This window comes from Schistocerca serialis, chromosome 9 (genome assembly GCF_023864345.2).
Source record: "Schistocerca serialis cubense isolate TAMUIC-IGC-003099 chromosome 9, iqSchSeri2.2, whole genome shotgun sequence".
In the NCBI taxonomy this organism is placed as follows: domain Eukaryota; kingdom Metazoa; phylum Arthropoda; class Insecta; order Orthoptera; family Acrididae; genus Schistocerca; species Schistocerca serialis.
In genome coordinates, this window is record NC_064646.1 from 142,572,193 (window position 1) to 142,860,550 (window position 288,358).

At 43.9% G+C, this 288,358-nt stretch overlaps 1 protein-coding gene and 1 non-coding gene across 2 annotated transcripts; both read left to right on the plus strand.

Moving 5' to 3' along the window:
- The first annotated feature begins 79,162 nt into the window (after positions 1-79,162).
- LOC126419426 (protein lethal(3)malignant blood neoplasm 1) lies at positions 79,163-227,037 on the plus strand. The gene is made up of 6 exons (XM_050086614.1): positions 79,163-79,244; positions 186,594-186,765; positions 190,247-190,378; positions 201,461-201,694; positions 205,649-206,498; positions 223,273-227,037. Exons 1-6 carry the CDS (start codon positions 79,230-79,232, stop codon positions 223,511-223,513), a joined length of 1,644 nt encoding a protein of 547 aa, XP_049942571.1. The 5' UTR covers positions 79,163-79,229; the 3' UTR covers positions 223,514-227,037.
- Positions 129,477-129,551, plus strand: Trnat-ugu (transfer RNA threonine (anticodon UGU)). Its single transcript has one exon. It is a non-coding gene; the product is annotated as a tRNA-Thr (tRNA).
- Positions 227,038-288,358: the final 61,321 nt, after the last annotated feature.

Genomic DNA, 288,358 nt, shown 5'->3' on the forward strand with positions numbered 1-288,358 from the left:
ATGAATGTAGGCCTAAAGTTGACTTGTCACTTGCGCACCTTCTTCCTTTGCTTGTCAATACGGTGTGTCCCAGAATGTCGCGACAAATTCGAAGGATTGTAGAGTGTGTCTTGAGGAACAAACTGACGATAGGAATCCGTGTCCGGGAATGTCACACGACGGGGCTAAAGAGCGTCGCAGTTACATGGCCGGCGCATTCTGCCAGGCCACCCGTTCAGCAGCAAACTTGATTTAGTACGCTGCTAGAATGTAGGTGGAATGTCTCGCAATTTCGTTTGTTATTCAGTGATTGCGATTGGTTGCCACGATCGTGCAAGCTGGCAGCTGCTAAGACAGGCCTTGTTTCCTAGGAATGCGATACTCTGTTGCCTGGATGCCCTTGTAACACTTTCGGACGAAGGTCTCCATTTGCAGTTTATTTTTCTCCTATACATCGAAAATCGTTGGAGATTTTAGAGAGTTCCAGGTGAAATATAAACTGCAGATTGAAACCAGTGTCCAAAATCGTAATCTACCATGTCAACAGAGCATCACATTTGTAGGAGACAAGACCATTTTACGCAGCAGCTAGCTCCATCTTCTCTACTGGCAATCGTGCCAATCAGTCGCGATCCCTGAATAACAAACGTCATTGCGAGACGTTCCGACAACAGTCCCGCAGTGCACGAAGTCACGTTTGCTGCCGAAGGGATGGCCTAGAGGCAGGCGCCGGTTGCTTTAACTTAGACCCTCTCTAGCGCCGTTGGATGACGTTTCGGACACTGATTCCCATCCTCGATTTGCTCCCAAAGACACCCTCTACAACGCCTCGAAGTTTGTCATAATCTTTCTGTGTCACCCTGCATATTCATATGCGTTTGCACTTTATACAGATTGCACCCAGGTGTGTTTAGCATAAATGGTTTCTGTAAGGGCGGAATCAGGTATATTATAGCTAAATTAATGTTTATTAGTGTTATTATTTATCACACTGTTAGTAGCAACAAGCTTATGAACTAAGATTGTAAATTTTTTTAAGCTTGCACACCTGATACACGCAATGTATTTCTTACATTTCTGTATCTAGGTATTTCATGACCAAGACAAGGGTCCAGCATCAGAACTGAAGTATGTAATGAATACTGCTCTTACATTAAACGTATCTCTTGCTGCGTTTTCTTTTTGCAAATTCAGATTTTGTGCTGTGTCACACCTGCTCCTGAAATCTTCTTAAAAATAACCCTTCTTTTTCTTCAAATTCATACAGTAAGAAAGTGGCTAAACTGATTTAGACCAGTGTGCTGAATTACAAACCCCTGAATGCACAAACCGTAAACTTTAATATTTGGGACATAATACCGAGAGTGTTTTCTGATTTCCTTCTGGGACAGTGAAATGAGAGTTAAGGTGACGCTTCCAGGCCTCGAAACTATCCACTAGATAAAGTCTCATCATGTATGTTTGAAGAGGAAATGCCTCTTCGACTACAGTAACATTTGAAATTAAAGTATCTGTGGTTGATATGGTAGACTTTGCTAGAACATTTTTTAACTCTAATACATTCCTCCACCACCATTTTTACGATATTCCTTGACATCAGTAACAATAAAAGCGATCTCGGTACTGTCACAGTAGTGTGTGAATCGACCTCAGCTGTGGGTGGCTATACTACTCGCTCAGTTAACGTGCATGCACATATGACACTTCAATCGAGTATGTTCTCTCAGCTCCAAAACGCTTCATTAAATTGGTATTATTTATAAAACAGATTGCGGCGGCGCGGTTCTTTCTGTCCCTTTACGACGAACCTGCACCTACCTGTGAACATTGTCTCAGCACATCATCAGTAGGAAAGCCGAGTGAAACCTACTGTACTTCGGTGTGAACCAGCCTCCAATATAAGTCACTAATCTAAGTTTCGGGAGAAAGTTTTCACACAAATGAAAGGTTGGAAATTTTGTCCTCAATTAATATATTCTGAAACTTAGGTGAAAAAGTATCACTGCCAAGCCCATGCTAGCCTTAACACAGTCACTCACAATCCCTTTCACTCACGTTAGTAAGTTTATGGTGTTACATTTCCCGAAAACGTAATAGCTACAAAAATACTGATTGTTTTTAATTGAGAATGCTCGCCAAATATTAAGTCTGTCGGTACCTAATGCAGTCACAGTTTTTAGCCACCGACCTGATCAATACGCCACGCGGAATATATGTCTTTTCTCGTCACAAAATTCACTTAAAAATTCCGAAATTTCTACACGCCCATCGGAATAATTATACCGTCACTTTACCACACTTTTGATGTATGAAACAATGCTAGATCCGGCAATTTATCGTGTTTCCATCGGAACTACTCCTACACACGTCCGAACTGTTTCATGGCTAGGCTCCCACTCTTCTCTAGAATACTCTGTCTTCTCTTCCAGCAGAGAAAGGCGCGCGAAGAATACTGCTTTACCATTGGTCAGTTTACTCAACAGCCAATAGCAAAACAACATTCTCCCGCGTCAGTCCGCGCTTTTCATTCATAACCAATCGCAAAATAGTAAACCTAACGACTGCGCTTTTTACCGACGTAATTATCTAATACGCTGAAGTTTTGCTTATGCATAAAGTTATTTACTATTGTTATTTATACCTGAATTAACTTTCCCTTTACCATAAACTTGCTTTAAAAATCTATTCTACATAAATCCCCTTTGTCCATATACATACTTCTTCGAAATGTTACCACACTAAATCCTACTACATAACTCGTTAAACAATTATCTTTACATTAAACTTAAACCACACTCACGCATCATTCGTACTGCTAAAACACATTTATAACATTTTACATACACAAAAAGACATAATAACACTTTATGAAAATACTACAACAGTTAATGAAAAACATTCTATTACTTTAGTGCACTGTAGTGGGCACAATCTAAACTAAAATAACAGTCCCCCTATCCAATATTGTCCACTATCGGCTGATATATAAACTACTTGCGCGTCCAGTCCGCCTCCAAGGCAGGATCGTTTTACGTCGCTACGCCTCAAGATTCCAAATACTCAGCTATTGGAAATGAACCATGTAATGTTGTCTTGTATACATAAAAATTTTTAAATATGGAATTTACATAAGCACAAGATTTTCGTTGTTTTCTACTTGTAAAACGCTGAGGGCCGAAACTGCAACAGTGAATTTGAAAAACAGCTTTCACGTGTAATGTTTATATTGTTATAAAAAAATAAAAAAATTAGTGACCTTTTTTTACACCTTTTTTGCTTAATAACCCTGTTTTAAGAAACAAAAAATCCTCTCTACATAGATGGGCCTTATGTAACATCGGGCTGCATTTGCGTTCTGTTTAGAACATAACATTCGTTGTGAATGTGGAAACTAAATGCTACTATTCATTCAGTCCAAACATCCACGTTATCAGAAAACTGTTATACTTTATTGTACGTAACCATTGGTTACTATTAATTTTGAGTACAACTGTCAGATATTGGTTCCATGATCCGTGATCAAAGTTGGTGATTTTTGTGTGATCTTACGATATTTTTGTTTTCCTTACTTCAGTGATATCTGTCGTTTCCACTTACGTGCCGGAAATTGTGTTTATATGTGTTGTTCGCATTTTATACTGGAGCCTATGCAAGTGATGTATCCTACTAGCATGTGTTGGACAGACGTATGGCAACACAATAAGAAATAACAAATAACATTAATTAGGACTATGCTACAAATGTCAGTTAACTTTGGTACTGTTCGAAGCGTGACACTTGTTGTCCTAAACACAATACAATAAATTCCAAACTATTTTTCTGTGTCTTGGCAGTTTATGATATATAATTGATAGTAATGTTGCAGACACTCTCGATAATCCAGTTACTTCATAACTAGCGACTGCTGGGTCGAAAAGTTTTCGAGCACTGTACTGAGGTGCCTGAACTAAGCTAACTGCTGGTACAGAACTGTCTGAGCATCTACAGCTGCCTGTTGGCAGAAGGATTTCTGTGTCCGCCTCTACAGGGCAGAAGTGATGAAGCCTGTTGCTGACATCGTGGCGGCTCTCCACACATACTTCTACGCACTGGAGAAAGTGATGCAGTAGCAGGAAGAGGTCCGTGTTCATGAGTCCTGTCTGGAGGCTACTGTACAGAGCTAAGACACACCAAGTGTTTGAGCCTGTGTGATGGCGACCTCTTGCAGTATTTTTTGTGTACCTCTTACTTGGTGCACAACAGCATTAACCTATACTTTAAGTATATGAAAGACGTATTTGGGTAAATGAGCTTCACCACTGTGTGCTGGGGGCAAGAAGCTGCGGGTATTTTAAGGTCGCACCTTATACCATATGTTAACTATCATAGAGTTTCTTAAAGAATGTTTTAACTATTTATTGTGATATCTTGATCTTAGGATAGCCTATGATGATACTTGGTACCAAAACTGGTGTTCATTAGGCAAAATCACACCGCGACTATAGAGCTAAGCAAATAATTTTTTCTCGAGTAGTATCTGAATTTAATGAGTAATCTGGTTCATAAAATAGTTGGATTCTGTCTGAGGGAACAGAATTCTGCCGACCTGTTGCCTTTCATGGACGGATATTTTAGCTGCTGTCGCCATCTCTATTCCCCTGAATGTGGTTCCGACTTCCTTTATAGATCAATGGGTCTAACCAATTGCTTAGTATACATTACAAACAATACTACTGCACTCATCCACCTCGATCTACAGCTGATCTCGGATTCTCCTGCAGTACCACACCTCTTGTGTGCAAATAATTCAAAACCGAATAAAATAAATTCACTAATAGTATCGAAACTATAAGACCATCAACAGAGGCAGAAAAATCAAGGATACTTTATCAGCCTTTTTGATGGCGAATAGCAAACGACAAGCTTAGCGTTAAACACTCTGACTGATAAAACCGTCGTAATATAAGTGATATATGTGCCGCAGTATGCGCTGGCAGAACATCGTTCTTTAGACGTAGGATACATCACTTGCATAGGTTCAGAAAATGCGAACAACACATATAAACACAATTTTCCGCACTTAAGTGGAGACGACAGATATCACTAAAGTAAGGGAAACAAATATATCGTAAGATCACATAAAAATCACCAACTTTGATCACGGATCATGGAACCAATATCTGATAGTTGCACTGAAAATGAATAGAAACCAATTGGAAATATATTGCCTTATCGTCTCATATCAACGCACCATTTACTTGGATTGTCAGAGTGGTGTGCACATCTGTATCCTTTTACTAGTTTCAGCGAAAGTACAGAGTGCTGATCCTTTTCAACAAATCTGACACTCGTCATCAGACGCAACAGGTGATAGGTCAATCTACTTATTAATTTGATTTCCAAACCACTTCTTTGATGATTTTTTATGAATGACTATCGTTTCTGTAACGACATTGCAGAAGGAGCTCGGTTTTGAACGAATGTGAGAAGTAGTGATCACGTTACTGAAATAATTATCGCACTGCCCTTTAAAGAACTAGGAAAGTCCCAAAAATTCCAAATGAGGATCCATAAGCAGAAGCTGTAATTCCACTTCAACCAAGTTTGTTAGACAAAGCACCAAGGTTCTCCATAATGTATTACTAATAAACCTGCCATAAAAGGATACAGGATAGTCAAGGTGAATGGTTGTTCAAGATTTAAAAACAAACAAAACGTGTTAAAACAAAACAAATGACTGTAGAAGCGATCCACAAAACTACCGTCCGATATCTGTGTCATCTATTTGTTACAGAATCTTAGAATGTATTTGGAGGTTAAGTGTGATGAAGTTTCTCGCATACAATGATCTCCATTGTAACTGAGAGGGCAAGTCACTCACTGTGTTTTTTTCATATTCAAGGCTATTCTTTAATGTCGTTATTACACTCCACATATAATTTTCTCTGAGACAATATGAAGATATCTACATGAGCAGGCAGTGATAGGAGAATGAACATTGTTAATGCATGTGGGATCTTTATGGTAGCTCTCCAAAGAATAGCATTTTTTGGAGTTGAGAACAAGCAGGTGGTTTGGTTATATAAAAGTAAATACTATGGAGCTTGGATGCCACGTGAAGCTACTAGGGAGAGGAAGATCTCGAAACATTTACTCGGGAATAATGCAGGTCCCAAGAATTTCTTGCACCAGGGTGCAGACAATGCTTTCGGCCGAAGAGGGGAAAAACAGCCCACCTGGATCTGTTAGGCATTTATGGGCACGGCATGGACAGGTGTATAGTAGAGAAAGTATGTCGCCCCACCGAGGTATTTTGACAGTCTCATAAATGTCCATTGTGTGTAGAGTTGGTGCCCATAATAATCCACAAGTTTATATTTTCGCCTTCAACCGGACGCTTTAGGAAGAGCGATCATGTGGTGCCGTTACTCTGTCTGCCGAGTTTTTGGAAAGAATTTTGTGATGGAACACGACATTTATGATGACTCCGAAATGGTCTATGTTAGGATACAAAATCCCTTCTCTTAGTTTACCTGAGGTCCCTGGTTAGACACGTTGTAAAGTTCGGCCTGACAAGATAATGATCTCGATAATAAATGTGTTGTTCACATTAGGCCTAAACGAAAACTCTCAAAACACACTGCCTAAAGTGGCTGTGGGAAACACAATTTAGGAGCGTAACGTCCTTTCCTCCCTGCACGCCAACCGTTGTGGCCGAGGGGTTCTAGGCGCTACAGTCTGGAACCGCTTGATCGCTACGGTCGCAGGTTTCACTCGTGCCTCGGGCATGGATGTGTGTGATATCCTTAGGTTAGTTAGGTTTAAGTAGTTCTAAGTTCTAGGGCACTGATGACCTCAGATGTTAAGTCCCATTGTGCTCAGAGCCATTTGAAGCATTTGAACCTCCCTGCAAGGAAATTAACGAATCAGAGGGTGGCTACTTTTCCGGCAGGGAAAAGAATTTTATTATCTTTGGATAGGATTAGTCCTGTGGTTGGACAGACAATTTAGAGGAGAGATGCGGCGCTCGTGGAGTCTTGTCATTGACACAAAACCCGTGTGTGGGTGGTTGCTTTGGTATACTTTTTGAGTTTACCGGTTTTTGATGGAAAGTTGACAAGGGGGAAAAGATCTTCTGATTTAGACTCCGCTCTGAAGAGGAAATTCTGGTCTTACTTGTCACGAGTGGGTTGCACTTGGGACACTCGTTCTGAGCTTCAATTCACGTTGGCACTGGTCTTGACTGAGGAGCCTGTGGTGAAATCTTCGGTGTACTGATAGGTTGGACGTCAATCATCTTCGACAACTTGCTGTGCCTAGGATAGTCTTAACCGTACCAAGTCTGCCGCCTTGACGTTTGATCTCCTTGTGCTCATTGCCATAGAAAAAAATGTTCAAATGTGTGTGAAATCTTATGGAACTGCTAAGCTCATCAGTCCGTAAGCTTACACACTACTTTACCTAAATTATCCTAAGGACAAACACACACACCCATCCTCGAGGGACGACGCGAACCTCCGCCGGGACCAGCCGCACAGCCCATCAATGCAGCGCCCATAGACCGCTCGGCTAATCCCGCGCGGCATTGCCATAGAAATGAGTCAAATTGGTTCATGGTATGACCGGCGAACGAGAGTGTCACACGCTGGAATCTAACGGGAGTGTCACAAGCAGGAATCTGCTGAGATTTCAGGGCTCCATTAGAGAGTTATAGCCATCCATCCGGCAAGTCGCCTCCCCACGAATTTGTATATTTCGTTCTCGCGATATCGAATTACGGGCGCCTCACATTACTACTATGTCGACGCTTGCGCCACGACCGTCACCTGAGGTAGAGCTACGCATCGAGTAAGGGATGTAGTATCGCTGCTAAAGCTTGTTAGGGCGAACAGAATCACAGTCTTGCCACTTGTTCTCAGTTGCACCAACGTAGTGTAACTTCTGTGTAGAATAGATACATCAAAACCTATTCAATGTTAGATCGTTAGATAATTTCAGACTGCATTATCCATGTTTTGAGCCAGAGTAAGTAGACTACATAGACAAACCTTAATCTTTACCAACCAAAGGTTACCCAGTGGAGTGCTAATTATTGGTTGCTTCTATTTGTGTTGGCAACAGGTCATGAGTTATTTGTCATCTCGCTTAACTTGTGTAAGTAGGCTATTTAGGTTTTATGTTGGTAACACTACACAACGCTCTGTATGAAAATCACTGACTGTACTCTGTGTAGTCTGTGGCTGGTTGGACTCATTGTTGGAATATTCGCTTGCGTAGTGTGGGGCAGTTGGATGTGAACAGCGCGTAGCGCTGTGCAGTTGGAAGTGAGCCGCCAGCAGTGGTGGATGTGGAGAGAGAGAGATGCCAGAGTTTTGAGCCGACGATCTGGACGTGTGTCTGTCCACAAAATTTTATATATATATATATATATATATATATATATATATATATATATATATATATATGTGTGTGTGTGTGTGTGTGTGTGTGTGTGTCTGTGTGGTCATATACAGGGTGTCCCAGCTATCTTGTCCACCCAAAATATCTCTGGAACAATAACAGCTATTGGAAAACGTCTTTCACCGGTATCAATGTAGGGCTGGGGCCCATGAATGTACATATTTGGAAACATTCTAAAACGAAAGCATATGTCTTTTTTAACACAAAATTATGTTTTTTTAAATGGACCTCCTATATTTTTTCTTCAGCAATCCATAGCATGACAAAGCACATACACAATGGCGTTGATTGCATCGCAATATTCCCATTACATCCCGATATATTAAGACGCGAAGTTGACGCTTGGAACACCCGACATGCGCTGCTAGCGCACGTCCTGAGGCTCAGGCGTGAACCCCATGCTGCCCGTAATCGCGATGTGATTGACATGGGTAATCACACTTCCATACTTATCAAGTGGTCCGAAACGAATACTACGGTCTGCTGCCATCCTGCATTAACGTCGTACATTCCAGCAGGTATTTATCTCATAGGCTAGGGGTGATGCGGTTCTGTAACATATCTGTGTACCGCAACGTTAGTCACAAAGTTAACTTCGCTTATCATTAATCCGCTACTAAAAAGGTAATGCCGTTCAACGTTAAAACTTTACTTTACTGTAGATCTAGCGCAAGTGACAGTTAATCATTCACTCGTAATAGTAAAGTTCATGTTGATGGTTTTAGTGAAACGAGAAAGTGGACTAAAAGTTTTACCGTTGTTTAGGTAAAAATGTTTTGATTTGGGAAGTTCAGGTAGGACATAGAAGATGAATGTAAACATGTTTAACCAATCAGTTTTATTAACACATAATTATCAATGTTAAGTTTATCTAATGCGTTAAATGACAAATTGTTGCAAACATCACTGGGTAAAATGGCCCTTTGTAGAAACTTCCACTGTGATACCAGCACTACATACCAAATATAGCGTTCACATCTCATGCTCAAAGTGATGCCCATTGGCTTGCATACAAAGGGTCACTCTGCCGATGAAGGATGCCCTACTCCGTGCTACTGTTTCCTCTTTGATGGCTGTGCAAGCATCAATAATGCGTTGCTTCATGTCCACTGGTGTTGTTGGTTCATGTCGGTAAACAGCATTCTTCACTGCTCGCCAAAGAAAATAATCCAGCTGTGTAAGGTCCGGAGATCGGGCAGGCCACCTAACTGGGCCACCTCGTCCAATCCACCTACCAGGGAACTTACGGTAAAGAAGTCGTCGTGCTCGTAAGGCGTTATGAGCAGGGCATCCGTCATACTGATACCACATGACCATTCTCCGGTTCAGAGGTACGGCGTCCAAGAGAACAGGAAGATTGTGTCGTATAAATCTGGAGTATTGTCTGCCATTTTGGATGCCATTTATAAAAAAAGGTGCGATAATGGTATCTCCAATAATCCCACACCAAACATTAACTTTCCACGGACGTTGATGCTCTACCTGACGGAGCCATTTTGGATTGTCTGCGGACCAATAATGCATATTCCTCATATTGACAATTCCTTTGTTGGAGAATGATGCCTCATCGGTAAAGAGAACATCTGCAAAAAAATTTGGATTAGTCAGAAGTTTTTTCTGAGCCCACTGACAAAATGTTAGCCTATTGCGGAAGTCATTTCCATGAAGATCCTGGTGTAAATGAACATGGTAAGGATGAAATTTATGACGTTTAAGAATACGCTGTGCACATGATTTCGACACACCAACTTCACGTTCAATTTGACGTGTGCTGATTTGAGGATTCACAGCTATGGTAGCGAGCACAGCAACTTCAGCACGTTCATCTGTGCGTGTTCTAGGACGATGTCGAGGTCTTGGATTTAAGCTTCCCGTTTCACGTAGACGAGATGTGAGACGACGAAACATCCGGCGCGAAGGCGATGGTTTGTCAGGGAATCGTCTTCTGTACAGCCGTTCTGCCTGAACAGCATTTCGTCCACCTACAACAGGGTACAGTACAGGTATGTAGAGTACGGTAGAAAACAGACATATTAACTTAATAATCATAATGTTCGCTAACGTTTATTCACAATGTGTACTACCTCCGTGCCGTCACTGTATTACTCTGATGCACGACTACACTGGCAAGCGGTGTACTGCACGCCAAAGCAACAACAAATGGGATGCTCGGAGGGTGGTGGAGTACAGGAGTTTGCATGGGTCGCAAATCATAAACAAGGCGAAGTGGTAACTGTGGCAGTAGTGGGAACTACGTTGGACACTTGACTAGGTAGAGCCAGGCCCTGCGCGACAGGCACAATGTGTCATATAACGCATTAGATAAACCTTATTTTGGGTGTGCAGGATAAATAAGACAACCTGACGGGTGTACACCGATCGGTACTGGTTCTTATTGTGTACGTAGATACGTGAAACGTGCAAGAGGGAAACCAGTGTGTGCTTATGAGAGTTGATGGCAGCAGACCGTATTATTCGTTTCGGACCTCTTGATAAGTATGGAAGTGTGATTACGCATGTCAATCACATCGCGATTACGGGCAGCATGGGGTTCACGCCTGAGCTTCAGGACGTGCGCTAGCAGCGCATATCGGGTGTTTCAAGCGTCAACTTCGCTTCTCAATATCTCGGGATGTAATGGGAATATTGCGATGCAATTAACGCCATTGTGTATGTGCTTTGTCACGATATGGATTGCTGAACAAAAGATATAGAAAGTCCATTTAAAAAAAAAACATAAGTTTGCGTTAAAAAACACATATGCTTTCGTTTTAGAATGTTTCCAAATATGTACATTCATGGGCCCCAGCCCTACATTGATACCGGTGAACGCTGTTACGGTAAATACATTGTTTGTTCTCTATCAAAATCTTTCATTTGCTAACTATGTCTACCAGTAGTTAGTGGCTTCAGTAGTTAGAATCTTTTATTTAGCTGGCAGTATTGGCGCTCGCTGTATTGCAGTAGTTCAAGTAAAGAATATTTTTGTGTGGGGTAAGTGATTCATGAAAGGTATAGGTTATTGTCATTCAGGGCCATTCTTTTGTAGGGATTATTGAAAGTCAGATGGCGTTGTGCTAAAAATATTGTGTGCCAGTTTAGTGATGATCAGAATAAGTGAAGAGAGAACTGTCTGAGTACGTTTAGTTTTACTCAGCTGTCTTTGTATCAAATAACGTAGAAGTTTACCAGCCACTAATTCATAATTTTTCTAAGGGGACTTTTCACTTGTGTTGTTTGTCCTATTTTATTATTAATAAACACTTGCCATTTTTATAAAAGATTGAATTGAACCAGTGTTGCTGTGTTAATCACCCATCACTGTTTGAGTACAGAGCCACCATTTTATAAGTTTCTCTCACTATTCAAATTTTATTTAAGATTCTGATAAAGGTGATAACCTCTTATAATATAGGTTAGCAACAGCAACCACTGTCAGAGGGTACATTTAATTCAGCAGACGCGTGGCCAAGTAGACAAGTGGAAGGCTTACAAGTTAAAACGATTGCTGTCAGGGTCTAAACTTATAATCCCCTGTAGTCAACTAAAACCGCAAGAGCATGGTAGTCTTGCACAATCAACATGAATTCCGAAAGCATCAGTCAGGCGAAGCAAAACTCGCACTTTTCTTGCATGGTATTCTGAAAGCCATCGATAAAGGCAGAAAGATAGGTGAGGAATACATTGACTTTCGAAAATAAATTGTTTTAGTATCGCACGAATGCTTACTAACAACAGTACTTTCATGTGAGGTATCAGACTAAATTTGTGACTGGACTGAGGATTTATTAGTAAGGAAGACGCAGCAGATCATCTCGGATACGGAGTCATCGACAAATGTAGAAATAACTCCAAGCGTGCCTGATGGAAGTATTTTTTGACCCTAACGTCAGACGTTTCGTAGGTAATGTAGTTTTCATAATGAAACAGAATCTCAGAAACCTGCAGAAACATTCAGTCACATTCTGATAAGATTACAGATTGGTGGAAACATTGGTAACTTGTTTTAAATGTTAAAAAATGTAAAACTGTGCAGTTCACAAAACGTAGAAACGTTGTATCCTACACCTACAATATCAACCAGTCACAACTGGAATCGATTCTCTTATCAATACGTTTGTGCAACTTCTTTTCTTCTCGTGTGTCTTCCTACTGGTTTAACGCAGCCACGAATTCCTCTACTGTTCCAGCTTTTTCATCTCAGACCAGCCCTCAATTACTTGTTGGTTGTATTCCAATCTCTGTCTCCCTCTACAGTTTTTACCCTCTACAGCTTCCTCTACTACCATAAAAGTTGTTCTCTGATGTCTTTACAGATATTCTATCATCCTGTCCTTTCGTCTTGTCAGAGTTTACCGTATATTCCTACCCTCGCCGATTATACGGAGAATCTACTCATTCCTTCCAGAATGAGATTTTCACTCTGCAGCGGAGTGTGCGCTGATATGAAACTTCCTGGCAGATTAAAACTGTGTGCCCGACCGAGACTCGAACTCGGGACCTTTGCCTTTCGCGGGCAAGCGCTCTACCATCTGAGCTACCGAAGCACGACTCGCGCCCGGTACTCACAGCTCTACTTCTGCCAGGCAAAGGTCCCGAGTTCGAGTCTCGGTCGGGCACACAGTTTTAATCTGCCAGGAAGTTTCATACTCATTCCTTACTTTATGAGTCCACTTAATTTTCAACATCTTTCTTTTGCGCCACAAGTCAAACGTTTCGATTCCATTTTGATCCAGTTTCCCCACAGAGCATGATTCACGACCGTACGATGCTGAGTTACCAACGTATATTCTCAGATGTTTCTTCCTCAAATTAAGGCTAATATTTGATACCGACAGCCTCACTTGGCCATCAATGCTCCCTTATCTTGTGCTGATCTGTTTTCTATGTCCTCCCTGCTTCGTTCGTCATGACGTAATTTGCTTCCAAGGTAGACGAATTCCTTAACTTCGTCCACTTTGCGATCACCAGCTTTGGTGTTATGTTTCTCGCTATTCTTATTTCCGCTACTTCTCATGCCTTACGTCTTTCTTCCGTTTACTCTCAATCCATATCTCGTACTCATTAGACTGTTCATTCCATTCAGCTAATCCGCAATTCTTCTTCACCTCCACTAAGGAATGCAGTGTCATCAGCGAACTTATCATTGATATTCTTTCACCTTGAATTTCAGTCTCACTCGTTAATCTTACTTTCGTCATTCCTTCTTCCATGTAGCGCTATAGATTCAACAGTCAGGGCGAAAGATTACATCCATGTCTTACACCATTTTTAGTTTGAGCACTTCGTTCTTGGCCTTGCACTCTTATTATTCTCTCTTGGTTGTTGCACATATTGTCTACTGCCCGTCTTATTGCTATTTTTCTAAGAGTTTCGAACATCTTGCACCGTTTCACATTATCGATCGGCAAATCGTGTGAATGTGTCTTGATTAGAATGCACCTCGGTTAATTGCCATGATAATGGGAAAATGTAATGAGTCTACAAAGCTGATAGCTTACAGAACGTTCATGTGGTCCATCCAAGAGTGTAGCCGGTGGTAGACAGAAAACATCTTCCGAAATTGTACTAAATGCTTTCTCTGGGAATTACTTTGAACAATTAGTTCATGAGCCCACACGATTTGTAAATGGTTGCTATAACACACCTGACCTCTTAGCCGCAGCAAATAATCCTGATCAAATAGAGAGTCATGACGGATACAGTGATTAGTGAAACAAGGTAATTGTAGCGAGGCTCAAAACCATGTCAACTAAAACCACTAAAAATAAATGCAAAATATATCTGTTTAAAACAGCAGATAAAAATTCGCTTGATTCCTCAAATCACTTAAGAAAGGCAAGTCTTCCAGTCCAAATGGTATACCAATCAGGTTCCTTTCAGAGTATGCAGACACAATGGCGCCTTTCTTAGCAATCATGTACAACCGCTCACTTGACGAAACGTCTGTTCCTAAAGGCTGGAGAGTAGCACAGGTCACACCAATGTTCAAGAAAGGAAATGGAAGTAACCCATTGAATTACACACCCATATCACTGACCTCAATTTGCAATAGGGTTTTGGAGCATATACTGTACTCGAACATTATGAATCATCTTGAAGAAAATGACTTATTGATACATAACCAACACGTATTCAGAAAATATCGTTCTACTTTATTCCCACGAAGTAATGACTGCTGTCGACAAGGGATCTCAGATATTTCCATATTCCTAGATTTCCAGGAGGCTTTTCATACCGTTCGTCACAAGCGACTATTAATCAAATTGCGTGCATATGAAGTATCGTCTCAGTTGTGTGACTGGATTCGTGATTTCCTCTCAGAGAGGTCACAGTTCGTAGTGATATACGGTAAATAATGGAGTAGAACAGAAGTGATATCTGGCGTTCCGCTAGATAGCGTCATAGGATCTTCCCTGTTCCTGATTTACGTAAATGACATAGGTGAAAATCTGAGCAGCCCCCTTAGATTGTTTGCAGATGACGTTGTAATTTACCGGTCTAGTAAAATCATCAGACGATCAATTCCAATTACAAAATGATCTAGAGAGAATTTCTGTATGGTGCGAAAAGTGGCAATTTGCACTAAACAAAGAAGAGTGCGAGCTCATCGACATGGGTACTAAAAGAAATCCGATAAATTTTGGGCATACGATAAATCGCACAAATCTAAGGGCTGTCAATTCGACTAAATACCTAGGAATTACAATTACGAGCAACTTAAACTACAAATACCACATAGATAATATTGTGGGGAAGGCGAAACAAAGACTGCACTTCGTTGGTAGAACACTTAGAAGATGCGATAAACCCACTAAAGAGACAGCCTACATTACACTTGTCCACCCTCTGCTGGAATATTGCTGCCGGTCTGGGGTCCTTACCAGGTAGGATTGACGGAGGATATCGAAAAAGTGCAAAGAAGGGCAGCTCGTTTCGTGTTATCACGCAGTAGGGGTTAGATTGTTACTGATTTGATACGCGAGTTGGGGTCGCAGTCACTGAAACAAAGGCGGTTTTCTTTGCGGCGAGATCTATTTACTAAATTTCAGTGACCAACTTTCTCTTCCGAATGCGAAAATATTTTGTTGACACTCACTTACGTAGGGAGAAATGATCATCATAATAAAATAAGAGAAATAAGAGCTCGAACGGAAAGATTTAGATGTTCCTTTTTCCCATGCGCCATTCGAGAGTGGAATGGTAGAGAAGTAGTATGAAAATGGTTCGATGAACCCTCTGCCAGGCACTTACGTGTGAATTGCAGAGTAACCATGTAGATGTAGATATAGATGTAGATAATTTAAGTGTGTGTTGTCCATACCAGATGGAGCTAACAAGTGGTGCTGACGAAGTACAAGGAAGGACAGTTCGAATCGTCATAGGTTTTATGTGTTATATGAATGCTTGGTGTCTGTTCTTTCAGATATATAATGGAAATACCTAGCTGGTCAATGGACCCACCTTCTTCAGTGTGGATGCATAAATACGTCCAACCTCCTGTGGGAACCCCAGAGTAGCGAACGGGAGTAAAATGGACAGAGACTGTGGATGGCTGGCGAGCGCTTGGATCGGCCTTGAGGCGTCCCGAGGTAGTCCGCACACTTGCGATGCCGCTGTGTGCATATTGGTTAACGCACCTGCCTAGTATGCAATAGATCTCGGCTCCGAATCCCGGTGCTGTACAGATTTTCGCTTGTCGCCACCGATACCGCGTAGCGTCCCGCTTCAGCTGACAGAAGTGATCCCCCTTAATTTACATACAATCGTCATAGATCTGTCTGGTGTTCTTGGGAGCTGATGAGGTACAGAAGAAGACTGAATTAGCAGACGCTTGAATACTCACGTCATCTACCGTGGAAAAGGTTACTTAAGGAGATGAATCTAGGAATATAGAACACCCCGTCACATAAGACGTAGGGACCGCCAAGCAAGATTAGATTAATTACAACTCGTACAGAGGCTTTTAAGCAACCTTTCTTCCTGCGCTCCACGCGTGAGTGGAAGTGGAACTATGCGAAGTACTCACAGCCATGCATTTCATAACGGATTATATCAGCACACAAGTAAGTGTACAGTTAGACGTAATATTTCTTTATTGTGAAACAGTTTTGTGATTTATTAGGCCATCATTAGGAAAGTTCATTACAATATGATACAATTTTTAAAGAAATGAACCTCTGAAATTTACTACAGTTAGTATCGAACAACAACTAACTGTTTTCCCATCGTTTGCCGGTGGATACTGAGTATTTTTTTACAAGTAGCATTGAAAGCTGGTGGAGGGAACGGCGCTACGCTTTCTTCCAGTATGCTAAGTACAGAGACTGGGGCTCTAACCAATGCCAAATGCGAAGTCACGAAACTGAAAACATATTCGGAACTCTCTAGACCAATGCTGATGGCGGTGATGCTGCGTGGCCAGTACATTATTTCTAAGACACATTTTCAGGTTTTGCAAAAACTTTACGACCAAAATTATATGGATGGTAGAGAGTCGTTAACTGAGCACACTGGTATAAGAAACTAAATTTGTGACATATATATTTAGATTTTTCATTGAAACGAGTCACAAACACCTTCGCCGGGCGCGGCGGCCGAGCGGTTCCAGGCGCTTCAGTCCGGAACCGCGCGACTGCTACGGTCACAGGTTCGAATCCTGCCTCGGGTGTGGATATGCGTGATGTCCTTAGGTTAGTTAGGTTTATAGGGGACTGATGACCTTAGATGTTAAGTCCCATATTGCTCAGAGCCATTGGAACCATTTTTGAACAAACACCTTATAACAACAACTTAATTTCATAGCAAAAAAATTGTTCAAATGGCTCTGAGCACTATGGGACTCAGCATCTTAGGTCGTAAGTCCCCTAGAACTTAGAACTACTTAAACCTAACTAACCTAAGGACCTAAGGACATCACACACACCCATGCCCGAGGCAGGATTCGAACCTGCGACCGTAGCAGCCTCGCGGTTCCGGACTGCAGCGCCAGAACCGCACGGCCACCGCGGCCGGCCAATTTCATAGCAACTGCTGTAACCGAGATTCGCCAGTTTCAATGCAAGCGTTACAACGACAGTAGAAATTACACTTGCAGAACGGGACTCTGGATTCAGAATCATTTGGTGCCTTTGCTTGCTCATGTCTTCAGCTAAATTTTGAACCTTACCCCTTCTTTGCACACAAAGTTTAAGCAAAAAAAAAAAAAAAAAATGGCCTTCTTGAAAGGGTTCCACACATAAGAGATCACCTATTTTCATTAAAACAGCTAAATATTTGTACGAGAGCAAGTGAACTGTAAATACTAAAAGTGTAATTAAAAATAGACATTTCGCTGCCCTTCTGTAAGGTGGCAGTACTGTTATCAGTGATGTAAGGAATGCAAGGCGGCAGCATACTACAGACAAGTGAAAAGCGGTTACAATAGCTGCTCAAAATGGTTGCGCTGCTTGGGACATGCACCGAGGCAGAACAACGCTCTGTCTTATGTTTTCTGAGCAGTGAAGGTACAAAACCCTTTGAAATCCATCGACTAATAAAGGTCTAGTTTGGTATAGCATGTCTATTCGTTCAGAAAGTGCGTGAATGGAGTAGAAAATTCGGAAATCGCGTGACCTCTGTGACAGATGCTCAGCGCTCGGGTCACGCACCCCACATTGTGACGCAGCCCACGTTGTGACGCAGCATTGTGCTACAGCAGTTCAAGCCATTTTGACGTAAACTCGCTGTCTGACGCTAGATGAAATAGCCGCAAATCTGAACATTAGTCAAGGCTCAACATGTTACATTACTCATGAGGTGCTTAAGTTTCGCAAAGTGTCTACAAGACATTTTAGAACTGAAGCAGCGGCACGTTGATGACCGAAGAATTTATTCAGCCCTTTGAAGCAGAAGGTGAAGGTTTCTTCGCGAGAACAGCTACAGCAAACGACACCAGGGCACAGTACCACCAAATCAAAATAAAGCGAGCAATCAAGTAATGGTGCACTTCCTCATCACCAAAACCCAGTAAGTCCCGGACACAGCCAATTGTAATACCTCGCTCAAAAATACTTCCTCACATCTTGTCACATACTTTGTATAAATTCAGTTAACTGACTTTCTGGATTGATCTATGATCTGCGTAAAGCAGGTAAATGATTGTTATATCTTAACCTCATTATTTCCAAAAGAATCTCTGATTATTTTAATACAGTGAAAGACTTCTCTTGATTGATCAGTGATACTAGTTTTCGTTTCTCTTTTCATTTTAGTTTTTCCTAATTTTTCCTATTTTTTTTCCAGAGGCACCTTACTTTCAGAGCTACTGCCCATGTCGTAGGAGTCTAGTTACACCCCAATCAGTGCTGAATAGTTTTCATATTTGTGCCGCTGTTATTTTCTGCAGACCCTGTTTAAAGTGACTCGACTGTCAACAATGCAGGGGTCTCTGCAACGGCCTCCACCGTTGCTTAGCAACAGTTCGAGACGAGACAACCGACGAGCAACATGAATGTATCCGTCCCCAGTCAGCAGTAATTAAGAAAACCGTAAAATGCAATAAGAGCACGGAGCAAGGACAATAGTTAGAAGGTAAGTCATGAATCAACATCTGCATCAAAACTACAGTCATCAAATCGATTGCACTATTCTGCAGACGCATAACATAAATTCTCACAAGTATCTACGAGTACGTTTAATGAGTATAGAGATCTTTTGACATTGCAGTTATTATCATAGAAACTTGAGTTTTCTAACAAGTCATCCAAACTGTTTATCAGGCGTTAGCTGGGGCATTTTATGTTAGAGAAACATAAATTTAAATACTTTGTAATTACAGGAAAGCCGGAGTACTATGGTGAGTACATAATTACCCTTGAAAATTTTCTCAATTTCTGGATTCCACTTCCTTTTGTCCTGTTCCATCATCGGGAAAATACATGATGGCTTTGCATATAATTTTACAATTCGGTTTGTAATGTAATTTAACTCTGCAATCCTCCACGTCCATTGCCGCTCATCCTGCGTGATTTGCTGGTTCTCTTTGTATCCCGGTCTTAGGAGCACTTAATTTACGGCCTTTAATTTTTTAGAACAACCCATTTGAAAGTAAGTACCCTTATGTTTATGTTACGGAATATCTTATTTTTCCTTTCAAGTCAAGTAAGTTATATCTTGAAGTCCTCAATTCTGTCATCGTCTTAGCCACAATGTAATAATTGACTGGTGTACGAAGCCTAATGCAGATTCACCTTTGATGTGAGTGAATGAGATAAATGATTCACATATCACATATTCTCATATATCATCTTTCCTTTTTATTATTTCTTGTTTTCCCGTATCTGTCTTTCAGGCACCTTTGTCTCGAATTCATGGTTACTGCGTTACAGAAATTTCCGACTCAAAGTAGCAGCTCCCTGTGCACGTTAAATGATATGAGAGGTCTGGGAAACCTCTTCGGCAAGTACTGACCGTTGGCGCTTCGAAGGAAGGGAAAGAGGAAACGCTACGCGTCCGATGGAGGCCGAGTCATGTACTGGCATTCATCTGGGGAACGAAGGGCAATCAACTTGATTGTAGTCACGCAGACCCACATTTGGTGTGGTGAGATCGCTTAAATGCAACTTAGCCTGCATCATAGCGGCATTCAACGTCTACTTTTCATATTTTGTATTTAGGAATGTCTTCTGCTATGATACCTTCCTTTTAATTATCTTTTAACACTAAATGACAGTGCAAATTCTAAACGAGGGAAACAATCTTTTCAGTATTTCAGCTCTTGATTAATGCTACGCATTGTAAATTCCCGCCTAATTATACACTCCTGGAAATTGAAATAAGAACACCGTGAATTCATTGTCCCAGGAAGGGGAAACTTTATTGACACATTACTGGGGTCAGATACATCACATGATCACACTGACAGAACCACAGACAAATAGACACAGGCAACAGAGCATGCACAATGTCGGCACTAGTACAGTGTATATCCACCTTTCGCAGCAATGCAGGCTGCTATTCTCCCATGGAGACGATCGTAGAGATGCTGGATGTAGTCCTGTGGAACGGCTTGCCATGCCATTTCCACCTGGCGCCTCAGTTGGACCAGCGTTCGTGCTGGACGTGCAGACCGCGTGAGACGACGCTTCATCCAGTCCCAAACATGCTCAATGGGGGACAGATCCGGAGATCTTGCGGGCCAGGGTAGTTGACTTACACCTTCTAGAGCACGTTGGGTGGCACGGGATACATGCGGACGTGCATTGTCCTGTTGGAACAGCAAGTTCCCTTGCCGGTCTAGGAATGGTAGAACGATGGGTTCGATGACGGTTTGGATGTACCGTGCACTATTCAGTGTCCCCTCGACGATCACCAGTGGTGTATGGCCAGTGTAGGAGATCGCTCCCCACACCATGATGCCGGGTGTTGGCCCTGTGTGCCTCGGTCGTATGCAGTCCTGATTGTGGCGCTCACCTGCACGGCGCCAAACACGCATACGACCATCATTGGCACCAAGGCAGAAGCGACTCTCATCGCTGAAGACGACACGTCTCCATTCGTCCCTCCATTCACGCCTGTCGCGACACCACTGGAGGCGGGCTCCACGATGTTGGGGCGTGAGCGGAAGACGGCCTAACGGTGTGCGGGACCGTAGCCCAGCTTCATGGAGACGGTTGCGAATGGTCCTCGCCGATACCCCAGGAGCAACAGTGTCCCTAATTTGCTGGGAAGTGGCGGTGCGGTCCCCTACGGCACTGCGTAGGATCCTACGGTCTTGGCGTGCATCCGTGCGTCGCTGCGGTCCGGTCCCAGGTCCACGGGCACGTGCACCTTCCGCCGACGACTGGCGACAACATCGATGTACTGTGGAGACCTCACGCCCCACGTGTTGAGCAATTCGGCGGTACGTCCACCCGGCCTCCCGCATGCCCACTATACGCCCTCGCTCAAAGTCCGTCAACTGCACATACGGTTCACGTCCACGCTGTCGCGGCATGCTACCAGTGTTAAAGACTGCGATGGAGCTCCGTATGCCACGGCAAACTGGCTGACACTGACGGCGGCGGTGCACAAATGCTGCGCAGCTAGCGCCATTCGACGGCCAACACCTCGGTTCCTGGTGTGTCCGCTGTGCCGTGCGTGTGATCATTGCTTGTACAGCCCTCTCGCAGTGTCTGGAGCAAGTATGGTGGGTCTGACACACCGGTGTCAATGTGTTCTTTTTTCCATTTCCAGGAGTGTACACTGAAGAGCCAAGGAAACTGCTACACCTGCCTTGTATCGTGTAGGGCGCAGACGAGCACGCAGAAGTGCCGCAACACGACGTGGCATGAACTCGACTAATGTCTGAAGTAGTGCTGGAGGGAACTGACACCATGATTCCTACAGAGCTGTCCACAAATTCGTAAGAGTACGAAGAGGTGGAGATCTCTTCTGAACAGCACGTTACAAGGCATCCCAAGTATGCTCAATAATGTTCTTATCCGGCGAGTTTCGTGGCCAGCAGAAGAGATCAAATTCAGAAGACTGTTCCTGGAGCCACTCTGTAGCAATTCTGGACGTGTGTGGTGTCGCATTGTCCTGTTGGAATTTCCCAAATCCGTCGGAATGCTCAATGAACATGAGAGGATCCAGGTGGTCAGACGTGATGCTTACGTACGTGTCACCTGTCAGAGTCGTATTCAGACGTATCAGGGATCCCATAACACTCCAACTGCACACGTCCCACACCATTACAGAGCCTCTACAAGCTTGAACAGTCTCGTTCTGATATGCAGGATGCATGGGTTCTTGAGGTTGTGTCCATACCCGTACACGTCAATCCGCTCGATACAACTTGAAACGAGACTCATCCGGCCAGGAAACGTGTTTCCAGTCACCAACAGACCAGTGTCGGTGTTGAGTGGACCTTCGACTCCGAAAGCCCATTTCGCTAATATTTCGGTGAACGGTTCGCACTCTGACACTTGTTTATGGCCGAGCACTGAAATCTGCGGCAATATGCGGAAAGGTTGCGCTTCTGTCACGCTGAACGATTCTCCTCAGTCGTTGTTGGTCCCGTTCTTACAGAATCTTTTTCCGATGTCGGAGATTTGATGTTTCACCGGATTCCTACTGTTCACGGTGCACTCGTGAAATGGTCGTACGGGAAAATTCCCACTTGATCACTGTCTCGGAGACCCTGTGTCCCATCGCTCGTGCGCCGACTGTAACAGCACGTTCGAACTCTCTTAAATTTTGATAACCAGCCATTGCAGCAGCAGTAACCGATCTAACACTTCGCCTGACACTTGTAGTCTTATATAGGTGTTGCCGAACTTAGTGCCGTGTTCTGCCTGTTAACGTATCTCTGTATTTCAATAGGCATGTCCATACAAGTTTCTTTGGCACTTCTGTGTATATTATTTAATGCCATCTAAGGTTGCGCCACATGTTTAACATTTTACTTCTCATAGAGTTGCTTTGCATGGGCTTATATGGTCTTTGTCTCGAATCCGTGCGTTCTGCATTTCGCACTTTTCACTTGTCACCTGACGATTGCATAAGAAGCCAAAAGCCTATTCGTGACCACATAAATAATATTTTTCGAATCACTGGGAAGTGTTTCTTATTTAATATTAATAACAACTGATTTTGTGAAATCACTTTATCTAAAAGCTTTGGCTGGCCCATTGAATGTATTGGTACTACATAAAATCCGTCGGTTCGACTACACCAGTTCTCCTTGACAACCCCGTTAATCATCAACCAGAAATGTTATCTTTTTTTTTCAGTACTTTCAATGGATGTAGGTCTCGTGTATTCATTTACACTACTGGGCATTAAAATTGCTACACCAAGAGGAAATGCAGATGATAAACGGGTATTCAGTGGACAAATATATTATACTAGAACCGACATGTGATTACATTTTCACGCAATTTGGGTGCATAGATCCTGAGAAATCAGTACCCACAACAGACACCTCTGGCCGTAATAACGGCCTTGATACGCCTGGGCATTGAGTCAAACAGAGCTTGGATGGCGTGTACAGCTACAGCTGCCCATGCAGCTTGATGACGATAGCACAGTTCATCAAGAGTAGTGACTGGCGTATTGTTACGAGCCAGTTGCTCGGCTACCATTCACCAGACGTTTTCAATTGGTGACACATCTGGAGAATGTGCTGGCCAGGGTAGCAGTCGAACGTTTTCTGTATCCAGAAAGGCCCGTACAGGACCTGCAACATGGGGTCGTGCATTATCCTGCTGAAATGTAGGGGTTCGCAGGGATCGAATGAAGGGTAGAGCCACGGGTCGTAACACATCTGAAATGTAACGTCCACTGTTCAAAGTGCCGTCAATGTGAACAAGAGTTGACCGAGACGTGTAAACAACTGCACCCCATTCCATCACACCGGGTGATACGCCAGTATGGCGATGACGAATACACGCTTCCAATGAGCGTTCACCGCGATGTCGCCAAACACGGATGCTACCATCATGATTCTGTAAACAGAATCTGGATTCATCGGAAAAAATGACCTTTTGCCTGCCATTCGTGCACCCAGGCTCGTCTTTGAGTACACCGCCGCAGGCGCTTCTGTCTGTGATACAGCGTCAAGGGTAACCACAGCCATGGTCTCTGAGCTGATAGTCCACGCTACTGCAAACGTCGTCGAACTGTTCGTGCAGATGGTTGTTGTCTTGCAAACGTCCCCATCTGCTGACTCAGCGATCGAGACGTGACAGCACGATCCGTTACAGCCATGCGGATAAGATGCCTGTCATCTCGACTGCTAGTGATACGAGGCCGTTGGGATCCAGCATGGCGTCGCGATTCCATAGTCTGCTAACAGTGATTGGATCTCGACCAACGCGAGCAGCAATGTGGCGATAGGATAAGTATCAATCGCGATAGGCTACAATCTGACCTTTATCAAAGTCGGAAACGTGATGGTACGCATTTCTCCTCCTTACACGAGGCATCACAACAACGTTTTGCCAGGTAACGGCGGTCAACTGCTGTTTGTGTATGAGAAATCGGTAGGAAACTTTCCCCATGTCAGCACGTTGTAGGTGTCGCCACCGGCGCCAACCTTGTGTGAATTCTCTGAAAAGAAGATCATTTGCGTATCACAGCAACTTCTTCCTGACGGTTAAATTTCGCGTCTGTAGTACGTCTTCTTCGTGGTGTAGCAATTTTAATGGCCAGTAGTGTAATTAACTAAGGGTGAAATTGCTTTCACTTCGAGACACTGCGGTCTGTGTTACTGAAAGAGGAAGTGACATGTTCATTGCACGTCCCAGTACAAACACGGACGCCACTCATTACGTTTGATTTCAGCTGGTGGTCGTCGGTAGGAGCTTTGCAGTTACAATCATTCCAGATGAGTCGAGTAACGCAACAATGTAAATCAGGGAGAGACGGTGTTTGAGTAGCCACATTTTTTCCGTACCGGTGATACACTACGTTCATGGCAATGTGCATTAACTTTTGTGGGATGCAGTAACTTGTTCATGAACGTTTGCAGACGCGTTATTTAATTTTTGCAGTGGTAAATATTGCCGTGTGTTCTTCTTTATTGTTTTCTTTTCGTGTTGGTCATACAGCAGTAACACTGACTTCTTTTTGGCTTAACAGTTTTACATGTGTGGTCCTCGTTTTTCAATTGACTTGCGAGAAAGTATACCTAATTACCTGAATGAGATTTTCTCTCTGCGGTGTGTGCGCTGATTTGAATCTTCCTGGCATATTAAAACTGTGAGCCGGACCGAGACTTGAACTCGGGACCTTTGCCTTTCGCGGGCAAGTTCTCTACCATCTGAGCTACCCAAGTACGACTCACGCTCCCTTCCACAGCTTCACTTCTGCCTGTACCTCGTCTCCTACCTTCCAAACTTACCAGAAGCTCTCCTGCGAACATCGTATTAGTCGATTTATAATATTCTGCTGCATAGCATTCATGTTGATAAAAGTGTAACTTCAAATTCATTCATTTCACATGTGGCCTAAATAATGATTACAGAAACAAACAAAAAAACAAAGAGAACTTCCAATCTCTTCGCCTATTTAGTGTAGACCACACCTCAAAATTTGTGTTTCTGGGCCTCATAGTCGCCCAGTGGCAGGGTCACTGATCTAGGAAGAAAGATCCTCAATTGCTTGCAACAACTAACATCTAATACAAGTTGTTCAGACCAAGGTCTATTTTTCCCCAGAATTGTTGAACAGTGTGAGAACACATATCTCCAATCGTTGAACTCTTTCCCATCAGACACCTTTTTTGTAAGCTCACAATATTAAACATTAGTCATTCTCTTAAAAGAGCAGCCTGGTCGCTTTAGAGCCCTGTAGATGACGCAAAACAGATACGAGGTAGTTCTGTTGTTGTGGGTTAAGTCACAGCGTAAATCGTAATAATATTTTATTAATGATCGGTTTCGACTTCATGTAGAAGTCATCTTCAATGAACGAGCACAACCTGGCTGCTACTGGCCGCTTGTCGAATGCTCACTCGTCAACACGATCGTGTTGACGAGTGAGCATTCGACGAGCAACCAGTAGCAGCCAGGTTGTGCTCGTTCACTAAAGATTACTTCTACATGAAGTCGAAACCGATCATTAATAACACATTATTGTGATATAGACTGTTGTTTTAATCCAGTTGTAACACCAGATCGCTTTTACTTCTCTAGATCATGTTTCGATATTTTGAATAGTATCTTCCAACGCTGAAGTAAATCATGGCAGTGAAGTGTATGTTTGCCAGTTGTTTGAGTGGTCGGTGTGGAAACTTGACAGAATGGCAGAAAGGTGCTATCATGTTTGGACATCCCCGACGATCACTTACTGTAGTATTACTTTTTAATTAGTAGTATTTATTTTGCTTCTAAAATTATTTCCGACATTTACGGAGTCAGACATTCCATATTACATCCTGTCTTACAGTTTCATCTGTGTGTACTTGTCGATGTATCTGCTGACGTACAATTTGTGTTTAATTTCGTTAGTCATTTTTTGTCTAATTATTTTGTCTAGCGTCCGCTGGTTTTTTTCTGTTCTGTTCCCGCTCTGATTAGGTACGGACGCATTGTCATGACTCTCTGTATGAATCTATGTTAAAATGTACCTAATCGCTTATAATATAGTCAAAGCTAACTTTACTATGATTTTTATTTCTAAATTTTAACCCTCCATGACACTATATTATTAATATTTTATGATTAATGTTTTTCAGACGATCACGGCTGGAAAAGAGGCGCCGAGGACTCATTGTAAGTCGACGTATATGGCCGAATACTTCTCGTTTGGACAAGAAGAGAATAGAAGCTTTCGAAATGTGGTGCTACAGAAGAATGCTGAAGATTAGATGGGTAGATCACCTAACTAATGAGGAGGTACTGAATAGAATTGGGGAGAAGAGGGGACCGGTTGGTAGGACATGTTCTGAGGCATCAAGGGATCACAAATTTAGCATTGGAGGAGAGCGTGGAGGGTAAAAATCGTAGAGGGAGACCAAGAGATGAATACACTAAGCAGATTCAGAAGGATGTAGGTTGCAGTAAGTACTGGGAGATGAAGAAGCTTGCACAGGATAGAGTAGCACGGAGAGCTGCATCAAACCAGTCTCAGGACTGAAGACCACAACAACAACAACTTCTCGTGTTCAGTCACTAATTTCAAACCACGTATATCGCTCCACGTCCCTGAGATCGGTGCGCCGATCATTTCATTTGCATCTTGCCGCAGTTTTCACGCTAGTGACGCAAGGAACGAATCGGCCCGCCGTCCACTAACGGTGACATCGTTGTGCGACCTACACCAGTCTGACACAGGCCCCCCTTCGTTCAAATTATTGATGGTGGTCCACGTTTTATTTTTTAATTTATACCAGCCGCTTCACACCGAACTCGGCACGGAGCGTTTCAGTTTCATTGCGCTGCACCGTCCGTATTGCGGGGCGACAATACGCGCGCGACCGCCATCTAATGGCACTTTCCTCCTCGTTTATTAATTTGGAATCCTAATTTACGTTTTTGATTCCCTTTAAGGCTAGGAAACGTGACAATACTGAAAGAAGTTGCCCGATTTGTTGATGTATTACCGCTGACTGTACAACGTGTCTACAGGGAATGGTGTACCGCACGCTGGCTGTAACGCGGCGTAAGAGCAGTGGTGGTGGAAACATCCAGGTCGATAGAGGCCGCAGACGAGTGTGACGCCTTGTCAATAAGCAGTGTCAAATTCGGTAATGGGTTTTCATTTTCAGCAAACGCTCGTCCGCGTCAACCAGTTTCCAAGCGAACGTTGCGAAGGTACCTGTATGAAATAGGTATTGGGAGCTGGGTAACTCTTGAAAGAGCGGTACATAGAGCTGCATGTATTCAGCTCGCAAAACGAAACAGACAGGGCAGTAACTTACTGGAGGTGTGTAGGTGTCATCCGACGAGTCGCGAATCCACCACTTTTAACATGAAGCAAGGAGTGTATTGAACCGACGGCACAATAAGGCGTTTATCCCGCAACGTGTGGAAATTATAGTCCAAGCTATAAGGTGGTTCTGCCATTTTTACGCTGGTTTTATTAGCGCGACTTTGGCTCTTTCCAGATATCGTGAACATGAACAAGGAAGTTTATTTCACCATTCTCTTCATGATAAGTGTGCTGTGGACGCCTCCGTCTTCCAAGACCACACCAACCGTTTCCTAAGAGACGGACGCATGCTCTCCTGGATTGGCGAACCTAAAGCACCCTCTCGACTGGTCCGCTAAATATCTGAAACAGTTTGCAAGAGCACATGAAACATAACAATCAATACGCGTTCAGTCTGGTAGCTGGTAATGTAATTGTCAGCGAGTGTCTTCAGCTGGACACGGCTTACCTGAAACAACTTGTGGACTCCCTTCCCCACAAAACTGAGACAGTTGTTATTTCTAGAGGCCGTGCCACACAGTATTAGCGTTATGTCTCCTGCAAGTGAATAATTTTTTATTGTGTAATCTTTGACTAGACTGAAGAACACATGTAACGTTGTAGGTGTTCATATTCAAGTGTTTCGACTTCATTTCTTTGACGTTCACGTAGTATCTGTACCTTTGACAATCAAAACTTGTCACTTATTAAGTGTGGAGGTATCACCAAGTGTACATTACTGTACCTGTGCCACTGTACAACACTTTTATATGGACTACATTCAGATCGACTGTCACGACAGTTATGTATATTCTACGTCTGGATGAGTCTTATTGGACGAAAATGTACTTTTTATCCGTTGATGTACCCTCTGTAGGTACTGTGGCGTGACAGGTATTGCGTGCTATACTACTTCGGCAAGACTACAACAAAACCAGTCACTTATTATTAATGTATCATGAGATTTTATTTAATCACTGCTTTTCCCGGCTAATTTTCGTTATTTTGTCCAAGAAATCTCCATCTTGGAACGTGTAGCAATTTTGTCTGTCAAACAGTGTTAATAGCGCTACGTTCATTCACAAAAGTAATCGCATACAACCAGCAAACATGCTAAATGTATGATAAATAATCTCAACTATACAAGAGTAACGACTGTTAGTAATTTTCAGTGCTGTTGCATAATAGTCTCATTACTAGTTTCAGGGGACTGATGACCATAGATGTTAAGTCCCATAGTGCTCAGAGCCAGCCAGCCTAGTTTCAGATCGTCTATCGAATCAAACGCTACCGTTATTCGAGGTGGGAACACGTCTCTTTAAGCAAAACGAACAGTTTTGTCACACAACACCACACGCACACAACACTAATATATTTTTCCTGTCAAAATATTTCATAAAAGTCGTTACGAAAAATAAGACTTCGTACATCAGCATATAATAATTTATATCACGTAAGATGTTGTTTGCATTCTTAGAAGTTCATTATATTTAAAGATTATTCAGAGTCTAACTGGAATTTATTACCTCTGAGTGGGTTTTGGGCCACCAATACACAATTATTATCGCAATAATGACCAACAACATTTATGTCTGTTCAAAAATTCGATTTAAAACTGCCGCTGCAATATTTCACTAAGATGGCGACAAACATAAGACAATCACTGACCGATTCTCCTTCAGACACTGTTTTACTACTAACAAACAATATATATTAAATCTTTTTGTACCTTCACTATATGCATTAACATTTGAAAATATTTCTCAATTTTAATTGCTTATTATTGAGCATTGATTAACAAACCGCGCTGTAGATCAATAGCGCTAATGGCTGCGCTCCTTTGTAGCTGATCAGAAAAAATTAACATTTATATAGGACGAGAATCATAATGAAATAAAACTCCAAATAAAAAAGATTCATTTCATGACACAGAAACTCTATTTTTCAAATATTAATTAACAACATAATACAGTTTTTACAGACTTCTGTGTTACGAGACATCAATCACGTCCGATCAGTAAAACAGTTCGCACAAGACGGAGAATTATTCTAGAAGAATAATAGATAACAAAAGATTGAGATTTTCATTATCTTTTTCCTTGGGTATTGTCTGAGATACACTTTCTTACAGAATGTTAAATATTGTCATTCACAATAATCGTTTATTATTTCATTATTGATGAAGTCCTTTTCATTAATATCACGAGAATGTTCATTCGCACTCCACACACAACGCTGTCGCGAATAGGATTCTGAATAAAATATGGTTTTAAAATGAAGTTTTTCATTTCCCCAGTTTTCTATGATGCTCGTGTATTTGTATCCATGTATCAGCATCCCATACCTAACACGTTTCACAACGCCGAGCATAAAAACGGGATATTCCTTTGCTCATATCTCGGTTTCCATTGGGGATAAAAAGGTAGGATCAATTGTTTTGGATAGTCCTTGGGCTAGGGACCTTTTATATAACCAACAGTAGGATCGTCTTCGCGTCAGCTTAGGCAAAAGGAGCAAATCGGTTGGTTATTTTTACATATGATGTAATTTACGTTGGACCTGATGAGACTTATGGAGGAACCATTAGTTCTCGGGTAGCTCCTCGGAAAAACCCCTGTAAAGAAATTTACTATACTTTTGCCGTCACCAGCGAATCAAAACCCAGCCGATGATTCCAATGTGGCCATGCACATCAAATGGCTATTACTTTTACGAAATGTTCCTAAGATCCCAATCTCGAACAACGTTGGAAATTTTCTTGAAATCCTTATCCCTTTCTTAGATACAGAGGTTCAAAGTTACCCTACTCGTACACATACGCAAGGAAAAATTAAATAAAATGATTGCTGACGGTTATACTTGCGATAAACTCATGGTTTGATTAAACATACGTGTGAATGAACGAATGAATCAATGATGCATTTGCGTAAATTCATAGGCGGCTTCTCAAGAAACTCCAAAAAGCGTTCTTCGCTTTTATTTTTTATTTTATTTTATTTTTTTTTATTTTTTTTTTTTTTTGCCTTCAGCATCCCAGACACCAAGAAAGCTATGCACAGTAAAAGGCTGTAACTTTTACGATACATTACTAAGGTTTCAGTCTAGAACAATCCTCAAAATTTTCTAGATATCTTCATCCGTTTCAGAGATACGGAGGTTCAAATTTATCCTACATGTGCACGTAAAATACGCAACTAAACTGCTGCGTAGGACGAGAAAACGTTGTTTATAAAGTAACGTAGCACAGAGAAAAACGATTTAAAGAGTCTCTGTTATCATCAGAAAGGTTCTGCAACCTCCACTATATAGTACTGAAGCACTTGTAAACCTTTCGCGCAGGTAAAATTCTATCTCAGGTGTGAAATTAGTTTTGCGTGATTTCATTTTCACATACCTAAGCTATCAAAATTTTACCGACCTATCAGGTTCCATATGGGTGACATGCCCTGCTGTGACAGGGAAAAGGAGGGGACCAGCAGAAAAATGCTTCTGTCAGAGCACAAAAAGGGGAATATGTGCACCTTCGTTAAAAGACACTGACTGAGATGTGGGCTACCAGCTGCCTCATTCCACCTTCCTCAGCACCTTCAAAAATTTCCACAAAAATATTAGCAAGCGAATATAGAGAGGAGGAGATATTCATTGCGGGAAAGAGACAGAGAAGTAATATGTTGTGACTTGGCAAGACAGCCAAGCCACTAGGAGGTACCCGAAAGGCACCCGTTTAAGCTCACGCAGGCTGGCGTGAGGTCTGGAACAGTTAAAGGAGTTGAGTCTCGCAAATAAAGTACGTAGCTTTTGGAATACTTAACTTTAATCCATAATTGGTGAACATCGGTCTGACGGTACATGCATCACAAGATAAATAGCAAATGATAATGGCGCCTTGCTAGGTCGTAGCAAATGACGTAGCTAATGGCTATGCTAACTATCGTCTCTGCAAATGAGAGCGTAATTTGTCAGTGAACCATCGCTAGCAAAGTCGGCTGTACAACTGGGGCGAGTGCTAGGAAGTCTCTCTAGACCTGCCGTGTGGCGGCGCTCGGTCTGCAATCACTGACAGTGGCGACACGCGGGTCCGACGTATACTAACGGACCGCGGCCGATTTAAAGGCTACCACCTAGCAAGTGTGGTGTCTGGCGGTGACACCACATAATAAATACTGGAAGATTGTAGACAGTGATTCTAGTCCAGGAAGAGCGAAGAGGACAATGGCGGTGTGAGAGAAAGAGAGGGACACAGTGGCAGTGGAACACATCTGACAGTGAGAGAAGTGTTGCAGAAGAGTGAAGAGAAGAGTGCACGCCAAGGTGGTTGGGGGAGGGAAGGTGTTAGGAGGGGGGCAGGAACTAAGAGAAAGTTAAAGTGGATGATAGCCAATGAGAATGAGAGATAGAGTCTGCGACAACGACAACGAGGAAGTGATATATGGTGAAAGTGAGAAGAGATAGCAGCAGTGGGGGCGAATGGATGAGGTAGTAGCAGTAACAGAGAACAAGAGGGAGACAGTGACAGGGAGAGGAAACAGTAGTAGCAGGACAAAACAGAGGCGACGGTCTGAGACAGAAGACAGTGACAGAGAGACGCAAAGAGATAATGATGATGAGTTGTGCTGAATGAGTGAGTGACAAAGGGAAATTTGCATTGGATGGGTATGAGAGGCATATAGGGATAGACTAGTGGTTGTCAGCGAGGTACAGGTAAGGCAGCTTGGGGGAGAGTGAGAGGTGAGCTGCATGTTAAAGAAAGTGCGAATATATTCCCATGCCAAATATTTTTGCGAACATTTTTAAAGGTGCTGAGAAAAACAGAATGAGGCAGCTGGTATCCCACTTTTAAGTCCGAGTCTTTATAAAGAGAAGAATATTAACCGTTTTGGTGCTCCCATAGGAGCATTTTTCTGCTGGTATTCTATGTTCATCTTTTTTGACCCTACAGTTGGCTCCTGTGAAGAAGGTCGTAATAACTGAAACCTGTAGAGAATAAACATACAGCTGCACAGCTGACGGCATTAACACGTTTTTTTTAGAATAAACTTTTATCTAACGTGCTTATTTTCTGCATACCTGTTGCCCACTGGCTTGTATCTGATGTAATCAATTATTGCTTGAAATGCGGTGTGCCAATGAGCTAAGATTCAGATCGAGGCATCCTGGCGTACGGCACAATAGAAACACTTTTAATCCTCCATTCTGTGTGAAATTTGAAAACAAGATTATAGTAATTCCTGGATACGTTTCGCGCTGACAGTCTGCAGCACTGGTAGAACTTTGAAAAATCGGGTTATCTTCGATTATAAGGAAAATAAGTGGGCGATGTTCTAATTCCCATCCACCTATCAGGATTTTGGTTTGCCTTTGTAAAAGGATGCTGACGAATTCCTTGCTCATCCTTGTCCAGTCCGAACTTGTACGCCGTCTCTAATGACCTCGTCGCCGACAGGGCTTAAAGCATTCTGTCTTCGTCTTGTAAATTAAAAAAAGATCACCATTTCTTTTGTAGGTGTACAGTCACACTTCACTCACCGTCTAGTTCAACAACACTTTCTAATTTCTTGCGTTTTATCACTATCTTGTATTGGCGTTTTGCTTGTACTTTTCAAAATATTGGTAAAAAATGTTTCCACGATCAAGTTTTCCATCAGGATTGTCTAATGACCCCAAAATTAGTTTGTGAGGTATTTTAGGACCTGAAGAATTTATTGGGCGTGTATTTTAGCCGCCAAGAATGACAAATTGTGTTGCCTCCAGAAGAACGTGTGGTAAACGCGAAGGCGATATTTTTGGAGTATTTTGCGCTTATCCTGCTTGAAGCTTACACAAAGAACTTCTCACAAATTATTGTTAGGTCTCTACAGTTAATTAAAAGCTGCTAAGCATTGTAGAGTTTTGCTTATGTACGAGTAAATAAGGATGACATTAATCACACAGTGATTCTAAAATTATTGAATTTCTATACTCGTATCTACATAATTAAAAAGAAATTCATAAAAACTGTGATTCAGATCGCTAAATATTCAGAACACCTATAGCAACACAGTGTAGGCGACTTGATAGTGACTCATTTTTATGGCGTATCTCTATGCTACGCGCTCTATCACAGATTTATGTCACTTCACCATCGCAAGGATTTTGCGTGAAAGAAATGGCACCGTCACTTGCATCATAGAAAATAATGAACGTTTTAGTGACAAGACAAAAGAGAATCTTCAAATCATTTAGTGACAGTAATTTCAAAGTTGAAAATAAGTACCTCCGTGGCTTCGTCATTGAGAAACGAAAAATAACAGCATGCATAAGTTGTCGCAGATAATTAAACGAAGGCCTGTGACAGGAGTTTCTCCATAGTTCATCTCTCGGTAATTGTCTGCAGGTCAGGAACGACGCGTAGCTCTTGCCAAGAGGTGTCTTGCCAATTCACGTTGTCATCTCCAGCAAGTGTCCTAGAATGAGGAATCATTCAATAATTATCAATAACAACACACCGTCGCTCTACACAAAAACTCAGCTCATCCAAGAGCATGATACGTCTAACACGTCACATTCATTTCGATGAATACTAACGGCGAACCATCTCCATTGTGCCCAGGGCGGTAATTGACTCTAGGACCCATTGACGAACATGAAACTGATTTTAGTGTACATTACCAGAGATTTGGCTTATCGTTCTTCATTTGGATATCCTTCCTGTTGCAACACTTTAACAAATTCTAATGAGATACATTTCTTGATTATTTCCTCGCGTACTAAAAATGTATCTTTTCGTTATTGGTGCCGACCGCAGTGGCCGAGCGGTTCTAGGCTCTTCAGCCTGAAACTGCGCGACCGTTACGGTCGTAGGTTCGAATCCTGCCTCGGGCATGGATGTGTGTGATATCCTTAGGTTAGTTAGGTTTAAGTAGTTGTAATTTCTAGGGAACTGATGACCTCAGATGTTTTGTCCCATAGTGCTTGGAGCCATTTGAACCATTTGAGCCTTATTGGTGCCGTCTTCACAAAGAAAACATAGGAATTATCAAGACTGGCAATATTATACTGGCTTAAATAAAACTTCTATCGCCATCGATGAAGACAAAATCATGTCGTGAACGGGTCGGACGGTAAAAACCATAGATACCATTTTTCTCGATGAAATGTGCCTATCAAAATAACGGAAACTACAGAGTCGAAGAAAATTACTTCGGCGTTGTCTCATGTTCATCCCGTGGTATAGCCGTGATACACCCAGAAAGTTCTTACACGACTTGCGATTTTTTTCTGGAGGAACTTGTACCAGATATCATCCAGTATAGAGCTTTGTTAAGTTAAAGACAGTGGGAGAGTCGAGGAATGAAATGAGTAACAATGTCAAAATGGTCCTTTGCTCTTGACGAAGATTATGTAGGCTATCGTCAACAGCTGACTTTTTAATCTAATAAGACGCGACAAGCAGCTCGAGAAAATTTTACGCATGGATATCGTCGAGAGATAAGCACATCAGACAGAGAAAAACTGTCATTCCCCAGGAGATATCACCGCTGCAGTCTTAATAGTGGCGTAAATTCTGTGAGGAAAAGAGTCAAAGAGTTTCTTCAGGAATGTAATGTGCAGCCGAATCCACTGTCGCTCAATGACGATTACATACTGCCGTACTTCCAAATTGTGGGTATGTTGATTTGTACGTTTCAAAACTCTTGCAAATAGTTCCAGACATTTTCTTTCTGTTTAACTAAATCTCCGTCCGGGCAGGCCACGGACGGTCTAATGTTAGCGACCGACCACCGTGTCAGCCTCAGCCGACAGACGTCACTGCATGAGGATACGGAGGAGAATGTGCTCAGCACACCGCTCTCCCCGCCGTTGTCAGTTTTCGTGAGCGGAGCCGCTACTTTTCGATCAGACAACTCCTACGGACGGAAAATGCCCCTGGTTAAAACCGACGCCGGTATCTTAGTTCTGAATAACCAGTATTATAAGGTTTTTTTTGGTCTCGGTATAACACTTCTTTTCATTTTTTACTTATAACCGATTTAAAAACCGAATTATCAACCAGCAATATCGGCAGTGTCAAAATTTTTCGTTTTTAAATAACCCTTTTATGTTGTTTTGTTGTTGTGGTCTTCAGTCCTGAGACTGGTTTGATGCAGCTTGTGATCCCTTGACGCCTCATAATATGTGCTACCAATCGATCCCTTCTTCTAGTCAAGTTGTGCTACAAACTCCTCTTATCCCCAATTCTATTCAATACCACCTCATTAGTTATGTGATCTACCCATCTAATCTTCAGCATTCTTCTATTCTCTTCTTGCCCAAACTATTTATCGTCCATGGTTCCCTTCCATACATGGCTACACTCCATGCAAATACTTTCAGAAACGACTTCCTGACACTTAAATCTATACTCGATGTTAACAAATTTCTCTTCTTCAGAAACGCTTTCCTTGCTATTGCCAGTCTACATTTTATATCCTCTCTATTTCGACCATCATCAGTTATTTTGCTCCCCAAATAGAAAAACTCCTTTACTACTTTAAGTGTCTCATTTCCTAATCCAATTCCCTCAGCATCACCCAACTTAATTCGACTACATACCATTATCCTCGTTTTGCTTTTGTTGATGTTCATCTTATATCCTCCTTTCAAGACACTGTCCATTTCGTTCAACTGCACTTCCAAGTCCTTTGCTGTCTCTGACAGAATTACAATGTCATCGGCGAACCTCAAAGTTCTTATTTCTTCTCCATAGATTTTAATACCTCTTCCGAATTTTTCTTTTGTTTCCTTTACTGCTTGCTCAATATACAGATTGAATAACATCGGGGAGAGGCCACAACCCTGTCTCGCTCCCTTCCCAATCACTGCTTCCCTTTCTTGCCCCTCGGCTCTTATAACTGCCCTTTTATAAGAGAGAAAAAATTTTATTCATAAAATTTGCTTTGGTTTGAAATACAGCGTTATTATAGAAAATGGGAGAAGGGTGAGTTAATAACAATGCCGACAGAAACGAGCAACAGACGTGTGGCCTAATAATTAGTACAGAATTGCTGAACCAGTAACGTCCCTATTGCCGTGTGTCGTGGCATAATGTGCCCATGTACGGGCATTGTGCAAAACTTGCACGCATGGTCTGTACGGTAGTTTCCAGCTGTAGCCGCCAGTTTTCTGTCGTATTCCAGAATGAAACCAATCCTGGCCTGGAAATATTTTTACGAAGTGAGGTAGCAATGAAGTACAATGCTTCATTTGCTTTAAAACATTAAGGAGTTGTCTGGTATTTCTATTAAATAATAAGAGAGGAAGGAAATTATGCTAAGAGTAATTAATTAGAAACTTAACAACAGTTCATTCATAGTATGCAACAAAAATAGAAAGTAGTTGATCTGCTGCCTTTATCTGCCTGTAGTCCTTGGAGACGTACAAATTAACACGAAAAATAGAGTTCTTCAAACTCAGTTTTCACCCTTTAACATTGACTATTCGTAATATCCAAACAGTGGTATGACCTCAAATTACAACATGATTTCCGAACAGAGTTTCAAAAAATTTGAGTCAATAGGAGAACACTCGTGAGTTTTTGTAGCATTCTACCGCTTACTAGTTTTAGAGAAGAGTAGCGAACTCTGGTCGTACTAAGTTTCCTTTTATTTCCCTGTTTAATTTAATATTTTGATTCTAGGTATCTCGAAACTCCGTTAGTCAAAATTTAGCAATCTTTGTTCGGTTTCTACGTATGTTACGGGAAATAATAGGAATAAAAACCGAAAGTCGGCTACTTCAGAAACCGGTTATTTCGAGCGGTATTAACATTCGGGTTAAAGTGACGTGGGAAAAAAGACCGTACAACCAAAAATCGGTTGTTTCAGTAATAACCACCATCCCCACTCACCCCACTTGACAGCAGCTCTCGGCGGTCCCAGACGGTGACCCATCCAAGTGTTCGCCAAGCCCGACAGTGCCTTAACTTTGGTGATCCGACAGGAGTCGGTGTTATCACAGTGCCAAGGCCAGGTGGGTGATTTAGCGGGCACGCCAAGGTGCGATGGGATTCCTAATTGTCTGTTAAACCAGACCCTGTGAACACTGTTGTTGCCGTCTTGGAAGACAGGAGAGTTCACAGCACACACGTGATCAAGGTGTAAACGGAGGGTAGCAGCTGATCGCGGAGAATGTTCACGGTAACCTGAACGAGTATGTCCAAGTCATGGTATGGAGAACAGCTCCAAAACACCAGAGAACTACCTCAGTCCTGAACTGCAGCCTCCACAGAATGCAGCTAGAACGCCTCACAGCGCCGTCCGTTCCCTCGACGCCCCGCATAATTAATGATGCTGATGATGAGGAGGTCCCATACTTCGAGGAGCGTAGGGAACGATGCGGGAGACCCGCACCGCCTACTAGGCAAGGTCCTAGCGGAGGTGATGTGCCATTGCCTTCCTCCGACCGCAATGGGGATGATGATGATGAAGAGGACACAAGAATACCCAGTTATCTCGAGGCAGGAAAAATGCCTTTCCCTGCCCGGAATCGAACCCGGGACCACATGCTCGGGAAGCGAGAACGCTACCGCAAGACCACGAACTCCAGACTTCGTATAATTAAAAACGAGGTGAAATCGCGACTCTTCGGATGACACTATACCTCTCGAGTTCTCTTGTGTCCAGCGCCCGCATTGCTTGGGATTTTGTGGGGTACCCGACTCCAAATGTGCACTGCGTTATACGATCGTAAACGCCTGGTACCAGTTCTACTGTGGCTATTATTTTTCAAGGTCACGAAATGGAAACCACAGTGAAAATCAAAAATATTTTATCTGCAGCATTTAGCTACGCCTTCCAGCTACTTCTGTACATAGTCGTCGCTCCGAGATAGACATTTGTCGTAGCGTGGTGCCAACTTTTCAACACCTTCGTGGTAGAAGTCATCTGTCTGATCTTTCAGCTAATTCTGCTGCTTGTTGTTTGCGCCAAAATTCTATCCTCCTAGACAGCGGTACATGTAAGCAAATAAATCGAAAATCAGAGGGAGCCGATTCCGGACTGTGTGGTGGGTGATCAAACACTTTCCATCGAAAACACGGCTGCAGCGTCTTTGTTGCAGCTGCAATTTGCGGTCGAGCATTTCTGTGAAGCAGGACAATGCCTAATGACAACGTTCCTCTTCGCTTGTTCTGAATTGCCATTCGTACACGATTCCCTCGAATCACTGAACAAGATCATGACCGTCTACATCATGAACTGTGTACGTCCTGCTTCAAAGTTCCTGCACCATTGCCGCACTTTGCTGGCACGCACGGACAGTTACTTTAGGGAGGGGAGGGGGGCAGGATACACGAATTCCAGAGGAACACATCAGCAGAAAGACATGGGGATATCGAATGTCACCACGCACTTCAGACTTGGTAGGAGAGTCTGTTCTTCTAAGCATCTCTACGTGCTCACGGTGTGCAGAGAACTGAAAAGTGAGAGATGACGTCATCGACAGGAGGCATATTAGCAACACTGCTGCGCAAAACTTCATCGGATTGTCACAACAATGTGACCATCCCCATCCCCATCCAAGATGTACAGTGCCCCAGAGCAATCAGCGTACTATTTTAACTGGGTGACTAATATTTTTCGCCTTGACAGACAGAATGAACACATCTGAAGGCCAAGTTGTCTACTATCACACTTATTAATTTTACGGCCTATGTTCCCCTCGGATGACTGGTGTAACACAAGACTGATTTGATGGACAAGGATTCCGAAACCGGTCATCAATAAATAAATGTTCTTCCAGTGCAGCTTAAGACGGTCTTCATAACTTTTACTGTAACTTACTCCAACCCCAGCCTACTGGAGATACAGGACCCCGCGAGCCCTCAGAAATGCCGCAACACGACGTGGCACGGATTTGAATAACGTCGGAAGTAGTGCTGGAGGGAACTGACTGCATAAATCCTACATGGCTATCCATAAATCCGTAAGAGTACGAGGGGGTGGAGATATCTTCTGAACAATACGTTCCAAGGCATCCCAGATATGCTCACTAATGTTCAGGTCTGGGAAGCTTCGTGCTGGCGGAAGAGTGTTCCTGGAGCCACTCTATAGCAATTCTGGACATGAGGGGAGTCGGATTGTCCTGCTGGAACTGCTCAAGTCCGTCGTAATGCACAATGGACATGAATGGATGCAGTTGACCAGATAGAATGCTTACGTACGTGTCAGCCGTCTGAGTCGTATCTAGACGTATTAGGGGTCCCACATCACTCCAACTGCACACGCCCCACACCGTTACACAGCCTCCACAAGCTTGAAGAGTCCCCTGCTGACATGCTGGATCCATGGATTCATGAGGTTGTCTCAATACCTGTACACGTCAATCCGCTCGAAACAATTTCTAACGAGACTCGTCCGGTCAGGCAACATGTTTCCAGTCATCAACAGTCCAGTGTCGGTGTTGAAGCTCCCAGCCGAGGCGTGAAGCTTTGTGTTGTGTAGTCATCAAAGGTAGACGAGTGGGCCTTCGGCTCCGAAAGCCCATATCGATGATGTTTCGTTGGACGGTTCGCACGCTGATGACCCAGCTTTGAAATCTGCAGCAATTTCCGAAAGGGTTGCGCTTCTGTCAGGTAGAACGATTCTCTTCAGTCGTTGTTGGTCCCGTTCTTGCAATGTCTTTTTCCAGCCGCAGCGATGTGGGAGATTTGATGTTTTACCGGATTCCCGATATTCACGGTGTACTCGTGAAATGATCTTACGGGAATATCTCCTCTTCATTGCTACCTATGTGATGCTGTGTCCCATTGCTAGTGCACCGGCTATAACACCACGTTCAAACTCACTCAGATCTTGACAACGTGACATCGTAGCAGCAGTAATCACCCGATAGGCACTTGTCTTATACAGGCGTTGCCGACTGCAGCGTCGTATTCTGCATGTTTACATATCTGTGTATTTGAATAAGCATGCCTGTACCAGCTTCTGTGGCGCTTCACTGTCTTTTGTCCAGTGACCTTACTTTTTATTTTCGTGTTCCCTTCCTTCCTGTTCGCGATAGCTGTCGTTCATGACCTGGTCCCCACAATGCTTGAAATTGGGTCACGATTTATTATTTATTACGAGATTCCTTAAAAACACTTTTTGTGAGCTTTGCAAGTACACTACTGTCCATTAAAATTGCTTCACCAAGAAGAAATGCAGATGATAAACGGGTATTCAGTGGACAAATATATTATACTAGAACTGACATGTGATTACATTTCCACGCTATTTGGGTGCATAGATCCTGAGAAATCAGTACCCAGAACAACCACCTCTGGCCGTTCAAAATACACTTCTGGAAATTGAAATAAGAACACCGTGAATTCATTGTCCCAGGAAGGGGAAACTTTATTGACACATTCCTGGGGTCAGATACATCACATGATCACACTGACAGAACCACAGGCACATAGACACAGGCAACAGAGCAAGCACAATGTCGGCACTAGTACAGTGTATATCCACCTTTCGCAGCAATGCAGGCTGTTATTCTGCCATGGAGACGATCGTAGAGATGCTGGATGTAGTCCTGTGGAACGGCTTGCCATGCCATTTCCACCTGGCGCCTCAGTTGGACCAGCGTTCGTGCGGGTCGTGCAGACCGCGTGAGACGACGCTTCATCCAGTCCCAAACATGCTCAATGGGGGACAGATCCGGAGATCTTGCTGGCCAGGGTAGTTGACTTACACCTTCTAGAGCACGTTGGGTGGCACGGGATACATGCGGACGTGCATTGTCCTGTTGGAACAGCAAGTTCCCTTGCCGGTCTAGGAATGGTAGAACGACGGGTTCGATGACGGTTTGGATGTACCGTGCACTATTCAGTGTCCCCTCGACGATCACCAGTGGTGTACAGCCAGTGTAGGAGATCGCTCCCCACACCATGATGCCGGGTGTTGGCCCTGTGTGCCTCGGTCGTATGCAGTCCTGATTGTGGCGCTCACCTGCACGGCGCCAAACACGCATACGACCATCATTGGCACCAAGGCAGAAGCGACTCTCATCGCTGAAGACGACACGTCTCCATTCGTCCCTCCATTCACGCCTGTCGCGACACTACTGGAGGCGGGCTGCACGATGTTGGGGCGTGAGCGGAAGACGGCCTAACGGTGTGCGGGACCGTAGCCCAGCTTCATGGAGACGGTTGCGAATGGTCCTCGCCGATACCCCAGGAGCAACAGTGTCCCTAATTTGCTGGGAAGTGGCGGTGCGGTCCCCTACGGCACTGCGTAGGACCCTACGGTCTTGGCGTGCATCCGTGCATCACTACGGTCCGGTCCCAGGTCGACGGGCACGTGCACTTTCCGCTGACCACTGGCGACAACATCGATGTACTGTGGAGACCTCACGCCCCACGTGTTGAGCAATTCGGTGGTACGTCCACCCGGCCTCCCGCATGCCCACTATACGCCCTCGCTCAAAGTCCGTCAACTGCACATACGGTTCACGTCCACGCTGTCGCGGCATGCTACCAGTGTTAAAGACTGCGATGGAGCTCCGTATGCCACGGCAAACTGACTGACACTGACGGCGGCGGTGCACAAATGCTGCGCAGCTAGCGCCATTCGACGGCCAACACCGCGGTTCCTGGTGTGTCCGCTGTGCCGTGCGTGTGATCATTGCTTGTACAGCCCTCTCGCAGTGTCCGGAGCAAGTATGATGGGTCTGACACACCGGTGTCAATGTGTTCCTTTTTCCATTTCCAGGAGTGTAGTTCAAATGGCTCTGAGCACCATAGGACTTAAATGCTGTGGTCATCAATCCCCTTGAACTTAGAAATACTTAAACCTAACTAACCTAAGGACATCACACACATCCATGCCCGAGGCAGGATTCGAACCTGCGACCGTAGCGGTCGCGCGGTTCCAGACTGTCCTCTGGCCGTAATAACGGCCTTGATACGTCTGGGAATTGAGTCAAACAGAGCTTGGATGATGTGTAGAGCTACAGCTGCCCATGCAGCTTGATGACGATAGCACAGTTCATCAAGAGTAGTGACTGGCGTATTGTTACGAGCCAGTTACTCGGCCACCATTGACCAGACGTTTTCCAATGGTGAGAGATCCAGAGAATGTGCTGGCCAGGGCAGCAGTCGAAAACATTTTCTGTATACAGATAGGCACGTACAAGACCTGCAACATGCATTCGTGCATTATCCTGCTGAAATGTAGGGTTTCGGAGGGATCGAATAAAGGTTAGAGCCACGGGTCGTAACACATCTGGAATGTAACGTCCACTGTTCAAAGTGCCGTCAAGGCGAACAAGAGGTCACCGAGACGTCTAGCCAATAGGACCCCATACCATCACGCCGGGTGATACGCCAGTATGGCGATGACGAATACACGCTTCCAATGTGCGTTCACCGCGATGTCGCGAAACACGGATGCGGCCATCATGATAATGTAAACAGAACCTGGATTCATCCGAAAAAATGACGTTTCGCCATTCGTACACCCAGGTTCGTAGTTGAATACACCACCGAAGGTGCTGCTGTCTGTGATACAGCGTCAAGGGTAACCGCAGCCATGGTCTCCGAGCTGATAGTCAATGCTGCTGCAAACGTCGTCGAACTGTTCGTGCAAATGGTTGTTGCCTTGCAAACGTCCCCATCTGTTGACTCAGGGGTCGACACGTGGCTGCACGATCCGTTACAGCCGTACGGATAAGATACCTATCATCTCGACTGCTAATGATACGAGGTCGTTGGGATCCAGCACGGCGTTCCGTATTACCCTCCTGCACCCACCGATTCCGTACTCTGCTAACAGTCATTGCATCTCGACCAACGCGAGCAGCAATGTCGCGATACGATAAACCGCAATCGCGATAGGCTACAATCCGACCTTTATCAAGGTCGGAAACGTAATGGTAGGCATTTCTCCTCCTTACACGAGGCATCACAACAACGTATCGCCAGGCAATGCCGGACAACTGCTGTTTGTGTATGAGAAATCGGTTGGAAACTTTCCTCATGTCAGCACGTTGTAGGTGTCGCCACCGGCACCAATCTTGTGTGAATGCTCTGAAAAGCTAATCATTTGCGTATCACAGCATCTTCTTCCTGTCGGTTAAATTTCGCGTCTGTAGTACGTCATCTTCGTGGTGTCGCAATTTTAATGGCCAGTAGTGTATATTGTTGCAAATATGCGATCAAAGCGATACACGTGAGAACGCTGAAGCGTGCAGTACACAGAAGTCGCGTGCTGCGACTCGCCCGCCGACCGTGACCGTTACGTAACGCAGGCAGGCAGGCAGGCAGGCGTAGAAAGCACGGAGCGGAGGCGGCCCGCCGCAGAGATAGCAGCGTCCCGGCGCGTCGCCACCTTTCACTTCTGAAGGACGGGCGCACGATGCCGCTCCTCGGGGCGAAATGAATGGCTTATGTTTATTATATTTCGCAAGCGCAAATTAGGGACTCCGCGCAAGGACGCAACCCCGAGATTCGGCTGCTTCCGCACCTGCCAAGTAGCGTTCGTGACAACACTGACGTGGCTTATATGAAACCGCACCTCGTACTAAGGGCTAAGAAATTGAGACTTGTCATTGGATGTCGGGAGGGAACCACAACGAAACCAACACCTTTTTACGCTGTCTGCCGTTACGATCTGTCTATCATCAGGACAATATTCCAAACATAACTTTTCCGACCTGTAATATCTCGAGCTCAGGGGGAGCATTAATCATAAATTCAAAAATCACAACAGATGGTAGAAATCGTGCCTTCAGCACTGTCATCAAAACTAAGGGTACTTTTGTTACTAAAATAAGCGTTGCATGACTGAACAAATATTACACTACTGGCCATTAAAATTGCTACACCACGAAGATGACGTGCTAAAGACGCGAAATTTTACCAACAGGAAGAAGATGCTGTGATATGCAAACGATTAGCTTTTCAGAGCATTCACACAAGGTTGGCGCCGGTGGCGACACCTACAACGTGCTGACATGAGGAAAGTTTCCAACCGATTTCTCATACACAAACAGTAGTTGACATGCTTTGCCTGGTGAAACGTTGTTGTGATGCCTCGTGTAAGGAGGAGAAATGCGTACCATCACGTTTCCGACTTTGATAAAGGTCGGATTGTAGCCTATCGCGATTGCGGTTTATCGTATCGTGACGCTGCTGCTCGCGTTGGTCGAGATCCAATCACTGTTAGCAGAATATGGAATCGGTGGGTTCAGGATGGTAATACGGAACGCCATGCTGGATCCCAACGGCCTCGTATCACTAGCAGTCGAGATGACAGGCATCTTATTTACATGGCTGTAACGGATCGTGCAGCCACGTGTCGACCCCTGAGTCAACAGATGGGGACGTTTGCAAGACGACCACCATCTGCACGAACAGTTCGACGACGTTTGCAGCAGCATTGACTATCAGCTCGGAGACCGTGGCTGCGGTTACCATCGACGCTGTATCACAGACAGGAGCGCCTTTGGTGGTGTATTCAACGACTAACCTGGGTGCACGAATGGCGAAACGTCATTTTTTCGGATGAATCCAGGTTCTGTTTACAGCATCATGATGGTTTCGTCCGTGTTTGGCGACATCGGGGTGAACGCACATTGGAAGCGTGTATTCGTTATCGACATACTGGCGTATCACCCGGCGTGATGGTATGGGATGCCATTGGTTACATAACTCGGTCACCTCTTGTTCGCATTGACGGCACTTTGAACAGTGGACGTTACATTTCAGATGTGTTACGACCCGTGGCTCTACCCTCCATTCGATCCCTGCGAAACCCTACATTTCAGCAGTATAATACACGACCGCATTGTGCAGGTCCTGTACGGGCCTTTCTGGACATAGAATATGTTCGACTGCTGCCATGGCCAGCCCATTATCCAGATTTCTCACCAACTGAAAACGTCTGGTCAATGGTGGCCCAGCAACTGGTTTGTCACAATACGCCAGTCACTACTCTCGATGAACTGTGGTATCGTGCTGAAACTGCATGGGCAGCTGTACCTGTACATGCCAACCAAGCTCTGTTTGACTCAATGCCCAGACGTATCCAGGCCGTTACTACGGCCAGAGGCGGGTGTTCTGGGTATTGATTTCTCAGGACCTATGCACCCAAATTGCGTGAAAATGTAATCACATGTCAGTTGTAATATAATATATTTGTCCAATGAATACCCATTTATCATCTGCATTTCTTTTTGGTGTAGCAATTTTAATGGCCAGTATTGTAAATGTAAAGCTGTTTCGTTTTTGTGTTCATAAAACTCGTGAAAAGCGACGTTTTTTAATATTACGATCGTGTAGAACGATGCACCACGTACTAGTTACGTAGAATAGTCGCAAACTGATCTTCGTACAGGTATCGACAGAAAAATGTAAACTTTGGCGGGCGATTGGCGAATGTATGACGTTGCAGCGCAATTTCACCGCGCAGCTGGTAAGGTTATTAAACAGGGGACATGTAGTTGCCAGGACATAAAATATTTGCGAATTTCATTCCCTCTACTCCTTTGGACAGTAACTATGCCTCGCAGAGATGCACGTGAACAATATACGCAGATGTCAGCATTTGAGAGACCGTGTAATTGGGGTCAAAGACTCCGGATGGAGCAATCGACGAACCACTCTACATATGAATAGGAGCGATGCTACTGTTCGCCGATAAGGGAGGAATGGGTGAATCAAGGCCGATCACAGCAGCGAGACGGGAGTGGTTGACCTGGAGAGGTTACTGAACGTGAGGACCGAGCAATTGTCAAAGAGGCACTCAGATGGCCGGATTCATCATTATGATCGATCCGACGTGCAGCTGGTGCTTCAGTGAACGGAAGGACCATTAATGGGCGGCTCACAGTATGATCGTTGAGCTCAAGGAGTCCAATGTGCCCACTACCATTGACCTCTACACACGAACAAGCCCTTTTGCAATGGTGTCGGGCACATTCGGCCTCGAATCTTATTACTGGAGTAGAATTGTCTTCACTGATGAGCCCCGCTCCGAACTGAGCCCCAATGCCCAGCGACGGCGTGTCTGGAGACGCCCGGACAGTGGTGGAATACCACCAACCTGATTGTCCCTCGGCATGCGTCCCGACAATCGGGAGTGCTGGCCTGGAGTGCCATTTCGTTTCATTGTATGACCAGTTCGGTTTTTATCCTCGGTACCCTTGCAGCACAACGGTACGTCGACGTATTCTACGCCCCGTTTTGTTGACCATGGTTCAAATGGCTCTGAGCACTATGGGACTTTACTCCTGAGGTCATCAGTCCCCTAGAACTTAGAACTACTTAAACCTAACTAACCTAAGGACATCACACACATCCATGCCCGAGGCAGGATTCTAACCTGCGACAGTAGCGGTCGCGCGGTTCCAGACTGTAGCGCCCAGAACCGCTCGGCCACTTCGGCCGGCTGTTGACCATGGCAAGCCATCCTGTGCTTATATTTCAGCAAGATAATGTCCGCCGGGATACGGCGAGATTTCTGCTGCTTGTCTTCAATCACTACCTTGGCCATCAAGGACATCGGATCTCTCCCCAGTTCAGAACGGTTGGAGCAGTACGGGCAGGGCCCCCCAACTAGCTCAGGATGTTTCCGAAGAAACCAGCCAACTGGACAGAATTTGGCACGATATATCTCAGGAAGGGATCCAACAACTCAACCAATCAACGCCAACCCCAGTAACTGTTGACACGAGGGCCAGAGGTGCAAAAATGAGTTATTTAACTTATTCAATTTGTGAAGCTGTTTCTCTTAGATAAATCATCAAAATTTTTATTTAATTGTAATCATTTGTTTGACTGTAGGTATACATGACATCTACCGATTTCCCTCCCATTCGGATAATTCGTTTGTGGTGCGTCTTTTTTTATTTTTGTATTATAGTTTGTTCAGTCTTATACGAGGGTTGGAACTGTAATAGTTGCAACTACTTATTTACAGCTCGTAGAAAATAGATATGTGTTTCAAAGTTTTACTGACCTTCAAAGTAGTCACCAGCATTGTGTATGACCCTCGTTGCCAGCGATGTGGAAGTCGTAGGATACTCTTAGAATTGCCAGTCGTGTTGATAATTCGAGCGGCGTGGTCTATTGCCTGAAGAATTTGTAGCAGTTCTGAGCGAATGCTGTGAAGTTTTTCCTTCAGTTTAGAAATCGAGTTGAACTTGCAAGGGTTTAAGTAAGGGGAGTGCAGTAGATGGTATATCACTTATCAGCCCCAGCAGTCAGACAAATCAGTAACAGCTTGGACTGTACGTGCTTGAGCACAGCCCTGCAAAATGATGGTCAGGTACTGCAGAAAGTGTCATCAGTTCTGTCTCAATGCTGTTCATTTTTGGAACACAACATACTGGCGCGTTAGATCGTCAAAATCCCGTTATGGTTAGAGGGACCTCCCCATGGTCCAAACGTTCTCAATTGAGGAAAGATACGGTGACCCTGCTGGTGAATGTAGGGTTTGACAAGCAAGAAGACAAGCATTAGAAACTCTCACCGTGTGCGGGCAGACACTATCTTGCTGAAGTGAAATGTAAGCCCAGTAATGGTTTCGATGAAGGGACGCATTACGGGGAGTAGAATATCGTCGACCTACAGCTGCGCTGTAAGGCTGCCGCAGATTGCAACCAAAGGGCTCCTCCTAGGAAATTAAATGTTATCTGAGATCATCACGCCCGGTTGTCGGACCGTATGGCAGATGACAGTTAGGTTGCTATCCTGACTGTCTTCGCTGATCACCTGGGCTCGCTTCTAAGAGGGACTCATCACAGACAATTCTACTCCAGTCAATGAGATTCTATGCCGAAGACGCGTTTCAAGACGTCCCGGACAGCGGTGGGATACCAGTCTGACGCCTGACACGCGGCCCGACAACCAAGAGTGATGGTCTGGTGTGACATTCCTTTTCATAGCAGGACCCTTTAGTTGTTATCTGCGGCACCATTACAGCAAAGCGGTAAGTCAACGAACTTCCTACGCCCCGTTTTATGCCCCTTCATGGCGAGTCGTCCTGAGTCTGCACTTCAGCAAGATAATGCCCGCCGGCAGATGGCGAGAGTTTCTATTGCTTCTCTTCCTCCTTGCCAAATCCCGCCTTAATCAGCAAGGTCGCTGGATCTCTCCCCCCCCCCCCCCCAAATTGAGAACGTTTAGAGCGTTATAGGCAGGATCCTCCAGCCATCTCAGAATTTTGACGATCAGACGCGCCAATTGGACAGAATTTGCCACAATAACCCTCAGGACGATATCCAAAAATTCCATCAAACAATATCAAGCCATATAACTGCTTACGTAAGTACCATATACAGACCAACACGTTATTGACTTGCTGAATTTGTGAAGCCTAAATAAATCATCCATTTGTTTCTGTAATTGTAATCATTTGTTTGTATGTACATGTACATCACTTCTACTGATTTCCGTCCAAGTTGGATAATTTCTTCGTTGTGCGATTTTTTTTTTCTTTTTTGGCTTGGAGTGTACACCGATGATTCGAAAAATTATGACCACCTGTCTAATAGCGAGTTGTTCCACTCTTCAAACACCGTACAACAGAGATTCTGCTTGGTGTGGATTTTACAAGTCCTTGATAGGATCGCAGAGGTATACGACACCAGATGTCCAGGTAAAGGTCAAGCAATTCCCTCTTATTACGGGGCGGTGGTCTACGGACACGCAGCTGGCACCTGATACGTGTTCCAATACGTACAGATCAGGCACAATTGCTGCCCAAGACATCAGTGTCAGTTCACCATAATGCACGTCAAATCATTGCAGCCCGAGCCTGACCTTGAAACACGGACAATTATCCCGCTATCGTCGTAAGTGGAGTCTTCAGTCATGAAGCGATGCAGGTGGTCCGCAACAAGGTTCTCGTTGTTGACTGCTGTCATGACGCCTTCGATTACTACCATAGATCCCATGGAAACCCAACTCAGTGTGGCCAGTAGCACGTTTCGTGCAGTCATCCAGTGTAACGACCCAACCATCGATCCAGTGTAACAAAAGATGCGATTCACTCGACAGGAGACACGTTTCTATTGATTCACAGTGAAATCTCCCTGACGCTGCGCTCACACAGCAATCACCACTGAAGATGTCGTTGGGGCGACACAACGAACACGCAGGGGTCGTGTGATGTGGAGCTCCTTGTTCGACATTAGCTTTTGAACGGTGTGCTCCGAAACACTTGTGCCTGCACCTACATTGAATTCTGTCATCAGGTCTGCCACAGATCGGTGCCCATCCTAGATTACACAGTGGGAGATCCTCTAATCCCTACGTTTTGTGGTGAGACGTCTTCGTCCAATACCATACGGCCTACTCGTTATTTCACTGTCTTTAAACCACTTTCCATAGGCATTGCTCACAATAGTACGCCAACAGGCGACCAGCTTCACCGTTTCAGAGGTTCCCGTTTCCAGCCGCAGTGTCACAACAATGTGCCTTTGTCAAAACCGCTTATATCAGTGGATTTCCGCATTTGCGTCCGTATCTTTGCTTTAATGGCTGCCCATTCATCTCTTTTCCGCTTATATCCTTCCCTTACTGAGTCACGTAGCCGCACTACCACCAGGAGGCATCAGGTCATAATGTTTTGGCTCATCAGTGTATGTGTAAAATACAAGGGCGCTTCAAATTCAGTCGCCTTAGTAGCAAGTGCCGACTAACAAGTATAAGGTAACTAGGCCCTTTAAACAACTTTAGCCATAGGCGTCATATGAATATATGCAAATGGTGTTCTACACTATTGGCCATTAAAATAGCTACACCAAGAAGAAATACAGATGATAAACGGGTATTAATTGGATAAATATATTATACTAGAACTGGCATGTGATTACATTTTCACGCAATTTGGGTGCATAGATCCTGAGAAATCCGTACCCGGAACAACCACCTCTGGTCTAATAACGGCCTTGATACGCCTGGGCATTGAGTCAAACAGAGCTCGGATGGCGTGTACGGGTACAGCTGCACATGTAGCGTCAACACGATACCACAGTTCATCAAGAGTAGTGACTGGCGTATTGTAACGAGCCAGTTGTGCGGCCACCATTGACCAGACGTTTTCAACTGGTGAGAAATCTGGAGAATGTGCTGGCCAGGGCAGCAGTTGAACATATTCTGAGAAAGGCCCGTACAGGACCTGCAACATCCAGTCGCACGTTATCCTGCTGAAATGTAGGGTTTCGCAGGGATCGAATGAAGGGTAGAGCCACGGGTCGTAACATATCTGAAATGTAACGTCCACTGTTCAAAGTGTCGTCAATGCGAACAAGGGGTGACCAGGACGTGTAACCAATGGCACCCCATACCATCACGCCGGGTGATACGCCAGTATGTCGATAACGAATACACGCTTCCAATGTGCGTTCACCCCGATGTCGCCAAACACGGACGCGACCATCATGATGCTGTAAACAGAACCTGGATTCATCCGAAAAAATGACGTTTCGCCATTCGTGCACCCAGGCTCGTAGTTGAATACACCACCAAAGGCGCTCCTGTCTGTGATACAGCGTCAAGGGTAACCGCAGCCATGGTCTCCGAGCTGATAGTCAATGCTGCTGCAAACGTGTCGAACTGTTCGTGCAAATGGTTTTTGCCTTGCAAACGTCCCCATCTGTTGACTCAGGGGTCGACACGTGGCTGCACGATCCGTTACAGCCATGCGGATAAGATGCCTGTCATTTCGACTGCTAGTGATACGAGGCCGTTTGGATGCAGCAGGGCGTTCCGTATAACGCTCCTGAACCCACTGATTCCATATTCTGCTAACAGTCATTGGATCTCGACCAACGCGAGTAGCAATGTCTAGATAAAATAAACCGCAATCGCGATAGGGCTACAATCCGACCTTTATCAAAGTCGGAAACGTAATGGTACGCATTTCTCCTCCTTACACGAGGCGTCACAACAACGTTTCACCAGCCAACGCCGGTCAACTGCTGTTTGTGTATGAGAAATCGGTTGGAAGCTTTTCTCATGTCAGCACGTTGTACGTGTCGCCACCGGCGCGAACCTTGTGTGAATGCTTTGAAAAGCTAATCATTTGCATATCACTTTATCTTCTTCCTGTCGGTAAAATTTCGCGTCTGTAGCACATCATCTTCGTGGTGTCGCAATTTTAATGGCCAGTAGTGTATTACAATAACAATATTTAGTCGGCTTCATTAATCGAATATTACTAATAACTGAGGGCCCTGAAGCGCCTCCTCCACTAACTACCACCCAGTAAAATTTAAAAACCAGGAGAAGTGATAAACTCTGCCAGCTTACAGTTTGCGTATCTCACATCAGCAAGGAGACAGGTAAATAACACGGCTTGGAAACCAACCGGCAAAACAGCACAAATACGTAGGACTATCCTTTGACTTGGTGGGCTCCGTGGACAACACTAAAACATACTAAAATACCATCAGGTCCTTATGGAAGCAAATCCCTCTAAGAATTCAATTAAAGCCGCTCACATGTCATGTTAGGAACAATAGTAGATCATACATATAAATATTACAACTTCGTCGAGGTAAAAGGGCTCTAGTCGTAACTGAGAGGCTACCTTTCTCTCTCATTACCAAGAAGTGAAAAGACCAGGAGAAGGTCGTCATAAAGCATGGACTAAGAAAATAATGATCTTCATTCCTTTCAAGTTGGGCCTAAACAGCAAGATGAAAGACCGAAGAATTAAAACCTTACTTGTAAGCACCACTAGGAGGCATCGAGCCTCGCGATGGGCAGTAGTCACAATGTTTTGGCTCATCAGTGCATGTGTAAAATACCTTCCGTCTAGCATACAACAAACAGAATTAGTTCTTTTTGCGGCTGATACTAGCATTATAATCCACCCAAGTATACATATAGCAACAGAATAAATTGCAAAAAATTTTCTTAAAAGTATCATTGGTTCTCAATTTTAAAAAGATACAACATATTCAGTTCTGTACATCTAGAGGTAATAAATGAATGACAGGTTAACACACGGTGAGCAGAAACAGAATATGGTGAAAACGTCAAAGCTTCGGATATCCATATTGATGAGGATTTAAACTGGGAAAAGTACATTTTGGAACTTCCAAAACAACTTAGTCAGTCATTTTTCCAATCAGAATCATTGAAAATCTTATGGAGAGACAAATCAGCAAGCTGACATATTTTGCATATTTTTATTCAGTAATCTCATATGGAATGATGTTCTGGGGTAACTCACGTTTAAGAAAGGAGTTGTTCGTTGCTCAAAAATGTGCTGTCAGAGTAATATTGGTGCTCACCCACGATCATCTTGTAAACATGTATTTAAGGAATTAGGCATTCTGATTACTGCTTCGCAGTATATACACTCCTGGAAATGGAAAAAAGAACACCCACCATACTTGCTCCGGACACTGCGAGAGGGCTGTACAAGCAATGATCACACGCACGGCACAGCGGACACACCAGGAACCGCGGTGTTGGCCGTCGAATGGCGCTAGCTGCGCAGCATTTGTGCACCGCCGCCGTCAGTGTCAGCCAGTTTGCCGTGGCATACGGAGCTCCATCGCAGTCTTTAACACTGGCAGAATGCCGCGATAGCGTGGACGTGAACCGTATGTGCAGTTGACGGACTTTTGAGCGAGGGCGTATAACGGGTATGCGGGAGGCCGGGTGGACGTACCGCCGAATTGCTCAACACGTGGGGCGTGAGGTCTCCACAGTACATCGATGTTGTCGCCAGTGGTCGGCGGAAGGTGCACGTGCCCGTCGACCTGGGACCGGACCGCAGCGACGCACGGATGCACGCCAAGACTGTAGGATCCTACGCAGTGTCGTAGGGGACCGCACCGCCACTTCCCAGCAAATTAGGGACACTGTTGCTCCTGGGGTATCGGCGAGGACCATTCGCAACCGTCTCCATGAAGCTGGGCTACGGTCCCGCACACCGTTAGGCCGTCTTCCGCTCACGCCCCAACATCGTGCAGCCCGCCTCCAGTGGTGTCGCGACAGGCGAGAATGGAGGGACGAATGGAGACGTGTCGTCTTCAGCGATGAGAGTCGCTTCTGCCTTGGTGCCAATGATGGTCGTATGCGTGTTTGGCGCCGTGCAGGTGAGCGCCACAATCAGGACTGCATACGACCGAGGCACACAGGGCCAACACCCGGCATCATGGTGTGGGGAGCGATCTCCTACACTGGCCGTACACCACTGGTGATCGTCGAGGGGACACTGAATAGTGCACAGTACATCCAAACCGTCATCGAACCCATCGTTCTACCATTCCTAGACCGGCAAGGGAACTTGCTGTTCCAACAGGACAATGCACGTCCGCATGTATCCCGTGCCACCCAACGTGCTCTAGAAGGTGTAAGTCAACTACCCTGGCCAGCAAGATCTCCGGATCTGTCCCCCATTGAGCATGTTTGGGACTGGATGAAGCGTCGTCTCACGCGGTCTGCACGTCCAGCACGAACGCTGGTCCAACTGAGGCGCCAGGTGGAAATGGCATGGCAAGCCGTTCCACAGGACTACATCCAGCATCTCTACGATCGTCTCCATGGGAGAATAGCAGCCTGCATTGCTGCGAAAGGTGGATATACACTGTACTAGTGCCGACATTGTGCATGCTCTGTTGCCTGTGTCTATGTGCCTGTGGTTCTGTCAGTGTGATCATGTGATGTATCTGACCCCAGGAATGTGTCAATAAAGTTTCCCCTTCCTGGGACAATGAATTCACGGTGTTCTTATTTCAATTTCCAGGAGTGTATATTCCCTCGTGAAGTTTGTTGTAAATAATCCATTGCAGGTCAAAAGGCACAATAACGCTCATCAATAAAATACCAGAAGAAAAAAATGAAGTTGATTACTCCGCATTCAGGCTGCAATTTAGTACAAAAAGGGATACACAATGCTGGCACCGAAATTTTTGATCATTTGCCCAATGAGGTAAAATGTCTGACAGGCAACAAAGTTAAATTTGAAAACAAACTGAAAAAGTTTCTCCTTGACCACTCCCTCTGCTCCGTAGAAGAATTTCTAAATTTATAATTTTGTAACGTGTAAAAGATGATGTATAGGAATTATTAAGTTACAGCAGCACTGAAGAAGAATCAGCATGCAGCCGTATTTATACATTAATGTGTAACGTGACGTGAATATAATTTGACAAATGATCCACGGAACGGGGACCTACCTCACTTTGTAGGGTCAGTATTTGCTTTACTTTCAAAATGACACAGCCTAATGCCCAAAAGGATTTTATTCAAATTGTCAGTGGCTATTGAATGCTTCGCACTTACCTCGGTATTCATTTTTGTTTCAAATAACCTGTAATAGAGCTTTTGTACAGGAACATGTCTACTACGGCCATTTTGTGCATCAATTGCCTTACCTGTTTCTGTACATATAACTGTGATTTAGCATCGGTCTGAAAGACGCTTCTGCCAACAGTTACCATCCGACCTTTTAACCGCCTCAGCTTCTAGATCTACTACAGCTGATAACTGGATTTAAACATGTTTGTAGACGGGCAAGGTTACTCTCTAGAGAAATGATGAGAAACTGCAGCGCCATTAAGAGTTCCCTTAGAAGGCCAAGTGGAATTATTGCGACTTGCAATGATATTACGTTAACTGAGGTGCCGTAAATTTCTGAACTTAGTACAGTTTTCATATGGGGACCTACGATAGTGGGATGACTTAACTGCAAAGAACGGGATGGGAAAACATACTAACCTAAATGACTGTAAAGGATTCTCGTATTTCGTATGCGAAAACATCTGTTGACTTTTTGACTAGCGTGGGAGTCGCTAATACAGATTTCTACCAAACCTACAAAAACAGCAAGGAACATCAGGATTCGACTTGGAAGTAAAATCTAGAATGGGTAATGAGATCTGTAGTGCAATTGTGCCTCTACCTCAGTCAACTTAAAGAAACACGAAAGAAAATTATCAGGCTTATATTAAATTCCAATAAATAAATGAGTATAGGCAATACTTCCTTCATGCAAAAGTAAAACAGCGGGTGAAATCTATGCATGCGTCAGTTTTGTGATTAACGAAACCAGAACTACATATGTCATATTCGTAGTTCGACATTCATCTTCAGCTACTACTTTCGGCGAATACACGATATCATCGGTTTTTTTAAATGTGTACATGAAATACGAGGTACGACAATGAAGTGATGTGAAAAATATGTTGCTTACCGTTTAGTCAGGTTTAGTGTTGTTTCCTTCAAAGTAGTTCCCTTCTGATTTCACACACTTTTTCCAGCGCCTCTGTCGTTCATGGTAACATTTCTGGAACACATCTTCTGTAATATCCTCCAAGACCCTCGTCACAGCTTTTTGGACATCTTGTGTTGTTTGGAAATGGTGTCCTCTGACCGCCGAGTTGTCTCTTGGAAATAGAAAAAAGTCACACGAAGCGACATCTGGCGAATAAGGTGGCTGTGGTAGTACTGATATTTGTTTTGAGGTTAAAATTTGCTGTACTGACAGAGCAGTATGGGATGGCGCATTATCGTGATGCAGAAACCAATGATCAGCAATGTTGGCACGGACACGAAGAACGCTTTCTAAAATGTCGTTGTAGTAAAATTGGCTAACTGTTTGTCCAGGAGGCAACCACTCTTTATGAGTAATTCCCCTGGAATGAAAGAAGCATACAAGCATGCATTTTACTTTTGACTTTGACATGCGAGCATTTTTTGGTCTGGGTGATCCCTTTGAGCACCATTGTGAACTTTGTCATTTACTCTGGATCGTACAGAGAAACCAACTTTCATCACCAGAGATAACACGGCCAACGATTCTGGATTGATTTCCGTTTGCTCTAACAGATCGGCTTCCACATTTTTCCGTGTTTCTCACTGTTGTGGTGCGAGATTTTTGGGGACCATTTTGGCACAAATCTTTCTCATACCAAGATCTTCAGTTATTATTAGACGAACCGTTCCTCAATTGATACTCAGTTCTTCTGCAGTCATTTTCACGGATAATCTTCGATCAGATCGTGCGAGTTCACGCACCCTGGCCAAGTTGACATCTGTCCGTGAGGTTAATGGTCATCCACAGCAGACTTCATCTTCAACATTCGTTCTGCCTTCACTAAACATTTTATGCCAACGAAAAACGTGAGCTCTTGGCATAACCTACTCTCCAAAAGCCGTCTGAAGCTTACCGTAAGTTGTCGCGTTTTCACCCAGTTTAATGCAGCAAGAAATGGCATACCATTGCGCAGTATTATGCAGTTCCATTTCCGTGACGAGAGACACAAACACGTGTCAACTTATTACAGTACAACTCATGACTGAGCAGTTGCATCGATGTGCCGCTTGGACTAGAAGCAGCTTATAGACCAAGGTCAAAGATATTGCGACTATGCAAGCCTCCAGTGTTGCCACATCTTGCAAAGAAAATCAGTCTCATTACTTTATTGTCGCACTTCGTATACAGTATCCAGTCACATTAGAGTGACCACCTGTGAAAAGCCTGAATGATCACCATTTGCGGCGCGAGAAGTACAGGAAGAGTGAGGTTCTGGAAGGTACCGCCAGGGACGTGGAGCCGTACCGACTCCAGAGCCGCGGCCAGCTGCGCTAAGATCCTCAGTTGAAGATCCATAGCGGGAACAGCCCGATCGGGATGATCCCACAGATTACCGATTGGGATTAAATTCGGCGAGATTGGTTCCCAGGGAAGTACTGCAAACTTATCCTGGTGCTCTTAGAACCACGCACATACACTGCGGCCTGTTTGACACGTCGAATTGTCATCCTAGTAGGCACCATCGTAGGTTTGGACATGGTCCCCAAGAACAGATGCATACTTGTGTTGATCCATTATGCCTTCCGGAATGAGAACTTCACTGGAGGAATGCCCTCTGGTCTGAAACCTTCCGACAGTTGTTGCAGGATGTTTGCTTTCAGACGTTTCACGCGGTACACGTCAACGGCCACCTCTGCGATGGTGCATAAAACGTGATTCATCTGAAAAGGCCACCTGCCGCCACACAGTGGACGTCCAGTTGCGATTGACAACAGTAAGCTACTCATTGAGACTCAGTTCGAGAGTACCTCATCACTGTAGACAATTCTCCAGTCAATTCTCCAGGCGGAAGACGTGTCTGGAGGCGTCTGGGACAGTGGTGAAACACCAGTCTGACTCTCACCCGTCATACAGCCCGAAAACCAGGACTGACGGTCGTGGATGCCATTTAATTTCGTAGCAGGACTTCTTTGGTTGTTATCTGCGGCATCTTTACGTCAGAACGGTACGTCGACGATATTCTACGCCCCATTTTGTTGCCCCAGCCATCCTGTCCTTATATTTCCGCTAGATAACGTCCGCTCGTCCGCTCTCGGTGAGACTTTCTATTGCTTGTTTTCTGCTTGCGAAACCCTACCTGGTCGCCGTATCTTTGCCCAACTGAGAACGGCTGGAGCATTATTGGCAGAGCCCTCCAACCAGCTCACCATTTTGAAGATCTAACGCACCAGTTTGGCAGAATTTGGCACGATATCTCGTTAATCCATCCCGAGAATCGAGAAAGCCGCGCGTTATTAGCCGAGCGGTGTAGGGCGTTGCAGTCGTGGACAGTGCGGCTGGTCCCGGCGGAGGTTCGAGGCCTCCCTCGGGCATGGGTGTGTGTGTATGTTTGTCCTTAGGGTAATTTAGGTTAAGTAGTGTGTAAGCTTAGGGCCTGATGACCTTAGCAGTTAACTCCCGTAAGATTACACACACATTTGAACATTTTTGAATCGAGAATCTTGACGATATTTACCTCATATCGATATCGATACCGGCAAGATATCGGCCCTCGGAATTGCAAGACTTTCGAGAGTGTTTTTATTTTAATTTTTAGGTTTAATTTATTGTGATTTTTCATTTTCGCTATTGTATTTTTTCATTTATTGCTATTATTTTCGATTATTATTCCCTTTTAGGAGAACGTGTGAACTCGAGTCAATCACAGTTTCACTTACTTTCCTTCTTTTCTTTTCTTCCCGAGACCTCAACAGTAGTTCACTGTGCTTTTTCCTGCTTCCGTTTGTCGCTTTTCTTCTCTTCTTTCTAGGCTGGGCGTAGTTCAAGTTTTTTATTTTTGATTTTACTTCTGAACTGTCATCTGACCTCAGTTTCTCCTTCTTAAATTTTCAACTGTCGCGGATCTCCTTGTCCTTCTTTTATCCAATTAGTCCTTACTTTGCTTGCATTAACGATGTTAAAAATGTTCTTAGTGAATCTGTTTTCATGCATTCTACGAGTACATAGGAGTGCATAGAACTGTAGGAGTCTTTTTCCTAATTTTATCTATGATGTTGTCTGTGTATTCATAGTGTTCCGTTGGAGGTAGATCGCCTGACCGAAGTTCCGTCTCGGAGTACAGCCTCACAGATTTTTCAAAGAATTTTTCGTTCTTGTTTCTTATTTCATGAATTTCTGTCCTGCCTCTAATACCTGTGATTTCTGCTGCTTAAAAGGTTTCTGGTAGAACAACCGTGTTATAGTGCCGTGGAAATGGAAATGAGCGTTTGGCGTCATTGGCCGGGAGGCCCCTCGCGGGGCAGGTCCGGCCGCCATATCGCAGGTCTTATTACATTCGGCGCCACATTGGGCGACCTGCACGCCGGATGGGGATGAAATGATGATGAACACAACACAACACCCAGTCCCTGAGCGGAGAAAATCTCCGACCCAGCCGGGAATCGAACCCGGGCCCAGAGGACGGCAATCCGTCACGCTGACCACTCAGCTACTGGGGCGGACTATAGTGCCGTAGTTTTGCATTACGAGATATTGCCGTTTCTATAGTGACACAATATCATTTTGTATGCCCATTTCAGTTTGAATATTCTTTCTGTGTTGGAGATTGTGTTCAGTTCTGTGGGTTGAATGGCTTCTCCTAAATACTTGAAGTGAGTAACGTGTCAGATTTTCCCATACTGTGTTTCCAGTGGAAGTTTTCAGTGTATTTGGTGTCCATATGCTGAGTTTTCTCGTAGGAAATATGGAGTCCGGTTTTACAGGAGATTTCATATAGCTTACCTAGGTTCAGATTGGCTTATTCTTTGTTGCTTGTTAATATAGCCAGGTCATCAGCAAAGGCCAGGAATTTCACAGCGACTGTTTTTCCTTCCTATTTTCCAATTTCGATACTTTTGACATGCTTTTCTCATTTTAGGGTTATGTTCTTCAGTACAATGTTGAACAACTGCGGCTATAAGTCATCTCCTTGAGGGACTCCTTCGTGAATTTCGAAAAGGCTTGAGATTACTCCCATGAATTTCACTTTTGAAGTGCTTTCTGATGAAGTTTCCTGGAATATGGTTCTTATTTTTCTATAGACGCCTAATTCTTTTAAGCTATGAAACAGCGTTTGTCTGTCAACAGAGTAGTAACCGTTTTTGAAATCCACAAATGGACTGCAATGTTCCGGCACCGTCTGACGCGTTGTAAGTTTCTGATGTTCAAGATGTGTTTCATACTGGATCTCCCTTTCCTGACTCCCGCCTGATTCTCACCAGTCTGTGTGTCCTTTTCCGACTCACGTCGCTTCAGCAAAGCTTTAAAGAGGCTTTTATAAGTTGAAGATGCGAGATTCCTCTGTAATTGTTCGAATCTGTTTTTTCTTCTTTCTTGTAGAACAGGTGTATCAAGGCGCTCTTCCAGTATTTGGGGATTTTCTGTTCTTCAGATTTCTGATATTATTCTATGAAATTTTTTTTTTTGTCTTTGGAGTCCAATTTTCATAATTCTGCAGTAATTCCATCTTCGCCAGGTACTCTACTGTCTAGTTTTTCTGATTATTTTCACTATTTTTTCATGTTCAGGTGGAAGTGAATCAGGGTATGATGCTGGTATTACAAACCGCAGTTGTTCAGATGCCACATATTTCTTCATTTATTTTACACTGAAGAGGCTAAACATTACTACCAGTACCCACTACGAGATTACATGCCGCTTGGTAACACCGCAAGCGCGTGACGCAGTAAGGAGAGTAAACAGGGTGTAAGCATGATTCTCCATTCGTCTCTGCTTTGCTTGTACAGGGTGTAAGTTTTAAGTTGACAAACCAGAATAACTCGAAAAATAAGCTTCACACGAAAAATGTGTGGAATCCAAAGTTCATTATTTTCGAGGTGGACATCTGCTGGTGCTAAAATTAGCCCACCATCCCAGCCCCCTGGGGGTGGGACGGGTGGCAACTTTAAGATTTCAAATGGGAACTCCCATTTTTACTGCGGAATCAGATTATACATAAAAAAGTACATACATTTTGTCTTAAACATTTGCTTTGTTTCTTGGTAGTTGGCACTGTAATTTAATAAAATCCATGTTCTCATTTTTGCATGAAGAATGGTTACGGATAAATAGTAAATACTTATTTAAATCGTAAATTTTGATTCGCTAAAACTAAAAGTCTCCCTCTCCCCCGTAGCGTGGGGTTTGAGGGAGAGGAATTAGAGATTTACAAATGTTGACCCAAATATTAATTTTTTCCGCAGATTCGGATAAGTTTTGTTTGTTTCGTGGTCAACATTTGTAAAACTCTAATTCCTCTCTCTCAAACCCCACCGTATGGGGAGAGCGGGAGAGTTTTAGTTTTATCGAATCAAAATTTACGAATTAAATAAGTATTTTTTATTTGTCCGTAACCATTTTCCACGCAAAAATGAGAACTTTGATTTTCTTGAATTACAGCGCCAACTACCAAGAATCAAAACAAATGTTTAAGACAAAATGTACGTAGGTTTTTATGCAGAATCTGATTCTGCAGTAAAAAATGGGAGTTCCCATTTGAAATTTTAAAGTTGCCTCCCGTCCCACCTCCAAGGGCTGGGGTGGTGGGCTAATTTTAGCACCAGCAGATGTCCCCCTCGAAAATAATCATCTTTGTATTCTACACATTTTTTCGTGTGAAGCTTATTTTTCGAGTTATTCTGGTTTGTCAACTTAAAACTTACACCCTGTACAAGCGAAGCAGAGACGAATGGAGAATCATGCTGTCGGCGATATGAAAAGCAAATAGGCAAATCTAGTGACATAAGCGACTTTAACAGAGAGCAGATTGTTATAGCTCTGCTCTGGAAACTATAATCTCGGGAAGCGCGATGCTGCTCGACTGTTCGCTTGCTGGTACCGTGAAACGTCTATGGAAAGTGGTTGAAGGTCGGTGAAACTACGATAAGGTGACGAGGTGTTGGACGACCACGTCTCACTAGAGGAGGTGGTCGTCAGAGGCCTGTGTGATCTGAAAAGCGAGATGGGCGGCAGTCTGTTGCGGATCTGGCGAAAGTGTACAATTCTGGTGCAGACACATTTGTTTCTGAACACATTGTTCAGCGCACACTGTTTAAAGTGGGGCTTCGACCCTTACGCGTTCCCATGTTGACCCAAAGGCACAGGCAGTTACGACTGTAGTGAGCACGGGATCATCAAGATTTGGCCGTGGATCAATGGAAACGTGTCGTCCGGTCAAATTAATCACGCCTCCTGTTACACCAGGTCGACGGACGTGTCCAGTTATTCAGTCACCCAGACGAACAGCTGTTCGAAACGTGCACTTCGCCACCGACGCAGGCCATTCGGGACAGTATTGTGCTATTGAGGACATTCACTTGGTCTTCCGCGGGTCTCACGGCAGTAATCTACGGCACCACAACAGCTGTGGAGCACATGAACATTACAGCGGGCCAGCGGTATCCCTCCTCGCCTGAAGTCTTCAAAAATGGTTCAAATGGCTCTGAGCACTATGGGACTTAACTTCTGAGGTCATCAGTCCCCTAGAACTTAGAACTACTTAAACCTAACTAACCTAAGGACATCACACACATCCACGCCCGAGGCAGGAATCGAACCTGCGACCGTAGCGGTCGCGCGCTTCCAGACTGTAGCGCCTAGAAACGCTCGGTCACTCCGGCCGGCCCTGAAGCCTTCCCCAACGTCGATGGCACCTTCAAACATGATAACAGATAATATCACAAGATCAGGATCATGTCAAAGTGGTTTGAGGAATATTTTGGTGAACTCAGGTTGTTTCTTTGCCACCAATTCGCCAAATCTGAAGCTATATGGTAGGCTATCGGCTGCCAGCTTCGCGCCTACAAACTGTAACCTTCCCGTATAATATACAGGATGGCGCACGAAATGTCTTACCATTTTGTTTTTGAATATAAACTTTATTGTCAATACAATCTGAAAGAAATATATACTGCAATGAAGAGCCGCCCATGGAGATTTATTCTAACTCAGCACATGCTCAATATGTCCACCATTTCGTTTCCTAACTTCCTTCAAACGAACACCGAAGTTAGTGATTACCCTACGGCACATGTCTTCCGTAACTTCAATGCAAGTTTGAAGAATAAGTCTTCTGAGCTCCATTAAATTCCACAGCTTCTTGCTACTGCCTTGCCCTTCAACGTGCAGTGGTTCATGGAAGATGGAGCAAGGCCACATACGAGGTGCATTCAAGTTCTAAGCCCTCCGATTTTTTTTCTCCATACTGGAAAGAGATAGAAACATGCGCACTGTTTTAAAATGAGGCCGCGTTCATTGTCAATACGTCCCAGAGATGGCAGCACCGTACGGCAGATGGAATTTTACCGCCAGCGGCGAGAATGAGAACTGTTTTAAATACTTAAAATGGCGACGGTTTCCTTACTTGAACAGCGTGCAATCCTTCGTTTTCTGAATTTGCGTGGTGTGAAACCAATTGAAATTCATCGACAGTTGGAGACATGTGGTGATGGAGTTATGGATGTGTTGAAAGTGCGTTCGTGGGTGCGACAGTTTAATGAAGGCAGAACATCGTGTGCCAACAAACCGAAACAACCTCGGGCTCGCACAAGCCGGTCTGACGACATGATCGAGAAAGTGGAGAGAATTGTTTTGGGGGATCGCCGAATGACTGTTGAACAGATCGCCTCCAGAGTTGGCATTTCTGTGGGTTCTGTGCACACAATCCTGCATGACGACCTGAAAATGCGAAAAGTGTCATCCAGGTGGGTGCCACGAATGCTGACGGACGACCACATGGCTGCCCATGTGGCATGTTGCCAAGCAATGTTGATGCGCAATGACAGCATGAATGGGACTTTCTTTTCGTCGGTTGTGACAATGGATGAGACGTGGATGTCATTTTTCAATCCAGAAACAAAGCGCCAGTCAACTCAATGGAAGCACACAGATTCACCGCCACCAAAAAAATTTCGGGTAACCGCCAGTGCTGAAAAAATGATGGTGTCCATGTTCTGGTACAGCGAGGGCGTAATCCTTACCCATTGCGTTCCAAAGGGCACTACGGTAACAGTTGCATCCTACGAAAATGTTTTGAAGAACAAATTCCTTCCTGCACTGCAACAAAAACGTCCGGGAAGGGCTGCGCGTGTGCTGTTTCACCAAGACAACGCACCCGCACATCGAGCTAACGTTACGCAACAGTTTCTTCGTGATAACAACTTTGAAGTGATTCCTCATGCTCCCTACTCACCTGACCTGGTTCCTAGAGATTTTTGGCTTTTTCCAACAATGAAAGACACTCTCCGTGGCCACACATTCACCAGCCGTGCTGCTATTGCCTCAGCGATTTTCCAGTGGTCAAAACAGACTCCTAAAGAAGCCTTCGCCGCTGCCATGGAATCATGGCGTCAGCGTTGTGAAAAATGTGAACGTCTGCAGGGCGATTACGTCGAGAAGTAACGCCAGTATCATCGATTTCAGGTGAGTAGTTAACTAGAAAAAAAATTGGAGGCCTTAGAACTTGAATGCACCTCGTACTGCAAACACTGTGTTGGAGTTTTTACACGAGCATTTCGACATGCGGATCATTTCAGTCAGGTATCGAGGTCGCTTCAATGACGGACAAAATTGGCCCCCGAATAATCCAGACCTCAATCCATGTGACTTTTTTCTTTGGAATTACCTAAAGGAAAAGATTTTCCTGAAAGGTCCACGTGATTTAATGGAGCTCAGAAGACTTATTCTTCAAGCTTGCAGTGAAATTACGGAAGACATGTGCCGTATAGCAAACACTAACTTCAGTGTTCGTTTGAAGGAAGTTAAGAAACGAAATGGTGGACATATTGAGCATGTGCTGAGTTAGAACAAATCTCCATGGACGGCTCTTCATTGTAATATATGTTCCTTTCAGATTGTATTGACAATAAAGTTTATATTGAAAAACAAAATGGTAACGCTATCTATGTATCTGCTCGTAAATGGCACAGCTTAGTGCAATGCTGGCCGACCTACTAATAATGGATAACATTTGTCTGAGATCTGAATTACTCGAAAAACTGGCGTTACTTAGTGACACTGCTGCACAGCTGGTCGTCTGATTACTAAACAGCACATCACTATGATCTGACAAAAATTCTGGAATATTTTAATTTAGGTAAATGGCTGGATCGGGACCGGCCATGTCTTAAGGGAAAATTATATTTGTATAGTTTACTGGTAAAAACAATTATGTTCTGAAAATTTTTTACGTTAATGATGAAGATCTACAATCCATGACACGGGAAAATTGAATATATTACAAGCCTGGGTCAACTGGTGCTGACGAATCACAAAACAAAAGATTGAAACAAATTCATATTAACATCTCAGACAAGTGATTTAACTACGCGCAAGCCAATAAAAATAATAAACTATACCTTACAATAGATGGTTGACTTAATCACACTGTTGATTTTTCGTTATATTAACAATTATTCATTTGTTCATCATCATCTCATTCCATGGTATCATTTAGCTCTGCGGCTGATGACAGTTGTTATTCAGTTCCATATAATAAAATTTTACAAATTGTCCTGCACTGTGCTTTTAACAACTACTAACTATAAACTGCTCTGTACCAGCGACAGACAACAACTACCCTGGAGCAGCGAGCGACTGCAACTGCGGCAGAGACTCCTCTGACCTGCCACTCTATTGCAGGTCTCATTTGACAGGGGCAAAGATATTTTATGTCTCAGGCAGCGCCTGTGAATTGTCGTTCTAGCAAGTGAGCAATACATAGAGATTGCATTTGCTCCGGCAGGGTGGTGAACCCCTTACAAAACCTATCCGTAATGTGCTGGCACTACGTGACCTGCGCGTACGCATCTGGTAGCACCTGTCTTAAGTAATCTACCAAGGACTTGTCGAATCCAAGTCACGTACAGTCATTGCTGTATTGCTTTCCTAAGGTGGACCATCACGCTATTAAGCAGGTGGTTATAAAGTTTTAGCTCATTAGCGTATATTAACGTGCTATGCTAATTGGCGACTTTAGATGCGTCGACTTCGTTTGTTATCGTGCCGTTTGCGATTACTGGTACGATTTGACGACAATCTACAGAGAAGCCGGCCATAGGGCTATTGCCGTTACTCAAATGTCGAACTGCTCTGTGGAATTCTTCAACGTACATTTTATGGAGTGTCAGAACAATATGGAAAGGGACGGACAATTTCAAGCATTTCATGTAGTGGTCGAAAGTGTCTGCTGTGTTACATCAGAACCAACATTTATTAGTTAAAATTTAATGTTACAGTTTACAAAGCAGTTTTTATCGGAAGCAGTCGTTACGAGCAGATCGGGTAATTCCAGCCAATCTCGGATTCATTGAAACAACAGCGTGTTCAATACAGCCATACCATAATAAGGCTGAAAGAAGTGAGCCAAGATTCGGCGATATTTATTTCGTCCACCCAGATCGTATTTATATGCCACCTGAAGTGTTTATTCCAACAAATTTATTCGACACCTCAAAACAAACACCTCCAAACCCTTTAAAAACTAATCTGTAGTAATGTTGTTATGATGTATATTATTTGTACTTTGCGATAATGCCTTCTCTTCTGCTATACGAACCTTGCACCCAGCAGTTTCCAGACGGCATATTTGTTCACAAATATGACAGTATACATGTGATGTGTTATGACAACGAAAGGAACCTTTTGATCACTGGAGGTACTCTATTTTACTTATTTTATGTTTACCGTTAGATATAAGTTTAATTTTTTGTCAGAAGAAACCCAAAACCCTGTTCTGAAATAATGTCTTGTTTCTCCATTAGAGAGTGCCACAAGTTCCTCCAAAAAATCGTAACACAATACTAACTAATGTAAATCCACCTGATGATGGAGGTTTAAACCTAACCTAAAATGTTCGCATTTAAAGCTAGATCAAGAGAGCTTAACGGAGATTTTAAGCCCTTTTGCCCTCTGTTAAGGGAAATGTTTTACCAGTACGTTACATGTAAAATGAGGAATTAGTTCCTCATTTTGGAAGAGGGTGTTATCAAATAAGTCATTACTTAAGACAGCTCTTCGGGTCATCATTGGCAGTTTATGTATCAGTGTATAGAGAATATGGAATGATTCAGGAATAAGCAAAGATAAATAGTTCCATGTGCCATCACCAGCTAACCTGCGTTTTTTTGAGGTGCTACACATTAATAATTACATCTGAAATGCAAATTTAGGCGACAGAATCACAGCGAAAACATACATTTATCAACCAAAAACTGTAACATTGGTTTCTAAGAGAAACACCCGAGATTTGTTTTCCGATTTCCGTAATGGCGCCATTGTGGCTGATAGTACCATACCACACGTGTACAATTCTTACAGGTGTACTGCTGTGTGCACAAAAAATTTAAAAAAGTATTTGCGTAAGTATCAGCAGTATAAGGGACCTTACACCAGCAGAATATGAACAAATTGACGCACGGAGATGTCCATCCAGATATCATGACTTAGATATTACACAGTTTCCGGCAACTCATATGAGGCTCATTCTGGTACGGTTACGTAACCAAGGCAACAGCTGACTCTATTCTCTCAAGTTTGTGAAATGTAAGACTGTCATCCGTCTCTAATTATCTCAACGTCGACGGGGCATTAAATTGTGACTTTCTTTCACTAGGCGTGAACTGCAGAGATTACAGGGTCCTGATAGTATGTAATTGGTTGTTGCTACAACTTTAGTGTAGGATTTAGAGGGATTAATAATAATTTCTGTTTTCAAAATGGAGTTTCATGCGTACAGAAAATAAGGAATTAGTGAAATGAGAATGTCACGCAGGCTCAGAAATTCCCGTTACTTCCAAAATAGCAGTTTTAGACGGACAGTGAATAAAGAAAGAAAGAAACTGCTGCTAGCCCGCCGTGGAGTTTGCATTTCCTATTAGTGATGAACACTAAAGACAACAGTCCCTTCGCTCCCGGGCGGCCTGTGACGAATGCCTTGGACCACCACACCGCACGCTTCTCATAACACGTACGCATTACGTCAGCAGCAGAGGCGACCTTTCAGTGGCACTCCTGAGGCTAATTTTTGACAAATAAGATCATCAAGGAAGGGCAAACTTGATTATCACCTCTCGTATGAGTGGGTGTGTTAGCAGTTGATTTACCGAGGTTGTGCATCTGTATTCGCTTCTGATGTCATTCTGCAGCCAGGACACTCTTCCACCTTTTAAGTTTGAGAAAAAAGTGGAAGTCAAAGGTATTCGTGATATCTAAGCTGGACAAAACCTGGTTTCAGCAACGATGGAGAATTGTAATTTACTCATTAACGTTTTTCCCACGTTCCTACGTCCTTCTGCGAGTGAATATTCGTTATTTTGATCAGGGTCTCACAACTCTGGAAGTAAACCTAATCGAGTGAATATTCGTTGTTCTGATTAGGGTGTGACAGTTCTGAAAGTAAACCTCATCGGCTAAATTACAATGACCGTGAGGTCGCGAACCTTATAGAGGCAACAGGAAGATTAGGGTTTAACGTCCAAGTCACATCATGGTCATTCGAGACGAAGAACAAGGTCGGATTGTCTCGGGGGTGGGGAGTGTGATTGGCTTTGCCTTTCAAAGGAACCATCCTGTCATTTGCCTGGAGCGATTTAGGGGAATCACGGAAAACCTATATGAGAGAGGCCGACACAGATTTGAACCGTTGTCCTCCCGAATGCGAGTTCATTGAGCTAACCACTACGTCAACTCGCCCGGTATATGACAACGAAGCGGGGAAACGCAACACAAGAAAAATGTACATGTACAGTGCAGTACAGTTAGCCCCACTGCATAATCAATTTAAAAAAAGCGCCTGTGCTTGTGATTATTTTGTTTATTAATTTAACCTGATCATCTCTTACATCGGATCAGGTTTTCACACATACAGTATCTTCTTTACATCATATTTTCCTAAAAATAACAAATTTATTATGATAAATAGTATTAAAGTGATTTGAGTGTTTCCAGTGGTAGTGTGAGTAAATAATATTGATCATGAACTAATAAAGTTAAAGCTGTCAGTATTTGTACTATGGCACTGAAGAGCCAAGGAAGCTGGTACACCTGCCTTCAAAAGAAACGCAGTCCTACAACATTAATTTTGAAGTATGTCTGCGATATAACATCAAATATTGTGCTTGAAAATGGTACAAATGGCGGAATGGCAATAGTGAAATACAAAGAGTAACAGGATTTGAATAATGAAAAACTGCGCCAGTTACTCAGTTTCTCATTCTTAGCACGGCAAATTTCGAGAATTTATTCTTATCTCCAAGTGCATTTCTTTAAGTGAATATTTTTGGTGATGTTTGCATCTTTGATCTTCTGCTTCTCTTGCATTGCAGATGTCTTTTTGAGATTATAAGGTATTGTGCTTTTTCCGTTACAAAGAATGTCACACGACGTAAGTCATCACTTTCACTGATTGTTTTAATAATCAAAGCACGCTAAAAAACGTATTGCGACACGAGGCTGTATGTGTGTCCTGAGAGGTACAGTACATTTGTAACGTCTCAACAAAGGTGCATGGGTTGCACCAAGAGTGTTTTCGAACTGGGAGGTTTTAGACGTACCGTTAGCCGTTTTATTCACGCAATGTTAATACAGTTACTGCCCCCCCCCCTCTCCCCCTGTTCATGCGCCACAGTAGGCAGTAAGTTGCGAAACAGGAGGGATGGAAAAGCATAAACACCCTTTGCTGCTTTGGTTCGAATCGCGTTCAGATTTCGTCGAATGATTTTGAACGTTCCCTAGTGGTTCCACCCAATGTACCGTAGCAAAAACTGCTGTCGCACTACACTTCAAAAAGATCAGGTCACGTTCAGTGTGGCTAGAGTCCCATGATGATGTCCTCAGAGTAGGGTTGAAACGCCCAGGAAGTGCCAGCAGTGTCTAACGAGGTCAGAAACGTCGTCCTGGTGGTCATCACACTGTGAACTGTCGTGTTCGACCGCGAAACGTGTTGGAATCAGCGCCCCAAGGGGAGGGGTGGTTTCACTGACACCATTCATGTCATACCGTGAGGTCTCTTCATGGCGATTCTGAGCGGCGATGTTTTCCTCGGCCACACACAACAAAACCACGTGATTTTCAAGGTGAGTGTCATAGTTCTGACATCCCATCACAGAGCCGTCAAAAGATGGGGTGAAATGCGGGTGAGTATGAAGACCTCCCCATCGTGTGGCGAGTCCGTGGTGGCTTTGGACAGAACTGCGATACAATTTCATGCCAATGTGACATTATGAACCAACCTTACAGAGCTGTGGCTTTTTTTTTCGGATGTGTCAACACTTTGCAGTTTGAAACGTCACCGAGCCCGAGTGTGACGTCACAGGGCGCCACGCTTTTGCACCATTACAGAGACAGATTATAGGCACCTATGATGCAAATTTAAAATCCACGCGTTGGAACAGGAGGTAATTATGGGGTTTCGCAAAAGTGATCCTTTAATTTTGTTGTGCGCTGCAGATACCATGCCACCCACATACAGAATGAGTAGGAACAGTCTGAAAAATTTGTAAGGGTGTTGCAGGGTAGAAGTAATTGTTAAGAAAAAAATTCGATACGCTATGCCGTTGCCAATTTTATAGTCATAGAAGTTAACTAACCAGGCCTTTGCGTGCACAAATTCAGGCGGACCGCCAGATACAGTTGGTATCAGTTGTTATAGCGTGCATGGTAGGGCACGAGACCCCTCAGCCTTTAGTGGTTTTAGGAAAGCAAACACGTTTGGCGACACCATCTCTGGCGGACCACTTGAAATTGTGCTCATCTCTGGCGGACTACTTGAAATTGTGCTCATCTCTGGCGGACCACTTGAAATTGTGCTCACTGTGGCCTGACTGGCTAACATCAATGCTAATTAACTTGGAAACGGCACAACGTATGGAATTTCTTTCTTAACACTTACTTCTCAGCACAAACTAACCTGCAACAACCTTACAAGCTTTTAGGCTGTTTTTGCCATCCTCCAGACACATTAACAAGAGGGGGGATCATCTAACTATAAAAGAAACAAGTGGTCACTGTAAGAATACGTCGTGTTATCGTAAGCATTAACATATGAGTTACCTATTGATATAGCTGAATTAAAGTTTTGTAACCGGACAAGGGATTGCAATTGTAACATGTAACTTTGGCATAGTTAGGAGATACGGACACTGTCTGTAAGAGCGGTTGGTGAATTGCAGAAAGACCACAGAAAAATGGGCACGAACACCAGAAAACTCACCAGAATGCATAATGAGAGAACCTAGGTGGCTGCATAACATTAAAATTACACAACTGGCTCCTGAACGTAGTAAATTAACTTCGCGTCCCTATGGCGTCGGTGTTAGCAATACTGCCCATCTCACCAAACATGGGTACCGTGAATGCAGCGGCTGGAGTCCAGCCTGCCCTCTGTATTCAGTACTTGAGTGGAGACATCCTTCTACAAGACACCAAGGCTTGTCTCACCAGCACCCTGGCAGCAAGTCTTTCCTCCTTCATCTCCTAGCAGCAAGTGCTTACGCAACGATCTCCTAGCTGCGAGCGTTCTCTATCTTAACACTCTGAGATTTGGCTGTTTCTGTCAGAGCAGGAATCTCGCCGGCCAACAGAAACAGACATGGCGAGTTCCATCCAGTAACATTTTAGTAGTAAAGCAGAACAACCTCCGATTGTTGCAGACTTCGCTATTAGTAACCAATAGTGTTGTGGCATAGTGAAGAAGACAAGAGACCTCCATGATACTTTTCTGAAGCTGGCAAACAAGAGAGCTCCCTCGTACACACGCTTGAAAAAGCGCGCAGTCTGTGGAAAATAATGCTATGCACCAATAGCAATGTTTCTTTTACAAATTTAAACAAAACTTTATTCGGAAGCGCGGCCGCTGAGCGCTGAGGCAAACTGCGGTTCTCACGCTGGCCTCTGGAAGGAAGCTACATATGCATAGAGTTTTATCTTCCTACACGGTTTTTGGAATAGTGCTGATTTTTCGGGAGAAGACTGATCCGTTCATCAACTGGAGCGCGGTCGTGGGAGAAGTGAGTGCCGTGTTGTTTACCTGGTTTGAAACTCAGCTTTGGACTGTGAACAATTTTATGGTCCAGCCTGTTACTTTTAAGAAAACTCATATTTTGTCAGTCAGCTCGTAGGCTTTCAGTTCTGCGGTCCCTCGCCATGAAAGGATGGCAATAAACAACACAATCATTGGTGGTAGTGGATATAGTCTGTAATTACAAAGCAGTATAAGAGAATGACTACATTGACCAACGGTACGAGCAAATAACATTATGAAACATGTTGCATGACAGTTTAAGACAAAAGCTGTCACATAACACTCACCTAGACAATATATTAGCAAACTGCTACTCTGTTGCTGCGGTTCGCACCTGAAGCGAACTGTTCTATACTCTGCACACTAATCAATGTGTTTTTGTCTTCAAGAAAAAGTTGAAGCACTTCCTTTAGTTAACTTCATATTTTTTTCCAGAAAATTAACACTTTTCGCTAGTTTTATCTCTATCACACACTGAATAAAATACTTAGATCTCTTCCCAGTTATAGTTCCTTCGGTTTTCAGTTCCCATTCACGTCTCATTCTGTGCATTTCTTAACATAACATGTGTTTCTATCTGTCTCTGCCCCTGGCACACTTTGTCTCGCGTATACTGCTGCCAGTATCTGTGTCTAAATCCACTTGATTCTATCGTGCCATTGTGGTTCTACTTATCATGAACTAATACAAACTCTACTTTTTTGTGCTGTAGCTGCCACTGTTTTCCTCTGCTTATATTGCAGTTATTTCTACGTATTGTACCCCATATGAAATGTGAATCTTTTTCATAGCATCTTTGACGCTGTGTGAATGTAAAGTAATATATACAGATTGCATTATTAGGTGTCTAGCAGGACCTGATGGCCCTAATCTTGATGGGATAAATAAACAGATCATAATTGAAGAACAACACTTAAGAACTGATAACCTTGGTTGTGTCTAGGAAGCGAATGAAAGAGACGCCAGTAACTGGAAAACTTTGGTAACATCAATAGAACTGAACAAGGAGCTACTTTCGATTATGTGGGACATTTATCGTCCACTGTAACGCAGTTGGCTTGTCAATCAAATATCCTTCGAGCCAATAACATACTTCCGAAGACAGTCTGTGTGGTCGTATTTTGGTTAGTAATTTATGATGCGGTGTGGTGTTGACGGTTTATAGAAGCCTAGGAACATAGAACCTACTTGTTTAACTGCATGTGTTGTTTGCAAGATGAGTAAAAGAAGCGGTGTTACACGTTAGTTTGTTTCTCCGAACACGTGAATAACGTTTGAGAGACGGGTGTTATAATTTCTGAGCTTATAATAGTGTATAGGAGCACGCAACATAAATTAAATGTTGTCTGTGTGTCCAAGGGGAATCGTACACAACACCTACAAAGTAAGTAAAAAATTAACTTTCTGTTACATCCAGTGTGATTCTTATCAGTATGGCGCTATGCATTAAATAGTTGTACTATTTATAGTCACTGTATTTTCTGAATCGCCCTTTGAAAAACAATAATTGTAGTAGGTATGACATCTTCAGCTGTATTTATAGGTTTTATTTCAGTTTCAGTCGATTTCCGTGTTACATTAACCGTCTTCAAGCGTCTCTGTAATATTAGGTGATCATGTGGGTACCGTGTAAAGATCAGCATACACCTCAGAGGGGGTACGAAACAACCGATGTCTACTATGCTGAACTTTCATTCCTACTTACGGTGAAAGCGGCGGCAGCACATCAACCAAACCATATAATACATGGTATCATAGAGGGGTCAGAGAATAATGTAATGGCCCCTCGAAATCGATTGCAAACAAAATAACAACTTTGAAATTCCGGCAGAATCAGAGATAAATTACAGGAATCCAAAGGTTAGATACATCTTGTACAGAAACCAGACTACAGTTATAAGAATCGAAGATCATCAAAGAGAAATATTAGCTGAGAAGGAAATGAGACAGTGTTGTCTCCTATAACTAATGTCATTCAGTGTGTGCATTGAAGACGCAGTACAGGAAACCAACGAAAAATTTGAAAAATGCGTCAAAGTCCAGGGAGTAGAAATAAAAGCTTCGACGTTAAACGATGACCATGTAAGTCTGTCAGGGACGGCAAAAGACTTGCAAGGGACTTTGAAAGGAATGAAAAATGTAGTGAAAAGAGGTTATAAGATTAATATCAACAAAAGTAAAACAAGGGTGATGGTATGTAAAAAGAGGAATATGGAATAGAAAGTTAGGTAAGGGAGAGTCTTTTCTGAAGGTATTTGTGTGGAGTGTAGCCTTGTATGGAGGTGAAACGTCTACGATAACCAGTTCAGTCAATAGGTGAACAGAAGCTTCTGAAATGTAGTCCTGTACATGATGTTTCCGTAAGAGCGTGCTAAATGTAACAGGCCGTAGACAATGCTCCGCTGAACGACTTGAGGTAGGGAACCTGCGGTTGGACAAGCCAGCTTAAGGAGATATGGAAGTAAACTTCAATAGCACTTTGTCTAGCATACCGTTTCCCAGTTTATTTACAGCTAACATGCGTACAAGTTTAAACGAACTGTACTATTTATTTAATGTAAATTCCGTATTTCCTGCAAGGAAACAAGAAGTACCAACCTGATTACTGGGTAGTCATGCTGCAGATTTTGTTTACTTGGGAGTCGTGCAAATAATTCTGTGTGTGTGAAATCTTATGGGACTTAACTGCTAAGGTCATCAGTCCCTAAGCTTACACACTACTTAACCTAAATTATCCTAAGGACAAACACACACACACATGCCCGGGGGAGGACTCGAGCCTCCGCCGGGACCAGCCGCACAGTCCATGACTGCAGCGCCTTAGACCGCAAATAATTCTGCCTGAGTTGATGCAGGATGGCCCTTGGCTGTTCATGAGAGGATGTGGTTGCAGCTTGGCACTGCACAGCCTCACTTCAGTGTGGATGTCCACAATCATCTCAATGTTGAATTTGCTGGTCGCTGGATTGGAAAGGGACGCCCTATTCCATAGCCTGAACCCCTTGATTATTTTCTATGGGGATATCTAAAGTCACTTGTGTATGAGACCTCAGTGGGTACGGAGATGGAATTAGTTGCCACAACTATAGCTGCCGGTGATGTGACTCGAAACACACCAGGGATATTTGCCAGGGTGCGTCAGAACCGTGTTCGCCGATGTCATGCTTGTATTGGGGTTGATGGCCGTCAGTTTCAGCACATTTTGTAATATACAGTACAAAAGGTACTTTGATTGTGTCAATGATGGTACTTGCAGTTAACTGTAACTAATATAAATAAAAAAGTACACAGGAATTTGATTTCATTCCTAATGTGATTTTATTCCTATTGTCTCCTTAAGCTGGCTTCCCCGGTCCCAGGTTCCGTTCCTGAAATCGTTAAGTGGAGCATGCTCGATGTCTTGTTAAATTTTTGCATGCTCTTACTGGAAAACCCTGTGTAAGAACGCAGTAGATTAGATGCGTAGTTCGCGTCACTAATGAGCAGATACTGAATCGAACTAGTAGGAAAAGAAATTTATGGCTCAACGTGAGCACGTGTAGGGATCGGTTAACGGGACTCATTCTGATACATAAAGGAACTGTTAGTTTTTAAGGGAAGGGAAGCGTGAGTCGATAAAACATGTAGAGGGAGACCAAGGGATGAACACAGTAAGGAAGTTGCAGATTGCAGTAGTTATTTGGAGATGAGGAAGCTTGCACAGGATAGACTAGTGTGGAGAGCTTTATCAAACCAGTCTTCGGACTGGACTCTGCTGCAGGGTGGGTGAGAAGTGCCCATACCCGTGTAACCCATGTTTAGTACCAAGTATTGTTATGCAACTTGATAAATGTTCAAATGTGTGTGAAATCTTATGGGACTTAACTGCTAAGGTCGTCAGTCCCTAAGCTTACACTCTACTTAACCTAAATTATCCCAAGGACAAACACACACACCGATGCCCGAGGGAGGACTCGAACCTCCGCCGGGACCAGCCGCACAGTCCATGACTGCAGCGCCTAAGACCGCTCGGCTAATCCCGCGCGGCTGCAAGTTGGTACCTATGTTCCTTCTTATCAGTTGTTGGAATATATGTTTACATACTGTTGCAGTCGCGGTCAGTTTGTAGCTGTGGCTGATGTGAGCTGTCATAGTTACACTACTGAGCAGAGCTTAGTGATGATGTCTGGTTTGTAGGCCGCTCAACTGCTCGGTCATCAGCGCCCGTACAAAGTCCCAATTTTTACGCAGTCCAATTTTTCACGCAGTCCAATCGAATCACTGTCACGAATGATGATAAAGATGATGAAATGATGAGGACAACACAAACATCCAGTCCTCAGGGAGAGAAAATCCCCAACCCGGCCGGGAATCGAACCTGAAATCCTGTGATCCAAAGGCAGTAACCGTATGCATGTTGTGAGGTCCTTTCCTCAAGCTGAGGTATTAACCATGTAAAATATGTAAATAAATTGCAGCACTCACAGTCCCTTCAACCACGAGCTGCGGATGAGAAGCACTTAGTGACAAGTGTGTGGGTGCACGAACGACAACACACAAGGCAGACGATGAGACTGATTATGAATAGTATTTTAGAAAAGATTTAATAAGGCTCCACTGCGCAAGGCAACACATCAGGATTGAGAAAGACTTGCTTTTGTTTTTGTCAGTTTTAAAGACAGGCCGCGGCGTGGAAGGAAGAAGACACGGGAAGAATCCTGTGCCGGAGTCTTTGCTTCGACTGAACAACCTCCTATTAAGTCTAAACGTAAACGTGCCTTTGAAGTCTGTATACCGTGGGCAACAGTGCGATATCGCACGAAAAAAAGACCTTATGGTCAGACATTTTCAACCTACGTTCATAGAAGAGTTATCCGATAGAGATGAGAATGAGAGTGTTTTAGCATGCCGTGGTTCGTTAACTGAGTTTCCAAATGCAGTGAACAGTGCCAGAGTTATGTTTTCAGATAAATGTGTCATTTATCGCATCTCACGAGTTAGAAATATTGTCGTTTGAGCCAGAGAGAATCCTAATTACACAGATGAAGGGACTGTGAGTGGTGCAAGTTATTTACATATTTTACAAATATGGTTAATACCTCAGCTTGAGGAAAGAACCTCACAACATACAGATGGTTGCAGCATGATGGAGCGAATGGTTCAAATCGCTCTGAGCACTATGGGACTTAACATCTGAGGTCATCAGTCACCTAGAACTTAGAACTACTTAAACCTAACTAACCCAAGGACATCACACACATCCAAGCCGAAGGCAAGATTCTAACCTGCGACCGTAGAGGTCGCGGGGTTCTAGATTGAAGCGCCCAGAACCGCTCGGCCACACTGGCCGGCCATGATGGAGCGCCTCCACGCTACGCTCTTGCAGTGAGCGAGATAGTAAGTGAACACTTTCCAGGACGGTGGATAGGTCGTGGTTTAACAGCAACACCAGCTCCCTTGAAATAACGATCGAGAATTCCTAACCTCATCACACCTGAAAACTTGTTATGAAGAGTCATTAACACGCACATACCTGCACGTCGTTGTGCTACAAACTAAGAACTGTGCAATGCTATGAGGACGCATTTCGCAGTATAACACCGGGCATGCTCAAATATATGTCATCGGGGACATGGAGGAGTATGGAAATTTGTTTACAGCATGATGGGAAACATGCCGATATATTGGACACCTAATAAATAAGTAAATACTTGTTCTAAAATCAAATCAATTAGAAGTCGATACATCTACATCTACATTTATACTGGGCAAGCCACCGAACGGCGTGTGGCGGAGGGCACTTTACGTGCCACTGTCATTACCTCCCATTCCTGTTCCAGTCGCTTATGGTTCGCGGGAAGAATGACTGCCGGAAAGCCTCCGTGCGCGCTCGAATCTCTCTAATTTTACATTCGTGATCTTCTCGGGGGGTATAAGTAGGGGGAAGCAATATATTCGATACCTCATCCAGAAACGCACTCTCTCGGAACCTGGACAGCAAGCTACACCGCGATGCAGAGTCTGCCACTTGAGTTTGCTAAACATCTCCGTAACGCTATCACGCTTACCAAATAACCCTGTGACGAAACGCGCCGCTCTTCTTTGGATCTTCTCTATCTTCTCCGTCAACCCGACCTGGTACGGAACCCACACTGATGAGCAATACTCAAGTATAGGTCGAACGAGTGTTTTGTAAGCCACCTCCTTTGTTGATAGACTACATTTTCTAAGGACTCTCCCAATGAATCTCAACCTGGTACCCGCCTTACCGACAATTAATTTTATATGATCATTCCACTTCAAATCGTTCCGCACGCATACTCCCAGATATTTTACAGAAGTAACTGCTACCAGTGTTTGTTCCGCTGTCATATAATCATAGAATAAAGGATCCTTCTTTCTATATATTCGCAATACATTACATTTGTCTATGTTAAGGGTCAGTTGCCACTCCCTGCACCAAGTGACTATCCGCTGCAGATCTTCCTGTATTTCGCAGCAGTTTTCTAATGCTGCAACTTCTCTGTATACTACAGCATCATCCGCGAAACGCCGCATGGAACTTCCGACGCTATCTACTAGGTCATTTATAATTATATTGTGAAAGCCATGGTCCCATAGCACTCCCCTGTGACACGCCAGAGGTTACTTTAACGTCTGTAGACGTTAGGGGGCATGAGGACTTCTCCTACCCTTTACAGCAGCAACATCAACAAATACAGATGATGATGTCACTCCTACCACATAAACAGTCATATGTATCTGGCTGCCGGACGTGCAGTGTCCACTGAGGCGCGGTATTCTAGACGCTGCCGCAGAACAGAGAAGCACTCGCACCGTAATCTACGAGTACGCATCTTCCATTGTTTCCTGACTGGACGGTCACGGTGCCAAGGCAGAGAAAGGTCACTGCGTGAGGAAGGGGGAAGCTTGCGCCGTAGAAGGAGGAGCATCTCCGGAGCGTCCCGACGCCGGGCTACTTCGGAGGCGGCGGCCGCGTCTGTGGTGAGTGGCGTGGGGGTGGGGGGCGTTTAAAGGCGGCAAGAGGCGGCCTGCCCCCGCAGTGGCGGGTCTCCGGTGTCTGTCACAGCGCAGCGCACCGCGCTACGTCACGTCGCCTCACCACTCGCGGACCGTTTCTCCCGTCCGCCGACAGCCCGTAGCCACTGCGCGCGGGGACTCCAGCAATGGCTCTCACGCAGGTATGGCTGCTTTCACAGCCGCTCCTATGCAGTTCCGCCATGCAGTGATCTGCCAAACGACACACAGACTCCCTGACTCATCCTTGCCGACCTGCAAAGATTTTTCTTTCGCGGTGCTAACCGTAGAACATTTATAACTCTCGGAGGTAGGGCTGCAGCACTGTCAGACAGTTCGCAAACGACGCTGCAGGCTACCAGTATGCACATGTACACGGTTATTATTCAATTCACACTTACGTGTTTGAACGACGGTTCCACTCTCGAATAGCCCGTAGGAAAAGTGAACACCTAAATCTTTCCATACGAAATATGCTTTCTCTTATTTGATCACAATACTCATTTCCCCCACTTAGGTGGCAATTTACAAAATATTTTCGCACTCGCAGGAGAAAGTTTGTGATTGAAATTTCGTGTAAGTACCTCAACTTAACGAAGAACACCCCTGTTTTAATGACTGCCACCACAGTTTCCTCAGCGTATCCATGACACTTTCGCGAGAAGACGTAATGCGTTGTCCTTTGAAGTTTTTCTAATTTCGCCGTCAATCGTATGAGGCAAGGATCCCACACCTCACAGTAATGCTCCACAAATGGACAAATTAGCGTACCGTAGGAAGTCTCCTTAGTAGATTTCTTTCATCTTCTACGTTCTGTCAATAAAACGCACTCGTTGTTTGCCTTCCGAACAACATTTCTTTTCATCTGCAAACAACATTTTCTATTGCACATCTGCAAACAAACCCTAAATCGGTTATATAGACTATGAACAGTAGATGACCTCTAACGTTTGCTTCTGGAACTCCAGGTGTTACTTCGGCATCAGTATACGGGTTTCGGTCAATTACTGCGAACTATGACTTTCCTGACAGGAAATCGTGACTCCTGTCGCAGACCAAAGACGATATCTCCTAGCCAAGTAAAGTCATTGGACAATTGTAACTAACTGTTGGTAATGTGGCCGTTTTTCAGTTTCGGCCGTTACGGACCATCGTCAAACACTTTCAGCTTAGTTACGGCGTCATACACAGTCTTTGCTACCGCAAATAGCTGCCGCAACATTATAACAGTATTTTAATGCTGGAGCAGCTATACAAGTCGAGGAAGTGCGTGTAACGCTGCAAGGATAATACTGTCAGTTAGGAGCGATCAGTTTCGAACCGACAAGTTCAACCTAAGAGGGCTGTTCACGTTTGAAATTACATAGAATTAGTTATGAACGCTGAGTTTAGGTTTGACGAAAGTTCTGTATGATGATGTTGCCTCACAACAAGGAGTTCTGTACTGTAATAGGGCCTAACTATGAATGAAAATATCAGTGCCATGTGAACTTCGTAAACAGTATTATTGACAGTGACTGGTTGCCGTTTTTATCTTACGGTAAAAATTGACTTGTATTTTGATGTATTCACTGTCTCACCACGTAAATTTTTGGCAAAACAGGATTATGCTTCAAATGGCTCTGAGCACTATGGGACTTAACTGCTATGGTCATCAGTCCCCTAGAACTTAGAACTACTTAAACCTAACTAACATAAGGACATCACACTCGTCCATGCCCGAGGCAGGATTCGAAACTGCGACCGTAGCGGTCGCGCGGTTCCAGACTGTAGCGCCTAGAAGCGCTCGGCCACTCCGGCCGACAACAGGATTATGCTGAAAACATTTAAAGATGACTCACAATAGTAGTAATCGGCAACTGCCTACATCAAATCACAACTGCAGCTGCAGTAAACGATCAGTTATAAGTTTCCAGCAGGTTCCGAATATATATGCAGACATTATGTCTGTCCTTAAAACGTAGAAAGACCTGGCCAAAATTTCTGCTTGGTGTAACGAATGACACGTTTCTTTAAATGTGAATATGTAGTACATAATGCCAGACCAAAGGGAAAGAACCTGATAGTATCCATTTAAAAGATTAGTGTTGAGCACCTGGGTTACATTACGACGTTTAAGTATTGACGGATGACCCTAAGTAACGAGGCCAAGAGTGAAAGTACGTAGTCTCTGTAGTACATTTGTTCGAAGGTTCAATGAAGGTACAATGCAACAATATCAGAAATGGCATACAAAAAGCTAATGCAACCAGTTGTTGATCATTGTTCCAGAATTTGAGGTGAAAACCAATTCAAATATTCCAGAATGAGATTTTCACTCTGCACCGCAGTGTGCGCTGATAATCCGCCAGGAAGTTTCAATTCAAATATGGTTTAGACAACATATCTTTATTGTGTGAAAATTGGCAATCGTCTCTAAACATTAAAATTGTTAAGTCATACACACGAGTGCTAAAATGAATCCGTTAATTTCGGTTACGTGACAAATCACATTCATCTAAAGGCTGTCAATCCAGCGAGTAATAAGGAACTATCAAAAAGTGTCCACTCGAGGACGTTGTTGCAGTTATGTACAACGTAGAGCGACTCCGATGCTGGTAAACAAGCACCTACATTTAGCCAAGAGATTAGTGTTGAATTCGTATCTTTCCGACGTACTTGCGGTAAATGCGGAAACGTGAATAGTGGAGACGTTATTATCAGATGTGTGCTGTTATTCTTTTCTTGGCTGCCGACGGAGAAACACCGAAAGACATCCATCAGAGATAGAAGAATGTGTATGGGCCAGCATGTATACGAAAACCACCGTTATTGAATGGCGCGCGACAAGGAACGCACTGCTTCATGATAACACACGTCGCCACATCTCAAATGTCGTAGCACAGAAGTTATGCGAAGGGTGCACAGTTACGAACAATTTATACTGGAACGATCGTATGGAAAATTTTGCCGGAAAGTCGGACCAAAGACTGAGTTTTAATGGCAGGTCTTCTAAACAGACTGCCTACACTAATCTTGTCCGTCCTCTTCTGGAGTACTGACGTTCGGTATGGGATCCTTACCAGATACGATTGATGCAGGATATCGAAAAAGTTGAAAGAAGGGCAGCTCGTTTTGTATTATCGTGAAATAGGAGATATAATACCACAGGTATAACACGCGAGTTTGGCTGGAAATCATTTAAAGAAAGGTGTTTTTCGTTGCGGCAAGATCTTCTTACGAAATTTCAATCACCAACGTCCTCCTTCGTATGCGAAAATATTTTGCTGAGTCAACCTAAACAGGGAGAAATAATCATCGTAATATAATAAGAAACCAGAGCACACACAGGAAGATTTAAGTGTTCGTTTCCCCAACCCCTTTTCGGGAGTATAATGGCACAGAAATGGTCCGAAGATAGTTCGAGAAACCCTCTGCCAGGCAGTCTTACGTGAACTGTAGAGTATTCTTGTAGATGTGGAGGTAGATGTGTGAAGTGGAATATCAGCTGATGTCGATCGAAATCAGAGACGTGCCACTAGGATCGCAACAGATCAGTATAATTCCATAAATCAGGGCAAAACTATTGTCCGGGAACTGTATTTGTTCATGAGATCAGGGCCGCGCAGGTTTAGCCGAGCGGTCTAGGGCGCTGCAGCCATGGACTGTGCGGCTGGTCCCGACAGAGGTCCCGACAGAGGTCCCGACAAAGTAAGAGCCTACGGAATATCAGATCAGCTGTGTGGCTGGATTGAAGAGTCTTTAGCAAACAGAACACAGCCTGTTGTTCTCAATGGATAGACGTCTACAGACGTTAAAGTAACCTCTGGCGTGCCACAGGGGAGTGTTATGGGACCATTGCTTTTCACAATATATATAAATGACCTAGTAGATAGTGTCGGAAGTTCCATGCGGCTTTTCGCAGATGATGCTAAAGTATGATCAGTAGCGGATAGGCATTTGGTGCAGGGAGTGGCAACTGACCCTTAACATAGACAAACGTAATGTATTGAGAATACATAGAAAGAATGATCCTTTATTGTATGATTATATGATAGCGGAACAAACACTGGTAGCAGTTACTTCTGTAAAATATCTGGGAATATGCGTACGGAACGATTTGAAGTGGAATGATCATATAAAATTACTTGTTGGTAAGGCGGGTGCCAGGTTGAGATTCATTGGGAGAGTCTTTAGAAAATATAGTCTATCAACAAAGGAGGTGGCTTACAAAACACTCGTTCGGCCTATACTTGAGTATTGCTCATCACTGTGGGATCCGTACCAGGTCGGGTTGGCAGAGGAGATAGAGAAGATCCAAAGAAGAGCGGCGCGTTTCGTCACAGGGTTATTTGGTAAGCGTGATAGCGTTACGCAGATATTTAGCAAACTCAAGTGGCAGACTCTGCAAGAGAGGTGCTCTGCATCGCGGTGTAGCTTCCTGTCCACGTTTCGAGAGGGTGCGTTTCTGGATGAGGTATCGAATATACCTACTTATACCACCCGAGGAGATCACGAATGTAAAATTAGAGAGATTCGAGCGCGCACGGAGGCTTTCCGACAGTCGTTCTTCCCGGGAACCACACGCGACTGGAACAGGAAAGGGAGGTAATGACAGTGGCACGTAAAGTACCCTCCGCCACACACCGTTGGGTGGCTTGCGGAGCATAAATGAAGATGTAGATGTAGATGAACGATCGTATGGAAAATTTTGCGGGAAATTCGGACCAAAGACTGCGTTTTAATGGCAGGTCTTCTAAACAGACTATTGACGTTCGGTATGGGATCCTTACCAGATAGGATTGACGCAGGACATCGAAAGAGTTGAAAGAAGGGCAGCTCGATTTGTGTTATCACGAAATAAGAGAGATAATGCTCCAGGTATAACACGCGAGTTGGGGTGGAAATCATTTAAACAAAGGTGTTTTTCGTTGCGGCAAGATCTTTTTAAAAAAATTTCAGTTTCTAACGTCCTCCTCCGAATGCAAAAGTATTTTGTTGAGTTCACCAAAACAGGGAGAAATAATCACCGTGATAAAATAAGAAACCAGAGCACACACAGGAAGATTTAAGTGTTCGTCTTTCCAAACCGCCTTCCGGGAGGAGAACTGCACAGAAATAGTCAGAAGACAGTTCGATGAACCCTCTACCAGGCTAGTTATACGTGAACTGTAGAGTATTCGTGTAGATGTGGAGGTAGATGTGTGAAGTGGAATATCAGTTGATGTCGATCGAAATCAGAGACGTGCCACTAGGATCGCAACAGATCAGTATAATTCCATAAAACAGGGCAAAAGTGTTGTCTGGGGAACTTAAACAGGGATCTTTCGATAAAACCTCCGTAGTTTTCGCAAAACTCTGTTGCGTAAATACAGAGAAGCTATATGCATTCAAGAAGAACGTGCAACCATTCTGACGTGACGATCGCATATCTTGTGTAGGAATCTCGAGGATAAGATGAGAGAAAATAAGACGCTTACAGAGGCATGTCACTCAATTTGCTCTCACTCAATGCGCGACTGGAATAGGACAAAATATCGGTAATCTACACTCCTGGAAATTGAAATAAGAACACCGTGAATTCATTGTCCCAGGAAGGGGAAACTTTATTGACACATTCCTGGGGTCAGATACATCACATGATCACACTGACAGAACCACAGGCACATAGACACAGGCAACAGAGCATGCACAATGTCCGGTCTAGTACAGTGTATATCCACCTTTCGCAGCAATGCAGGCTGCTATTCTCCCATGGAGGCGATCGTAGAGATGCTGGATGTAGTCCTGTGGAACGGCTTGCCATGCCATTTCCACCTGGCGCCTCAGTTGGACCAGCGTTCGTGCTGGACGTGCAGACCGCGTGAGACGACGCTTCATCCAGTCCCAAACATGCTCAATGGGGGACAGATCCGGAGATCTTGCTGGCCAGGGTAGTTGACTTACACCTTCTAGAGCACGTTGGGTGGCACGGGATACATGCGGACGTGCATTGTCCTGTTGGAACAGCAAGTTCCCTTGCCGGTCTAGGAATGGTAGAACGATGGGTTCGATGACGGTTTGGATGTACCGTGCACTATTCAGTGTCCCCTCGACGATCACCAGTGGTGTACGGCCACACCATGATGCCGGGTGTTGGCCCTGTGTGCCTCGGTCGTATGCAGTCCTGATTGTGGCGCTCACCTGCACGGCGCCAAACACGCATACGACCATCATTGGCACCAAGGCAGAAGCGACTCTCATCGCTGAAGACGACACGTCTCCATTCGTCCCTCCATTCTCGCCTGTCGCGACACCACTGGAGGCGGGCTGCACGATGTTGGGGCGTGAGCGGAAGACGGCCTAACGGTGTGCGGGACCACAGCCCAGCTTCATGGAGACGGTTGCGAATGGTCCTCGCCGATACCCCAGGAGCAACAGTGTCCCTAATTTGCTGGGAAGTGGCGGTGCGGTCCCCTACGGCACTGCGTAGGATCCTACGGTCTTGGCGTGCATCCGTGCGTCGCTGCGGTCCGGTCCCAGGTCGACGGGCACGTGCACCTTACGCCAACCACTGGCGATAACATCGATGTACTGTGGAGACCTCACGCCCCACGTGTTGAGCAATTCGGCGGTACGTCCACCCGGCCTCCCGCATGCCCACTATACGCCCTCACTCAAAATCCGTCAACTGCACATACGGTTCACGTCCACGCTGTCGCGGCATGATACCAGTGTTAAAGACTGCGATGGAGCTCCGTATGCCACGGCAAACTGGCTGACTGACGGCGGCGGTGCACAAATGCTGCGCAGCTAGCGCCATTCGACGGCCAACACCGCGGTTCCTGGTGTATCCGCTGTGCCGTGCGTGTGATCATTGCTTGTACAGCCCTCTCGCAGTGCCCGGAGCAAGTATGGTGGGTCTGACACACCGGTGTCAATGTGTTCTGTTTTCCATTTCCAGGAGCGTATTAACAGAACGCAGCCTCCGCCACACGTTGTGTAGGGGCCAGCGGAGTAAATATGTTGAAGAAGATTGGAAACTGGGTCATGACTAAAGAACGGCGACGAGTAAAAGAAATTAAAACGCGGGAGTCGTTTACGGAAACCAGCTATTAAAGTCATTTCCTTATATCTTATACGGCTGAGGTTCAACAAGTAACGCCGCATGTTTTTTTTATCTCTGGCAAATACGGCTGAACAACGCTGATTTTGTTGTGGGACATCGTGGAATATTACCGCTTCAGCCCCTACAGTTTCATGAAGTTCCGATAGGTGGCGGCGCTGTACGTAACCTTCAAAATGGCGTCTATAACGGATGTGCGTTCCATGCAAGTTGCTGAAACTGAATTTCCTTGGCGGAAAACCAGAGCATCGCAGATATTCGTAAGGATCTGCAGAATGTCTTCGACGACCTGGAAGTGAACAAAAGCATGGTGAGTCGTTGGGGGAGGCGCCTTTCATCGTCGTAACAAGGTAGCGCAAACCTTTCCATTCTCCCACGTGCTGGCTTTCCGCACACGGCTGTGACTTCTACAATGTTGGAACGTGCGGACACTCTCATTCGAGGTGATCGACGAATCACAGTCAAACATCTCGCTGCTCAACTGGACGTCTCCGATGGTAGCGCTATCAAACTCATCCACCAGCTAGGGTATTCAAAGCAGTTTGCCTGTTTGGTTCCTCGCCGCCTATTAGAAAACCATAAAGAACAACGAAGCACCATCTATGCAGGATGTCTTGTGCATTATGAGACTGATAGTCATAATTTTTGGCGAACATCGTCTTAGGTGATGAAACATCTGTTCAACACTTCGAACTGAAAAGAAAAAATGGGTATCCCTGGAATGGCACCACACCACCTCTCGTCCGAAAAAAAGTTTAAATCCGCACACCCAGCCGGTAAGTTCATGGCGATGGTCTTCTGGGACACTGAAGTGGTTACTCTGTTTGATGTCCTCCCTCATGGTGCAACGATTATCTTTGAAGTGTATTGTGCTACCCTCAGTAAATTGGAGAAACGACTTCAGCGTATGTGGCTCAATCTGATGTTAGGCACCAGTGGGAAAGTACTCTCCGTGATAAGTGGATATCATACGTTTTGTGTGTGCTTCATGTCTGGGAATATTTAGCACACTATTTAATAGATTACCCATGTAATGATAGTCCGCAGGTCGTGATCTCACGGTAGCGTTCTCGCTTCCCGGGTTCGATTTCCGACGGGGTCAGGGATTTTCACCTGTCTCGAGAAGACTGGGTGTTGTGGTATCGTTTTCATCATCATCACCATTACGGTCGGAGGAAGACAATGGCAAACCACCTGCACTAGGACCTTGCCTAGTACAGCGGTGCGGGTCTCCCGCATCGTCCCCTACGCTCTGTTACGGAGCATGGTACTTCATCATCATCATGTAATGATAACCTGTAACAGAAAATTGCTATGGCTATTTCATCGAATAGAAGTGTTAGAATGGAACAAATTGTTTGACATTTGTTTGTATCCTGGAAGCGATTGAACTTTGCATATCACTTCTCTTTACCAGTACTATCAACCAAACACCCTGTAAAGGGTACAAATTTGCACGAGGAAGTGACAATCACCCTGTGTGACTTACGAACTGGCTGAATGATTGAAGATGGTGGATTTAAATCACCTTCCTGTGATCCATCGCCGTGGCCGAGAGGTTCTAGGCGCTTCAGTCCGGAACCGGGCGGCTGCTACGGTCGCAGGATCGAATCCTGCCTCGGGCATGGATGTGTGCGATACCTTAGGTTAGTTATGTTTAAGTAGTTGTAAGTCTGGGAGACTGATGACCACAGATGTTAAGTCCCATAGTGCTCAGAGCCATTTGAACCATTTTTTGTGATCCAAATTTAAGTTGTTATACGCGTCTTATCCTCTGTTAAAACAGCTGTTTTTTTGCAGGAAATGGAAGTAGTATCTGAAGTACTCCCTGCCACACGCCGCAAGAGAATTTTCAGACTAGGGTACAGATATAGATGTAGAGAGAAAAATATGGTATTTAATCTCCGGTTAATAATTAAAAACATATTCTGCGCGGCAAAACTACATAACCATGCAGCCTTTTGCTATGCTTTCAATGAACACCTGTAAATCTTAGCGTGGCTGGTTAGCCAAGGTTGTTCATAGGAAAAGATTAGGTGTGCATCTGGAAAGGACCATGCTTGTTACTAATGTGTTATGATTATAAAATTAACAATTTTTCTGTACTTTGTATGTGTTTGTGGTACACATTCTTTGTCTCTGGCTGATGTATCTGTTTGTTACGCACTGATATGACAAGCAGAGGCAAGAATCATTCTGAAACACTTTTTTTATAGTACTGGATAAAAGAGAAACTAATCCACGAATTATTTGTGAGTTTGTAGGGAAACCCAGACGATTTATGTCGGTATCGAGTGGGATCTGTGGTGTTCCTGACGTTTCTTCGGCGGATTCTCTCACATGGAAAAATCTAATTCCATGCTTATCCAGTGTAGAAGACTGTTTGACGTTTTGTCGCAATATGGAGTACTACTGGACTAGGAAAGGAGGGACTGCATAGACTGTGATGGTGTGCGAAGTGTGTAAAACATCGTAAGAGGAGTTTCGATGCTGAAATAACGTTACAATTTTATTGCAGACAGTGCGGAAAACGAACGAGTATGAGGAAGAATACATGGTTCGGCTCTTCCAAACTATCCACCCAGACCAGCGTAATTCTTCTATCTTGCTGCATTCGAGACTACACCTTGCAAGCAACAGCATCGAAAACTGACTTATCTGCTAATACCGTGTGCGACTATTTCAGATTTTGCAGAGAAGTGTGTTATGTAATAGCGACGAACGACAGTGTACTGATTGGTACACCGAGTAAAGTTGTTGAAGTGGACGAATCTCACATAGCAAGAAGGGAGAACCAGAGGGGACGACCTTCAAAGAGTGAAATCGATCATATTTGGGAATTCGGTGGAACAGAACGAGAGTCCCGGAAGTGTTTCATTGTCAGAGTATTGTCCAGAGACAAGGTCATTTTAGTGCGTCTGAAAAAAGCACTTCATACTGCCTGGTAGTAAAGACATCACAGACGGATTTCAGTCCGACAAGACACTCAGAGCAGAAGGATTCAACCACTATTACAAGTATTTTTGTAACGCTCTTCTTTTGTCGTCGCTGTAGTGAACACCGTAAACATACTCATAACGCCCGCCATCAGAGTCGCATGATCAATTTAGGATCGCACGTTAGATATGTATCGTTTGGACCCCATGACTTCGATAGGCAATCATTCTTGGAAATTACCACATTATTCATCTACTTGCAACACTCTTTCGTTACCGAGCGAGCTGACGCAGTGGTTAGCACACTGGACTCGCATTTGGGAGGACGACGGTTCAAACCCGCGTCCGGCCATCCTGAATTAGATTTTCATTGATTTCTCTAAATAGCTTCTGGAAAATGCCGGGATGGTTCCTTCGAAAGTGCACGGTCGATTCCCTTCCCCATCCTTGCATAACCCGATGGGACCGATGACCTCGTTGTTTCGCCCACTGCCCCAAATCAACCAACCAACTCTTCCGTTGTCAAAATGTGTGATGTATATGGGATCTGGAATGAGGATCCAGTTTATTTTTTGTCCTCTCCTTTCGGAAATGTTTTTTGAGCTCTGTCGAAATGTTGGGTATACTTATGAATCTCTCATAAGCTTACAAAAGGTGTTATCAAAATATTATCTTCAAGCTTGAAGTCTTTCTGACAATTTTATTGCCTTATGCATACCTTATTCATCCCTAGAAGATCATTTTATGTATAAATTGTCTTGGCTTAGTTCTTCTAGCATCAATGCTGATCTCCATCAGATTCCAGTAGAAGGGATGAGAGACCGACTAATGTGACTATCGAGTCGCTGCGTGTTGGCGCTGGCAGCGGTGTGGCGGTGAAAGTGTGAAAACGGTTGCCGAATCAACAGGCGCTAATTAGAAAAGGCACCTCGCACGTGCTTTCGAATGGACGCTTTTAAAACGACGGCCAGTGTAAACAAACTGACCGTTTCTCCGCTCTGATCTTCACCTGACTCAACCGAAATTACGACAGAGGAGACACTAGTAGGACATATTTAGCTATAACCAGCGCTTTTCAAACATTAAATGTGTAAATGAACGTCGAATTAAAGCCCGCTCTCAACGCAGTTTTTTGCTTTCACAATAAAATCAATGACAGTTTTTCCTCAAACATTCGTTTTCGCACGCTACCGATCGATACAGAGAAAGGAAACGCTAAAGAAAAATTCACCAAAACGGAGTAGTAAGAACAATTATTGTTGTGATATTGACGACAGCTATGGGAAGGTTTTCCGCATCTTGACAATGGAAGTCACGATCTAGAAATCAGTGAGGCACATGGTAGCGGGAAATAGTACCACATGTGACACTGACATATACACAAGCATCCGTGAAGTTCCACTGCTGCCAAAATGAACTATTAGTCTTTGTTTAAGATCAGTGAATCCTCCGCGCCCAGTTCTTCAAGGAATCGAGCTCCCACGTATATAACGCCTTCAAATATCAAGTTACTTTACAAATGACTTAATGTGTTACATGTTTTACGTAAAACATGTAAGTGAGGTACGTTAAGGAAAAGGTTTGGAATAAACTTTATGACCTCGCTGTCTGGTCTCCTCCCCCAAGCAACCCAACCAACCCAATAAACTTTAAAGTTTGTTGGTCGTCGCTAATCGCTGTCATTATCAAACACTGGATGGGTACATTCTGGGTAATTTTGGCACCATTTTAAGCAAAAATTTTCATTGCATGTGCATTTCTACGACCTTGTATCTCCTGAATTACGTGGCATACAATGACACAATTTTGCAGATGCATCCAGTGCATACCGTCAGCAAAATGTGTCGCGAATACAGATAGTAGTATATCAGTAATAAACTGAAACATTATGCCTGATGAAATTCTACTACTTGAATGGCGAAAATATAGCAGAGCGATAAACCTTTTCCCGTTCATTATTTTGTGGCGGGTGTCAACGAGAAAAAGTTTCATAAAAGTTTGAACGTCCGTGTTAATTTGTCAATTCCATGTCTCAATCTTTTACATTTCTTTATCCTGCTGTACTCAGCCGTTTTCGTCGGATGGAAACGTTGGAAAAGCAAAGTGACAATCCGGAGAAAAATATTACCATTAGGAAAGCCACGCATTTCAAAGCTGTTATACGTAATTGCAGTGTCTCAATCCGTCCTCGCAGGTAAACGGCTGGTTCCAGACGAGACATACTTCAACTCTGGCAACGTGTTCCATCGGTGCGTTCTCCACTTACAAGGGATGCGTGGAATAATTACACGCTGTATTTTCAATCATCACGTTGGGATTAGCTGCGACCTTTCACGCATCTGGCACGCCGTCAAGAAGTGCGCTCGGCAAAAACGTTCTTGCACTGCAGTCACGTCCGTTGTCCTGGCAGGAGATCTCGGTACATCTGCAATCGAAAGCTGCCCGTCTCCGGTTCACTCTTCGCGACCTTCCAAGAACGGCGACTGCAACACCTGCGATACGTCAACGACGTCCTGTAGCAGTAGAAGAAAGGCTGCTTTCAGCACATGGTGGTTAAATATGCGCTTCTCAGGAAGTGTGATTTACTCGCGATTTAGTTTGTTCTATTTATGACTGCAGGATCGAGACTCAGTAATCGCTTGTGCGAAATCTAAAATGCCTGTGCGCCTGATCACACATTTGATTCTCAGCATCGTGAGCCGTTAGTGTGTGAGTTTGTGGAACGTACTGAAGTTCTGAGGAATGCTCCCTTTTAATTGCTTACTGAAGTCAGTTGACATATACCAGCACCGTACTGATCTCCGAAATCGTGTTAAAACTTAGTAATTTAGGGGGGAGTAGGCACTAAATATACACTACTGGCCATTAATATTGCTACACGAAGAAGAAATGTAGATGATAAATGAGTATTAATTGGACAAATATATTATACTAGAACTGACATGTGATTACATTTTCATGCAATTTGGGTGCACAGATCCTGAGAAATCAGTACCCAGAACAACCACCTCTGGCCGTAATAACGGCCTTGATACGCCTGGACATTGAGTCAAACAGAGCTTGGATGGCGTGTACAGGTATAGTTGCCCATGCAGCTTCAACACGATACCACAGTTCATCAATAATAGTGACTGGCGTATTGTGACGAACCAGTTGCACAGCCACCATTGACCAGACTTTTCAATTGGTGAGAGATCTTGAGAATGTGCTGCCCAGGGCAGCAGTCGAACATTTTCTATATCCAGAAAGGCCCGTACAGGACCTGCAACATGCGGTCATGCATTATCCTGCTGAAATGTAGGGCACTTTGAACAGTGGACGTTACATTTCTGATGTGTTACGACTTGTGACTCTACCCTTTATTCGATCCCTGCGGAACCCTACATTTCAGCAGGATAGTGCCCGATCGCATGTTGCAGGTCCAGTACGGGCCTTTCTGGATACAGAAAATGTTCGACTGCTGCGCTGGCCAGCACATTCTCCAGACCTCTCACCAACTGAAAACGTCTGGTGGCCGAGCAACAGGCTCGTCACAATACGCCAGTCACTATTATTGATGAACTGTGGTATCGTGTTGAAGCTGCATCGTCAGCTGTACCTGTACACGCCATCCAAGCTCTGTTTGACTCAATGCCCAGGCGTATCAAGGCCGTTATTACGTCCAGAGGTGGTTGTTCTGTGTACTGATTTCTCAGTATCTATGCACTCAAATTGCGTGAAAATGTAATCACATGTCAGTTCTAGTATAATATATTTGTCCAATGAATACCCGTTTATCATCTGCATTTCTTCTTGGTGTAGCCATTTTAATGGCCAGTAGTGTATTAAGGCACAAGCACAGGCGTACAGTCATTTTACCCTCGTTCAATCGAAAATGATATAGGTAGAAAAATCAATAACATTGGTGTGAACTACTCTACACCACACACCGTACAGTGACTTACGGAGGCTATATACACTGAAGCACCAAAGAAACTGGTATATGCATGCGTATTCAAATACAGGGATATGTAAACAGGCAGAAGACGGCGGTGCCATAGGCAACGCCTATGTAAGACAACAAGTGTCTGGCGCAGTTCTAAGATCGGTTACTGCTGCTATAACAGCACGTTGTCAAGATTCAAGTGAATTTTGATGTGGTGTTGTACGCGGTGCATGAGCAGTGGGATACAGCATCTCTGAGGTGGCGATGAAGTGGAGAATTTTCCCGAACAACCATTTTATGAATGTACCGTGAATGTCACGAATCCCGTAATACTCCTTACCAATAACGGGACCAATGATGACTGAAGAGAATCGTTCAATGTAAAGGAAGTGCAACCCTTCCGCAAATTGCTGCAGATTTCAATGGTGGGCCATCAACAAGAGCTAGCGAACCATTCAACGAAACATCGATACGGGCTTTCGGAACCGAAGAACCACTCGTGTACCCTTGATGGCAGCACGACACAATGCTTTACGACACGCCTGGCCCCTTCAACTCCGACACTGGAGTATTGATGGCTGGAAACATGTCGCCTAGCCGGACGAGTCTCGTTTCAAATTGCATCGAGCGGATGGATGTGTACGACTATGGAAACAACTTCATGAATCCATGGACCCTGAATGTTAGCAGGGGAATTTTCAAGCTGGTGGAGACTCTGACAGGTGACAGGTACGTAAGCATCCTGTCTGACCCCCAGTATCAATTTATATCCATTGCGCATTCCGCTGGACTTGGGCAATTCCAGAAGGAAAATGTGACACCCCACACGTCCAGAATTGCTACAGAGTCGCTCCAGGAGTACTCTTCTGAGTTTAAACACTTCCGCTGGCCACCAAACTCCCCAGACATGAACATTATTGAGCATATCTGAGATGCTTTGCAGCGTGCTGTTCAGAAGAGATCTCCATCCGCTCGTACTCTCACAGATTTGTGGACAGCCCTGCAGGATTCATGGTGTCAGTTCCCTCCGGCACTACTTGTGACATTAGTCCATTCCACGTTGTGTTGCGGCACTTCTGCACTCTCGCGGGTGCCCTACAGGATATTAGGCAGGTGTACCAGTTTCTTTGGCTCTTCAGTGTATATAGACGTACAGTGACACCTAGCTACAACATGGGATTGAGGTGAGTACCTGTATAGAAGGATACCTATGTGTGGAGTGTCGAGTCAGCCGGTTCCTGGGCCCACGGAGACGGCAGGACAGTGAAAGGAAGGTCTCAGGAGAAACCGATCAGCGACTGCTATCGACCCACGGGGTCAGCCCGGTCAGCCTGCCGTAATTGCGGCCCGCGTCGCAGATGTAATCTCCAGCTACCTGTGACTGCCAGAGCCGCCTCCCGCCGTACACTTTACTGCGGGCTGTTGAAATATGTTACTCCCTCGCGTCATGAACAGGAAGTGGCGTAATGAATGGACCAAACGATTTCCACCTCAATTACGGCGTTACAGTAGATGTCCTTCTGACCAGCCATGCTGGAGTAAAGTCATTACACTAAGCACAGCGCCTGGGTACTTTTACAAAACATCTGATCATAGCAGCGTCCTTGACACCTCCTACTACGATTTACGTTCCTTATCATGTACTTGTATCATCTTTTACTCAAATGACATACTGCAACTGTCACAACCCACCTCCTATCTCCGGTTCCTTCGGTGCTAAACTTGTAAAATACTACCAACGTACGTGACTTTTTTTGCGTTGGGTCCTTGAGGTGGAGCCTTCAGAGCGATCATCCGAGACTTATCTGGTAAGGAGGCTTTCTATTGCAGTTTATTTGTTGAAATGTTCTTGGGTCGACGAAGAACGTTATCTGGCGTCTGCACTTCATTTACACAATTTAATTACCCCGCTGTTGGATGCGATAACGTTACTTCGGCGAATAGGGATCTAGCTACTATACTACTTCGTCCATAATAAGTGAACGTTTCGGATGCGCGACACTCTGTAGCTTCAAAATACTTGATAAACAACTATTTTAAATCCCTTAAGCAATGTACAAATTAGTTGTTATTCGACAGCTGTTCAGGACGAACCCACTGTCAGGAACCTTACACTTGTGCTAGTTATGTCAGAGTCCTGAAGAAGCGGAACCATCCAGCTGTTTTATTCCATGACATACCGCCATTTAGCTACGTTTGTTCTGACGGACAGCGAAATTCGGATTCAAAGTACCGAATTTCGTAGATCTAATTTTTAGTCATATTTTCAGCTGAAAATGCGGCTTTTTTGGCGCGATACCGGCAGTGATCTAAAAATCAAAGATAATTAATTGAAACCCTCAGCTGCCGACAGATGTTGATATACCTCGATGGGGACAGCTGAAAATGTGTGCCACTACCGGGACTCGAAACCGGGATATCCTGCTTACATGGCAGACGCTCTATCCATCTGAGCCACCGAGGACACAGATGAATAGCGCGACTGCAGGGACTTGTCTCTTGCACGCTTCCCGTGAGACCCACATTCGCAAATATCCACAATCTACATACGTAATGTGCCTAATAGATGTTTGCCCATCCACTCATTACTCGCGCACACTAAGGTGACTATTCCCGTAAGTGTTTGGGAAACCTGCGCGCAGTCGCGCTATTCATCTGTGTCCTCAGTGGCTCAGATGGATAGAGCCTCTGCCATGTAAGCAGGATATCCAGGGTTCGAGTTCCGGTCGGGGCACACATTTTCAGCTGTCCCCATCGAGGTATATCAACAACACCTGTCAGCAGCTGAGGGTTTCAATTGATTATCATTTATTCTAGAGAAGCTGCACGGTCATCAATGGTACCTGTTCTTTCGAGAACAGTTGCTATCTTCATATATATAAAAATAAAAGGACTACGTTTATTAATACCCAAGATGACTGCTCATAGCTGTGGTGGTCCTACCTACAAGGTTATCTATCCTCGCAGTAAGCTTGACAGAATTCAAGACGTGAGACAGAATCGACGGTGTTCACAGGGGACCAACAATACTGTGCTGGTAATCAAACTCACGTTTACTGCTGAAGGGGCAGCCTAGAAGCAGGCGTTGGTCACTGTAACTTTGACACTCTGTAGCGTGGTTGAATGACGTGTCTTGATAAGGGCTCCAGTTCTCAGTTTGTTCCCTAAGCTCTTGAAGTTTGCTGATATCATTTTGTTACGCCCTGTGTATATCTCGGAGATTAATAGCGCGAGTAGCTTGAGTCCACTGTCCTTTACTATTATGGTTGTTATTATCACTATACTAACCGCAGCAGATCACATTACTTCATCATTTTAAACAAAAAATCTCTCAGGAGATCTGCCACCATACTTGAAACTGTAGCATAATACACTTGTCATGGTCACAAAATAGTTTCTTTTTATTTATTATCTCATGACTTGTTTCCGGGGAACCCAATCATCAGATCTATTAAAAAATAACAAAAGAGTTTGGACACTTATGGTGTTACTGAATGTAGTAGAAACGGACAAGATACATTTCATTGATTTTAACAGATCTGATAACGGGATTCTCCTGAAATGCGTCATGAGGTAATAAGTATAAAAATTATTCGATGTCTAGGACACGTTCATTATCATTGAAAGCACATTACTTTTCAATATACTCAAAACACATGTTGCTGTTATGGTTTATGGTTCTCCTAATATAACACGAATCATAATTTGTAGTCTGTATATTGTTGTTCAGTATCTTCACTTACACTGTTACTTACTTACATATTACAGTACCAATGTTTGGTGCAGTCCTTGTCAACTGATAGGAAACTCTCGAATGTTGTGTTGTAACTCTGTTGGTATGGGCACTAAGACACCGAAAGATCTCGTCAATAAATCTACTTTCTTCGCGCAAGACGCTGAATATTTCACGATTTGGACAGACATGGGACATTAAAAAATAATTTAAAACCGAAACAAATAGCCAGAGCAGTATCGAATAGCAACTTCCCTCTCTCCAACATATCAGTAATGCGTGTGTAGAACATTGGCAACAATAAATCATCGTCGACGTTAAAATCTGGTCAGGGCTGTCTGCATCTATATTCTGCAAGAAACAGTGAAGAGTAAACCATTATACCACATATTACTGTATCTTTCACGGGATAGCTTGCGTCTGTCTTCAAGGGTCTGGCAGTTCATGCTTTTCAGCATCTCTGTCAGGTAACAAACTTGTGATCATTCATTCTGTCCTTTTTGTAATCGTTCTTATTGGTCATATATAGTATGGATCCCATACACATTAGAAATGTTCTAAAACACGTCGCGCGAATGCTTTGCAAGCCGTCTTCTTTGTAGATCGAATGCGTTTTCCTAGCTTCATGCCATTGAATCTAAATCTGCCATCTGCTTTACCTACGACTGAGCCAATGCGAAAATTCCATTTCATATCCATACAGACTGTTACATACAGGTATCTGTTTGATCTGAGGAGGAGCTGTAGTGATGGTATGCTTTTAGCAATGCTTATCCCGAGAGCGGTTAATATATGGCTTAAGGGGGGTAGGACGTCAAATTAATTTCCTCTGTCGATACTTTTACAAATAAATTAATGAAACTATGTCCCTGTGATCAGGAAGAATTCAGGATTCACACTCAGAGCAGTGGAAGTTCAAAAACACAACAAAATAAATTTTTTTATACGTGGAATTTCATAATTTTTTTCACTTACTATTGGCTGCATATGTTGCTATAGGCACACTTGTCTTCATAAGTACGAGAGATTGTTCTATGAATTTTGCACAGCTTACAAACCACACTTACAGGTGTATGAAACTCTAGAATTTTATTTAATATATGAAAGAATGAATGAGCTGTTACATTTTAAACATCATGTTTAGAAAAAAACTCAAATTTTATAGATAATTATCCCAGTTTTTACCACAGTTTTTAATATATTTGGAAAATTCTAGAGTTTTGCATTAAGGAGTTTGTGTTTAATAAGCATGCCAAATTTGAAAGTAATAGGATATTTATTTTGGATGTTACATGTACCTAAGTACAGATATTTGTGTTCTGTGGAAAATGGGTTTTAAAGTTTCTGCTTCTATTTGGCAATCTTTTAGAACTGTCCAGCACCATAACTAGGTTCTTTTTCATTTCTAAGTCAGTTTTCTTTCTTTTCACATTCCTATGATGCACTCTTCTTGATTTTATCTCCTCCAAAAATGATTTATCTGCTTTCACTATACACTCTCTGTCGATCGCATACAAAGCTTTGATGCAGTTCACTCCGGGCTAAATTCTCATTTTCTCTAAAACATATACCTGTTTTGTACACCATCATTAAAATATGAGACTGCACCATAAACACTAACAGGAGGTGCATTTCTTCCCACAAAAATGGTTTTTGGCGATCTTTACCATACACATTGATTAATACTTTCATTTGGGTTTTGGGTACCAACATGAAGACATTTCTGAATATAAAACATAAACATTTGAATTCTACAGAGCGAAATATAATTACATATGACAGAATAATGCTGTGCAGAGGTGTGTGGCACTGCATCTTGGTACACTTAAGACCAAATAACGTGCTTTATAGTTTCTCGAATATATGTGGTTTATACATCTAACTATTCAGGAAGATGTGAGCTACAAAATAGCCATATTTTCGAAAAATCGATTTTTTTTTTAATTTTTGAAGTCCTGTCCCCCCTTAAGGCATTCACATCACACGAATATACAGGCGGCTCCAGACACCCCCATGTTCACTGCTTCCCGTATTTGAGCAGTTTTGTCTGTCCTCTTCAGATGCTCCTGTGATCCATGAAAATGAAGGCAGTTCGACTACATCACGGAAAATTCGAATATGCCCTTCCACTTTTTCGACAAATGTCATGCCCAGTCACCAAAGCTGCTACGAAGATTCGCAGCAGTGTTTGGGCACTTCTCATCACAGATGGCCAGGCAATGACTCCATGTCCATCGTAATCATCACGACCCTCTATCTTTGGCGCACCATGGCGAGATGTGCACATTCGCCGTAAAAGAAGATTCCCATACGCGGTTGTCAAACTGAATCCGGTTTCATTTGAGAACATTACCCTGGCCTGAATTATTGCTACAGTGGTGCAGTGGGTGAACCAAAACTTCCGGGTGTCCATTTTACTCTGAACAGCTGTAGTAGAAGGACCGTCCGGGAAGGGTCTGGAGTAATTTTAGAGGAACCGGCGGTCCTCTACATTTATGATATACGTAATATGAACTGATCACCACCATGCAGCCAAGGAGCCCCGCTGTGAACATGTGACACAATGTACCTTCTTTCGTCAGCTGTGAGATGATACACATCGTACTGACAATGGAATGCTCTTGTGGTCTTCCTTCAACAGTGTTATTCATTGCAGCCATCAGTTTCATGCTACAACTGATTTCATCCTCTTACAATGGTCTTCAGGTGTCTGGTTTTCCCACCTACCTGCACCAGATATTATCTTACGAGTTAGCGGTGATTACACTGGCGTGTGCACTGCTGAGGTAGACCGCTTGTCAGCTTCTTCTGCCAATAGCTTCATGCAACGACGTTACTGCGACGCAGAGTCACTTGTGGAAGTCTTGTTGTTATCCAGTAATTATCAAGTAGTGTACGAGGACACCAGTAATAAAATACACTCTAAGACAAACGAAAAGTCGGCAGCTCGTGGTCGTGCGGTAGCGTTCTCGCTTTCCGCGCCCGGGTTCCCGGGTTCGATTCCCGGCGGGGTCAGGGATTTTCTCTGCCTCGTGATGATTGGGTGTTGTGTGATGTCCTTAGGTTGGTTAGGTTTAAGTAGTTCTAAGTTCTAGGGGACTGATGACCATGGATGCTAAGTCCCATAGTGCTCAGAGTCATTTGAACCATTTTTGAACAAAAGAAAAAGACGCGCCACGAAGAAATTAGTCGATAGGGACGGAAATCGAGAGATGTGATGTACACGTACGGACAAAAAATGATTACAATTTCAGCCAAAATAGCTGATTTATTCAAAGGAAAGAGCTTCACAAATTGAGCAAGACAGTAACGTATCGGTTCACCTTGTAATGGTTCTTTATTTACGTGACCATTACGGCACTCCAACACCAGTTCTCGATACCAGTAATATCGTACTACTTTTCTGCGAAGTAACAGACATATTTTTGTGACAATATTCACATTTGGTTTTATTAATGTGTAGGTACTCCGATGTATCGATATATTACAGTGATATGGTACTTGTGTGTATTCATTTCTAGGACTGTAATAATCTTTGACTTACTTGTAACCGTTTTGGCGCGAATTGGCACAGAGCAGTCTTTGTTTCACTTTGCAGAAGTTAAGTTGTTATTTCGCTTTGTAAAAGAACAGTCAAGTCTTGTGTTTGGTTAAAGTGGAAATTAAATATATGAAGATTGATAAAAAACTGTTTTCTTGATGATGTGACAATTCAGAAGAAGTATATCTGAATTTTCAAGATGTTTAATAAAAATGTGGATCTTGAACACCAAGTCAAAAATTATTTCTACCATACCATTGTTCTGATCTGGGACTGTTTGATCATTAAGAATTTCCTGAAAAACGCATTTATTAGGTCTTCAAATATTGCTAAAATACAGATGTGGACCTTCTAGCAATCAAAGTGGAATCACACTAGAATCAACAAGATGAGCCGTAACAACTTCGACGAAATCTACGTGGGTACCCACTCAAGATAAGTGCCAAAATTAATGACCTTTTTACAGTGACTTCATTATTTCCATTCCTACGATACCATCCATAGTCAATAACTTTGTTGTTTCCCGATAAAGCGAACGTATGCTGCGTGTGCAACATTATTAATCTGATTTCTAACCTACTTTGTAAGTGGTGGTATTGTTAGAACCTCTAGTCTTTATGCAAGCCGCTATTCGGCTTGACATTCATTGATAGATTCGTTGGACGTCCTCATGGGGAATATCGTGCCAAAATCTGTTCAATTTCCGCTTTAGACCGTCAAAACCTCAAGATGGTTGGAGAACCCTGGCCATAATGGTCGAAATCTTCTCAGTTGAGGAGAGATCTGGCGACCTTGCTGGCAAGAGTAAGGTTCGGCAAGCACGAAGAGAAGTATTAGAAACTGTCACCGTGTCCAGGATGAAATTATTTTGTTTAAATGTAAATCCAGGATAGCTTCATCCCATGTAGGCTTTCACGGCCGGCGTTTTCATCAGTAAACACTTCCGGGCTAAGTTGCCGTGGTCGATCTGTAAAACTTCTTCTCCCTGACGTTTCGTTCTCAACTACGGAGAACATCTTCCGAGGTGAGTCGACGACTGGCTGCTAGGAGCTGGGGCCGCCGCTTATATGGAGATCGTAGAGGGCGCCACCGCACGTCACGAGGCGTCGATGTGTAGCTATCTCTGGCTATCGTCTGTTCTCTCGATTGCAGGCAATCGATTGTCACGTGATTGATGCAACGTCGACCGCCATATCTTGTCCAATTTTAATCCTTCTTCTTTACGTTTAAAATTGTATTGATGTTTGTGGATTTCAATTGCCTCTCTATACATACGTGTATAATAATGCGGCGTCCTCGCTAGCACGCTTGTCTCACCAAATTTTATTTCGTGATCTCCATCCTTAAAAACATGTTCCGCTACTGCCGATTTGTCGATATGTCCCAAGCGACAGTTTCTTTTGTGCTCCGTCAACCGTGTATTGATGCTTCTTTTTGTACTTCCTATGTAAACCCTGTCACAACTACACGGAATTTTATATACCCCTGGGGTGGCTAGGGGGTGACGAGCATCTTTTGTTGATCTTAGGCATTCACTAATTTTCTTGGTAGGTCTGAAAATAGTCTCCACCTGAAACTTGGCTAGAACTTTCCCAATGCGATCCATGATGTTATGGATGAACAGAAGAAATACTTTTCCAGCTGATGGTTGTTGCTGTCTCCTAATTTTAGGCATTTTTCTACTTGGGTGAAGTGCTCGGTTAATCTCGTTTTTCGTATAACCATTTTTCGCAAAAGCCATTCGTAAATGATTTAGTTCTTCTTGTAAGTAGCCTGGTTCACAAATATTATTGGCCCTATCCACTAGTGTTTTTATGACCCCCCTCTTTTGCCTAGGGTGGTGGTTTGAGTTCTTATGGACGTAGCGATCAGGATAGCTTGTCATGAAGGACAACAACAAAACGTAGCGTAGGATATCGTCGTTGTACCTTTGTGCTGTAAGGTTGCCGCGGATGACAACCAAAGGCATCCTGCTATGAAAAGAAATGGTACCCCTTACGGTCACTCTGGTTTTCGGGATGCATGGCAGACAACAAATTGGTATCCCACCACTTTTCAGGGCGTCGCGAGACACGTCTTCGCTGATCGTCGGGACTCAAGTTCGAAGAGGGACTCTCACTGAAGACAGGTCTACTTCAGTCAATTAGATTGCTGGACGAAACGTGTCTATTGACGCCTCAGACAGCAATGAGATACCATCCTGAATGTTGCCTTCTATACGGCCTGACAACCTGGAGTGATGGTCTGATGTGCCATTTCTTTTCATAGCACGAGCCCTTTGGTTGTCACCCATGCACCCTTACAGCACAGCGGTACGTCGACGATATTCAATGCCCCGTATTGTTGCTCTTCGTGGTAAGCCAGCGTTGATTTACATTTCAGCAAAATAATTCCCGCTCACACACGCGAAAGTACTGCTTGTCTCCGCGCTTGCCAAACCCTACCTTGGGCAGCAAGATCACTTGATCCCTCCCCAACCGAGAACGTCGACTCTTATGGGTGTAACCCTCCAACCATCTCGGGATTTTGACGATCTATTGCACTAGTTGGACAGAATTGGGCATGATATCCCTCAGGAGAACATCCAACAACTATGTCAGTCGATGCCACGCCGAATAACTACCTGCATAAGGGCCAGATATAAACAAAAACTTGACTTTCTCGTTTTGTTGAGATATTTCTCTTGAATAAATCATCCATCGTTTCTCAGAATTGAAATCATTTGTTTGCCTGTGCATGTACATCACATTCACTGGTTTCCATCCCATTCACATAATTCATTCCTGGTGTGCCGATCTTTTTTGTCTTAGAGTGTATTTTGCACTGTTAACACTCGCCATTGTTAACCAACATCCACTGATGAACTGAAACATTATCCCAAACAGCGTGTCGGTTCACCTTTAGAACGTGATGGGGCAATGATTGTGTATGGCATGTTACATTGCCGGACGTATGTGGCACCAGATTTCTAAGCACAGATCACTCAATTTACGTAAATTACGCGCAAATGGTTTACGGGTGCGGAGTTGGCGCCCTATAGCGTCCAAGACTTGTTCCATCGGGTGAGAGCAGGCGAATCTGGTGCCCAAGACATCAATGTGAGTTCACTATCAAGCTCCTCAAACCTCTGTAGCGCGATTCTGGCTTTGTGACAAGCACAGTTCTTCTGGTGGAAGGTGCCATCGCCGTCGGGGACACTTTAAAGCATTAAGGGATCCAGATGATCCGCAATATGTGCATGTAGTATGGTGAGTCTGTTATTTAATGGGCCGGCCGGAGTGGCCGAGCGGTTCTAGGCGCTTCAGTCTGGAACCACGCGACCGCTACGGTCGCAGGTTCGAATCCTGCCTTGGGCATGGATGTGTGTGATGTCCTTAGGTTAGTTAGGTTTAAGTAGTTCTAAGTTCTAGGGGACTGATAACCTCCGATGTTGAGTCCCATGGTGCTCAGAGCCATTTGAACCATTTGAACAATCATCCAGTTCAATTATTCTTTTCTCTAATTTTTTCCACATATAATATGTGTTTTGCAAGGAGACGTTACAACTTTCCTTAACCCGGCAGGTGCCCACAAAACCTCCAGGGGCACAAAGTCTCCCATTAGGTAATGGTCAAAATGTTTTGGTTCCTTAGCATATTACTCGTTTTTAATGTTCCTGCTCTCTCTTACTTTACATTCATACTGCCACGTAACTGAGTGGGACGCCTGCTGCTTCACTCGGTGCGTGAGACGGCTCCACAGCCGGCGGCAGACGTTTGAATGCCGCCAACCGTGAGTTAAGTGCGCCCCGCGCTCTTAACGGCGGCATCATAGCAGCAGAGTTGCGCAACAGCGGAGAGAATCTTCTCCCCTTTGTAGCGGGAAAGCGCGGCCTCTGGTGGCGCGTACTCGCGGTCGCGTAACGTAGTGTGAGCCAGCCACTGACTAGTCCCTACGACAGGTTCTCACAAACCCGAGTGACCCGCCGCTCCGAGCCTGAACTCTGTACTTAGCGTTCGCTTCGCTTCCCTGCATACACCACGCAGGTGTTCACTAGAATCTCGGCATGTTACTGTATCTAACACGGCTGAAATTTACAGGTGGTGGACAAAAATACGGAAACACCAGAAACACAACACATTATCATGCCTAAAACGGTAGAGGAAACTCCGTGGAACTCGAAACAGCTTCCAGTCGTCTCGGCTCTGAGCACTATGGGACTTAACTTCTGTGGTCAGCAGTCCCCTAGAACTTAGAACTACTTAAACCTAACTAACCTAAGGACATCACACACATCCATGCCCGAGGCAGGATTCGAACCTGCGACCGTAGCAGTCGCGCGGTTTCGGACTGAGCGCCTTAACCGCGAGACCATCGCGGCCGGCAGTCGTCTCGGAGTAAATTAATACAGATCTGTATGCTTTCCAGTGGAATCTTATACTACTATTCCTGGAAAATGGTGGCAAGTTCAGGTAACAGAAATGGTAGAGCACTTGCCCGCGAAAGGCGAAGGTCCCGAGTTCGAGTCTCGGTCCGGTACACAGTTTTAATCTGCCAGGAAGTTTCATATCAGCGCACACTCCGCGGCAGAGTGAAAATCTCAATCTGGAAACATCCCCCAAGCTGTGGCTAAGCCATGTCTTCGCAATATCCTTTCTTCCAGGAGTGCTACTTCTGCAAGTTTCGCAGAAGAGCACTTGTGAAGTTTCGAAGGTAGGAGACGAGGTACTGGCAGAACTGAATCTGTGAGAACGGGTCGTAAGTCGTGTTTAGGTAGCTCAGGTGGTAGAGTACTTGCTCACGAAAGGCAAAGGTCCCGAGTTCGAGTCTCGGTCTGGCACACAGTTTTAATCTGTCAGGGAGTTTCAAGTTCAGGTAACGATTATAGAAGTGGATAGTGATTATGCATCCTTCTCTCCCCAAGTAGACCATAAATGCTCAGTACTGTTGAGATTTGGTGGCTATACTGGTCAGGGCAGATACGAAAATTCATCCTCGTGCTCACGAAACCGGTCCTGGACGCTGCGAGCTATGTGAACAGCGGCGGAACACAGCATCCTCATTTGGGAACAAGCATTGTACTGTGCGAAGGACCTTATCAGCCAAAATAGTAACCCCATCCTTGGCAGTAATGCGGCCTTGCAGAGTATCCACGGTGCCCATGGAATTCCATGGTGTGAATAACCGGAACATCACCGAAACCCCACCATATTTCAAACTCTGGATGTAAATTCCGCCAGAAGTTGGATTTTTTATTTTTTATTTATTCTTTTTTTTCGGAGAGCTTCCGCGGGAGCGACATTCAGCTCTGCAGTGACTTTTGCAGCTGTCGTCCTCTCATTTTATTACAAAATCCTCTCTAATGACTGTCACGATCACTCAACACGAAATATCGTCCGCTTTAGCGAATGACTTTAGCGGATGACGTTTATCCACTTTCCCTGTATGTGGAAAAATTGGAAATTCGTGGTAAGCTCCTATGGAACCAAACTGCTGAGGTCATCGGTCCCTAGGCTTACACACTACTCTTGCGTACGAGCCCGTGGTGGATCAACGCGTTATTGACTTGCTCTATTTGTGAAGTTTTTTCTCATAAATCATCCGATTTTTCTGAAATTGTAGTCGTTTGTTTGTACATGTACATCACATCCCCCGATTTCCGTCCCATTAATGTAATTCCTTGGCGGTGCGTATTTTTTTTTCTTAGAGTGTATATAGGGTGAGTCGCTTAAGACATAACACTCCTTTTATTTCGCGAATGGCTTAAGAGATCGAAATAGGTGTTACGGCAAATGGTAGAGCACAAAGGGACAGGTAATTTTTTTCTTTTCTGAAAAAAAAAAATTCTGTCGTTTTTCACTGCCATTTGGGCTTTGTAGCCATTCTCAAGTGCATTTTAACACTAAATAATGTCTTACGTGTCAGTGACATCTCATGTCGAAATACATCTTTCTGGTCTTATTACGAAAATACGTTGCTGCGGTAGTGGATTCTAGAGTCCGGTATGACCAGTGTGTGTGTGTGTGTGTGTGTGTGTGTGTGTGTGTGTGTGTGTGTGGTCTTATGGGCCAATTGTCGTATTAAGGGACACAAGTACATATCCAAGACACAAAATATGGCTGACATTGGGCAATGCGAGAAACCATTAAGATACAGTGTGGCGTATTTAGCAGCTAATATATTCCTGTCACCTGCATTCATTACTGATGGCGGAAATTTCTTTGAAAAAATTTTATATGACTGTGGTCTGCCACGAAGGAAACGTCGTAAATTTTCTGTTTCTTGCATCATGTGAAACGGAGAAAGCATGTTTTTTAATAGCAGGATGCACCTTTTATAACGGAATTCGAAAGCTGTTCAAAAGATAAGTACGATTATGCAGGGTGTTTGAAAGCCGTTCTACCAAATATCTGGGAGTGGTGAATAACCTCATTGGGAAGAACGTTTGTTAGAGAAAAATGGTTGCCGACATTCCCTGGCGTTGCTATACTTCCTTTCGTGTTGATTATGCGCCTGAGATGCGGCAGGGCATAGGCACTCGACTTGTGTGTATGGCTTGTGTGTTATCTACAATTCAGTCATATGCTCCGTATGAAATGGGGAAGGTTCAAATGGCTCTGAGCACTATGGGACTTAACATCTGAGGTTATCAGTACCCTAGAACTTAGAACTACTTAAACCTAACTAACCTAAGGACATCACACACATCCATGCACGAGGCAGGATTCGAACCTGGGACCGTAGCAGTCGCGCGGTTCCGGACTGAAGCACCTAGAACCGCTCGGCCACAGCGGCCGGCAATGGAGAAGGCCCAGGAAAATTAAATTTCCTGATTCTGTTCTGAAGTACCTACATGTCTGCCAGCCGGTGTGGCCGATCGGTTCTAGGCACTTCAGTCTGGAACCGCGCGACCGCTGCGGTCGCAGGTTCGAATCCTGCCTCGGCATGGATGTGTGTGATGTCCTTAGGTTAGTTAGGTTGAAGTAGTTCTAAGTTCTAGGCTCTGATGACCTCAGATGTCAAGTCCCATAGTGCTCAGAGCCAGCCACCTACATGTTTCCGTTTAGCCACTGATTCATAAGGTTTTCTTCTTGAAAATAATTCTCTCAAATGAACTGGGGTAGGTAGTTCGCAGCGACCCGGATAGATCAGTGAAATCTTCTCGTCTCAGGGCCGGTGAACACCAAATGACGCCTAGTGACCTGGAAGCGCCAGCGGATATTTTATATCTACCAAAAGTTATTCCCCTCGACGTCTGACACAAAGATCTTGAAACATCCTCTATACCACTGGTTATCGTTGGTGCTGACATTTTTCGCAAACATGTCGGAGCACTGTGCTAGAGCTGAAAGACAAGACGGCTGAAACAGGTTATTGCCATGCAAATCCGTCAAGTGCTGATCTCGTGACAGGCCCCGCCGTTATATGCGGCAAGAACTTAAGCCAACCCTAGTAAAATGAAACGTGCTTCCTCAGCACTCTGCTTTAAACGACACACACTACTGGCCATTAAAACTGCTACACCAAGAAGAAATGCAGATGATGAACAGGTATTCATTGGACAAATATATTATACTAGAACTGACATGTGATTATATTTTCACGCAATTTGGGTGCATAGATCCTCAGGAATCAGTACCCAGAACAACCACCTCTGGCCGTAATAACAGCCTTGACACGCCTGGACATTGAGTCAAACAGAGCTTGGATGGCGTGTACAGGTATAGCTGCCCATGCAGCTTCAACACGATACCACAGTTCATCAAGAGTAGTGACTGGCGTATTGTGACGAGCCAGTTGCTCGGCCACCATTGACCAGACGTTTTCAGTTGGTGAGAGATCTGGAGAATGTGCTGGCCAGCGCAGCAGTCGAACATTTTCTGTATCCAGAAAGGCCCGTACAGGACCTGCAACATGCGGTCGTGCATTATCCTGCTGAAATGGAGGATTCCGCAGGGATCGAATGAAGGGTAGAGCCACGATTCGTAACACATCTGAAATGTATCGTCCATTGTTCAAAGTGCCGTCAATGCGAACAAGAGGTGACCGAGACGTGTAACCAATGGCAGCCCATACCATCACGCCGGGTGATACGCCAGTATGGCGATGACGAATACACACTTCCGATATGCGTTCACCGCGATGTCTCCAAACACGGATGCGACCATCATGAAGCTTTAAACATAACTTGGATTCATTCGAAAAAATGACTTTTTGCCATTCGTGCCCCCAGGTTCGTCGTTGAGTACCATCGCAGGCGCTCCTGTCTGTCATGCAGCATCAAGGGTAACCGCAGCCATAGTCTCCGAGCTGATAGTGCATGCTGCTGCAAACGTCGTCGAACTGTTCGTGCAGATGGCTGTTGTCTTGCATACGTCCCCATGTGTTGACTCAGGGATCGAGACGTGCCTGCACGATCCGTTACAGCCATGTGGATAAGATGCTTGTCATCTCGACTGCTAGTGATACGAGGCCGTTGGGATCCAGCACGGCGTTCCGCATTACCCTCCTGAACCCACCGATTCAATATTCTGCTAACAGTCATTGGATCTCGACCAACGCGAGCAGTTATGTCGCGATACGATAAACCGCAATCGCGATAAGCTACAATCCGACATTTATGAAAGTCGGAAACGTGATGGTACGCCGGTCAACTGCTGTTTGTGTATGAGAAATCGGTTGGAAACTTTCCTCGTGGCAGCACGTTGTAGGTGTCGCCACCGGCGCCAACCTTGTGTGAATGCTTTGAAAAAGTAATCATTTGCATATCAGAGCATCTTCTTCCTGTCGCTTAAATTTCGCGTCTGTAGCATGTCATCTTCGTGGTGTAGCAATTTTAATGGCCAATAGTGTAGATACAGTGCCAGTTATAACTGTTCAAATGGGGCTAAATGCTAACTAACTTATAGGAAAAATGAAGGAGCATACGAAAACTACACGATCCAGTGAAATTAATGTGAACACCGCCTATGTTAGACGTCAGCATGATATAACCACTCTCATACTGGAGGTTGCAGCACTAGCAGTAGAGGGTATATGAAACAGTGCAGTCGTTATCTCCACGCGGAAACGGACCAATATGTCTCATATCCAAAAGGGGACAATCATTTGCTTTTAGGCCAAGGGTGGAAGCATTTCCGAAACAGTTCAGTCTGTAAATTGCTCGCATGCCACCGCGGTTAATGTATATCGCTCATGGCAAAATGGCGCTATATAAAACTGGCGCCGAGACAACTGTGGTGCACAACATGAGACCCAGAAAATATCAGATACAGGCTCCCAGGTAGATGCTATTTTCCTTGACTTCCGGAAAGCGTTCCGCACTGTCGCCTGATAAAGTAAGAGCCTACGGAATATCAGATCATCTGTGTGGCTGGATTGAAGAGTTTTTAGCAAACAGAACACAGCATGTTGTTCTCAATGGAGATACGTCTACAGGCGTTAAAGTAACCTCCGGCGTGCCACAGGGGGAGTGTTATTGGACCATTGCTTTTCACAATATATATAAATGACCTAGTAGATATTGTCGGAAGTTCCATGCGGCTTTTCGCGGATGATGCTGTAGCATACAGAGAAGTTGCAGCATTAGAAAATTGTAGCGAAATGCAGGAAGATCTGCAGCGGATAGGCACTTGGTGCAGGGAGTGGCAACTGACCCTTAACATAGACAAATGTAATGTATTGCGAATACATAGAAAGAAGGATCCTTTATTGTATGATTATGTGATAGCAGAAAAAACACTGGTAGCAGTTACTTCTGTAAAATATCTGGGAGTATGCGTGCGGAACGATTTGAAGTGGAATGATCATATGAAATTAATTGTTGGTAAGGCGGGTGCCAGGTTGACATTCAGTGGGAGAGTCTTTAGAAAATGTAGTCCGTCAACAAAGGAGGTGGCTTACAAAACACTCGTTCGACCTATACTTGAGTATTGCTCATCACTGTGGGATCAGTACCAGGTCGGGTTGACAGAGGAGATAGAGAAGATCCAAAGAAGAGCGCTGCATTTCGTCACGGGGTTATTTGGTAACCGTGATAGCATTACGGAGATGTTTAGTAAACTCAAGTGGCAGACACTGCAAGAGAGGCGCTCTGCATTGCGGTGTAGCTTGCTGTGCGTTTCTGGATGAGGTAACGAATATATTCGAGCGCGCACGGAGGCTTTCCGGCAGTCGTTCTTCCCGCGAACCACACGCGACTGGAACAGGAAAGAGAGGTAATGACAGTGGCACGTAAAGTGTCCTCCGCCCCACACCGTTGGGTGGCTTGCGGAGTATAAATGTAGATGTAGATGTAGAACAAGCTATAGATGACAGAGGTGAACAACGGCTGCAGAGATGTATACTGGCGAATACACGTGAAACTGTTGAGCAACTGATCGCCCAGATGAAGCAAGGGACTATCAACAGTGTCTCCTCAACGACCGCTCAGCGAATGTCGCTGCTTGTGGGCCTCCACAGCAGGCACCTGGTTCATACGCCCCCACTGACTGCTGTCATTTGCGATGAAGGCTGCGGTTTGCACGCCAGTACCGTAACTGGTCGTCTACTGACAAGGGGAGGCCACGACGTTTGGAACGCGGATTTACTGCAAACTTCGTACAATCGTAGTACTCCATGAGGACAACAAAATGTGTCAGCCGTAGCGCGTACTTCTCAAGCGTTATTGAGAAAATCGCAAGATAATTTCGGTCGTCGAATACACATCTGTGCGTGGCCATTTTAACCATTAAGCGGAGGCATTGAAGCGGTGCCGGCACGGTAGCTCAACACGGGATCGAGTCCCGGTCGGGGCACACATTTTCATCTGTCCCCGTTGAAGCATGTCAACGCCTGTAAGTAGCTAAGGGCGTTCATTTCATCATAGGGTTCGCACCCGTGGTCTTAGGGTAACGTCTTTGATTCATAATCAAAACTCCTTCGGTCCCAGGTGTGAATCCCACCACTGGTTAAATTTGCCGGCACGGTAGCTCAGCGTGTTCGGTCAGAGGGCCGATTGTCCTCTGTAATAAAAAAATCTGAGTAAAGGAATCAACGAACAACTTGAACGGACGCCATGTGACGTTCGCACAGACCAAACGCAACGGACTATACTGAACAAAATGGAAAAAAAATAATAAGAGTTTTCGGTCAGAGGGTTATCTGCCCTCTGTAATAAAAAAAAACTGAGTTAATCGATCGACAACGAACTTAAACGGATGTCTCACGACGTCCGCCCCGAGCAGATGCAACGGACAAAAGCGAACAAAATGATATTTTTTAAAAATAAAAAGCGTGTTCGGTCAGGGCGTTAGTTACCCTTTATAATAAAAGAACTAAGCGAACGTATCATCCAACAAACTGAATGGGTGTAATCGGACGTCCGCCCTGAAGAAATTCAACGAACAATATAGAACAAAATGTTTTTTTTTTTTTTTTTAAATGTGTTAAGCGTTCAAGAAGCTGGATCGCTGGATCGAGTTCCGTTCATCAGTTTTTATTTTTATTTTCAACACAGTCATTTTCTTTATTATTTATATTACAATTGATACAATGGGGAAAATACGTGTAATCGGATGAAATTTTATTAAAGTTACAATGTTATTTGGCAGTCTACTAATTTTTATTATCACAAATAATGTAATAATCATAACTATCGACTAGTAAACGACCAAATGCATAAAGTCATACTGAAAATGTATGCTTGTCCGTGATTTGAGAAATCCCTTATACCTGGAAAGAGCCCGTAACGACTTGTTACCTCCAAGTTTTGACCGGCACAGACGGCTTTCAGAAGATGTGCAATTAATCGTCGCTTTCGACATTACGAGTACAAGTTGCAGAATGGTATTTTTCGTAAAAACATAAAGTTAAACGGCACCGCATACGCAAGGTCTTTTGACGTTTTCTGTGGAAAAACAAACCTTGTTAAAATTTTCAAAAACCTCTCTTTCAGACGATAGTTTGGAAGCAAACCATGCATAACGCAGTATTTCCTCACAAATCGGTGCTGATAATTGGTTATGCAGTGTCGAGTGTATTTTAGTAGGGTCTTCCGAGAAGCAATTTCTCGTTCGCTTTCGATTAAATATGAACAGTTTTGAAAACACGGACAAGCATGCATTTTCAGTATCACTTTATGGGTATTTTCCCATTATATCAGTTGTAAAATAAATAGTACGGAAAATGACTGTGTTGAAAATAAAAAAAAATGACGAACGGAACTCGATCTAGCGATCCAGCGGCTTGAACGCCAACGCCTTTTTTTTTTTTTTTTTAATTGTCTATATTGTTCACTGAATTTGTTCAGAGTGGAGTCCGATGACACCCGTTCAGTTTGTTCGTTCATCTGTTCGCTCAGTTTTTTTATTGTAAAGGGAAGCTAACGCTCTGACCGAACACGCTGAGCTACCGTGCCGTCACCACTCGGCTGCAGCCGCTTCATGGGTAAAATGGTCACGCACAGATATATATTCGACGACCGAAATTATCTTGCGATTTTCTCAGCAACGCTTGAGAAGTACGCGCTACTGCTTACACATTTTGTTGTCCTCGTGGAGTACTACCAGTGTACGAAGTTTACAGTAAATTCGCGTTCCAAACGTCGTGGCCTCTTCTTGTGAGTGTCGAGAGGTGGCGTTTCCAAGTGGATCACGTTTTTCTTCTGCATCGGACAGATGACTATTGGCCTGTACGGCGTGAAACGTCTGAAAGCAATTACCTTGCAACCAGGAGGGAGCGCTATTGTATGGGAATATTTTCGTGGCATTCCGTAGGTGATCTTGTAATTCTTAGAAGGCACAATACCTCAAGATCTATCCTTGGGGACCATCTCTACACCTGCATACAGTTTGCCTTTCCTTGACACAATTGTAACTGTCAGCAGAAGAATTCAACATGGACTGGCTGGCTCTGAGCACTATGGGACTTAACATCGATGGTCATTAGTCCCCTAGAACTGAGAACTACTTAAACCTAACTAACCTAAGGACAGCACACAACACCCAGCCATCACGAGGCAGAGAAAATCCCTGACCCCGCCGGGAATCGAACCCGGGAACCCGGGCGTGGGAAGCGAGAACGCTACCGCACGACCACGAGATGCGGGCAACATGGACTAAACAGCCCGCTGGGTACGTGTATGATTCGAAGAACACCAAAATGAGCTTACCGTACTCGTCGGAATAGAACCCAATCGAGAATCTGTGGGATCACTTTGAGCAGGCTGTCTGCGCCACGAAGGGACTGATGACCTCAGATGTTAAGTCATATAGTGCTCAGAGCCACTCTTCGCCACGAATCGTCAACGGAGAAACCTAGGGCAGCTGGCCGCGGCTCTGGAGTCGTCATGGCTCCACATCCCTCCAGTACCTTCCAGAACCCCACAGACACTACCCTTGCACGTCTCGCAGCGGCCAGAGCTGCAAAATCCAGTTATTTAAGCTATTGGCGGATGGTCACATTAACATGCACAGTGTACTTCGTATGTTTGTACCCGCTCATGTTTAGGTGAGCATCTTTTGTGGAATCAGGTAAACGAATGAAAGGCTTGACACAACGCTGGAGCTTGGCATGAGGGCCCGACTCACCAGGATTTAGAGCGCAACAATCGGTTTCGACCGCGTTACCTTTCTATTTTAGGACTTTTCTTGGATGTGTTTGCAAAGGGCTTCATGTCAACACTAACAAGCGATGCCACTGTATTTTTGTTTCTGAGAGCTTTCAAAATGGTTCAAATGGCTCTGAGCACTATGGGACTTAACTTCTGAGGTCATCAGTGCCCTAGAACTTAGAACTACTTAAACCTAGCTAACCTAAGGACATCACACACATCCATGCCCGAGGCAGGATTCGAACCTGCGACCGTAGCGGTCGCGCGGTTGCAGACTGTAGCGCAAAGAACCGCTCAGCCACTCCGGCCGCCTCTGAGAGTTTTCCAATGCGGTTAAAAAACATATCCATCCTTTTGAAAAATCTACGTATGCTCTAGTAATTTGCTTGATACAAGACTTAAAAGGATCAGACACGCAAAAAATTAAGTGTCCCCCTGTGTACCACTGTTTTCTGAAAATCTCGTTTCGATATTTTTAGCCTTTCTCGAATTAAAACGAGCGTTATGTCTTACGCGATTCACCCGTTGTGATCATAAGTTACAATAAAATACTGCGTAAGCAGCCTGCCGTTGTGGCCGAGCGGTTCCAGGCGCTTCAGTCCGGAACCACGCTGCTGCTACGGTCGCAGGTTCGAATCCTGCCTCGGGCATAGATGTGTGTGCTGTCCTTAGGTTAGTTAGGTTTAAGTAGTTCTAAGTCTAGGGGACCGATCACCTCAGATGTTAAGTCCCATAGTGCTCACAGCCATTTAAACCATTTGAACTGCGTAAACAACATCGGACGCTAGGGACGCCAGCTGCAAACCCGGATTATACGAGACACAGGCCACTCTGCTTTGCGTGATGTATGTCTGTTACACACATGTCACAGGGAACAGTAATTTGCATGGGCGTCCACGATTCAAGTTCACACGTGTATATTTACCTAACCTATACAGAAACACCTTTTACTTCGTGATTGTCTGAAGATGTTGAAACGAGGATTACTGTGTATGATGGTATGCACGTAAGTCTGTTGTATGGTTAAAACCATAAATCCTTAATTAATCAAGTTTTTAAGGCAAATAGGCTTCTTCTGTGGAGCGGCTTCCTAAACTTCTTGGAAATACGAGTGGCCGGCCGGTGTGGCCGAGCGGTTCTAGGCGCTTCAGTCTGCAACCGCGCGACCGGTACAGTCCTGCCTCGGTCATGGGTGTGTGTGATGCCCTTAGGTTAGTTAGGTTTAAGTAGTTCTAAGTTCTATGGGACTGGTGACCTCAGATATTAAGTCCCATAGTGCTCAGAGCCCTCTGAACCTAATGCTATTGCCTCTGTCCGTAACTTAGTGGTCAGCGTACCTGGTTGCTATTCGGAGGAGCCGGACTCGATTCCCAGTACTGCTACGGAATTTTCCTTGTTGAGGGGACTGGAACGGGCTACACTCAGCTTCCTGATGTCAACTGAGAACCTGCTTGACTGAGATAACGCCTGGGAAAACGGAGTGCTGACCACGCGTCGCTCCAGATCGCATCAAAATGGCGCCAGTGGTCGAGGATGATACGGTGGGCGTCCGCCCCTTGTAGCTGACTGGTCAGCGCGGCAGAATGTCATACCTAACGGCCCGGGTACCATTCCCGGCTGGGTCGGAGCATTTCTCCGCTCAGGTACTGGGTGTTTTGCTGTCGTTATCATCATCTTTTCATCCCCATTGACACGCAGATCGCCGAAGTGGCATCAACTTGAAAGACTTGTACCAGGCGAACGGTCTACCCGACGGGAGGCCCTAGCCACACGGCGTTTCCAATTCCATACGGTGGGCGGTCGGTCCCATTGGCCGGTCTGGACTAGGACGTGGAATTATGCTTTGCTTTGCCTAACGCTATTAAAACGTTGGCGAATTACTTGTATGGGTCGCTTACAGAGGGTTCCGTACCAACTTAATTATGTGTATATATATGGTTCATTCATCTTGGGATTCAAGGCTCCCAACGGTTTTTGCCTGTTATCGATATCGATAATGGCAAGACAATGGCCTCGGGAACACAAAGAACGTATCAGAATCTCATAGCAGTTCCTCAGACTAGCTCGGTCACACAAAAAGAAGCGAACAGGGGACCTATGTTTATTTATGTTGAGAGAGAAGATTTAATTTAACATTTTTATGTACTTACTAAAACATGACTGCAACATACATTTTACGTTTGCATGCAGTAATGTTCGTCTATTTTGCTTTTGACTCATAATTAGTGCAGTATATATTCAAACTGCAAAATGAAGTTTTTTGTGTGATACAATTAAAAATGAATAAGTTTAAGATTTTTTCCTTCACTTGTTCTGTGAGACCTTGCTTCTCGCCGAATTTCATGATCCTACGTCAACGGTTATTACCCTATATGTTTTGACTGGTGAGTTGGGGAGTTTCAAAATATGTGATATAAATGGCTGAATCTTATCATCGTACAGACTTAGAAGCTTAAATGTTTTACGTCGCTAAGGAACCATAAACTTAAGTACGGGCCGTGCGGGGCAGCCGTGCAATCTAGGGCGCCTTGTTCGTGCGGCTCCCCCCGTCGGTGGTTCGAGTCCTCCCTCGTGTATATATGTGTGTATTGTTCTTAGCTTTAGTTAGTTTAAGTTAGAATGGTTCGAATGGCTCTGAGCACTATGGCACTTAACTTCTAAGGTCATCGGTCCCCTAGGACTTAGAACTACTTAAATCTAACTAACCTAAGGACATGACACACATCCATGCCCGAGGCAGGATTCGAACCTGCGACCGTAGCGGTCGCGCGGTTCCAGACAGTAGCGCCTAGAACCGCTCGGCCACTCCGGCCGGCTTGAGTTAGAATAAGTATTGTGTAAGCCTAGGGACTGATGACCTTAGCAGTTTAGTCCCATAGGAATTCACCACAAATTTCCAAAACTTAAGTATGTGTCATATGTTTGAACTTGATACGTCTACCCGTTCCTAAGGAAATCGGTTCTTAACAGCCAGACGGACAGACAGATAGACGGTTAAAAAAAGTGGCCAAAAAAGTTTTTGTTAATGTTATAAGTTAGAAATCAACCATTTCCGGATTTTTCCTTTCACTTGTACTGTAAAACCTTGTTTTCTACCAAATGTCGTGATTCTACGTCAGCGGGATCCACACTATAGATTTTGAGGAGTGAGTTATCAAGTATCGAAATACCTGTGATAAACAGCCGTATCTTTTGACTGAACTGACTTAGAAACATAACATTTTTACACCGACAAGGAACCATAGACCTTAATACAGGGTGTTACAAAAAGGTACGGCCAAACTTTCAGGAAACATTCCTCACATACAAATAAAGAAAAGATGTTATGTGGACATGTGTCCGGAAACGCTTAATTTCCATGTTAGAGCTCATTTTAGTTTCGTCAGTATGTACTGTACTTCCTCGATTCACCGCCATGATTTCATACGGGATAATCTACCTGTGCTGCTAGAACATGTGCCTTTACAGGTACGACACAACATGTGGTTCATGCACGATGGAGCTCCTGCACATTTCAGTCGAAGTGTTCGTACGCTTCTCAACAACAGATTCGGTGACCGATGGATTGGTAGAGGCGGACCAATTCCATGGCCTCCACGCTCTCCTGACCTCAACCCTCTTGACTTTCATTTATGGGGGCATTTGAAAGCTCTTGTCTACGCAATCCCGGTACCAAATGTAGGGACTCTTCGTGCTCGTGTTGTGGACGGCTGTGATACAATACGCCATTCTCCAGGGCTGCATCAGCGCATCAGGGATTCCATGCAACGGAGGGTGGATGCATGTATCCTCGCTAACGGAGGACATTTTGAACATTTCCTGTAACAAAGTGTTTGAAGTCACGCTGCTACGATCTGTTGCTGTGTGTTTCCATTACATGATTAATGTGATTTGAAGAGAAGTAACAAAATGAGCTCTAACATGGAAAGTAAGCGTTTCAAATGGTTCAAATGGCTCTGAGCACTATGGGACTCAACTGCTGGGGTCATTAGTCCCCTAGAACTTAGAACTAGTTAAACCTAACTAACCTAAGGACATCACAAACATCCATGCCCGAGGCAGGATTCGAACCTGCGACCGTAGCGGTGACGCGGTTCCAGACTGAAGCGCCTAGAGCCGCACGGACACACCGGCCGGCGGACATGAAACGGAAGCAGTCGTTGGGAAAGGAGTGAGACAGGGTTGTAGTCTCTCCCCGATGCTATTAAATCTGTGTATTGAGCAAGCAGTAAAGGAAACAAAGGAAAAGTTCGGAGTAGGTATTAAAATCCATGGAGAAGTAATAAAAACTTTGAGGTTCGCCGACGACATTGTAATTCTGTCAGAGACAGCAAAGGACTTGGAAGAGCAGTTGAACTGAATGGACAGTGTCTTGAAAGGAGGGTATAAGATGCACATCAACAAAAGCAAAACGAGGATGATGGGATGTAGTCGAATTAAGTCGGGTGATGCTGAGGGAATTAGATTAGGAAATGAGACACTTAAAGTAGTAAAGGAGTTTTGCTATTTGTGGAGCAAAACAACTGATGACTGTGGAAGTAGAGAGGTTATAAAATGTAGACTGGCAATGGCAAGCAAAGCGTTTCTGAAGAAGAGAAATTTGTTAACATCGAGTATTGATTTAAGTGTCAGGAAGTCATTTCTGAAAGTATTTGTATGGAGTGTAGCCATGTATGGAAGTGAAACGTGAACGATAAATAGTTTAGACAAGAAGAGAATAGAAGCTATCGAAATGTGATGCTACGGAAGAATGCTGAAGGTTAGATGGCTAGATCACATAATTAATGAGGAGGTATTGAATAGAATTGGGGAGAAGAGAAGTTTGTGGCACAACTTGACTAGAAGAAGGGATAGGTTGGTGGGACATGTTCTGAGGCATCAAGGGATCACCAGTTTAGTACTGGAGGTCAGCGTGGAGGGTAAAAATCGTAGAGGGAGACTAAGAGATGAATACATTCAGCAGATTCAGAAGGATGTAGGCTGCAGTAGGTACTGGGAGATGAAGAAGCTTGCACAGGATAGAATAGCATGGAGAGCTGCATCAAACCAGTCTCAGGACTGAAGACCACAACAACAACAACAAGTTGTGTGTAAGCTTAGGGACTGATGACCTTAGCAGTTAAGTCCCATAAGATTTCACACACATTTGAACATCAGAATCCTAAAAGTACACCGCACATTGAAGGAAATGTACTTGCTTCATAACTCCGTTGTTAAAAGAGTTGTATTAGCCGTTTAACTAAATTACGTGTGCACTATCATCCGCTGAAAACCTCGTCTCGACAGCTTCACTTATTGCAGAAATGAAATGGGTGTTACGTCTTAAGCTGCTCATTCAGCGTGAAAACATCATAAGCTAATGGCTGAAAGTGCCCAGCCAACAAAAAACGCACATGATGACGCTGGCTGTCGAGAAGATTACACGAAAAAGTATGCGAAGGAACGCGAGAAGAGGTGTGCGCCACGTGCGGTAAGCCACCGAGGAAGCAGGACTCGTTAGCAGCTGTAGTGCGCGACAATTACTCTCGCGGTATTACAGTGCGGCGGTGATGCGCAGCGACGCTTCCTGCTGCCCGCAGCACCGCCGTAATTGCAGAGGCGAGACCACGAAAGCAGATGCTAATCGCGTCAGCCTTCGTCCCGCCAGGCGCAAGACAAATGAAGCGCCACGGGTACTACCGCTAACGGGGCTAGGTGCCACTGCTCGAGACGGTACACATCGCTGGAGGCAAACAGTGAAAGGTGCGGGCCGGAATTACTCCCCAGCTGGCGAACGAACAGCGGCCTTAGCACAAACAAACCTTACCTTGTCTTACTACACCCAGGTAAACAACAGGCTTTGTTTTCAACACGCTTTTACGACACAGTATGTGATCACTGTACTGTTGTATTTCCACCTGCTTACTGTCCAGTGTGTATAGGGTGGGTTCCGCGGACTGTGCCAGCCGAAGTGAGCGAGCGGTTCTAGGCGCTTCAGTCTGCAACCGCGTGACCGCTACGGTCGTAGGTTCGAATCCTGCCTCGGGCATCGATGTGTGTGATGTCCTTAGGTTAGTTAGGTTTAAGAAGTTCTAAGTTCTAGGGAACTGATGACCTCAGATGTTAAGTCCCATAGCGCTCAGAGCCATTTGAACCATTTTGAACCGCGAACTATTGGCATCCCGCCCCATTTTCCTAATCCATTCGCGACAGAGATACGCAGGAAAAAAGGCTATCGATAACTGTTCGAACAAGCCTCATTTATCCTGTTTCTTTTTCCAGCGGATTTGCTGCAGTTCGCCACAACTTCCTTTTGGGAGCCGTTCTACTCGTCACAAAGAAGCAGTTTTTATTTGTTGGATATACTCTAATCTCTATCTTCTGCTAAAGCTTTAATCTTCTACAGTTTCCTCTAGTATCATGGAAGCTATGTCCGCCCCGTTAGCTGAATGCTTGCCGGTACGATAGCTCAGCGTGTTCGGTCAGAGTGCTGCTAGCCCTCTGTAATAAAAAAAAAACTGAGTAGAGGAACCAACGATCAACTTGAACAGATGTCTCATGACGTCCACCCAGACCAAACGCAACGAACAATACCGATAAAAAAAAGGTCAGCGTGATAGAATGTCAATCCTAAGGGCCCGGGTTCGATTCCCGGCTTGGTCGGAGATTTTCTCTGCTCAGGGACTGGGTGTGGTGTTGTCCTAATCATTATCATTTCATCACCATCGACGCGCCAAGTCGCCGAAGTGGCGTCCAATCGAAAGACTTGCACCCGGCGAACGGTCTACCCGACGGGTGGTCCTAGTCACACGACTTTTACATTTTTATGGTAGCTATTCCCTGATGACTCAATGGCTTAACGCATGTTTTATCATCCTGTCCCTCCTCTTAGACAGTTTATACCATATAAATCTTTCCTCACCGATTCTGCAGCTAACCTATTTCTTTATTTTGAATCTACATGATTTTCAGCTTCCTTCCATAATACCATGCCAAAGACTATTCGAGTTTTCTTTCTTTTACGTTTTCCCCCCAGTCCATAACTCGGTCCATACAAAATGTACCACACACGTACATTCTCAGAAATGCCTTCCTCTAATTAAGGCTAATATTTAACAATAATAGACTTCTTTTTTTAGAGGAATACCTCTTTTCATGTATTAGTCTGCTCCTTATATCGTCTGTCAGGCGCTACTTTTCTTTCACAGTAGCAGAATTATTTCAATTCGTCTACTTCGTGGCCCATAATTTTTATGTTTAGTTTATCTCAAGTTTATTTGTGTTTATCGTCATTGCTTCATGTTTCTTCTGTTTACTCTCAATGCATAGTACGTGTGCTCATTAGGGTGTTCATTCTATTTAACAGGTTCTGAAACTTCTTCACTTTCACTAACATCAATCTAATTATTGACATCCGTTTACCTTAAATTGTTATCCTAGTCTTCAACCTTCATTTAGTTCTGTCTTTTCTTCTTCTTCGATACACTGATTCAACATTAGGGTAGAAGAATTGCATTCCTGTCCCACACCACTGTTAAACCGAACATTTCTAACATGTTATTTCATTATTATTATTCCCTCTGACGAAAAAAAACCGCAACACCAAAAATAATTTATTATTATTATCGTGTGCATCAATTACAGTATTACACATTTAGCAAAACAAAGAAATATATATAAAAATGAACATATGAAATGATATACAGTACAGAAGTTTTAAAACGGCTCAGACTACACTCGGATGTAGATGGACTCTATCCAGCTGAGTGCCTCGAGGGATTCTTGATGGAGCTTCTCAGTGCCACCAGGGAAGCGTCTGATTGGACATTCATTCACAATGTGGCTCATTGTTTGGGTGTCACCACAGTCACACACACTGTCACTTGAAAAGCCCCACTTGTGCATGTTGTATTTGCACCTACCCTCTTCAGTCCGATATCTGTTTAACTGCACCCACACCTCCCTTGGTTGGTGGAAGCCTGGAACTGGAACTGTTGGATTGTCTACCAGTTCTTGGTTTCGAGTTGTTGTAGCTTGCCACTCACGTTTCCACTCTGCGTCCTTATCGAATCCTGTGGATAGCATTTGGACTCCCATTTCATATGCTGGTGTTCTAGATTTGAGGCGTTTTCTGGGCAGTGATAGCAAATCGTTATGAAGAGGGATCGAGTTCTTTTCAGAAACTTGCTGACAGAGGTTGTAAAAAGCAGCCTTTCGACGGAGGTCTGGTGGGCAGATGTTTGAAAGCACTGGTAGCCAGCAAGTAGATGTAGATCGGACTGTACCACTAATTACTCTCATAACTGAGTTCAGTTGGACGTCTACTTTCACTACGTGAGCGCTTCGGAGCCAAACTGGTGCACAGCATTCTGCTGCAGAGTATACCAGTGCAAGGGATGCTCCTCGAAGGAGTTAATGTGGTTGCTCCCCATGTACTGCCTGCCAGCTTTCTCACAAGGTTCACTCGTGTTTGTATCTTCTTGGCCAAGTTGGAAAGGTGTTTTTTGTATGTTAAAGTTCTGTCCAAAGTGACTCCCAGGTATTTTGGGCTTTCGTTGTATCTGACTGTGCCAAGAGGGCCGAACTGTGGACTGATTTTTGCTGATGAATGGCGATTAGAGAGGTGGAAGAGTAATAAAATTTCAGGAATACATTTGTCTAGGTAACATATTTAAGTGGTGCAAGATCATAGATTAATGTAAGCTCGAGAAAAGCTGCTGAAAATGTTAAATGCTGCTGCACTAATAACGAGTGTAACAGCCGGAATGTTGAATGCAAGCATGAAACGTACGTACATTGTGTTGTACAGGTGCCGGATATCAGATTGTGGTATGGAATTCCGTGCCTGTTGCACTTGGTCAGTCAAGACAGGGACGGCTAATTCTGGTTGTGGATGACGTTGGAGCTGTCTTCCGATGATCTCCCATTCTGTAGAGCATCCTGGGTTGCTGTTTGAGATTGAAATCACAGTGTCGAATCACCAGACTGACAGCCAAATTTGTAGTCGGGCTGCGTGGTAGGACCACGAGGATGCTCTTACTGTCATATGAAATCGCACACCAGACCATAACTTCAGGTGTACGTCCATTCTGTCTATCACACAGACGGATTGGTTGCAGGCCTTCAACTGGCCTCTTTCTAACAAACATACGGCCATCACTGGCACTGAGACAGAAACAGCTTTCGTCACAAAACACAACAAACCTCGACCCTTCTCTCCAATGACCTCTCGTTTGAAACCACTGAAGTCGCAAATGGCAGCGCTTTGGACCAGTGGAATGCAGGCTACAGGGCGTATAGCTCCGAGCTGCTCATATTGCCGCTGCAGATGCAGTACGATGAACCAGAGCCATACGCCGAACACGATTGTCTTCCCTCTCGGTAGGGCCACGTGGCCGGCCAGAGATCGGTCTTCTTGCGACCGTACTTTCTCGTGGTCACTGCTACCGCTACTCATGTACAGCGGTTACGTTCCTGCCAAGTCTTTTTGCAGTACCGCAGAAACGACGTCCAGTTTCTCGTAGCCCTAATCACGATCTCGTTTGAAATCAGTATTTTGCAGTAATGAGTTATGTAGCATAATTCTGTGGCAACAGAATACCTTCTCAATCTTTTGTATATAAAACCGTTATACGTAAAAACAGGAACATGGTTTTTTGGTTCTCCTGAGGAATGTGAGATTTGGCGCCTAGAACATTTTCCTGTTCCCGCCTTTATATATTTCTTAAGAACCCTCCTGTAGCAGATTGTCAGTTCTTGGTCGTGGGACGTCCCATCGCAGATGGTGAAGGACTTCCTTTCCAGGGCTCCATTGTCTGTACATTACACTTCAAGGAGCTTTGAAAATATGAGGAAAAACTCCGTTGTCCGTAGCGACGCACATAGAGATTAGAATCGTACGAGGCCTGTTTTTTTAAGTAAGTACCGTTTTGAAATTTTAAAAAAAGACGTGCTAAGATATCTCAATAATTTTATTTTTACATGAAAGCCCGTACCTTCATATACTTTTCTACATAATTTCCGTCAACATTGAGGCATTTGTCATAACATTGCACCAGTTTTTGAATACCCTCCTCATAGAAGTCTGCCGCCTGACTTGTTAACCACTGCATCACCACTGTTTTGACTTCCTCATCGTCTTGAAGACGCTGACCGCCCAGTTGTTTCTTCAAGTGCAGAAACAGATGGTAGTCACTGGACGCAAGATCGGGTCTGCACGGAGGATGCTCTGGAGTTTCCCGTCGAAAAGATGTGATGAGATCTTTTGTCTGATTAGCCACATGTAGACGGGCATTGTCTTGCAGCAAAACTGTGCCCTTGCTTAACTTCCATGGACTGTTGCTTTGATTCTGGTGCGACGTAGGTCACCCATGTTTCATCGCCCGTAACAATTTGGCTTAAGAAATCATCACCGTCGTTGTGGTACCGCTCAAGGAATGTCAATGCAATGTCTAAACGTTTGGTTTTGTGCACATCCGTCAACATTTTCGGTACCCAATGTGCGCACAATTTTCGGTAATTCAAGTGCTCGGTCACAATGCCATACAAAACACTACGAGAAACATGAGGAAAGTCATCCCGCAAGGAGGACATCGTAAAGCGTCTGTTTTCTCTCACCTTATTGTCCACTTCCTGCACCAAACTTTCATTAACGACCGAAGGACGCCCACTCCGTTGTTCATCATGCACATTTGCGAGGCCATCTTTAAATGCTCTCATCCACTTTCTTACCATTCCATCACTCATAATGTTTTCTCCGTAAACTGCACAGATCTCATGATGAATATCGATCGCTTTTAGGCCTTTAGCACTAAGAAATCTTATAATAGCCCGTACTTCACAGTCGGCGGGACTCACGATTATCGGAGGCATCTTAAACGCTCAGTACACAACGTAAACAAGAAAGAATCAGACTGTAATGGCGTCAGTGCGTAGATAAAGGTACAGGTTTTTACGTAAAAATAAAATTATTGAGGTATCCTAGCACGTCTTTATTTAATCTGAAAACGATACTTACTTAAAAAACACGCCTCGTACTTTGAATAGCTGATCCAAAGCGTGCGTTGCGTGTAGGTTTGTATATACGGGAAATGACATCTGCTGGTAAGACGTGCACACTGTTCGAACTTTTTGCAACTTACGTTCAAGACTTTTTCTCTGTAAGGCACATACCTCTTTTCCCTGGCCTCCCCATTCTCCTCACATGTCACTCATGGAACATGTATGAGATTTCGTCGGTCCGCGCTCGTTCGGGACACAAGTACAGCGGCCAACACACATGAATTTTGGATTAGTACAGAAGCTATCTGGAAAGTCATTCTTCGGGAGACGCATTCAAAGTACGTCTCTTTCGACACAAAGACGTCTAGAGGCTGCTATTGCAGCACCTGAAGTTTTTCGGAGCGAGGTGGCTCCAGAAGGACCACGGCTGAAACACCCATCCGTCCATTCTGGCATTTACCATCATTGGATGTCTACAATAAATTGAAACATGAGCCCGCATAAATTAAGCGATGTTACAGATCTAACTGATGGATCTCCTCGATTACAGCGATGAACTATACTGACTACAGGCCATTCCAGGAGATGAGTACCTGGCTTCACTTGCGCTAATAGTGCTATGCCCCACGTGTTAGTAAATAAGTATAAACGTTAATGCAACGTACTTGGTTTATCAGTAAACACAGCTCACATAAATCACAATTCACAATATCCACAATAACACACTTCGGCCATGTTGTTTCACTGTTGCCAATCTAATATTGGCAGATAGTCACATAAAATACTCGATTTTAGGTCACACGACCTATCCTAATGACATCTGATCTTGAGCTGCCGTTCGCCTCTCAAAAACGTATTTACAGACCTGCCTCTCTACATCTGTTTTGCGGACATGTGGTCACATAAACCAAGTAAAAATATGTTTTCCTGGTGATAAGCACCGTCTCAATTTATAATACTTTTGACTCAAAAGAGACTATTACTTATTAAATCAGTCATAATGAAAACAAATGTGGCAGTAACAATATTCGTCATATGTTCCTTCGATGACTCGTCCTGCCATATTAGCAACATAAAATGTAATTCTTGCGAAATTTAAAACGATTGTAAAATGTGTTAAGTGTCTAAACGTAATGCTTTGTTGTGCTGATTCCAAAACAGTTCTTAAGTTTTACATACCAACCATATTTCCGAAATTACGAATAATTTAAGATTTTCTTAATGTTATTTCATCTGATGTGTTTGCATCCAAGTGTAGGTGTAAGACATCATCTTTTTCAGTATAACGAAAAACCAGTCAAAGGTTGCAAGATTTTACTTTTTATTCGATCGATGACTAGTTTAGGGCCGAGACCCATTCTCAAATAATCGTAACATAGACGAAAAAGGTATTTCCGAAGATGTCAAAAATGTGCATTAAACATTTATAGTGCATTGTTAATGTTCGTTGGATACTTTTGACATCTTTGGAAATGCCATTTTCGATTGTGTTGTGATGATTTGAAAATGCGTCTAATCCCTAAACTAGTCATCGAATGAACAAAAGTAAAAATTTGCAAGTTTCGGCTGGTTTTTCCTTATACACGTTAACAGAAGTTGCTGACCCAATCTACTCGTTGAAAGTTAGTATCATCTTTTTCCTCTAACATTAGCCGAATTACTTATATATTTGAAAAAGTTATTTAAATCGATTTTGATATTTCATAGTAGATTCCTTTGTTTATAAGTGGTACAGTTTTGTAATTAACCTAAAGAGTACGCCACCATGAAACGTATTTTCTTCTCATCATCTGTAGTTGTTATGGATACTCACTTTGTGGTAGAAAAATATGGGGTAATGGATTTATCTGGTTTCAACACTCGATATAAGGATTTCTAAAAGCGATCTAAAAATTAAATTTCTGAAAGCTTGTTTGGTATCAGCAAACAGTCAGCAACGTTCTGTAGATGTTAGAAACACGTCTTGTGTGTAACAAAAATAGCATTTACGTAATATCAAGTGGAGGTTAGGATCAAAGAGTCCGTTGCAAGGTGTTGCAAGGTGGCTTTGCATCAATAATCGGTACTCGATTACTGAAATTACATCTCACTACCCAGAGCTGGTTTTCCGTGATTTAACTGAATCACTTAAGGGGAACCTCCTCCACCCAACAATTTAACTTTACTTATACTTTGCCGGTTTCTAGGGAATTTAAGGTAATATCTATCACGTAAAGGTGTACTAATATTCAAGTTTTGAAGTCCCAAATTTCACTGGTTTTCGAGTTTTGAATTTTTAGTATGATTGTAGTGATACTTTTGAAAACGAACTTTTGGTACTCACACTTCAGTTTTCACATTTCAGGGACCGTTCACAAAATCCTGTTCAACAGTCGCACACGTCCATTTTATAAGAAATGTTATTAATTTTCAAAATCTATTTCTCTTTAATTGGTAGTACGTAAGTATGACAATAAAATAGACAAACTACATTTACGAAAATATTAATGCATATATGTATATAAATAACTCATGATTACTTTCTGCAGAAATTTCATTGGGACTGGTTAATATTTACAATAAAAAGTTGACATTGAAGTTAAAAAACAAACTTATGAAAAAATGATCTCAAAATTTTATTTAAAATAGATCGCTGGTACAAGGCAAAACTATTAAAATGTGACACTACCATACACTTTCACTTCCTGCTCCCGTAAGTCTTCTTTTATTGTAATTTCATTACCAGGGCAGCCTTTCCCTTGAATGTTTACTTCTCAAGGGAGCATCTTGAAGACTGCTTGATCCGTTATTGATCTCTTGATAAGTAGCTCTTCTTCTGAGTGGGTGATAAAGAAGTGCTGGAACACCTGATTTCTTCAAAACATCTTATATTGAATTAACAAACAGCTTCTACTAGATCTAAATTTTGTTTTTCTTTTTATTCCCTTTTTCTTTGGGCACTTGGACGAAATGAAATCGTGCAAACTTTCATTTGCATATTTTGTCTTGCCATTAATGCATCCTGCCAATAGCACATCAGAGGCAACTTTCTGATAAATAGGTACTATCTTGACCAGTTTGGTGGCTGTCAGTGCGTCACGGCCTCTCACACAGTCAATGTTTCAAATAATTCAAAGACATACTTGTAATTCGAATACAGCCAAATAGTTTTGGTGTCTGAGAGTAAGCACTCCAAAAATGTGGAGCAGCCATTAAAAGTTTTTACTTCCCCAATATTACCCTGTGCTCTGCCTAATGGCATTGTCGTCGACGAACGTAGGAACCTAATACTCCTTCTTCCACCGAATAATTTTTGAGTTTCGGCAATTTTTTATACCACCGTGGAAGTAATGCTTCCTTTGTAAGGATTTCGATTCTGGCGCCTGGAATAACTTTGATCTTTTTCCGACGGTTACATATAGCTGCGCTAAATCATGATTGTCCAGTAATGGAAAATAGATTGCCATTGATGTCACTCTATATGATGAACTATCAAGGTAGTTAATAAAACTGTATGTCATTCACAGAAGCCCTTTGCGATTGTTAAATGCAACCTAAAAGTTGACAAAATGATGGCAAGTAAACTGTCGGAAATGGAATGAGTTGCACGATTAAGTCTGACAGTTATCAAACTTTATGGACATATTCCACTTATAACGGGAATTAAAGTATTAAACTAACATTTGATTCGAGATAGTTGTCCAACATCAAGGTCAGTATGACGTGAGACCCTCATAGACACGAATGGCGTGGAAGCAGTCTTCCATTGTCAACTTGAGTAATATCTCCCCATAGACGAAACACATAGTCTAGCAGTTAATGAAGATCTCTGGCTGTAGCCTGGGATGAATGTACGTCTTCTCACCTCATCCCAAAATACTATCTATTTTTGTTGTTGTCTTCAAACCCCAGGCTCGTTTAGTGCAGCTCTCCACACTAGTTTATTTGTGCAAACCTATTCATTTCTGCGTATCTCCCGTAACTTACCTCCATTTAAAATTGCTTACTGTTTTCAAGCCTTGATATCCTTCCAAAATTGTGAGCGTCTGCCATGTAAGCAGGACATCCCGGGTTCGAGTCCCAGTCGGGGCACACATTTTCAACATGTCCCCAATGATGTATCAACGCCTCTTTGCAGCTAGGTTGTGGATTCAATTATCATTTCATTCTAGAGAAGCTGCACGGTCGTCAGTGGTATCTGTTCTTTCAGGAACAAATACTACCTTCATATATAGTTAAAAATACGGCTACCCGGTCATTGACCTTATTGTGCGAACGCACACGCTACACCCCAACTCGTACGGGACTTGGTAGATTAATCTGCCTGCCGGCCGCGGTGGCCGAGCGGTTCTAGGCGCTTCAGTCCGGAACCGCGCGACTGCTACTGTCGCAGGTTCGAATCCTGCCTAGGGCATGGCTCTGTGTGATGTCCTTAGGTTAGTTAGGTTTAAGTGGTTCTAAGTTCTAGGGGACTGATGACCACAGATGTTAAGTCCTGTAGTGCTCAGAGACATTAATCTGCCACGAGAGTGTGATGGGCAAACATCTTATACGCGCACTACGAATGTAGTGGTGCGGACATGTTGGGAATGTGGGTCTCACGGGGAGAGTGCAAGGGATAAGTCCCTGCAGGCGCACTATCGTCTGGGCTCTCGGTGGCTCAGATGGATAGAGCGACTGCCATGTAAGCAGGAGATCCCGGGTTCGAGTCCCGGTTGGGGCACACATTTTCAACATGTCCCCAATGATGTATATCAACGCCTCTTTCCAGCTAGGGTCTCAATTCAATTATCATTTCAAACAAATTGTCATATTCAATATCTCCATATACTATGATACCCGGAACTGGAGAGATATAAATCTCAAGCTCCGCTGCTCCCTATGACCTTTCACCAGTTCGTCTACGGACACGTTACCGTCCATCTGAGCACTACGTAAGAGTAGCGAGAGTCATCGTCGAACACGAGAGAATGCTATTCAATGTCTCACTCGACTCTGGCTCTACAATCCTGCAAGTCTGTGCTGTCTGTGGTACGGTGTCAGCGGTAAATGACGTATGACAACTCGAGATCTCAGCCCAGCTCCCAGTCATCAGTTCCTGGCTGTTCTTGGTGACACTCTTCCCGCAACCTCTGCCTAAATTTCAGCCGTCGCCATCTGACTATTCGTCAGAGCCAGTTGAACAACCCTGTGATCTTCTCGTGGTGAACTCCTTCTGGACGGACTCGTGCCTGATCTGCCTGCCACACGGTTGTCCTGAGTCCGCCTTGCATCCTTCGTTTTTCAGCCAAATATATATGCGATCTGTCTGTGTGATACATCCAACGATTCGATTTTTCCCACAATTAGCTGCACCTGCATATCTTCTGGACATAATTTGCTGCGGCCTGCACTTGAAACGTTCCAGTAACAGTAGACACCCAGTAGAAACCATGTACTCACACCACTCCTAGTCTGGAGGAATGGCTGTTTTTTGTACTGTAAAGAGAAGTAACCTCGCGTAAGGATAAAATTTTCCATCCCGTCAGTATATATTGTGATAGCCTACGTACAGTGGGCAGTAACATGCGGAATCCATATTTTTGGAGTCCTGAGGAAAGACATTCGTGGTCGTCGACTTGCTTTGGACGAAATGGTACTCGCTTGGGTTTAACCATTGTTCCGTAGGCAACCATAAAATTTTTCCATGAAGGAATTGATCGTCTTTCCTCACAGTCGAATAAAAGTATTAACTTATATGGATATAGTGTATGACCTACAGTCGTCTAGAACGAAATTGGAATTATATATTAACACCTTCACCTCCTGACGAGCGTTGATATATATCAACATGGACAGGTGAAAATGTGTGTCCCGACCGGGACTCGAACCCGGGATCTCGCTTACATGGCACGCTGTATCCATTAGAGCCACCGAGGGCACAGAGGACAGAGAGACTGCAGGGACTATCTCGCGCACGCTTCCTGTTAGATCCACATTCTCACCATATATGTCCACACACTACATTCGTAGTGTCCCTACCCAACGTACTCATTACTCGTGGAAGACATTCTTACCAAGTCCCGTAAGGGTTCGGGTAATATGTGTGCATCTGCACAGAAGAGGAACGTCATGGCCGGTCATCAATGGTGTCTGTTTTTTCAGACATGTCTGAAAGAACAGACGTCATATCCGTTTAAGTATATAGTTCTGGCAATACCGGCTATGTATGACCTTCCTCTTCTGTGCGGATGCACGCATATCACCTGAACTCTTACGGGACTTGGTAAGAATGCCTTCCACGAGTAATGAGTACGTTGGGTAGGGACACTACGAATGTAGTGTGTGGACATATATGGTGAGAGTGTGGGTCTCGCGGGAGGCGTGCGTGAGATAGTCCCTGCACTCGCACTAGGTGGCTCAGATGGTTAGAGCGTCTGCCATGTAAGCACGAGATCCTCGGTTCGAGTCCCGGGCGGGGCAAAAATTATCACCTGTCCCCGTTGACACATGTCAACGCCCATCAGCAGCTGAAAGGATTAGTATATAATTCTAAAATGTATTAACAGTCGTGATACGCTGTAAAGATTGATAAGTTGCTTTAAATGTTCATAAACGAAAAAACCGCATTTTCCTTTGATTACAATATCAGTGAATCACAGTTGGAATCGAGCAACTCATACAAATACCTAGGTGTAAAACTTCATAGAAATATGAAGCGGAATGATAACATCGATTCAGCTGTGGCTGAAGCAGGTGGTGGACTTCTGTTTATTGAGACAATGGGAAAATAGAATCAGTCTATAAAGGAGATTGCTTACAAATTACTGTTGTGAACCATCCCAGAATACTGCTCGAGTGTCTGGGACCCGTACCAAGTAGGTCTAACGGAGAATATTGAATATACACAGAGAAGGGCAACACGAATGGTCACAAGTTTGTCTGACCCGTGAGAGAGCGTCACAGAGATGATGGAGAAACTGAACGGGCAGACTTTTGAAGATTGACTTAAGTTATTCCGAGAAAGCTTATTTAGAAAGTTTCAAGAACCGGCTTTAAACGATGATTTCTGGAAGATATTAGAACCCTGTACGAACCGTTCACATACTGATAACAAGAACTGACTGCACGACACAAAGCGTTACTCCTCGCCTGGGCGCATCAACACCGACATTGAATGTTGATGACAGGACAGGAAACATGTTGCCCGGTCGGACGAGTCTCGTTTTAAATTGTATCCATTGGATGGACTTTTACGGGTATGAAGCCATTCTCGTGAATCCATCGACCCTGCATGTGAGCAGGAGACTGTTCAAGCTCGTGGAAGCTCTGTAATGGTGTAGGGCGTGTACAGATGGGACCCCTGATACGTCTAGATGCGACTCCGACAGGTGACACGTACGTAAGCATCCTGTCTGATAACCTGCATCCATTCATGTCCATTGTGCATTTCGACGGACATAGGCAATTCCAGTAGGACAATGCGACGCCTCAAACGTCCAAAATTGCTACAGAATGGCTCCAGGAACGTTGAGTTTAAACTCTTCTGCTGGCCACCGAACTCCGCAGATATGAGCATTATTGAGCGTATTTGGGATGCCTTGCAAAGTGTTGTGCTTCACCCCCTCGTGGACAGTCCTGGAGGATTCATGGTGTCAGTTGCCTCCAGCACTACCTCAAGCATCAGTCGAGTCCAGGCCACGTCGTATTGCGGCAGTTCTGAGTGCTGCCTGGGGTCCTACACGATACTGTACGAGTTTCTATGGCTCTTCAGTGTATGATATCTACAGGGTTCAAATGGTTCAAATGGCTCTGAGCACTATGGGACTCAACTGCTGTGGTCATAAGTCCCCTAGAACTTAGAACTACTTAAATCTAACTAACCTAAGGACAGCACATAACACCCAGCCATCACGAGGCAGAGAAAATCCCTGACCCCGCCGGGAATCGAACCCGGGAACCCGGGCGTGGGAAGCGAGAACGCTACCGCACGACCACGAGATGCGGGCTATCTACAGGGAATTAGATGTCAATGGCTGGGAATACTGAAGTTCATGAGCGGTACTGTAGCTGAGTCGACTCGTGAAAGACCAGGACTAGGACTGTTGAGAGCTTGCAGTAGACTATTACGAAGCTGCTGATGGGATGAGCATGTGGGCATCCTCCGAGGGCGGCAGTCCGTTGCGCCACTCTCCAGGGAAGGCGGGTCGCGCCGGGGTCACGGTTGTCGGCCGAGTACTCGAGGACAGAGAGCCGAGAGCGGTGTCCCTGCAAGCATCTCTTCTGCAGCCGCAGTAGGGCGCACAAACACACAGCTCCGCGGCACCGACTCGCTGCGGCCGTTTGTATTTCTCTCTCACTGGGAATGGTAGACCCACTGAAGCGAGCAGCTTTACCCTTACCATCAGTTTTTTGAAATTATCCGTGATAATTACCTCTTACACTTCAATTGTCGCAGCGTCATATTATTTACTCTGATATAAACTACTGGCCAATAAAATCGCTACACCAAGAAGAAATACAGATGATAAACGGGTACTCATTGGACAAATATATTATTCTAAAACAGACATGTGATTACATTTTCACCCAATTTGAGTGCATAGATCCTGAGAAATCAGTACCCAGAACAACCACCTTTGGCCGTAGTAACGGTCTTGATACGCCTGGGCATTGAATCAAACAGAGCTTGGATGGCGTGTACAGGTACAGCTGCCCATGTAGCTTCAACACGATACCACAGTTCATCAAAAGTAGTGACTGGTGTATTGTGACGAGCCAGTTGCTCAGCCACCATTGACCAGACGTTTTCAATTGGTGAGAGATCTGGAAAATGTGCTGGCCAGGGCAACAGTCGAACATTTTCTGTATACAGAAAGGCCCGTAAAGGACCTGCAACATGCGGTCGTGCATTATCCTGCTGAAACGTAGGGTTTCGCACGGATCGAATGAAGGGTAGAACTACGGGTCGTAACACATCTGAAATGTAACGTCCACTGTTCAAAGTGTCGTCAATGTGAATAAGAGGTGACAGAGACGTGCAACCAATGGCACCCCATACCATCACGCCGGGTGATACGCCAGTATGGCGATGACGAATACACACTTCCAATGTGCGTTCACCGCGATGTCGCCAAACACGGATGCGACCATCCTGATGCTTCTGTACACGGAACCTGTATTCATCCGAAAAAATGACGTTTTTGCCATTCGTGCACCCAGGTTCGTCGTTGACTGCACCATTGCAGGCGCTCCTATCTGTGATGCAGCGTCAAGGGTAACCGCAGCCACGGTCTCCGAGCTGATAGTCCATGCTGCTGCAAACGTCGTCGAACTGTTCGTGCAGATGGTTGTTGTCTTGAAAATATCCCCATCTGTTGACTCAGGGATCAAGACGTGGCTGCACGATCCGTTACAGCCATGCGGATAAGATGCCTGTCATCTCGAATGCTAGTGATACGAGGCCGTTGGGATCCAGCACGGCGTTCCGTATTACCCTCCTGAACCCACCGATTCCATCTTCTACTAACAGTCATTGGATCTCGACCAACGCGAGCAGCAATGTCGCGATACGATAAACCGAAATCGCGATAAGCTACAATCAGACTTTTATCTAAGTCGGAAACGTGATGGTACGCATTTCTCCTCCTTACACGAGGCATCACAATAACGTTTCACCAGGCAACACCGGTCAACTGCTGTTTGTGTATGAGATATCGGTTGGAAACTTTCCTCATGTCAGCACGTTGTAGGTGTCGCCACTGGCCCCAGCCTCGTGTGAATGCTTTGAAGAGCTAATCATTTACATATCACAGCATCTTCTTCCTGTCGGTTAAATTTTGCGTCTGTAGCACGTCATCATCGTGGTGTAACAATTTTAATGGCCAGAAGTGTACTTTATCAGCTGCATACTCATCAGATCAGCTCCACCGACATACACTTTTCTGAGGCTTCCAAGCTCGTGGCCTTCCTTACTCACCAAAGCACTCCGAGTGTTGTGTGAACCGTATTCTGTTCGTGAATAACAGGGAGACCACATGCAACTGGATTTTTATTTTATCCATTTTGTTGTAGAATACCACCGCTGTTTTCGTTATGTACACTGTAGGATATACTGCAACCAGCCACAAGTTGTCATGAAATGATTTTAGTACACCATTGTAGTTTCCTGCCTGAGCCCATCGTCAGGTGGTAGCGTTGACTTGTTTCCGACTTTTACATTTACGTCCTAAAATATAACAAAATTTTTTGTAACAGATTACAAAGGGTTTTGCATTTGCGTCTTAAAATACAGGGTGCAAATTTTTTGTTGACAAACCAGAATAACTTTAAAAATAAGCTCCACACGAAAAAATGTGTAGAATCCAAAGTAGATTATTTTCGACGGGGACATCTGCTGATGCTAAAATTAGCCCGCCATCTCTGCCCCCTGGGGGTAAGGCGGGAGGCAACTTTAAAATTTCAAATGGGAATTCCCATTTTTTATTGCAGAATCAGATTCTACATAAATACTACGTACATTTTGTCTTAAACATTTGCTTTGATTCTTGGTAGTTGGCGCTGTAATTTAATAAAATTCATGTTCTCATTTTTGCGTGGAAAATGGTTGCGGATAAATAAGAAATATTTATTTAATTCGTAAATTTTGGTTCAAAAACTCTCCCTCTCTCTTCGTACCGTGGGGTTTGAGAGAGAGGAATTAGAGGTTTACAAATGTTGACCCAAATATTAATTTTTTCCGCAGATTCGTGTAAGTTGGGCTCAAAATTTGTAACCTCTTATTCCTCTCTCTCAAACCCTATCCTGTTGGGAGAGAGGAAGAGTTTTAGTTTTAGCGAATCCAAATTTACGAATTAAATAAGTATTTTGTATTTATCCGTAACCATTTTCCACGCAAAAATGAGAACATTGATTTTCTCGAATTACAGCGTCAACTACCAAGAACGAAAACAAATGTTTAAGACAACATGTACGTAGTTTTTTATGTAGAATCTAATTCTGTAATAAAAAATGGGAGTTTCCAACTGGAAATTTTAAAGTTGCCTCCCGTCCCACCCCCAGGGGCTGGGGTGGCGGGCTAATTTTAGCACAAGTCGATGTCCTCCTCGAAAATAATCAACTTTGGATTCTACATATTTTTTCGTGTGAAGCTTATTTTTCGAGTTATTCTGGTTTGTCAACTTAAAATTTACACCCTGTATAACAGAGTTTTTGTAGTTACATATTTCTACACTTAGTTTGTGAAAAGCCCTCCTTTACATATTATAGGAGAGTAGTTCGATTTTCTTTTGCTGTCCATACTGACCAATGAACAGAAATACAAGCAAGATGGTGGATACACCTGTTTACATCGGCTGCTGATCTGATGTGATAAGGAACGTGGTATGTGAAAGATTCTGGCAATGGGCAATGAAGAATATTGTCGATGTCAATTAATAATAATTGTTTCTCTAGTTTCAAATTGTAGCAGTTGTATGAAATTTTGGACGTACATTTGGTTTCTTAATTCTAGGTGCTCATTCAGTGTGCAGTCGAATTTGTTGTGAATGTGGCTGTACATTTCTAATGTAAATCATGCATCATAGAAAATTTTGTTATGTTTTAGGATATAGATGTAAAACTTGCTAGGAAGTCAACGCTGACATCTGACCATGGGCTTAGATGAAAACTAGCAACTGTGTAACAAAATCATCTCAAATAAATTGCCTGTTGCTGTATTTCCTACAGTGTACAATTGTATTTTTATATCATTTATATACATCGTACCTAAAGTTTACAACTCAAATATCAATCTTCCAAAGCATTTCGATTTGACTATCACAAGTTATCGAAAAAATTCGACTTTGATCTTTTCCGAGCGTAATACCCTAAAAGATGGTTATGCTTTTTGAGAGGCTGTGTGGCTATGTGTTGGGATGCTTGTGAGCCAGGCGGGCGGTCCAGTTCGTTTCCTATGTGTGGTAAATTTTAAACGAAGTTGCATGCTCTACGAGCGTTTCCGAGAAGAGTGTTGTTGTTGTGGTCTTCAGTCCTGGTTTGATGCAGCTCTCCATGCTACTCTATCCTGTGCAAGCTTCTTCATCTCCCAGAAACCTACTGCAACCTACATCGTTCTGAATCTGTTTAGTATATTCATCTCTTGGTCTCCCTCTACGATTTTTACCCTGCACGATGCCCTCAAATACTAAATTGGTGATCCCTTGATGCCTCGGAACATGTCCTACCAACCGATCCCTTCTTCTAGTCAAGTTGTAACACAAACATCTCTTCTCCCCAGTCCTATTCAGTACCTCCTCATTAGTTATATGATCTACCCATCTAATTTTCTGCATTCTTTTGTAGCACCACATTTCGAAAGCTTCTATTCTCTTCTTGCCCAAACTAGTTATCGTCCATACATGGCTACGCTCCATACATATACTTTCAGAAACGACTTCCTGACACTTAAATCTATACTCGATGTTAACAAATTGCTCTTCTTCAGAAACGCTTTCCTTGCCATTGCCAGCCTACATTTTATATCCTCTCTACTTCGACCATCATCAGCTATTTTTCTCCACAAATAGCAAAACTCCTTTCCTACTTTAAGTGTCTCATTTCCTAATCTAATTCCCTCAGCATCACCCGACTTAATTCGACTACATTCCATTATCCTCGTTTTGCTTTTGTTGATGTTCATCTAATATCCTCCTTTCAAGACACTATCCATTCCGTTCAACTGCTCTTCCAAGTCCTTTGCTGTCTCTGACAGAGTTACAATGTCATCGGCGAACCTCAAAGTTTTTATTTCTTCTCCATGGATTTTAAAACCTACTCCGAATTTTTGTTTCGTTTCCTTCACTGCTTGCTCAATATACAGATTGAATAGCATCGGGGAGAGGCTGCAACCCTGTCTCACTCCCTTCCCAACCACTGCTTCCCTTTCATGTTCCTCGACTCTTATAACTGCCATCTGGTTTCTGTACAAATTGTAAATAGCTTTTCGCTCTCCGTATTTTACCCCTGCCACCTTTAGAATTTGAAAGAGAGTATTCCTGTCAACATTGTCAAAAGCTTTCCCTACGTCGACAAATGCTAGAAACGTAGGTTTGCCTTTCCTTAATTTAGTTTCTAAGATAAGTCGTAGGGTCAGTATTCCCTCACTTGTTCCAATATTTCTACGGAGTCCAAACTGATCTTCCCCGAGGTCGGCTTCTACCAGTTTTTCCATTCGTCTGTAAAGAATTCGCGTTAGTATTTTGCATCCGTGACTTATTAAACTGATTGTTCGGTAATTTTCACATCTGTCAGCACCTGCTTTATTTGGGATTGGAATTATTATATTCTTCTTGAAGTCTAAGGGTATTTCACCTGTCTCATACATCTTGCTCCACCAGATGGTAGAGTTTTGTCAGGACTGGCTCTCCCAAGGCCGTCAGTAGTTCTAATGGAATGTTGTCTACTCCCGGGGCCTTGTTTCGACTCAGGTCTTGCAGTGCTCTGTCAAACTCTTCACGCAGTATCGTATCTCCCATTTCATCTTCATCTACATCCTCTTCCATTTCCATAATATTGTCCACAAGTACATCGCCCTTGTGCAGACCCTCTATATACTCCTTCCACCTTTCTGCTTTCCCTTCTTTGCTTAGAACTGGGTTTCCATCTGAGCTCTTGATATTTATATAAGTGGTTCTCTTTTCTCCAAAGGTCTCTTTAATCTTCCTCTAGGCAGTATCTATCTTACCTCTAGTGAGATAAGCCTCTACATCCTTACATTTGTTCTCTAACCATCCCTGCTTAGCCATTTTGCACTTACTATCGATCTCATTTTTGAGACTTTTGTATTCCTTTTTGCCTGCTTCATTTACTGAATTTTTATATTTTCTCCTTTCATCAATTAAATTCAATATTTCTTCTGTTAGCCAAGGATTTCTACTAGCCCTTGTCTTTTTACCTACTTGATCCTCTGCTGCCTTCACTACTTCATCCCTCAGAGCTACCCATTCTTCCACTACTGTACTTCTTTCCCCCATTCCTGTCAATTGTTCCCTTATGCTCTCCCTGAAACTCTGAACAACCTCTGGTTTAGTCAGTTTATCCAGGTCCCATCTCCTTAAATTCCCACCTTTTTGCAGTTTCTTCAGTTTTAATCTACAGTTCATAACCAATAGATTGTGGTCAGAGTCCACATCTGCCCCTGGAAATGTCTTACAATTTAAAATCTGGTTCCTAAATCTCTGTCTTACCATTATATAATCTATCTGAAACCTGTCAGTATCTCTAGGCTTCTTCCATGTGTACAAATTTCTTTTATGATTCGAGTAAAATAGGAAAAATCGAAAAAATTGTAATTTTTTTAAAAATTTAAACGATCTTTACTAACATTCTTTTAGAATAGATCAACAATTCAGAATTTATATTTGCAATGACAATTGGTCTTCTGTATCTGATAAGCAGTTAGAAATAGGAAGACGTACATTTTTCATAAAAATGACAGTTAAGTATGTAAGATATTGAAGTGCACTGCAATACCGTATTTATCCGCCGATACCGGGTAGCGACTTTCAGTTACAATGTCCTCCCCTGTACGGGAATTACATAATGCACGTAGGAGTAGAGGTTGTGACGTAGGAACGACGACACATGGTTCAGGCCGCGAGTCGTGCGCGGATAGCCAGAGTGATCAGGCGACCTCTCGGGCAAAGCGGAAACCCGGGTTCAAACGGTTCAAATGGCTCTGAGCACTATGGGACTGAACCTCTGAGGTCATCAGTCCCCTAGAACTTGGAACTACTTAAACCTAACTAACCTAAGGACATCACACACATCCATGCCCGAGGCAGGATTCGAACCTGCGACAATAGCGGTGGCGCGGTTCCAGACTGAAGCGCCTAGAACCGCTCGGCCACTCCGGCCGGCAAAACGCGAGTTCGAGTCCCGATCCAACACAAATGTTCATTGTCGTCATTCCATTACACGGCTCATGTTTGTTCTTATTCGGAACTGCGAACCTATCTCATGAATTAGATACGTGTTAATTACGATATACACTCCTGGAAATGGAAAAAAGAACACATTGACACCGGTGTGTCAGACCCACCATACTTGCTCCGGACACTGCGAGAGGGCTGTACAAGCAATGATCACACGCACGGCACAGCGGACACACCAGGAACCGCGGTGTTGGCCGTCAAATGGCACTAGCTGTGCAGCATTTGTGCACCGCCGCCGTCAGTGTCAGCCAGTTTGCCGTGGCATACGGAGCTCCATCGCAGTCTTTAACACTGGTAGCATGCCGCGACAGCGTGGACGTGAACCGTATGTGCAGTTGACGGACTTTGAGCGAGGGCGTATAGTGGGCATGCGGGAGGCCGGGTGGACGTACCGCCGAATTGCTCAACACGTGGGGCGTGAGGTCTCCACAGTACATCGATGTTGTCGCCAGTGGTCGGCGGAAGGTGCACGTGCCCATTGACCTGGGACCGGACCGCAGCAACGCACGGATGCACGCCAAGACCGTAGGATCCTACGCAGTGCCGTAGGGGACCGCACCGCCACTTCCCAGCAAATTAGGGACACTGTTGCTCCTGGGGTATCGGCGAGAACCATTCGCAACCGTCTCCATGAAGCTGGGCTACGGTCCCGCACACCGTTAGGCCGTCTTCCGCTCACACCCCAACATCGTGCAGCCCGCCTCCAGTGGTGTCGCGACAGGCGTGAATGGAGGGACGAATGGAGACGTGTCGTCTTCAGCGATGAGATTCGCTTCTGCCTTGGTGCCAATGATGGTCGTATGCGTGTTTGGCGCCGTGCAGGTGAGCGCCACAATCAGGACTGCATACGACCGAGGCACACAGGGCCAACACCCGGCATCATGGTGTGGGGAGCGATCTCCTACACTGGCCGTACACCACTGGTGATCGTCGAGGGGACACTGAATAGTGCACGGTACATCCAAACCGTCATCGAACCCATCGTTCTACCATTCCTAGACCGGCAAGGGAACTTGCTGTTCCAACAGGACAATGCACGTCCGCATGTATCCCGTGCCACCCAACGTGCTCTAGAAGGTGTAAGTCAACTACCCTGGCCAGCAAGATCTCCGGATCTGTCCCCCATTGAGCATGTTTGGGACTGGATGAAGCGTCGTATCACGCGGTCTGCACGTCCAGCACGAACGCTGGTCCAACTGAGGCGCCAGGTGGAAATGGCATGGCAAGCCGTTCCACAAGACTACATCCAGCATCTCTACGATCGTCTCCATGGGAGAATAGCAGCCTGCATTGCTGCGAAAGGTGGATATACACTGTACTAGTGCCGACATTGTGCATGCTCTGTTGCCTGTGTCTATGTGCCTGTGGTTCTGTCAGTGTGATCATGTGATGTATCTGACCCCAGGAATGTGTCAATAAAGTTTCTCCTTCCTGGGACAATGAATTCACGGTGTTCTTATTTCAATTTCCAGGAGTGTATTTTATTAATTCTGTATTTAAATGACGTAGGCGTTCAAAGTGAAGAGAAAAATAAACGAAAAAAATAGTGACCGAAATGAGGCTAACCAGTGATTGCTTGGCGTCCGTAATACATTCCTTAACATTTCGGTTAATATAGTTATAATACTTAACAATCGTGTACAACTGATCGCTCGGCGAAAGATCCGAACCCAGAGTTGGGAAAGTTGCACATGTCACATCAATATTGAAGAAATGTCGTAGGAGTAATTCACTAAATTACAGACCCATATCATTAACGTCGATATGCAGCTGCGTCTTGGAACATATATTGTGTTCGAACATTATGAATTACCTAGAAGAGAACGGTCTATTGACACACAGTCAACACGGGTTTAACAAACATCTTTTTGTGAAACACAATTAGCTCTTTACTCACAGGAAATGTTGAGTGGGGATTTCAAATTGATTGTATGTTTCTAGATTTCCAGAAGGCTTTAAACACTGTACGAGCACCACAGAAGCGGCTTGTAGTGAAATTGCGTCCTTATCAAATATCGTCCCATTTATGCAGCTGGATTCCTGATTTTCTGCCAGAGAGGTCACAGTTCGTAGTAACTGACATTAAGTCTTCCAGTAAACAGAAGTGATTTATGGCGTTCCCCAAGGTAGTGTTATAGGCCCTCTGCTGTTCCTTATCTATACAAAAGATTTGGGAAATAATCGAAGTATTCGTTTTACGTTGTTTGCAAATAATGCTGCCGTTTATCGTCTAGCAATCTCATCAGAAGATAAAAAAAATTGCAAAACGATTTCGGAAAGTATCTGTATAGTGCGAAAATTGGCAATTGTTCCTAAATAATGAAAAGTGTGGGGTCATCCACATGAACGCTAAAAGGAACCGTTAAACTTTGGTTACACTATATATTAGTCAAATATAAAGACCATTAATTCAACTTAATACCTAGGAATTACAATTACGAACAACTTAAACTGGAAAGAACACATAGAAAATGTTGTGGAGCCGGTGAACCAAAGAATGCTTTTTATTAGCAGAACACTTAGAAAATGCAACAGGTTCGATGTAGAGGCTGCCTGCAATACACTTGTCCATCCTCTTTTGGAGTACTGCCCAGTCTGGGACGGATTAACGGGGTACATGGAGAAAGTTCAGAGAAGAGCAGCACATATTGTACTATCGAGAAAAAGGGGTGAGAGTGTCACGGAAATGATACAGGATTTGGTGTGGACATGACTGAAACAAAGTTGTTTCTCCTAGCGGCGGATCCCGTCACGAAATTTCAACCACCAACTTTCCCTCCGAATGCGAAAATATTTTGGTGGCACCGACCAACATAGCGAGAAACGATCATCATAATAAAATTAAAGAAACCATAGCTCGCATGGAAAGATATAGGTGGTCGTTTCTTCCGTGCGCTGTTCGAGATTGTAATGACAGAATTATTGTGAAGGTGACCCTCCGTCAGGCATTTAACCCTGCATTGCTACTGGTGGGTCTCCCGGACCATGACTCGTGTGAGCGATTCGTTTTAGCTTCCTACCTGACACAGCTGTGCCATTTGCTCGTCAAGTGACGGCGGAAGTCCACTGTCTAGGAGTGCTTGTAGTGTGTTTGGGTCTGCCAGACCGACTATAGCAAGTAAGTGAGTTCTTGTTGAGGCTATAGGACCCAGAGTAGCAAGGATGGTATCGTTCGCCCCAACACAAATACGTTTGTAGCACACATTCAAATTGCTGAATCAGCTTATTTATTTCAGACCAGATCTGTAACGGATGTAACAGAAGACCTGTGTAACGATGCACTCCGAAATGAAATCGTTAGTGACGAATCAGGTGACGAAGGTGGAGACGTAGAAGTCGAACTATATAGTGAACAAGATACGGAAAGAGACGAAAGTGGGGATGACAATGATAGGTATCAGAACAATAAGAAATATTTTGTTGGTAAGGACAAGCGTACTAAATGGATGAAAGACCTTTGTTCATGAGATTGATAAAGGTGTAATTGACGCATTTCTTGGTCTGTTGTATTTGGGTGGAATCTATAAGTTTGGTTGAACTCTGGGACACAGGTGGAACAGGATTGGGAATTATTCTACTCTACAATTACCCTACAGAGATTCAGGTTTCTGGCACAGTGTCCGAGATTTGACGATAAGTCAACGATGTCCGACAGGCGAAAAGAGGGTAAACTGGCTCCTACACTAAACAAATTTGATTTGTTCGCCAAAAATTTCAGAGCACACTGTTCTCTTGGAGAATATGCCACTGAAGTTGAAATGCTTGTCAAAATCTCGAGGACGGCGTAATTTTCGAATGTACATTCCTTCCAAACCTGGAAAATATGTAATAAAAGTGTTCAATCTAGCCCATACAAGAACGGCGTACACGTAAAATTTGGAAGTTTATATAGGTGAGCAGCCAGATGGACCCAAAGAGTTGAGTAATCGTGCAGCTGATGTCGTCAAAAGGTTGTGTAATCACATTTCCAAAACATCATTACGATGGATAACTGGTTTACGAGCTATGAACTGGCCCTGTCACTTCTGACAGACCATAAATTAACACTTTTGGGAACAGTAAGGAAGAAGAAGAAGATAGAAATTCCCCCGGAATTCGTGAACACAAGCGGTAGAAATGCTTTTAAAAGTACCTTTGGCTTTCAGAAGACGTGCATATTAATGAGGTATGTACCAAAGAAAAACAGGTGCCTACTTCTAATGAGTACTATGCACCATGGCAACAAAATACATGCAACCACCGGGGAAGAAATGAAGCCGCAGATGATAATTCTTTTTGATGCTACTAAGGGTGGGGTAGATTTAGTAGATCAGATTTGTGCCACCTATGAGGTAGCAAGAACAATTAGAAGGTGGCCGTTGGCCTTATTCTTTTGCTTACTGAATGTAGCAGTCATAAATAGTCACGTCATCTTCAGAGCTAACAACCAGGGAGAGACCACGTGGAGAGACTTTCTGAAATCGCTTGGGAAGGCTCTTGTCAGAGGCCAATTACTACACAGGGCTGGCAGTAACCATATCAACCGACCTCTCAAAAGATCTGTCAACAGACTGGCGGGGGTCGAACAGCAAGACGATGGGAGTGTGAACCAGAGTATGGCGCCTAAGAGGACGGTGCTATGGGTGTGAAGATAGCAAAATGTAAGACATTTGTTACAAATGTTCAAAGTCTGTGCGTCTCAAAAAACACTCAAGTTTAATTTGTAAAGTGGCCTGGTGTGGTAAAACGACATGTGGAAACAGTACGATCAAAAGACCTTGTGGAGACTCTCCGTTTACTTACAAAGTTTTCGAGCATGTTTCCTACTCACCTGTTCATACCTGAGTTTGGTGTCGTAGCTTTCATTGATCTACTTTGTGTGCTATGACACACGACAGTCACATTGTCTGTACGGTATGTAAATGTTAGAATCACTGTATAATTTGCTTACGTAATAATAAAAGACAACCATTTACCCAAACCCAAAGCAAAACGTGTTTGTTTACTTCATCAAGACAACATACGTGAATGTGAAGTCCTTTTAAGCTCCCTATCCTTAACAAATCAGACTGACATGCTGGTCGGGTCTGAGAGACCCCTCGTAGCGACGGTGGTACAAACGAACACAGTAGCGACGCAGACTTAGGTGTGACATGCGGAGTATCAATGTAGATGCGGGTGTAGATGCGTTACGTGTCATGCGATAACATCGTCGTGCCGTTTTTCAACAGGCCAATAAACTTCCTCACACGGCACGTGTCTCTATGAACTATCCGCGTGGTACTAAGGGCAGGACTACCTTCAGCTCATATGTCAATTCCGTCCCACTGCCTGTATCAAGGATACCGAGATTCATTTATGGCAGTTGTGACCTACGTTGCCCCCAGAGAGGATACAACTGTTTTTTGGCACCCTTCCGGACCGTATCAGTCGATGCATCCAGACCACAGGCGGTGCAAGGTCATGTTGGTAACTGGCCTCGTACTGACAAGTTCTTTATAAATTTGACTCGAATTTCTTATCAGTGATATTTCATCACATACCCTCTCAACTCACCAAGTTTCATTTCGTTTCCTCCTCCCGTTCTGGGTCCTTCACTTTTTTGCCTGGGAGTAGTAGTAGTAATACTAATAGTAACTTTATTCATCCGTAGATCTCTCTTTTACGAGGATATAGGACATGTCAAAGTATTTACAAGTTTAGACCTATTTAAAATATGCTAATTCGTATACAAATGTATTTACAGACTTCTAGTTAGAGCCAATCATTAGATTTACTCCTGGTATGCAATACTTTTTTTTACAGATAACTTATTAAATAATGTAATGCCATACTGTTAACTCGTATCTCACTATCAGTCACTGCACACACTATACGTACGTTGTTTCATAACACTTCCCTCACTACACACACACACACACACTGGTGATCTCTGGGCCATTTTCTGTACCGCAACTTCCCATTTTCTATCCTGAAAAACTGAGTCAGCATCCCTCCATAATGAGTGAGATGTTGAGCTCAGAAAGTGGAAGAGGTTAGTAGGTATTGTGCCATGCATAGCTTGGGGGTAAGTATTTCTAGAAGGAAAAAAAAACGTAAAGTGAAGGTGTTATGTGGAATGTTGGATGTTTTATAATCATTACTATTATTATTATTTATTTGTATAACATTTTTTATCAAACCCCTACTCTGTTTTATCTAAGTAATCCTTCAATGTATAAAATGTATTGCATAACAGGTACTTTTTACCTGCCTTTTTAAATAAGTTTATTTTTGCAATTTCTTTAACCTCTTTCGGTAATTTATTGTACAGTATTATTCCTTGGTAGAAAATGCTGTTTTGAGTTTTATGTTTATTTTTTCTTGGTAAATGTAAGTTGAGTCTCTCTCTTGTTGCATGCTCACGGACAGAGCTGTCTGTGCAGTAATTACCAATGTTATTTTTGATGTGTGCAATTGCGTGGTAAATGTATTCACATGGAGCAATTAAAATCCCCATTGTTTTGGACATATCTTTACAATGAGCTCAACTACTATTTTCGGTTATAATTCTTATGGCTCTTTTCTGGAGTTTGAATATTGTGTTCATGTTTTGTGCGTTTGTTCCCCAGAAAAGAATGCCATAGCTAAGAATTGAGTGTACATATGAATAATATGTAACTAAAAGACGCTGCATGATAGGATTCTAAGAGCATAACATGCTGATGACATTCAGTTTGCAAGTACCTTTGTGTGTTCACACCACTGCAACTGAGAATCATTATCCATTCCTAGAAATTTTGCATTTGTTACACAGTCTATAGAGGTGCCATCTACATTTAATTTAAGATTGTAATTTTTCCTCTTCAAACTATAATTCATAGCATTAGTTTTCTTTATGTTCAATGTCACTTTACTGCTTATTGACCAGTCATAAACTTCCTTGAGAGTTTCACTTGTTTTCTCAGCAAGGAGTTCTCTTGCTTTGTCAGTGACTGTCATACTGCTGTCATCAGCGAAGAGACATGACTAACACTACTGTGGATATAGCTACAGACAAGTGGGACAACAATTACTATGAGTTGCAGAACTATATCAAATCATTCTAGTTAGTAAGGAAGTGGTCGAGATATCAACTGCAATGACACGCTGCTCCACAGTTGAAGATGAAGTGAAACAGTGTTTTGTTTAAAGAGTTTTGTCACTCCACCACTGGCTTAACAACGCGGGGAGTCGAATACAGCGCTGTGACTCAACAGCACCTTCCGTAGCGACTTGGCGCTGAGAAGCGGCCAGCAAAGGACACTGCAGCTGATTGTACGGAACCCGTCCTCCTGCCTGTTGCGGCCCTTGGCGCTTTCACCCGCATGAGGAGGCGATCAACGTCGTCCTCGCACTGACTGGCTATCATCTGGAAGCAAGTGGGGGGGCTCTGTCCTAACAGCCGGTAAACAGCCTCCACGGTAGCTGCGTCACGCCAGTCATTGTAATCTTTTTCCATTCATATCGCTGCATACCGCCGCCAGGTCGTAATAATCACTTCCTAGTAGTAGACACAATCACTTTCTAGTGTAAAATCGGATACTACGTGCTGCCATTGCTGTTACTGACCTACAAGAAAGCTGAGAAACGGTACAGTAAGTGATCCTACAATCAAAAGCCGATGTCTACTGTTGTTTGTAGCCTTAGCCTTAAACCCGGCCAGCCGGCCGGAGTGGTCGTGCGGTTCTAGGCGCTACAGTCTGGAGCCGAGCGACCGCTACGGTCGTAGGTTCGAATCCTGCCTCGGGCATGGATGTGTGTGATGTCCTTAGGTTAGTTAGGTTTAATTAGTTTTAAGTTCTAGGCGACTGATGACCTCAGCAGTTAAGTCGCATAGTGCTCAGAACCATTTGAACCATTTCTTTTAAACCCGGCCATGTGATATTATTACTTATTGGACATCATGTTGAACAACCAACAACTGCTACGTTATCAATGAAACAGCTGGAATCGTAGTGTCGACGTACAGAAATATCCTGTGCTACACGAATAGTTTGTTAAAAATATAATGATGTTAATTAAAACTATCGTCTACAGTTACTACGAACAAACGTAATCTTGATACTAAACACAAATATTAACGATGTTCATTACTGATAAAATATTATCCATTATCCTCCGAAACTCGACGTTATGTTTAGCAACTTTTACACCACAGTTGCGACAACCAGTATCTTGTATCATATACAGAAACCTCGTCAAATAAAACTTCTTAAGTGCACGCAGGACGATGTGACTATGTATGGCATCAACGAGGAAATCGCATCAAGCAGTTTCTTAATTCGAGGACCCTTTTCTGAGTTGCTTAAGATTCATAGCCTTCAGTCTTTACTATTAAGACGAAATCTCCTTCCAAGACCGTGTCGTAGGAATTCGAAAATAAATTAGAAAACAAGGTAGGAGTTCAAGTGATATTACGAATGTTTAAATGTTAACGTCGAAGGCGTTTCAGAATAGTTTATTTTCCAGGTATTTGAACGTAACTTCTAATATAAGATATTACTGTGACATCTCAATCTAAGGATTACTGCGAGAATCGAATGTCTAACTCTGGTTACTGTTGGGGTTAGTCGATATGGTTAGCATTGGTACCAGGTTCAATCGTGATTTACTGGACATTAGTATTCGAAAACACCCAGTCGAACAAGTAAACAATTACATAATCGTAGGATTATATAGGATAGCTGAAGCATGGCAGGCGTTGCAAGCACACCACAGCGGGAGAAGGAAGTTTCCATCAACGGAAGATCTCTGTTGATACTGGATTGAAAGAGGTGTTTGTGAAATTGTATGCTTAGAGCAAAACATTCTAAGCGACGAAAAGTGGTGAAGAGGAAACTGGTAAATCTGAAAACTACACTACAGGCCATTAAAATTCATTGGACAAATATATTATACTAGGACTGATATGTGATTACATTTTCACGCAATTTGGGTGCATAGATCCTGAGAAATCAGTACCCAGAGCAACCACCTCTGGCCGTAATAACAGCCTTGATACGCCTGGGTATTGAGTCAAACAGAGCTTGGATGGCGTGTACAAGTACAGCTGCCCATGCAGCTTCAACACGATACCACAGTTCATCAAGAGTAGTGACTGGCGTATTGTGACGAGCCAGTTGCTCGGCCACCATTGACCAGAAGTTTTCATTTGGTGAGAGATCTGGAGAATGTGCTGGCCAGAGTAGCAGTCGAACATTTTCTGTACCCAGAATGGACTGTACAGGACCTGCAACATGCAGTCGTGCGTTATTCTGCTGAAATGTAGGGTTTCGCAGGGATCGAATGAAGGGTAGAGCCATGGGTCGTAAGACATCTGAAATGTAACGTCCACTGTTCAAAGTGCCATCAATGCGAACAAGAGGTGACCGAACCGTGTAACCAATGACACCCCATACCATCAGGCCGGGTGATAAGCCAGTATGGCGATGACGAATACACGCTTCCAATGTGCGTTCGCCGTCATTCTGCCAAACTCGGATGTGACCATCATGATGCTCTAAACAGAACCTGGATTTATCCGAAAAAATGACGTTTTGCCGTTCGTGCACCCAGGTTCGCCGTCAAGTACACCATCGCAGGCAGTCCTGTCTGTGATGCAGCGTCAAGGGTAACCGCAGCCATGGTCTCCGAGCCGATAGTCCATGCTGCTGCAAACGTCGTCGAACTGTTTGTGCAGATGGTTGTTGTCTTGCTAACGTCCCCATCTGTTGACTCAGTGATCGAGACGTGGCTACACGATCCGTTACAGCCATGCCTAAGATGCCTGTCATCTTGACTGCTAGCGATATGAGGCCGTTGGGATCCAGCACGGCGTCCCGTATTACCCTCCTGAACCCACAGATTCCATATTCTGCCTACAGTCATTGGATCTCGACCAACGCGAGCAGCAATGTCGCGATATGATAAACCGCAATCACGATAGGCTACAATCCGACCTTTATCAAAGTCGGAAACGTGATGGTACTTATTTCTCCTCCTTACACGAGGCATCACAACGTTTCACCAGGCAACGCCGGTCAACTGCTGTTTGTGTATGAGAAATCGGTTGGAAACTTTCCTCATGTCAGCACGTTGTAAGTGTCGCCACCGGCGCCAACCTTGTGTGAATGCTCTGAAAAGCTAAGCATTTGCATATCACAGCTTCTTCTTCCTGTCGGTTAAATTTCGTGTTTGTAGCACGTCATCTTCGTGGTGTAGCAATTTTAATGGCCAGTAGTGTAGTAACTTGAAGAAATACAGAAATAATTCAAAAGGAAGTGGAGAAATAACAAAGAAATGAGGAACTGTTGGTAGGAATAGCCGCTGAAAGAAACCTTTCGAATTTTTACGAAAATATGGAACAGCAGTTGTTTACCCTCAGAAGGGATAGACAAAAAATACAACATATCAAAACGATTAAAAGCGAATAATGTGTGGAGAATACAATAAAATTACGTGAAAAGTAGAAAAAGCATCTCCGTGCACCTTCATATGCGATGGCCCAGGTAACACAAATTAAAAACCTTGATTATGTGTATTCCGCAAGGTCAAAATGAAACTGACCTGTAGAAACCCACTGAAAATTCAGAAACAGCAAGGTCTCGTCGAAACGGCAGCTGCGCACCGTCACTTTTATGCTGGATCGATGACGATAAATTTTGTGTCTGGAAATCAAAGAACTTGTAGTCCAGATTCCAGTAGTCGACATATCGATGCACTTGCTTGTCTTCTGCCTCGGGGGGCAGCCCATAAGGTATTCTCACAACGTAACCACAAAGAAAAAGTTATCGAAACGAGTGGAGGCGCAGAGATCGTGGAAAGACGTGCTGAATCCTACACGTGTGTACGCCGCTGCCAAGGTCCCCAGATGGAGTCGCCTCGCCTGGCACGGCTTCCATCCAGATACCGTGACGCACGGCCTGCTGTGCGAGAAGGATGACCCGCCTCACAGCTGCCGATTGCGGATCTTGCTTACAGAGAGAGGGGGAGAGAGAGAGAGAGAGAGAGAGAGAGAGAGAGAGAGAGGGGGGGGGGGGTTAGCAAGTGGGACGTGACACAGCTGCTATCGGCCTAGCTGTCGCAACGCTCAGTTGCCGAAGGTAACAATTGCGTCCAGCTGCCAAATATGGAGGGTTGTCTCTGGACTCCAACCAGCAATTGGCCAGTAGCTGACCACGATGACCATTACTCCCACAGACATTGGTTACTGAGTTAGTGCCACTCTCGAGTCTGAAGATGAACACTTTTTATCATGTCTGTTTTTGTGTTCATTCTACAATAAGCTGGATTCTCTCCAAGTCAAAATAATACTAAAACCTTCCAGTCTAATTAATTCAACTGTGCGAAGTCGCATACCAGTCCTTGCATAAAATATTCTCTTTGCATTTTGTTTGTTGCTGGACGAAATGGCTCTCAGCACTATGCGACTTAACTTCTGAGGTCATCAGTCGCCTATAACTTTGAACTAATTAAGCCTAACTAACCTAAGGACATCACACACATCCATGCCCGAGGCAGGATTCGAACCTGCCACCGTAGCGGTCGCTCGGTTCCAGACTGCAGCGCCTTGAACCGCACGGCCACGCCGGCCGGCTGTTGCTGGACGTTTCTAAAGTGTAAATCCGGATATTCGAACACGTGTTAGCCGCGAGTGATTAGCCGAGCGGTCTAAGGCGCTGCAGTCACGGGCTGTGCGGCTGGTCCTGGCGGAGGTTCGAGTCCTCCTTCGGGCATGGGTGTGTGTGTTTGTCCTTAGGATAATTTAGGTTAAGTTGTGTGTAAGCTTAGGGACTGATGACCTTAGCAGTTAAGTCCCATAAGATTACACACACATTTGAACATTTTTGAACGAACACGTGTTAGTCTGAGCATGGGATGTCCGAAAAGCGACCAAGGCTACTTTGTTCCTAGCCAGTGCCGAATGTGCGGTTTTTACGACAATTCATCTGATGAGGTCAGGCCTTGTTGAATCGTGTGACGGGGCCGCACGCTCTCCTGAGACGTCAGCCGAGTCTAGCGCTCTCTCTTGGTTTTCCGGTCGCTAACAGGATGGTCTCTTCCTACGAGCATTTGCTGCCTCCCTAAGCAGTAGCTGTAGGTTTTGTTTTTCTGACGCTTTTGACATACCACTATCACGTTAACTTTAGGCTTCACGCATGAAGGTACAGTATTCGTATTGAATTCTGACAGTTTTTCTCCTCCTCATAGGTAATGATTACCGAACTCTGTCCCACAGTTCTTGCTCAAGGATCCCTACTCCGTCAAAATAAAACAGACTCTTTTTCGAAATTTTTCTCAATCATTTTCGCTAAGGTTACTGTTCGATCCTTTCCACTCATCAGTCCGGAACTGTGTCTCAAAGTCACTAGCAACTTTTCTGTTTACCCTCAAAGATTCTCATTACTCATTGTTCGGAGTTTGTTTGTGGATTAAAGTAACATACACGTTTTGAATACACACCAAAGCACATTGCTGACGATTATTGATCTCAAAATTACTTAATTTGTACCTTAGTTTCTATTTTCTTGTCTGCGCAGAGTACGACCGTAAGATAGTGGGTACCTGATGCTACCACCATCTAACAACATGGCATTGTTGTGGTGGTACGGCTGAAAGCAAGTGAGAACTAAAGCCGTTATATTTTCCCGAAAGCCCGCAGGCCTACCGTATGGCTTTACGATGCTTGCAGTTCTACTGTATGGCTTTTTGATGCAAGCAGTTTTACTGTATGGATTTATGGTGATGACACTCTCTTGAGTAAAATATTCCGAAGGTAGAGCAGTGCACCACTAGGGTCGCCAGGAGTGGACTACGCAGTCGGATGCCATGAAGAAAAACAAAACATGCATTCTACGGGTGGTTGAGAGGAACGTTAGACCACTTAATCAGGTAGGTGGGCTAGAAAATTTAAAAAGGGAAATGGATACATTGGTGTGGGTTTTAGTGAAGTTCGGTGTCAGAACGAACAGACTTTCGCGTCAGGTGAGTACAGGGTTATAAAATCAAATGTGGGTACTGTAGGAGTAGATCTAGCAATGATTAAGAAAGAAGGAATGCGGGAAGGATGCTATGAACAGCACAATGAAACTTTATCGTTGTCATGACAGATACGAAGCCAGCAAATACCACAATAGTAAAATTTGTATACCAACTAGCTCTGCAGAAGTGTAAGAGATTGAAAGAATGTACGATGAAATACAACAAATAATTCAGATAGTTGAGGAAGATGAACACTTAAGTGTGGTGGTCTACTAGAATAGGAGAGTAGGGAAAGATAGGGGAGGAAAACAGTTGCAGGAGAATATGGACTATGGAACGAAAGAGGAAGGCAGCTATCAGAGTTTTGCATGGAGCATAGTTCAGTTATCACTAAGACTTGGTTTAAGGATCGAGAACGAAGATTTTATGCGCAGCAGTCATCTGGAGGCAGAGGATGGTTTCAGACTGATTATATAATGACGAGACAGAGATTTCGAAACCACATGTTTAATTGTAAGACATTTCTAGGGGTAGACGTGAACTCTGGCCATAATATATTTGCTATCAACGGAAGATTGCAACTGAAAAAATTCCAGAATAAATTAAGAATTTAGGACCTTGGTAATTGGAAGAACCAGAGGCTGTTGAGAGCATTCGCCAATGATCGACTAAAACAGCGGAAAGGAATACAATAGAAGACGATTGGGTAGCTTCAAGAGATGGAATAGTGTACGCAGCAGAGGTTCAAACAGGTAAAAAGGCACGGCCTAGTAGAAATCCTTGGATATAATAGGAGTTAATGAATTAAACTGTTGATAGGGTAAAATACAAAAATGTACCAAATGAAGCAGATGGAACGGAATACAGACGTCTACAAATATTTTGAACTGTCTTCAGTGAAAGTTTCGAATACCCTAACATTTGTGAGTTTTACAACACCGAAAGTAGCGTTTCCTATGTATACAAGTTTATGTAGCTGTGTACGCGCTCCAGTTTGTCGTCGAGATGAATCAAAGAAAAACCTTATAAATGTGTATAATGCTCATATGGGCCATATATAGAGATTTTTAGTCACGTAAGAAATTATTTCTCTTAATTTTCGTTACAAATTTACGAAAATGGTTTTGCACCAACAATTTAGTAGATATCTGCTGCTGTTTCGTGATTTACAGTCTAAAGTACTATCGATCCAGGTGGAGCAGTGGTTAGCACACTGGACTCGTATTGGGGAGAACGATGGTTCAAACCCGCGTCCGGCCATCCTGATTTAGGTTTTCCGTGACTTCCTAAATCGCATCAGGCAAATGCCGAGATGTTTCCTTTCGAAGGGCACAGCCGACTTGCTTCCCTAATCCGATGGGACCGATGACCTCGCAGTCTGGGCCCTCCCCTATACTAACCAACCAACCAATCTAAAGTGCTAATGGAGAATGTACTTTTTTTACCTTTGTCGTAAAATGTTCAAAACAGTCGTAAAGCTGAAAAAAATGGTTCAAATGGCTCTGAGCACTATGGGACTCAACTGCTGAGGTCATTAGTCCCCTAGAACTTAGAACTAGTTAAACCTAACTAACCTAAGGACATCACAAACATCCATGCCCGAGGCAGGATTCGAACCTGCGACCGTAGCGGTCTTGCGGTTCCAGACTGCAGCGCCTTTAGCCGCACGGCCACTTCGGCCGGCCGTAAAGCTGAATTCAGTGACAAGTACTATTACAGAAACTATTGCATAGTTAACTTGGATCGCTGGTAACACTTCCATAGTGGACATACAGTAATTTTAGAGATGATGCTACACTGACTGATTGCGCCAGGCACATTCACAGGGATTCTCAGAAGCCTTCCAAAGTGCTTGCTAGCATCAATTTCTTGCCATGACGTTGATGAAGCCCATACCTGTCCCTAAAAAGTACTGAGATATGTATACACTAACAAATATTAATGTGAAATATGTCTACATCGACAATTTCCTCTCCCTCTACATTTATACTCTGCAAGCCATCTTACAGTGTGTGAAGCGTGGGGCACTTCTTGAACCAGTGTTCAAGAGAAGATCCAAAGAAGAGCGGCGCGTTTCGTCACAGGGTTATTTGGTAACCGTGATAGCGTTACGGAGATGTTTAACAAAGTCAAGTGGCACACTCTGCAAGAGAGGCGCTCTGCATCGCGGTGTAGCTTGCTCGCCAGGTTTCGAGAGGGTGCGTTTCTGGATGAGGTATCGAATATATTGCTTCCCCCTACTTATACCTCCCGACGAGATCACGAATGTAAAATTAGAGAGATTAGAGCGCGCACGGAGGCTTTCGGACGGTCGTTCTTCCCGCGAACCATACGCGACTAGAACAGGAAAGGGAGGTAATGACAGTGGCACGTAAAGTGCCCTCCGCCACACACCGTTGGGTGGCTTGCGGAGTGTAGATGTAGATGTAGATGCAGTGTTGTTTTGTGTTCCAGTAACTACTGGCGAGACGGCAGATTTTTTGTTAAGCATCCCCGTCAGCTAGAGACTAATTTTACCTTTATGGTCATTTGACGGGAATACGGTACTTAGGTGGAAGCAGAATGTTGATTGACTCTTTTACGAACGCGCGCTCTCGGAATTTTTACAGTAAACCCCGGCGTGGTGCACAACGCCTATTCTGAAGAGAGCATCACTAGCCTTGAGCGAGCATCTCCGTGAGGCTTTCGCGCTTGTGAAACGAACTCGTGCCTGCAAGTCTTATTCCTCTTCGTAATCTTCTGTATTTCCTCCATCAAACCTATTTGCCACGTGTCTCAGGCTGAAGAGCTGTTTTCAATTACTGGTCAGACGACCGGTTTGCAATCTGCCTCACTCGTGGGTTCTTCCAAAGATCCTCAGTTCGCCATATTACGGTTAGTTTTCCGTGGCAGTTCCACTTTAATCGTTGCGTATACTTACTCCCAAGTATCGAATGGAAGTTTCTGGATGAAATTTCTGAACAATGCATGAGAGGTAAACGTTTCTCTATAGTACAATCGTACAGAGTAAACGCCTTGACTTTTAGCGTTAGTCGAAACCACTGTGTATACATCCAACTGCCTACTTCCGCCCCTCGGGCGAGGTTTTCCATTCAGTAGCATCCCACCTGCAGCGCAAGGTGTCAAAACGCGTTGCGTCACTGCGTGGGATGGCCCTGCTTTCTCTCTCAGCCTCTTTCTGAGGAAGAGGGTAACACTGTGGGTGCGGTATTCCCCTTGGCTTTCTGGTACTCAAACAGTATTCGAAAGCGACGATGATGATAAGGATTTACTGCTCCTTGCGCACTTCGGCGAGGAAATCGTTTTCTCCAGCGCTGTGCATATTTGGTAAGAGTATGATACAACGGAGCGACTCTTCTGGACTCTTAAGGGGTCTCCGTTCTATCGCGACGAGTTCGCGCTCATTCCGTTGCGTACATCAATCATCCTCTATATCTGTGATTCGCCGCGTCATCGAGCATCGCGCGAGAGAAATGAGTAAACCGGTATCTATTACGCCACAATATTATTGCGGAAAGATGTTCCCCTGTGTTTTGCTGTCGTCTGAAGTCTATCATCACGACTGCTCATATTGATCGAATGCGTTTCTACTACTTTGTGGGATAATGCGATGAACAATAAACATTACAAAAAGATTTGGAAGGAACCAACGTTTCGTAGGTTAGTACTGTAACGAGGGTGAGAAAATTAAAAGCACAGTGAAACTTCCTGGCAGATTAAAACTGTGTGCCGGGCCGAGACTCGAACTCGGGACCTTTGCCTTTCGCGGGCAAGTGCTCTACCGTCAGAGCTAACCACGCACGACTCACGTCCCGTCCTCACAGCCTTACTTCTGCCAGTATCTCGTCTCCTAGCTTCCAAACTTCACAGAAGCTCTTCTGCGAACCTTGCAGAACTAGCACTCCTGGAAGAAAGGATACTGCGGACACATGGCTTAGCCACCGCCTGGGGGATGTTTCCAGAATGAGATTTTCACTCCGCAGCGGAGAGTGCGCTGATATGAAACTTCCTGGAAGATTAAAACTGTGTGCCGGATAGAGACTCGAACTCGGGACGTTTGCCTTCTCCGGCAGACGTAAGGCTGTGAGAACGGGGCATTAGTCGTGCTTGGGTAGCTCAGACGGTACCGGCACGGTAATTGAGCGTGTTCGGTCACAGGGTGCCGGCACGGTAGCTCAGCGTGTTCGGTCATAGGGTTAGCAGCCCTCTGTAACAAAAAAAAAAAAAAAAAAAAAAAAAAAAAAAAAAAAAAAAAAAAAAAAAACTGAGTTAATCGATCAACAACGAACTTAAACGGATGTCTTACGACGTCCGCCCCGAGCAAATGCAACGAACGAAAGCGAACATAATGAGATAAAAAAAAAGACGGTAGAGCACTTTTCCGAGAAAGGCAAAGGTCCTAAGTTCGAGTCTCGGTCCGGCACACAGTTTTAATCTCTCAGGAAGTTTCATATTAGCGCACATTCCGTTGCAGACTGAAAATCTCATTCTATAAGCACAGTGTCTAACACCTTCGCATCGCTGATCATAATTTATGTTCGAATGGAGAGGGAGTGGAAATCGTACAAAATATTCCTTGACCATGAGTATCCGTCTCTGCGGAAAATGGATCTTATGTACGCGCTAAGTGATTAGCTACGATGAAATTTTCCTTGCTTTCTGTACGTGTCCTGACACCAAAGAAGCCAACAAGTAGTTCCAACTTTCCCTTATGCCCGTTATTCGCCTATTATCCCCACTTTTCACTCCCACCCATCGTCTCTTGTTACTTCACTCCTTTTATGTGAGCGATTACGTGACTGTCTCTTGTTCATCGACAACTTTCCAACGACAATACTTTCCCTGTTTCAAACAAGGCTGTTCTAAGAGACCCACTAACGCTATGAAATACTTTATATTTTGGAAATGTGTCTCACAAAGATCGTAACCGTATGCAGTCGTAAATAAAAATACGAGGGTAATGTAACACATACCTCGCACTTAAGCGTGCCGCTCAGTTACTGCTGCATCACAGACAGTAAATTTGAAGTTATGGGGACAGAATCTCTACCGAAACATCTATATTATTCATAGCAAGTGAGACAAAGTAACCTGTATTTATAACTGTGTGAGACTGTATTGCCAGGAAGTATTTTCCGTAAACGGTGAAAAGCCACTGTGTATTGCCCCAGTTCATTATCCGTATTGCCGATAACACAAATGAATTCATCGCAGGCACAGGAATATCGTACACATCCTGAAGCGTGTGTTATTAATATTACAGGAACTCTGTCTGCTGAGCTTAGTCTCAGAAAGTATATTATGGAGCATAGTAGCGGCAGAACTCAAGCCTCACTTGCCAACTACTTGGAGAGCAAATCTTGTCGCTAAGTACTTCCGTACATTTACCTCAGTAGGTCCAGAAGAAGGCCATTGTAAACGTGGCCAGAACATAGGTTTTATCAATGATAGTTATTTATCACAGTTCGGGGTATCATACCCAGAAAACTTTCATTTTAATTGATTGCAGCCGCGGAAGCCTTTGATTCCAAAAGGAAAAGCATGACACGAATAAGCAGACGAGGTAATCGGTTGGTACAAAACCCATGATGATAACGTCTGACTCATGCTTTGCAAATGACGAAGGGCGAAACATCTAAAACAGTTCAAGACATCGAGACGAGGTTTTCCGAAACTGATTGAAGCAGAGGGGCACATAAGTCTGTGGTAGGGACAATGCTCTTAACTCTTGTATCAAGTGACATACCAAAATCAGTATGTTTTCTTAACTGGATTGGTCTATATTTGTATCTGCACTTGAAATCACAGTGATGCAAGCTTATCGGCATTTCTTCACAAAAATATCCTAAAAATCTTCTAAAGCTGGAGGTCAAGGCGGCTGGGATTATATTTTTAATTTTTTGCGGGTTTTTGGAGTTTTCATTCTTCTGACCGGTTTGATGCGGTCTGCCATATTATCCTCTCCTGTGCCAAACTCCACATCTCAGAGTAACAGTTACACCCAATGTTCTTAACTGCTATCTTTCTCAGCATTTTTTATTCTCTACGGCTCACTTAATTACCATGAAACTTATTACTTTATGTCTGCGAAGGGCATCCTTTAAGTAATCGACTATATTCTCATTCTCGGCGTGTTTCCACTGAAAAAGTGAGGAATTCGTTGTGTGACATCGTGGAATACTCCAGCTTCAGTGTTATAATTTCATGAGGTTCCGATAAATGGCTGCGCCATATTTAGCCTCCAGCATAGCGTCTGTAACGGACATGCGTTTCAAGCAGAGAGCTTCCATTTAAAACTTCCTGGCAGATTAAAACTGTGTGCTCGACCGAGACTCGAACTCGGGAACTTTGCCTTTCGCTGGCAAGTGGTATACCAACTGAGCTACTCAAGCACGACTCACAACACGTCCTCACAGCTTTAATTACGCCAGTACCTCGTCTCCTACCTTCCAAACTTCACAGAAGCTCTCCTGCGAACCTTGGAGAACTAGCACTCCTGGAAGAAAGGATATTGGGGAGCCATGGCTTAGCCACAGCCTAGGGGATGTTTCTAGAATGAAATTTTCGCTCTACAGCGGAGTGTGCGCTGATATGAAACTTCCTGGCAGATTAAAATTGTGTGCCAGACCGAGAGTCGAACTCGGGACTGCCTTTCGCGGGCAAGTGCTCTACCAGCTGAGCAACCCAAGCACGACTCACGACCCGTTCTCACAGCTTCTGTGACGTTTGGAACGTAGGAGACGAGGTACTGGCGGAATTATAGCTGTGAGGACGGGTCGTGAGTCGTGCTTGGGTAGCACGGTGGTAGAGCACTTGCCTGTGAAAGGCAAAGGTCCCGAGTTCGTGTCTCGGTCCGGCACACAGTTATAATCTGCCAGGAAGTTTCATATCAGCGCACACTCCTCTATAGAGTGAAAATTTCGTTATAGCTTCCATTTAGTTGCTTTTGGTGAAAAAACAGAGTATAGCAGATATTCATGGGTGCTGGCAGAATACCTACGGACACCGCCTAGCTTACAAAAGCAAGGTGAGTCGTTGGACCAGGCGTCTGTCAACATCTTAATAAGGTCACGCTGACCTGTCCGAACTCTCGCGTGCCGCCTACCCGCACACAACTGTGACTCCTGCAGTAATGGAACGTGCGGACACTCTCATTCTAGTTGATCGACGGAACACAATCAAACGTCTCGCTGCGCAACTGGACATCTCTGTTGGTAGTGCCGACGTACTCGTCAACCAGTTGGGGCACTCAAAGATGTGTGCTCGCTGGGTTCTTCGCAGCCTAACAAAAGACCATAAAGAGCAACGAAGGAACATCTGCGCTGATCTAACATCGTCACAGGTGATGAAACGTGGGTTCTTCTCCATGACAGCGCAAGACCTCACACAAGTCCACCTAACCAAGAGGAGCTCACAAAACTTGGACTGTTCGCTCTCATCCACCCACTGGCCCGGAACTAGCCTCTTCCAGCATCCATTTGTTTGACCCAAGGAACGATCAATTTCGCGGGAAGCCGTACATGGATGACGGGGAGGTTACTGATGCAACAAGACGATGACTCCGAAATCGATCAGGACAGTGGTGCCATGCGAGAATACAGGCCCTCCCTGCAAGGTGGCATAAGGCCGTCGCTGCGTGGAATGAACAGTCTACTGAAAACAGAATATGGATTGAGAGTACATCGAAGAAAGACGAGACTAATTAGAAGCAGCAGAAAAGAGAACAGCGACAAACTAAACATCAGGATTGATGAGCACGAAGCAGATGAAGTAAAGGAATTCTGCTACCTAGGCTGCAAAATAACCTATAATGATCGGAGCAAGGACGAACTCTGAAGCAGACTAGCCATGGTAAGAAGGGCATTCCTGGCCGAGAGAGGTCTACTAGCGTCAAAAAAAGCCCTTAATTTGAGGAACAAATTTCTGAGAACATACGTTTGGAGCGTAGCATTGTATGGTAGTTCATGGACTGTGGGAACACCAGAAAGGAAGAGAATCGCAGCGGTTGAGATGTAGTGATACAGAAAACTGTTGGAAATTACACTACTGTCCATTAAAATTGCTACACCATGAAGATGACGTGCTACAGACGCGAAATTTAACCGACAGGAAGAACATGCTGTGACATGCAAATGATTAGTTTTTCAGAGCATTCACATAAGATTGGCGCCGGTGGCGACACCTACAAAGTCCTGACATAAGGAAAGTTTCCAAACGATTTCTCATACACAAACAGCAGTTGACCGGCGTTGCCTGGTGAAACGTTGTTGTGATGCCTCGTGTAAGGCGGAGAAACGCGTACCATCACGTTTCCGACTCTGATAAAGGTCGGATTGTAGCCTATCGCGATTGCGTTTTATCGTATCGCGACATTGCTGCTCGCGATGGTCGAGATCCAATGACTGTTAGCAGAATATGGAATCGGTGGGTTCAGGAGGGCAATACGGAACGCGGTGCTGGATCCCAACGGCCTCCTATCATTAGCAGTCGAGATGACAGGCATCTTATCCGCATGGCTGTAACGGATCGTGCAGCCACGTCTTGATCCCTGAGTCAACAGATCGGGACGTTTGCAAGACAACAACCATCTACACGAACAGTTCGACGACGTTTGCAGCAGCATGGACCATCAGCTTGGAGACCACGGCTATGGTTACCCTTCACGTTACATCACAGACATGAGCGCCTGCGATGGTGTACTCATAGACGAACTTGGGTGCACGAATGACAAAACGTCATTTATTCGGATGAATCCAGGTTCTGTTTACAGCACCATGATGGTCGCATCCGTTTTTGGCGGTGAACGCACATTGGAAGCGTGTATTCGTCATCGCCATACTGGCGTATCACCCGGCGTGACGGTATGGGGTGCCATAGGTTACACGTCTCAGTCACCTCTTGTTCGCAATGACGGCACTTTGAACAGTGGACGTTACATTTCAGATGTGTTATGACCCGTGGCTCTACCCTTCATTCGATCCCTGCGAAACCCTACATTTCAGCAGAATAACGCACGACCTCATGTTGCAGGTCTTGTACGGGCCTTTCTGGATACAGAAAATGTTCGACTGCTACTCTGGCCAGCACATTCTCCAAATCTCTCACCAATTGAAAACGTCTGGTCAATGGTGGCCGAGCAACTGGCTCATCACACTGCGCCAGTAACTACTCTTGATGAACTGTGGTATCGTGTTGAAGCTGCGTGGGCAGCTATACTTGTACACGCCATCCAAGCTCTGTTTGACTCAATTCCCAGGCGTATCGAGGCGGTTATTACGGCCAGAGGTGGTTGTTGTGGGTACCGATTTCTCAGGATCTATGCATCCAAATTGGATGAAAATGTAATCACATGTCAGTTCTAGTATAGTATATTTTTCCAATGAATACCCCTTTGTCATCTGCATTTCTTCTTGGTGTAGCAAAAAAATGGCTCTGAGCACTATGCTACTTCTGAGGTCATCAGTCGCCTAGAACGTAGAACTAATTAAACATAAATAACCTAAAGACATCACACACAACCATGCCCGAGGCAGGATTCGAACCTGCGACCGTAGCGGTCGCTCGGCTCCAGACTGTAGCACCTAGAACCGCCCCGCCACTCCGGCCGGCTTGGTGTAGCAATTTCAATGGCCAGTAGTGTAGAAGGACTGATAAGTTAAGGAATGAGGAGATTGTACAAAGAATCGACGAGGAAATAAATACAGGGGAAAAAGAAAAAGGGACAGGATGGTAGAACATCCGTTAAGAGGTTAGGGAATAACTTCCGTGATACTACAGACGATAAAAACTGTAGAGGAAAACAGAGATTGGAATAAACCCAGCAAATAACAGAGCCTCTCGTAACACATGTCCTGTAATACTGTCCCTTCTTTTTGTCAATGTGTTCCTTATCTTTCTTTCCTCGCCGACTCTGCGGGGAAGCTCCTCATTTCTTTTCTTGGCAGTCACTCCAGTTTTCAACGTATTTCTAAAGTACCGCATCTCATGTTTCGATTCTCTTCCTTTCCGGTTTCCAGGCAGTTCATGATACACTTCCGTACAATATCGTGCTCCATACTTCGGCCTCAAATCATCAGCTTTGCTTCTTCTGTCATACATTATTATGATTCCAAGTCAGTAGAATTCTTTCATTTCGTCTACTTTGTGGCCCCCATCTTTGGCGTTAAGTTTGTCCCTAATCTCATTCCTGCTGCTGCGCTTTCCTTTCTTCTTTCTTCGGATTGCTTTCAACCCATAGTGTCGGATTATGAGACTTTTAACTCCATTCAAGTGGTCCCGAAATTATTCGGCTACTGCGTTCTAAACGCTGACAAGCAGGAATCTCATGACAACTTCACTTTTTTACTTGTTACCATAATACCTGTTCACTTACACACATGTACGTACGTACATTTCAAACAGATTTCAGAAGCCCATTCTGACACACTAGAAGTTCGTTAAGCATTCAATTTGCAACACTCTCAGTTAACCGGGTATTTACGTTCTATACACATTGAAGAGCCAAAGACACTGGTCCACCTGTCTAATATCGAGTAGGGCCCCCGCGAGTGGAAGTGTTTAAACTCAGAAAAGTTTTCCTGGAGCCACTCTGTAGTAATTCTGAAAGTGGTGGGTGTCACATGGTCCTGCTGGAACTTGCCAAGTCTGTCGGAATACACAACGGACAAGAATGGGTGCAGCTAACCAGACAGGATGCTTACGAACGTGTCACTTCTTAGAGTCGTCCTTGAAGTATCAGGGGTTCCATATCACTCCAACTGCACACGCCCCACACCGTTACAGAGCCTCCATCTACTTGAACAGTCCTCCGTTGATGTGCAAGGTCCATCGATTCATGGGGTTATCTTCATACCCGTGCACGTCCATCCGCTCGATACAATTTGAAACGAGACCCGTCCGACCAGGTAACATGTTTCCAATCATCAATAGCCCAATGTCGGTGTTGACGGGCCAGGTGCGGCGTAAAGCGTTATGTCGTGCGGTCATCAAGGGTACACGAGTGGGCCTTCGGCTCCGAAAGCACATATCAATGATGTTTCGTTGCATGGATCGCACGTGGACAATTTTTGATGGCCCAGCATTGAAATCTGCAGCAGTTTGCGGAAGGGTTGCACTTCTCTCACGTCGAACGATTCTCTTCAGTCGTCGTTGTTCCCGTTCTTGCAGGATCTTTATCCGCCCGCAGCGAAGTCGGAGATTTGGATTTTACCCGATGCCTGATATTCACGGCACATCTGTGAAATGGTAGTACGGGAAAATCCCCACTTCATCGCTACCTCGGAGATGCTGTCTCGCATAGCTTGTGCGACGACTATAACTCCACGTTGAGACTCACTTAAATCTTGATAACCCACCATTGTAGCAGCAGTAACTGATATAACAACTGCGCCAGACACTTGTTTTATACAGACCTTGCCTACCGCAGGGCCGTATTCTGCTTGTTTACATATCTATGTATTTGAATACGCGTACCTATATCAGTTTCTTTGGCGTTTCAATGTAGTATGGCAACGAGGAAACTAGTTTTATCCTAGTAGCGCATTCCTGTCTTATTGCTCCATATAGCGACGTAGTCGGGCGTGACAATCCTACCTGGGGGTGTTTTCAACGTATAATCAAATTCCAGCTGCTTTTCCTTTCAACCTTAGCACACTTTTGTCAAATATCCCTGTTTGTGTAAGAGTTAATAGTTTAGCCATGCAGCAAAATTACGTGCCCCTCCACCTCCCATCATCTCCCAAACACTTCGTTTCGATATCTTGTGCAGTTCACGAAATAAAACTGATATAAATTTTAAGTTATTCGCCCATTATGTGCTTAGGTTGATTGCTTCATTTTTCGAATTTGAAAGACGTTGAGAAGAAAAGAAACTTAACACAAGAGACCTAAAGGAGGGAAAATGTTATATTGTTACCAAACCAACGTAAATTTTACTACTCCATGTTTTATTCAAAGGACGTCATAATTTATTATTTATACATTAGTTGTCCACAACTATAAAGTCTGCAATTGTATGTCACATACAAAATAAGTACAAAATATCCTCTTTCACGCCCTAAACTGACGATATCATATTGGCGAGAACCGCGAGCTGCTATCAATTCCCATCCTAAATTTTACGAGGTTTTAGTAATCTAGGATTAAGATTTAGCATCTCTTCGACGAGTTTATTATTGAAGGAGGGGTATGATTAGCGTTCTGTTGACATGATGACGCAACACACATACCAGTAGTATCAACGTTTCGAACAACATGGGGCGTGATGCAGACTACGGTAATGGTGGTGGTGGCTATAATGACGACGATGATGAAATTGGTGTTGTAAGTTTAGTACCACTCACCGCTAACGTATTTGGCAACCAAGTAGGAATCAGTAGAGCTGTCTCGCCGGTGTCATTCGACACTGGCGCTATGTGGTCCGCAAAAGAACCCTGAAACGGACAATTAGGGTCTTTAAACATGCACTTGAGCCCTTACCTACCAGTTTTACTACGTCTCGCCCACTCCAGGTGTGCCGCGGACGTAGCAGTAAACGGCCGTCGGCTCTCTACGCACCATGTAGGTGCTTGTGTAACGCCAGGCGATGACCCTAGGAGAAATGTGACTGTTTGAACTACTGGGAAGGGCAACGGGTAAATATGTCGCTGTGGACGTTCATTAGCTCGGTTTGACTCTCAAACTGCACAGTAATCTTACGTAACAGACGTTTTACAGCTGCAGTAGGAACCTTTCCTTGTGCGGCTGCGAGCGAGTGAGGTGGGCATATTAGTGCGTACTCGCATCTCTGAACACGTGAGATGGAGGAAGAAAGCAGTAGTGTGGAATGGTAGTCTAGCCGCACGTCACAAGCTATACAATGAAGTTAAAATTTTTCAAGGACACCATCATACTGTACGTCTTGTGACGTCACCTGCTGTCCGTTCCGTTGACACTGCCATGGAATTGTACATTATAGCGGTATTATCGAGTGAAAACATTGAACATCGCCTCAACTGCATCGGCACAGCTTTCGATTCCTTCCGAAAAAAGGTTTTCAATAATCGTAACATCAGCCCCAAGACTAAGTTGTATCTGTACAAGTAAAATGCAGCGCCAAAGAAACTGATATAGGCATGCGTATTCAAATACTTTGTAATGTAAACTGGCAGAAAACGGCGCTGCGGTCGGCAATGCCTGCATAAAACAAGTTTTTGGTGCACTTATTAGATTGGTTACTTTTGCTACAGTGGCAGGCTAGCAAGATTTTATGTGAGTTTGAGCGTGGTGTTATAGTCGGCGCATGAGCGATGGGACACAGTATCTCCGAGGTAGCGATGAAGTGGGGATTTTCCCGTACGACCATTTCACGAGTGTACCGTCAATATCAGGGATCCGGAAAAACATCAAATCTCCGACGCATCTGCTACCGGAGAAAGATCCCGCAAGAACGGGACCAACGACGACTGAAGAGAACCGTTCAAGTTGACAAAAGTGCCAACAAGTGTCAGTGTGCGAACCATTCAACTAAAAATCATAGATATGGGCTTTCGTGTATTCTTGATGACGGCACGACACAAAGCTTTACGCTATTTTGTCAGAAACTGATATTTTGAGCCCGTGGCTGTGTACAAAATATAGGTTGACTCTTACACAAAAGATTACAGCAACCAACCACTTCTTACAATGCTATTTATTTACATAAACAGCGCCGTTACCGGTTTAGAACCGATAGGTTCATCTTCAGACGGCTAGTTCACGTTTTACGTTACATTTCGTGTTTTGTTTCTCCGCTTGACGAAAATTCTTTGGAGTGATGGTGCCCTACAAGCAAAACGAAATATGAGACAATGTCTTTTCAATTTTAATTGTGCATCACGACGATTTTAAGTGATGTAAACAAATTATTATTATTAAATGGAGTTGTTTCGATTACTTACAATGAAGAAATCGCGCCATTCGCTGCTGCAAGGTGATAAACAACCTGTACTGGAACGGAGACAGGAGGAGGAAGAGATAGAAATAGGCAGAGAGATGGGTGAGGAGGCGGTGAATAGACAGAGGGAAGTAGGAAATGGACAGAGAAATGGAAGAGGAGAACATGGACAGAGAGAGAGGAAGGGAGGAGGGGGATACTGAGAAAGACAAGATGAAGAAGAGATGGAATTAGAGGGAGGAGAAAGAGATGGACAGAGATATGGGGAGAAGGATATGGACAGAGAGAGGCGGGGGGGGGGGGGGGGAGCAGATGGACAGAGCGAGAGAGAGAGAGGAGTAGGTTGACGAAGACAAGGAGAGGACGATATCGATATCGACAATGAGATGGGGAAGAGGAGATGAAATTGGAGGGGGCAGGAGAAGATAGACAGGGAAAGATGGTAGTGGAGATGAACAGCGAATGGAGGAAGAAGGAGACGGATTAATAGAAGACTGGAATAAATGCAATGCCGAGTACTCAGGTAGTACACATTAAAAGCACTCGTGTATAGGCTATATATGAAGACTCAGATTATTTTGAGTAAGATACTCCACATGAAACTATTCTTTGAAGACACTTGTACCTGATGTACTTATGATTATAATCTAATATCCTTAGTATTTATATTACTAGTAGACTATCTGGGAGCCAATAACTCGGTACTAGTTGCAGGTTTCCTATCTAACGGCTTGCAACAAGAATTTGATTTTCGACATTTTGCGAAATTATTGACGAAATTTAAAAATTTTAAATGCAGTCATAAGCTGATCATTAAAAGTTTACCAGAACACACAAGTACTATCGTTTGTCTTGCGGCAGCGTAACTGGCGACACGCAAATACCCGGACGTTATCCATCGAGTATTTGAAAAAGATAGTAATTAGCCGACTTCCAGCAAACTTCACACGAAATGTCAAACTTTTACGAAACTTCTACGAACCTTTCTGTCTCGTACAGCCCCCAAAAAATGATGAAAGGAAAAAAGTTATCGGTTACAACATTTTCATTGTTCATGCAGTAAAACTTCATCATGACATTTTAATTTATTACGCCTTTACTACTGACTCTATTCGCAACACAGTTTGAAGAGAGTACCCACATATGCCACTGAATGCACCTGCAAAATTATATCAGTGTACGACACATAGTTCAGGAGATAAGACCTCATGAACAGCGAGATGGGCGAAAAACTTGCTTTGTGTAAAATGGATCACAAATTGATCAGGCTATATTCATACTGTATTTCACAATGAAAGCAGCACCGAATTCCAAATCACTTTAAGTATAATGTCAAACTTTTTCTCACACACACACTTAACGTCAAATATGTAACACGTAAACTCATTCGTAGAATAATCAGACGTTTGAAGCTGTTTTACACTGAGGTCACAAAAGTCGTGGCATACCTTCTAATATCGTGTCGGACCTCCTCTGTCGCGGTGTACTGCGGCAGCTCGACGTGGTATGGACTCAACAAGTCGTTGCAAGTCAGCTGCAGAAATATTGAGCCATGCTTCCTTTATAGCCGTCAATAATTGCGGAAGTGTTGCCGGTGCACGATTTTGTCAAGCAACTTACCTCTCGATTACATCCCGTAAATGTTCTATGGGATTTATGTCTGGCGATCTGGGTGGTCAAACCATTAGCTCGAATTGTCGAATTGAACAATCGTGGCCCAGTCACATGGCACCTTGTTATCGATAAAAATTCGGTTGTTGTTTGGGAACATGAAGTCCATGACAGGCTATAAATGGTTTCAGTTGATTCAGTTGGACCAGAGGAGCCGGTCCTGCCATGTCAACGCAGCCCACAACATTATGGAGCCGCCACCAACTTGCACAGTGCCTTTTTCGCAACTTGAGTCTATGGCTTCCAGGAATCTGCACTGCGCTCAAACCCTACCATTAGCTCTTACCAGCTGAGATAGGGACTCACCTGACCAGGCTAGGGGTTTCCAGTTGTCTAGGATCCAACCGATATGGACACGAGCCCAAAACAGGCGTTGCAGGCATTGTGCTGTTAGCAGAGACTGCCATAGCCCACTAACGCCAATTTCCTCGTATGTCCCAAATTGATTTCTGCGGTTATTTCACGCAATGTTGCGTCTCTCTTAGCACTGACAACTCGACGCAAACGCCGCTGGTCTCGGTCATGAAGTGAAAGCCGTCGGCCACTCTGTTGGCCATGGTGAGAGGTCTGAAATTTGGTATTCTGGGGCCAGTCGGTTGTGGCCGAGCGGTTCTAGGCGCTTCAGTCTGGACCTGCGCGACCGCTACGGTCGCAGGTTCGAATCCTGCCTCGAGCATGGATGTGTGTGATGTCCTTAGGTTAGTTAGGTTTAAGCAGTTCCAAGTTCTAGGGACTGATGACCTCAGCTGTTAAGTCCCATAGTGCTCAGAGCCATTTGAGCCATTTGGTATTCTGGGCACACTCTTGACACTGTAGTTCTCGGAATGTTGAACTCCCTAAATGTTTCCGAAACGGTATGTCCCACGCGTCTAGCTCCAACTACCGTTCCACGATCAGACTCAGTTAATTCTCGTGGTGCGGCCATAATCCTTTTCACATAAATCACCCGAGTACAAATGACAGCTCCGCCTATGCACTGCCCTTTTATACCTTGTGTACGCGACACTGCCTCTTTGTGTATATTTGCATATCGCTGTCCCACAATCTTTGGCCACCCCAGTATACAAATGAGAGTTCGATTCTTCTAAAAACCGTTACATATGACAGTAGTATCTGTACCCGAAAGAACAGTTACCGTTGGTGACGTTGCAGCTTTGTTAGAATGAAATGATAATTAAATGGACACCCTAGCTGCAAACAGGCGTTGATATACTTCATTGGGGGCATGAAAATGTGTGCCCCGAGCGGGACTCGAACCTGAGATTTCCTGCTTACATGGCAGACGCTCTATCCCTCTGAGCCACCGAGGGCACAGAAAATAGTGCGCCGGCAGGGACTTATCTCTTGCACGTTCCCCGTGAGACCCACATTCCCAACATGTCCACACCACTACATTCGTAGTGCGCCTAATAGATGTTTGCCCATCATACTCATTACTCGTGGCGGATTAATCTACCAAGTCCCGTACGAGTTCGGGCATAGGCGCACTACGAATGTAGTGGTGTGGACATGTTGGGAATGTGGGTCTCACGGTGAGCGTGTAAGAGATAAGTCCCTGCAGGTGCACTATCCTCTGTGCCCTCGGTGGCTCGCTTGGATAGAGCATCTGCCCTGTAAGGAGGAGATCCCGGGTTCTAGTCCCGGTGGTGTCAAACATTTTCAACATGTCCCCAATGCAGTATATCAACGCCTGAAGGAAGCATCCGATTCAAGTGAAATTTACACCATGGGTTTGCAGCGATGAGATATGCAACTGATTAGAATTTCAGCCCAGACGCACATCACGCGCGCCTGTGGCGCCACCTCATTGCGCCATTTAAGGCTTGGCGATTTCGACGAGTGTACGTTCGGCACGTGAGTTTACCTTGTGGTTGTTTCACAAGACGATCAGTTATGCCTCGTAGAAAACAGCGAACATCTTTTGATCAAGTATCCGAGTTCGACAGAGGAAGGATAGTGGCTTACCGAGATCGTGGATTATCATACAGAGAAATCGCTAGTCGTGTTGGACGAAACCAAACAACTGTAATGCGGATATGTGAACGTTGGATGCAGGAGTGTACGACGGACCGACGTGGTCGATCGCATTCACCTCGGTGCACCACTGCACGTGCTGATAGGCAAATTGTGCGCATGGCAGTGACGGATCGCTCAGTGACATCCCGAACCATAGCACAGCACATTGCGTCTGTAACGCATCATCCAGTGTCTGCGCGTACCACTCGACGCCGTTTACAGCAGAGTTGTCTGTCCGCAAGACGTCCATTGCTTCGTCTACCATTGACGCAGAACCACAGACGTCTCCGTCGCCAATGGTGTGATGACAGACGGATGTGGACGGCAGAATGGAACGACGTTGTCTTTACTGACGAGGCACGCTTCTGTCTGCAGCACCACGATGGTCGGATTCGAGTGTGGAGACACCGTGGAGAGAGGATGCTGGACAGCTGCATTATGCACCGCCACACTGGTCTTGCACCGGGTATTATGGTATGGGGCGGTATTGGATATTACTCTCGCACGCCTCTAGTACGCATTGCCGGTACTTCAAATAGCCAGCGCTACATATCCGAGGTGCTGGAGCCAGTTGTCCTTCCTTACCTTCAGGGCACGGCCACAGCCATATTTCAACAGGAAAATGCGCGACCACACGTAGCACGCATTGCCCAAAGGTTCTTCGTCAATAACCAGATTGAAGTGCTTCCCTGGCCGGCTCGCTCTCCGGATATTTCGCCGATAGAAAACATGTGGTCCATGGTTGCTCAACGAGTGACCCAGATTACATCCCCAGCTGCCACACCAGATGATCTTTGGCAACGTGTGGAAGCTGCTTGGGCTGCTGTACCCCAGGAACACATCCAAAGTCTCTTTGACTCATCGCCGAGACGTGTGGCAGCGGTGATCTCCATCAATGGCGGCTACTCTGGCTACTGATTCTGGCAGGAACCACATGTCACAGACGTCTGTAAACGTAATCATTTGATACTTGGTCAACATGTCATCTACAAAATAAATTTTGTTGTGCTACCTCTTGTCTTTCTTGGTGTTGCATTTACGGTGACCAGCAGTGTATATATATATATATATATACACACTCCTGGAAATAGAAAAAAGAACACATTGACACCGGTGTGTCAGACCCACCATACTTGCTCCGGACACTGCGAGAGGGCTGTACAAGCAATGATCACACGCACGGCACAGCGGACACACCAGGAACCGCGGTGTTGGCCGTCGAATGGCGCTAGCTGCCGCCGCCGTCAGTGTTAGCCAGTTTGCCGTGGCATACGGAGCTCCATCGCAGTCTTTAACACTGGTAACATGCCGCGACAGCGTGGACGTGAACCGTATGTGCAGTTGACGGACTTTGAGCGAGGGCGTATAGTGGGCATGCGGGAGGCCGGGTGGACGTACCGCCGAATTGCTCAACACGTGGGGCGTGAGGTCTCCACAGTACATCGATGTTGTCGCCAGTGGTCGGCGGAAGGTGCACGTGCCCGTCGACCTGGGACCGGACCGCAGCGACGCACGGATGCACGCCAAGACCGTAGGATCCTACGCAGTGCCGTAGGGGACCGCACCGCCACTTCCCAGCAAATTAGGGACACTGTTGCTCCTGGGGTATCGGCGAGGACCATTCGCAACCGTCTCCATGAAGCTGGGCTACGGTCCCGCACACCGTTAGGCCGCCTTACGCTCACGCCCCAACATCGTGCAGCCCGCCTCCAGTGGTGTCGTGACAGGCGTGAATGGAGGGATGAATGGAGACGTGTCGTCTTCAGCGATGAGAGTCGCTTCTGCCTTGGTGCCAATGATGGTCGTATGCGTGTTTGGCGCCGTGCAGCTGAACGCCACAATCAGGACTGCATACGACCGAGGCACACAGGGCCAACACCCGGCATCATGGTGTGGGCAGCGATCTCCTACACTGGCCGTACACCACTGGTGATCGTCGAGGGGACACTGAATAGTGCACGGTACATCCAAACCGTCATCGAACCCATCGTTCTACCATTCCTAGACCGCCAAGGGAACTTGCTGTTCCAACAGGACAATGCACGTCCGCATGTATCCCGCGCCACCCAACGTGCTCTAGAAGGTGTAAGTCAACTACCCTGGCCAGCAAGATCTCCGGATCTGTCCCCCATTGAGCATGTCTGGGACTGGATGAAGCGTCGTCTCACGCGGTCTGCACGTCCAGCACGAACGCTGGTCCAACTGAGGCGCCAGGTGGAAATGGTATGGCAAACCGTTCCACAGGACTACATCCAGCATCTCTACGATCGTCTCCATGGGAGAATAGCAGCCTGCATTGCTGCGAAAGGTGGATATACACTGTACTAGTGCCGACATTGTGCATGCTCTGTTGCCTGTGTCTATGTGTCTGTGGTTCTGTCAGTGTGATCATGTGATGTATCTGACCCCAGGAATGTGTCAATAAAGTTTCCCCTTCCTGGGACAATGAATTCACGGTGTTCTTATTTCAATTTCCAGGAGTGTATATATATATATAGTTAGAATGTTTGTTTTCTCTGCGATCAATGTTGTTTAAGGTTAAACTACTATTAAAAAATATAAACAATAAAAGAAGGCCTTAGATCCATTGCATGTGTATGAAAGACACGAATAGAGCTGTACCAGGCATCGTCCAGTCGCGTCACACGTGACCTTTCTGCGCGTGCACAGCGGCCCTAGGCGACGGCGGGGATTCGCTAACTCATTATGCGCGTGCTTGGAGAAAGTACGACTCGCCAATAGGTGACTCCGTGTCACGTGCTGAGCGCTCACCCACGTCCCTACAGCTTTCCGCGCACGTCCGTCACACACGTGTGATTTATTTAATCGGTCGGAAGTGGCAGCCACCGGTAAGGTGCCGATGAAGCAATCGCCTGAGATTTATTGGCTCAAAAACTAGCGGCACTGCCTTCGAGGTCGATGAACGGCACTCTTGCTGCCATCGTCTATTTCTTTCATCGTCGCCGCCGCTGCTGCCAATAAGGACTCTAAATCCAACTCTGCGCCAAATTATAGCCTAAAGGGTTCGTGAAAATTATATATTGCCGAAAGCTCACGGGGATTCACAGTCGACTGGTGGTCAATACAGGTATAATTGCCTGCACCAATCGGCTGACTGGGGGCGTTGTAGAATGTCGCAGGATATTATACGCTGAGTTAATTTTATTCAATATTAATTTCTCCAAGTCTATAATGACCAGTTAGAATCAAAGATCTTGATGTTTTCCCAAGACCACCTGTGTCGATGTGCCAGTAAAGAACCGGTGCTTATGGATACGCTTTATGCCTTGGCAGCTATCCCTCATCTGTTTGTGTGTTTATACTCAGTGTTACTGCAGTCTCTCCTCCATGGAACATGTCATTTCTAAGTGTACTCGCCATGGGGAACGATTTCATATTCGAAACGTGATAGAAAACGGTTCAAAGACAAGATGGTAAATTAAGAGGACACGCGTGCGTTTCTAAATAGCACGAGTAAAAATTTCAAAAAGAATGACTACAACAAGTGCCTCTAATAACATCGGTGTATTGCGAAAGTTGTACTATAAAGCTAATTCCATCTTTGATATACGGACTGTACGGAAGAGGTATGGCCAACATTCAGGAAACATTCCTGATACACACAGCAAGAAAATAGGAGGGGCTTTGAATTAGTAATGCATTTTTTTCTGCCAATTTCGTTTGAAACAATGCGGAATTTTTTTGGGGATATCTTGGAATATCCCACTCGAGCCCTATATCTTCATAAAGTTCCGATAGGAGACGGCACTATTCTTAGCCTTCAAAATGACGTCTGTATTGGAGGTGCTTTCCAAGCAGAGAGCTGTCACTGAGTTTCTTTTGGCAGAAAACTAGGGAATCACAGATATTCGTAGGTGCTCGCAGAACGTCTATGGAGACCTGGCGGTGAACAATAGCACAGTGAGTCAATGAGCGGCGTGGACTTTCCAAAAAAATGATGTGGTGTGGCCCTCAACTACATATCCTCCGACTCAGAGTTGAAATATTAAAAGTTTTGGCTGGTTTAGTTGTCTAGGGGCTGGGATACGTAGTTGCCGTATTACAAGCCAAATACTGCTGACTCTACAGTATACAATATGTATAGACGCATGAATCGAATAGCAGGCCGGTATGGCCGAGCGGTTCTAGGCACTTCAGTCTGGAACTGCGCGACCGCTACGGTCGCAGGTTCGAATCCTGCCTCGGGCATGGATGTGAGTGATGTCCTTAGGTTAGTTAGGTTTAAGTAGTTCTAAGTTCTAGGGGCTGATGACCTCAGATGTTAAGTCCCATAGAGCTGAGAGCCATTTGAACCATGAATCGAATGTGAATTTTAAAATTTTCCCGGCGAATTGACTGTTCAAACAAATTTTGGGCTTGCAGCCGGTCGTCGTTCAATACTTCGCACGATATTTCAACTGGGCACCTGCCAGTCATCTTCAGATGAGCCATCGCAGACTGGCGAAAACGTCCTCCGTTCCGCAATATATAGCGTACTGTAAGTATTCTGCGAATGCGTTGAAAACTTGATAGTTGAAGCACACTGCCCGCCGCCAGCGCCCTCGCTGGTGGAATAGCGGAACTTAGTCGCCCTCTGCGTTGCTGTTTGCCACGGCCGTCGACGCACTTTGTCGTCTTCGATTTGAGCAAATCGTGGACATGATGGGATTCCATATTGCGGAACGGCGGACTATTTCGCCAGTCTGCGACGGCTCACCTGAAGATGACTGGCAGGTGCCCAGTTGAAATATCGTGCGAAGTATTGAACGACGACCGGCTGCAAGCCCGAAATTTGTTTGAACAATGAATCGAATGGTCGAAGGTTCCTATCACTTGGCAATTGCGAATTTTGAAAGTAACATAGACATTTATAAATAAATGATTGCAATTAAGTAAATTCTGGAGGTACTATTTTAACGACTTTAAATTATGAGTACGATGGTAGAAGTACCTTTAAGAATGCCCTTTGTTACCGTATAACACTTATTGTTGTCGATGGTCCAGCAGTTAAATAAAATATTAGTTGAATAACAGGGAAACAATAGATTCCTACTACACGTAATTAGTTATGAAGAAGAACATAGCTCGCGAGATATTCAATTCTACACGCACACTACGTCTCCACTGCAGACGCCACGGAAATCTCACAAGTGCACAAGTCGGCACTACGAAATATTTCTTAATGTAGGTTAATTCTTATAGAGAAAAAAACAGCAACCAGCCACTATTAATACTGCTATTTATTTAGGTAAATAGCGCCGTTACCGGTTTCGAACAGGCAAGTTCATCATCAGACGGCCGTTCACATGATTTTCAAGATACAATTTACATTATAGTCCGTTTAGGTAAATAGCGAAGTTATCAGTTTCGAACCACGCGGAAACTGCTCCACTCTCCAAGTCTTTCCTGCGACTGCCCATCGCTGCTTCCTGTCCAGCACTCTCTCTGTCCTGTGCCGTACTCCATGCTCCTCCCCCACTTTCATACAGTCTCTCCATTAATGAGCGCTGTGATTTGTTCCCGTCATGTCTTCAAGCCAACGCACACTCACTAACATACTAAAACACATACAAAATACTGGATTTTCATTTAAATAAATTGAAATTAAATAAATATTCCTATGGCTGGACCATAAACACGCTCTAACACACATTATTAAATACATAAACAAATCAAATAAACATATATCAAAGGAATAGAACAGAAGTAAGCCAGTAGGCTAATATCTCTGTGCTTTCTAAAACACGGTAAATAATTCACCAATTTCTTCAGGAATAGTATGTATCGGATATAAACAAAGACATAGATGAATAAATATATTTATAAGCATGCTGCTACCGTTTTTTCGTGTAACTGTGGAGTATTTATGGCCTGACGCCATTAATAGGAATTGGCCACTTTGACCTCCAATAACTCATGTACTATTCAACATGCCTGTAATTCATACCAATTTAGGTTTACACTAATAGCTTTCTAAAGACATATCGATCAACAAACTCGGATGAAATGTTCTGTTTTGGAAATTCGTTGCTGGGTGTTATTTGTATAATTTACAGTCAGATACTAAACTTTAAACTAATAAAGATATTGAAAATCTGATTACACCATAAGAATTGTCATGCAAGTAATCGTAACGTACATGTTTCTTTTTGAGGATCATGATTTCTCTGGCTACTACTAATTTCTATATGAACTTTGAAATGTCTGCCATTAAGGTTTCACAAAGCCCGCCATCTTTGGCACTCCCTGCATGTCTCCTTCACCGACACAGCGTCACCGTGGAATTCCCAGCCACGCTGTCAGATGGACGACGTGGTCCGGCCATTGTGCGGCATCACGCCGTTGCTAACGTGCTGCGGCTTGCCGAGCGGCCCAAGCGGAGGCCGCCAACTCTGAACTTAGAATATTTTCAGCGCGCCACAACTCGCCCGTTACCTAATAGTGGAGCAACTGTCATCGTTACAACAAGGTCGCGACAACTTGTCCCATCTCCCATGCGGCGGCCGTATGCACACAGACACGACTCCTCCAATGTTCGAATGTGCGGACAGTCTCATTAGGGGTGATCGACAGATCACAATCAAACACACCGCTGTATAACTGGATTTCTCTGTTTGTAGTCCTGACACAAACGTCCACCAGTTGGGGTACTCAAAGGTGCGTGAACGCAGGGTTCGTCGTCGCCTAGCAGAAGACCATAAAGAGCAACGAAGGACCATCTGTGTCGAATTGCTTGTGTCTTACATGCCTGACTGTGACAATTGTTTATCGAACATCGTCAGAAGCTGTGGCACATGGGTTCATCATTCCAAACCAGAAACAATACGGCAATCCATGGAGTGGCGCCAGACTACTACTCTTCTGAAGAAAAGTTCAAAGCCGCATCCTCAACTGGTACAGTCATGGTCGGGGCTCTGATGGGGTTCTTCTGGTCGATGTCCTCCCTGATGATGTAACTATCAACTTTTAAGTGTACTGTACTACTCTTAGGAAACCGAATAAATGACTTCAGCGTGTTCTTTGCCACAAAAATGCAACCGAACTTCTCCTTCTACATGGCAATGCAAGGCCTCAAACAAGTCTGTGCATCTGAGAGGAGCTCACCAAAGTTCATTGGACTGTTCTACCTCGTTCACCCTACAGCCCGGATCTCGCACCTTCGGACTTCCATCTGTTGGGTCTTAAGTTGGATGGACTCGCAGGAAGCAATATGTGGATGGTGGGGATGTTACTGATGTAGCAAGACGTTGGCTCCAGCGTCGACCAGAAGAGTGGTACTATACAGACATACAAGCCTTCCCTGTAAGGTGGCGTAAGGCCGTCGTATAGGACGGAGATTATTCTGCATTAGGGATTTCTAGCCAAAATGGTGTATTGGAATCCTGAATGAAATCAACTTCCTTTTATAAAAAAAGTGTTGCACTACTTATTGAATTCCCTCATATGTTTTCATGTTGGCCTCCTCCGTTTCTAAAAATGGTAAGGATAGATCAGCTTCCTGTGAAGCACTCTCCATACAGTCATGAGGTCAACATTACTTATTTAAACTAATTCTCTTACGCTGACACTAGGGCTGTCGTCAAATGCACGAAGATGTTCAGGTATCCTCGTCCTTCTAGGCCTGGGGGGGGGGGGTCACGAGTAGTAGGCTTAAACGTTCCTTTCTCACTAGGAAAACGATCAAGTGCCTTAAATATCCTCCAGTCGAGGCATCGTCGTTCTGTAAATATCTCCCGATACAAACGTTGAGCACCACGGCCATTACCGTCTGCTAATCCGTATATCAAATGGGCGTCCGGCAGTTCCGCGTTTGAGAAAACTTCCACTACATTGTATCGGAAGCCAAGTTCGTAAAGAACACGAAGCATTTGATGTTACATTCTTGATACTAGTGGAACAATGAAATGAGTCACATGTCAACGTAAGTATAGAAGTGAGGCACATGTCAACGATACCTTCGTTCAAGTGGAGCAACATACGCCGTTGGTGATCCGAAAAATTGCAAAATTACTGTACGTTCTAACCGAATGTAACAAAGAAGGTGTTTTGAACATTTCATATGAGAATCGTTTCATGTAATGCCGATGTATTCTGTTTCTGTACTTTTCCGGTCATAAATCTGATTACTACGAGAAATCATTCGATTCTTTTACGGGTGAGGAAAGTTCTCTCAAAGTTTGGCCATACCTTTTTCTTACACCCTGTATACAACTATTCGAATGTTTCTGAAGTATGTTTTGGTAAATACATTAGAAAAAATGGTACATGAGCGTTTATAAAGACTTGCGCAGAAACACCACACGTGTACAATGCGCATCAGAGTGTTGAGATTCAGTGAGGCAATTTGCCGTTCGTTGGTAGAAATAAGAACTACCTAGTGAGCAGCATGTAAGCGTCGACGCTACGATAGCTACATCCGCCTTCTTAAGACTATATACCGTTCTTTCGAGGGCCGTATTATGTTAATAAACGAAGGATACGTGCAAAGAAGTGTCCTTTGTTAATTTACTGAAATTTTAGTGAAGTTTGCATCTGCGTCAGGACCACAAGCCATAGAATTCAGCCTTAAGAACACTACTGGCCATTAAAATTGCTACAACAAGAAGAAAGGCAGATGATAAACGGGTATTCATTGGACAAATATATTATACTAGAACTGACATGTGATTACATTTTCACGCAATTTGGGTGCATAGATCCTGAGAAATCAGTACCCAGAACAACCACCTCTGGCCGTAATAACGGCCTTGATACGCCTGGGCATTGAGTCAAACAGAGCTTGGACGACGTGTACAGGTACAGCTGCCCATGCAGCTTCATCACGATACCACAGTTCATCAAGAGTAGTGACTGGCGTATTGTGACGAGCCAGTTGCTCGGCTACCATTCACCAGACGTTTTCAATTGGTGAGAGATCTGGAGAATGTGCTGGCCAGGGCAGCAGTCGAACATTTTCTGTATCCAGAAAGGCCCGTACAGGACCTGCAACATGCGGTCGTGCATTATCCTGCTGAAATGTAGGGTTTCGCAGGGATAGAATGAAGGGTAGAGCCGCGAGTCGTAACACATCTGAAATGTAACGTCCACTGTTCAAAAAGTACCGTCAATGCGAACAAGAGGTGACCGAGACGTGTAACCAATGGCACCCCATACCATCACGCCGGGAGATACGCCAGTATGGCGATGACGAATCCACGCTTCCAATGTGCGTTCACCGTGATGTCGCCAAACACGGATGCGACCATTCTGATGCTGTAAACAGAACTTGAATTCATCCGAAAAAATGACGTTTTGCCATTCGTGCACACATGTTAGTCGTTGAGTACACCATCGCAGGCCCTCCTGTCCGTGATGCAGCGTCAAGCGTAGCCGCAACCATGGTCTCCGAGCTGATGCTGTTGCAAACGTCGTCCAACTGCTCGAGCAGGTGGTTGTTGTCTTGCAAACGTCCCATATTTTCACTCAGAGATCGAGACGTGGCTGCACGATCCGTTACAGCCATGCGGATAAGATGCCAGTCATCTCGACTGCTAGTGATACGAGGCCGTTGTGAACCAGCATGGCGTTCCGTATTACCCTTCTGAACCCACCGATTTCATGTTCTGCTCATAGTCATTGGATCTCGACCAACACGAGCAGAAATGTCGCGATACGATAAACCGCAATCACGATAGGCTACAATCCGACCTTTATCAAAGTCGGAAACGTGATGGTACGCATTTCTCCTCCTTACACGAGACATCACAACAATGTTTGGCCAGGCAACGCCGGTCAACTGCTGTTTGTGTATGGGATATCGGTTGGAAACTTTACTCATGTCTGCACGTTGTAGGTGTCACCACCGGCGCCAATTTTGTGTGGATGCTCTTAAAAGCTAATCATTTGCATATCACAGTATCTTCCTCCTGTCGGTTAAATTTAGCGTCTGAAGCACGTCATCTTCGTGGTGTAGCAGTTTTAATGGCCAGTAGTGTATATACATGGTGTCTGTCCCAAGAGCCGTCAGCTGCATTTTCTCTGCTCTTTCGGTATATATTTGCAATTTCGTTTTTGCGTTGTGTAGCTAAGGTCAATCCAAACAATTTCTGCTCGTCGTTGCGTCTTCCATGCGACGTCCGTTGTTAACAGAGAGCATCAGTTTCTTTCCCATTACAAACAAAATTATTTTTAAATTAGAATTTTACGAGCTCATTCGCTAGGGTGCTCCGAAATTGATCTAGTCGTACATTCATTTTACCGCCATATATTAATAGAATAAACAGCAGTCCAGCAGAGACTCAGCAGCGCTGCATGCTTGGCGGCAGCAGTCAGCCTGAACAATGGCGGTGCTGTCACTAATGGAGTATGGTTATTCTTCGGGTTTTGCTGGTCCTATTGATCCATGCCGATAAAATGAATATCTCACTAGATTAATAGGAACCAAGACATCGCAAGAACACCTAAAATTCCGGTATAAAAATCATTTTATTTCTAACGGGAAACAAACCGACGATTTCCGTGACATGAAAAACGTGATGAGCAGTATCTGTTTGAACTGACTCCAGCTACACACTGCTAAAATACATTGCATATATCTGCCGAAACACCAGACAGAATGCAGTTGACGACTCTTGGGACAGACACCGTCCACCATTTATAAGAAGAAAATGGAAACAACAAATGCTGAAGACGAAAAAAATCATGACAACAAAAAATAGTAATAGCAATAATAATAATATTAATGATAATAATAATAGTAATAATAATAATATTGGTTAAAAACAGTCTTGGTTGCCCATACTGTTGCCAATACTGTTAAGCACTGGTTTTGCTGTTATACCACATATGGACTGGAAGAATTTCAATAATAATAATAGTAATAGTATAATAATAATAGTAGTAATAACAATATCGATGACGATGATGATAATGATAATAAACAAATCGCCAGGAGCATCGTTTATTTGCAGCACTTTGGATGTTATCCTGAATATCACACCATTTTCAGAATCTGAGATTCTTTACTTCTCCTTGGTACAGCAAATTAGAAACGTGAATCGTGGAACGGAGATTGTGACATTCCACTCAGGCGTAGGATCGAGAAATAGAGGAAACTGAATAGAGAAAGAGAAGCTGTGGCTGTCTTTAACAAATCAGAGTAAATTAACAGCACGGACTTTCAGCTTAGTAAAACACAGCTGCAAAACAGATTGAACGAAGAAAATTTCGAAAGACTTACAGAGAACTTACTCCAGCATGAAGAAATGGCTGCACACTCACTAAGACAGTAGGAAGCCTCGAACAACACATATGCTGATGTGCCGAAACCTTATGGCTACTGCCCATAGCGGGATTTAATGGTGTCCGGTGGCACTGTTGCGAGAACGTGACGTGGTTAGAAGGATATGTAAGCGGAGGAGAGGCGAATGAGGAGAGATTCTGGGGACGATACGGGCAAACGTAATACGGCAGAGCGGTATGGCCCGATACCTAGGAACGAGAATCTCCTAAACGGCGAAGCCTGTCTGCTGTTCTCGCACTACTGTCATGAACATCGAGTAAGCGATAAGGTGTTGGGAGTCCACACCTCGTTACAGAACGTGGAGATTAGAAGCTAGCCCGCTCCGTAATCCAGGATAGGAGGCAATCAATAGCAGATTTGGCGACAGGGTACAACGCTTCTACTGGCACAAGTGTTTAGGAGCTCACCGTGCACGCTCGTGAACATGGTCTCCACATCTGACAACCCTAGCATGTTCCTTTTTTGACCTAACTGTCAATCACGAATGCAACAGTCACAGCTTCATGGAGATTGTACCGTGGATCCGTGGAAACGTGTTGCCTGGTAGGGTGAATCACTTCTCTTGTTACACGAAGTCGATAGTCATCTCCATATACGCCATCATCCCGGTGAACGAGTCCTCGAAACATGCACAGCGCTTCGGACGCATGCCGGTAATGGGAAGTATTATGCTATGAGGGACATTCTCGTGGGCTTCCGTGGGCCCTGTGGTGGTAGTGAGACGCATCGTAAAAGCTGTGAACTACATGAACATCATTTCAGCCCCACTGCATTTCTCTATGGTTGATGTCTTCCACGAGGATGATAGTACCAACCGGCAGGATAATTTGCTGTGCCACATGGCTGGAATCGTGCTATGGTGGTTTCAGGAGATCGATAGCGGATTCACCTTGATGTCTTAGGTATCAAAATGGCGTGATCTGAACCCGATGAAGCACATGCGGGACGCTACCCAGTGTCAGCTCCGAGCCATCATAAGAAGGGCATGTAATCGACGGGGTTTCCGCGTCTTGCTCTTAGACATCTGGAGCCACGTACCTCCAAAACCTACCAAGCACTCGTTGAAGTCATGCCAAACCAGAACCGTTGCTGTATTACTTTCTAATGTGGACCAACAAATTATTCCCTAGTTCTAAAGTTTAGCATTGCTTGTAAGCTCACATGTCAAGCGCCTTGGAACGGCCGGCCGGTGTGGCCGAGTGGTTCTAGACGCTACAGTCTGGAACCGCGTAACCGCTACGGCCGCAGGTTCGAATCCTGCCTCGGGCACGGATGTGCGTGATGTCCTTAGGTTAGTTAGGTTTAAGTAGTTCTAAGTTCTAGGGGACTGATGACCTCAGAAGTTAAGCCCCATAGTGCTCAGAGCCATTTGAACCATTTGAACTAGCCTTGGAACGAAGGCATCACGACTAATTCTGACAGCAACGTTGCCTGAACGATATGGGTCATGGGCTTTGCCTCAAAGATTTGAGAATGGACGTTTCGGTAGGAGGTTAACATAAGTCAATAAACGTTTTCGTCGGTGGTAGACGCTTCAGACTGCATATTCTGTCATGCACGGAGTTGACGTGTGGGCTGAACTAATAAAAATGTGTGTGTGTGTGTGTGTGTGTGTGTGTGTGTGTGTGTGTGTGTGTATGTGTGTAAGGAAGAGGGAGAGAGAAGAAGGGAGGGAGGGAAAGGAAGAGACAGGGAGAGGGAGAATAGAACGAGAAGGTGGAGAAGGAAAAGGAGTACAAGGAGGAGAAAGAGAAACTATAAGATATGAGCTGTTACGTTTGTAATACATAGCTCTGGGCACTGGATGGTGGAAGATATAAGGGGTGATCAAAAAGTTTCGGTATGAGGACGTTGCTTCAATGTATATGGAACGTAGCGCGACTCCGATGCGGGAATATAAGCACTGACACGTAGACAGGCGTCTTGTGTGGCATTCGTGTCCTTCAGACGTGCGTGCTGTAAATGCGCAAACGTGAACTATGGCGTCGATATTAACAAATGCGTCCAAACAGGGCTAACGTGATACTGTTCTTTCCTTGGTTGCCGAACAACAAACACCGGTAGTCATCCGAAGGAAATGTATAGGACAGCTCGTATGTCGAAAACCACTATTGTGGAATGGTGCGCCAAGTTTATTACTGGTCGCGATTCGACACAGGATGCCCCCGTATCTGAAATATCGTAACGTATAAGTCAAGTGGGAGACACTCAAGCACTTCCCCTACAGTTCTGATCCCTCCCCAAGCAATTATCGCTTCTTAGGTCCGTTAAAAAAAGACGTTGAATGCCGACGACTACTGCCGATTATGATGTGCAGCAGGCACTTACGGACTTTCTCATGCAGCAGGACACGTTGTTTTACGAATCCAGACTGTCGCCGTGTTTTTTAATTGTCTATTGTTTTCCCTGTCTGCTTCGTGTGTATTTTTATTAGCGTCATCATCCCTATGTTGTTGTTTTAAGTTCCACGATTTCTTTTCGCCTTGTTACTCTCTAAGTCTCCGATTTTATCGCCTGTTTTTTATTATTTGTTCTCTTGATCTTTGTCAAAAAATCTGTCGGCTGAAGAGCGGCATACTAAGCTGCTGCCAGCCCGCCCCCTTCAGGGGGAATTGAAATTCAATAAATGGAAAAAAAAAACTTTGTAATCCTACACCTTTGCGAATTAAAAAAAGCGAAATACTGCCACTGAAGCTACTATCCTCACAGATAGAGCTGCCAAACAATTTAACAAATCATTTTACGCGTCCTCAATTCCCAGTCAACGTTTTGTTGCTGTAATAATAATAATAATCAGTGGGTCAAGGTCAAAGGTATGGAGGAAGTGAAGATAGAGAGGAGAGCGGGGGAAGTGAAGATATAGAGGTGGAAGAAGATGGACAGAAAGGCAGGAGAAAGTATAAAACGCACAGAGAGACAGGGGGCAGGAGGAGATAGAGATAGGGGGGCAGGACGAAATGGACAGGGAGAGGAGGAAGCAGATGATAGATAAAGAGAGGCCAGAGGAAGAGGAAATCGACAAAGGAAGGGGGAGAAGGAGATGGGAAGAGAGAAGCAGAGAAGGAAATTACGATATATATCCAATTCCAGTATTTATTTAACAATTTCGAAGGTTTACCAGGTTTGCTAGTCGATTATAATTAGACGAGTTCGTTTGAAAATTGTTGTTATTTGAATGAAGTTACTATGCAAGAGACGTGATTCATTCCTGTGGATTCTCTCCATCAGTGGTCTCCTTACATGAGTTTTTTCCTTGTGTTTACGTTTTCTGGAATATTGCGTTGAGTGAAACGAATGACTCTGGCTGTTTTACTATTGGGAACGCAGTAATCGAAGTTTGATGGTGAGGTAGCCAGGTGTAAATATTACAGCAGCGTGAAAAATATGTGTGTGTGTGTGTGTGTGTGTGTGTGTGCGTGCGTGTGCGTGTTACTTTTAAATTTTTAGTACACAGGGAGTAATGACACCAAACTTTTGACGGTCAGGTTAATAACATTTCTTTTCTCTCAATCAAATGACTTACTTTGAGAACTTTGCAGGTACACTACTGGCCATTAAAATTGCTACACTAAGAAGAAATGAAGACAATAAACGGATATTCATTGGCCAAATATATTATACTAGAAATAACATGTGATTACATTTTCACGCACTTTAGGTGCATAGATCCTGAGAAGTCAGTATGCAGAACAACCACCTCTGGCCGTAATAACGGCCTTGATACGCCTGGGCATTGAGTCAAACAGAGCTTGGACGACGTGTACAGGTACAGCTGCCCATGCAGCTTCATCACGATACCACAGTTCATCAAGAGTAGTGACTGGCGTATTGTGACGAGACAGTTGCTCGCCCACCATTGACCAGACGTTTGCAGTTGGTGGGAGATCTGGAGAATGTGCTGGCCAGGGCAGCAGTCAATATGTTCTGTATAGAGAAAGGCCCGTACAGGACCTGCAACATGCGTGCATTATCCTGCTGAAATGTAGGGTTTCGCAGGAATCAAATGAAGGATAGAGCCACGGGTCGTAACACATCTGAAATGTAACGTCCACTGTTCAAAGTGCCGTCAATGCGAACAAGAGGTGGCCGAGACGTGTAACCAGTGGCACACCATACCATCACGCCGGTTGATACGCCAGTATGGCGATGACGAATACACGCTTCCAATGTGCGTTCACCGCGATATCGCCAAACACGGATGCGAACATCATGATGCTGTAAACAGAACCTGGATTCCTCCGAAAAAATGACGTTTCGCCATTCGTGCACCCAGGTTGGTCGTTAAGTATACCATCGCAGGCGCTCCTTTCTGTGTTGCAGCGTCAAGGGTAACCGCAGCCATGGTCTCCGAGCTGATAGTGCATGCTGCTGCAAACTTCGTCGAACTGTTCGTGCAGATGGTTGTTGTCTTGCAAACGCATATTTTGACTCAGGGATAGAGAAGTGGCTGCACGATCCGTTACAGCCATGCGGATAAGATGCCTATCATCTCGACTGCTAATGATACGAGGCCGTTGGGAACCAGCACTGCGTTCCGTATTACCCTCCTGAACCCACCGATTCCATATTTTGCTAACAGTCGTTGGATATCGACCAACGCGAGCAACAATGTCGCGATATGATAAACCGCAATCGGGAGGCATCACAACAATGTTTCACCAGGCAATGCCGGGCAACTGCTGTTTGTGTATGAGAAATCGGTTGGAAACTTTCCTCATGTCAGCAAGTTGTAGGTGTCGCCACCATCGCCAGCCTTGTGTCAATGCCCTGAAAAGCTAATCATTTTCATATCACAGCATCTTCTTCCTGTCGGTTAAATTTTGCGTCTGTAGCACGTCATATTTTTGGTGTAGCAATTTTAGTGGCCAGTAGTGTAGTAAATTTTGACAATATTGGTTCCAGTGAGTGGTTTTCCTGTGGAGGTGTGGCCCCTCCGTTCCCTCGCTGTCACGGTATGCCTTCCTCGTGTTGCAGGCACTGTCAGCGAGGAGGCTGGCCGCAGTGTGGGCGGTGGCGGCGGCGGCGCTGCTGTGCGGCCTGGTGGTGGGAGCGCCCGCTGCCTCAGACGACGACTACACGGACGAGAACAGGCCCTACGAGTTCGGATTCGTCATCGAGGGGCAGCAGCATCGCCACGAGAAGAAAGGTCGCACATTCGAATATGTCTGTATTTTCTCTTACTCACTTAAGGGGAGGCTCCAGCCAAAAATGTAACCTTTCCTCAACGTTTCCGATTTCAATCGAATTTAAAAATCATGTGTGTCACGTAGAAATGTATGAATATCTAACCTTTGAAGCCCAAAACTTTTAGTTTTTGAGTTTTTAATTTTTAATATGATTTTAACGGTATTTTTGAAAACCAGCTTTTGGTACTAATAATTTTATGTTCACTTTTCAGATTCCTCATGTTCATTCACAAGACATTGTTCAACAGTTTTATGCATTCATCAGACATACTTACAGTATTTTTTTTAAATTTTAAAACTAAAATTGTCTTTAATTATCGGTACATAAATGTGATAATGAAACAGACAAATGACATTTTCGGTAATATTAATGATTACTCTACCACGCAAACATAGGGGTTACACTCTTCTGGTGTGAGACGCTCCCTGGGGAGTTCCACCGGGGCCCGAACCGCACAATAACCCTGGGTTTGGTGTGGGGTGAAGTGGACTGCGGTAGTCGTCGTGGGGTTGTGGACCACAGTGGCTGCGGCGGGAACGGAGCCTCTCCGTCGTTTCTAGGCCCCCAGTTAACATAGAATCCAATACATACAAATATCTCTGGATCACAGAGAGCACAAGTTGCTTGTTTGCGAAAGTGTGAAAGAAAGACTAACAGAGAGTATTCATCGATTACCACTGATTTCTACGTTGCTTCAGAACAACATTGTCAAATAAAAAGTTAATTATCCTAATGTGCGAAGAATGTGAAACAGTTGTTATTTATTAACATACTACTAAGGATTAATTGAGATACTTGTCCAACTCGTAACACAAATTAACTTTCCGGCAGGCAATTTTGTTATCTAACATATTTTTTTAAAGAAAAGACTCGAAATTTTTTCCTTGGATATCGGTACGAAGTTGAGTTTTTCAAGGAAATGATTGGCTCACCGTCTCAAAAATTTTGTATTTGGTGTTTCGACTCATTTCGCGATCCAGAACATTTTTGCGACGAGCTTTTCCGTGCGCTCGTCGCTCACTGGCAGTCTTCTTTTCCCTGGAGCTCTACAACAGTGCTAACCCGGTCTGTGATCACTACTTCATTGACTGGCTTGCTGTTATCTTTCTAGGAGAGTTATGTAACATATTTTGTGCAATCGTGCGATAAACGTTTTGCGAAAAAGAATAAATTCACTCTAGGCATCAAAAAGGAGTCAGTAGGTATCGATTGCGTGAAACCTAGGTTGCCTCGTTCGCTCAACAAACCAGAGGACTTTCGAGGGCAGACCTCTAGTTTATACTACGCTTCTTGTGTTACGAAAGGTCATCGATACAACTCAACACAGTCACCTCATACAGAAAAACGGTGTAGAAATATTGCAACAGGTATGAGGTTGGAGTGAAATTATTTATCGCAAAATTGTTGAAGCTGTCGTGGCCACTTTTTGAAAAATCGTATGTATGTCGCGCAAGCACGGCGTGAAGACTATTTACAAACCGACCATCAAGACTAAAGTGTGTCTCATATCATCAAACAACAAATGGGACCCACTTGCATCATCCGGAAAATACCTCATAGGTACCCTGTAACACATGGAACGGTTTATGTAACAATGACTGGACGAGGCATCAACACGAGGATCATCAAACATAAGCGCTATTGCAGACTGGTACAGGTGGAAAAACCTCGCGTGGCGGAAAACGCGCTGTGTGTTACTGACCATATAGTAAAACTCACTGACGCGAAAGTTCACTCTGTGCAGAACACCTACCAACCCAGATTACTGAGGGAAGCTACAGAAATTCACATGCATGACCATAGCTTTAACAACAAAGAGGAAGGCCTCAGGCTAAACAGATCGTGGATTCACATGTTGCAGCAAACGACCTTTTCATGCAGCAAGAGGAACACTTTCCGAAAATTAGATCACCGTGTCATCCTCTTGGTTACCTTGATACACATTATAAAATGAGTACAAATCAAAAGGGTCTGAAATTTCTTAACTTCTAACTTTCCCAGAATTTCAACGTCTGAAGTCTGATGTTATGCGCTTTCCCAAATTTAAACTCCAAGGCTTATTACAGTTGAAGGTCGCGTAAACAATTGTGTGGCTGTAGAGGCTTAGAGCAAAAAGTAGTGTACAACCATTAAATTTACCTGCAAGTCTACTGGATGCATCCTTAGCACTGAAGCACCAAAGAAGCTGATATAGGAATGCGTGTTCAAATACTGAGATATGTAAACAGGCAGAATACGACGCTGCGGTCGGCAACTTCTATATAATACAACAAGTGTCTGGCGCAGTTCTCAGATCGGTCACTGCTGCTAAAATGACATATCAAGATTTAAGTGAGTGTGATGTGGTATTACATTCGGTATACGAGCGATGGGACACAGCATCTCCGAGGTAGCGATGTAGTGGGGATTTTCCCGTACGACCATTTCACAAGTGTATCGTGAATATCATGAATCCGGTAGAACAATCAAGTCTCTGACATTGTAGCGACCGAGAAAGATCCTCCAAGAACGGGACCAACAGCTACTGAAGAGTATAGTTTAACGTGACAGAAATGCAACACTTCCGTAAGTTACAAGACCTCAACATTAATTTTACACCTATGTCGCAGCATCGGTAAAACAGTTAATACAACTCTATAGCACTTGTTAAAATCGTGTGTGCAAGTTGTGTAAGCAATCAGTGAATTGTCATGCATAGTATTACATACGAAAACCCTAACATGTATGTCGACTTTACTACACAACAAGTCGAACATATGGTTTTGTGAACGACGTCAATGAATGTCCAAAAATAGACTATTTTCTACTACCTGTTAATTATAAAGAAATAATTGCGCATCGGGTAATACTACAGTCGGACATAAAAATGAACAGTAATGGTATCAGAGAGTTGTACATTATTTAGAACGACCAGAATAAGGGACGTCAATGAAACAAACGAATTTCTTGTCGAAATTCTACTTTACATCTTTATAACAAGTGCGTCTCTGGTAACTGCCACCTGAGCGAAGGTCAGAACATAATAATAATATTTACTTGTCGATGCGCATTGGAAATTTTAGTAGTCTTTAACAGAAGTTTAATATCTCCAAAACAGTTCAATGTGAAGAAAATGCTGAGTTCTTTGGTTTCTATGTTAACCGTAGGTCTTTAGGTGTTTCCACGAAATAATGATAAAGATGGATTTCAGGTATTTGGACTAAAAGGAATAGCATTCAAATATACGTTGCAGCTGATAGATACTTTACTTTTTTTCGTATCACTGTCCTACAACTAAGGGTTTGGAACGATTCTATAACAAATGCGCGTCTATAAATCAGGTTATACAGTCACTCCTCAGTTTGCTATTATAATTGTGCCTCGAGACTTCATTAAAGTCTCATAACTATGCGAAGAATGGCCACGTAAGTAGTGAATCATTTGTAACGACATGTCCACAGATGAGAGAGGCATCATCATGGGAGAGTTCGGCTTCATCACGGCGGACGGAGTCTACCACGTGACGGTGTACGCCACGGACGAGAACGGGGACTTCAAGATCATCAGCATGAAGAACATCCGCCTCGGACCGCGTAAGTACGATAAAGTGTAATGCCTACAGGATATGAACACGCCGACTGAAGCACATTCAAGGAAACAACATTGTGTTTTTCGTGGCGGAGTTACCATCGTTTCTTTCTTTGCCCCATCAACTTTTGGGAAAACAGAACTTGAAACTAAATGAGAAACTCTATTGAAAGTAATTCTAAACAAAGATTATATCTAAACAAAGATTGAGACCTAATATCATCGGAGGCACGTAAAACAGGAATCATTCCGGTTACTTCCAGACAGGCAACACAGGAATATATCATAGGCTGAAACAGATGAACAAAATTATAATTCGAACGTAAACTAATAACAATGATTGCTGGACGAGGATTGGAAGTTATGTGATTTACCTCTCAAAAATCCGTTAATAGTACCAAACTACTGCTGTGGCAAAAAAGAGGGCGTCTAACAAATTTACTCCCTTGAAACCACAACATTGAATGTCGTGGATGCTGTATATTACACAAACATTCGTAATCTTCTTTGCCCAGTAATAAAGACAGCTTGTATACCTCTTCACGAGCCACGGTTTCTATGTTGTCGTCATGATAACGGAGTAATGTGTACGTCGGAGGCAGCTTATGTGACTCGACTTGGAAGTTGCTGGAGACAGTTATGACCAATGGGTTCAACATTATCGTTTATGAATGAGCAAAAGTAAATTTATTAAATAATTTTTTTCTCCTGAAAGGCCATTTTTTACTATCAAACATTTTTATGTGCCGAAGTTATCGGTTTGCCAGAATTGTCAATTTCAGGCGCGCCTACAAAGAATAAAATAGGAATAAAACAAGAGTACGAAAACCAGGAATAAACCTTGGTGACTGGTGTTAAAACAGTACCAACAATTGCCTCTACAAACAAAAAATGTAATTATGTAGAACCCGTTAACACAAAATGTTTAATCGTATAATCGCTGAATTAATGATTAGTCAGTTATGTTTTTTGTTATTTCTAACACCTTTTTTACGACACGGTTACACGAGTATTTCACATTTCCGTAAACATTTTCGACTAGGCAGTGCCCATTACAAGATTAAAGGCACATGTTGTAAGCGGTTTTCGTGTTGTCAACGGAAAACCCTTGCAGCATATTTCTGTAGGCTGAATGTGAACACCTGTCGTCAAAAACGGTTACGGAAATGTGGAATGCTCATGCGATTATAATGTAAAACGTATTAAAAATAACAGGATATGAGTCATTCGCTCGATCTCCAACTTAGTATGTAATTTTTGTCAACCATCTTTCAATTATTGTTTTTACAGTATATATCTTTTGTACGACGAGGCAACTTTTCGTATATTTTAAGATCCAATGAAATGAGAGTCCGGATCTAGTAAAGACGCTGGCCGCTGCCACCTCTACAGACACTTCGCTTTTTCAAACAAGTGGGCAAATTAAATCACAGTGAACAGTGTTTGCAATACACATTTCAGTAACGCTTAAACAATCAACTGTTAACCTGCTTAAGAAAGTTTTCTTGATGACGTCATTGGATCGAAGAAATACTTGATGAGGGATAACATGATCACGATGAAGATTGCAGCGATAAAATTTGTAGAAATTAAAAGAGTTTTTGACAGAAAACGTCTTTATTTAGTTTAATAACCGGTTTCGATAATTACGATCACCATCACATTTGGCTACAAAGGAAATATTTTGTACAAATATATGAGTAAGAACATTAGGTTTTTTTCTTTATTCTTATTTTATCCCCCTCGCCCCATATGAGCGAGGTGGGGGCCGCGAGAGGTATAATATCCCGCTCTTCTGCCAAGAGATTTGCAGTGTAAATAAAGAGATAAGATCAAGATTTAAGGATGCAATACTAAAAACAGTTTTTAAATTTACAAGATGATGACAATGACGCTAGTTACATTAAATACGATGTTGTTGTTCTTCGTTTGTTAAAAATTAAAATCGAAAAAATAATAAGTAAAGGTAAATGAGAAAATAAATGAATATTTAATAAGGACAGCGACGCATATTAAATAGGAGTACTGCTCATTCACTAAAAAGTGGTGGGCACATCTCGACCAGTGTACCTGTTCGCGGATTTCGTCCTTAGTACCATTGCGTTCTGCTCCCAACAGAAGCTTTTAGGGATAGCCTGTATCTTCGGGATTAGAAATTTGCTTCCACCCGCTGACAAATCCTATAGCCCCTCGTGATTCTTATCGACAGCGACATCCACTTTCACCAAGCTTTCGAACACAACATTCCTACTTTGATTCCACCAAGCTTTCAAACACAACATTGCTACTTTGATACAGACTGACGTGAGTTCCTCTCTTCACATCAGAGTTGCAATTACACACATCCTAAGTTATTCTCAGGTTTTCTATGCGAATTGCACTGATGAATTCTTCTCAGGAATTCAACTGAGTAAAATCTTTGTTTTGGAGCGTACTTTCGACACGTTGCCTTCTTGCCATCTGCTGGCGAAGTATCTCGGTCTTTCTGAACGCTGCTATTTATCCGTTTCACGTGGTGTCTTTAATCTTCAGGAATCGTACCAAGTGAAAGGAACTCAAGCGTCTGAAACTGAGAGTCCATGGTGGTTGGGGAAGAGGTGAAGTGCCGCGTTAGGTCTTGAGGTCGGTAGACAGCCATACGCTTTGCTGGCGCTCTGATACCGGAACGCTCGTGGTGTGTTTTAGGTAGGGCATCGTAAAAAGCGGATCTGAGAAGGAAGCCGCTAATCACTATATGTTCTTAAATTCATTTATATCACCTCCTTGATTATCTACTGTCTGACAAAAGAACTGAAGTACTCAGTAGAGTAAAAGGGTGAATGGCCTTCCAGACCATGATGCACAAATTTTAACATTAAAAGGCCTTTGTGCTCAAACGAATGTCACATATAATTACGAACGATGTAGCGAAGTTAATCCAACAGCAATAGAGAGTTTTTTAAACCTCATCAAGGAACAAGAGTGGAAGGATGTTTATAGTGCCGAAAACATAGACGATAAGTATAATGCTTTCCTTAATACATTTCTCACGCTCATTGAGAGTTGCTTTCCACTAAAACGTTCTAAACGGGGTACTAGCAGTAAAAGGCAGACAGCAAAAAGGTCATTATTCACAGTGTTGAGAATGGCTGTAATGTGGGGTATGAGTGGGGTACCGTCAAATGGCGGGGGGGGGGGGGGGGGGGGGCTCCAGGGAGCAGTGTTGGGACCACTCCTGTTCCTTATTTATTTATTTATGTAACAGATATGCCCTCTAGTGTCACGGGTAACTCTAAAATATTTCTGGTTGCTGATGACACTAGCTTGGTAGAAAAGGATGTTGTGTGCAACATTGGCTCGGTTTCAAATAATGCAGTTCATGACATATGTTCATGGCTTGTAGAAAATAAAGTAAGGCTAAATCACAGTAAGACTCATTTTTTACAGTTTCTAACATACAATTCAACAAAACCCGACGTTCTAATCTCACAGAATGGGTATGTGATTACTGAAACTGAACAGTTCGAATTTCTAGGTGTTCAGGTAGATAGTAAACTGTCATGGAAAGCCCATGTTCAGGACCTTGTTCAAAAACTTAATGCTGTCATTTTTACTATTCGAACGCTATCTGAAGGGAGTGATCGCTCGACACGAAAATTAGTCTACTTTGCTTGTTTCCATTCGCTTATATCGTATGGTATTATATTTTGAGGTAACCCTTCCCATTCTAAAAGGATATTTTTGGCTCATAAACGGGCAGTTCGGGCAATAAGTGGTGTAAGTTCCCGAACCACTTCTCGACCTCTGTTCACGAGTCTAGGTATTTTGACATTGGCCTCTCAATATACATATTTCTTACTGTCATTTCTTGTTAACTATATTATCTTATTCCCAAGAATAAGCAGTTTTCACTGAGTTAATAATCGGCAGAAATCAGACCTGCAGTTGACACCGACTTGCTTAACTCTTGTGCAGGAAGGTGTGCAGTATACTGCTGCATCCATTTTCAATAGGCTACCACAAGAATTCAAAAATCTTAGCAGTAACCCACGCGCTTTAAAATCGAAACTGAAGAGTTTCCTCATGGATCACTCCTATTCTGTCGAGGAGTTCCATGAAACATTAAGCTGATTCTTGTTGTATTGTTGATTGCGTTTACTTAAACTTATGGCTTGACTTTTTTCGGGTTCATGAACATTTTATTTTTATCTGTTATTAGTTTTACGTTGCAATTACATGTGCTGACACGTTCCATGACCTTGGAGATTTGCTCCTCAGTTTACTCCTACTGATCTTGACGTGTAAATAAATAAATAAATAAATAAAGAGGAGGAGGAAACGAAATAAAACTTCATGGGTTTCGTGGCTATGTGATGTTATTTCAATTGATTACAAATTCGAGTCAAATGTACGAAGAACTTTACAGTATGAGTGCATTTATCGGTGTAAGTTGCACCCCCTGAAGCCTGGATGTATGCACTGACCCAGTTTGGGAGAATGTCGTAAAGTGTTGTCCCCTCTCCAGAGGCAAGCTGGCCCACAACTCTTCTGGAATGTCCTTGTCATCCCGGATACTGGCACTGAGACAGCGTCGACGATCGAGCTGGTCCCACACGGGTCCTACAGGGATCGAATCTGGAGGTCTTGCTGGCCACGGGAATACCTCACAATCACACATACAGTTCACAGACACTGGTGCCATGTGTGAAACATTTCTGTACGATTGCGTAGGCTGCCGCGGACAGAGTCAGTCGATATAAAAGTTTTCTGGGTACCGCATCATAATGTATAAAACTACTGCTGCTGGAGAAAATCATGGTACATAATACAAGAGCCAATAGACAACGGAGGTTACGTTCTCCCTCCACCGCAATAAGCTATTAAAATAAACTTCCCTCTCCTTCTTCCTTAAGTGACCAATGAAACGAACTATCTTTTTAAAATTATGACGTAATGGCATGCGCAGTGAACAGTAACAACAAAAAATAAGGAACACTGCATAGCTACAACGCACCAGTAGACCCAGAAGAAGGCCGCTTCAACCGTGGCCGAAAGGTTGGTTTTTCTCCAGCAGCAGTAGTTTTATATATTATGACGCGGTACCATACCCAGAAATCTTTTCTATCAAACATTTCCGTGTTGGAAAACGGCATGAAAAGTAACGTGAGGAGGGCGGGTGTCCGTGACGTACTGATATGCCGTCCGAGTACCCTCAATTACTACCAGCCCTGTTCTGAAGTGATACCTAATAGCTTTCCCCAATATGATGCCAGGAGTCGTTGTGCCTCTCCAAAAATTTGGAACAACGAGGCTTCCCCGAGTCACTGCTATAGTCACCAACGATGGTCATCCGGGGTAAGTCACGACCGCGACTCATCGCTAATTGTAATGCAGCGCCATTCGTCGGCAGCCTGCATTTTTCGGTCACAGTGTAGTGTTAGCAGTTAGCCAACACTACGAACACTACCTGAGTGAGGAAGCCGATATGCACGCGTTAACCCCCGCAGGCAAGAGATGGGTCTGAAACAGGATACGTAATGAATGCTATAAAGAAAAGTACGTAGCTGCTGGAATACTTAACTTTAATCCATCATTGTTGTACATCGCTTTTGATGATATAAGTGAGACTCTGTAGATACATGCAATGTTACTAATGGCGCCTTGCTAGGTCGTAGCCATTGACTTAGCTGAAGGCTATTCTAACTATCTGCTCTGCAAATGAGCGAGGCTTCGTCAGTGTGCATCGCTAGCGAAGTCGTCCGTACAACTGGGGTGAGTGCTAGTAAGTCTCTCTAGACCTGCCGTGTGGCGGAGCTCGGTCTGCAATCATTGATAGTGGCGACACGCGGGTCCGCCGTATACTAATGGATCGCGGCCGATTTAAAAGCTACCACCTAGCAACTGTGGTGTCTGGCGGTGACACCACACACAGCACCCCTCCAACCTAGCCCACTGTGATTTGTGCTGTGATTTCGATGGCGATAACGTGGCAGGGGTAAAATACAAGGAGCGAAAAGCTATTTACAATTTCTACAGAAACCAAATGGCAGTTAAAGAGTCGAGGGGCATGAAAGAGAAGCAGTGGTTGGGAAGGTAGTGAGACAGCGTTATAGCCTATCCCCGATGTTATTCAATCTGTATATTGAGCAGGCAAAAAAGGAAACAGAAGAAACATTCGGAGTAGGAATTAAAATCCATGGAGGTTCGTCGATGACATTGTAATTCTGTCAGAGACAGCAAAGGACCTGGAAGAGCAGCTGAACGAAATGGACAGTATCTTGAAAGGAGGATATGAACACCAACAAAAGCAAACCGAGGATAATGGAATGTCGTCGGATTAAAAAGGCTGATGCTGAGGGAATTAGATGGTCGAAGTAGAGAGGATATAAAATGCAGACAGGCAATGGCAAGGAAAGCTTTTCTCAAGAAGAGAAATTGGTTAACATCGAGTATAGATTTAAGTGTCAGGAAGTCGTTTCGGAAAGTATTTGTATGGAGTGTAGCCATGTATGGAAGTGAAACGTGGGCGATAAATAGTTTAGACAAGAAGAGAATAGAATATTTCAAAATGTGGTGCTACAGAAGAATGCTGAAGATTAGATGGGTAGATTACATAACTAATGAGCAGGTATTGAATAGAAATGGAGAGTAGGTAGGTGGTAGGGCATATTCTGAGGCATCTAGGGACCAACAATTTAGTATTGGAGGGCAGCGTGGAGGGTAAAAATCGTAGAGGGGGACCAAGAAGTGAACACACTAAACAGATTCAGAAGGATGTAGGTTGCAGTAAGTACTGGGAGGTGAAGAAGCTTGCACAGGATAGAGTAGCATGGAGGGCTGCATCAAACCAATCTCTGGACTGAAGACTACAACAACAACAACAACAACAACAACCTATGGGGCGGCAAATTCCCTAGTCTGGCAGCTTCTAGTCTCCTACCATTGAAACGGAAAGACATAGAATGTTGCAGGAATTCCATTACTTGTTCTCGGATAGCGGGCGCAGATTTGAAGGTACTGCGATGTACTTGGTGCACAATATGCCGATCCTCCTTTGTGGTGGTCAGATGTGATCAGTCAATACGAGGTGTGGCTAGAAAAAAACCGGACTAGTACTGGTGAAACAATAAAACGAATGCAATAAGGCTGAAAGTCGCGTGGCCTGTCACGTGACTCTCGCTCCGCCTACTGCTCGAGTTTCATCTGCCTCCTGCACTCAGTCTGCCCGTGGCGTCTGTTTTAAGTAGTTGACGTTTTGTCTGTGCGTCGGAAAATGTTGAGTGTACAGAAAGAACAGCGTGTTAACATCAAATTTTGTTTCAAAATAGGAAAATCTGCAAGTGAGACGTTTGTAATGTTACAACAAGTGTACGGCGATGATTGTTTATCGCGAACACAAGTGTTTGAGTGGTTTAAACGATTTAAAGATGGCCGCGAAGACACCATTGATGATACTCGCACTGGCAGACCATTGTCAGCAATAACTGATGCAAACATTGAAAAAATCGGTAAACTTGTTCGACAAGATCGCCGTTGAACAATCAGAGCAGTGTCTGAGTTAACAGGAGTTGACAAGGAAAGTGTTAGGCAGATTCTTCATGAAAGTTTCAACATGAACGAAGTGTGTTCAAAAATGGTTCCAAAGTGTCTCACAAATGAACAGAAGGAACGCCGAAGAATGATTTGTTCTGACATCCTGGAAAACATTGAAAGTGATCCCACTTTCTTACAAAATGTTATTACTTGCGATGAATCGTGTTTTTTTACTTACGATCCCGAAACTAAACGCCAATCGATGCATTGGAAAACTCCTGGTTCTCCACGACAAAGAAAAGCACGAATGTCAAAATCGAAATTCAAGGCAATGATGATTGTTTTTTTTGACATCAAAGGGATTGTGCACATTGATTGGGTACCAGAGGGACAAACAGTGAATCAGCATTACTACATTAGCGTCCTGGCTACCCTACGTGAGCGAGTACGGAGAAAACGGAACGATCTGTGGAGAAAAAAGTCATGGATCCTTCACCAAGACAATGCCCCAGCTCACAGTGCGTTGTCAGTGAAGACGTTTTTGGCAAAACACAACATTCCCATCTTAGATCATCCACCCTACTCACCTGATTTGGCCCCCTGTGACTTTTTTCTTTTCCCTAAAGTCAAGTCAGCTTTGAAAGGCACTAGATTTGAGACTGTTGAAGCAGTAAAAGAAAAAGCGACGGAAGTAATGTATGGACTTACCGAAAATGATCTGCAGCATTGCTATGAACAGTGGAAAATTCGTATGGAGCGGTGTAGAGACCGAGGAGGAGAGTACATTGAAGGAGATAACATGAAATTGTAAATAATTGTAAATAAATGTTTTTTCCAGCATCAGTCCGGTTTTTTTCTAGCCGCACCTCGTATCTTGATGACGAGCATGCCTCCCCTTACGCTCCCATGCAGTGCTACATTGTGCTAGTCTTCTCGGAGTCATTCGTGGCGGTATGTCTGAACAAAATTATCTCCATTTTCAAGCCACGTCAATTAGAATAAAATTCTCTAACTTTGGATGACTACCTCCGCCACCGTCGTCAGGAGGAAAAAAACACTGATTGCCGGGGCTGGCACCGTTTCCTGCTTAGAAAGGGATGACTGCAGCATCAGAAACGAATCAGAGACGAAAGCGTGGACGTTGAACTCGGCAGCTCAAAGCAGATCCGGCCCTCCACGTTTGAAACGGCCACTCTCGCCTCCCTTCAAGCGTCAAGCATCCATCTTTGGTTCCTTTCCATACCGAAAACCCGCTCACATGCACTAGTAAGTACGTACCTCTGGTATCTGTTAAAATTGTTTCTGTGTATTCTAATCTCGGCTGCCTCCTTCATAACAGAATCCAAATATGTAGACGCAGGAGCCAAGACTCCTCTTTTCGATCTGTGTTTTGTGGCCGTTCTCCAGGAAGTGTTCAGCTAAGGTATACTTGTCAATCTCCCTCTGTTTAAAATCTAGCTTGTGCTCAGTGCAAAGCTCCGCAACTATGAGAACTGTTTCATCTATATAGATAGTACCGCATTCATAAGGGACACCTTACACACCATCGGGTACACGAAAAGCTATGTGATAGATTATTTCATATGTTAGAAACGGGCCGGAACCCTAGTCTCAGTCAGTGTAATTGCAGCATACGTCCTAACGTGGTGCTCGTTTCCCCACAGTACGACAGGAAAGCAGCCGGCTTGGCCTCTTCTGCCGATCCACAAGGCGCTCTTCCTCGGTGGCCTCCGAAAGCGTTTCCCAGTGTCATGTTCTCCATAAAATGCCCAAACGATTCGAACAGCCGGCTAAAGGGAAGCCCGCAGCATGTCCCCTTTTAAACTCGTGTCAGATTCTGATCACTCTGTCTCCGAAGACTACGCGGCCTCTTCGTGTCCCTCGGAGTGATGACTCAACATGTGGCACTGTTCACGCTTCTTAAGTACTCAACCAGGCCCAACAACAACATCAAACACAAAGGACACTAATGCACTCAGTTCTACCTCCCACAGAGAACTGCGGCTCCAATCCTTTACATGCCCGCCGTTGTATGTCCAAGTACGAAGTTACCTCGATATCCAGCCTTTTTTTTGGGGGGGTAGTTCGCTATTTTTTTTGATGGACAGCGTAGAGGTCATTTTCAATTCTTGTACCTGAACAGCCTCCGAAATCTTGTCGGTGGAGTTAGGGATGACACTGCATGCAGAGCTTAGCCAGGCCGGGTTAGATGTGGAATAGTTGGATATGATGTACAGTTAGGTGACAAAAGACATGAGATAGCGATATGCATGTATACAGGTGTCAGTAGTATCGCGTATACAAGGTACAAAGAGCAGCGCATTGGCGGAGCTGTCATTTGTATTGAGATGACTCATGTGAAAAGGTTTCGGAGGTGGTTATATAACGCAGTAAAATGAAATGATCGTATGATATTGTTCTCCGGGATGTCCCAGTCGGGTTTGGCCGCCAAGTGCGAGTCTTTATCTTACTCGGCGCCACATTAGGCAACTTGCAGCCGGTGATGATGATGAAATGATGAGGAGGACAACACAACACCCAGTCCGCGAACGGAGAAAATCTCCAACTCGGCCGGGAATCGAACCCGTTCCCAGTGCGTGGCAGGTAAGCAGGTTACCACCCAGCTAAGCATGCGGAACATAACGCAGTGACCGACGGCCTTCACTTACCGACAGAGAGCAGCGGCGTTTGCATAGATCTTTTAGTAGTAACAGACAAGCAACACTGCGTGAAATAACCACAGTAATCAATGTACGAAGTACGACGATGGTATCCAGAATTGGCGTTAATGGGCTATGGCAGCAGGCGGCCGATGCGATTGCCTTTGCTAACACCCGACATCCCCTGCAGCGCCTCTCCTGGGCTCGTGGCCCTATTTATTGGACCCTAGACGACTGGAAAACTGTGACCTGGTCAGATGAGTCCCGATTTTGGGGCGCAGGCACCACGAAGCCACTGACCCAAGTTGTTAACAAGGCATTGTGCAAGCTGGTGATGGCTCCACAATGGTTTTGGCTGTAATTACATGGAATGGACTGGGTCCTCTGGTCCAACTGAACCGATTATTGATTAAAAATTGTTATTTTCAGCCATTCATGGACTTCATGTTGCCAAACAACGATGGAATTTATATGGACGACCGTGCGCCATGTCACAGGTCCACAATTGCTAACCAGTGATTTTTAGAACCTTCTGGACAGTTCGAGCGAATCAACTGGCCACCCTGATCGTTCTACATGAATCGCATCGAACTTTTATGCCACTTAATCGAGAGACCAGTTCGTGAGAAAACTCCAGCACCGTCAACACCTTCGCATTTATGGATGGCTCAGTATTTCTGCAGAGTACTTCCGACGACTTGTTGAGTCCATATCAGGTCGAGCTGCTGCACTACGATGGGCGAAAGAAGGTCCGCCACGGTATTAGGAAGTATCCGATGACTTGCCATCTCAGTGTATATTACTCAACGCCACTTCTCGCTACTGCTTCTTGGGGTGGCAGAGAAAGATTTTTCAAGCTGTGATGTGAGCTTGGAAAGATGTGTGAGCGTGTGCCGCTGTGCTGTGTGTCGCCAGCTCTGGACCAGATGCGCACGGCGCCGCGCGCCAGCACGACAGCGCGCCCTGTGACGCAGCCGCCGGCGCCGGCAGCAGCGGCGCGCACCTCGACGGCCCCCGCAGCCCCCGGCTCCACCAGGACGTCGGTCAGGCTGGACGGCGTCAACGGCTGCAGCGGCTGCCTCATCCCCACCACCACGGCTGCCACCCCTCCGGCCATCGGCTCTGAGCTGCAGCCTCCGTTCGTTGGAGGTCAGGTCCAAACCTCTAATGTAGTTTAATCGTAGCCACACTGTGTATCGATTACACAGGAATGTAGTTAGTAACTCGTTAATTAGTGTATTCGCCCGCGGAGCATCTACGGCATGATGGACTGATAACCGTAGAATAAGTCTTGTATGGTGCTTTCTCCATAGATGAAATACTGTTTCCCGCCGGCCGGAGTGGCCGTGCGGTTCTAGGCGCTTCAGTCTGGAACCGCGTGACTGCTACGGTCGCAGGTTCGAATCCTGCTTCGGGCATGGATGTTTGTGATGTCCTTAGGTTGGTTAGGTTTAAGTAGTTCTAAGTTCTATGGGACTGATGACCACAGATCTTAAGTCGCATAGTGCTCAGAGCCATTTGAACCATTTTGCTGTTTCCCACAAATCTGTGAGCAAATCTAAGCCTTGTATTCGCCCTCACTGATACTGATTTCATTATCACGTTCAAATTCACTTCGATTCATAGTATTGCGAAAAAATTTGTGAGAGAATTCCTAAGGCACCAAACTGCTGAGGTCATCAGTACCTACACTTACCCACTACGTCACCTAACTTATGCTACGAACAAAACACACACCCATGCCCTAGGCAGGAGTCGAACCTCCGGCGGGAGGGGCCGCGCAATCCGTGACATGGCGCCTCAAACCTCGCGGCCACTCTGCGTGGTCATTGTATTGCTATAATACAAGTATATGTAGAGTTTTAACACTAATATTGTAATCGGAAGCTACTGGTTTCCGTTATCTTTGCTACTACATCTACATGACTACTCCACAATTTATCATTTATCCCTATGTAGGTGGATGTGAACAAACTATTTTCACATTCGGAGGGGAACGTTGGAGACTGAAATTTAGTGGAAAGATCTCGCCGCAACCAAAAACGCATTCGTTTTAATGATCACCCCAACACGCTTGTCATGCATGTGGCAGTTCTCTCTTCAAAAAATGGTTCAAATGGCGCTGAGCACTATGGGACTTAACAGCTGAGGTCATCAGTCCCCTAGAACTTAGAACTACTTAAACTTAACTAACCTAAGGACATCACACACATCCATGCCCGAGGCAGGATTCGAACCTGCGACCGTAGCGGTCGCGCGGTTTCAGAATGAAGCGCCTAGAACCGCTCGGCCACTGCGGCCGGCACTTCTCTCCTATTTCGTGATACTACAAAACGAGCTGGGTCTATGGTGCCCTCCGTCAATTCAATCCTGTAATGATCACATACCACACAGAAACACTCTAGCGAAGGACGGACAAGCGTGACGTAGGCGGTCTCTTTAAAAGACATGTTGCATGTTTTAAGTGTTCTGCCAATAGAACACAGTGTCTAATTTGCCTTTCCCACAACATTATACAGTGTGCCTCTTCTAAGAGTCGACAGATCCATTTTCTCTGGTGTTTAAGCAGATACTTGCAATTTCGTTTTTGCATTGTGTAGCTGGCTGGACTCAGCCGGAACCAATATCGCTCATCATGTCACGACAGAATGCGTCAGTTTGGTTCCCATTACGAATAAAACGATTTTTACGGGAGAATTTTGTGTGACCATTCGATAGATCGGCCCGAAGTTAGTCCCGTGCGATACTCGTTTCATCGATATGAATCAACAGGTACAGTACAAGACGACGAATGACCAGTACTCCAGAAGTGAGTGAGTAGCGCTGCTGTGTGGCGGTAGCAGTCAGTGCGGGCTCTTGTGGTGCCGTCGCCTCTAGAGAACTGGTGATTCCTCGTGTTTTACTGTTCGTGTTAATGCACACTGATAAAGCGAATATCACACCAGACTAATTTTGGTCCGTTCTATCGAACAGGCATGCAAAATTCTGCTTTAAAACAATTTTTTTCGTATTGGGAAACAGACCGACGCTTTCCGTCGACTCTGGGCGTCGCATAGTTCACGTGATGAGTAGTATTTGTTTGAGCTGACTCCAGCTACACGTTGCAAAAATGATATTGCAGGTATATACAAAAAAGCAGAGAAAAAATGTTCAAATGTGTGTGCAATCCAAAGGGACCAAACTGCTGAGGTCATCTGTCCCTAGACTTACACACTACTTAAACTAACTTATGCTAAGAACAACACACACACACCCATGCGCGAGGGAGAACTCGAACCTCCGGCGGGAGGGGCCGCGCAATCCGTGACACGGCGCCTCAAACCGCGCGGCCACTCCGCCGGGCTAAACCAAAGAAAGTGTGCCTGATGTCACTTAAGAGAGACACCCTGTTTGTATGATCGTTCCAGTTTAACTTTTTCGTAATTCTAATTCCTAGGTACTTCATTGTATTCACAGCCTTTAGATATGTGTGATTCATCGTTTTGCGCTGCCCCTCCCGCCGGAGGTTCGAATCTTTTCTCGGGCGTGGGTCTGTGTGTTGTTCTTAGCATAAGTTAGTTTAAGTTACTTTAAGTACTTTGTAAGTCTAGGGACCGATGCTTCAGCAATTTGGTCCCTTAGGAATTCACACACATTTGAATATTTGAACATTTGTTTCATCGTGTAACCAAAATTTGACAGATTCCTTTAAGTACTCGTGTGGATCATCCCACACTTCTTCATCAGTTAGAGTCAACTGCTAGTTATCGCGCCATACACATATCATGCCTAAACCATTTTTCAATAGGTTTTGATTTTCCAATGCCTTTGTTAGACAGTAAATGACAGCATCATCTGCTAACGATCTAAGAGAGCTGTTCATATTGTCTCCTAAATGTTCTATATAGGCTAGTAACAGCAGAGGGCCTATAACACTTTCCTGGGGAACGTCAGAGTCCTTTTCGTTTTACACGATCATTTTCCATCACTTATTATTAACTGTGACTCTTCCAACAGGTAAATACGAATCCAGTCGCAGAACTGAGACATTTATACATAGGCACGCAATTTCATTACAAGCCGCTTGTAAGAAACGGTAGCAAAAACCTTTTGGAAATCTAGCAATATGGAATCAATGAGAGATCCGATGCCGATAGCACTCATTACTTCGTGAAAATAAAGACTCAGTTGTGTCTCACAAGAAGGATATTTACTGAACTCGTGCCGACTATGTGTCAACAAATCGTTCCCGTCCAGGTACCTGTATGATATTTTCACTCTGCAGCGGAGTGTGCGCTGATATGAAACTTCCTGGTATATTAAAACTCTGTGCCGGACCGAGACTCGAACTCGGGACCTTTGCCTTTAGCGGGCAAGTGCTCTACCATCTGAGCTACCCAAACATGACTCAAGCCACGTCCTCACAGCTTTACTTCTGCCAGTACCACGTCTCCTACCTTCCAAACTTCACAGAAGCTCCCCTGCGAACCATGCAGAACTATCCTCCTGAAAGAAAGGAATTACTTCCAGGTAATATATAACTGCGCGGGATTAGCCGAGCGGTCCAGGCCGCTGCAGTCATGGACTGTGCGGCTTGTCCCGGCGGAGGTTCGAGCCCTCCCTCGGGCATGGGTGTTTTTGTCCTTAGGATAATTTAGGTTAAGTAGTGTGTAAGCTTAGGGACTGATGACCTTAGCAGTTAAGTCCCATAAGATTTCACGCACATTTTCTAAATTTGTAACTGGCATTCAGTACTCTGTTGAGTACAATCTTGAGTGGTTCTGGATGTCGTTACAGTCATCGATATATTCAAAAAAATGGTTCAAACGGCTCTGAGCACTATGGGACTTAACATCTGGGGTCATCAGTCCCCTAGAACTTAGAACTACTTAAACCTAACTAACCTAAGGACATCACACACATCCATGCCCGAGGCAGGATTAGAACCTGCGATCGCAGCGGTCGCGTGGTTCCAGACTGAAGTGCCTAGAACCGCTCGGCCACTCCGGCCGGCTAGTCATCGATACACCATACTCTCCTGTCACGTGGGAGTAGCTAAGTTATAACGAATCCCACATTTGTACAGAATGCTGCCTACACACGAACTTTATTTTCTTGTAACAGGTCCCCCATCCGCTGGAGCACCTGGAAGACCTAGTCCCGCATCCGTTGGAACACTTCGGCAACCTGGAGGCGTCGGCGGTGGTTTCAGCACAGGAGACAGAACTGCCAGTGGCTTCGGTGGTGGCCAAGGCGGCGGAGCCGGAGGCGGCGTCCAAGATCGCATTGGGGGTGGCATCGCAGATCGTACTGGTGGGAGCTTCGGAGGTGGGGCTCCAGGTAGTGCTGTAGGCGGCGGCGTCGGCATCACTAGGGCTCCTGTGGCAGGTGGCAGTGCCGGTAGCTTTGGGGGCGGTGCTGGAGGCGCTGGGAGTGTCGACAGAGGAGACGGTGGGAGCGGCTTCGGAGGGCAGCGCCCTGGCCTGCCAAGGCAGCCAACTATCGGTACAGCAGCTCAGCCCGGCAGACCTTCCCAACCAGTGGGGCAGCAGCCGGCTTTCGGAGCGAGGCCATTCGCCGTCCCAGCACAGACGCCCTCGGGAGTTGGCGGCGCTCCTGGCCAGCAGGCGACAGGCCCAGCTTCCGCTCGGCCAGGGCCGCAGAACGCTGGTGCCCCATTTGGAACCGCTGGTGCCCCATTTGGAACCGCTGGTGCCCCATTTGGAACCGCTGGTGCCCCATTTGGAACCGCCGGTGCCCCATTTGGAGGTGAGGCGTCGCCTCCGGGCACTCAGCAGCAAGGCGGCGAGCGCCCGACCGCGTTCGGTGGGCGGCCATCCTCCGGCCCTGGAGCTGCCGGTGGTGGCGTCCCAGCCCCAAGTGGCGGACTGGGTGTTCCGCCTGGAGAGCCCGTCAGGGACGGACTCCCGCCGGGAGTCACCATGCAGGACGTTATGGATGCCCTGCTCTACAGGTACGTAACTCCCACCAGAGCAAACAGCCTAACATCTACATCTATGTCTACATGGTTACTCTGCAATTCACACTTAAGTTTCCTTTAATTTACGTCTATGGTCACAATCTTTTTTGTTTAACAGATTACCGATTTCGGTCTTTAATTACCGTCATCAGATCTGCGGCAAAAATGGGAAAAATATAAATACACTCGCAAACTGTAGACAGCTTAAGAACAATACATAGAGCATATTGAAAAGTAGTACTGATAAAATTTACATTTGTGCGCTTTAAATATGAAGAGGCATAACTGTTTCATAAAAACAAAGTCCTAATGTACTGCAGCCATAGTGGCATCGTCAAATGTTAACTGCGGAATCAGCACCAGCATCGTCAAATACATATAAATAACATCACATGCACGAGTCATGTTGTCAGTAAAACTACTGTTTAAAACAAGCTGCCGTACAGTAGCCACAAGATGTTTGTGTTGTAAGTTCACTAGATGTCGCTAATGTCGGCATACACTAATTTTCAATAATTAATTGAAACAGTTAAAATAAAGGGGGATACAATAGTTGAAGTCTGTAATAAGTTTATGATGTATAAAAGGTATTACAGTAATAAAAAGCAATAAAAACAAGAGCACAACAGAAGTAATATTGTTAAAAAGAGGAATAGTTAAAAAAAAAAAAGTGGTTGACATATGCTCTAGTGCCAATATTCTAGACAATGACATAAATATTAAACACCGTTGATATAGAACCGGGTAATATTAAACAACATAAAACAAATCGCTAAAGGAGCCTTTTATGCCATTTTAAAGTGATTAAGTTTCTGTCATTCACGTATACTGCAGATTTTGAGCTTGATCTCCTGCTATATATGTTACTCATACGTATAAACTCAATAACTTGAAAAAGGCCGAAACTTGTGTCGTAATTAAATAAACAACAATACAGTCAAATGGAGGTCTGTTCATTTTAAAGTTCTGCTTTATCTGTGTTAGTGAAATATAAATTATTCGACCAGAAAATCTCACTAATCAGCGACATATCAATTATTATTTTTTTCTGTTGAAACCGGTTTATGAATCTGTTGCCTACTTTCGGTTGGTACGTTTCGTTGTTGGTTTGCCTAACACCATCGGAGGAAGCTTATTCAATGTGTACAAAAGTGTTTGTGAATAATTTTGAAGCTCAGTGCTTCATTTTTGGACCAAATTCTTCCGATTTTGGAGGCCTCTCAGTGTAATGCAAGAAAATCAGATCCTGATGGTACAACACAGCCACAGATAGCGATTGGAAAGAGTAAATAAAGCACCGACATAACTTAGGGTGAGAGTTAGGATAATTCTGTGTAGGGGGCGAAACAAGTTCAAGAGGCGGTACGGATAGAGTGGTGGATATTAAATAAATTATTCAGTTTAAGGAAACTTTATTTATTTACTGAACATGAGAACTGCTCAGAACCAGTGTACGTAGCAAGGAAAGAAAAAGATCGATACTCCAACAGTTATAAATTGGGCAACTGTGAGGCAACGTTAGCGAAGACGGCTGCCTTGTGGAGGAACTGCGAATTTACGACCTGTGTTAACTACAAAACTGATGCTGGCAGCCGGCTGGGGTGGCCGAGCGGTTCTAGGCACTACAGTCTGGAACCGCGCGACCGCTACGGTTGCAGGTTCGAATCCTGCCTCGGGCATGGATGTGTGTGATGTCCTTATGTTAGTTAGGTTTAAGAAGTTCTAAGTTCTAGGGGACTTATGACCTAAGATGTTGAGTCCCATAGTGCTCAGAGCCATTTGAACCATTTTTGAACCGAATAACCGGTGAGATATTCCTTAATGGCATGGTGACTACTGAACGGTACGTGAAAGTTTCGGAAGATGATTTCATGCCCACTATTCACGTGACCCTGTTTTCGACAAGATGTGGTTCATGAAAGACGGAGCTCGACTCCACCGGAACAGGAGAGCGTTTGATGTCCTGGAGGAGCACTTTGGGGATCGCATTCCATCTCTGGGGTACCCAGAGGACATTGGCATGAGTCTCGATTAGCCGCCATATTCTCCGGATGTAAACATGTGCGACTCCCTTTTGTGGGGCTATATTAAAGACAACGTGTACAGCAATAACCTCAAAACCATTGCTGAGCCTAAAACAGCCATTCAGGAGGTCATCGGTAGCATCGGTGTTCCAACATTCAGCGGGTCGTGCAGAATTTCGCTATTCCTCTGCGCCACATCATCGCCAGTGATGCCATGCTTATGGAACATGTTATAACCTAAATCGGAAAATCTGTAGTGACGTTTACATTTTGAATAAAGTGAGTGCCAACAGTAGTTTATAACTAATGTGCGGTTGTTTCATATAGCTCAATAATTGTCACCCTGCATATTTGTTCAACGATACTGCCGTCAGATGTGAAAGAACCTCTCTTTTACCAGGTGACGGCAAATGTATGCAAACGATATTGACATACTTTATACTGTTTTCACGATGTTCTGTATTCATGCAACCAGTATCTGCAGATTATGACGAAACGGTTTGTGGGTCGTTGTCACATCTGAAGATGACAGTTATTGTGCCGAAACATGTATTGTTAATCTTTACACTGATTAGTGGAGATCTTGAAGTAATAAATTATTCTTTGAACATTAATTATAATGTTGCACACTTCCATTCGACGATGCGTCAGTCCAGAATGAATTTTCACTCTGTAGTGGAGTGTGCGCTGATTTGAAACTTCTTGCTAGATTAAGACTGTGCGTCCTTTCCAGGTTTGAGTCGCAGTCAGACACAAGTCAGTCCATATGAAATTACGGGTCTAGAAATTACAGATATAACTTTTAAGCACACTAAAATTCTAGCTCTCTGTTAATACCAACTTGCCTTACAAACTATATCAGCAGTTCGTAAATTAGTCTTGTGGTAAACCAGATTCTTAAAAGTGTGAGAAATACATTGATAGCCTTACTAAGGAAACTAACGAATCATCCCAGCATTAACGATCGGTGATTTAAAAATAAAAAAAGCTACCCTAAAAGTGTGGAGAACCTGTATTACAGTAGATAGATGTCTGAGGAACTGGGCTGCAGTTCCACCTTAGACGAGTGACGCTTCGGCATCTGTTAGCGGCCTGGAGAAGACAGAAACAGCTCGTTGGAGCAGCGCCAGGCGGACACAGCTCCATTCACGTCGCGTCGACTGGTCGTAAAACAACCTGACGCCGCACACTTTATATTCCCTACTACATTTCTCACGTAATCAAATTACGTCATCACATACGTCCCTTCCTCAGTCTTACCGGGATTCCATGCTCTGCACAGTAGCAACATTATGAAGATATACCTATGGTGTTGCACATAATCTACACTACTGGCCATTAAAATTGCTACACCAAGAAGAAATGCAGATGATAAACGGGTATTCATTCGACAAATATATTATACTAGAACTAACATGTGATTACATTTTCACGCAATTTGGGTGCACAGATCCTGAGAAATCACTATCCAGAACATCCACCTCTGGCCGTAATAGCCGCCTTGATACGCCTGGGCATTGAGTCAAACAGAGCTTGGACGACGTGTACATGTAAAGCTGCCCATGCAGCTTCATCACGATACCACAGTTCATCAAAAGTAGTGACTGGTGTATTGTGACGAGCCAGTTGCTCGGCCACCATTGACCAGACATTTTCAGTTGGTGAGAGATCGGGAGAATGTGCTGGCCAGGGCAGCAGTCGAACATTTTCTGTATCCAGAAAGGCCCGTACTGGACCTGCAACATGCGATCGTGCACTATCCTGCTGAAATGTAGGGTTCCGCAGGGATCGAATAAAGGGTAGAGTCACAAGTCGTAACACATCAGAAATGTAACGTCCACTGTTCAAAGTGCCGTCAATGCGAACAAGAGGTGACCGAGACGTGTAACCAATGGCACCCCATACCATCACGCCGGGTGATATGCCAGTATGGCGATGGCGAATACACGCTTCCAATGTGCGTTCACAGCGATGTCGCCAAACACGGATGAGACCATCATGATCCTGTAAACAGAACCTTCATTCATCTGAAAAAATGATGTTTCGCCATTCGTGCACCCAGGTTCGTCGTTGAGTACACCGTCTCAGGCGCTCCTGTCCGTGATGCAGTGACAAGGGTAATCACAGCCATGGTCTCCGAGCTGATAGTCCATGCTGCTGCAAACGTCGTCGAACTGTTCGTGCAGATGGTTGTCTTGCAAACGTCCCCATCTGTTGACTCAGGGATCGAGACGTGCCTGCACGATCGGTTACATCCATGCGGATATGATGCCTGTCATCTCGACTGCTAGTGATACGAGGCCGTTGGGATCCAGCACGGCGTTCCGTATTACCCTCCTGAACACACCGATTCCATATTCTGCTAACAGTCACTGGATCTCGACCAACGCGAGCAGCAATGTCGCATACGATAAACCGCAATCGTGATAGGCTACAATCCGACCTTTATCTAATTCGGAAATGTGATGGTCCGCGTTTCTTCTCCTTACACGAGGCATCACAACAACGTTTGACCGGGCAACGCCTGTCAACTGCTGCTTTGTATGAGAAATCGGTTGGAAACTTTCCTCATGTCAGCACGTTGTAGGTGTCGCCACCGGCTCCAACCTTGTGTGAATGCTATGAAAAGCTAATCATTTGCATATCACAGCATCTTCTTCCTGTCGGTTAAATTTTGCGTCTGTAGCACGTCATCTTCGTGGTGTAGCAATTTTAATGACCAGTAGTGTAATGGCCTTTATCGGTATTATGGATGAGATATGAAGGTTGTTAGTTAATGGTGGACAGCACCTCGCTGCTCGAATTCTTTAAAGAAACTTCTACCAATCAATTAACTTGCGTGATAGTTGGTGGCAGTTGGAAACAATCACTCACAATAACAAATTTTGTTTAACTATCGAAAGAAGATAAACAAATTTTGATGTGTTTTATACCGTCAACTTGCAATAAAAATATAAAATGTTTCCTTTAGCCTATAAAAATGGAAACTTATCCCTCATAAGGTACGAATTAATAAAAGTGCATACCCTGTAAAACATAGGAGATGGTCAAAAATGTAGAAACAACGCGAGAAATTAATACTTGAAAATGAATGCAGTTGCTAGCCCATCTTGCTTGTTGCACTGTTGTATTTGACCACTAACGGCAATTGTACAATGTCCTCAATACGTTGTAAGTGTCAGTCATGGTTAGAACAGTGCTCAGTGTAGTGGTGAGTGGATTATGTCGTAGTTATGTCACTTGGAAAAATTGATGGTGCTCGTATGGTGGGTGATTTTGTAAACAAAGTAGCCGAAGTGTTTGGTGTTTCACGAGGCACTGCATCGAAAACGAGGAAAAACAAGAGCCACTAACTCTCAATGGGGACGAAAGTGTCTGTTGAGTGACCTTGAAGGACGTTCGTTCAAGAGGATGAAAAATAATACGACATCTGCAAAAGTCTCAGGAAACCTAGTGTTGCACTCGTGAACGCTATCAGCACCAAAACAACACCAAGTAACCTCCATAATCAGGGAATAACAGCGTTAGCTGGAATTCCAAAACCACTTATCAGTGATACAAATGATAGTAACAGGAGAACGTGGTGCCGAAGCCATAAAGCCTAGACTATGGAGCAATTGAAGGAAGTGATTTGCTCATATGAGTCTTGTTTTACATTATTTACGCCCCAAAAGTGAAAGATGTTAGGGTTCGGCTTCGATTTCGGTAGCCATAACGTGGTACTCTAACGGCTCCATGACTACAAGTTAACGTTACTGCCATGTGTTATATGATCATTTTGACTAATCAGGTCTATCCTGTGCTACAGTGTTTTTTCCAAGGATGATTCTGTGTTCTAAGACGCTGTTCACACAGCGCCCGTGCCCTGGTTTTGTGAGCACCACGATGAATTATCGCATCTTCCCTGGCCACCAAAGTCACCATATTTCGATATTATTGACCGTTCGTGGTCTACTTTTTGAGAGTAACGTGCGTGATTGCTATTCCTCTCCATCATCGTTTAGTTTCTAATGCCACCGTTTCTCTTTTACCGTATTAGGCAGGATGATGTGTATCGTTTTTGGTCTTTTCATATTTTTGACCACGTACTGCACGTTACAAATTGTCGGTATACGAGAGTTAAGAAATAGACCTATTTGTACTATGACATCTTCATGTAAACGCTATTAACTCTGAATATCTCAAGTCTGGAAGAGAGGTTTACGAAGTGAATTCAGAGCCTGGTAATAGGATTCTGCCGTAGACAATACTGTGTGATCAGAGAAGTCAAACCAATGGACTACTCGAAGAGAATAGAGATCTCTAAGAATAAAGTTAAATCTATGTTATCAATTGAGAAAAAAGGTATCAGACAGATTACCGGTGTTCAGCCTTTTATACGTCTCTTATGTGAGAATGAAAATGTTTGTGATTCATCAGAGTTATACAAAATATGCATTGATCAGTAGTCGCGAAGTTAAATAAAATTTTTATTGGTACTGGTAAATATTCTAAATTCTTGAAATCTACGCCCCCCCCCCCTCCCCGTCACGAGATAATTACATCACATGCAGCTACAGCAAACAAACGAAGATGGCACCGAATCAATAGTTACCTGATGAAAGAGAAAAGTCTCTCATAAGTATGAAGAAATTTCAAGCGGGATTATGATCCGTGCACAGTACGTTGGTTTTGAATCCAGTCTCGCGTGTAGTGTGAATGTGATTTGCCATTTTCTTGATGTGTTGAAATACTAGTTATCGAAACCATTTTACAACAGAGCGAAAGAGATACTGTAGACAATTACAGCCCAAATTCTTTGTTTCCAGTGTTTTCAAAAGTTTTTGAGAAAGCACTGTATAGGAGAGTAATAACACATCTCGGTATACATAATTTTCTGTCGGACACACAGTTTGGCTGCAGCAAACGAGTATCCACAGAAAACGCAACTTATTCTTTTGTGTGTGAGGCACTTTCAGGGATAACGATAGATTAAGACAGTACGTATTTTCTTTGATTTAACAAGAGCAGTTGATTGTCTGGACTGTGCAGTACTTTTTCATTATGGGATTAGGAAAAAATATATCAACGGCTTACTTCATATCTGGAAAGTAGGAAGCAGTGTTGTCCTTCAGTATTAATAAACAGGAAAGAGGTTTGAATCTGAGTGGAGTCATTTGAAGTGAATGGCGCCACAGGGTTCGGAACTAAATCCACTGCAATTCTTGATCCCAACGGCCTGCCGATAAATGGGATAGATGCGTCAATTTTTTTCTCTTTGCAGATGACGCAAATTTGATTGTGGAAGACTTTGAATGTGCTATAAATGACGCAGGTAGCGGGGTAGCCAGTAATATCAGCACTGAACTTCAAGGAACAGATTACTGCAAAATAGTAACAAAACGCGATGCATACAGTTTCCGATGCGAAACTCACGTAAACCTAAAATTTCACTGTCGTATTGTGATCAGATAGTCGGTGAAGTCGGACATTTTAAATTCTTTAAAATGGGGTAGATGGAAGGCTTTCATGGAATCATCAGGTGCAAGACCTTGTGCAGGAACTGAATGGTGCTGTCTTCACTTTAACCATGTTTTCCACAGGCTCTTACACTGAAACACGACGGTTTGTCTACTTTGCCCAATTTCACTCTACTATCTCGTATGGTGTTATATTTGGGAACAAGTGCGTGCACTCTCCAAGAATAGTCTAAGCCAGCAATAGACGGTCAGATCGAGCAGCCGTGTCTGTTAGCGAGCTCCGTGTAGGCTGTCATTCAAGTGTCTCTAAAACCTATCCCTGCCATTCCTCTACATATTTTCCATCATGGGATTTGTTGTTGATAATATTGACTCATTCAAGAGAAACTATAGCATTCATTCACTGAAGACTAGACGGCAAAACAATATGCACTTGGATAAAATTTCCGTAAGCATTGTACCGAAAGGTGTGCACTATTGGGCCGGTTTCATTTTCAATAGGCTTCCAGAAGAACGAAAAAAATTGAATGATAAACGTGAAGTATTCAAATTCAAGTTGAGAGGTTTCCTTGAGAGGTGCTCCTATTCTGTAAAAGGCTTTTTGCCGATTCCCGTAAGAGTTCGGGCACTGTTTGTGCATCAGCACAGAAGAAGATCAAATGGCCGGTCAGCCTTAACTATATATGTATGAAGATGGTATCTGTTCTTTCGGACATGTCCGAGTAATGAGTATAATGGGCAGGGGCACTGTGAATATAGTGCAGGACAATAAGTTGGGAATGTGGGTCTCACGGGAAGCGTGCCAGAGATAAGTCCCTGCAGTCGCACTATACTATGTGTTCTCGGTGGCTGAGATGGCTAGAGCGTCTGCCATGTAAGCAGGAGATCCCGGGTTCGAGTCCTCGTTGGGGCACACATTTTCAACTGTCCCCGTTGATTTATATCAACGCCTGTATGCAGCTATGGGTATTCATTGCATTGTAATTACAATAATTGCTTGCAGAGTTTGGTAGAGGAAGGGCGGGCTTAACGGCCACATAGGTTTCGACATATTTTTAGTGAACTTGTAATTGAACTAGAAATATCAAATCACACAGTGTACAGTCAGACTATCGTACCTAACGATTTTTTTTTTTTTTTTTTTTTTTGCATTCTCGCTGGATAAGTAATGTACCTAAATAATCAAACCAACATTTTAAGCTGACTGTAAAACAATTTTACGACAGCCAACGTACATTTTACGTAACTACTACGAAGATAAGATAAGAAAAATTAGGGTTTACAAGTACAGACAGTCGTTTTTCCCTCTCTATTTCCGAGTAAAGGAAGATAGGTGATACAATGTAAACTTCACCGTACACCCCATAAGGGCTTACGGACTATATGTCGAGATGTAGACTTTGAATAAATGATCCAAAAAATACTGAAGCGCCCATTGTGCCACCGTTTCTGGCATAGTGGCTAAATAGCACAAAAGAGCTAAATAAATTGACGAAACTAGTTTTACTTTCGAAAAAGAAACCTGGCTTTGTCTGCAGTGTAAATTACGTGTTGAGAGCAAAACATTAATTATATATTAGAATTAATTTTTTCAGCCCGCATCTCGTGGTCGTGCGGTAGCGTTCTCGCTTCCCACGCCCGGGTTCCCGGGTTCGATTCCCGACGGGGTCAGGGATTTTCTCTGCCTCGTGATGGCTGGGTGTTGTGTGCTGTCCTTAGGTTAGTTAGGTTTAAGTAGTTCTAAGTTCTAGGGGACTGATGACCATAGATGTTAAGTCCCATAGTGCTCAGAGCCCTTTGAACCATTTTTGAATTAATGTTTTCCTAGAAAAATTCGACATTACTGTCGAGAAATAATAAAATGATTAAAACACTTTTAGACACAGTTTTTGCAAAATAGACATTTTCCTCCTCACCAATAACCGCTCACTGTTGATGGGCCTACATTGTACATACTGGACGCGTTACCTCAACCCCAATATTGGAAACCTTTTACAGATACCACAAACCCTCCACTTTCCAGACATTTTGGTCTCCTTGGTCAAATTATGAGGATGGTTATTCCTCTAGAGCAGTTAAAATCCTGCCCCCATTGTTGATCTTTATCTGTCAGGCCGAAGCATGTTGTCTCCAGCAACAGTAAATAGCCGAAAACTTCTCTTGTAACTGTTCTTCGTCGCCAGACATATATATTGGCAACACGCACTAAACACGGGGGGTGAGACTCCCACCAAACATCAGGCACCCATACCCATATGCACAAATATTGAAATGACTACTTTTTTTTTTTTCGAAGGTGGGCTACATTTATTCAATGACATAAAAATACTCAACTTCAATAGATCGTTGTACAACATTCCTAGCCTGTGACAGTCCAGCTTTGAGTCTGACTCCATTTAGTACACAATGCAGCCTATCCGGCGTAGACAATCTTGAGCAGCAGTGGATTGTCTTCGGACTGGTCAGGATGAGCCGCGATGATCCAAGAAATCCTGCAGGAACACACGTAGAAACTCTGCCGTTTAAACAACGGGGTGCTACTTATAGATTGGTGTGCAGTGATATCACAGCTTCGCACTATTTGTTTCATGTAATGAGTGAAACATAGTTCCGTGCTGATAGTAACCTCTGCAGACGTCCGCTAAAATTTACTAACGTTCTGGTTTCGCCTGACCGTGTATGCTGACCCGTTCACCGTCCGTTGCAGAAGGGAAGTCTATCTGGCAGGAGTTACGACTCTAGGGTCGCATCAATTTCCTTTTCTTGTTTGAGTTAAAAATGGACTGACGCCCTCCAAATACCTTCGTGTTGTGCTCCAGGTCGATTTTTAGTAAAAAAAAACATCTCTTCTTCAACTTATATCAGCATTCGATATGTATTTGATCAGTTCTGTGTTGTTCTCTGTGTGTCATTTGGATCGCACGACTGGCACGATCCTTTGCGCTTGTGTGTGTATACTAGAGATGTTTGCAAAAAATAAATCATTTTTTCGGTAATTGATACGGATTGTTATGAATTACACTGCTTAAATATTACGTTTATTATTAATCACAAATATTACCATCATTTATTATGACTATCCATCTCAGAATAGCACATACACCCCATGTCCTCCACTACTTGTTGGATATATTCAAATCTCTGTCTCCTCTACAGTTTTTACCTTCTGCAGCTCCGTCTAGTACGTAGAGGTCACTCCCTGATGTCGCTAACATATGTGCTATCATCCTGTCCCCTTTCTTTGACAGCGTTTTCTATATGGTCCTTTTTCGCCGATTCTGCGATGAACTCATTCTTATCTTTTCCGCCCACCTAATTTTCAACATTCTTCTGTAGCGCCACTACTCAAACGCTTCGATCCTCTTCTTCTCCGGTTTTTCCACTGTCCATGATTCACTACCATGCAATACTGTGCTCCAAACATATATTCTCAGAAATTTGGTTCTCAAATTGAGTTTCTTTTTAATACCATCGGACTTCAGTTGGCCAGGAACGCCCTCTTTGCTTCTGCTTGTCTGCTCTTTGTGTCCTCCTTGTTTCGTCCGAAATGAGTAATTTTGCTTTCAAGGTAGCAGAATTCCTTAACTTCATCACCTTCGGGTCAGCAATCCTGATATAAAATTTCTCGGTTTACTCTCAATCCATATTTTGTACTCATTACACCGTTCATTCCATTCAACAGATCGTGTAATTCTTCTTCACTTTCACCGCAGATCCGTTATTGATTCTTCGATGCACAGATAGAAAAGAAAGAGCGAAAGACTACATACTTGTTTCACATCCTTTTTCACAGGAACACTTCGTTCTTGGTCCTCCAGTCTTATTGTTCCATCTTGGTTCTTGTACACAATGTACAGTATATTACCGGTCTTTCCCTGTAGCTTACTCCCATTGTCGTGAGAATTCCGAACATCTTGCGCCAATTTACACTATCGAACGCTTTTATAGGTCTACGAATCCCATGAGTGTGTCTTGGTTTTTCTTCATTCCCGCTTTCCTTATCAATCCAGACGTCAGGACTGCCTCTTTATTGTCTACACTTTCCTCAAGTCAAACTGGTCATCGTCTAACAGACCCCCAATTTCCTTTACCATTCTTCTGTATATTACCTTCGTCAGTACCTTGGATGCATGTGTAGTTAAGCTGATTGTGCATCAGTTTTGCTCTTACGTGCCATTTCTATCTTCCGAATTATGTGAATTATATTTTTTCGAAAGTCTGATGGTAAATGACCAGGTTCATAGATTCTACACACCATCTTAAATAGTAGTATGCTTTTCACTTCCACCAGTGATGCTAGGCATTCCGATATAATGTTATCTATATCTTCTACCTGATTTTATCTGAAGTCTTCTAGAGCTCTTTTAAGTTCTGACTGACACTGAATCACTTCTGTCATCTACACTCCTGGAAATGGAAAAAAGAACACATTGACACCGGTGTGTCAGACCCACCATACTTGCTCCGGACACTGCGAGAGGGCTGTACAAGCAATGATCACACGCACGGCACAGCGGACACACCAGGAACCGAGGTGTTGGCCGTCGAATGGCGCTAGCTGCGCAGCATTTGTGCACCGCCGCCGTCAGTGTCAGCCAGTTTGCCGTGGCATACGGAGCTCCATCGCAGTCTTTAACACTGGTAGCATGCCGCGACAGCGTGGACGTGAACCGTATGTGCAGTTGGCGGACTTTGAGCGAGGGCGTATAGTGGGCATGCGGGAGGCTGGGTGGACGTACCGCCGAATTGCTCAACACGTGGGGCGTGAGGTCTCCACAGTACATCGATGTTGTCGCCAGTGGTCGGCGGAAGGTGCACGTGCCCGTCGACCTGGGACCGGACCGCAGCGACGCACGGATGCACGCCAAGACCGTAGGATCCTACGCAGTGCCGTAGGGGACCTCACCGCCACTTCTCAGCAAATTAGGGACACTGTTGCTCCTGTGGTATCGGCGAGGACCATTCGCAACCGTCTCCATGAAGCTGGGCTACGGTCCCGCACACCGTTAGGCCGTCTTCCGCTCACGCCCCAACATCGTGCAGCCCGCCTCCAGTGGTGTCGCGACAGGCGTGAATGGAGGGACGAATGGAGACGTGTCGTCTTCAGCGATGAGAGTCGCTTCTGCCTTGGTGCCAATGATGGTCGTATGCGTGTTTGGCGCCGTGCAGGTGAGCGCCACAATCAGGACTGCATACGACCGAGGCACACAGGGCCAACACCCGGCATCATGGTGTGGGGAGCGATCTCCTACACTGGCCGTACACCACTGGTGATCGTCGAGGGGACACTGAATAGTGCACGGTACATCCTAACCGTCATCGAACCCATCGTTCTACCATTCCTAGACCGGCAAGGAAACTTGCTGTTCCAACAGGACAATGCACGTCCGCATGTATCCCGTGCCACCCAACGTGCTCTAGAAGGTGTACGTCAACTACCCTGGCCAGCAAGATCTCCGGATCTGTCCCCCATTGAGAATTTTTGGGACTGGATGAAGCGTCGTCTCACGCGGTCTGCACGTCCAGCACGAACGCTGGTCCAACTGAGGCGCCAGGTGGAAATGGCATGGCAAGCCGTTCCACAGGACTACATCCAGCATCTCTACGATCGTCTCCATGGGAGAATAGCAGCCTGCATTGCTGCGAAAGGTGGATATACACTGTACTAGTGCCGACATTGTGCATGCTCTGTTGCCTGTGTCTATGTGCCTGTGGTTCAGTCAGTGTGATCATGTGATGTATCTGACCCCAGGAATGTGTCAATAAAGTTTCCCCTTCCTGGGACAATGAATTCACGGTGTTCTTATTTCAATTTCCAGGAGTGTATATCGACTCAAATTTCCTCTCTTCTTTCGTCATCAGACAAGTTACCCTTCCTCATAGAGGCCTCCAATGTAATCTTGCCACTTGTCCGCTGTCTCTTTTGCGTTTAACAGTAGAATTCTCACAGCAGTTTTGCTGTTAACAACCCTTGCTTCTAATTTACCGAAAGTTGTTTTGACTTTTCTGTACGCTGAGTCAATTCTCCCGACGATTTTCTTTTTCGATTTCTTCTCATCTTTCCTGCAGCCATTTCGGCCTGGCTGCCCTGCACTAGCTATTTATTTCATTTCTAAAGAATTTATATTGATATTTTCCGGTATGTCGCTGGGCATTTTTGTACTTGCTTCCTTCGGCGATCATTGGAAGTATTTTATCTGTTGCCCGAGGTTTCTTCGTAGTTACGTTCGTTGTATCTACGTTTGTCTGCCCTGCATCTGTTACTGCCCTCTTTGGAGATGCCACTCGTCGTCCATTGAACTGCCTACTCTGGATTTCCTAATGACAGTATCGGTGTGCTTAGCGATCTTAAAACACATATCGTCACTGTACAGTACTTCACTATCCCACTTCCTTTCGTCTCCATTTCTTTGGTCGATTCTCTTGAACTTCAGTCTACTTTTCATCATACTTAAATTGTGATATGATGTATATTTGCGCCTGGATATCCCTTAAAATTTAATATGTTTTCGGACTCTCTGCCTATTCATGATGTAATTCAGCTGGAAGCTACTCGTGTCTCCCGGTCTTTACCAAGTATATCTCTTGCTCTTATGATTCTTGAACACAGTATTCGCTATTACTAGCTAATTTTTTTTTTTGCAGAACTCAAATAGTCTTTTTCCTTTCTCATTCTTACTGATAAGTCCATATTCTCAGGGCACACTTTATTCTGTTCCTTCAGCTACAATCGCGTTCCAATCTTCCATGACTATTAGATTTTCATCGCCTCTTACAGACTGAGTTACACGTTAAATATCCTCATATACCTTTTCTGTCTTTTCATCCCCTCATTGTGACGTTAGGTTGTATACCAGAACGTCGTTGGTGTCGTTCATTTGCTGTCGAATCTGATGATAAGAAGTTCCCATAAGTGACACCAAAAAACGTTAGAAGAAAGAATTTGTTCAGGGCGAGTATATTGGACATTGGCTGGCCGTTTTGTCTGCCTAGACTCCGGCCCACAGAAGTTGTTGTTAGTTGGCGATAAACTTTTTCGATCATTAACTACTCTCAAAAGCTAACTAATGTAAATTTGTAATAATTACATAATGTAAAGACCGCCGCTGTTGCTGAGTGGTCAACACGGCTGATGGCGATGCAGAAGATCCGATTCCCGGTATTTTCAGGGAAGTTTATTTGGTGGTGGTGGGGGGGGGGGGGGGTTGGTAAGCGGTTCACCTAGCCTCGTGAGACCAACTGAAGAGCTACTCGACCGCTTACTAGCGGTTCCAAGATCAAGAAACCCGGCAACGACCAGGAGAGTGCTGTGTTGACCAAATGCCTCTCCATATCACGTCCAGTTACGCCAGTGGCAGGGATGATGTGGTGACAGGTCGGACCCGATCGCCTCATCAAGGACCAAAACACGGAATCCTACAATTTTTACACAAAGTGAGGTTTCAAAACCACATAAATCGTAACTACGAGACAAAGTGGTATCCCAGTTCCTTTAAATGACTATGCTTAACTGAGGGGTTTCATGCAGATACCATGTGATTGCAGCACTGTATGGACTAGAAAATTCAAATGTCCCTCATGCCCGTGCTGACCTGTATGTCCGGCTCTCTCGTACTATCTCCTGTACAAATTCGCACTTGCATATACCCCGCCCGATTAAAACATTTTGCCGGATCAGCGTTAGGGCTGGCTGGAGAGGTCAGTCAGTTGACCATGTAACCGTGTAAGAAAAGGTTCCTTCTGAATATTAATCTCCTGGGAACGTTCAAATCAGCGATAATTCCGGCGCAAAGTGAAAATTCATTCATGAAAGAACATGGATTTTTTCTTAAATACACTACTGGCCATTAAAACTGCTACACCAAGAAGAAAACGTGTATTCATTGGACGAATATATTGTACTAGAACTGACATGTGATTACATTTTCACGCAATTTGGATGCATAGATCCTGAGAAATCATACCCTGGACAACCACCTCTGGCCGTAATAACGGCCTTGATACGCCTGGGCATTGAGTCAAACAGAGCTTGGATGGCGTGTACAGGTACAGCTGTCCATGCAGCTTCAACACGATACTACAGTTCCTCAAGAGTAGTGACTGGGTATTGTGACGAGCCAGTTGCTCCGCCACCATTGGCCAGACGTTTTCAATTGATGAGAGATCTGGAGAAGTGCTGGCCAGGGCAGCAGTCGAACATTTTCCGTATCCAGAAAGGCCCGTACAGGACCTGCAACATGCGCTCGTATCCTGCTGAAATGTAGGGTAGAGCCACGGGTTGTAATACATCTGAAATGTAACGTCCACTGTTCAAAGTGCCGTCAGTGCGTACAAGAGGTGACCGAGACGTGTAACCAATGGCACCCCATACCATCACGCCGGATGATACGCCAGTATGGCGATGACGAATACACGCTTCCGATGGGCGTTCACCGCGATGTCACCAAACACTGATGTGACCATCATGATCCTGTAAACAGAACCTTCATTCATCCGAAAAAAGGACGTTTTGCCATTCGTGCACCCAGGTTCGTCGTTGAGTACACCATCGCAGGCGCTCCTGTCTGTGATGCGGCGTCAAGGGTAACGGCAGCCATGGTCTCCGAGCTGATAGTCCATGCTGCTGCAAACGTCGTCGAGCTGTTCGTGCAAATGGTTGTTGTCTTGCAAAAGTCCCCATCTGTTGACTCAGGGATCGAGACGTGGCTGCACGATCCGTTACAGCCATGCGGATATGATGCCTGTCATCTCGACTGCTAGCGATACGAGGCCGTTGGGATCCGTCACGGCGTTCCGTATTACCCTCCTGAACCCACCGATTCCATATTCTGCTAACAGTCATTGGATGTCGACCATTACGAGCAGCAATGTTGCCATACGATAAACCGCAATGACGATAGGCTACAATTCGACCTTTATCAAAGTCGGAAACGTGATGGTCCGCAATTCTCCTCCTGACACGAGGCATCACAACAACGTTTCACCAGGCAACGCCGGTCAACTGCTGTTTGTGTATGAGAAATCGGTTGGAAACTTTCCTCATGTCAGCACGTTGTAGGTGTCCCCACCGGCGCCAACCTTGTGTGAATGCTCTGAAAAGGTAATAATTTGCATATCGCAGCATCCTCTTCCTGTCGGTTAAATTTCGCGTCTGTAACACGTAATCTTCGTGGTGTAGCAATTTTAATGGCTTGTAGTGTATCATTTTTTTGTCTCAAATAACTTGCAGCATGTGTGAAGTTGTGACGTGTCACTGCGCTGTACGGGTGTGCTTACGTGCTGCAGGTTCAACTACACGCTGCCGTACCACGGCCACAACGAGGAGGGCTACCGCAGCGGCAACAAGGTTGGCGGCTACTTTGCGGACGGCCGCGACGGCGTCGGCCGCAACGTAAAGTACCTGGCCAACGAGTTCGGCTACCAGCCCAACATCACGCTGGTCGACCTGCGGCCCGACCAGGCCCACACCGAGGAGGACGAGCGCAACGCGCCGCTGCTCGGATACAAGTTCGAGTGGCTCTACTGAACACCCCCCTCCAAGCAGCCGCTCTCACTGCAAGACACTCTGCCTCAGACAGCGATCCATACAACCCCTTCACCGTAGCTACATTGCAGATGCGATCTATCTGCACGCATTTCTATTGTAATGAATCATCCCACCATTTACACAGGGTGTTTCACAATTCATACTACACACTTCTAGGGGTTCTAGAGGGAACTTAGTAGATCAAGTTTTACCTAGGAACTCATGTCCGGAAACGTCAAAACTATAGACACCGGCACCTGTGAATGTGTGTACGTACATAGTGATTCGTTGATGACGTAACCAACTTTTTAGGGTGATGGAGAAGGATAAATGTGTCAGTCTGAGGTAAGGGTCGTAAGATATAAGGGAAAATCATTCTGATACCTCTGGGATTGGAAACACATGTACAGTTACTGTTGTTGTTAAGATTATAGACTAGACCACTTTCAAAGGTAGTAGCATGGACCAAAACAAGGAAGAAATATTCAGTAAACGTGGTCATTGAAATTTATATCTGAGAACCTATGAGAACTTGTTCATCTTCGCGACTGTGAAATACCTCTCCTATTTTGAACAAGTGCTCATAACTCTGACGGAATGCATTTTTGACCTCATGTCCACTGGAGGTTTTTCTTCTTTTGGTCCCTACTACTACCAAGGAAGGTGGCCTACCCTACAATCTTCGCAACAATAGTACAAGTACATGTATTACATTGACAGAGGTATCAAAAAGGTTTTCCCCTATAACTTTCGACGCGTTCGTTTCCTGTACAGGGACCCTCACATCAAAGTGATACATTTTTCCTTCTCCTTCGTCCTAGAAAGTTTGTAAGATCATCACAGAATCATTCTGTGCAGGCATACATTTACAGGCACTTGCGCGTTTAACTTTGACACTCTGTAGCGTCGTTGGGTAACGTTTCCGGACGTGGGTTCCCATGTGAAACTTGAACTATTAAGTCCCCTCTACAACCTCTAGAAGTGTGTAAAATGAATTCTGAAACATCCTGTAGAATACCACAACTTCTCATTGTTTTTCTCTGTTTATCACCAGTATTTCTAACGGTTGTTGTTCAACCATATTACACAGTATCACACGCCATAACATGACTAATTATCATAAAGGTTTAGTCATCACTTCGGAAGGTAAAGTTAGGCAATTAATTATTCTTTGTTTGCAGCTACGCGTGTGTTATCCTGATACATCGTAATCTCGGCGCCACAGTACCGCAGGACGCATAGTATAAGCAAAACATAACGGCGCAGCACATTGATATAGTGGAGAATCGTGCGATAGTTCGTTTACGGCATTTGAAGCGAAATAACACTGCAACAGAAAAATTGCGTCAAGATTTCCGTAGGTGTCTGGATTGGCCTAAGACACTGAAACATTTCTGCTGCTGTCGAAAACGAATTACCACGCGATACTCCACTGAATCAATGGTCTGCGCCATTTGGTTTAGCCTGCTCTGGGGTGATAGACTACAGTGGTGGGGAGCGTACCTGCAAACAAGCAAATATTTAATTACGTAACTTCATGAATACCCTTCGTATAATGACTTTGATATCAGTCTTGTGACTGGTTTCGTGCAATTCTCTACACCTCCTCCTTCTTTGACAGACTCTTCGTCACTTAGTAGCAGTTACAACTAATATACTGAATTATTTCTTGTATATATTCGAATCTCTGTCTCTCCCTATAAGTTTTCCCTCTGTTGTCCGCTCTACTAACATGCAAATTATTCCATGCCCTAAGATTCTCGTTCTAGTTACATTTTTTTCCATATAGTCCTATCCTCGTCGATTTTGCACAGAATCGCCACATTTATTACCTCATCATCATCATAATCACATCATCTTCATCATCGTCATAATCATCGGGGCTGCTTTCAGCTGCCCAGGTAGGATGTTACCTAAGCAATTTGCCTCCACCTCCTACTATTGCTAGCTTTCCTTTCTCACCACGGCATCTTATTGTCTTTACTTTCCCTTCAACGCCTTCTTTAGTCTCGTCGAGCAACCTCTTTCATGGACGTCCAAGTTGTTTTGTCTTGGCGCGTTCCTTTCCACCAACCAATGAGGGTATACGATGGTGTGCATCCGCGTTGAGCTCCCTGTAGCTAATTCCATGGTCTACAGCAACTAACTTACCAGACCGGCTATTTTCAGCTTCCTTCTGTATTACCAGATATCAAATGCACGGATTACCTTCTCTTCATGGTCCACTTCCATACTTACAATTAACTCATCTCACCACCTTCCATTCCATCGACGGACCCAATGTCTCCACTCTCTCACTTTCTTGCTGTATTACCATTCGAATATCACCACACTGTCAAAATATTTTCTCAGAAACTCAATGAGCGTTGCTAGAATACACGTTACTTCCTCTTCATTTCATATCTTTACCACTGCGTTGCTCCACAATGAATCTTTCACCCTGCAGGAGTGTGTGTGTGTGTGTGTGTGTGTGAGAGAGAGAGAGAGAGAGAGAGAGAGAGAGAGAGTGAGAGTGAGAGTGAGAGAGTGTTCATGCTGTAATGAAACTTTACGAGATGGGAAAACCGTGAGCTGCGTCGGGGTTTCGAATCGTAAACTTTACCATTGGCCGACAAGGTTCTTAATCACTGAACAACTCAGGCACGCCTCATGAAATGTTTCAAGGATTCAGTACCAGTAACATTTACCGAATTACCAAATTGCACAGAATCTCTCCTACCCTCTTGAAAACTGTGCCCTCGTGGAGTATGTGTTAGCCAGACCGCGATGATTGGTTTCAGGATGGTTCTTTCACCCTGGCGACGAATGTACGCTGCAAAAAATTCAGAACAAGAACAAGTTATAGATCCTCTGACGTAATCAATTTAAGTTTGCAGTAAACGCAGATAATGGTCTACACTTCGCTACAGAGTGAAAGATTAAATTTTCAAACAAAAACAGCATTCGCCTGCCATTTCCTGTCCCTTAGGATTGCTAGTCAAAGAATGCTTGGTGTCTTTAGATATCACGAGATATGTGCTCGAAGACTGTGCAATTGAAGAGTGCCTGGTTGGAGCACTTCCTTGTTGCTAAAAATGTTTCGTTCTTTTCTGAAAAGAGATTCATTTCATTATCAATTTAACAACTTCGACTTCAAAGTAGCTTTCTTGCTCACTACTAATTACAAAATCCCACTCTCGATAACCTGTCTTTATACAAGCATTATTTCCAATCTTTCTTGTTACTCTCGTTTATAAATAATTTAAAGTTTCCCTCGTATCATATCTAATTACCTGTATGGAGAGGGAAAACGCTCTAAGACTTCGATAAGTACAAACGCAACTCCTTATTTTAAAAGCTATTGCTATTTTATTTCATATCATGTGGACTGCCCTGCGTTCACCGCACTTTGTGTTCGCAGAAATTATAAAAGTGCAAGAATACGGACTATACGCCAAATCTACAAGCAATCTTAGAGCAAGAGACGTTGTCTTGCTTGCCAGCTTTGGTAAACACGAATCATTTGTTGATATGATGATACTGAAATCAATGTAAATGAAATATACTGTACATTTGTATATTTAAAAAATGTAATAAATCTCTTTTGTACTAAACTGGGACTTTAGTGACATATTTTTTTTAAGAAATGGTCAGTGTTTTAATGATGACATCACTTTGATTTTCTGCCATGGTGGCCCAGGGCCAACATCATACGCCAGAGGTAAGTAAATCATTCCTATTTCCTACTGTGATTGGAAGCGTTGTTACGTTTATAGATGGAATCCGGATCCAGATATAAGTACTTCATCCATGATTAATGATCAGCTGGTACCTCCAACTCATCTTCATTTCTCGCTGCACCTTTTGCGTTTGAAAACAACTGTTCACTAGATTTTAGGATTCATTTCCCATTTTAAAATCCGCCGGTGAGAACAACAAACACCGTGATAAATAACTAACATTTCAGTTGTACCACAAAATTTATCGGTTACACATTAAGTCACTTGATATATAACCAAATGATAACGTGGAATGATTTGCAACACGGTTTTCATGGAAATACACGATATTTCATAACGATGTCAGTGAGCATTATGAATGTTGCTGAAGTGCAGAGCTGTATTTCTGTCGGGATGAAACAGTGAGGGGATGAAAATAACTCACAAGCGTTGCGTCTATCTGTGAACGATAAGGACACTCCATTGCAAAATGTGTGTTTGTCATAGATGTATCAAAAAAAATGTTCAAATGTGTGTGAATTGTTAAGCGACCAAACTGCTGAGGTCATCGGTCCTTAGGCTTACACACTACTTAAACTAACTTAAACTAACAAAACACACACACACACACACCCATGCCGGAGGGAGGACTCAAACCTCCGGCGGGAGGGGCCGCGCAATCCGTGACATGGCGCTTCTAACCGCTCGGCCAGTCCGAGCAGCGTAAATGTATCAACATCAACAGAAACACAATAATGACCCGTAGAATACCCACTGGAACACTGTCTAAGGCAGGTAAATTTTAGCAATAAAAAAATGCTTCTACTTCACAATTAAAACTATTTTACTATCAGTCAAACAACTTCGTAATCTTAATCTGTAATGCAGCGATCCGTGGAAATTATCCGCGTGGAAATGCGAGCAGAATATATCCACAATGGTACAGCTTGAGCAAGACTTCACTCTTATAGTCATCCAAAAATAAACATACAAACAAACGACACACACGTGTATTTCTCCTTTCCCTATATTCTACCACTAACTAATCAAACTAGGTCTAGCTCTCCGGTTCTGGTGAAGGTTTTCGGGAGGCAAAGACCAGAGTTGAAATCCCCACTCAGACGTTTTCAGTTGGGAAAACACTATCCTAAATGTGTAAAGACAAGACAAGTGGCAGGTCTGATAACTCAACGCTATCTACAGGACGTGAATCAATGACCTTCCTTCTATTGAGCAGGTTCTTTCTTGAGTGCGGTCAGTGTTTGGAAGTACTAGTAGTGGGCGACCAGACTCTTGTGTCTAACATTCCACTTCTTCTTTCTGGACTATGAACTTCTCATAATTAAGGATATGCGAACCATTAAGGTAAAATACCAGTACGAGATCAGAATTTACAACAAAATACCGAATTTATTGTTTATTTCTCTCTGCTCCTTTACAAAAGAACATGACGGACATTCATATATATCACCTTAAAAAAATACCATCATAACAGCCCTGCTACTTCCTTGGGCTAGCGAAATTCTATGTCTCCTTTCCAGCTACGAAGCTAATTCTCAAGAATGACTCGGCTCTCGTACACATTCTAACGACCACCCACGATTGCTGCTAGAAACGAACGCTTGTTATCTACGGCGCTTGAATATTTCGAGTACAGAATCTATTGTTGAGTTCATAGAGGAAGTTTTACTTACTCTCGCAGATCGCTGCTGCTTTTGATCAAGTGGTTCGTACACATACGTCGATAAATGGTTGAGCAAAGGAAAGAAGTAACATTGTAAAGGAAGGCACTTCGTTTTTTGCGGAATAAGGAATAGATGCCCTATTGCTGTTACACTGTTCATCTACTGTGTGTACCAGTAACCAGTAAGTGGCATCAAATTAAATAAAAGTATTATCAAAAATACGTTAAGTACATTTTGAAATAAAAGTTAGCGAAATTAATATAAATTTCCGTTGTAAATAACAAATAAATAATAAAATAAAAGTAAATAAAATAAAATAAATTATAAACAATAAAAGAGTGTAGGCAACAGGAGTGGGCTAGAGTTCAGGTGAACGGTAACTTCAATTGTCTCGCATCTGCAGATGACATAGTACTACTAAGTGAATCAGAGCATGAGTTGAAAGTAATATACCAGAAAATGGACAATTATGCACAGAAGGTAGGGCTCCAAGTGGATCAAGCCAAAACAGGTTTCATGCAATTAGGAAGACGACAAGAGCAGGAAGAATTTGTTGAGATAGATGGCAAGAGGTTCGAGAGAGTACACCGGTTCAAATACTTGGGATCTTGGTTTACCACGGACAAAAACATAAAAATGGACATCAAGGAAAGAATACCAGTGGGAATGAAATGCATACATTCCCTCAGAGAGGCGCTCTGCTCTAAATCGATCTCAGTGAACACTAGGATGAAAATCTACAACATAGTTATATGCCCAGCAGTAATGTACGGTTCAGAAACATAGAGCATGACTAAGCGAGAAAAGGAAAAAACTATTAATATTTGAAAGAAGAGTAATGAGGAAGATATGGGGACCCGTTTTAGATAACGGAGAATGCAGGAGGAGGGAAAACGAGGAAATCTACCTTCTGATGCGACAGCCAACTATCCTACAAAAGATAAAGAGCAAAAGAATACAGTGAGCGGGCCATGTAGCCCGTATGCCAGAAGGAAGACAAAAATGGCTCCGAGCACTATGGGACTTAACATTTAAGGTCATTAGTCCCCTAGAACTTATAACTATTTAAACCTAACTAACCAAAGAACATCACACACATCCATGTCCAAGGCAGGATTCGAACCTGCGACCGTAGCGGTCGCACGGTTCCAGACTGAAGCGCCTAGAACATCTCGGCCACACCGGCCGGCCCAGATGGAAGACAGGCGAAGATGGTACTAGAGGGGAAACCAAACACCAAACGCCCCGTTGGACTACCAAGGCAGCGCTGGATGGACGACCTGGCGAAGGACCTGGAAGCCCTGGGGACTGAAGACAGCTGGAGGAACCGGGCACAAAACAGGAAGGAATGGATTTTTTTTAACAAGAGGTGGAGCCCCTCCACGCCCACACCGGCATGATGGCCAACACAAAAGGTCTACTGCCATCTCTGCATAAGGGTTAGTATTCACTAAAGTGAGGTGTCGCAGGATGTGGGTGCTGCGATGTTTGCGTACGTCTGGTTAGGATTAACCATTAATACGCGCTTATCTGGAGATAGATTGGTCGAAATCTGACGAAGGGTAGCGGTTTGAAGGGCAGAGGAAAAAAAGTGCCAAGGCAAGAGCCAAGGGAAAAAAACCTCTGCGAAAGTTAGGTCGGGCGGCAAGAGCAGTAGCGGTTGTCTTGCTGCCTGCGATAGGTTGTGCAAGGATAGGCTTTGTTAGTAGTGGGTATCATGCATGTCGATACCTTGACGTTGTGCGTTTGTGCTGCTCGGCGGCTGGCGCTGGGTGCTGGTACAGAGTCCTCGTTCAGCGTCCTGCTACCTGCAACAGTTATGTTTGTTATCGGTCTTGTGTCCGATAGGTCATATACCGGAGGCACAGTGTGAGGGAGTGTTGGGAGATTGTTCGTGCGTCTGTGGGCGAGCTCGTCGGTGTCCCTGCTGTGGCCTGTTGGTCGGCTCTAATAGCAGCTGGTAGTTGCCAGTCAGTATTGCTGATATGCAGGGGCTTACCGACGTTTGTCGCTGTTTGCGTATGTTAGTTTACCATAGGTGGTTATGCCCTAGCTAGCAGTGTCTTTGGTCGCTTGTGTTTCCACCTGTGGTTGTGATCGTAGTTTCCCAGAGTGAGGATGAAAGGATTGTTCGAGTGTCTCGAGTTCCTGTATAGTCGTGTGGCGTGTTTCTTGAATACTTCCTTGAGGGTATCAAGGCGGTATTCATGGTGAAGATCCACGGTGCGTGTGTAGCGTGGAGCATTGCTAATGATTCGTAGCACTTTGTTCTGTATGATCTGCAGGCGGCGCAGTCGTGTGGGAGCTGCATATCCCCAGACGGGAGCTGCGTACGTCATCAGAGGTCTAATCAGTGTCGTGTATAAGGACCTCGACACCCTCCTATTCAGTGTGCTTTCCCTGTTGAGCATTGGGTAGAGCTGTTTGAGCCTCGCGTGCGCTCGGTTGGCAACGTATTCGATGTGGTCCCCCCATGTAAGTTTCCGGTCCAGCCAGACACCAAGGTATCTGACTTTCTCTCGGAAACGTATTGGGCGTGTATGTAGTGTTATCGGTCTACAGTGTTGGTGTTTGCGCAGTAGTTTCGGTCTGCGTGTGAACAGAACTGCTTCGCACTTGTCGACGTTTACTTTAATACGCCATCGCTCCAGCCAAGGCTCAGCTGTTCTGAGTGCTGTCTGTATTCGTGAGTTGATGTTCGACGGTTTCCAGTCTTGCGCGAGGATGGCTGTGCATCCGCGTAGACGGCTAACGTCGTGTTTCGTGTCGCTGGGTAGTCATTAATGTACAGGTTAAACAAGATGGGCCCCAGAATGCTTCCTTGGGGTACTCCAGCTTGGATACCGTGTTGTGTTGATTGTTTATCCTGCACGTTAGTGTTGAAACATCTGTTCGTGAGATATGAGTGTATGAGACGTACGAGTCCGTCTGGGAAACCAGCTTCGCTTAGTTTGCGTATGAGTCCGTTGTGCCAGAGACGATCGAAAGCCTTTTCGATGTCTAGGAACACGGCCCCTGTGGCTTTGTTCATGTTGTAGCCGTGTGTTACATGTTCGACTACGCGGAGGAGTTGTTGTGTTGTCGAGTGGTGATTCCTAAAGCCGAATTGCTCCGGTCTTAGGGTGTCGTTGGCGATGCAATGCCTAGTGATACGTTTTAGTATTACCTTCTCAACAATCTTGCTGAGCGAGCACAGCAGACTGATGGGTCGGTAATTTTGTGGGAGGGAGTGGTCTTTCCCTGGCTTCCTGAACATCAGGACCTTGGCCGCCTTCCAAAAGTCAGGGAAGTGTTGGTGTGTCAGGATGGCATTCGTTAGGTGTGTGAGGTATTCCACGGCTTTATCCGTGAACTCCTGGAGGACACGGTTTTGAATGCCATCAGGCCCAGGGGCTTTTCTAGCGTTGGTGTGCTTGATAGCCCATGTGACTTCATTTGTGCTAGCACGTCTGATTTCGTCGCGCGAGGGCTGGGCTACAAGTCGTGTAACGTCCTGGTCCGTTTCAAGTGTGAATGCTGGGTCTGAAGGAACCAGATTCGGCATGAAGGACGCTGCAAGTGTTGTGGCCATAAGCTCTGCCTTCTCCGTCGCGGAGTAGGCTGGGCCGTCTGGTCCTTGTAACGTGGGAATGTAATGTTTCTCCCTGGTGAAGTGTCTGGCCAGCTGCCACACGCCAGGACGTGTGGTATCCAGCCGATCGAGTTTCTGTCCCCATTGTTCGTTTCTGAATGTTTGGATTTTATTCCGTATTATGCCCTGGAGTCTGTTGACGTGCAGTTTATAGAACGGGCGCCTGGTACGCTGCCAGTATCTCCTGAGGCGGTTCCTCATTGAGATAAGGCCCAGGATTTCCTGGGGCAGGGCCGTCGAGTGTTGTCTTGGTGTTGTAAATGGAATGGCGTCAGTCATTGCGTCTTGGACGGCAGTTGTGAGAGCCTCCACAGCCTCATCGATTTGCTGTGTGTTGTTAATTTCGTGGGTGTCAGGAATGCGACTATCAAGCGTTTCCTTGAACAGTGTCCAGTTCGCACGCTTGTAGTTAAGCATCCTGCGTGGTTCGATGTCCTGCAGTGTCTCTTCCATGTGCAGTATTACAGGCATGTGGTCTGAGTCCAGATCGTTTTCAACCGTTAGGTTGAGTGTGCATGTGATGCCCTTTATGAGGGCTATGTCTAACACGTCTGGCCTATGTCGGGCCTGTGTAGGCACGAACGTGGGAACGTCCGGCCCAAGTATAATGTAGTTTCGGCCTAGTGCGTGTTCGTACAGTTTCTTGCCGTTGGAGGTTCGTATTCGTGAGTTCCAATCGGGGTGTTTTGCGTTGAGGTCTCCAGCGGCTATTACCCGCGGTGCCATGTTGAGTACTGTGCTGATATCGCGTGTTACTATGTTTTTAGGAGGATTGTATAGCGATACCAGTGTGGTGTTGGCTCCGTTGAACTTAAGGCAGTTTGTAGAAGCAGCGAGTGGTCTGCAGGGCCTGTGATCGCTGGATATCTATCTCCCGGTTTCAGTGCAGGTAAAATTATCAGCACACTAAAGAAACGAAATTCCTTCGCAAATATCACTTGAACCATGGTGGAAGAGCTTCCGTTTCCTGTTCATGTCCGTAGATGGAAATGCGACTGCCTTGGAAATCTGGATAAGCAGTAATATCTTGTTCAGCCTTTGTCACAGCTGAAGATGGAAGATATCTTCTGAAGCACGTAGTGTGAGGAATGAATCAAATCTGTGGTTAAATTCGAACATTTTATTACTGCGTACTTTGATCTGTGTAGGAAATACGTTGCTTGGAATAATTATACATAGCAGGTAACTGCGCTTAACAAAGTAATTTTGTTATTTGCGTGATCCAGTATATAGTAATCTGTAGCATCTTTGTGATGAATTTAAGAAGAAAATATAAGAGCCTTAAAACGATAAGAATATTTAATTTTAGCTCAGGACTTACTTTAAGAAATAAAAATGCATGACGAAGACCGAATCAGGAACACAAAAAGAATTTAAGAGCAAAACAGCTATTTGCAGTGATCTGTAACGAGGAGCTTACCGTGTCGATGGAAACATGTACTCAGGTACCATGGTACCTGGAGCTTCCTCTAACCACTCTAACCTTATTCCAGGGCGACGGTGTAGTTCAGTTTCATCGATATATACATGTGGAGAGCGGGGTACTGAAGGAGGATGCTCATGACCGGACAGCACGTTTCTGGGTTTATGGCTGACGTAATATAGGCTCCATAACTACCTTTTCGAACGTAACCCACACAACAATACTTCAACCAACCGACTTACTACTGCCCTGTTGGGAAGAGGGAGAATCCCTTGCACAGCGAATGGTCCCTTGAAACGGATATAGAGCCCAAATCACTTCTGTCTACTAAAAGGGTATAAGATCTAATGAGCATAATTACAGACGAGTATCGGTGACGTCCATCGTAGGGTCCAAGTCCATATACTAAGGTCGGTTGTTAATGATGTGAAATGCGTCAGTCAATCCATCCATATGATTTCTGGTTTTATAAAGTTGGACTTTCTTGCTTGAGTTTTGCAGCAGAAGCTTGAGGACGGCAGTTGAGTCTTTACTTCCAAAGTTAGCTTGAGCCGTGACTGAGGTTGGTCGTTATAGGAGCGGGTTTTCCTAACAGACGCCCTCGCGGTTGGCTACTTCAATTCCACGCGCGATGGTCACATTGGCCGTTGAACCGGAGGAAAATTTTGAGGACAAGGAAACAGGCGTCAACTCTCCATTCTTATGACTGGAGGAGGCGTGTGGTACCACTGAAAAATTCGTTTTTTTTTTTTTGAGTGGTCAGCTCGCCCACTCTAAGATTTTTCAGTCTATGTGCACGAAGGCGAGGCAGTTCGATTATGTACAGAGTTAGCCAGTTGAACAAGAGTCGCTGAACTGGCCTGTGCTGAGTTCGAGGCATCACTTCTGTGCATGTTTTTAAGGCGATTTTGGGTGGGAGTTAGCTCAGATTATTCGAGTTAGGAACTCTCTGTAATTGTAATGTTATTTGACAGAAGCAGTATGGGGTGATAATTTTGCTGTCACTTTACTAAGTTCAGACGGGGAAGTACTTACCCTTTATCCACTCACGGTTCACTTCATGAATCGTAATTGCGAATGAGTTTCGTGTTTCTTCCTGCTGCGAGGCAGAAGCTATAAAATGGGGAATATTATCTTCGGTTGTTCTGTGAATGTTTGAAAAAAAATGAGCGTTTGGCCGGGAGGCCCCTAACGGGGCAGGTCCGGCCGCCTTGGTGCGGGTCTTATTACATTCGACGCCACATTGGGCGACCCGCGCGCCGGATGGGGATAAAATGATGATGAAGACAACACAGCACCCAGTCCCTGAGCGGAGAAAATCCCCGACCCTGCCGGGAATCAGACCCGGGCCCCTTAGGACGGCAGTCTGTCACGCTGACTCTTTTTTATCTCATTTTGTTCTATATAGTTCGTCGAATTTGTTGGTGGCGGACGTCCGATGACACCCGTTCAGGTTTTTCGTAGGTCCATTCACTCAGATTTTTTTGTTACAGAGGGTAGCTAAACCCTCTGACCGAACACGCTGAGCTACCGTGCCGGCTAAAATTTGGATGTTGCGAGACACGAACTAACGGCATAGCACGCGTATTTTGGAATCGGTAATGCTACTCACGACGCTACACCGACTTGGATTTTCGCGTCTTTGCGTGTTAGCGTATGTGCGTCCTTGTTGCGTACTTGATCCAGCCTACGATGACTAATACATTTTGCTCGTACGCAAACACAGTGGTAACATTTTATGCGTGTTACGTGCTTAATGAAGGTCACGCGTAAGCTCCGCTTTGTAAATAAATGCCCTTAAGTACCAGTTTAGCTCGTTAAACTTTTCCCCATTGTATACAGCGTGCTCCATTGATAGTGACCGGGCTAAATATCTCACGAAATAAGCGTCAAACGAAAAAACAACAAAGCCCGAAACTTGTCTAGCTTGAAGGGGGAAACCAGATGGCGCTATGGTTGCCCCTCTAGATGGTGCTGCCATAGGTCAAACGGATATCAGCTCCACTTTTTTCAATGGGAACCCCCATTTTTTACTACATATTTGTGTAGTACGTAAAGAAATATGAATGTTTTAGTTGGACCACATTTTTCGCTTTGTGATAGATGGCGCTGTAATAGTCACAAACGTATAGCTCACAATTTTAGACGAACAGTTGGTAACAGGTACGTTCTTTAAATTAAAAAAAAAGAACGTAAGTACGTTTGAACATTTGATTTCGGTTGTTCCAATGTTATACATGTACCTTTGTGAACATTTCTGAGAACGCATGCTGTTACAGCCTGATTACCTGTAAATACCACATTAATTCCATAAAGGCTCAAAATGATGTCCGTCAACATCAGTGCATTTGGCAATACGTGTAACGATATTACTCTCAACAGCGAGTAGTTCGCCTTCCGTAATGCTCGCACGTGCATTGACAATGCGCTGACGCATGTTGTCAGGCGTTGTCGGCGGATCACGATAGCAAATATCCTTCAACTTTCCCCGCAGAAAGAAATCCGGGGACGTCAGATCCGTTGAACGTGCGGGTCATCGTGTGGTGCTTCGACGACCAATCCACCTGTCATGAAATATGCTATTCAATACCGCTTCAACCGCATGCGAGCAATGTGCCGGACATCCATCATGTTGGAAGTACATCGCCATTCTGTCATGCAGTGAAACATCTTCTAGTAACATCGGTAGAACATTACGTAGGAAATCAGCATACATTGCACCATTTAGATCGCCATCGACAAAATGGGGACCAATTATCCTCCCTCCGATAATGCCGCACCATACATTAACCCGCCAAGGTCGCTGATGTTCCACTTGTCGCAGCCATCGTGGATTTTCCGTTGCCCAATAGTGCATATTATGCCGGTTTACGTTACCGCTGTTGGTGAATGACGCTTCGTCGCCAAATAGAACGCGTGCAAAAAATCTGTCATCGTCCCGTAATTTCTCTTGTGCCCAGTGGCAGAACTGTACACGACGTTCAAAGTCGTCTCCATGCAATTTCTGGTGCATAGAAATATGGTACGGGTGCAGTCGATGTTGATGTAGTATTCTCAACACCGACGTTTTGAGATTCCCGATTCTCGCGCAGTTTGTCTGCTACTGATGTGCGGATTAGTCGCGACAGCAGCTAAAACACCTACTTGGGCATCATCATTTATTGCAGATCGTGGATGACGTTTCACATGTGGCTGAACACTTCCTGTTTCCTTAAATAACGTAACTATCCGGCGAACCGTCCGGACACTTGGATGATGTCGTCCAGGATACCGAGCAGCATGCATAGTACACACCCGTTGGGCATTTTGATCGCAATAGCCACACATCAACACGATATCGACCTTTTCCGCAATTGGTAAACGGTCCATTTTAACACGGGTAATGTATCACGAAGCAAATACCGTCCGCACTGGTGGAATGTTACGTGATACCACGTAATTATACGTTTGTGACTATTACAGCGCCATCAATCACAAAGCGGAAAAAGTGGTCCAACTAAAGCTTTCATATTTCTTAACGTACTACACGAATATGTAATAAAAATGGGGTTTCCTATTTTAAAAAACGCAGTTGATATCCGTTTGACGTATGGCAGCACCATCTAGCGCGCCAACCATAACGCCATCTGGTTTCCCCCTTCAAGCTAGATGAGTTTCGTTTTTTCTAGTTGTTTTCGTTTCATGCTTATTTCGTGAGATATTTGGCCCGGTGTCTATCAATGGACCACCCTGTACAAATTGATCAGCCAGAACATTATGGCCACCTACCTAATAGCCAGTGCGTCTACCTTTCGCTCGGATAACATCGGCGACGCGTCGTTGCATGGGCGGGTTTATATCTTAAGTAGGTCGGTGGTCATTATTTTCTGGCTGATAAATGTACGGAAACGATTTATCTTAAGGCAAGCAGCACTACGAGATCGCTCACTGAAAATGCAGTTACCTGTGGGGAACTATGGTCGATGTGGGAAGGAGCTGTAGAAAGACTACAGAAATGAATAAAAGCAAGAAAGTTCCTGTAACAAACAGTAAGAACCCCACAGAATCTGAAAACTGTCATCAAGTAGGACGATTAACTAAAATCGGTATTAGGAAAGTTGAATGTAAGACTTACATTTGTTGGAGGGGTTCTGGGAAAATGCGACTCATCTGTAACTGAAATCGCATACAAGACGATATGCGACAAATTGTACCAGCGTTCAGAGTTATTATCAAGTAGGTATGTAAACATAGTACAAAAGAAATCATATAGGCGCTACTAATGTCGTAAAGGGGTACATCCCTTACGAAAATGCAACAAAGATGCTAATGAAACTTAAATGGGATTAGTCGCAAGAAATACGACGTATATTCTAGAAAGCGCTGTTGGGTTAATGTAGATAACTTGTTTTTGATGAAGACAGGGAGACTATTGTGCTGATTCTGTCGTATATCTCATGTAGGGCTGGTACGACAAGGTAAAGCGCCTAGAAACTCGAGAACTACAATACGATGTACCCTCTACCATGCACTGTATAATTGTTTGTGGAGTAAAATGGAGGGTGGTGTACATCTACATGTTTACGCCACAAACCATTATACAGTGGACCCTCCATAAGTTTGGAAACACCTAGTAATTATAGACAATGGAAAGGAAATACAGTATAAAAATGCATTTTGTTGTTTTCCAAATGTTTATTAAGCTCAAATAATAAAGAGGAAGATGCAACAATTAAATTTTCGATTCCTCAAAATAGGCACCCTTTGCTTTCATCACTGCCTTGCACACTCTCAGCATGCACTGCGTAAGTTTTGCCAAGGTTTCAGTTGGAATTAATCTCCATTCTTGCTGCAGGACCTCCCACAAATGTGACCCACTCATGATTTCCCGTCCAATTCATCCCATAGCAGCTCGATTAGGTTACAATCAGGGGATTCGGGCGGCCTTTCCATGTTTTTCAATATTTTACGAACCTCTAGAGACTTCACATAGTTCTGACACAAGCGAGACGTATGTTTCGGGTCGTTGTCTCGCTGCAAGACAAACCCTTTCCCAATCAGACGCAAACAAAATGTCTTAGCATGCCGCTGGAGAATAGCAATAAAATCCTTTTGGTTCAGTTTTCCGTCTATTTTCACCAAATCTCCGACTTTATTCCCTCCAAAGGATTCCCATACCATCACAGAACCCCCTCCATGCTTTACAGTTGGAATTGCGCACTGAGGATTCAAGCGTTCAAGGGGTGAAACGGCATACAAATTGACGGCGTTTACTTCCAGATATTTCGAACTCTTTTCCAATCCCCAGTGTTGGTATGTCTCAGGCCACTGAAGCCTTTTCTTCTTGTTAACAGGGCGCAACAGTGGTTTCCTCGTTGCTACATAATTTCAGAGGTTGTTGTCTGCGAGGCGTCGTCTCACTGTTGAATCACTCACCGTTGTATCCCTCGATGCGTTTAGTTCAGCAGTCAATTCACGGACAGTTTTTAATCTGTTACGTTTACTGGTCACTACCAAATACTTTTCCTGGCGTTCTGATATTTTCCTGGGTGCTCCTGAGCGAGGACGATCTCCATAGGAGCCTGTTTCTCGATGCCGGTGTACGGTTTTGACAACTCCGCTCATGGAAATCATCAGTTTCTTTGCTATTTGTCGGACACAATTGCCTTCTTGGTGCAAAGTGATTACCATTACCCGTGATTCATAAGTAATGTGGCACTTTGGGGCCATTTTCAATTACCTTCGCGCAACTACAAGTGAACAGAAATGTAAACATCGTACATCTACATAGCCATGCGGTCTATTCGCGCCACCTGGCGTGTTTAGTAGAACTACTTGGACAGGTAACATCGGTTTGCATAAGCACTCCGTCTTCAGGCCACGAGTGGCCTACCGGGACCATCCGACCGCCGTGTCATCCTCAGTGGAGGATGCGGATAGGAGGGGCGTGGCGTCAGCACACTGCTCTCCCGGTCGTTATGATGGTATTCTTGACCGAAGCCGCTACTGTTCGGTCTAGTAGCTCCTCAATTGGCATCACGAGACTGAGTGCACCCCGAAAAATGGCGACAGCGCATGGTGGCTGGATGGTCACCCACCCAAGTGCCGGCCTCGCCCAACAGCGCTTAACGTCGGTGATCTCATGGGAACCGGTGTATCCACTGCGGCAAGGCCGTTGCCCCGGTTTGCATAAAACGGACCAATATAAGTACGTTCCAATATTTATGTATGTATATGTACAATAATTAAGTGTACAATACTGTACGTGTCATTATTAACCATTATTTGAGCTTGCTATTCCGTATTCTAACCAATAACTCACATAGACCACTTCCATATTGCTCCGTTGTAATACGAAGCATGGTGTTTCCAAACTTATGGAGGGCAATATAGGTGGAGATTCACTGCATCATAATTATGGTTCTCGCACCCTCGTATCCAGTGGTCAGGGTGTACCAAACGTATACCATTAGTCGTCGATCCAGACTGATCTATAGTGTTTCTGTCATTCAAAGCCGATTTTCTCCCTTCTATGCTAAGCGTTACGCGCTACGACTTGGAACTGAGTGGAAGTACACGTGGAGAGCGACGACTTCTGTGCCACACACCGAGGAAGCGGAGCTGGGTGTTTACAGCACCTCGCCTGGTGTTGGCAGCATTGAATTTGCGGTGTTCAGACGTACAGTCCACCGGCATAGCTAGCCAGTGGCTCTGGTGGCCGAAGCGAGACCCTGTATGCGCTACGGATCGTGTGCCAAAAACTGACCCGAAGAAACACAACAACAAAGGCTTGTTTTCATGGAAATTGCGGCAGCTGCCATTTTAATCAGAGGCGCCCACTTCACCACAGGTGGCGTCCATGTCGCCCTTAGGAAGCGCCGCCATTGCAACTCTACTTGCGTCTGCGACTCATGTCACTGCAAGTAGTCCATGCCGTATCCTTCCACTGTATTTAGGACGCCACACGGCCACAGCCAAAGCCTGGGCACAATCGCCTTCGGAGCCCTCTACGAGCCGCTAGCAATTTGCCGCGAGCAACGCTAGGCGACCTTCGCCTCTGCTGATTGAAGTGCCCACACCTGGTATCCAACGCTCTTAAACTTTTTCTTTGATTGTCGATTCTGGACAGCTGTCCAAACAGTGTTTCCTGTAGCCAAACAGTTTGTACTGTTACGTTCATCGTGACTGTGCTCTACGAACCTCTGATTTCAGACTTGTTATCAAACAGTTTTAGTTGCAGGGGCAACAGTCTGGATGATTGACTTATCTGGCCTTGTAACACTAACCAAAATGGCCTTGCTGTGCTGATATTGCGAACGGCTGAAAGCAAGGGGAAACTACAGCCGTAATTTTTCCTGAAGGGCATGCAGCTTTACTGTATGGTTTAATGATGATGGCCTCCTCTTGAGTAAAATATCCCGGAGGTAAAATAGTCCCCCATTCGGATCTGCGGGCGGGGACTACTCAGAAGGCAAACAGTGAAGGAAACAATAGAAAAGTTCGGAGTAGGCATTAAAATCCATGGAGAAGAAATTAAAACTTTGAGGTTCGCCGATGACACTGTAATTCCGTCAGAGACAGCAAAGGACCTGGAAGACCAGCTGAACGGAATGGGCAGTGTCTTGAAAGGAAGATATAAGATGAACATCAACAAAAGCAAAACGAGGATAATGGAATGTAGTCGAATTAAATCGGGTGTTGCTGCGGGGATTAGATTAGGAAATGAGACGCTTAAAGTAGTAAATGTGTTTTGGTATTTCGGGAGCAAAATAACTGATGAAGGACGAAGTAGAGAGGACATAAAATGTAGACTAGCAATGGCAAGGATAGCGTTTCAGAAGAAGAGAAATTTCTTAACATCTAGTATAGATTTAAGTGTCAGGAAGTCGTTTCTGAATGTATTTGTATGGAGCGTAGCCATGTATGGAAGTGAAACGTGGACGATAAGTAGTTTAGACAAGAAGAGAATAGAATCTTTCGAAATGTGATGCTACAGAAGAATGCTTATGATTAAATGGGTAGATCACATAACTAATGAGGAGGTGTTGAATAGAATTGGAGAGACGAGAAATTTGTGGCACGACTTGACTAGAAGGAGGGATCGGTTGGTAGGGCATATTCTGAGGCATCAAGGGATCACCAATTCAGTATTGGAGGGCAGCGTGGAGGGTAAAAATCGTAGAGGGAGACCAAGAGATAAATACACTAAACAGATTCAGAAGGATGTAGGTTGCAGTAGGTACTGGGAGATGAACAAGCTTGTACAGGATAGAGCAGTATGGAGAGCTGCATCAAACCAGTCTCTGGACTGAAGACCACACACACACACACACACACACACACACACACACACACATCAAACAGTTTGGCAGTTTCCCTATAGATTCAGGAAGTCTTGTTGTATTTCTGTGACTGAATTAACTGCAGCTCCTGTGATTCAATGAGAAATGTCATTCATGTTATTGCTAATAAAGTGCTCATCGTTATTTGTCTAGCTGGGCCCTGTCAGGTGACTTCAGAAGTGAAAAATGATACGCTGCTATGTGGGCTGTGTTTGCGCAGTTGGAACACCTGATAGTCTTGAGTCGACTCATTTCAGCACCAATTTGTTCCCCATGACGTACACCTTTGCTGGCAACGGTATTCCCCGAATCGAGTAAAATTTCCCTTTGACCAGCAGAGCGAGTCATTTAAAAGCCCCGTTTGGAAACAGGGGCTGATTCCGTTATCTTGCTAGATTGCAGACAAACCGACACAGTAACACATATAGCGAGAGCTGGTCCACATGTGAAAGTTCATCGAGAGAAGCACAGGCCGACATAAAGGTGCAATCGTGGCAGCCTCTTAGTGGATAACTATAAGGGGTAGTCAAATTAAACGAGACACATTGAAAAAAGTAAGTAAACTGTTTATTATTTCAAAAGTAATTGACATAACTGTTAGTACATTTATCCCGCTGTGAGATAAGATGTGTGCACCTCTTTGTCTGAAGTAAATCGACGTCCATGAACGTCTTTCTCCAGGGCTCCAAAAGTATAGAAAACGCGTGGGGACAGATTGAGGAGTTACAGGGGATGTGGACTACAGATGGATAATTAACTCATGAACTGCTTCAGAGCGCCACACACTTCCAAGGACTAAGCAATTAGCGACTCGGAAAAAAGAAGCAATAACTCTGCTGATCCAAAACGTCTATCTGGAGACATCAGTGAGCAGAATGAAGATTCTGTGGCAGGCTGTGGCAACAGTGCTCCATGTGGATGTATGGATTTGCATATCTTACCAATGTGTGCAGTTCTTCTCAACTATGAAAAGAATGGAAAATGAAGGAAGATAAGTTATTCTTAGATATGAATCCAGTAAGCAGATTCAGAAGGGTGTATGTTGCAGTCATTACTCGCAGTTGAAGAGGTTCAAATGGTTCAAATGGCTCTGAGCACTATGGGACTCAACTGCTGAGGTCATTAGTCCCCTAGAACTTAGAACTAGTTAAACCTAACTAACCTAAGGACATCACAAACATCCATGCCCGAGGTAGGATTCGAACCTGCGATCGTAGCGGTCTTAGTTGAAGAGGCTTGCACAGGATAGAGTAGCATGGTTCAAATGGCTCTGAGCACTATGGGACTCAACTTCTGAGGTCATCAGTCCCCTAGAACTTAGAACTACTTAAACCTAACTAACCTAAGGACATCACACACATCCATGCCCGAGGCAGGATTAGAACCTGCGACCGTAGCGGTCGCGCGGTTCCAGACTGAAGCGCCTAGAACCGCTCGGCCACAGCGGCCGGCGCGCGTTTCTGAGCTGGGGCCACTTAATTCTGCAGATCTTTGTGACTAATTCCATTGCTCTTGATTGTAATTCCCTTACCTAATACAGCGAAAATCGTTAAACAAATCTTTGAGTTTGGTGTTCCCAAATAAAACAGTTTGACGTCGTAACAAAAATCTGTTCAAAATGACTTTCTTTACAGATATTACTGGGAGTAATATAAAACATACATAAACATTTCAGCAACACGTTTGAAGGCTGGGTCAAATATATTTGAAAGAATTTAAAAATCAGTGATAAACATGCCACCTTAGAACGAACAATGGTGATAAACTAACTAACGCATAATTACAAGACTAGTATCAGTACACAAACTTCGTCGAGAGTGCGTGGAGAAGACATTACCCTCGAATTATGACAACTCTAATAAATTAGTGTCAAACAAGTAAACGCAAGATTCTGTAAAGAAGAAAATTATAAGGTTTTCTGGGTGTCGCTAAATGCTCTCACTACTAGACACTCGATTAATATAATCTGTGCAATTTCCGTTTAGTCTTAAGCAACAGCTAGCTCTTCTCACATTTCGGTGTTTATGACCTCACATAATTTTGCAGCTAAATTCACTGGTATATGTCGATTCTCTCTGTAAATCGCGTCGTGAATACAGTCAGTAGTAAAGAAGCAATAGATTAAAACGTCGTGCCTGAGGCAGTTTTAGTGCATGAATCGCGAGACTGTAGTAAGCGATAGCCTCATTTCCTTTCATCAATTTGGGTGGGAGGGGGGGGGAGGGTAGGGGGGGGGTATTAGTGAGTAAAAGTTTCTTACAGATCTGAAATTATGTATAAAGTTTGTTGTGAGTCACTAATTGCTCTCATTCTCATATACTGGATGAATACGATCTGGGTATTTGCGCACCATAAGTTCCGCCTCAAGATATACACACGTTTCCCAATTGCAGAACTTGTTCTGCTGTGCCAAATCTTTAACGTAAGGTTATACCTCAAAATGGGGAGATTATGACAGGATTTTAAATTTTTAAATTGGATCAATAATTATCTGAAATATTGGAAGTGATATTTTTGTTGTCTCTGAAAGGTGGTGGACAGGCAACCTCCTTCTGGGATATTCCATGAATAGCGAAGGTTTTGTAACGTCTGTAAATAGCCGTTTACACGCTCAGATATATGAAGTGACTTGTCTGTACAGACAGTGTTTGCACAGACAAAAGATTCGGTGTGAATGAGGCACCGACTGAAAAATTTATCTGTGTTACTGTCTTTGTTCGGCCTGTGCGAAGTCTGGAGGCGTTTGAACTGACGCAGACCATATATGCAGACAAAATGAAATGGTATGTCACAACATGTTTCCGGAATGATGTGGATCAACGATGATGGTGATACTGTAAAACACAAATAACGTCTCTGCCCTCAAAATAGCTAAACTACCCGTCTTTTTCAATTTTTAGTTTCTTCAGAAGGCTAGCGTAGGCAACCGAGTAATAAAGTAAGGTCTGATTCAGACATTTGCGTCGAACAATGACGTCATATTACGTCTATAGACGGGCTTTAACAGTAGTTACTAAGTAAGACACCCATAGATAACGTTTAATAGCTGGCCGAGTACGTCCTACAAAATGGTGGCGACCATAGGATAGACAATTATGTTCGAAAAAAAGAGTTAATAAAGATAAGCTTATCTCAGGGCAACCAAGGCAACGAAAAATAGGACAAACGAATTAATCTGAAATAAACGGAACGAAAATATATGGAAAAATGCGAAATTGGAATAGAATACTTCACTTGAGTTATGCAACTAAAACGAAAATAAGAATATCATACACAACGCAATACATGGAATCAGATCTTCCGCTGGGTCTAAATAAATCAAAGAGAGCGATAACACACCTCCTCCTCCTGCCTTCCTCCTCCCTCACACAAAATATCCAAAACTCAAACACACAAATACCATTAAATTAACATAACCAGAAAATACTAGAATCCAAAATCTTAATCTAAATCTTCACTTGATCTATAGCTCAAACGAAGGCAGCGATACCAGACAACGCTTCACAAAACAACAATTTATTCAAATGTAAACAGATCTATGTAATTCAAACGAAGACGACGATTCCAAAGATCCCCACAGCAAAGGAATCACAGTAAACCGAAAGAAACGGCAATAAATACCTACCTGGAATCGAATTTTTCATTTGTCCTACATAGCTCAGCCAAGATGCCGCATAGATTCACAAAGTAAAGAAAAATCTAATAGTAACACAGAGAAGTTCTTCAGAAATAAGTCAAACGAAAACATGAAAACATTGATAATAGCAACGTACACCAATCGCATATATCCTTGTCGAAGAAAGCGATAACAGGAATTCACACACTAAAAAAGCACGTAAACGAAGAATTGCGCAAACGAATGCATCTAAAGTAACCAAAAAGATATCGTATAAAGCATTCGCATTCTTCGCCTGCAGTACGTAGCCCAACGAAAACAGTGATACGGGTCCCCGGAAAATAAAGAATTAATCGAGAAAAAATGCAAACAAATCCCACCATAATAAACAGAAAGAAAAAACATATGGAAAAATTAAATAGCTGTCGAAACGAAAGTCGATAAACATAAAGGAAAGAAACAGTAACCAATAAAAATGAATGACTCAGTACGGCTTAACTAAATCATTACTACAAAATAGCCACTCCTGCCGGAGGTTCGAGTTCTCCCTCGGGCAGGGGTGTGTGTGTTGTCGTTAGCGTAAATTAGTTTAAGTAATGTTTAAGTCAAGGGCACGATGGCCTCAGCAGTTTGGTCCCATGGGAATTCACCCAAATTTGAACCTACTACAAAACATCACAAAAAAACGCATCAATTACAAGAGTGACCCGCAACTAACAACAACACGATATGTAATATAACAATCGATTTCATACACGCAGCACATCAACGACGTCAAATTTAGGGAAGAAAAAGAAATTATTGGAATAACCTCTATTATGAACAGAATTACAATTCATTTCACTTACGTCGATATGAGGAATGCACGTATGTACCTATCTGACCACACTGCAAGAACTCACCAGAATACAGAGAAATAATAGTATGGAACAACATTATATTTACAACTACCAATCGTTAACTCGGAGAAATTAAACTTCCGCACGGAAGTTCCTACTTAACGTTAACCCCAGAAAATCATGTCCAATTAACAAATAAAACAGCCAAGTGAACATTGTAGAGCATACAAAAAATTAAGATAATCAAAAATAACACTTAATAACAGGTCGCATACATCCCTCGCAACTTAAACCAATGACGTTATGCAGGACTTCATTGAAACCAACGACGTTATAAGGGCGCTGTTGTTCAAAGCAGACGGGTGGAATCGGACCTCGCTCTTGACCCGAAAAGCAGTACACATTTTAGAAGCCAGTCTTTTGTCGATCTTTTCCGTACTGATTTTCTGAAGTAATAGCACTGCACAGAATAATTATCTCACAAGCAAATATACTTATTTAGAAATTTGTGGTAAGTTCGTAAGGGACCAAACTGCTGAGGTCATCTGTCCGTACGGTTACACACTACTTAATCTAACTGAAACTAACTTACGCTAAGGACAACTAAGGACAACACACACACACACATGCTCGAGGGAGGACTCGAACATCCGACGGGTGGGAGCCGAAATGCACTTAATTTGACCATGGCCGGAAAATATTACGCACTCTCGGACTATTGATTCCCGACTGTGCGAAAGCTGCATTATGGGTGGAACGTGTAAACAGGAATTGAATACTGCGGAGCAGATGTGCAGACGGTCATTGCAAACACGCTCTGCTGAGACAAACCTGGGTGTGTAAAGAGCCCTTAACAATTCCTGTTCCTTTGATTACATAAAATCAACACAGCTCGCATAATCAAACAAATGGTTCAAATGGCTCTTAGCACTAAGGGACTTAACATCTGAGGTCATCGGTCCCCTAGACTCAGAACTACTTAAACCTAACTAACCTGACGACATCATACACATCCATGCCCGAGGCAGAATTCGAACCTGAGACCGTAGCAGCAGCGCGGTTCCGGACTGAAGCACCCAGAACCTCTCAGCCACAGCGGCCGGCTCATAATCAAACCTTCTATGCATATAGTGACATATTCACAACTAGTTCATTTTTTTTGTGTTCATACTTCATGTACATAGCACAAATGTTACGTCCGAACCATGGAATGACCCAACTGGGAACGTGAACTATGAACCATGAACCATGAAATGAGTTAGCCGTTCAGTAGTATAGATTTGTGCACATTAGGGAAAAAGAGGAAAATGAAGATTTGCACGACGAATTTCCCTCCTAACATCTGTATGACAACCAAATTGTTCTGTCGGTATAGGAAAGGAGTAATGCCTGCGTAGAATATGAACCTGATTCAAAGATCGCGGAAAGATTAGACCCAAGACTCCTACTCATCTTTGGACTTCTGTTGTGGATAGCGTGTAGTTTGTCTATGAAACACTTTCTACGGAACGAGGCCTATTGGCCGCCATCATCTCTTTGTTATTGGAATACGTACTGATAGAGACAATTCGTGAAAATTCTCTTAACTCCGAATTACATTTTGCGCTGCATTGATCGGCAACTTATTCCTTTCTTGTTGTTTTCAAAGACAGTCTTCTTACCTTAGGTACGCCTTGGTGAAGTCCGTGATGAACCAAAGTGTGAAACTGATCTGTCCGATGCGCTCCAGTTGGTTGACAACCGGATGGGTTTCGCCTAATTCTTCTGCTACAGTTTCGAAGAGCTCCAGCCAATGGGTGTTGTGGAGGTGTGGTCGAGTTCACAGGGGGCTGGAACCTCTGCTCAAAGTTTCCATCTTCCCCACAGATATCACTAAACACAGGGCAGGACTCTAGTGACGTAGTATCACTTAGTTATGAGTAACTCGGTGCTGTTTCTTGTGTCGTTACGACACACTTCCTGCGCTTCGAAACGTGCTGATGGTCAGACCGAGCTCGGTTACAATGGACACTCGAACACTTTTCGAGTTAACACAAATAATTCAAGGCGGCCGGAGCAGCCAATTTCCACAGTGACTTATTCGGAAAGGTCGTTGCTAGGCAACTGCGTTGCAACATCGACACAATATCTGTTTGCGTGACATCACAATGACGTAATTCAACCAATCACAGGCCGATTATTAAAAGAATGACCAACAGTTAAGAATTAACAACAAAGTGTGTTTTACATACTTGATTCTAAACTCTTTCAAATATAAACACTGTTTCGACGTAGGTCTACATTCACAATTGCATCAACAAATGCGGACGGAAAGACTACATGAACTCAAATCTTTCCAGCCTAAAAGCTTATGCAGTATGCATTATTGACTTCTTTAGTTCCACATATACCACTTGCTAGAGTTCTGTATTACATATAAAACCAGCATCATACAATTTATACCTTTTTATCCCAACTTTCATAATTGAACTTCTTGATTATGAGTCTTTCTACAACAAGGTCCTCCTTTCGGTTTCTATTGCTATTTTGTAGCAGTACTTCCTCGTGACAACATTACCATCCATACACTCGAGCTTATCACTGTACAAAACCCACAGTAACGAAGGCCAACCAACCAACAACGTTAAAATTCGGTGAATTATTTATTGGGCACCCCTTCCAGCTCATGAGACATAACTAGCTTTCGCGATTCTTTTTAGATTGTCTTCCATTTGAGAGTTGATTTTGCTGCTATTCCTGCTGTTATTTCTCGTTTCAAATCATCAATGGTGGCTGGGAGAGGTGGCCGAAACACCATATCCTTAACATACCCCCATAAGAAAAAATCGGAGGGGGTAAGATCAGGGCTTCTTGGAGGCCAGTGATGAAGTGCTCTGTCACGGGCTGCCTGGCGGCCCATCCATCGCCTCGGGTAGTTGACGTTCAGGTAGTTACGGACACATAAGTGCCAATGTGGTGGCGCTCCATCCTGCTGAAATATGAATTGTTGTGCTTCTTGTTCGAGCTGAGGGAACAGCCAGTTCTCTAACATCTCCAGATACTGTAGTCCAGTTACAGTAGCACCTTCGAAGAAAAAGGGACCAAAAACTTTATTGGCTGAAATGGCGAACAAATACACAACTAAATGAAACTTTATAGCTCCCTTAATTCGCCGACAGATAGTGCTTAGCTCTGCCTTTTGTCGTTGCAGAGTTTCAAATTCCTAAAATTGTGGTATTCTTTTTGAATCACCCTGTAATGACTCTAGCGATGGCGTGCAGTACATGGCCGATATTTACACTATTTTCGTTAAATCTTCTCTCCCTCTCCGAATCTTCGTCACAGCTTTGAAATAACGCCACACATGGTATGGCTCAAAGCACTATGGAACTTAACATCTGAGGTCATCAATCTCCTAGACTTAGATCTACTTAAACCCAATCAACCCAAGGACATCAAACACATCCATGCCCGAGCCAGGATTCGAACCTGCGACCCTAGCAGCTCGGTTCCGGAGTGAAGCGCCTAGAACCGCTCGGCCACTCCGGCCGGCGCTAGAGTCATTATCTTGCAGTAAGTATTCACAGACGTACGACCGCCACAGCGGCGGGCATCGAATGCGAGTCGCCTATAATTTGTCCGTTATTTGGCTAGACGTTATGGTATCCAAAAGCGGTAGCTTTCTCATTCTTTTTTCCTGAGAAATAAGTTTTGAGTGCTGAATATAGGAGACGCAATCATGACTGCTGTACTAAATACCGTTACACACACGGCTGGTTGTGGGGACGCTAAGCGTTCTCGTACTGCCGTGACAGGGAAGTTACATACTTTGGCGTACATATCCCCCCCCCCCCCTCTCCCAGTCCTTCGATCTCCAATGTCAAGTAAGTTATGACCAAGAGTGTAGAACAGTTTCTTTATCAGTATCTAAAGTGTTACAATAATGTTTAAGCATTTTATAAGATTACTGTGTATATTATCCTGTTAGGTATCAACATGTATTAAATATACACTGCTGGAAATAATGTTACTGCACCATTTTAGAGGTTTCAAATTCATTCAAGATTCATTGTTGCAACAGTGCACTTTGATTACAAGAAATGATTATATTTACAGATCAGTAGCACAAGCAGTTCTGAGGTACCAGGTATCAACCCATGCTGAAACATCAATATTAGTTTTGTGGTGCAGCCACAAGTCTAACAATGCAGACGCTGACTCTGGTATCCAGCCGATGGTACAGATGGCGAACACTATCATGAGATACGTTATGCCACGCGTGCCAGAACTGTTCACGTATTTCTCTGAGAGCTGTTGGCTGACGAGTAGTTCGAGTCACTTCTCTTCCCACCATATCTCATACGTGCTCGACTGGAGACATGTCCGGAGACCGTGATGGCCAGGAAAGTTGCTGCACGTCTTTTAGAGCACGTTGAGTTTCATGGGCAGTGTGTGGGCGAGCATTATCCTGTTGAAACAACGCATTACCTTCCTGTTGCTAGAACAGCAAACGAACGGGACTAACAACATTCTGCATGTACCGAGAACTGGTTAGCGTCCCCTCCAGAAACAGGAAGGGTGGACGAGAACTGTAGCTTCTCTCACCCCAGACCTCAAGATCTGAGGCGGGGAAGAATGCATTCTACAAGGGTGTGCTCGCCAGGTCTACATCGTACGCGCAGACGACCATCAGTCGCGTGCAGGAAGGATCTGCTTTTATAGGTGAAGACCACGGAGCTCCATTCCATCTTCCAAGTGATCCTCTGACGGCACCAGTCAGATCGGGGCTTCTGGCTATGAGAGTAGACATAGACTGCGATCTGGCAGCTGTGCCACTACGCTATCTGTTAGTGGACGACACCGAAACCATTATGAGTGCATCTACCATCCCACAGCCAGCCCGGCTAGCCGCGCGGTCTAACGCGCTGCTTCCCGAGTGGGAGGGCGTGCCAGTCCCCAGCACGAATACGCCCGGCGTATTAGTGTCGAGGGCCGGTGTGCCGGCCAGATTGCGGTTGGTTTTTAAGGCGGTTTTCCACCTGCCTCAGCGAATGCGGGTTGGTTCCCCTTATTCCGCCTCAGTTACACTATGTCGGCGATTGCTGCAGAAACACCCTCTCCATGTACGCGTACACCATAATTACTCTTCCACGCAAACATCTGGAGTTACACTGATCTGGTATGAGACTTTCGCGGGGGGAGGGGTACACTGTAGGCCAAACTGCACAACGACTCTGGATTCGGTGGGATGAGTGGACTGCTGTAGCCTGTTGTGGGATTGTCAACCACTGAGTGCTATGGCGGGGACGGGGTCTCTACATCATTTCTAGATCCGCGGTTCAATACACAATACACACACACCATCCCACAGGTGGCATATGCCGTCATCGGATAAAAACTGACGTCGTCTTTCCAGGCGTAATAATTTTTTTACGACATTGAGTTTATTTAGCACGTTCATAAATATTTAGCAGATCATTCTATGTTGTCATTGATTTCTTCAGCCCAGAGTGGTCGGATGCAGCTCTCCATGCTCGTTATCCTGAGCAAACACCTTCATTTCTGCATAACTACTGCAAATTACATCCATTTTCCCGCTTACTATAGTCAGCCCTTAGTATATCACTACATTTATTTCCTGAAACATTCTTCCTACCAAACCGAGAATTCGTTGATGCCTCAGGTTGTGTCCTATTAACTGATCCCTTATTTCAGTCAACCTGTGCAATAAATTTCTTTTTTCATTTTTTCCTTCTTATGTCGACGATCTACGCCTCTAATCTTCTAACCATTTTCTAAAGCATTATCCATTGCATTCAATTTCTCGTCCATATTATTTGTTATTTGCCGCGTCTGACAAAATTATACTGCATTTACCAATACTTAGAGTATTTATTTTTGCTCCCTTAACTTTAATTCACTCTCCAAATTACTCCCTGATTTCCTTTACTGCTTACTCAGTGCGTGGGAATGGGGAGGTGGGTTATAGGCGGGGCAAACCTGCCTCGCTTCATGTCCGTCGACGCTTGCAACTGCAGTCTGTTGTCTACATAAATTGTACAAAACCTTTCGTTTCTTGTTGTTTAGCCCTTCTATGTTCAGAATTCCAATGAGTGTGTTCCATTCGAAAATTTCTAAAGCTTTCTATAAATATGCAAATGCTATAAATGTAGGTTTGCCTTTTTTCAATCTGTATTCTGAGTCTTATTGGCAGTATTGCCTCGCATGTTAGTACATTTTTCCGGAACCAAAACTGATTATTGACATAAAGACCGAAGATACCGATAATTTCGCAAGCAGTCAATCAGTGGATATTCAACCCAGGACGACACACTCCAGCAACAGATTAATTTCATTAATTCAGAGACGAACGTAAATAGACTTATGCCGTTTGCTAGTTATATTCCAACATAAAAGCGTCTCGGGACTGGGGAAGAACGTCGCAAATCTCAGTCCCGCAGTACAGAAGTACTGGATAATTCTTGTTGCCGTCTGTTCGCCTGACATTTCCTGGTAGGTCTACGTAAAGACTTCGAGTTCATAGAATTGCTATACCTATACTGTCCCATTGTTACTGTTGTTGAAACAGAAAAATCTACATGCAGAGAGGTGGACTTACAGTGAATAGTTGACTGTCAAACAACCACAGCAGTGAAACTGTTTCTATTTACAGATAACCAAACCGGCTGGGGTGGCCGAGCGGTTCTAGGCGCTTCAGTCTGGAACCGTGCGACCGCTACGACTCTGGCATGGACGTGTGTGATGTCCTTAGGTTAGGTAGGTTTAAGTAGTTCTACGTTCTAGGGGACTGATGACCTCAGATGTTAAGTCCCATAGTGCTCAGAGCCATTTTTGAACAGATAACCAATGGATCAGAAAGGAAGTTATCTTCTACAAAAGATATGCCGGTTACTGCCCGGTTCTATTCGATGATATTTCAGATGATATCCTTTCATTTGCAGATGCTTCTGTGTAGAATACCGAAAGACATCATTTAAATCTTTCGGAAAGCAACTATTCCAGATGTTGCAGTGTACAAGTAATCCGGTTACCCACGTCAACATAGAATGACTGACTTCGGAGCAATTATGTACAGAGTGCAGAGTACAAATATTGAACATAATAACCTGCATTAAATGAAAGCATCCTTACATAAAGGAACGCACACATAGATCGTGAGTGGACTGAAGGAAAATACCTCTGCCTTTTTTATGAGAAAGATGTTAAAGCTTTTTAAATAAAACAAACGTTATTAAAATTCTGCATCTTTATTCTTCATGTCTACGTATTTACTTCTCAGCATAGTCACCATGTCGACGAACACACTTCTCCCAACGAGAGGGCTGCAAATACGTAGGCATTTAGAATAAAGTTGCTAATAATGTCTGTTTTATTTAAAAAGCTTTAAGAGTTTTCAGATAATTCGAAGGCATTCCTTTCTAGCACGCTCTGGTAAGTGAGAAATTCTGCAGTCACCACTCTACTACAATCTGCAGCAAGTCGACAAAATAAAATCACTCACGTTCCGATGTCTTTCACAGGAACCGCATAACGTAAAATTGCAATTTAATTTCGTAGTTTTAATGTGAAAACAACTTTCCTCACTAACGACAAACTGTAGAACAAGTTCATGAATAAAGTTAATAAAGACCGAAAACTTAGACAGCAAGTCACAACTATATAAGCTAAACTATGACTCTTACTTTTGCTAGTATGCAGGGAAGACGGAGAGATATTCTGGAGTAAGACACAAGGAACATATGGATACACTAACATCAGAAAGTATAAGCGGACCAATTGGCTTAGAATTTAGCTGAGAGTGAACGTGCAATTACACATATTAACAAGAACATGGAATTATTACATGTTGCCAATAAATGCATAAAGAATATCTGCTGGAAGAAACTGAAACTTGTGCATTCAATTAAACATACAGTAATTGTATACTGAATAAAAATATCAAGATGAAGAACAAAATTCACCCAGACCGGTCAACGTGGAAACACATGCACGCATACTTCGTCCGTTCACTTAATCCCCTTGGTTCAGTAATACGTATTTACTCTTCCAATAGCATCAGAATTCAGTATCTTAATTTCTTAAAAAGTAGGTTGGTGTGCACATTGATTCCGCAGATACCAAAGGATGGTCACCAAGGTGGCAACAGAATATGAACATTTGTTAATTACGAAAACTGCTATTTCGTTGTCTCACAAACACGTTTCTGTTGTTGTTATTAGAGAAGACATTGCAATTTTCGTTTTTCTGACGACGTTAGCGCTAGACAGTATGTTCGTTTGCAAGTCTTGAGTGGATAAGATAGGAGATGCGCTGTATTCCAAAACATCCTTCGAATATAAGGGTATTGTAGAAAACATAATATTTCTCCGTGCGGTAAGTGGTTGCTTTACCATTTCGGCTCTGTTTGGACACGGAAAAACTAAATTCTGCACCACACTTGAGAGTCATGTTTCCCACACTAGAAGTGTTTCTATTTTCAAAGATCTAGGTCCAGGAAAAGAGAAGATCGTTGAAACATCTGAAAATTTCCTTGTCTCACATTATGGAGGTAGTTCAGTATCATGCATTTAGAACTGATATGCGAGTCAAGACGTGGATGGAATATTAAAAAGACGCCCTCAAGTGTGGTCGCAATAAGGATACTGATGCTCTCATTACAGTGCTAATGGATAAACAATCAGCTCCATAGGCATTGTTGAACATGAGACTATGCCAATGTAAGAACAGTTGTGTTAACAAATGCATCTGTAAAAAAGCAAGACTTCGATCTTCCATTGTATGAGTTCATTGCGGATCCTAATCGTGTGGTAACGCACCAGATGTTGAATTCAACACTTAATAAGTCGAGTTGGATGATCCGCTGCCTGTTGGTCGAAGTGATACCATGTATGCATCAACCACACTTTAGCCAGTGTTAATTTTTAAATTAAAATTGGGTATGTATCTTTAAAATAAATTCTAAGATCTCTTCTAAACTCCGTTTTCTTGAAAAATGGGTATATGTAAAAGTGTTAAAAATTTGTTTTTTCTTCGAAAGTATTTCATACCAGAAGTTACATGAATCTCAGAAACTATATGTACACACTGCATTCACAGTGGTTTAAAAATACTATTTTCGACTGAGGATGATATTTTCAGTTTCGAGTCGACTTACACTAAAATTGTTTGCGCAACATTTCTCGGCGTTTATAGGGAGTAACTACAAATATTTTGCATGAATGTCGAAGGAAGCTAAATCCTCTGCAACACTGCTTCTTATGCATTGTGCACAAACTGCACTAAAGACGTTGTTAAGGTGAAACGACTCACGTATCTACGTTTTTGCGATTTATTGACATTTTTATAGATTTTCACAGCCTCGTATCTCAGCAGCTGTTCTGAATTTTTCATGTTATGTATCAAACTTTCAGGAAATGTAATGCTCTTTAAAATTGGTAATGGCATATCTTTCTCTAAAATGCAGTTGCAGCAAGTTACTGAGAAATTTTTTTAAAAAAGTGCCATTTCGGAACGGTTTCTGCAGGACAGCGGATAAGGACAAGGAGGAGAAAGTCTAAAACTTGGATGTTTCATTATAGGAGTGATACAACACATCTGAAAATCAAAATTACTCCTATTTTTGCAACCCAGTCCCTTATTCAGAGCTATCTCTACTGGGCTACGGGTTGCAACTCATGTCTTTGTCAACACTGCACGAAAGTTAAAAATAGACTGTTCACAGACCACTTAACATTACTCGGCCCACCAGTATGATTCACTGTGACTTCCAGTACGTAATGTAAAGGCCTGTGCTTCAGAACATATCAAGTTTTTAACTTATAAAATTGTTCTGATGGAGTACCACAGTCAGGGATAGTTAATCTGTTAATTACTTAATTAATTAATGAGAACATTTCAGTGAATTAGTAGCGAAAATTACTCATAAATTTCAGAAATACCGGTGGCTACCTTTTGATAACATACAAAGAATTTCTTTCTATTTTATGTACATACAAAGATGTTTATGATAACTACGCACATATACCGTGTGCTACCTTTCCAACGTCTCCCACAGACGTACTTCTGTCCCGCAAGTGATAAGGAATATGTCCTTCGCACGTAAATGTATGGTAACAGAAATGCTAATTACTTGTAATGCAACAACCGCACTTTGAAAATAGATAAACCGTAACTATTTATAAGTCTGGACCTTCTGCCTAAATGACGAGACTCCTGTTCCTAACAGTATTCCACCACTGCCACCCACTAACCTCCGCTTCATGATTCAGAAATAATTGTTACCAGCTTACATGCAGAGTACAGCGAAAAACGTAGAAAATCATTCTTCAATTTGTGTAGTTGTTAACGAAACTGTGTATGTGTAGTTGAGTCACGATCTGTTACGATTACTTCTCTTTTTAATTTTTTAAGGAGAGAATAAGGAAACAGCAGAGAATATAATCACAGCTTATTTTGCTTACGTTTCCGTAGTTTCTAATATAAGACTACCATCTGCGTTTCCAAAAATCTGCCACGAAATTTCACTCATAAAGCAGCACTAAAGGAACCATAGCATAACCTCTACAAGAAGAAAGTTTGTGAGTGACGTCGCCATGATTTCATTAAAGAAATAAACAATGATTTTGTTATTGTGTGTGTAAGTAACTTACTACAACATTAAACTAAAATAACAGATTAAAAGCAGACTTTAAATGTATGTAGTGATCTTCTGTAAGTTTCAAAAACTTCGTACTTCTTTAATACTTTTTTTCTCCTTTACGAAAAACATGTTTCATTAAACGGCAATTCTTGCGCTCTCGAAAAGAAATAACCCAAGAGTTTGTGGGCTACGAATCCATTGGAAGCGTGCGCCTGGAGTGCCGTGCTGCTCTCTGTACGGCAGAAGTGAAAGTTCATCTCAGTACTCGTTGTCCTAACAGATGGCGGGGCAAACCAGTCGCTGGCACACGCTGCAAAGATCGAGCCAGCTGGTAGGGATGGAGAATCGGACCGTGAAACACCGATCAGATATTTTAGTTCTGTATAACCGGTAGTTTTCGGTAATTACTTGGTCTCGGTTGTAACAGGGCTTTTTCATTTCTCTCTAATAACCGAGTAAAAGCAGGTATGTCAATTTGTCACAGCACTGGAGCTTAAATTTTTTGGTTCTTAATTAAAGGTATATCCCAGGCTTCTCATTTGGCTTCTGATATCTCTTTGAAAGATATTGACTTCTTACAGAACCACACATTACAGAACGAGTTATTACGAACAAATTGGACAATAAATATTGGCCAATGGATTAATTCATTACCGAAATTTTCGCTCTTGTCACGTAATTGTTCCTGCTAAATTTTCTACTTTTCCTACTGTGTAAATTGCTCATTTGAACTGTTTTAAACAGTAAAATCAAATGTATTCAAACTCGTGTTAAAAAGTAAATAAATATATTAATTACAAAACAGACTTTCCATTCGAAATTATTAAAGAAAATAACGCTATAAATTTTTCGCAGAAACTTAATTTTGTCTGCCATTTTTACGACATAACAAAAGAGAAACGAAATTAAGGTGATATGAATAAATTAAAAATTTATCAGTTAATTGATTGTTTATAACATACATAGTATGTAACTGACCTGCTGCCTGTATCTACATGGTACGACTTGATCTGTGAGCAGCTATTCGAAACGAACAGCATAACATGGAATATATACTGCTCCATACTCAATTTTCATCCTTTTGCACAAACTGTTCGTAGTGTCCAAATATGTGTCTCATTCTCGACTACAAAATAATTTTTGAGAGCGCTTCAAAAAATTCAAATCAGACGGAGGATACTAGTGATTCTTCATAATATCAGCCCCACATTACTTTTCGCGAAAAGCAGCTAAGAGAATACGCATCGAGTTCCTTTTATTTACCTCGTTTATTTGATATTTTGATTCTATGTGTCTTGGAACGTATAATCTGAGGCCGTCTTTGAATTTTTCAACCTTTGTTCGTTTATTACTTGAAATAATAGCAATAAAAAAACCAAAGTCGTTTATTTCAGAAACTGGTTATTTAGAGTGGTTTTAACAGTCAGCTTAAACTAGAAATGAAACGATATCGGTATAACTAAAAACCGGTTGTTCCAGCAATAACCGCCATCCCTACAGTGTACCTCCTCTTCATACCGATTTCTCCAAAAAGAAAGTCAACAAATTACTGAAAATTACTGGGACCGAGGAAATGATTTGATGTACAAGAAAATAAGTTGTGTGTAAGTTCTACAAAGAAGAATAATAAACTCCTTCATAGAAATAAATAACAAGGGCCAGCTTCGCATAACCATTAGAATATTTTCCATAAAAGAATATGTCTAACTGGGATAGGTGTAAATACTACTGATTAATTATTCGATATGTTCGATTTAATTTCATTCACTGCTTCTGTTGTAAAGAAGATACATTTGTTGTATTACAGACCTGTTGTTCTCTGTGCTATCGAGATCTCTTTAGGGTCTCATTATTCATTAGAAAACAGAAATGAAAGTGTAACTCGGTTTTTTCATTAAGCTTGTAGGTACATACAACTAAATCTTTCGTTCGTTCGACAAATACGTATGCTAAGGTGGTTTTTATTAATTGACTCGACGTAGATGATCTCGTAGTGAATATCAACGTGTGTGTGTTTCCGTTTAACTCACAAAATGTTTGTAACTTTGAAAGAAAATTATGATGTGTCAGCGTTATCTTTTCTTAGAACAGAAATTAATATAGTCTATAAAATATCCATAGAAGTTAGTGTATTAATGATATGTAATGGTCAAAACTAGAGCAATAAACATACATTGATTCATGCTTTATTCTTCATTGTCAGAGATGGTTTTTCTCGTTAATTTCCGCAGAATATAGTTTGACTTTTTTTTCCTTCATGCTGTTGTCTTGGATGCACAATGAGTAACAGCATTACAGGTGAAATTCGAGGTTCACCGTTCGAGTGCCTGTCTGGCACACAGTTTTAACCTGCTGGAGCGTTTCACATCAAATCATACGTTGTCATGATCCTTCTTTACTCGATGTTTTGAAAACAGCGTTCACCAAACATCCATCACCAGGTCATTCACGTTAGTTAAATTTCCATTCACTAGGGCCATGTTAATTTACAGAGAGTCGAAACTAATTCAACTCGAAATCGATTCAAGTCATCAGATTCGTCAGCTTGTAATTAATTCATCTGCGGATATTATAAGAAGTTGCTGTAATCCGTCACGCGAGCATAAGAAACTGAAATATGTTATTCACACTGAAATTAGAAATATTTGCTTACACTTGCTGTAACTGCTGCAATGACCTGACGATAGCCACTTGGTGAACTTTTGTTTTGAAAATTTCAAATTATTAAAGATGGTGACTAATTATAATGCCTCTGAAAGTACTGCAGAAAAATTGTACCGCAAATCCATTCGCTCTTAGTCCGCCTTCCACTTGGTACTGACTAACTAACATCTTCTTCAAAACATGTTAATTTCTCGAAAAAATTTGTTGTTCAGAAAGGAAGCGTACGACTTAAAAAAAAACTGGCGCCTGGTTGGACTAACACCTTCTTGCTAGATTCAGAATCATTTATTTTATGCAAATCGTTCGATTACTGGCGCGAGGAATGTATTCAGCATAACAGCATAGCGTTAGAGTGATCCTCGTTCTTCTCCGGAAAACAAATGGCTAGTTATTCCCTTTGCGCTTGCCATGTAAAATACTGTAGCTATCCTCTGGTGCGATGTATTGCTGATGTAATTCAGCAGCAATTGCCTACAACCAGTAATGACGTGAATATGAAAACTTAAGTTAACCCCAGAGACAGTTACTGTACATAGTCAGCTTCAGTTACCTGCATCACAAACTATATCTCGCGTGCCTCTAACCTTGAATCGTATATAATTGTTCGGTATGCATTCACCCTGACTCGTTCCAATTTAATAACCCGATGTAGGCCTATCTTTCTTTGGTTAGCTCAGTCAACCATTACATATCATCAAACTTATCGCCAACTAAGAAGAAAATATGTCAACGAAGTTCACACGTCCAGAAACTATACTTACGGAATAACGGGCGTATTTCATCTTCTGCGAATCAGTTAATATAGACCATTACAATTTCGATCAAATTTTTTTCTTGAATTATTGAATGTCCTCCTTTGACACTCGTACACGGAATGAGATCATGATATCCACTAAATCTAAAGCTGTCAAGTAGTGATAAATTATTTTCCGGTTACATGTCGCATTATTATTAAGAGTAAGACGACACCTACCACGTAAGAGGGATTAGAGTGTAAAGACGTTGGCGTGACTAAATGGATTTCAATTCGGTGCGCTTCGACGGCATGTTTCGTCTTTCCGGTAGCAGATCTAAAGGGATAAACCTTACCGTATAATGTGACACGCGCTATAAATCTAATGTCACAAACGCCCTGTTTTTGTGCCAGTTCTCTCGGTAGGGAGTATCATGAACGTCAATTTTGGAACGTCAATTTTGGAATAATTACTGTCTAACAGTTACTGTCTCAGCCCGTACTTTTGTCATACTGCATTAGTACTTGTATTATTGAATTGTGCATTTTACGACATCGGGAGAATAATAATGTAAAATCCTAATCCGAAGAATTGGTGAAGTGTGAAGGGCAGCTACGCACGAACTAATGATGTTACAACATTAGTGACGGTACGTAACTGCATAAATCTACGTATACATCCATATTCCGCAAGCAACCTTTTGGTGTGCGGCGGAGGATATTTTTTCTACCAGTCAGTTTACCGTTCCACGCTTCAGTCGCGAATTGAACGCGTTGAGAATGATTGGTTAGACTCCGCACAGTCTTATCTGACCTTCACTGTCCATTACCGTAATATGCAGGGTGTCCCTAATTAAAGTTGCATTTTCAAAACGCTGGAAAGAGAACCACAGCTAAGATTGACGTCAAATTGGGGCAGTATATTGTTGGCACAAGGCGAAACGTAATGGAAAAAAAGAAACTAAAACTTTGCCAATAGATGGTGCTGTAAGTTTCTTAACGTAAATGGGATCGGTTACCAATGACAGATGAATCGCAATTCGGCGGCTATGGTTTGAATTGCACATTAAACCATCGGTACTGCTCCAAGTGCATGTCTATACAATTTCGGCAGTCAACAGGTGTGGCAGTGTTAGGAAAGGCTTCCACCACGTCACCGTCGTATCACATCGTATGAGGAAAATTGGTTTTTAATCGTCGTGGGGTCGAAAATCGGAGAAAAAGCAAAATAACATTTTTTTTAATTTGTCCTGAGACCAGAAAGAACAAAAAGGAAAATGACGTCTGTTTCTGACTATCGTGAGACTGGCGCAAGGTATGTTTCATATGCCGTCCGTTTTCCGCCACAAGTTGAAATCGAGAAACAGAATGTTCCACAACAGATTCGATTGTCTCGGGGTCACGTTCAGAATGCACTGCGCAAAGCATGCCTACAGTTACGTTCGTGGCTGGAGCACGGAACACAACTTCTCTAAGATAACCCCATAGCCAAAACTAACACGGATAAGGACCACGTGATCCGGATGCCCAGTCTGTACGGAAATTACGGCTGATAACTCTAGCATTTGCAAAACCTCTGCAGCAGCCGCTTAGTTGGCTGTGCAATTTGCGGAGGAGTGCCACCTTGCATGAAAATGAACGTACCCACACAGCGGTTTGTAATGGTTCTCTATTTACATGACCATTACGGCACTCCAACCCCAGTAATATCGTACTACCTTACTGCGAAGTAACAGACATATTTTTGTGACAATATTCACATATGGTTTTATTAATGTATAGGAACTCCGATGTATCGATATATTACAGTGATATGGTTCTTGTGTGTGTTCATTTCCGTGAGACTGTCATAATCTTTGACTTATTTGTAACCGTTTTGGCGCGAATGCGCACAGAGCATTCTTTGTTTCACTTTGGCAGAAGTTAAGTTGTTATTTCGCTTTGTAAAAGAACGGTCAAGTCTTGTGTTTGGTTAAAGTGGAAATTAAATATATGAAGATTGATACAAAACTGTTTTCTTGATGATGTGACAAGTATATGTGAATTTACAAGAAGTTTAATAAAAACGTGGTTCGTGAACACCAAGTCGAAAATTAGTTCAACCATATCATTGTTTTGATCTGGGATTGTTTGATCATTAAAAATTTCCTGAAAAACGCATTTGTTAGGTATTCAAATATTGCTAAAATACGGATCTGGACCTTCTAGCAGTCAAAGTGGAATCACCCTAGAATCAACAAGATGAGCCACAGCAACTTCGACGAAATCTACGTGGGAATCCATTCAAGATAAGTGGCAAATTAATGACTTTTTTACAGTGACCTCATTATTTCCATTCTGGCGATACCATCCACAGTCAATAACTTTGTTGTTGCCCGATAAAGCGAACATATGCTGCGTGAGCAACATTATTAATCTGATTTCTAACCTACTTTGCAAGTGGTGGTATTGTTAGAGGTTGAAGGGCTGAAATGACGTTGGTGCGCAAAAGACTCTCATAGCGTCTGTCAGTGACGGCAGAGGTAACAGTACTCGCAGGATTCATCTCCTCGAAAAAATAAGGCCCTACGATAAACGATACCGACAACCCGCACCACATCGGTATCTTTGCAGAATGAAGTGGTTCCTGCTGACGTGCGTGCGGATTTTCCTCAAAATGGCTCTGAGCACTATGGGACTTAACATCTATGGTCATCAGTCCCCTAGAACTTAGAACTACTTAAACCTAACGAAACTAAGGACATCACACAACACCCAGTTATCACGAGGCAGAGAAAATCCCTGACCCCGCCGGGAATCGAACCCGGGAACCCGGGCGTGGGAAGCGAGAACGCTACCGCACGACCACGAGCTGCGGACGATTTTCCTCCGTCCATACTCTGCAGTTCGTTGATTTACATGTCCTTGGAGACGGGAATGTGCCTCATTAGTCAACATAATGTTCCATGACCGTTCATTGTCCACTTCCATGCGAGCAAGAAATTCCAGTGCGGACTAATGACTTGCGGGGACATCAGCAGGAAGCTACTTCTGAACATGGGTGATTTTGTACTGACAGCAATGCAGGATGTTTCCTAGCATTTTATGCACCGCGCTTGCAGGCATTTCCAACGATCGCGCAATTCCTCGTGCCCCGCACGACTGCTCACTACCGTTCCACCCCTCCTGTCATGCTGTGGCCACACCTTCCACAGATGTCCGGTCAGCTACCGCACTGTACTTCAAAAGAACCTGTCTTGTCGAATTCTGTAACCTTTTTCTCCAGGCTCTTAGCAGCCTTTTTTCATACCCTTGAGTGTCCGTAACTTCCGCACGGCTGCTGGCGTTCAGTTCTCGGCTTGCAAATAAGCTTTACCAGCAGCGCACGATCCTTCATGGAGACAGTCATGTTGCGGGTCTCGGACGGAAGCTGAGAAACAGCCGTTTGGAGGGTCAATTTTTGTGATTATTCTGACGCTTACAGCGTCAACAGCCGCGCCGTGTAGCCGCGAGGTCTGGGGCGTCTTGTTACGGTCCGCGCGGCTCCTCCCTCGGGCATGGGTGTGTGTGTCGTCCTTAGTGTAAGTTAGTTTAAGTTAGATTCAATATTGTGTAAGCTTAGGGGCCGATCACATCAGCAGTTTGGTCCCATAATACCTTACCACACATTTCCAAACAGCGTCATCTATTGTTCAAATTCGACGTTAGTCTGAGCAGTGGTTCTTTTTCTACAGCGTTTTGAAACGCAAACTTTAAATATAGATAAGGCAATATATTAGGATCGGGCAATAATTAGGAGGAGGCAATGTGTTGGTTGACGCTTCTGGGAATGTGCATGTTCGGAATTTTGACAATAAACCACGTCTCTTGCAGCGTCTCCCGCAGTAGATGGCTAAGAATGTTGGTGATGCTTTTGCGCTTAGCGAACGTACCTGTGATGAAAAGCGGTGCTCTTCTTCGGATCTTCTCTATTTCCACTATCCCCCTGACTAGAACGTGCCCCATTCTGACGAAAAGTACCCTAGTGTCGATCGATCGACGGCTTTCTAAGCTACTTCCTTCGTGGAGGAACTACATTTCCTGAGGATTTTTCCCAATGAATCTCAATCTGACATATCTTCCTTACGATTAGTTACACGCAGTCGTTCCACATTAAGTCTCTCCGATGCTGACTCCAGAATATGCAATGGATATAACTGCTTTCAGTGGCTGTTCGGCAATCGTGTACTCATACAATAACGGGTCGATCATCTATTTATGCGTTGTACGTTACATTTATGCTGAGGGTCCACTGCCAGTCGCTACACCAAGCGTCGATATCTGTAGGTCTTCCTGTATTTCCCTACAGTTCCATAGCGTTCCCTCATGGGACTTCCGCTGTTATCCATTAGATCGTTTCCAGGTATATGGTGAACGGTAACAGACCTGTGACACTTTCTTGGTCTAAACACGAAGTTATTTTTAAGTCCGAACATTTCCGTCCGTAAAGAACGACATGCTGTGTTTTATCTGCAAGAGAGTCGTCGATCCAACCAAAAAGCCGGTCTCATTTTGCGAACGTTCGTATTTCGTTCACTGCGCGACAACGCAGAACTGTATCGAACGCCTCCCGGAAGTCAAGTACGAATTGTGTGTCTACAAAAACGTACGTTTTTATTTTACAATCCACCGTATGTTGTGGTACAGTGAGTACACATTACACTACTAAAATTTTATTGATTCCATATCCCATTGGTGCAAAGTGCGCGGGTAGAAAGACTGCCTTTACGCCACAAAATGAGCCTGAAAGGCTCTAATTTTACCACCGTGATCATTACGTTTGATGTATAGCGGAGGAAGGTATTGGCAACGCACTAGGCTCTTGTTCCGCTGCACAGCGTTTTAAATTCACCTTAGACCACCCAGATTTAGGTTCTCCGTGATTTTCCTTAAATCGCTCAAGGCGAATGCCGAGGTGGTTTCTTTAAAGGTGCACGGTCGATTTCTTTCTTTGTTCTTCCCCAGTCTGAAACTATGCTCTGTTGGCAATCTACCTCGTAATAAATATGCAACCAGTCGCTTTTTTACGATTTATTCAACCATGAACATGTTTTCGAGCCACTGCAGGCTCATCATCAGATGGATATGTTACAAGAAAATTATGTTGTTGACCAAGTGCTGTTGGCCGAAATGACGGAAATTTAGTAATCGGTGACGAAACGCTTAACAACCCGAAAGTTTTTTATTTTTTCGGTACTTACAGTGCATTGCCTTGTGGTATCCATATCAGTAGCTAAATACTTTGTTTATTTGTGTCATCTTCATCCCGGAGTAGCACTTACACCGAAAGTTTTCCTTTATACCTAAGTGACAAAAGTCGTAAGATAGCGGTGCGTGTATACAGATGGCGGTGGTTTGGCGTACACAAGCTATAAAAAGGCAGTGCATTGACGGAGCTGCATTTGTACTCAGATGATGCACGTGAAAAATGTTTACGAGCCCCACGACGGAAGATAACAGATTTCGAACGTGGAATGGCAATTGGGACTAGAGGCATGGGGCATTCCATTTCGGAAACCGATATGGAATTCAATATTCTGAGATCAACAGCGTCAAGAATATGCGGAGAATACCAAATTTGAGGCAATACTTCTCACCACGGACAACGCAGTGATCGACGGCTTTCACTTAACGACTGATCCCCAGCACGAACCCACCCGGGGGACTTATGTCGAGGTCCGGTGAGCCAGCCAGTCTGTCGATGGTTTTTAGGCGGTTTTCCATCTGCCTCGGTGACTGCGGACTGGTTCCCCTCATTCCGCCTCAGCTACACTATGTCGGCGATTGTTGCGCAAACAAGTTCTCCTCGTACGCGTACATCACCATTACTCTACCACGCAAACATAGGGGTTACACTCGTCTGGTGTGAGACGTTCCCCAGGGAGGTCCACCGCAGGCCGAACCGCACAATAACCCTGAAAGAGTGGTTCGGTGTGGGGCGACGGCGGGGTGAAGTGGACTGCAGTAATCGTCGTGGGGTTGTGGACCACTGCGGCTGCGGCGGGGACGGAGCCTCTCCGTCGTTTCTAGGCCCCCGGTTAACATGCAGCACAATACAATAGAATAGACATTATTAAATTATTACGCGTTTCTCTGGAACGCCATAAAACGTAAATACAGAAGGTACATAGAAACATTGTAAGTGTTCCATCGGTATAGCTAAGCTAGTCTCATGAGTCTGGCACATTCAGTCAGCGACACTAGTTGATTTCAGCACAGCTACTCACTCCAGTCTCTGTGGCATATGGCATCACCTTTTGCAATAAAGCTTCCCTATAAAACACAGCAACACCTCCCTCAAATGCGTATTTAACTGCATGTGCGCTACTCTACGTGTTATGGAAGCACTTAGCAGTATTTAAAAACGTGAACTCCATCACGCTGATTCAAACATCCAAAACAAATATTTACACTCAGAACCGTCCAGAACACACGTCACTATCCAAGTGTTTATTCCATCGTCGACAACCCTTAATTGTTGCACTGCCTATACCAATGCAGTGCATTCGTATACATCTTGTCACGGGAAAATTTCAGTTGCTCAAGAGTCCAAGAACCTGAAATTCTTGGAGATGTAGCTATTTTCTCACCACTCATTACCCAAATTATTTCTAATTTAACCTTCTTATACTCTCCTATCTCCATTGACTCTTTCGCCAAACTACACTCCAAATTTTGCATAGTACACCACCAAGCCGAAGTCCAAAGTAGCTCCAGTATTCGTTTACCCACTACCGCATCTTTTTCGCCCACACTCAGTCACAACAGCTGAACATGGGTAAGTACAGTCCCAGCGCTTACAGTAGTTTTACCTCCGTGACCATCACCTTCACCGAAAATATACTCAGTGCAGCCACAATATCTGTCAACAGTGCTGCCAACATCAGCACCACCGCTAACACCACCACAAGAACTTTCAAGTCAGTCTGAACAGTCACATCCTTATCATCATTGCTTTACATTTGGTTCAAAAAATGGTTCAAATGGCTCTGAGTACTATGCGACTTAACTTCTGAGGTCATCAGTCGCCTAGAACTTAGAACTAATTAAACCCAACTAACCTAAGGACATCACACACATCCATGCCCGAGGCAGGATTCGAACCTGCGGCCGTAGCGGTCACGCGGTTCCAGACCGAAGCGCCTAGAACCGCACGGCCACACCGGCAAGCTTACATTTGGTGGCAAGTTTATGTAACGGAACCCGAGGAGCAGCAATCTGGAAGCTGACAGTCCAATTCGTATTTGTAATAAAATACAATGAAAAGGAACACTGCATGGCAGTGGCAGGTAAAACTTTTGTAAGGTGCCAGGAAAATCCAACACCTTCCATGAAAACCCTGACATGATCAGCAAATCCAGTAGTATGTCACATAGCTCCGAATAAATCGTGACATTAAATTAACCAAAGTAATACGAGTACCGAGTGAGCAAATGGAATACCACAGACTAACACAGGAATGCCTAAATGCATGTCATACCTTCCCACCGTGAGACAGACGCCGTTCCGAGCGGAGAAACGAGAACAGAAGACGAGAGCAGAACCGTGTTAAGCTAGAAGGCCCCACTTAAGGGACGGTCACCCACGTCGCCAGCTAACCAGCAGGACCACCCCTCAGCCCATGTTAAAACCTAGAGCCCTCCAGAAGAACAGTATAGATCTTACGATAACACTAAAAGGGCCACACCAGCCGCAAGTTTTAGCGTGAGACTTTTTCGCATCTCTGTTACGTTGCAAACGTTAAAAACATTGCCCCACCATGAAAAGTGACTGACAGGACCACCCCCAGCCCATGTTAAAAGCTAGAGCCCTCCAGAATAACAGTACAGATCTTACGATAACACTAAAAGGGCCCCACCAGCCGCAAGTTTTAGCGTGAGACTTTTTCGCGTCTCTGTTACGTTGCAAACTTTAAAAACATTGCCCCACCACGAAAAGTATAACGTTTCTCATTGGATAGACAGAATTTTTGTAGGCGGAGCTTAAGGTTAACATTGAGAGCCTGATTGGTCAGTTAAAAACACAGCCAGATAGCTTTTTTTAAACCAACTTCGGTAAATTGTAGTAAGGAGAAGTTAGAAAGGAGTTGCTTCGGAGACGGCAAACTGGATGGAGCTGCGCTGGCCGCCGTCCCCTGACGAACACCGACAAGGTAATGAACGCATGAGATGCCGCATTTTTGAGTGCATAAGGCTTCACTCAGAACTGCAGAAGTCTCATCTGTTACACCCCCGTTTTGCGTAATACTGGTGTCGATCGTCAGTTAAAGCTCATGGTATTCACATTTGCTACATAAGTTAAAATCTAAAACACGATGATTTTTCTGTTATATAATTATTGGGAAGCACATCAGCCACTGTAACTTACGACAAGTCAGATAAATGATTAAAGATAATTTAGGGTCACTGTAGACCATATTGATAGTTTTCTCTTTTGTGAAAGTTATTTTAAACCTAGATTATAGATGTGATATGGCATAGGTCATCCTTCGATCCATTGTAGAACTTGGAAACCCATTCAGGTAATATTCGTTCACATTTTTGTTCAACGCAGTTGGTTTTTATCATCCTGTATTAAAACATTTCCTTTTATCAATAGTGCAATTTATAAACAATGTTTTGTGAATAGAATAAAATTTCCAGTGGTAAACGTAACAGCTTTTTCGACGTTATTTTACCAGCTAACTAAAAATAGGAAAGCCTTGAACCCCTTCCACTAAATTTAGTTAGTATTAAGATTCTTTTATAGGGAGTGCAGTGGAGCTGACGCTGAAATCATTAAGTATTTGGTTATATCATCGCTAGTCTCACTGAACTCTTCTGAACTCTACATGTCATGTGAGGTCTGGCGTCTCCTTACCAGCAACAGGTCCCAGGTTCAAACTAGTCAATTCCCTAAAGAACACGCTCAGAGCGTCGTTGCGCGAAAGTGGTAGGGAGACACGACATAGAACAACAGACAGACACCACGCAGAATGTTAGAGAATGGCGACCCCGCCAGGATGGTAAAATACCATGATTGAAGGTCGACCACATGCGTAACTAGGTCAGAAAAATATCCTGTTGAAGAATTTTCATAGTAAAAAATTTTTTTTCTTAAAGTTCTACATAGTCGAAAACTAGCTGCAGCGATAGATAGTATGAAAGTATTGAATAGAAAGTGAGACAGTCTAGCAGAGACAATAGCATAATTAAGTTATGAATTTTAATATTGTTAGAATTAAGTTTTCTCTCCAATGCAAGCGCACAGGTGGCGGATACATCGTTGACAAGTTGGTTCTGACCCAACAAGTAAGTGAACTGATTGTCAATCCGTGTGTGCACACCACGTGGAATGTTAGACCTTTGCTGGAATATCGTGTTTTTAAAGCGATTTAACGCATCATCAGAGTACTAGATGAACTTGAACTGTGAATTCAAACTTTGGGTGGTGACTCCTGATGGGTAATTATACAAAAAACTTTCATGTGAACATTTTGCTGGAAATTTCCTATAACAGATGGCATTGTTCTATTACATGATAATCGTCCTTCCAGAATAAACTCTCTGTTTTGTAATGCTGCAGATTCATGTCGGAGTACTTGCAATGAAGTGGTAGTACAATGGCCCGTGTTCACACGAAGAACAAAGCCGAAATTACATTTGTTTGAGATAAAGTAAATCGAAGTTACTGGGAGGCATCATGGAGACTTAAGAGAAGATCCCTCTACAGGCATCACCAGCTATTTTCTAGCGTTAGTAGACACTAGATGTTCGTCAACTGCGAAACTGCACCAGTCATGAAGAACCATATTCTGCTCTTTGCTCAGCAAGACATGTGAACCTCCAGATAAGGGACCCACAGGTACATTGCAGTCCTAACCGCAGAAAACCAGTACAAAATCTAAGACCTGAAAAATGTACAGCAATCATGAGCAGATGTTCTTCTAACCAAAAGGTTTTGACACCGTTTTTGTGCACAATCTGCAATCTATGATCATCAGCTTACACGACAGCAGTTTGTGAATCATAGAAAATCCCCATGCAAAGGTACAACAGCTCATCAGCAAGGATTTAGTATCAATGTTCGGGAAAGTAGTATTGAAAGTCCACTATTTCAATTTATTGTTTACAGAGGTATCTGAAAGTTCTGTAGAAAACGAGCGGTTCTCGGCGCTACAGTCTGGAACCGCGCGACCGCTACGGTCGCAGGTTCGAATCCTGCCTCGGGCATGGATGTGTGTGATGTCCTTAGGTTAGTTAGGTTTAAGTAGTTCTAAGTTCTAGGGGACTTATGACCTCAGCAGTTGAGTCCCATAGTGCTCAGAGCCATTTGAACCATTTTTTTTTTTTTCTGTAGAAAAATGTGCACCTTAGGTCATTGTGAGAAACTGATCTCGTGGCTGGAGCGATTAATGTTAGTCTACACTAGAACAACACTTTCTGAGCACAATAAATACAACTCAAAAGTCCTATTAGATGTATGAACATATCCGAAAGAACAGATACCATCGGTGACCATGCAGCTCTGTTAGAATGAAATGATAATTAAATCAAAACCCTAAGGTGTCGACAGGGGCAGTTGAAAATGTGTGCCCAGACCGCGACTCTAACCCAGGATCTCCTACTTACATGGCAGACGCTCTATCCAGCTGGGCCATTGAGCGCACATAGATTAGTGCGACTGCAGGGATTTATCCCTTGCACGCTCCCCGTGAGACTCACACTCCCAACTTAATGTCCACACACTAGATTCGTAGTGCTCCTGCCCATTAGACTTATTACTCGCGGCAGACAATCTTACCGAGTCCCGTAAGAGTTCGGGCAATGCATTTGCATCCAGCACAGAAGAAGAAGGTCAATGGCCAGTTAGCCTTAACTATATGAAGATGGTATCTGTTCTTTTGGACACATCCGAAAGAACAGGTACCATCGGTGACCGTGCAGCTCTCTTAGAATGAAATAATAATTGATTCAAGACCCTAAGCAGCCTGCGACGATTTTTACGGGAGACCTTAACAGTCGGGAGAATGTAACGGTCAGTGGTGTGACGTGTGAGCGTTAGAATGGTTTCCCATGGTTTTCTTCTTCTGAGCATTGTTTGTATAGCTGATAAATACAGCTCCTTAGTCGTACGTCAGTGAATGATATGCATTTCTATGTATGCACTCTAAGGAAAAATTAATAAAAAGCGACGCACCACGAAGAAATTATCCTAATGCAATGGAAATCGTTCATTGTGATGCGCATGTTCAGACAAACAGACGATTACGAGTTCAGAAAAATTGGATGATTTATTAAAAAGAAAGAGCTTCACAAACAAGTCAATAACGAGCTGGTCCACTTCGAGCCTTTATGGAAGCAGTTATTCGGTTTGTTATTGATTGCTGGAGGTGTTGGCTGCGAGGTTTCGTGCCACATTCTGTTCAATTGGTGATTTGTAAAGTCAAAATTCCGAGGTGGTTGATACTAACTCGCCCACCATACGGCCGGACAGCCAGGAGTGATGGTCTGGGGTATCATTTCATTTCAAAGCAGGACGCTTTTGTTTATCATTCGCGGCATGCTTACCGCACAACGCTACGTTGACGATATTCTACGATCCGTATTGTTGCCCTTCGTGGCAAGCCGTCCTGGTCTTACTTCCCCGCAAGGTAATGTCCGCCAGCACAAGACGAGACTTCCTACTGCTTTGTCTTTATGCTTGCCAACCCTGCCTTGCGCAGCAAGGTCACCTGATTGAGAAAGTTTGCAGCATTACGGGCAGGGCCCTCCAACAAGCTTGGGATTTGGACGATCTCACTTGCCAACTGAACAAAATTAGGCACGATATCCCTCAGGAGGACATCTAAAAACTCTGTCAATCAACGTCAAGCCGAATAACTGGTTGCATAACGTCAAGACGTTGACCAACGCGTTATTCACTTGCTTAATTTGTGAAGTTCTTTCTCCTGAATAAATTATGAAATTTTTATGAAGCTGTAATCATTGGTTTGTCTCTACTCGTAGGTATATCACATCTACCGATTTCCATCCCAATTTGATACTTTTTTCGTGGAGTGTCTTTTTTGTCTTAGAGTTTATTTTCATATAAAACGTATTTGCTGCATTTTCAGTTGCGAATCACCTTCTGACGGTGTAAAACTCAGATTCATCACAAATATTCTGATTTACGTGTTTACTTCTTGAGTTAATCACTGGTAGTACGATCTTTTCTACGCTATCAGCTAGAAGAGCCAGATGGTTTAATTTATAATTGCAGTCACCATATACAGTTCATTGGCGAATGTTCCTTTTTCCCACTGGAGTACAATGTTCCTTTCTGCTTCTACTGTTGAAGGACACATTCACTCGGCATTGTTTGAGGCTTATCTCTTCCGAAGTTTACGGTGCGAAGGTCGGGATAACTGAGGTGTGAAGCAAGAAATTCATAGATGTCCTTCGCTCGTAAGATAGTAACGAGAAGATAACTAGAGAAGATAGCAATATCACATTTATATACTGTAACAAACTACACTCGCAGAGCGCCAAGCAACTGTTGAAGGCCTGTAGACACGCAAGCGGATAAGTGGTCTCTCCAAACTGCTCCCACTCCAACTGAAATTATGTTGTTACGACTGGTAACGGTTATCGGTGCAAAATGTACTGTCAGCACAAACGTTCTCTCTGTTCCACTCGTAATATCATGTTGCTATGGCCGGCCAAGGTGGCCGAGCGGTTCTGGCACTTCAGTCCGGAACCGCGTGACTGCTACGGTCGCAGGTTCCAATCCTGCCTCGGGCATGGATGTGTGTGATGTCCTTAGGTTAGTTAGGTTTAATTAGTTCTAAGTTCTAGGGGACTGATGACCTCAGATGTTGGGTCCCATAGTGCTCAGAGCCATCATGTTGCTATGAATGCTCTGTTTGGAGACGGTGATGTATGAGATTATTTGTGAGATATTTTGGCATACAAAAGCCACAGGAAAAACTGTATCGGTACAAAGACATGTTTCCAAATTTTAAACACGCATTGAAGGTGTACAATATTTCTCCTCTTTGTGATGTGACAAATGGCAACAGGCCTATAGCGATCCCCCGTCCGAGGTTCAAGTCCTCCCTCGGAAATGGGTGTGTGTGTGTGTCGTCCTTACTGTAAGTTAGGTTAAGATAGATTAAGTAGTGTGTAAGCTTGGGGACCGATGACCTCAGCAGTTTGCCTGCCGAAGTGGCCGCGTGGTTCTGGCGCTGCAGTCTGGAACCGCGAGACCCCTACGGTCGCAGGTTCGAATCCTGCCTCGGGCATGGATGTGTGTGATGTCCTTAGGTTAGTTAGGTTTAACTAGTTCTAAGTTCTAGGGGACTAATGACCTCAGCAGTTGAGTCCCATAGTGCTCAGAGCCATTTGAACCATTTGACCTCAGCAGTTTGTTCTCATAAGACCTTACCACAAATTTCCAAATTTTCTGCCTACATACTACTACTTGAACCTAACTAACCTAGGGACACCGCACACATCCATGCCCGAGGCAGGATTCGAACCTGCGACAGTAGCAGTCGCACGCTTCCGGACTGAAGCGCCTAGAACCGCTCGGCCACCGTGGCCGGCACTTAGCATTCTGTTTTGTGTTTGGTGTACTGACATTCACGAAAGCAAATTGAAATTACCGAATGCAGCAGCTACAGAAAAATGACCTATTCTCTACATAACAATCTGTGTCTTCGTGTGGCGTAATGTGCTACACACACACGATAAAAAATTCAAAACTTTTCTAAGAATGGCGGAGGAGGATTTTACTTTAAAGAAAGTCGTTCTTGAAAATTAAACTCCAATTATAGTAAAAAAAGGGCTGTACAATATCAGGTGACTCTAACAATTACAAAATTGTCACATTATTAAAAACTTTACAGACATTTAAACTGATTGCGCTAGCTGGAAACAAAAGTGAAATTGACACTAATCTATGGGATAAAATTTCTTTCACTTAATAGTTTCTAAAAACAAACATTGTCTTCGTGTGCATGCGTTGGTTACCTTGAAATATTCCTTCGAAATCTTCTCCATCTACAGAATCAACAACATATTTTACGTCTCCATAATAAAGTATTTCAGATAATTTCTTCCAAGTTGAGAAATATCAAATCTCTTTCTCTGAAAACTCAACTATTTCTCGAATAAGAGTACCCCAATGCTATAAAGGAGTGCATCAGCGTTGCACATCTGCGAACCTCATATAAGTACAGAGTCAGGGATCTTATTCGTACTTATGCAGCGCGCTTATTCATCTTTGTTCCAGTACAGTAAAGGTGAATTGCTTACTGGGGCAGAAAAGATACGTAAATTTTACAAGCTGACTAAAATCTATTAATTACTAAGTGTTAATAACGCTATTTGTTTATTCTTACTTAATGTTCCACAGTGTTTTTAGTCGGTGAACAGCTTGGAGCAGGTTGGCGACAGATTCTCTCACCGTGGTTGTACCTGAATTTCAAAGCGGTATAAGTCAGTGAAAATGCTGAACTTTCAGTGATAGTCGTGGCGCTAGAGACACTTCGTGTTGATCTGCAGAGGTTAACCGAAGTTCAGAAATGTAAGTTTGTCAGTTGGGATTCGAATTCGAATCGGTATGAAGCGGTATCTGGGATCTTGTACAGTATCTTAGCAGTCGCAGGGCGTAAATAAGTAGTTGAATCCTGCGGGATTTCGTTAGAGAGATTGCTCTACGCTAACGAAACGGTTGTTCCGCGAGGATTTTATTGGTGGAATTATTAATCGGTGTGGAGTCCGATACTACGTTCCGGTATATTGGAGCAGTTGCCTGGGCCAGAAACCTCTCATTGTGAAGATAGGTTCCTCATTGTATTGTAGGGATTGGTTGTGTAAAAACTGCACGGGATGCGTAGAGGCGACTCATGTGCTTATTACGTTAAAGACCTGTGCTATTCACTTCTGTTACGCAACTGTAGATTCATTGTACAGCGTAGCTGGCCTTGAAGATGTGACCAGATCTTTAGACGATTCTTTATTTTGTTTGGATAAGGAAAGGGAACATTAAAGCGAGTCATTAACCTAGTTTTCATAAGTAAAACTAACATACACGTTAGGAATCGAGATAACGGTTTGTAAAGAAAAATTACTCATGATTTAATGTTATCTTTTCATACAGTATTACCGCGCGTTGACTTCTCATGCTGCTAGGTGGTATATGACTGTCGCCTTAAATTCACATATGGGATTACCATGCAAAGGAATGATAGTAAAGTGTCTACCTACCTAACAATATTTTTGTAAATAACAAGGAAAAGCCGCGCGGGGCAGCCGCGCGGTCTGGGGCGCCTTGTCACGGTCCGTGCGGCTCCTTCCGTCGGAGGCTTGAGTTCTCCCTCGGGCATGGGTGTTTGTGTTGGCCTTAGTGTAAGTTCGCTTAAGTTAGATTAAATAGTGTGTAATCTTAGGGACCGATGACCTCAGCAGTTAGGTCCCGTAAGATCTTACCACAAATCTTTAAAAAAAAAAAAAAAAAGTGAGTGATAGATAACGCGCAAACGACCTTTTAACCATTATACTGGAATCTGAAGTTACACATCCGCTTAAAGTGCGCTGTTGTGATTTTGTTTGCACTTGTGTTCAGTAGAGCGTGTACGGGGAAGAAAGGACGAACTTTGCATAGTGGTAGAACGTACCCCGCACTGGTTGTACCAATTTTTGCTTTACACATAAAGTATGGACCAGTGTTTCTGCACCGTAATGAGGTTTGACGTATTGCAGCCGAGATTTTACAAAGAGACAGGGTTTACCTTTCATGCAGCATTACAATCTCCATCCTGCACGAAACCCTAGCGGGAGCATCTTTTGTCTTTATGTGCTACGGCAACAAGCGACACGCCATGATCCTACACAAAAAACTACTCTCTCTAGACTGAAAGAAATTTTCATGAAGATTCAATTATTGAGATACGTCATTAAGGCTGGAGTCTCACTTCGCCTTTTTAGGTCATACATTGGTGTGTGCGGAAAGCGGAAAAGACGCAAGAAACGAGTGTTTGTGATCCATCACATCATTATCCCCGGATCTGTGAGGCTGCGGACGAGTGTCGCCAAAAGCGAGCCACGCTGTTCCGCGAATCGTCGTAGCTTCTTTCAATGCGCATGCGCATAAAGCGAGGGGGTACTGTGTCTACAAATTATTTACACCGAGTAAAGTCTATAACAGTTGCCCCACAAATCTAGATACACGGTCTACTCACATTAAACCGAACTTCGCCTACATTCGACGTCAACGTGCAATAAGAACTCACAAACGCGGCGGTACTGCCATTGGAGTGCACGTGAAGCGTGTCGGAATGGCCCGGAAAGCAGTGCTGTTATTTTTGTAGTGCGGAAAGGGAGCGATTTATCTGACGTTCAAAGGGCATGATCTTTGGCTCTAGGGCCAAGGGTAATATAATTTCCGAAACAGCTAACTTTGTAAATTGTGCGTTTGCAGCAGTGGTTAAAGTATACTGTGCATGGCAAAATAGCGCTATCCAAAATCGTCGCCGGAGCAATTGTGGTGCACCGAGGGACATAGAAAACAAGGGTGAACGACGGCTGTGGTGATGAGTATGGGCGAATAAGCGTGCAACTGTCGAGGAACTGACCGCCTAGATGAATCAAGGAGTTCCCAATAGTGTTCCCACAACAATCGTTCAGCGAACGTAGCTGCGGATGGGCTTCCGCAGTAGGTGCGTAGTTCATGCATTCATGCTAACTGCTGTTTGTTGGTGGCGTAGACTGGAATTTGTACGCCAGTACAAGAACTCGACGTCCACTAAGTGGTGGGAGGTGGCCTTCTTAGATGAATCGCGTTTTACGCTACATCAGTCGGATGAGGGGTGCGGCGTGAAACATCTGAAAGCAAAAGCACGGCATGCGTTGTGGTCTGAGGAACATTTTCGTGCAGTTCTCTACCTGATCTCGTCATTATGGAATGCACAGTAGATCAACACAAGTATGCATCTATCCTTGAGAACCATGTCCATATATATACGGCTTTGTCTTTTCTCGTCTCGATGGTTTCTACCAGCAGGGTAATGTAATTTCTCATACAGATCACTAGGATGAGATTACCGTACTTACGTGGCCACCAAACTCCCTGGATTCAAACCCAGTCGAGAATCTGTGGGACCACCTCGATCGGACTGTTCGCGTCAACGATTCTCATCCGAGGAACCTAGGGCAGCTGGCCGCGGCACTGCAGTTGGCATCCCTGTCGGTACCTTTCCGAATGTCACTGACTCTCTTCCTGCGGTCCGCGTTGCAAAAGGCGCTTATTCAGGCTTTGGACAGGTGACTGGACAGTGTAACATAATTAGTGGTCACACGGCAGCAATATTGCCTCCTTTTTTGTGCGTAGATGCAGAGAGATATTTCTGTGACAATTATAAGGCCAGGTGGAATAAAATAAGTAAACCGTTTACTACTCCAAAAAGTTATTGCCACAGCCCTTAACACATTTATCCCACTGTGAGAAAAGTTGGTCAATACCTTTATGCAAAACGTTTTACGGTTCCCTATGGAATCATGAATGTGTACAGACGTGCACGTCTCTATTCCAAGCAAATAGAACTTTCGTAAAATTGACTCTATCCTGTAATCACTAAGATAACATCTCAGCCCGTAAAATTTCATTTCGCCCCTTCCTCTCCTTTCTTTAAGGCAGTGTACTTCGTCACCACAACAACGGTAAAATTAGAGTAACTCATATTTACAGCAATTGCACTAGAACACTAGTGCAGGACAGATCTTCATCCTCCTCTTTCTCAGGCGCAACAGTGGAACAGTGTAACACATCGCACACAATCTGGAGTGACAATCCGTCGCCGTTTATTACGGCATGGGTAACGTGCGCTTCGTTCACTTCTCCGTCTACTTTTGACGAATGTTAAGAAGCATGCTAGACAGCAATCGCGTCACTGGGGTTAGCAATGGAAAAGATAGTGTTTTTCGTACATATCCAGGTTCTGTTTGTTTGAAAATGATGGCCGCATTTTGGTTCGCCGCAGACAGGGAGAACAACATCACATTGACTGCAGTCGTACAAGATGTACAGCTCCAACTCAAGACCTTGTAGTGAGGTTTGCTATTGGGTACAACCAGAACTCACAGTTGGTGCGTGTCCAGGGCACCGTGACCAGCGTGAGCTAGTTCAATGACATTCTGCGTCTCGTAGCTATACCCTTTATGCACAACACCCCAAATGCCGTTTTTCAGCAAGATAATGCAAGACCATATGTTGTTCCACGAACACTTGCCTTCTTGGTGACAAAGGATGTCAGTCTTTTGGCCAGATCGCCAGACTTGTTGCCAATCAAAAATGTGTGGGACATGGTGAAACGGAAAGTGCAGTGCTGTGACCTAGGGTCAATCACCACAGATGAAGTTTTGAACCAAGTGAATGCAGCATGGATGGCTATACCACAGGACGCCATTCGCTTTATATGCGTCGATGCCATCACGCATGGAACAAGTTATCAGGGACAATGGCGGACCCTGTGCCTACTTGGTAACAGGACACATGCTCAACTGAGGTGACTGAAATGCTACTGATTTCTGTAGAACATACTAATGTACATGTCCTGTGAATACGAACGCCCTATCTGTGATGTCGTCAGTCATACGACCACACCGCCACCTGAGAGATCGATCCGCCGGATGCGATTCTCTCGATAAACGGAACAGAAGAACGGCTGTGCTAGCCAAAGAGTATGCCGACCGTTGAGGCCGAGCGGTTCTAGGCGCTTCAGTCTGGAACCGCGCGATCGTTACGGTCGCAGGTTCGAATCCTGCCTCGGGCATGGATCTGTGTGATGTCCTTAGGTTAGTTATGTTTAAGTAGTTCTAAGTTCTATGGGACTGATGACCTCAGATGTTAAGTCCCATAGTGCTCAGAACCATTTGAACCACGTTTTTAGCCAATGAGCACACAGCCAGTGGCATTAGTTATGCTCGCCGCAAGCACTTCTTGTGTAGCAGGAGAGTAGTGTAGTTGTGCCAGTCGACAGTTCGTAGCCGCGCTCAGTGGTCAGCCAGCGCTGATGTTAGTCAGTCATCGTCCGCAGTTCAGTCACTGCTGCCATCAAGTCTTCGTAGCCCAGTTGTAAAGTTCCTCAATAGCACTACAGTAAAGTCAGTAGTACTAAGTTGGCAGTTATAAACAATTCTACGTTCTGTCATGTCGACAGCCAAGTTTTTCTTTAAATTCACAGGATTCGAAATTCTAGATTACGAGAGATTAATTCGTCACTGCAAGATTTGTGACTTGTAAATTATGTCATTCTACAGATGCTTAGTCTATTCGCCTCTTCTATAATTGTCAACCAACAGGTCATGGACTACAACAAAAATAAGTAATAATTACACTATTGGCCATTTTAATTGCTACACCAAGAAGAAATGCAGATGGCAAACGGGTATTCATTCGAAAAATATATTATACTAGAATTGGCATGTAGTTACATTTTCACGCAATTTGGGTGCATAGATCCTGAGAAACACTACCCACAACAACCATCTCTGGGCGTAATATCGGCCTTGATACGCCTGGGCATTGAGGCAAACAGAGCTTGGATGGCGTGTACAGGTACAGCTGTCCATGCAACGTCAACACGATACCACAGTTCATCAAGAGTAGTCACCGGCGTAATGTGACGAGCCAATTGTTGGGCCACCATTGACCAGACGTTTTCAATAGGTGAAAGATCTGGAGGATGTGCTGGCCAGGTCAGCAGTCGAACATTTTTTGTATACAGAAAGGTCCGTACAGGACTTGCAACATGCGGTCGTGCATTATCCTGCTGAAATGTAGGATTTCGCAGGGATCGAATGAAGGGTAGAACCACGGGTCGTAACACATCCGAAATGTAACGTCCACTGTTCGAAGTCCCGTAATGCGAACAAGAGGTGACACAGACGTGTAACCTATGGCACCCCATAACATCACGCCGGATGATACGCCAGTATGGCGATGACGAAAATACGCTTCCAATGTGCGTTCACCGCGATGTCGCCAAACACGGATGCGACCGTCATCATGCTGCCAACAGGACGTGGATTCATCCGAAAAAATGACGTTTTGCAATTCGTACACCCTGGTTCGTCGTTGAGTACACCATCGCAGGCGCTCCTGTCTGTGATGCAGCGTCAAGGGTAACCGTAGCCATGGTCTCCGAACTGATAGTCCATGCTGCTGCAAACGTCGTCGAAGTGTTCGTGCAGATGATTGTTGTCTTTAAAATGTCCCCATCTGTTGACTCAGGGATCGAGACGTGGCTGCACGATCCGTTACAGCCTAGCGGATAAGATGCCTGTCATCTCGACTGCTAGTGATACGAGGCCGTTGGGATCCGTCACGGCGTTCCGTATTACCCTACTCAACCCACCGATTCCATATTCTGCTAACAGTCATTGGATCTCGACCAACACGAGCAGCAATGTCGCGGTACGATAAACCGCAATCGCGATAATCACTATCAAAGTGGGAAACGTGATGGTACGCATTTCTACTCCTTACACGAGGCTTCACAACAATGTTTAACCAGGAAACGCCGGTCAAATGCTGTTTGTGTATGAGAAATCGGTTGGAAACTTTCTTCATGTCAGCACGTTGTAGGTGTCGCCACCGGCACCAACCTTTGTGAATGCTCTGAAAAGCTAGTCATTTGCATATCACAGCAACTTCTTCCCGTCGGCTAAATTTCGCGTCTGTAGCACGTCATCTTCGTGGTGTAGCAATTTTAATAGCCAATAGTGTACAGTCATGCTCAAAAGTACCCGAACTACCTGATTTGCATTTCGCCTGATTCGCATGCAACCCACATAACGCAGCGGTCTAGCAGGTCCTCTGATCGCTCCTTGGTACAGTCGTTTGACTACTGGAAATGGTTCCAACAAGTCACCGCTAGAAAACACTGCTCTGTATCACAATACCTCACGATGTAAAGCAATACCACAATACTACAAATATCAGGGATTGCCTTATCACAGATAACTCAGTCCGTAAGACTTGTAAGCTCACATTTATTACAATAATTGACATACCCGAAATGTTACCACTCTTATTATTATGTCAGATAGGTATTGCACGTAGTAAGTTCGTCTTATTCATGATTTCCTCTTCAAAGTAACATACCGTAGAAATTATTTAACACAAAATGGGATTAAAAATTTAAGTTATTCATGAGAAGCTAGTTGAGAATATGTATGAACTTCAAGCGACACGACGATCCGTCTCGTTCTGCATATGGATTCAAACCCAGGTCATGTAGACTAAGCAAAGATTTAGTGACTGACGGAAACTAACAGTCATTCCTGATTAGGCATACAGAGTGTGATATACCTCGATTTTAGACAGTATAAGTTAGCCAATATCAACTTTAAATCGCATAACGAAAACATTTTTAACGGACGCGAATTCCTACCCAGCATCTATTGTCCCTGTTGACGAATTACCAGAGGTCTTAAATATTGCTTTTTCACAAGTAACTTTCTTGAATTGCCGTGAGGTAAAGCTTTGTATCGTACAGGGATTCGAACCCAGAACCTAGTCGGACAGATATGACGCACAATCAACTGTGACATCGGCAGTTGCTAGATGTTTTAACTGAAATGACGTGACGAAACATTAATTTTTTCCTTCCCAGGACTCCAACCCGGCACCTATCGCTGTTGTGTTCTAGAGAAAACGAACATTAAATATGGGTATGTTGCACCAGCAGCGACATGTGAGCATGTTTGAACTAGAAATAATATGACGATGAGTTCAGTTCTGACTGGGAATAGAGCTCCACATATATCGTTGTTGACCACACACAAAGAAATGTCAGCTACCGGATTTGTCTCCAGCTCGGCATAACATCTTGATCTTTCAGTGATCTCGCAAATAGTTCTGTGTCTCACTGGGAGTAAAAAAAGTCAATATCGTTAGTGTTGACAACGAATGAAAATACATGAAAAATCAAAATTATTATCCACCAGCAGATAGGTGTCCTCATTCTAGACCTTGATAATACATAATGAAATCTTTGGTGCCGAGTCAGGATTCGAACCCATTCACGCGCAATATGTGGAGATGTTGAGGAATCTGCAGTTTTGAACAAACAAGAAATTGTAGCCGAGCTGTATTGTCCCGAAGGGATCAAATTGCGCGTTAAGCACGTTCTGAGTTGCATTCCCAGTAGAAAACCAATTTTATCGTCATACAGAAGCTCAGATAAAAGATGGAATAAGTATCCTGTGAGCCTACATAGCGTTTGTTTCGTCACTAGAAATAAATAACTAGTATAAGAAAGGTTACTGGTGATAGAGTTTCTACATGTCGCCACTCCAGACTTTATTGTGGTTCAACCTAACGTCTACTTGGTAGAGAAGGAATATAATTTTTAATGTTAATTTCAGACCACAATGCCATTATATCTTCTTCACTTGGTGTAGCCAGAAGAGAATGGAATCTCTCTCTCCCTATCTAAAAATCGATGACAGAAGTTGGAATCGAACCCAGACAATAGATATACAAACAATCATCATCCCAACAGACCACCATACCCTATTCTTCGTAGATCATTTATCTATCATAACGCCGTTGCGCCACACTGGTTGAGAACTCTGACAGTCTCCCTGTAGTAATTTGCAGCATGTTCAGTAAATACGTTTACTTGGTTGACCGAATCACCATGAACTAGCTGCCTCGGCTACCCAATGCATACATTCGACTTTATTTTGTAATGACCGAAATAAAATACACAACTACCTCTTACACAGAACTGCTAACAATGTGGGATGCAGAAATTTAAATAGGAAGTGTTTTTTTTTGCACTTGAGCTACTCTATTGCAATATCTCATTGTTGAAAGTGTCGTCCAGAACAAATGTGGCATTTCATAAATAAAGTTTTGTATTCCTAGAAACCCAAAATTTGCTTGTCAGCGGCGGGAAGAGGAGTTACCTGTTGTGCAGCATTGTAAGTTTTTCACCATTGCACTATGAGCCGCAAGTATTTTCTTGCGATTTCCTTATCGATGTTTGTTCTGACTGCTTGTAGCTCTTTCACAGAAGGGATAAAAACGCTACACTCAGTGAGATTGGAACTGCGAACCATATCAGACGCCTTTTCACAGGTCAGCATGTTACCACAGAGCTGGCGATGAAGTATGCATCTTAGCTTCCTCTTACGAGGCCAATAGTGGCTAGAACTCGTAAACCTCTATTTGAAGGACGAGATTAGTTGCGATTTCCACGTGCAACGACTTTTCTGGACTGAAAACAGTAAATTTACAATCTTTTGTTACACCTCAAGCGATAATAACTCAGATTATTCAATGGAAATGACAGGTAAAATCAAGTGAACTTTGAGGCTTAATTCCGTGCACACCAGGAAGTAACTCGTCGATCACAGAGTTGCCAAACATACGTTGCCTTGTTTCCAAATCTCTGTTACAGTACCAGCAGGAAGAAGACGAACCGATGTGATCGCACAACGGCCTGGGAAGTGACCATAGCTGGTGTCTCCAAGTCGCGGCTGCCACGGTCTGGAATATGTAATGTGTCTGATTCGCATTTCTGTAACTAGGTTTAGAGACTGGAGCGTAGTTACTAATAATACTCAGAACTGACTGCAAACTAAGCATCATAAATCAGTAACTGCCACAGTTGTTTTTATATTTGTTTCGTAAGTGTACTCAAAACTAAGAAACTCATTCACAGACGTTTTCGTGCCTCGCCGATAGTCGAGCAAAACAAACAAATAAAAATAAAAAAAGAATGTGTGTGTGTGTGTGTGTGTGTGTGTGTGTGTGTGTGTGTGTGTGTGTATGTGTATGTGATGAGAGAGAGAGAGAGAGAGAGAGATAAAAATCAAACAGAATGTGAGAGAGCGAGAGTAAAAACTTGTTCTAAAGAAATTGAATCATGGTATGTAAAGAAATCTTTCATTAAAATGACACGTTCCACATCATTACGAAATATCGTATTCATCATCTATGAAACAAGAATTGATCTAATGTAATCTAATCTAATCTGATCTGATCGTATTTTATTGATGACTAGCCATGAAGAGTCATGAATTACCGAAATTTTTGTCAATATCAGTAACCAAATCTAAACTTGTAAACAAAAGACGACGATTTTGTAATAAACCAGAACTTCTATCAAGACCTTTTTGTCCCTGTTAACTAACCACGAAAGATGTCTGATACACCTCCATTCAGAAGTAACAAAGTGTGTATGCATTTAAAGATGAAGTGCACGATGTGAAGTTCTGTGATGAAGATACGAACCCAACACGTAATCGGATTGTTAACTAAGTAAAATCAAATGTTAGGTATCGGTTTTTCTTACCAGCTGCTAGGTGTTTGAATGTAAAAAAAGGATACATACTTTTGTGCCTCAGCTACAATCGAACTGCACACCTACCGTGCATCCACGAATATAGCTTAAATATCAGTTGCTTACTCACCAACGGTAAGATGTGTGCGTGTTTGACCAGAAGTAACGACACCTATTGCGATTGTTGGCAACATATGAACAGACATTAAAAATGCACGTTAATTTTCACTAGCAGGCCGGTGTGCACGTGATAGGGCTTGAAATTAAATTATGAATATTTTTGTATTTGATCGGGATTCGGACCCACATACTTACCTTTGGAGGAGACCTAGAGAAGATTGCACTCTTGGGAAAAGGAACGAAATGATTGAACTATACTGTTCCGAGAGATTCAGAGCCTCGAAAGAGGAGATACGAATTCGAATCACAGTCCAGCACCAAATTTTTCAGCGTCTCTAGTTCAATCAAGTACAATTAAAATAAGAGCCCTGTTCCTTTAAATGGCTATCGGTTCATCAAATAAAATAAAATTTTCTAATGTAAGTAAGTTTACTGGCGACTGTATTTCTGTTTACCATGACTTCCGCTACGTCATTTCCCAACGTAAACCGGCTCTGGCCAATTGGTAATGATGGAACGTGATGTTTAATGCGGATTATGGATTATAACGTATTTCTCTTGAGGTTACCAGAGGTAAAGTACATCTGTTTGCGCCTCTTAAAAATAAATGCCTGAACCCACGCATTGCGCCTGTGATGGTTCGTTCCACCAGACCATTGTGGCCACATTTCCTAGCCACAGCAGTGTGCTGTAACGGATGATGTGCTTAGCTTACAAAATTAGTCACGGTGGAGTAAGCGCGAGTCTATTAAATGGTTGAGTAGAAGCAAGCTTCTGACGTGGAGATTATGCTATTCTCATGTCAGCAGGATGTAAAGACTCTTCTAGGCATTATAGGCTCGATGTGAAGCCATTTTGAAAATTCAGCAAATTCTGCAAATTTCTTAGTAACAATAATTTCTGTGTGTATGCAATGCATACGGATTGTAGAATTTAGCGGTGCTCTCTCTTCCACAATATGACTGACATAAACAGGCCCTTTATCGTTACAGGCCCTGGGCAGTGCTACGTCATACTGACAACAGTAATGTGCTTATACTGACAACCTGACTGTTCGTTTTACCTGATTTTGTAATCATTTAAATAAAACATGACCTTCCAGTGGGAGACATTTCGTCCCCCTTTTCCTTCTGTGAAATTTGTGAGTAAGCAATTTGCCTCCCAACCAGAGAAATGCATCAGAGTACGACCGGTAAACGATTCACAAACCACGATTTAGTGCGGTAAGCCGATTTATTTAAACATCACAAGACTACATTCGTCTCGTTATTTTAGTTAAAACATCTAGCTACTGCCGAGAAAATCCGATATGTCACAGTTGATTGTGCTTCGATATCTATCCGATTAGGTTCTGGGTTCGAATCCCTGTCCAACACAAAGCTTTACCTCACGGCAATTCAAGTAAGTTGCTTGTGAAGAAGCAATATTTAAGACCTCTCGTAGTTCTTCAACAGGGACAATAGATGTTGGGTAGGAATTCGCGTCCGTTAAATTTTTTTTCGTTACGCGATTTAAAGTTGATATTGGCTAACTTATACTGTCTAAAATCGAGGTATATCACACTCTGAATGCCTAATCAGGAACGACTGTTAGTTTCCGTCAGTCACGAAATATTTGCTTAGTCTGCATGTCCTGGGTTTGAATCCGTATGCAGAACGAGACGGTTCGTCGTGTCAGTTGGAGTTCGTACATATTCTGAACTAGGTGCTCGTTAATAACCTAAATTTTTAATCTCATTTTGTGCTGTATAATAAGTACGGTACGTTACTTTGAAGAGGAGATCATGAATACGACGAACTTACTACGTGCATTACTTATGTTAGTGGTAACATTTCAGGTATGTCATTTATTGTAATAAATGTGAGCTTACAAGCCCTAAGGACAGTCTTATTTGCGATAAGGTGTTTCTTGATATTTGTAGTATCGTGGTATTACTTTACATCTTGAGTTATTGTGATACAGAGCAGTGTTTTCTAGCGGTGACTTGTTGGAACCATTTCCAGTAGCCAAACGACTGTACCAAGGAGCGTCAGAGGACCTGCTAGACAGTTGCGTTATGTGGGTTGCATGCGAATCAGGCGAAATGCAATTCAGGTCTTTCGGATAATTTTGAGCACGAATGTACATTCTTATTTGGTACTCCTGCTAATTAATTGTGTTTTGCTGTTGTAGCTACCAAGCAGTCTCGGCATAGCAGAACCCACGTTTCCACCTCCTTGGCTAGCTCATATTTATTACATGATTTTGATGTACTGGGTTATGGTGGAAGATCGAGACCCGTCACTATCTCTAGTGGTTCAAAGGATTCTGTTTTTTATTTCTGAACGTGAGTGTAGTATATTTCCTTGTTCACTCCACGAATGAAGTTTCTGGTTCAAATGTAGAGGAGGCGCAGTGGCGAAAGTAATACCGCACCCTTTCCAACAGAATTCTGAGTAGTACATCCAGATTCAGTGAGTAGGAACAGGAGGAGATGCTTCCCTGGGCTGTGTGGCTGAGAAGATTGCAGCGGGCGTTTACGGCAGGTCGCGCCCGGCGCGCACACGCCCACACAGTCAGGCGCGGCGCTGCGCCGGTGACGTCGACTCGTCCCCGCAACTGGAACCGGACCGCAGCCCGTGCGATCGACCGCCGGACCGTAATTGGTCGACCTGTGGGCGGCGAGTCGCGCCAGTAAACAACAGCCAGCGGCTTCTGTGCGAAGGTCTCGCGAGTACACGGCGAGTGTCTTGTTCCACGCACCAGCGTGCTGCACTGCGTCTCTCTGAAAACGATGTCTTACCGTGACACTGTAACACCATAGCTCTACTGCTCTACTGATTTATTTAGTCTTTTGTTTTATTTAATAAGGTTGAGTTTCTGCAAATGTTGTTGGATTGAATCCATACCATGAGAGTGTTTATTCTTTTCTCTGTTAAAAACTTTGATGTCTTTTAGAATGTGGGAAGTGTGACCTATGTAATGTGTACGATATGAGCAAATGAAGTATAATCTCTGTAATGATCTTTTGTCTTCCTCATATAATCTCTTTGGTTATCTTTAGAATTAAATAATTTTATTTAAATAATTTTGTGTAGAACTACCAATATATGTAAATGTTCTGTTTTATTTAAAATGTTTGTTTGCTGTTACATAAACTGCT

Coding starts and splice junctions, on each gene's coding strand:
- LOC126419426 (XM_050086614.1), top strand. Junction 201,695..205,648: donor GCAGCCTCCGTTCGTTGGAG/GTCAGGTCCAAA, acceptor TTCTTGTAACAG/GTCCCCCATCCGCTGGAGCA. Junction 206,499..223,272: donor ATGGATGCCCTGCTCTACAG/GTACGTAACTCC, acceptor TACGTGCTGCAG/GTTCAACTACACGCTGCCGT.